General features: G+C 48.2%; 1 protein-coding gene across 1 annotated transcript; it reads left to right on the plus strand.

Moving 5' to 3' along the window:
- The first annotated feature begins 24012 nt into the window (after nucleotides 1-24012).
- EPHA5 (EPH receptor A5) lies at nucleotides 24013-180532 on the plus strand. Its single transcript, XM_054383320.1, has 16 exons — nucleotides 24013-24610; nucleotides 85585-85740; nucleotides 91793-92128; nucleotides 123196-123320; nucleotides 125418-125580; nucleotides 131242-131344; nucleotides 143418-143483; nucleotides 151087-151154; nucleotides 153596-153721; nucleotides 154344-154529; nucleotides 158783-158844; nucleotides 161007-161216; nucleotides 165470-165619; nucleotides 172334-172527; nucleotides 177775-177930; nucleotides 180463-180532. Exons 1-16 carry the CDS (start codon nucleotides 24013-24015, stop codon nucleotides 180530-180532), a joined length of 2769 nt encoding a protein of 922 aa, XP_054239295.1.
- The last annotated feature ends 105627 nt before the right edge of the window (nucleotides 180533-286159 follow it).

The raw sequence follows: 286159 nt of genomic DNA on the forward strand, positions 1-286159 counted from the left end.
AAAGAATAAATGAAAGCAGATCCTCCATATTTCATGTCGCAAATACAGCTGTCAGCATTAGCTTCCTCCTCACAGGCTCTTTGGGCAAGCAATTATCTCCTGTCATGCTTAAAAGGTGGGTTGGGTGGTGGGTTTTTTTTTTTTTTTTTTTTGTTTTTTGTTTTTTTTTTTTTGGTGTGTGTCTCTAGTGTCTAAGAATTATGTTTGGGGATAAAAGAGCTTTGAAGAGCTTTCTCTTCTAAACCCATTGTTTTTCCTCTTGCTAGTTGCAGAACTATGGGTAGTAAGGGTGTGCTGGAAACAGAAGTGTGGAGCTGTCCTGGAGAGCCTGCAGTTCTGCAGAGTGCAATGTGGCCATTGCAGGAGAAGTGTGCAGCAGCCTGGGGTTTATAAAACATGCATTATGCTTTTCTAGCTGATGTGGGTGAAATTTTGTAGTGTATGACTTGCTGCTTCCTCTGCTAGATCTCTAGCAGAGGAATACCATTACCTCCCCAGGTAGCCTGTTCTAATGTCTGAGAACTTTTCAGTGAAGAAATTCTTCTTCATATCCAACCTGAACTTCCCTTGGAGCAACTTGAGGCCATTTCCACTTGTTATGTGGTTGAACAGAGTAACCCTCACCTCCCTCCAACCTCCTTTCAGGGACTTGTCGAGAGCAATGAGGTCCCCTCTCTGCCTCCATGTCCTTCTTATGCTGGGGGCACCAGAACTGGATGCAGGTGGGGTCTCAGGAGAGCACATGATGTCAAATAAAGAAGTGTTGATCTACTGGAGGTTAGGGAGACTCTGCAGAGGGATCTAGGCAGACTGGATGGATGGGGTAAGGGAAATTGAATGAGTTTCGATAAGGGCAGATGCTGGGTTCTCTACTTTGGCCACAGCAACCCCTAGCAGCACTACAGGCTTTGGGCAGAGTGGCTCAGCAGGGAAGGACCTGAGGGTGTTCATCGATAGCTAGCTAATTTGAGCTAGTGTGTGGCCAAGAAGGCCACTAGCATCTTGGTCTGGATCAGCAACAGTGTGGCCAGCAGGACCAGAGAAGGGATTGTTTCCCTGTACACAGCACTGGGGAGGCCACACCTCAAATACTGGGTTCACTGGCCTTCCAGTACCTGAAAGGAACTACAAGAGGGCTGCAGAGGGATTGTTTCCAAAAGTCTGTAGTGACAGGATGAGGGGCAATGGTTTGAAATGAGAGAAGAGCAGATTTAGATTGGATGTTAGGAACAAGTTTTACACCATGAGGGAGCTGGAACACTGCAACAGGTTGCCCAGGGAGGGAGCTGAGGCCCCATCCCTGGAGATATTCAAGGTCAGGCTGGACAAGGCTGTGAGCAACCTGATCTAGTGGAGGCTGTCCCTGCTGACTGGGTGGGGGGGTAGGACGGGATGAGCTTTGGAGGTCCCTTCCAACCCAAACCATTCTGTGATTCTATGGAAAAAAAAATAATCTATAACATCACAGAACTGAAGCCTGTTCCTGGCCATGGGGAGCTGTGAGCATGTAGGAGACAGAGCAGTTGCTTCTCCCCTCTGTAGATAGGAAGTCACTGTTCCTCCTTTCTGCTTCAAGGTGGTTGACTGAAAACATACCAAGCATGTAGCAGTGATTTAGAGTTAGGAGTGAATTACATGTTCATTTGTTCCTCATCTACCTCTCCATGGGCTTAGGGATCTTAGTAAGGGAGATCTGGATCATGGATCCACCTTGGATCATGGATGATTTGACAGGTAGCTATAGTGGAGGTGGGATCAGGCCTTAGGGTTGGTAGGAAACAAGCCCCCCTGCCTCCAGATGAGCAGGGGCTGTGCATCAGCAATGGTGATGGAGGAGGAGGAGGACAAGAAATTGCCTGCTGAGCTGGGCAGCTCTGGGGTAGCTCCCAGGAGACTGGTGGTGATGGCAAGGAGCAGAGATTGCTGATGACTTTGTACAAACTGCATCTGTCAGCCCAGGCTGAAACACCCCCAACACAGCCCTTGATTGCCTCCATTTGCTGCTTTCCAAGAAGAAAGGCATTATTAGATACCTGCTCCACACCAAAATGCTCTGAAAATCATTTGACTTGTGCATTCCTGCTTGTGTCCCTTTTTGTTCATTACTGCACAAGTGCCAGGCCACTGCTCTGATTCTATTAAATTCTTGAGTGAGCAAAATGAGCAGGGGAAGAAAAAATCCAAACGATTCTTTTTTAGGCTGATGAGTTGAAGTGGTTAGAGAAGTTATCCCTTCCTAGAGCTTGGTATCAATTTAAGACTGCCCATCATAGTGATTTCAGTGTATGTGACATACCTGGGTATTGAGACACAGAAAATAATGTCCTGTGGATCTGGTACTGGCCTGAAACAGGATAAACCAGGAGCCCTGAACAAGCTGTGCTTCTTTCTGGGAATAATGATGCTCCTTGGAATGCTGTCTTGCAGTGTAATTGTAGAATCATGGAAGGGTTTGGATTGGAAGGGTCACTACAGATCATCCAGTTCCAACCCCCTGCCATGGGCAGTGACACCTCCCACTAGCCCAGGTTGCTCAAGGCCTCATCCAACCTGGCCTTGAACACCTCCATGGAGGGGGCATCCATAGCCTCACTGGGCAACCTGTTCCAGTGTCTCACCACCCTCACTGTCAAGAATTTCTTCCTAATCTCCAGTCTTAAACTCCCCTCTTCCAGCACAAAGCCATAGCCCCTTGTCCTGTCACTACATGCCCTTGTCAAAAGTCCCTCTACAGCCTTCTTGTAGGCCCCCTTCAGATACTGGAATTATCACAGAATGGCTCGGGTTGGAAGAGACCTCAGAGTTCACCTACTCCAACTCCCCTGCTGTAGGTGGGGATGCCTGTCAAGCAGACTTGGTTTCCTCCCCTGTTCTCCTATAGCCCCTTAAGGTACTGGAAGGCTGCTCCAAGGTCTCCTCAGAGCCTTCCCTTCTCCAGGCTGAACAGCCCCAACTCTTTCAGCCTGTCCCCACAGGTGAGGTGCTCCAGCCCTCTGATCATCTTTGTGGCCTCCTCTGGACCCTTTCCAGCAGCTCCATGTCCCTCTTATGCTGTGGGTTCCAGAACTGCAGGTAGAGTCTCAGCAGAGCAGAGGGGCAGAATCCTTTCCCTGTCCTGCTGCTCCCAGTTCTTTGTTAGCAGCCCACCACACAGCTGCCTTCTGGGCTGCAAATTGAAGCTCTGAAGCCAGGGAAGGGTTGAGTCTTTAAGCTGCATAACTCTCATTTGATTTAATCAAAAATATTTTGGGGCTTGCCTTCGAAGGTCTTCCTATAATGGAAATGATTCTTCCCGTAATATTGACAGCCCATAATGCTGAGCAGAAGATGGAGTTGGCAACAGAAGAGAGCATGGAGTGTTTCTTAATGTGATTTGAGATGCTGCTGTACACTGTTAATCCATTTACAGCTCTACTGGAGCTGTGAGGAAGGGCTGCAGGCTTGGTGTTATTCTTGTTCAAGTCTGCTCTGCTGAGACCCCACCTCCAATGCTGCATCCAGTTCTGGTGTCCCCAGCATAAGAAGGACACAGAGCTGTTGGAGTGAGTCCAGAGGAGGCCACAAAGATGATCCAAGGGCTGGAGCACCTCTGACATGAGGACTTTTCATCAGGGTGTCTAGAGACAGGACAAGGGGGAATAGTTTGAAGCTGAGGGAGAGCAGGGTTAGACTGGATCTTTTTCAGTACAAGGGTGGTGAGACTCTGGAACAGGTTGCTGAGGGAGGTTGTGGATGCCTCCTCCCTGGAGGTGTTTAAGGCCAAGTTGGATGAGGCCTTGTGTCAACCAAGTCTAGTTGAGAGGTGTCCCTGTCCGTGGCATGGGGGTTGGAGTAGATGATCTCTGAGATCCCATGCAACCTGAGCCATTCTGTGATTCAGCCCCTGCCCTGCCTTGCTTTTGGCTGTGGAGTCTGGGCAGGGTGGGAGGGGAGGTGTCAACAGGAATTTGGACTTTAAATATCTACTTATCGAAAGGGATCTTTCAGAAGTAACTGTTTGTTTTTTTTTTTTTCTTTAAGGTGTTTGAGTTTTGATGTGGTGCTTGTAGGGACTGGTTGTGGAGGGATGATATCCCTAACACCACGTTCTACCCAGCAGACACCAAGTGGGGTGGGAAAACTGTCTGGCTCAGAAAAGGAGGACTTAGAGTTTTTTCTCTCCATTCTCTCCAGGACCTTCTGCCTGTGCTGGCAGCCTTTTTCATTGGAACTGCAGTTTTCTTCTTGGGGGTTGGGATGGCTTTGTGGTCCATAATTCAGCCTCAAAATAACTTCTGCTCTGGATGTTGTCTGCTCAGCATTGTCTCTAGAGGAGGCTTCACCTCTCTGAGCAGGCTGCTCGAGGGCTCCAGCACTCTTACAGCAAAGAAGTTTCTCTTTATGTTGAAGTGAAACTTCCTGGGTTCCATTTTTTGTCCCTTGTCCTATCACTGCACAGCAATGAAAAGAGCCCAGCCCCATCCTGTTGATCTCCACCCTTCAGCATTGAGAAGATCCCCTCTCAGTCTGCTCTTTTGCAGGCTAAAGAGCCCCAGGCCTCTCAGTCTTTCCTCTTGAGAGATGCTCCATGACCCTCAGTGTCATTGAGGTCCTCAGTTGTACTCTCTTGACCTCCAGAGCCCAGAACTGGACACAATACTCCAGATGTGGCCTCACCAGAGCAGAGTTAAAGGGAAGGAGAACTTCCCTTGACCTGCTGGCCACACTCTTCTTACTGCACCACAGAATAACATTTGCCTTCTTGGCCACAATGGCACATTGCTGATTGTTCAGCTTTGGTTTATTTTAGCTTTAGTTTCTTCAAAATCTAGAAATATTCACAGATTGCTTTGGTTTGAAAGGGAGCCTCAAAGGTCATCTTGTCCAACACCTCTGCAGTCAGCAGGGACACCTCCAACCACAGTAGGTTGCCCAGGGACACAGCAAGTCTGATCTTGAATGTCTCCAAGGATGGGGCCTCAAGCACATCCCTGGGCAACCTGTTCCAGTGTCTCACCATCCTCATTGTCCAAAACTTCCTCCTGATGTCCAAACTAAATCTCCCCTGCTCCAGTTTCAAATCATTGCTCCTCATCCTATCACCACAGGCCCTTCTGAACAGTCCCTCCTCAGCCTTACGTGTAGGTCTCCTTCAGATATTGAAATGCAGCTCTAAGGTCTTCCTGGAACCTTCTCTTCCTCCAGGCTGAACAACCCCAATTCTTTCAGCCATGTCTCTCTTGTGCTGGGAGCCCCATAGCTGGACACGGCATTGCAGGTGAGGTCTCACACTTGAGAGCTTTGCCTTGGTCTCAAACCTCCCAAGTGTTTGCCAGGCAGCTGTTGGAACTCCTTGCAAGGCCTGATTTGAAGCCATGCCCTGAATGCTTTGCTGCTTGCAAGGCAAATGTGCAGTAAGCCCCTAAGTCATAGCCAGTGTTGTGATTACAAATCATGACAACACCACCAGATTGTTCAGTTTGTCACCAAATCCTCCCAAGCAATGCAATTCAAGTCATAATCATGAGTATAATCCTGTGAGATAAAGTCACTTCATTGTACCACCTCCTTCTGCTTTCCTCTTGGCTTTGTTTTGATGCCAGATTGAGGAGCTGAGTGTTCCTCTGTAGTCACCTTCAAAATGCTTTTTCTGTCTCTGCTAATTCTGGAGTTTAGTTTCCATCTGTAAAAATACAGATGGGTGACTGTGCTAGTGGGTAAGGAATTTGCTGGATGATGACATCCAAAGGGTGTCCAGATAGAAATGGGAGGCAAGTGGTGTCTCTCAAGGGTCTGCATTGGGTCTAGTGCTGTTCAATATCTTCATCAATGAAGCAGAGATTGTGACATCCTCAGCAAGTGTGCACCAAGCTGAGTGCTGTGGTTGATAAGACTGAAGAATGGGATGGGGCCATCCAGAGGGACCTGGGCAGGTGGAGAGGTGGGCTGAGGAGAATCTCATCAGGTTCAACAAGGCAAAGTGCAAGGTCCTGCACCCAGGTCAGAGTGACTTTTGAGATCAATCCAGGCTGGGGGATGATGAGGTTGAAAGCAGCCCTGCAGAAAAGGACTTGTGGGTGCTGGTGGGTGAGAAGCTGGACATGAGCCAGCAATGGGCACTGGCAGCCCAGAAAGCCAGTGGCAGCCTGGGCTGCATCCAAAGCAGCATGGCCAGCAGATGGAGAGAGAGGATTCTGCCCCTCTGCTCTGTTCTGGTGAGACCTCAGCTGCAGTGCTGAGTCCAGCTCTGGGGTCCTCAACACAAGAGGGACATGGACCTGCTGGAGAGGGTGCAGAGGAGGCTACCAAGATGATCAGAGGGCTGGAGAACCTCTGCTATGGGGATAGGCTGGGAGAGTTGGTGTTCTTCAGCCTGGAGAAGAGAAGGCTCCAGGGAGACCTTAGAGCAACCTTCCAGTACCTGAAGGGGGCTACAGGAGAGCTGCACCTTTTGACAAAGGCATGGAATGACAGGATGAGGTGTGATGGCTTCAAACTGGAAGAAGCTGGATTTAGCTTAGACATAGGAGGAAATTCTTCCCCACGGGGGTGGTGAGGCACTGGAACAGGTTGTCCAGAGAAGTTGTGGATGCTGGAATGATGAAGGTGTTCCAAGAAAGGTTGGATGGGGCCTTGAGCAATATGGTTTAGTAGGAGGTGTCCCTGTCCCTTGGAACATGATCTTTAAGATCTCTTCCAACTGAAACCATTCAAAGATTTCCCCACGAGAACAGCTGGACATTGAGATCACCTCCGAAAGGAGGCAGTGGATTGCCTTGCCCTGGACAGTTTGAAGACTCAGCATGGAAGGGTGTTGGGCCAGCTGCTTTCAACTCTACTGTGACCTAGACAGGTTGGACCAGATGATCCTTGGGGTCCCTTCCCTGGGGTCCCTTGCAAGCTCTGCTGCTGTGATAAAACCAGTGAAGTTTTAGAAAAGGATTGCTGCCTCTGTCTAAGATACGCATTTATATAAATCTGTAAATGTGTTGTGGTCATTGAGAAGTAGTATCAGGTGATGGGGTAGGAGATTTTGAGCAGATCACTGCAAAAAGAGTGACTGCAGTTGCTCTGCTGCAGAATTACACCAGGCAGAATGCAGCTTCTGGCCAGGAACTAAAGAAACAGTTCAAAGTGGAAATGGGTTTTTGACCAAATTAAACCTTTTTGCATAGTTCCAGCTATCTGACCCCTTCCTTGTGTGGTACTTGCATTTTCCTGATGGTGCTGTTGTGATAATTTATTTTGCTTCTTATCCCTAGTGTCAAGTGATAGGAGGAGTGGAAGTGGCCCCAAGTTGTGCCAGGGGAGGTGTAGGTTGGATATTAAGAAAAAATTTCTTGACTAAAAGTGCTCTCAAGTACTGGAACAGGCTGCCCAAGGAGGTGGTTGAATCCCCATCCCTGCAGGTGTTCCAAAGAGGCAAAGGCGTGGTGCCGAGGGCCATGGGTTAGCCCCAGCCTTGGTAGAGTTAGAGAGTGGATGGACTCAGTCTAAAAGGGATTTTCCAACGGAAACAATTCTATGATTAATTTATTCTTCTCCAAATTCATAAATCCAGAGAATGGCTTGAGTTGGATAATTGTTTTTAAAACATGTCTTTCCCCTGCTGGATGGTTCCTGCCTAGTCTGTCACACTTTTGCAGAAACCATTCTCCCTCTTTGATCATCCAGGGCATTGGAACAGGCTGTGCAGGGAGGTGGTGGAGTCACCATCCCTGGAGATGTTCAAGAAATGTGTAGACATGGCCCTTGGGGACACTGTTTAGTGGACATGGTGGTGTTGGGTTGATGGTTGGACTGGATGATCTTAGAGGGCTTTTCCAACCCAAGGAGTTCTACGGCTCTGTATCTCCCTGTAGAAGGGCAGCTCAGTGAGCCAGGGAGTGCCTTGTGCCTGTTGGACAGAGCCTGATGTCTCCATGAGTCGTAGTAACTCGGATAAATCCCAGGCTGAAGCAGTCAAAGCCTGCCAGGGGATGTGGTGGTTGTCCTACTTTTAGGTACAATGCTGATTGAGTTTGTGTGCTGGTGAGGCAGGCTGCAAGCTCAGCTTCCCAAGGCCTATGCAACCAGTTTCAAAATGTTTCAGAGCCTGGTGGTGGGTAGAGAGGTGGTCTCTATGTGGACAGGCAGTGCAGATGGACAGGAGTCACCTGTCAGTATGCTACAGGTTAGGGTCTGATGACTTGGAGAGCAACTCCAAAGAGAAGGACCTTGGAGTCCTGGTTGCTAGTAAGTTCTCCATGGGACAGCAATGTGCCCTGGTAGCCAAGAAGGCCAACAGTGCTCTGGGGTGCATTAAGAAGACTGTGGCCAGAAGGTCAAGGGACGTTCTCCTCCCCCTCTCTGGGGAGACCACATCTAGATTGTAGTGTCTGGTTCTAGGCTCCCCAGTTCAAGAGGGACAGAGAACTGCTGGAGAGAATCCAATGGAGGCTACAAGGATGCTGAAGGGACTGGAACATCTGTGTGATAAGGAAAGGCTGAGACACCTGTGCCTGGAGAAGAGAAAACTGAGAGGGAACCTTATCAATGTCTAGAAATGTCTGAAGGGTGGGTGTCAGGAGGATGGAGCCAGGCTCTTCTCAGTGATATCCAGTAATAGGATGAGGGGCAATGGAGGTAAATTCAATCACAGGAAATTCCACCTCAACATGAGAAGAAACTTCTTTGGTGTAAGGGTGCTGGAGCCCTGGAGCAGGCTGCCCAGACAGGTTGTGGAGTCTCCTTTCTGAAGACTTTCAAGACCCACCTGGATGCATTCCTGTGTGACCTGCCCTAGGTGACCCTGCTTTGGCAAGGTGGTTGGACTGGCTGATCTCTGGAGGTCCCTTCCAACCCCTACCACTCTGTGATCCTGTATCCTTTGGAGTCACTAACTAAGCCTAGCAGAGCCTGTTTCTCAGAGCACTGAACTGGCAAATGTCTTCAGCCCCCAGGGGGGTTGGTTATGATGCTGCCTGGATAATGTTGTAAAAGGCTTTTGCTGTGAAGGTGTTGGAGAGGAAGCAGGGAATCTTAAACAGCCCTCACTTGGTGTTTGCAAAGCTGTTCTGTTTGCTGCCATGTGCCCAGGCAAACCTTTTGGACTCCTCTCTTCCCTGCCCCTTGTGAAGGCAGTGCTATCCCTGAGTGCTTGCTAGGTTAGCTCCTCCAGTTCTCACCTGGGATGGTTTTCCCCAGAGGTTGACCTCTCTGAAGCTGGATGTTCACAAGTGCCTGTGCCTCAGGCTAAACCAGGGAAGTTTTAGGTTGGATATGAGAAGTAACTTCTTGACTGAAAGGGTTCTGAAAGACTGGAACAGGCTGCTCTGGGAGGTGGTTGAGGGGCATGGCTTAGCACCAGCCTTCGTAGAGTCAGAGACTGGTTGGACTGGATGATCTTACAGGGCTTTTCCAACCAAAATAGTGATCTGTGATCCATAAGTATTGTAGAGGGTCTTTGGCACTAGCCATAATCATTTTGGTATGTGAGGGGCTTTTCCTTGGTCCATATGTCCCTGCTGGAAGACCACAGAGTGTCCCTTTTAACCACAGATAAAGCAAGCAACTGAGACCCCAAATGGGTGCCAGTGCCATTGGTGTCCTGTGCTTTCTTGAACTGAAAATTACTCTAAATCAGCAGAGTCTTGATTACTGCCTTGAAAACTCACTGCCCCTTTCCTTTTTCCTGACCTTTCTTTTGTCTGTTCAAAAATAAAGCAGTAAAGGTGTGAGGAATTGGCTGGATGGCTACACTCAGAGAACTGTGGTCAATGGAGCAATGTTCAGATGGAGACCAGTGACAAATGGAGTCCCTTGGGTCAGTACTGGGACCAGTGCTGTTTAACATTGTCAGCAGCATGGATGGTGGGATTAAGGAATCCTCAGCAAGTCTGAGATGGCACCAAGCTGTGTGGCCCAGCTGACACACTGGAGGGAAGCGATCTATCCAGAGGGACTTGGACAGGCTGGAGAGGTGGGCTTCAGCCAACCTCATGAAGTTCAACGAGGCCAAGTGCAAGGTCCTGCACTTGAGCTGGAGCAATCCCAAGCACAAATCCAGAGCAGGCGAGAAGTGGCACAAGAGCAGTCTGGAGGAGAAGGACTTGGGGGTGTCAGCTGATGACAAACTCACCATGAGCCAGCAATGGTCCCTGGCAGCCCAGAAGGCAGCTGTGTGCTGGGCTGCATCCAGAGCAGTGAGAGCAGCAGGACAGGAAGGGGATTCTGACCTCTGCTCTGCTGAGGCCCTACCTGCAGCACTGCATCCAGTTCTGGTGCCTCCAGCACAAGGACACAGAGCTGTTGAAGTGGGTCCAGAGGAGACCACAATGATGATCAGAGGGCTGGAGAACCTCCCCTATGGGGACAGGCTGAGAGAGTTAGGGCTATTCATCCTGGAGAAGAAAGGGCTCCAGGGAGACCTTAGAGCAACCTTCCAGCACCTAAAGAATGCTACAGGAGAGCTGGAGAGGGACTTTTGACAAGGGCTTGTAGTGACAGGACAAGGGGCAATGGCTTTGAGCTGGAAGAGAGGAGATTGAGACTGGAGATTAGGAAGAAATTCTTTCCAGTGAGGGTGGTGAGACAGTGGAAGAGGTTGCCCAGGGAGGTTATGGATGCCCCCTCCCTGGAGGTGTTCAAGGCCAGTTTGGCTGAGGCCTTGAGCAGCCTGCTCTAGTGGGAAGTGTCCCTGCCCATGGCAGTGGGTTAGAACTGGATGATCTTTAAGGTCCTTTCCAACCCAAACCATTCTATGTTTCTATGAAAACCAATTTCCCCACCACTACCACACTATGCTGTGACCAAAGCTGTTACTTAGCAAACTTCTTTTCTTCTCTTTGCACAGATTTAAATGTGAGAAGCGGCCTCATTTTCTCCCCCACTGCAGTTAAATACAGAAGTAATCACAATGATATTAAGAAAGAAAGAAAGTTGGGCAACTCCCTGCTGTTCAAATATGTTAATTGCCAACCATTGACATTCCAGACATGCTATTTCTTACTGAGTTACAATTTCCTTGCTGCTGGAGTAAAACAATCAGTTGAAAATAAGCATAATATTATGGGATTTGTTGGTTATTTAAAAAATAAGAGCAGGTTTGTGAGTGTGTGAATGGAAAGTACTGGTGGTGTAGCTTGATAAGAGTGAAGGACGATGGGTCTGTGAATGTTGTGCAGAAGCTTGATCCAGAGTCCTTGCAGCCCTGTAACTCTGAATCACAGAATGGTTAGGGATTGGAAGCGACCTCTGGAGATCATTGAGTCCAGCTCCCCTGCCAAGGTAGGGGACCTAAAGAAGGTTACACAGGAACACATCCAGGCAGGTTTTGAATGTTTACAGAGATGAAATCTCCACCACGTCTCTGGGCAGCCTGTGCCAGGGCTCAATCACCCTTAAATTAAGAAGTTCCTCTGCATGTTTAGATGGAACTTCTTATGTTCAAGTTTGTGCCCATTACCCCTTGTTCTGTCCCTGGGCACTGCTGAACAAAGCCTGGTCCCATCCTGTTGACACCCAGGCTTTAAGTATTGATCAGCGTTGATGAGATTCCCCCCCCTCAAGCTGCTCTTCTTCAGATGAAACAGTCCCAATTCTCTCAGTCTTTCCTCATCACAGAGATGTTCCAGTGCCCTCAGCATCTTTGTTGTCCTTTGCTGTACCCTCTCCAGCAAGTCTCTGTCCTTCTTGAACTGGGTATTTCAGAACTGGACACAATATTCCACATGTGGCCTTACCAGGGCAAAGTAGAGTGGGAGGAGGACCTCCCTTGACCTACTGGCCACACTCTTTTTTAATGCAGCCCATTTAATGCCACTGGCCTTCTTATCCACAGAGACACAGTGCTGGCTTATGGTCAGCCTGTCCCATCCTCCTGATACCCAGCCTTTATGTGTTGATCAGCATTAATGAGATCCCCCCTCATGCTGCTCTTTTCTAGACTAAAAAGCCACAATTCTCTCAAGTCAGTTGACTTGACCTACAGTGCATCTGGAGAGAGATCTCTTCTTTGATTTAGTCTTGCTTGTCTGATGAGAAGCTTTGTAGATTGTGTCTTGAGCAACCTGGTCTAGTGGGATGTCTCTCTGCCCATAGCAGGGGGCTGGACCTAGTTGATCTTTAAGGTCCCTTCCAAACCATTCCATGATTCAGTCCTGGCTCAGCAGCAGTTTTAGTGCAAATAAAGGCTTCATGCCTGCAAAGCCAAGTACCTTGCAGCATCTCAGAACCCTGCATCTCTGAGCAGAGGAGACTTCACTGAAGTCACCTGTGTGCTTGGGTGACCTTGTTTGCAGCTACTTCAGTCCACACAGAGGTGAACATTCCCCTTGTGTGCGCTTGGCTGGTAGAGTTCTTCAGGTCTGGTCCTCCATTGTCTACATCTGAGGTAAGGGAAAGCTGTGGAGATGCAACACCAGATGTTTGTGCCCTTCTCCTCACTGGCTTACTCCATTCCTTGGGTGGTATTCCTTCCTGCTTCCTGTTTGAGGTGTCCTTGTGCACAGTAAGTTATGGATGAGGGCAGCCATTATTGCAAAGCTTTATGTATGATGTACTGTGTGGGCAGCTCCTGAGTGTCAGAGGGCCATTTTTTCAGCTGCCTGCCAGTATCTGTGTGTTTGGGTAAGAAGGATGTCAGTTAAGCCCAAAGTGCTGGTTCCCATGCTCATGAGTTCTTTCTCTGACAATTGCACTCATTCATCCTTTTCCTTTTAGACTTTAACTTTGTGCAACATGCATCCAGTTTCACTGAAAGAGTCTGAAGCTGAGGAGACAAAGATGGAAAGGAGATTGATTTCATGGTGCAACTGCTAAAGGATGAAGAGACTGGGGCTGTAATTTCATGTTTGTGTGGAGTGGTCAGTGAGTCCAGTTTGTAGAGTGAGTGCAGGCATAGCTAATTAATGACAGAATCATAGAATGGATTGGGTTGGAAGAAACCTCCAAAAGCAATCTAGTTCAAACCCCCTGCAGTCAGCAGGGACTCCACTGCAGCAGATTGCTCAGAGCCTTGTCCAGCCTGACCTTGAATGTCATCTCTAGTTTCTGTGCATTTCCTCCTGGGAATTCCTAGAGATTTTAAACTTTTTTTTTTTTTTTTTTTTTTTTTAAACCAGAAATGCAAGCAGCAGATTAGGATGATTTTGCTGAGCAGTAAAATGTTCTTGCTGCAATTCATAGAATGGTTGGAGTTGTAACGGACTTTAAAGATCATCCACTTCCGACTCCCCTGCCATGGGCAGGGATGCCTCTCAACTAGACTTGTTTGGCCAAGGCCTCATCCATTCTGGCCTCCAAACCATATTCTGGGCTGCAGCAATAGGAGTGTGGCCAACAGGGCAAGAGAGGGGACTCTGCCCCTTTCCTCTGCTTTGCTGAGACCTCCCCTCCAATGCTACCTCCAGTTCTGGTGTCCCCAACATAAGGACACGAGCTGTTGGAGAGAGTCCAGAGGAGGCCACAAAGATGATCCAAGGGCTGGAGCACCTCTGCTATGAGGATAAGCTGAGGGAGCTGGGGTTGTTCAGCCTGGAGAGAAGATTCTAGGGAGATTGCCTTCTAGTACCTGAAGGGATCCTCAGGTACCTCAGAGGTCTTGTCCAACCTCCCTGCAGGTTGGACACCTCCAGCTAGAGCAGGCTGCACAGGGATGCATTCAGTCTGATCTTGAATGTCTCCAGGGGTGGGGCATCAACTGCATCTCTGGGCAGCCTGTTCCAGTATCTCAGCACCCTCATTGTGCAGAACTTCCTCCTGATGTCCAACCTAAATCTCCCCTGCACCAGTTTCAAACCATTGCCCTCATCCTATCACCACAGGCCCTTTTAAACAGTTCCTCCCCAGCCTTCCTGTAGGTCCCCTTCAGATATTGAAATGCTTCTCTAAGGTCTCCCTGAAGTCTTCTCTTCTCCAGGCTGAACAGCCCCAACTTTCCCAGCCTCTCTTGACAGGAGAAGAGCTCTAGTTTTCTGATCATCTTTGTGGCCTCCTCTGGACTGGCTCCATCAGGACCATGTTATTCTTGTGTTGGGGGCCCCAGAGGTGGATACATCACTGCTGGTTAGATCTCAGCAGAGCAGACTAGAGTGGCAATACCACCTCTGTCCATCTGCTGGCCATGCTGCTTTTGATGCAGCCCAGGATGTGATTTATCTTCCATTCTCTTCAAAACTGTTTAATTTCAATTCCTGGATCTTTTATTGATTAGGTGAAGAGCAATCTAATAACATGTAGGTGTCACAGCACTACTATCCAGTTAACGCATGGTTCAGCTACCTGTGTGTCCCTTCCTGCCTCCCAAGGTTAGGTAAATAGGTTTTTCACTTTCTTCTGATCACTTAAGCATCTCTTCTAGACTTTGTGTCCTCACAGCTGGTTGCTGAAGCAGCAGTTATATTTGTACTGCAAACAGCTCAGTATTTAGCAAACCGTTGTATTTCCTTTCCTTCCTGTGGCTTGTTGATGTTCAGTTGGTTCTTCAGTGATTGTCACATGCTGGAGGAGGGCTTGGAGTAGCAGGAGGTTGCAGGTGAGGAAAAAAAAAAGCTGATGAAGTATGGAATGTCTCCAGCAATGCATCTTTTCTGAGAGGGTCAGTATATAGAGCATCCATCACTAACAAATGTGCACATGGACTTGTGCAAGGCATTTGGCACTGTCCCACATGACATCCTTGTCTCTAAGGTGGAGAGACATGGACTTGATGGATGGACCACTCAGTGGGTAAGAAACTGGACGAATGGTTGCACTCACAGAGTTGTAGTTGGTGTCTCAATGTCCAGGTGGAGACCAGTGACAAGTAGAGTTCCTCAGGAATATGTCCTTGGTCCAGTGCTCTTTAACATCTTTGTCAGCCACATGGGCAGTGGCATTGAGGCACCCTCAGCACGTTTGCTGATGACACCAAGCTGTGTGGTGCTCTGGACTCGCTTGAGGGCAGGGATCCATCCAGAAGGATCTTGACAGGCTTGAGAAGTGGGACAGTGCCAACTGCATGCAGTTCAACAAGTCACAGTGTAAAGTCCTGCATATGCCAACCTCAGGCACAAATCCAGGTTGGATGCAGAGTGGGTTGAGAGCAGCCCTGAAGAAAGAGACTTGGGGGTGTTGGTTGCTGAGAAGGTCCCCATGAGCCAGCAGTGCCCTCATGCAGCCCAGAAGGCAGCTGTGTGCTGGGCTGCAGCAAGAGGAGTGTGGCCAGCAGGGCAAGAGAGGGGATTCTGCCCCTTTGCTCTGCTCTGCTGATACTCCACCTCCAATACTGCATCCAGTTCTGGTGTCCCCAGCATAAGAGGGACACAGAGCTGTTGGAGTGAGTCCAGAGGAGGTCACAAAGATGATCCGAAGGCTGGAGCACCTCTGCTACAAGGATAATCTCAGGGAGACAGGGTTGTTTCTTTTAATACCTAACCTAAACTTCGCCTAGTGCAAGACTTTTTCTCTTAATCCTGTCATTTGTTTCTAGGGAGAAGAGACCAACCCCCACCTCACTCCAATCTCCTTTCAGTGAGCTGTAGAGAGGAAAGAGGTCTTTCCTCAGCCTCCTCTCCTTCAAGCTAAACAATCTCAGGTCCCTCAGCTGTTCCTCACCAGCTCTGTTCTCCAGACCCTTCAACAGTTTTGTTGCCCTTCTCTGTATCTTCTCCAGCACCTCAGTGTTCTTCTAGTAAGGGCCCAAAACTGACTGCAGGACTCAAAGTGCAGCCTCCCCAGTGCTGAGTGTAGGTGCAGTGAAGCCTTTGTCACACAAAAGACTGAGAGCAACGGAGGGCTCTGGGCAATCTGGTCTGGTGGAGGATGTCCCCACTCAGTGCAGGGGGGTTGGACTGGATGATCTTTTGAGATCCCTTCCAACCCAGGCCATTCTGTGATCCTATAAAAAAAGTGGTAGTCAGATATGAAAAATGCCCTGCTCCATTCTGAGGTGATGGAAGGAAAGCAAGCTCAGGCTCAGTCTGGTGGTGCTAGGAACAACATTACAGCTGCCTGACAAATGGGGGCAGTGGATTTTCTACAGAGTTCAGCTCCCACAGCCTGCTTTGTTTTTGGTGACAGCTGTAAGGTGCTCAGTGTGCAGCAATCAGCAAATCTGAGTTTTCACTTTTCTTCCTGCTAACTTCACATATTCGAGAGGTGGCAAATGGAGCTGTTAAGAAGAGGTGCAATAAATTGCATGGTGCATGTGCCTGCTGTGCACGCCAGTTCCCATAAGAGAGGCTGCATAGGCAGAGCAGCCTTCTCATTCTGAATTTTGTGTGGGTTTTTTTTTTTTTTTCCTTCTGACTGACTGTATTGAAAGTGGAAGGAAAAAAAAAAAGAGAGAAATGTGCCTGATGTGGGGGCTGCTGCTGCTTCTGGCATGGCCAAAGGCTGACTTCAGATGGCCCCCGTTGCTGTGCTGTGTCATTAATGCAGCTCACAGCGGCTGGGCTGAGAGAGGACTTCAGTGTTTATTAGGGGAATATAATCATTTAAGCCTGAATAAGCTTCAAAGCTCTAATGTGGCTGTTTGGCCAACAGAAATGAGATGTAAATTTGTGCTGAATAGCTGCTGATTACAGAAAGATGATTAATGGGAAGATTTAAAATTGATTTATGTGTGCAGTTGTCAGGGCCTTCAGCCATCAATGGAATATTAGGGCTGTGAAAAGCTTTGGGGAGATTAGAGACTGGGGGAGCAGAGGCAAAATAATGCAGCTGTTAAAGGGTCTGATATGGTGAATGGAGCCATCTATAATCAAGTCAAATTTGGGGTATGCCTGGAGAGGTTGGCCTTTGCCAGCACAGCACATGGACAGTTCTGTAGCTTTGCCTGAAATAGCAGACACCTGAGAAGTTCAGTCTGGTTTCTTTTCATTAAATGCACGTTAATCCTGCTTTATGTGCATTAAATGCACCTCAATCTGGTTTCTTTTCATTAAATGTACCTTTTGATGAAGTTTTTTTCCTTTCTTTTTTACTGGAAACTCTTAAAAAGTTATTTCCTCATTTTCAGCACGTTAGGTGTTCAAGAAATGTGTGGACATGGGACTTCAGGACGTGGTTTAATGGCCGTGTTGGGTTGATGGTTGGATGGGTTTATCTTAGAGTGCTTTTCCACCCCAAACAATTCTATGATTATAGGCAGGACAATAATAAATAATTTAATAAAGAATAATAAATAAAGTTATTTGAATTAAAAGTAAATGGAGTGTTTAGTGACATTCCCATCGTAGTAAATCATGGAATTCTTTTGGTTCATAGATTTATAGAATGGTTTAGGTTGAAAAGAACCATGAAGATCATCCAATTCCCAACTCCCTGCCATGGACAGGGACGCCTTCCACTAGACCAGGTCATGCTGGACAAGTCTCTGAGCAACCTGATCTAATGGAGGATGTCCCTGCAGAGTGCAGGGGGGTTGGACTGGATGACATTTAGGGGTCTTCTCCACCCCAAACCCCATTCTATAATTCGATGAGCAGCATGGACAGTATCCCAGAAGCTTTGAAGAAGCCAGGGATTTCCTTATAGGCTGTCCAGGGAGGTGGTTAAGGCCCTTTCCCTGGAGATATACAAGGTGAGGCTTAAAGAGGTCCTGGGCAGCCTGGTCTAGTTGGGGATGTCCCTGCTGACTGCAGGGAGGTTGGACTAGATGACCTTTGGAGGTTCCTTCTGGCCTGGACTATTCTATGATTGTAAAATCTTTGCCATGCTGTGAGTCCTTCTGCAGATCTGGTTCTGCTGGACTCCCAGTGTTCAAACCCTGCAATGCCAGCGCCGTTTGTTGTGGCACTCGTGAGATTGTTCTGCACAGAGTGTTACATGATGCAGGGCAAAGTGATTTAATAGTCTTGTGTTCCTTCATTGCCTTTTTTTCATGCTCATCTGCCTTGTCTTCCCCTCAATTGCTGGATGGTGATTAGAAATGGATGCTGATGTGAAAAAGATGCTGTGTAATATCTCTGTCAGCAACACGGGCAGTGGGATTGAGGCACCCTCAGCCAGTCTGAGATGACACCATGCTGTGTGGCATGTTTGACACGCTGGAGGTGGGCTCAAGCCAACCTCATGAAGTTCAACAAGGCCAAGTGTAAGGTCCTGCACCTGGGTCAAGGCAATCCCAAGCACAAATCCAGGCTGGGCAAGGAGTGGCTTAAGAGCAGTGTAGAGGAGAAAGTACTCATGATGAGCCAGCAGTGGTCTCTGGCAGCACAGAAGGCAGCTGTGTGCTGGGCTGCATCCAAAGCAGTGAGAGCAGAAGGACAGGGAGGGGATTCTGCCCCTCCATTCTGCTGAGAACCCACCTGCAGCACTGCATCCAGTTCTGGTGCCCACAGCATAAGACGGTCAGAGAGCTCCTGGAGCAGGTCCAGAGGAGGCCACAAAGATGATCAGAGGGCTGGAGAACCTCCCCTAAGGGGACAGTCTCAGAGAGTTGGGGCTATTCAGCTTGGAGAAGAGAAGGCTCCAGGGAGACCTTAGAGCAACCTTCCAGTACTTAAAGAAGGCTACAGGAGAGCTAGGGAGAGACTTTTGACAAGGGCTTATAGTGACAGGATGAGGGGCAAAGGCTTTCAGCTGGAAGAGGGGAGATTGAGACTGGAGATTAGGAAGAAATTCTTTCCAGTAAGGGTGGTGAGACAGTGGAAGCAGGTTGCCCAGGGAGGTTGTGAATGCCCTCTCCCTGGAGATGTTTACGGCCAGGTTGAATGAGGCCTTGAGCAACCTGGTCTAGTGGAAGGTATCCCTGCCCATGTCAGGGGGTTGGAAGTGGATGATCTTTGAGGTCTCTTCCAACCCAAACCCATTCTCCGAGTCTGTGAATTCAGATGGACAGAGAATTTCAAACATTTACACACACAAAAAATCCATAGGATTGTAGGGGACAAGAGGGGTTTGCAAATACCCCACGGCTATGCTCTGGGCAGTGGTCAGAGCAGTCTCTGATTAGAGATGCTGCAGAGGGGCTCTGCTGCTCCTTTTCACTTGTGCTCACCTCCAGCTGGGTTCTCCTGCCATTTGGATTCTGCTGCTGACACCTTTCATTGATCATGCAAATGATCAAAGTCTGAGCAAAACTTCCATCCCATCCTCATTTGTCTTCCCTTTGCACCTTGGTGTGTAGCACTGCAAAGTCTGAGGTGACTTTGTCCTGTTGTCTCTTCATTTTTCAACAGCTCAGATCATGCAGCTCTGTGAACAGGCAATAAATTTAGTCATGTACATTTCATATATATTTCATCAGAAGCACTGAAAACCATTTCTTCAACTTTTAATTGCTCTTCTCTCTCAGAATCATAGATTCATAGAATCCTGTTGGTTGGAGAAGCCTTTTCAGATCATCCAATATAACTATTCTCTAACTCTACCAAGGATGGTGCTAAACCATGACCCTCAGCACCACATCTCTGCCTCTCGGGAACACCCCCAGGGATGGGGATTCAACCACCTCCCTGGGCAGCCTGTGCCCTTTCAGTCAAGAAGTTTCTTCTAAGATCCAACCTAAACCTGCTATGGCACAAAACTTAACCTGCTCCAGTTTCAATTCACTGCCCCTCATCCTATCACCACAGACCCTTCTAAACAGTCCCTCCCCAGCCTTCCTGTAGGTCCCCTTCAGATATTGAAATGCATCTCTAAAGTCTCTCTTCTCCACTCTAAACAGCCCCAATTCTTTCAGTCTGTTCCCATAGCAGAGGCGTTCCAGCTCTCTGATCATCTTTGTGGCCTCCTTTGGACCTGATCCATCAGCTCCATGTCTCTCTTGTGTCGGGGGCCCCTGAGCTGGACACAGCACTGCAGGTGAGATCTTACCAGAGCAGAGGATCCTCTCTCTCCATCTGCTGGCCATGCTGCTTTTGATGCAGCCCAGGCTGCCATTGGCCTTCTGGGCTGCAAGTGCTCATTGCTGGCTCATGTCCAGCTTCTCACTCACCCACCAGAACCCTGAAGTCCAATCTGCAGGGCTGCTCTCAAATTATTTTCACTGATTTGGCTCATAGAAAACAATTCAAATGATTTAAGTCCACCCAGGAATACACCACTATGGGATGCACTTTACTGATGCTGCTTTTGATGCAACCCAGGCTGACATTTCCTTCTGGGCTTCAAGTGCCCACTGCTGGCTCATATCCAACTCCTTGTCTACCAAACTACCCAACTTAGCAGAGCTGGAGGATGGTTGGACTTCATGATCTAAAAGATCTTTTGGTTCCAAAAGAAACAATTCTGTAATTCAAAACTTTTTTTATTGAAGACTGAACCACCCCTAGGCAAAGGAAAGATTCTCCTTTAGTCACACAGCTCTGAAGCTGAACATCTGAGCTGTGCTGTACATGGCAGGAGGTGTTGATAAAACTTGGCAGACTTTGAAGGAACTGAGTTTCGGGACTGGCCTGTCTGTATGTGGTGGATGGAAGAGGCAAGATGGTGATACAGCCTATTTTACAGCAGGCACAGCTCTGCAAAACCCTCTGCAGTGCAGAGGAAAAAAAAAAAAGAATGCTTAGTGCTCTGCTTGGCTTTCACTGGAGATGTAGCCTTAGGTGACCTCGCTGAAGTCACTGAGACAGTGCAGAGGAGAGCCTGCTTATTATTTGCATTAGTTCTGTGCTAGGAGAGCAGGTGGAAAGCCAGCAGGCAGCTAAAAAAAGGCAACAACCAAGATTTTGGGCTTTGTGATGGGAGCAGAGCAACAAAGGGAATGGGAGAAGCAGGCTGCCAGAGGAAGCTGAGGAGTGGTAGGGAGCGTGTGTATGGGAGGGGGCTGGAGGCCACTGATTGGCAGCCAGATCTTAACATCAGCTGCATGAAAGGAAATCAAAGAGACCGTCCAAATGTTGCTGGGATGGAAGACAGGAGAAATGGCAGAGAGCTGGATGCTGGGCTGGGCTGTCATTCTGGAAGGGCAGCAGCACTCCTCTTCTGACTTGGCTTGGGGATTGCATAACCCCATGCATAACCTCTGCTGCAGCACTTTGTGTTCCTGCTGGGTTTAGCAACAGGGTTTGGGGGTAAGATTACCCTCTGCTGGCTATGGGCCAGGCTTTCAACACTGGGGTCAGTTTTGGGCCCCTCACTACAAGAAGGACATTGAGGGGCTGGAGCATGTCCAGAGAAGGTTCAACAAAGATGGTGAAAGGTTTTGAGAACAGATCCTCTGAGGAGTCACCAGGGGAACTGGGGTTGTTTAGATTGGGGAGGAGGAGGCTGAGGGGAGACCTCATTGCTGTCTACAACTGCCTAAGAGGAGGTTGGAGCCAGTTGGGGGTTGGAGTAAAGGTGGACTTGTCAGTGCTGGGTTAGACTTTGATCTTAAAGGTCTTTTCCAACCATTCTATGATTCTATGTGGGATATCTCAGATGCTTTCACTCATTGAAAGCCCGGGATCTGTGTCCAAAAGAAAAAAAAAAGTGAAAATGCATAAATACAGTCTTAATGTTGCCTTTTTGTGCCAGCAGATACCAGAATTAATTTGCACTTGATGCTGAGCTCCATGTGGTGGGGTGAAAAATTTAATGGGAAAGGATGGAGGCTTCTTGTACCCAGGGAGCCTGTGAATTGAGTGGTGGGAACAGCAGCAGGTTGCATGACACAGAGATGTTGCTCTCTACAACTCCCTGAAAGGAGGTTGCAGTGCAGTGGGGATTGGTCTCTTCTTCCTGGGATCAAATGATCAAAGGAGAGGAAATGGCCTCAAGTTGCATCAGGAGAGGTTTAGGTTGGATCTTAGAAGAAACTTGTTGATGGAAAGGATTCTCAAAGACTCGAACAGGCTGCCCAGGGAGGTGATTGAATCCCCATCCCTGGAGGTGTTTCCAAGAGGCAGAGATGTGGTACTGAGGGCCATGGTTTAGCACCATCCTTGGTAGAGTTAGAGAATGGTTGGACTGGATGATCTTGAAGGGCTTTACCAACCAAAATGAGTTGGTGATTCTATGATCCATGGAGGGAAGGAGTCCAGCTGGGAAGGTTCCAGGTAAATCTTAAGCTGCCTTTTGCTCCTTAAGATTCCTAGGATTTTGCTAACAGTGTAATTTTGCCTTCAGCAGTGCCAGGTTGTGTGGAATGAGCAATTATGTGATTCTGTGACATGGTACTTGGGGACATGGTTTAATGGCCATGGTGGTATTGGGTTGATGCTTGGACTTGATGATCTTAGAGGGCTTTTCCAACTAAAACAATTCTATGATTCTATGAAAGAGGCTTGAAATTTCCACATCTCCTTTAGCAGTCACTAAAGAGACGAACTGAGTTACTGAAAACCAGTAATAGAAATTCTCCTTGCTAAAAAAAAAAATAAAAAATGAATCTCTTCTCCTGCAAACCAAACAAACAAAAGCTTTGAGATGCTCATCCCTGCTGTCAGTATTTGTTTTTGTGGAGCAGTAGCTTTTTTGTGTGTGCTCTGTGCTGTGGTAGCAAATTGCAGTCCTGGAATCCTGGGGATTAGAAAGAAGGCTGAATAGCAAGACATCTGGTGAATGTGGTTTAAAATTGTCCATTTAACCCAAGGCCACTCCACTGAGTGCTTTTTGAGCTCTTGGAGTTGTAGTTAGATGTGTGAGATCTTGGGCCTCTCTCTAGGCAGCCAGCCTGCATGAATTGCATGCTTCCTATTGATGGAGCTGAGTGCAACCTTTAGCTTCTGTTAACTCACCAGCAGCAGCTTGCTGGAAATCCCTGAATCAGAAATAGGTCTCCTATAAATGATTTAACAGCAGGCCATTGGAATGCATTTGTGTTTCCCTTGTTAGGGCTCTAAAAGACAGAGGGAGAACATTAAGCACAAATCAACAGTTGCATTTTTGTTTTAATCCTGCAGATGGGGTTGATTTATATCTAAGAAATGAGGTGCTGCAGAGAGGGATTCCTCCATTGCATAGATTTTGCTTATATTTTGCTTTTCCTGTGCCCATATTTTCAGCTGGATGCTGTCTCTTTAAGCTGCTGAGTTTTCTTTTCCAGTAACCATCAGGTGCTGCCTTCTGTCCTCTACTCTGTATTCCTTTTTTGGTCAAAATGACCCTGCTTTAGCTTTGAGATTGGACTCAGTGTTCTCCAGAGGTCCTTTCCAGCCCATACTGTTCTGTGACATACTTGTCTGGTATCTCTAGTGGGACCAGGCAGAAGGTGCAGGGGCTCATACTTCCATCCCCTGCTCGGGGAGGGATGTAAAAGCAGAAGGGGGGTAGCTGCCTGAAGTCTCTGGGGAGAGGCAGCTCTGTCTGAAGAGAATGGGGAAAAGGACCTGAGGGTTCTGATGGACAACAGATTGACCATGAGCCAGGAATGTTCCCTTGTGGCCAAGAAGGCCAGTGGTGTCCTGGAGTACATCAAGAGGAATGTGGCCAGCAGGTCGAGGGAAATTCTCCTTCCCCTCTACTCTGCCTTGGTGAGGCCACAGCTAGAGTATTGTGCCCCGTTCTGGGCTCCAGTTCTGGACTTACTGGAGAAGGTACAGCAAAGAGCTACAAAGATGATGAGAGGTCTGGAACATTTTTGTGATGAGGAAAGACTGGAAGAATTTGGGCTGTTCTGTCTGGAGAAGAGCAGTCTGAGGGGGAATCTCATCAATGCTTTCATCAGGGTGGGTGTCAGGAAGATGGGACCAGGCTTTGTTCAGTGGTGCCCAGTGACAGGACAAGGAGTAACAGGCACAAATTTGAACATAGGAAGTTCCTTCTAAACATGAGTAGGCACTTCTTTAATTTAAGGGTGCTGGACCCCTGGAGTAGGCTGCCCAGAGATGTGGTGGAGTCTCCATCTCTGGAGACATTCAAAACCCACCTGGATGTGTTCCTGTGTGACCTTCTTTAGGTGAATCTGACTTCTCAGGAGGGTTGGACTTGATCTCCAGAGGTCCCTTCCAACCACTACCATGCTGTGATTATTTTCCACATTCTGTGTGGGTCTTTTGGAAGCTCAAGGCCCTCTTAGATGGGAAAGCTGAGATTTTGTGGGAGCTGTGACCTTAATGTGTTTCCTTTTTCGCACAGTGGGAAGAGATCGGTGAGGTGGATGAGAACTATGCTCCCATACACACCTACCAAGTGTGCAAGGTGATGGAACAGAATCAGAACAACTGGCTTCTGACCAGCTGGATCTCTAATGAAGGGGCATCCCGCATCTTCATCGAGCTCAAATTCACCCTGAGGGACTGTAACAGCCTTCCAGGAGGACTGGGGACGTGCAAGGAGACTTTCAACATGTATTACTTTGAGTCAGACGACGAGGACGGGAGGAAGGTGAGAGAAAACCAGTACATCAAGATCGACACCATCGCTGCCGACGAGAGCTTCACCGAGCTGGACCTTGGCGACAGAGTCATGAAGTTAAACACGGAGGTGAGAGACGTTGGGCCCCTCAGCAAGAAGGGCTTTTACCTGGCTTTCCAGGACGTGGGGGCCTGCATCGCCCTGGTCTCTGTGCGCGTGTACTACAAGAAGTGCCCCTCGGTGGTCCGCAACCTGGCTCGCTTCCCCGACACCATCACGGGAGCAGACTCCTCGCAGCTGCTGGAGGTGGCCGGCGTCTGCGTCGACCACTCGGTGACAGAGGAGGCCCCCAAGATGCACTGCAGCGCTGAGGGGGAGTGGCTGGTGCCCATCGGGAAGTGCCTGTGCAAGGCAGGCTATGAGGAGAAGAACAACACCTGCCACGGTAAGGGCCTGCGGGGGCTGCCCGGGGGCTGCCCGGCGCTGCCCGGCACTGCACGCAGCCTTGGCGTTCTGCGCTCCCCTGGCACCGGGGACTGCTTGAGTGGGCGGCGATGGGCTGGCTCCTCACTTCCACCGAGGTCCTTTGGCTGTGCCAGGGTGAAGGCAGAGGTCCTGGGTGGGTGTGGTGGGACTTGATGCCTTCTGGTGCGTTGAGGGCTGTGGAGAGGGAGAACCTAGCATGTCCCTTTTCCCTGCCAAGCACTGTGCTGTTTAAATCCTTACGTTGTTTTGCCTCGATATTGGGATTCCTTAGGAATGTTAGAAGCTCTGTTTCTTCAGCTTGATTTCCTCCTGTGCCAGGAAATGTTTGAAGTCTGTTTCCCTGTGCGAGATGTGTTTTGGTTTTGTATTTAAAGGAGACTGTTTTTCTCCCTTTCTCACTCTGTGGGGGGAATGAGGATTTGCTGTGGTGTGAGGTGATTGATTTTCCTCTCTGGTAAATAATTGAATTCAAAGCTGCTCAGCTGTTCAGAGTTAAGCCTAAATCCCTGCTGATAAAAATGCTTCCATGTATGCTGAGGTTTCACACAAGTAGCGGGCCAAGGTTCCTGAGCTGCTGCTTAGCACAGGTCTCCTGAACCATCAGGGACTTTGGCAGGAGAGCTGGGGTATCTAAAGCCCAGGACTGGAAAAAGGCGGCTTTCAAAGAAGCACAAGGTCCTCTAAGGGTGGATAATCAGGGCTGTAACAACCCCATGAGCACTGCAAGCTTGGGGCAGAGTGGCTGAAAATTGCCCAGCAGAGAAGGACTTGGGGATGTTGATCCACAGATGGCTAAAGGTGAGCCAGTGTGTGCCCAGGTGGGCAAGAAGGCCGCCAGCATCCTGGCCTGGATCCAAAAGGGCAGGAATTGTCCCCCTGGACTCAGCACTGGTGAGGCCACACCTGGAGTCCTGGGTTCAGTTTTGGGCCTCACACTCCAGTAAGGACATTGAGGGGCTGGAGCTGGTCCAGAGAAGGGCAACAAAGCTGGTGAAGGGTGTGGAGAACAGGGCTGGGGAAGAGCAGCTGAGGGGCCTGGGGTTGTTTATCCTGGAGAAGGGGAAGCTGAGGGGAGACCTCATTGCTCTCTACAACTCCATGAAAACAGGGTTCGTCCAAGGAGGGGCTTGGTCTCCTCTCCTTAGTATGAGAGGAGAGGAAATGGCCTCAGGTTGCACCAGGAGAGGTTTAGGTTGGATATGAGAAGGAGCTTCTTGACTGAAAGGGTTCTCAAAGCCTGGAACAGGCTACCCAGAAAAGTGGTTGAATCCCCATCCCTGGAGGTGTTTCAAAGGGGCACAGGAATGTGGTGCTGAGGGCCATGGTTTAGCACCAGACTTGCTAGAGTTAGAGAATGGTTGGACACAATCTTAAAGGTCCGTTCCAACCAAAGGGATTCTCTGATCCTATCTCATTTTATCACTCAATTTATTACATGCTTACTTATAAATTTTGCCCTCCTGTCATGAAAGGTTCATCTTAAAACTTGTTTGGACATAAAAAGAGGGGGAAAAAACTGAAAAAAGTATTTGAATGAAGCAGTACACTCAGGGTTGCTTTTTCTGTACATCTGGCTGTAGACCCTCCTGAGTGGTGTTTGCAGTGTTAGGGCAGAGCAGAGCTCAGTGCATCTCCAGAGCAACCTCTGGCCTTGATCCTTTAGTCCTTATTCAAACACTGTGCCCCTGAGGATCACACACTTCAAGTCTCCTCAAGGGTTGACTTGAAGAGAAACACATGGGGATGGTTATTTTTGGAGGAACAGCTTGTGGGGTGTGCTTTCTGACCAGGAGTGTCTCCTTCACCTGAAGGTGGTCTCCTCTGGACCCTTTCCAGCAGCTCCATGTCCTTCTTCTGCTGGGGGCACCAGAACTGGATGCAGTGCTGCAGGTGGGGTCTCAGCAGAGTAGAGCAGAGGTCAGAATCCCCTCCTTGTCCTGCTGCTCTCACTGCTTTGGATGCAGCCCAGCACACAGCTGCCTTCTGGGCTGCCAGAGACCATTGCTGGCTCATGGTGAGTTGGTCATCAACTGACACTGCCAACTCCTTCTCCAGGCTTTTCTTGAGCCACTCCTCACCCAGCCTGGATTTGTGCTTGGGATTGCCCCAACCCGGGTGCAAGACCTTGTAAAAATCCACATAGTTTGAGTTCAGCACTGCCTGGCTGTCTGTACAGCCAACACATTGCACAAGGAGATCAGACCACGTCATATTTACAACCTGAGTGTCCCCAGTGAGAAGAATTGCTCAGCTGTGTCTGTCAGTGCCTTCTTCAAACAGGAACCCTGCTGACAAGATGATGAATTCAGAGCATCAGTGCCAATTAATGATTTGTAGGCAAAAGGGATTTCAATGGTGCACATATTTGTGAGGGTAACTGGGATTTACATCACCTCTAATAAGAGAGTGTAGCCTGGCTCTGTCCAGATGTGCCACTGGAGCTTGGAAAATGTCATCTTTGAGGGAGAAATTTGAATAAACAAAGTCAGGCCTGAGTGTTCCCTGAAGCACAGTCACTAATAAGCTGCTTCTACCTAAGTGGAAGCAAGCAGGGAGACTGCTGGTGAGCTGCACCCAAGTGATTTACAAAGCAAAGGTCAGAAGTTATTTAGGTGTTTGTCAGAGCTACAACCACAGAGTGCTGAGACCATCCCTGTGTCAGCCAGGAGCAGGGAGAGCCTTTCACAAACACCAGTCAGGCCATCTGGCAGAGAAAAACACAGAGCATCTATAAGCACATAGAGTTCTTGATGTTATTTATTCTGCTTAAAGAATCATGGAGTTGTTTGGGTTGGAAAATACCTCTAAGATCATCCAGTCCAGCCATCAACCCAACACCACCATGGCCAGTACACCATGTCCCCAAGTGCCACATCCACACATCCACTTTTATTCTGGATGGAATGAAAACTCATTGACACAGGTCAGCTGACACAGATCAGAAGTTCAGATGCCAAAGCAGATCTTGGGGTGATTTTGTTCCTGGCTGAATGGTGTGGTTGGTAAGTCTGAAGGACAGGATGGGGCTGTCCAGAGGGACCTGGGGGGGGGGTGGAGAGGTGGGCTGAGGAGAATCTCATCAGGTTCAACAAGGCAAAGTGCAAGGTCCTGCACCCAGGTCAGAGTGACTTTTGAGATCAATCCAGGCTGGGGGATGATGAGGTTGAAAGCAGCCCTGCAGAAAAGGACTTGTGGGTGCTGGTGGGTGAGAAGCTGGACATGAGCCAGCAATGGGCACTGGCAGCCCAGAAAGCCAGTGGCAGCCTGGGCTGCATCCAAAGCAGCATGGCCAGCAGATGGAGAGAGAGGATTCTGCCCCTCTGCTCTGTTCTGGTGAGACCTCAGCTGCAGTGCTGAGTCCAGCTCTGAGGTCCTCAACACAAGAGGGACATGGACCTGCTGGAGAGGGTGCAGAGGAGGCTACCAAGATGATCAGAGGGCTGGAGAACCTCTGCTATAGGGATAGGCTGAAAGAATTGGGGCTGTTCAGCCTGGAGAAGAGAAGGCTCCTGGGTGACCTTAGAGCTGCATTTCAGTATCTGAAGGGGACCTACAGGAAGGCTGGGGAGAACTGTTTAGAAGGGATGTAACAGAGACCCTGTGCCTGGAGACATTCGATATCAAACTTGATGTGTCCTTGGGCAGCCTGCTCTAGTTGGAGGAGTCCTTGCTGAGTGCAGGGGATTGGAGTAGATGACCTTTGAGGGTCCCTTCCAACCCAGTGCAATCTGTGACTCTGATGGGGGTGAAGCAGAGGTACTCCTCTTCCTCTCAGAGTGGTGCAATCAGCGCAGACACTGAAGGCCTTTGCTCAGAGCTGTGATTGCCCTCTTGCTGATCAGCACTTGGCAGGGCTATTTGGAGAGAATTGTTTGGGGTTGATTTTTGGTTTTCTCAGCTGTGTGGGAGCAGGCAGGCAGAGGTAGTGCTCTTCTCAGCCTGTGAGTAGAAGGCACCATCTGGGCCGGGCTGGGAGGCAAGTGAGGGCTGGCAGACATGCTGATGGTACAGGCAGGGCTGCTGACTGTGGTGCTTCTGTGTCTGCACAGCAGCTGTCCTAGGGGCATGACTTGTGAGTGACACACAGGGCTGGTACCACAAACAAACCCTGAATCCTGACCAAATCTCTCTGTGTGCTCTCCTCAGGTGGTGAGGCTGCAGCTCAGCATCTGCCTTCCCTGGCCCTTTATTTTTAGGAAATAGAACCATGCTGCTGCACATGTATAAATTCTTTTGCACCTCGGATTTTGCTCCAAAGCATCCAGTGTTTCTGGGCTTTGCATCTGATGTAGGTGCAGACGTGGGACAACTTTTCTTCACTCCCCTCCAAAATTTGTTTGCCTGTCTCTTCCCCATAGGTACTGCCCAGAAAGCTTGTGGAGTCTCCTTCTCTGGAGAGATTCCAAAACTGCTTGGACATTCTGATCATAGAATGGTTCAGGTTGGAAAGAACCTCCAAAGGTCATCCAGTCCAATCCCCCCACAGTTAGCAGGGACATCTTCCACTAGATCAGGTTGCTCAGAGCCTTTTCCATCCTCAGCTTGAATATCTCCAGGGATGTGGCCCCAACTCCCTCCCTGGGCAACCTGTTGCAGTGTTCCAGCACCCTCATGGTGCAGAACTTGTTCTTAACATCCACTCTAAATCTGCTTTTCCCTCATTTCAAACCATTGCACCTCATCCTGTCACTGCAGGCCTTTGGAAACAGTTCCTCTGCAGCCTTCTTGTAGCCCCCTTCAGGTACTGGAAGGCTGCTATTAGGTCTCCCTGGAGGCTTCTCTTCTGCAGGATGCAGCTCCCTCAGCCTGTCCTCACAGCAGAGGTGCTCCAGTCCTCTGATCATTTTATGCTGTTCTCTGGACTCACTCCATCAGGTCTATGTCCTTCCTGTGTTTAGGGTTCCAGAGCTGGATGCAGTACTCCAGGTGAGATCTGGGCAACCTGCTGTGGGAGACTCCACTTTGGCAGGGAGGTTGGAGTTGATAAGATCCCTTCCAACCCCCACCATTCTGTGCTTCTGGGAAGTCTCTCTCTAAACTCCTTGTTATGGATGCTAGATGCAGCTAAATTCTGTTTGTCTTCTGGGAGATTTCTTAGCTAGGACTCGGGTGAATAAGGCAAGTCTGCTGTTACCCTTGTGGTGGAGTGGAAAACAAGAAAAAGCCAGGGATATAAATAAATACATAACAAAAAAAACCCTTTTTAATTGTTCTACTGGGAGGTGATTACATGGCAAGCAAAACATTGATGGAAATATTCAGTACATGGAAAATACTGAATTTGGAACTAGAGTTGCCCCCTCTGGGGAGGTCTTTGCCCATCCTTCATACTTCTCGTGCGTTTTGCTGATTAAAATCAAATTGGTTGGGAGTGGAGCATGGAAGGTGTTTAGATAATTATCAGCTGGAGTGCCTGGTTCATTTTAATTAGACACAAAACCAGCCAGTGTCAGAGGTAGCTGCAGTTTTTGGCAGCAGGTTGTGTGGTGTCTGTCCAGAGGTATGGACAAGCACCTGGATGCTGCATCTCAGCAACAGGCAGCTGGGACTGCAGGGGGTATGGGGATGTTCTCTAGAGAGCTATGAGCATGGCTAGGGCCAAAGAGTGCTGGATGGCAGAGTTAAAGCCAGTTGATGACTGGTCACCAGTGGTGTTCCTCGGGGCCCAGTGCTGGGGACAGTTCTGTTTAATGTCTATATCAATGATCTAGGTGAGGGGATTGAGGTAACCTCACTATGACAATAAGATGGCTATCAGTGTTGATCTGCTGGAGGGTAGGAAGGCTCTGCGGAGGGACCTGGCCAGGCTGGACCAATGGCTCAAGGTCAGCTGTATGACATTCAACAAGGTCAAGTGCTGGGTCCTGAACCTCTGGGTCACAACAACCTCATGAATGCTCTAGGCTTGGGGCAGAGTGTCTGGAAACTGCCCAGGAGAAAAAGACCTGGGGGTGTTGATTGGCAGTTAGCCTAGGATGAGCCAGGCTGTGCCCAGGTGAGCAAGAAGGCCACCAGCATCCTGGTCTGGATTGGCAGTGGTGTGGCCATTTGGGCTAGGGAAGGGATTGTCCTTCTGGACTCAGTACTGGTGAGGCCACACTTTGAGTCCTAGGTTCAGTTTTAGGCCACTCACTCTTGAAGGACATTGAAGGGCTGGAGCATGTCCAGAGAAGGGCAACAAAGCTGGTGAAGGGTCTGGAGAACAGGGTTGGTGAGGAGCAATTGAGGCAACTGAGGTTGTTTAGTCTGAAGGAGGCTGAGTAGAGACCTCATTGCTCTCTACAACTGCCTGAAAAGAGGCTGGAGTGAGGTGAGGATTGGGCTCTTCTCCCTAGGAACAAGTGACAGGAAGAGAGGAACTGGCACCAGATTTGGCAGTTTTGGTGGTTGGAGTGGATGATCTTAGAATTGCTTTCAACCTAAACCCCCTGCTTCTCTTGTCTGATCTGGACCTGTCAAGGTGTTCTGTTCTGCACCTGCAATCATTAACAGGAGCAGGGAAGCGTTTTCCACAGATCTAAGCTGTGTTGCAGCAGAATTGATTCAGTATTGCTTTTATCTTGGCTGTGTGTTTGCCCTCCTGATCAGAGGCACGGCATCTGTGGGTGTGCAGTGTATCATGCTTGGCTAATGAGTTGGAACCTTCTGCACTACCTTCTACATTTGTAACCCTGGTGCCTGAAATTGCATCAGGGGAGGTTTAGATTGGAGATGAGGAAAACATTTCTTTGCTGCAAGAGTAGTTAGGGATTGGAACAGAGGCTGCCTGTGGAGGTGGTGGATTCGCCATCCCTGGAGGTGTTCAAGAAATGTGTGGCATGGCACTTCGGGACATGGTTTAATGTCCGTGGTGGTGTTGAGTTGAAGGCTGGACTCAGAGCCTTGTTGAGTCTGACCTTGAATATCTGCAGGGATGGGGCCTCAACTCCCTCCCTGGGCAGCCTCTTGCAGTGTTCGAGCACCCTCACGTTGCAGAACTTGTTCCTAACGTCCAATCTAAATCTGCTCTTCTCTCATTTCAAACCACTCCAAACCACTTCCCCTCATCCTGTCGCTGCAGGCCTGTGGAAGCTCTCCCTCTGCAGCCTTCTTGTAGCCCCTTCCAGGTACTGGAAGACTGCTCTAAGGTCTTCTCGGAGCTTTCTCTTCTCCAGGCTGAACAAGCCCAGCTCCCGCAGCCTGTCTCATAGAAGAGGTGCTGCAGCCCCTGATCATCTTTGTGGCCCTCTTCTGGATGCCATTGGCCTTCTGTGTTGTGGCCTTGCTCAGACCCAGCTTGCTTATTGATTGTGGGAGTTCCAAGCGTTTAAGGACTCTGGCGCAATATTAAGTGCAGGACTGCTGTGAATTTAATTGCTTTAAGATGTGGCTTTCCCCAGCTGTCTAGTCTGTCCTGTTGCTGGCTCTGCAGAGCTGGATAGCTTGGCCATGAGCTCATGAGACTGATGGAGGGCTTGTCCTGATGCTCTTCTAGCCTGGGGACAGATAAGACATGAGTTCTGTGCCTGCATGGGGATTTGTAGCAGAAGGGTGGCTGCAACCTCTCTGGCTGCCCAGGCTCTGCCAAAGCTTATTTGTCAGAACTCTCATTCCACCTAACTTATGGTAGATGATATAAGTTATGTCATTCTGTGAAGATGATGAGTTATCATCCCTGGATGTGTTCAGGAAACATGTGGCCATGGCACTGTGGGACATGGTTTAATGGCCATGGTGGTCTTAGGTTGATGGTTGGGCTGTATCCTAGAGGTCTCTTCTAAATGAAACAATTCTGTGATGATTAGAGGGCTGGTGCACCTCTGCTATGAAGGCAGGCTGAGACATTTGGGGTTCTTCAGCCTGTATATGGAGCCACCATGATCTTTATTGCTCACCAGAACCGTGGTTACCGTCCTCCAAGTGAAATGGCTGCCTCCTGAATGGTCAGTTGTGCTTCAATCACAGGATCAGAGGATATTAGGAGTTGGAAGGGACCTCTGGAGATCTTTGAGTCCAACCCCCTGCCAGAACAGGACCATAGGATCTAGCACAGGTTGCACAGGAACACATCCAGATGGGTCTTGAAAGTCTCCAGAGAAGGAGACTCCACAACCTCTCTGGGCAGCCTGCTCCAGTGCTCTGTGACCCTTATAGTAAAGAAGTTTTTCCTCACATTGAGGTGGAACTTCCTGTGCTGTAGTTTTTAATTCCCCAAATATTGCCATTTGAGGTCTTGCCCTGGGTTGGCCAGTCTGTCATTCCATCACAGTGGTGATCAGAGGTCACAGTATAGCCTTCAAAAGCTGCCTAGAAAGGAAGCTTTTTAATTGCTGCAGAGCTGAAGGGAAAGCTGCTCCTGACCAGCTCATTTGGTATTCAGTGGAAGCAGCCTGCAGGCTGCAGCTTCCTAGCTCCCAGCTGCTTTGCAGAGAGCCTGCAAGGCAGGCAGTGACAGAGGCAGGGCTGTGGACTTCATCACTGCTGAGGCTCTATGTGGGCTTGAGGAGCAGCAGCGATGATGGGATTTGGGACAGGAGCCAGCCTTTTATTCATGTAAATCCAAGGCAATCGGGCATGTTAATTACTGGAAGAAATCCACAGCAGAGAAGAAAGAATTCAGGAGGATAGGGAGGTGCCATGGTTAATTGCCAAGGTCCATGGTTGCCCCATGACCTGGTGGGATTTCCTTCATTGCTATGGTTGACTTGCAACAGATTGAGTATTATCTATCCAGGAGGAAACCTCCTGAGCCAAGTGTCTGCAGAGGTAATTTGAGGTAAAAATGACTGGAGGCTCGGAGTGCTGTGGGAAAGCCACTCACAGGATCCTCCAGTTCCAAGCCAGATGCTGCTTAGGGCTTTTGTGTGCACGTTGGTGTGGCTGATAGGTCAAGAGAGGTTCTCCTCTGCTTGTACTCTGCCCTGGTGAGACCACATCTGGAGTATTGTGTCCAGTTCTGGGCACCCAGTTCAAGAGGGACAGGGAACTTCTGGAGAAAGTTAAATGCAGGGCCACAAAGATCATGAGGAACATCTCTCTTGTGAGAACAGGTTGAGAGTCCTGAGGCTGTTAATCTTGGAGAAGAGCATCCTGAGAGGGGATCTGATCAATGCTGATCAGTGTCTAAAGGATGGGGGGTCAAGAGAATGGGGCTGGACTTTTTTATGTGGTGCCCACTGATAGGACAAGGGGACAACAGGCACAAACTGGAACCCAGAAGGTTTCACTTAAACATGAGGAGAAATTTCTCTGCTGCACGGGTGCTGGAACCTTGGAACAGGCTGCCCAGAGAGGTTATGGAGTCTCCTTCTCTGTAGTCCTTCAAAACCCCTAGATCTGTTTGCCCAGGATCACAATGTCCAGGTGGGTTTTGAAGGACTTCAGAGAAAAGGACTGTGGATGGTCTCTGGAGGTCCCTTCCAATTTCCACATTGCTGTGATGCTGTGTGCTGATAAGGACAAGTGTACAGATGGTTGGATTTCACTTCCTGTCCCACCTGGTTTGGAGACTGCTTTTGTTGCCTGAACAATTGATGGTCTTTTAGTGGCAGAGCAGGTGAGTGGCAGGAGATTCATCCTTGAAGTAACATGCATGGAAATGACTACAAACCTAGAACCATGGAATTGTTTGGGTTGGAAAAGCTCTCCAAGATCATCGAGTCCAACCTTCAACCCAACACCACCACAGCCATTATACCATGTCCAAAAGTGCCATGTCCACAAATTTCTTCATCACCTCCCATGACAGTGACTCTGCCACTTCCCTTGGCAACCTCTGCAGAAGAAGGCAGATGTTTGCCTTTCAAAATGATTTCTCTCTCTCCCTTGCCTACCCAAGTTTTCAGTCAGACTCAGCTAAAAGCTTTTCTCCCATTCCTGTGCATGAGGCTGGCCCCCATTATTTATTTATTTGTGAAGCCTTTGTGGGTTTCTGTTTGCTTTGGGTTGTTTTATTTATTTATTTTTAGCAGAGCTTTTACATGATTTTTTCCCTGCTCTCACAGTTCAAGCATGATTTAATCTGTCAAAACTCGTTTGCTTAGCTGCCCTTGACTGTCTTGCATACTTCCACTAAAAGAGGGCACTCAACCTTCCAGGCATGCTGCTGCCCGGATGAATCAAGTGTCACAGCAGCCAGGACCTGCTCTGCTGTGGTGACAGCCACAGCATCCTCCGACAGAGCCCACAGCAGGGAGTGTAGACTGGGTAATGCCTGCAGTCGTGGCTGGGGTCACAGCACTGTGGGCCCACACAGGCAGATGCAGGCAGCTATAAGCTCCACAGATGTAATCCATCACTCATGTGCAAAGCTAGTTTGGTCCAGACCTGAGAGTCTAAAATCACAGAATTGTTTAGGTTGGAAGAGAACTCTAAGATCATCAAGTGAACCATCAACCTAACACCACCATGGCCACTAAACCACGCTCCCAAGTGCCATGTCCACACATTTCTTGAACACCTCCAGGGATGGTGACTCTACCACCTCTCTGGACAGTCTTTTCCAGTGCCTGACCACTCTTGCAGTGAAGAATTTTTTCCTAATCTCCAACCTAAATGTCCACTGCACAATTTGAGGCCGTTTCCTCTCCTTCTGTCACCTGTTACTAGGGAGATCTTAAAAGGGCTTTTCCAAGCCCATGGATTCTATGATTCTACAGTGTGCTCCTTGCACAAGGAGTAGGAAAGAAGTTTCCAGTCACTCCTCACTCTTACTACAGTTGAAAATGACTTGCCAGTCCTTGGATCCTGCTTGGAGGACTTGGTGCATGCTAGGAAGCCTCTCCCCAGGTGCTGCTGCAGCGCTGTGTGCTCAACACCTGGCATCCTCCTCAGCTCTGGGTCTCATCTTCTCGATGCGCCAATACCTCAATACTCAGCAGTCAGGTCAAACACCTCCTGGGCCTGCTTTTGCTGCTGTGCTACGTGGGGTTTTCACTCTGTGGTGTGTGGGATGGCTGCCAGCTGGAAATGTGGTGCCTGGGGACAAGTGCAATGATTGTGTGAGTCTGCTATTGAGTGAGCTCTGAGCATGGCTTATGGCATTGACAGCAGCTCTGTCACCCTGATGGGGAAGGCCACCAGTCACGCACTGCCTTGGAGATGGTGTCTGCGAGGGGCAGGGGTAAATGGGGGGACAGTGCCCTCTGCCAGACCACGGAATTACAGTGGTAGGGTTGGAAGGGACCTCTAGACATCATTTAGTCCAGCAAGTCAGATTCACCTAAAGAAGACCACACAGCAACACACACAGGTGGGTTTTGAATGTCTCCACAGATGGAGACTCTACCACGTCTCTGGGCAGACTGCTCCAGAGCTTCAGCACCCTTAAATTAAAGAAGTTCCTCCTCATGTTTAGATGGAACTTCTAATGTTCTAGTTTGTTACCCATTGTCCTGTCACTGGGCTCCACTGAACAAAAACCCACCTGGATGTGTTCCTGTGTGACCTGTCCTAGGTGATCCTGCTCTGTCAGGGGTGTTGGACTTAATGATCTCCTGAGATCCCTTCCAACCCCTAACATTCTGTGATTCTGTGTGACAGTCGTGCTGCAGTTATGTCTGTTGGACATCTCAAGTCTGCAGAGACCTTGTGGACTTTAGTTGGAGGCAGGTTGTCCCTGCCTGAGCGGTGCTGGCAGATGGATGAGAAGATGTGGACAGCCAAGCAGGAACACTTCTGGCTGTGGAGTCTCTGTCTGTGCTTGTGCATTGCGTGTGGGGACACAAAACCAACCTGGGCTGTAACCAGAGAGAAACAAAAACATTCTGTGTGTAGTAAAGGCTTCTGTTTTGTAGAAATTCCATTTTTAGGTGTTCTAATGATTGATTTCCCAGATGCCATTGGGAAAAGTGTGGGGCCACATTCAAATTAGCCTCATTGTTCTATAATATCTTGGTGGAGTAGAAGGTTAATTAGTACCATAGGCAATATGCATTATTCATCACAACAATCCTGCTTTTCTTCTGCTGGGCTGTTGTGCTGCTGCAAATGTTTTCCCTTGCAAGAATGAATCCTTGCTATAGTATTTTTCATCCTGCCACATCATGGTTGTGATTACATAAATTATGTGGGCCCTCTGATGCTGCTGAGGTGTCAAATGACTTCGATTCTGGTGTTTAACTTATGTCTTGCTTGGGCAGAGGCTTCCAGGACAATAGGTGGTACAAATGATTTTCATAGAACCATAAAATCGTTTTGGTTGGATTCAAGATCATTGATTCCAACCATTAACCCAATACCACTATGGCTGTTAGACCATGTGCCCAAGTGCCATGTGCACATGTTTCTTGATGCCTCCTGGGCAGCCTGTTCCAGTCTTTGAGAACCTTTTCAGCCAAGAGGATTTTTTCTAACATCTAACCTAAACCTCCCCTGGTGCAACTTGGGGCCATTTCTTCTATTCCTATTGGAGCTAGGGAGAAGACACCACCTCCCACCTGGCTCCTGCCTCCTTTCAGGAGGTTGAAGAGTTACCAAAGTTATCAGCCACAGCCCAATCCAGCCTTGAAGTCCTGACCTCATGTTGCTGCTACAGTCCTATGGCTGCTTACAGCATCCCAGTACAGATCTCAGGCATCTCTATTCCCACCTTGGGGGTTGATGCTGAAGAAAGCTCTTTCTAGCAAGGCTCCTTCAAACATAAGGGTGAAATATGAGGTGCCCATGGCTACCTCCTAGTTCGAGGGTTCCTGCCACTTGCTCTGGAGTCTACTGAAAACTGAAGCTGCAAGCAGAGGAGATGCTGACTGACCAGTTTGCACAAGGTCCAGTGAGTGGTGGCTTTAACTTGTAGAGCCTGTTTGTGGTGCAGAGAGTTTGGCCTTTCTCGGTTTGAGACCAGCACTCCCTTGTCCTCAGCTGGTAATGAGTCCACTAGCGAAGAGTGGTGTAGGAGGAGGAGTTCCACAACGATGTGATTCATCTGATCCTCCCCTTCTCTAAAGGTAATGCACTTTCACCTCCTAGATCCTGCTGCCTTCCCTGTCCAGCATGCAGAAGGTTGAGTCGCTCCCATACCCTGAGATTACAGTGCTGCAGGTGCCTATGGCTTCCAGAACAGCACTTGGAAAGCAGGGCGAGCTGCAGTGATCCCTCTCTGCCACATTGCCTACCTTAAAACATGAGTCCGAAAGAGCTCTGCCAGGTCTTTCACTGCTCTCTGGGCTGCATCAAAAGCAGTGTGGCCAGCAGATGGAGAGAGCTGATTTTGCCTCTCTGCTCTGGTGAGAACTCACCTGCAGTGCTGTGTGCAGCTCTGGGGTCCCCAACACAAGAAGGACATCAACCTGATGAAGCAGGTCCAGAGGAGCGCCATGAAGGATGATCAGAGGGCTGGAGAACCTCTGCTATGGGGACAGGCTGAGAGAGTTGGGGCTGTTCAGCCTGGAGAAGAGAAGGCTCTGGGGAGCCCTGACAGCTGCATTTCAATATCTGAAGGGGACCTACAGGAAGACTGGGGAGGGACTGTTTAGAAGGGCCTGTGGTGATAAGACGAGGGGCAATGATTTGAAACTGGAGCAGGAAAGATTTAGGTTGGACATCAAGAAGTTTTGGACCATGAGAGTGGTGAAATACTGGAACAGGTTGCCCAGGGATGTGGTGTGAGGCCCCATCCCTAGAGATGTGGACTTGATGATTATAGCCTGAAATTGTGCCGGGGAGGATATTAGGAAAAATGTCTTTGCTGCAAGAGTGATCAGGGATTTGAACAGGCTGTCCAGGGGGGTGGTGGAGACACCATACCTGGAGGTGTTCAATAAATGTGTGGACATGGCACTCTGGGACATGGCCAAGGTGGTCTGGGGTTATGTTTGGACTGGATGATCTTAGAGTGCTTTTCCAACCCAAACAATTCTATTGTTCTGTAATTCTTAAAGGTATTTCCCAACCCAAACAATTCCATGCTTCTCTGATAAGATGGTGTGGCCTCCTCACACAGCTGGACACACCTTCTCCAGTGACACTGTGCTGGTGGTGCCCCAGGGAAGTATTGTGCCCTGAGGTGGCTGGAGGCTACAGCATGGCAGGGTTCTACCTTAAGCACCAGCAGCTGCCCTCAGCCCCCCAGGAGTGCTCCAGTTTCTGTTGTGCTTGCATCCACCAGCCGACGTTTTCCGGCCACCCTGACTCACTTCCCTTCCACTCCTCTTGTTGTGCTCTCTGCGTCGTTTTTCCCTCCCAGCCTTGTCCGTTGGAGGAACAGCGCACCCAGCTTAGGTGACTGCCTTGCTACTGATTTCCCAGCTGGAACCAGGAGGGGTTTGAAGGGCAGGATTTCTGCAGTCTGGTGCAGAACTCATGGCATTTGAAACTGGGGCAGGGGAGATTCAGTTTGGACATCAGGAGGAAGTTCTGCACAATGAGGGTAGTGAAGTGCTGGAACAGGTTGTCCAGACAGGTAGTTGAGACCCTGTCCCTGGCAACATTCAGGGTCAAACTTGATGTCTGGGCAGCCTGCTGTAGTTGGAGGTGCCCCTGCTGACTGCAGAGGGGTTGGACAAGATGACCTTTGAGGGTCCCTTCCAACCAGATGCAATCTGTGAATTTGTGAAGATGAGTAACCCTGGTGTGTCTGGGCCTTTCTGGGCAGTTTGGAACAGCTTTTCATCAAGAACAAACTTGAATATAAGAAGTTCCATTTAAACGTGAGGAGTAACTTCTTTAAGTTAAGGATGGTGGAGCCCTGGAGCAAGCTGACCAGAGAAGTGGTGGAGACTTCTCTGGAGGTGTTCCACACTGGCTATGTTCTTGTGTTACCTTCTTTAGGTGAACATGCCTTGGCAGTGGGTGTTGCACTCGATGGTATTTAAGTTTGAGGAAGGTAGATTTACACTGGAGATTAGGAAGAAATTCTTGACAGGGAGGGTGGTGAGACACTGTAGCAGGTTGCCCAGGGAGGTTGTGGATGCCCCCTCCCTGGAGGTGTCTGAGGCCAGGCTGGTTGAGGCCTGGAGCGACCTGGTCTAGTGGGAGGTGTCCCTGCCTATGGCTGGGGGCTTAGAACTGGATGATCTTTATGGTCTCTTCCAACCTAAACCATTCTACGAATCTGTGAATCTCCAGAGGTCCCTTCCAACCTCTACCATCATGTGAACAAGCAAGTGGATAAAGACCCAGACTCCACATGTCTGTAAAGCAATTAGGAGACATCTCTGGTCCTTGCTTTAGGTGCTGTCAGGAAGTAGACCAAGGAGAAGTCACAGGAATATAAAGAGGTGACAATGAATCATAGAATGGTTTGGGTTGGAGGGGACATCCAGTGAATGTTGTTCTTTCCCCCTGCTGATTACCCCCCTGCTTTCAAACAAGCAGCTGAGATGCCTTTCAGGAGACCTCGGCTCTTCCATGAAAACTGCATTTGGAGAGTCATTTGGATTGCTTCAGGTGAAAACAGAAGGGTATCCACACAGTGTTTGCTTGCAAGTTGATTATAGGCAGCAGAATAATGAGGTAAATTGTACCTAAGATATAATTATGTAAATCACCAGAAGTGGAGGGGATTTGTCAGCTTGGTCCTTAAGAGCCTCATCAATAACTGATGAGCTTCAGCAGACATGTGCCACGCGCAGACTGCTTTGGTGCACGCTGCTGAGGACATGAAGGCAAAGGAAATTTAGGTCTTTTTTAAGCTTTCTTGGGACAAAAACAATGACAAAAAGCTCACAGCAGTCAGTGGTGTGTGAATTCGGTGTTGTGGTGTAGATCAGCGTGGTTGAAAGTCTTAATGAGAGAAAATCTTCTGTGGATGCTGCGTCCATAGATCTCTGGAACAGCTAATAGGGGCAAAGACAAGACTGTGTGCCTGATAAATAATAGAAGAGCTTGGCTCCCTCCCCTTTCTCTTCTCAGGTTTACATGACATGAAGCACTGCTAGAAAAAGAAGTGTTCAGTCTGCACCAGAATATAGCAAAAACCATTGTTCTTCTGTTGCTGTTATCTTTTGCTTTTTGAAGTCCTTGGTCTGTTCATGGATTCGTAGATTCTTGAACGCCTCCAGGGAGGGGCCATCCACAACCTCCCTGGGCAGTTTGTTCCAGTGTCTCCCCACCCTCACTGTCAAGAATTTCTTCCTAATCTCCAGCCTCAATCTCCCCTCTTCCAACTCAAAGCCACTGCCCCTCTTCCTGTCACTACAAGTCCTTTCCAAAGCCCCTTTTGTTGTCTATAGGTGATGTTGCTGTCTCTATTTTGGTGGTGAGGAGACAAAGCAAAAAAAGGAATTGCCCAAGTCACGTAACGATGAGTGTGAAATCAAGCTTCCCAATCTTGTTCTTGCAAAACCATGTGTCCTTGAAGATGCAGTGACTGTTAGTCATTAGAATGACAGAATGGCTCAAGTTGGAAGGGACATCAGAGATCACCTAGTTCCAATCCCCCTGCCATGGGCAGGGACACCTATCAACTAGACTTGGTTGCTCAAGGCCTCATCTCACTTGGTCTGCAACACCCCCAGGTAGGAGGGATCCACAACCTCCCTGGTGACCCGTTCCGTATTTCATATTCTATATTAGACTGTAAGGAAGAGAAGGGAATGGTAAAATGCACGTGGCTTGAATTCCCATTCCAGGGTGAGTTCCTGGAATTCCTCAAGCTTGCTGGTGTGCCTCCCCCTCCAAGAAATGATGCCTAGTTCCTTAATTACACTTAGATACAGCTGTGTTAGTGGTGGAGTTTGAAGCTGCAGATTGAATTTAGTCCTGGAAGTGTTGTTAATCTGGAGAAATAAAAACGCCAAGGGTTTTTAATAGGGACTCCAGTTCATGTTTTTAAATGCTCAGAGGTGATTTAATGCCAAAGCAGCTGCTATAAATCTGCTCAGCCCCTCTGTGATTCTCTCCCAAGCATGTACCTCCCTGCAAGGGAACCTGGCTCACCCTCATTTCTAAGCTGTTTACTGCCTGCAGGAATTTGATGGACTCACACTATTGTTGTTAAAAGTTATTTACAGCAGAGGTGACCAGGGAGCTGAAGTGATGGTCTCTACATAGTGTAGATTGTCTGTGAAGTACCAGAGAAAAGCCCCAAGCACTGTTGTCATAGAACCATGGAATGGTTTGGGTTGAAAGGGACCTCAAAGATCATCTAGTTCATAGATTTCATGGAATTACTTGGGTTGGAAGGGACCTTAAAGATCATCCAGTTCCAATGCCTCTGCTGTGTGCACAGGTTGCTCAAGGCCTCATCCAACCTGGCCTTCAACACCTCCAGGGAGGGGGCATCCACAACCTCCCTGGGCAACCTGTTCCAGTATCTCACCTCCCACACTGGAAAGAATTTCTTCCTAATCTTCAGTCTCAATCTCCCCTCTTCCAGCTCAGAGCCATTGCCCCTCGTCCTGTCACTACAGGACCCAGCTTTCTTGTAGCCCTCTTCAGGTACTGGAAGGCTGCTCTGAGGTCTCCTTGGAGCCTTCTCTTCCCTTCGCTGAACAGCCCCAACTCTCTCAGCCTGTCCCTACAGGGGAGGTTCTCCAGCCCTCTTGTGTCCTCCTCTGGACCTGCTCCCGCAGCTTCTTGTGTTGAGGGCACCAGAACTGGACAATTCCCTACACCTTGATGCCTACATTCTGCTCAAAGTAGTCTGCAGGTAGAGTCTTACTGTCTGTTAAGCATCACAGGAGAGTTTTGGGCTTCTGTTTTGGGGGATTTTCCTGTGTTACAGCCTGTGCCTTGCTTCTTGATTTTTGTAAATGGAGCTGCTGTTGGTGCCACTACTTGGATCTTGCTAGTTGCAAGGCATTGAGTGATGGAGCTTTGTAGCTGCATTAGCCTGGCACGTTGAGGCTTCCTGCAGTGCTAAATGGAGTAGAAATATGCCATTGTTTTCATGAGAGCATTTGTTTATTCCTAAATAAGCTCTAGCCTTTTTTCCTGTGCCATTTTTGTTTTGCCTTTATTTATTTATTTATTTATTTATTTTTTCCCCAAACCAAACATGCTTTTCATAACAAATAATCAAAATGTTGTGTTTCAGATGACAAAAGCAGAGAATTTCTTGAGTTGTATTTGAATTTATGTATGTGAAACATATGGACTCATAGAATGGTTTGGCTTGTAGGGGACCTCAAAGGTCACCTAGTTCCAACCACCCTGTCCATGGGCAGGGACACCTTCCACTAGAGCAGGTTGCTCAAGGACTCAACCAGACTGGCCTTGAACACCTCCAGGGAGGGAACATCCCTGACATCCCAGGGTTCCAGTGTCTCACCACCCCCACTGGAAAGAATTTCTTCCCAGTCTCCAGTCTAACTCTCCTCTCTTCCAGCTCAAAGCCATTGCTCCTTGTCCTTTCATTCCATGCCTTTGTAAAAAGTCCTTCCTAAGCTCTCCTGTAGCCCCTTCATACTCTGGAATGCCACTCTAAGGTTTCCCCAGAGGCACCTTTTCTCCAGGCTGAAGAGTTCCAACCCTCTGAGCCTATCCTCATGGGTGGCTTGTTCCAGCCCTCTGATCATCTTGGTGGCATTCTATTGTATAGAAATCTTGGTGGCTTCTTCATTAAGCTCCTGTTGATGCAGCTTCTGTGGGCCTGTCATCATTTGCTCCAGATGAATTCTTTTTCTTGTTTAGTTTCTTTGTCTGGCAAAGCTGAGGAGGTCAGGACAGAGCTGCCTGCGTGTTCAGTGCCTGTCTGTAGCCAGGCTTATAGTAAATATTGTGGTTGAGAGGCAGTGGTGGCTACAGGGTAGCTAAATCACTGCAGTTGCTTCAGAGGAACAAAGAGAGGAATCTGTCCCAGCCTTGCAGATGAGGCAGTGTGGTGGTAATTAAAAAGATCTATGCTTCCCATGATCCATGAAGGAGGCTGCCTGGCCTTCCCTGGGGTGTTTCCTAAGTAAATAAAAGATGCTGATGGTTTCCTTGGCAGAGCAGCTTAAGGTCTGAGAGCAGTGCTTGCCATCAGCTCCTCTTCATTTGGTAGTGGCTGGCAAAGAAGGGAATGGGTACAGAGCTGAGCATTGGCACCTCTGCTCTTTCCAGCCAAGTCACCCTTTCCCTACTGCATCCAGCTCCATAGCCCTCGACACAGGAAGGACATGGAGCTGATGGAGGGGGTCTGGAGGAGGGCGATGAAAATGATTAGAGGGCTGGAGCACCTCTGCTATGAGGACAGGCTGAGGGAGCTGGAGCTGTTCAGAAGTTCAGGAGAAAAAGAGGATGAAGGGAGACCTCCTTGCTCTCTACAGCTCCCTGAAAGGTGATTGGAGTGAGGTAGGAGTTAGTATCTTCTCCCTAGTATCAGGTGATAGAAGGAGAGGAGATGGCCTGAAATTGTTCTGCAAGAGTGGTCAGGGATTGGAACAGGCTGCCCGTGGAGGTGGTGGAGTCGCCATCCCTGGAGGTGTTCAAGAAATGTGTGGGCATGGCACTTGGGGACATAGTTTAATGCCATGGTGGTGTTGGGTTGATGGTTGGACTGGATGAGCTTGGAGGTCTTTTCCAACCCAAACAATTTCATGATTCTAAGTGAGGGGCTGGTATGGCCAGGATGCTTCTGGGTGCCATGACACAGTCCATGAGCACCAGTGCTTTTCTTCCATCTTGGCAGGCAGGGCCAGGGCAGACAAAGGGCAGCTCTGGAGTCTAGGCCCTGCTTTTTAATTATTACTGCTTTCAAATCCCTTTCAGTATTCACAGCTCCATTTCTCTGCTAATTGAACCTTCTAATAATCAAAAGAGAGAGAGCACAGCAGTCAGGGTGTGTGTTCTCCTGGCAGTGCCGCTCTGCAGCTATGAGAAATGAGCAGCTGCAGATGTTCTGCTGCCTCACGGCATTTGGCCTCTGTCAACTGGCACGTTGTCTGCTGGGTCTGGTGGCCTCCAATGCAAAAGCTGCTCCTGGAAGGAAAAAAAGCTGAGGGAAGAGTGATTAGAATCATGGAATTGTTTTGGTTGGAAAAGCCTTTTAAGATCATCCAGTCTAACCATTCTTTAATTCTACCAAGTCTGGGGCTAAACTAACCATGACCCTCAGCACCACATCTCTGCCTCTCTGAAACACCTCCAGGGATGGGGATTCAATAATCCCCACCAGGAAGCATGTTACAGTCTTTGAGAAACCTTGTAGTCAAGAAGCTTCTGAACCTAAGCTTGCCCTGGTGCAACTTGAGGCCATTTTCTCTCCTCTTGTCACCAACCCCCACCTCACTGCATCCTCCTTTCAGGGAGCTATAAAGAGCAATGAGGTCTCCCTTCAGCCTCCTCTTCTCCAGACTAAACAACCCCAGGTCCTTCATCTGCTCCAGATGTGTTCTCCAGACCTTTCACTATCTTTGTTGCCCTTCTCTGAACCTGCTCCAGCACCTCAATGTCCTTCTTTGCTTGAGGGTCCAAAACCAAATCCGGCACTCAAGGTGTGCCTCACCAGTGCTGAGAACAGGGGCACAATCATTTCCCTGGTTCTGCTGGCCACACTGTTGCTGATCCAGGCCAGGACTCTGGTGGCCTTCTTGGCCACCTGGGGAACATTGCAGAGTGGTGTGATCCTGCAGGAGCATGCTGAGGCACAGAGAGGTGGCTCTTGCTGCAGGATGGGTTTGTAGTGCTGGGTTTGGTGATAGAGAAGTGGAGACCATGCAGCTCCTTCCCTAGGCAGGGGTTCATGAGCCCAGTGCCCTGCACATCTTGAAATGATTTACTCACAGCCCCCCCTAAGGTCTGAAAATAGATCCCTCATTTTTACTGCCTCCCATGGTTTCCCATGTCTATCTCCTGCTACTGTCCCCCATCAGGTTTTGGTGGTTGAAGCCCAGCTCCCTTGGCATGCCTGGCTCTCAGCTCTGCTCCATGGCATGCTGCAGGAGTTGCTTGGGATGCAGCTATAGTTAGCAAGCTCACAGCTGCTCTTTCCCTCCCACTCACCCTCTGCTACCTTCCACTGGGCCCTGCCTTTCCCTGCACACCCCCTTGCTCATTCCTAGTGCTTCCACCTCCCCTCTCCCTCCTCCTCACTATTCCTGGCTGGGGGAGAAACCCTCTCCACTCTTTACAGACCTTCCCATGCCCTCCCATGTGGGGAAGCATTTCTGTGGGATCCATGTTGAGAAGGGGCAACGTGCTTGGATGTAGGTTGCCTTCTGCCCTGAGATAATGGTTTGCAGTGTCCCTAGGGTTGCTGACAGCTGGAATTATCACTTTTGGAAAAGAAGGAAGAGGCAAGACCTGGGACTATTCAGCCTGGAGAAGAGAAGGCTCCAGGAAGACCTTAGAGCAGACTTCCAGCACCTGAAGGAAGCTACAGGAGAGCTGGAGAAGGACTTTTGACAAGGACTTGTAGTGACAGGATGAGGGGCAATGACTTTGAGCTGGAAGAGGGGAGATTGAGACTGGAGATTAGGAAGAAATTCTTTCCAGTGAGGATGGTGAGACGCTGGAAGAGGTTGCCCAGGGAGGTTGTGGATGCCCCCTCCCTGATGGTGTTCAAGGCCAGACTGGCTGAAACCTTGAGCAGCCTGGTCTAGTGGGAAGTGTCCCTGTCCATGGCAGCGGGTTAGAACTGGATGATCTTTAAGGTCCCTTCCAAGCAAAGCCATTCTGTGAAAGCCTCAGGCTCCAGGCTGCAGGACAGGATGTGTACAGAAGGATGAGTTCCAGAGGGTGATAGAAGAAAGGGATAGCTCCAGCTAGGTGAGGAAAGACTTTACATTACCAAGCATCTGAGTTTTCTTCTCCAGAGCTTTCTCACAGGTGCATGTGAGAGTGAGAAGCCTGAGTGGGGTCTGGACCTTTGGGGATGCTAAGTCCTCTGCTCTTAACAGAAAGGTGGCACTACCGATGCTTCTGGGCTGCTGGGTTTACTTCTCAACAGCTTCTTTGAGTTTTGGGGGGTTATCAGAGAGAGTTGGTGAATGTTGTTGCATTGAGGTGGGTGATGATGTTTCTCCTGATCTCTGGAGCTGAGCAGGATCCATTTGTACCTTTGGGAAAATCAGCAGAATTTTGGAGGAAGCTCCTTTTGTTTGTATCTAGGCTTCAGGAACTATTCCCACATTGCTTGGGAATTGCTGATGAATGAGCCCAAAGTGTGGTGGGGAATGGAGTTACACCCAGCTGGTGGATGTTCACATGTCATCTTCCCCAGGGCTCAGTGCTGGGGCCAGTTCTCTTTAATGTCTTTATCAATGCTCTGGGTGAGGGGATTGAGGCAACTCAGTGAGTTTGCAGATAACACTAAGCTAGGAGGGAGCTTGAAGTTAGGAAAGTCCTACAGTGGGATGGGGGCAAGCTGGATTGATGGGTCCAGATCAACTGTATGAGATTCAACAAGGCCAAGTGCTGGGTCCTGAACCTGGGTCACAACCATGCCATGAATGCTTCAGGCTTGGGACAGAGTGGCTGGAAACTGTCCAGCAGAAAAGGACCTGGGGGTGTTCAGCAGATTGTTCAGTATGACCCAGCAGCGTGCTCAGGTGGGCAAGAAGGCCTCCACTTTCCTGGGCTGGATCAGCAATAGTGTGGCCAGCAGGACCAGGGAAGGGAATGTCTCCTCTGTACTCATCACTGATGAGGCTGCCCTATGAGTCCTGGGTTCAGTTTTAGGCCACTCACTCCAAGAAAGACACTGAGGTGCTGGAAAATGTCAAGAAAAGGGCTGGAAAATGTCAAGAAAAGGGCAATAAGGCTGGTGAAGGGTCTGGAGAACAGGTCTGGTGAGGAGCAACTGAGGGAACTGGGATTGTTTAGTATGGAGAAGAGGAGGCTGAGGGGAGACCTCCTCATTGCTCTCTACACCTCCCTGAAAGGAGGCTTGGAGTGAGGTGGGTTTGGTGTCTTCTTCCTAGTAACAAGTGAAAGGAGGAGAGGAAATGGCCTCAAGTTACACCAGTGGAGGTTTAGGTTTAGAAGCTTCTTGACTGAAAGTGTTCTCAAAGACTTGGAACATGTTCCCTGGGAGGGAGGGTGGGGGTGGGGGTGGGGGTGTTGCTGAGGGCCATGGTTTAGCACCAGCCTTGGCAGTGTCAGAGAATGGTTGGACTTGATGGATCATAAAAGGCCTTTACGACCAAAACCATTCTATGAAAGAAATCCACAGCCCTTCCTTTGAGCCCTCACAGAAGCAAAAGCAGCACAAGAGCCTTGCAGTGGATACTCTTCCTTGACGTTCTGGGTGAGTTTGTAGAAAGTGAGGGGGAGGTTTTTAGGTTTGTTTGCAGGGCTTGGGGAGCTCCCTTAGGAGTTGCTGCTCTCCATTATGGCTGTGATTCTGGGCAGAAAGAGGAGGCTGCATAAATCAGCAGCGGAGCCTGGGACACTGCAAACAACAGTCATGATCCTGCTTTGCGTAATACACTGCTGAGGGGTCCTGCTGGAGGGGAAATCAGATAGAACACAGGAGAATGAAGAGCGAGTGGTGGAAACCAGGAGGTGGCTTGCTGCGTGCCTGCTTGCATCAAAATATCCTTGACTTTATCTCCTCCACAGGCAGCAATGGATGGGAATTTGCTGGTGTTTGTGGGAAAAAGCTGTAATTTTCTTTTGTCTTTGTTTTCACGGGAAGTAATGAACTGAACACGAGCTGATTTGTTTCAGGAAGGCTTCTCCCCTGTTAACTAGGGACATAAAGAATTCATGCTGCAAACGTGAGCCTGGCTCGTGTGGAGCTCACAGTTTCCATGTTAACCCAGCCTGTGGGTTGGGAGCCTGGTGGTGGGAGGGGAAGATCACAGAATGGTCTCTGTTGGGAGAGACCTTTAAGATCACAGAATCACAGAATCGTTGGGGTTGGAAGGAACCCTAAAGATCATCCAGTTCCAACCCCTTGCCATGGGCATGGACACCTTCCACTAGACCAGGTTGCTCAAGGCCTCATCCAACCTGCCCTTGAACTTCCAGGGAAGCAACCTGCTTGGTCAGCCTGTTCAAGAGTTGGTGATCATTTCCAACTGATGGGCTCTATTTTGGCTCAAGCCAAGAGTGACCAGCTGGAATTACCATATGATGGCCATATAGAAGGAGCTATGGGACTGTGGGCAAAGAGGGAGAGGAGGTGGGTGGAGGGTTAGCTGCGTGTTGGTGCTCCTGGCAGTTAATGATGCTGCAGTGTTGCAGATGGAGGCAGGCAGAAGTTGTGCAGTTTGCTGGAAAACTATGAATTTTCAATCCCTGATTATCTGTGGAGCTCCTTGACTTGCCTCACAGATTTGTGAGCCTTTGGTTTTCATTTCCAAGCTTTGCTTGGCAAATGCGAAGCCTGCAAAGCTAATTAGAGGAAAAAAAAAAAAAAAGAAAAGAAAGCTGGATGTTGTGGATCCTACTGGGTCATTTCATGGTAAACACCCAGGGTGAGGAAAAGAGGAGGCCTGGCAAGAGTGGCAGGAAGGTAGAAACAAACCTTGTGCAGATGAGACCAAGTGCTCATTGCTTCAGCTGAGGGGCTTGTTCCAGGAATAACTGGGTTAGGTTTTCCTGGCTTGAGTTCATGACTGGCTGAGATGAGATTAGGATGATAAAACCTGTTTGGCTTTAACATTTCACAGAATCACAGACTGGTAGGGATTAGAATGGACCTCCACAGATCATCCAGTCCAACCCTGCCAGAGCAGGATCGCATAGGGCAGGCCACACAGGAATGCACCCAGATGGGTCTTGAAATTGTCCAGAGAAGGAGACCCCAAAACCTCTCTGGGAAGGCTGCTCCAAGGCTCCGGCACCCTCATACCAAAGAAATGTGTCCTCATGCTGAGGTGGAACCTCGTGTGTTCCAGCTTGTATCCATTGTTCCTTGTCCTATCACAGGGCACCACTGTAAAGAGCCTGGCACCTGCTTCTTGACACCTACCCCTCAGATATTTATAGACACTGATCAGATCCCCTCTCAGCCTTCTCCTCTCCAGGTTAAAGACCCCCAGATCCCTCAGTCTTTCTTCACAGCAGAGGTGTTCAAGTCCCCCAAACATCCTGATAGCTCTCTGTGGGCTCTCTCCAGCAGATCCCTGTCTCTCTTCCATTGGGAAGCCCAAAACGGGACACAGCATTCCAGGTGTGGCCTCAGCAGGGCAGAGCAGAGTGGACACACTTCTCTTCATGCACCCCAGGATGCTGTTGGCCCCCTTGGCCGCAGGGGCACATTGATATCCCATGGAGAATTTGCTGTCCATGAAGACTTCAAGGTCTTTCTCCATGGAGCTGCTCTCCAGCAGGACAACCCCTAACCTGTCCTGGTGTCTGCTGTTGTTCCTCCCCAGCTGTAGGACTCTGCACTTGTCCTCATTGAACCTCATGAGGTTCTCCTTCACCCAGCTCTCCAGCCTGTCCAGGTCTCACTGGAGGGCAGCACAGCCTGACAGGGTGTTAGCCACCACCCCCAGTTTGGTACCACCAGTGAACTTGCTGAGGGTCCCCTCAGTCCCCTCATCCAGGTCATTGATGAAGATACTGAACAAAACTGGGCCCAGCACTGGTCCCTGGGGAACACCACTGGCCACAGGCCTTCGACTGGACTCTGTACTGCTGGTCACAACCCTCTGAGCTCTGTTGTTGAGCCACTTTCCAACCCACCAAAGGGTCCAATCACCTAACCCAGTGTTCTTGCGGTTACCTATGGTGATGTTTATGGGAGACAGCATCAAAAGCCTTGCTGAAGTCAAGGTAGACTGCTCTGCCTGCTCGGTGGTAGAGCCCTATCAACTCCAAATGGCAATTAAGGGCATCTCTCCAGGATCACTTCTGCAAAACTCCAGTGTAATTGGGAAGCAGTTGGCTGTCGCTGTGATTTATCTTGTCAGTGACTGATTTGTTCCTTAACTCTAAAACATTTTATTGATGTCTCTGCAGAAATGACTGTGACCTAAGTAAAAATGGGAAACTTATTAATCATGCTAAGGTGTTTTTTTTTCCTTTGGGCTTTTTTTTCCTCTCTCTTTTTTTTTCTTTTTGCCTTTGCCATATCCATGAATTATGCAGCTTGTGAAACAGGCTGTTTGTGATTCAGAGAAGAAAAGACAGTACTCTGCTACAGGCAGAAGCAGAGAGTTTTAATTTTATTAGTGTCCAAAATGAAACGTTGGGTAGATAAAAGGCTGAAGTGCAAGTTACTTAGTTTTAGAGTCCCTCTGAAGATCAACACATCCTGCTCTCTAAGCTGGAGAGATGTGGATTTGGTGGGTGGGCTGTGCAGTGGGTAAGGAGTTCGTTGGATGATGGCATCCAAACTGGCCAGTGGCTTGATGTCCAGATGGAGATGGAAGGCAAGTGGTGTGCCTCAAGGATCTGTAGCGGGACCAATGCTGTTCAGTATCTTCATCAATGGTACAGGCAGACATTGAGGTGCCCTTAGCAAGTGTGCAGATAATACCAAGCTGAGTGGTGTGGTTGATAAGGCTGAAGGGTGGGATGGGTGTCACCCACAGGAACCTGGAGAGGTGGGATGAGGAGAATCTCATGAGGTTAAATAAGGCAAAGTGCAAGGTCCTGCTCCTAAGTTAGGGGAACCCTTGATATCAATCCAGGCTGGGGGATGATGAGATTGAGAGCAGCCCTGCAGAGAAGGACTTGTGGGTGCTGGTGAGTGAGAAGCTGGGCATGAGCCAGCAATGGGCACCTACAGCCCAGAAGGCCAGTGGCAGCCTGGGCAGCATCCAAAGCAGTGTGGGCAGCAGATGGAGAGAGCTGATTCTGCCTCTCTGCTCTGCTCTGCTGAGACCTCACCTGCAGTGCTGTGTCCAGCTCTGGGGCCCCCAAAACAAGAGGGACATGGAGCTGCTGGAGCAGGTCCAGAGGAGGCCACCAAGATGATCAGAGGGCTGGAGACCCTCTGCTATGGGAACAGGCTGAAAGAATTGGGGCTGTTCAGCCTGGAGAAGAGAAGGTTCCAGAGAGACCTTAGGGAAGCCTTCCAGGAACCTACAGGAAGGCTGGGGAGGGACTGTTTAGAAGAGCCGGTGGTGATAGGATGAGTAGCAATGGTTTGAAATAAGAACAGATTTAGATTGGATGTTAGGAGCAAGTTCTGTACCATGAGGGTGCTGGGACACTGGAGCAACCTGGTCTAGTGGAAGGTGTCCCTGATGACTGCAGCAGGTTGGAACTGGGTAATCTTGAAGGTCCCTTCCAACCCATTCCATGAATATAGAATATAGATGTTCATGGCATACAAGAATAAGATTTTTGGCATGCCTGATGAAGACATCTGAGAATTGGCAGAACTTTGACATGGTCAGGTTGGTGTTTATTACTGACCCATTGATGTCCTCCATTGCTGGAGTATCTGAGGGCTTTATTTCCAAGACTATTTGCATCTCTTTCTCCTGCCAGTCCCCTGTGCCACTGCAAGTGATGAAAAGATGCTCCGATTTGAGTCTTGAAGGCATCTGTGGATTAATATCCTGCTGAATAAAAAATGCAACTCTACAGAACTTGTTCTAATTTCCTTCTGTAAGCAATGCCCAAGATATTCATTCCTGAGCTCATTTTACTTTATTACCTTTACTGGCTCTAATTTTTATTTTATTCATAACAAAAGCATAGGATGAGCAGAAAAGCTGAAGATCGAACACAAAGCCAGCAGAGATAAAGAACTTTGTAACATCAAATAGGAAATGCCATGCTCTTAATATGCCTCTACTGGAGGCAGGGAGGATGAGTTGGTTGGAAAAGAGAGAAGTCAAAACAAGGAGGGAAGAGCTAAGGGTTTGGAAGCACATTCTGGAAGTGCTTTATCCTGTTTCTTGTGTGGGATGACATGAAGAAGAGCAGGCACTTGAGGAATATGGCCTCTTGGCCTCCTGTAATGCTGTGGCAGTGGCATGGCTGCTTTGGAGGAGGTTTTGAAGCTGTCTTTGGAGGGCTGATGATGCCCCATTGCAAGATTGCTCTTCTGAGAAAAGTCACACTTCTCTGAACTGCTCCCTAGGATGGACCATCCGTGTTCCCCAGCAGTGCAAACCTATCTGTGAACAGCTTCCTGGGAAGGTCTGCGTAAAGAACCACAGAAAGACAGGTTGAAAGGGACCCAAGGACCATCTGGGCCACCCTTGCTGAGTAACACTAGAGTTGAAATGAGCTGGCCCATCACCCTGTCAAGCTGAGTCTTCAAACTGTCCACTGTGGGGGAATCCATCACTTCTGCTGGGAGAACTACTTCCCAAGCGTTCCGCAGAGGAATTCTGGGATGCGTCAAGAACATTATGGTCAGCAGGCCAAGGCAGGTTCTCCTCCTCCTCCTCTGCTCTGCCCTGGTGAGGCCACACCTGGAGTACTCAGTCCAGTTCTGAGCTCCCCAGTTCAAAAGGGCCACGAGGGAACTGGAACATCTGTCTAATGAGGAAAGCTGAGAGACCTGGGGCTGTTTAGCCTGGAGAAGAGCAGTCTGAGAGGACAACTGATCAATGGTGATCAATAGCTAAAGGGTGGGGATAAGAGACAGGGATAGGCTCTTTACAATGGTGCCCAGTGACAGGACAACGGGCACAAACTGGAACACAGGAAGTTGTATGTGAACATGAGGAAGAAATTCCCTATTGTGAGTGTGCTGGAGCCCTGGAGCAGGCTGCCCAGAGAGGTTGTGGAGTCTGCTTCTCTGGAGACTTTCAAAACCCACTTGGACATTGCAATCCTGCGCAGCCTGATCTAGGAAACCCTAGAGGTCCCTTCCAACCCCCACCATTCTGTGGTGCTTTGAAAAAGCCTTCTTCGGGCTTTTGTTTTAGTCCTCCTCATCACTAATATTTTCAGACTCTACATAATGGTTTTTCCATTTTCCAGTGAAGGGACATCTGTGTGAGGAGAAAAGGCTGAGATACTTGGGGCTGCTTAGTCTGGAGAAGGCTGAGAGGGGTCCTCATCATTGCTTATCAGTATCTAAAGGGTAGGGATCTAGAGGATGGGGATGGTTCTTTTCAGTAGTGTCCAGTGATAGGACAAGAGGCAATGAATAGAAACTGGAACACAGGAGAGTTCTACTGCGAATGAGGAGAATCTTCTTTGCTGTAAGGATGCTGGAGCTCTGGAGCAGAATGCACAGAGAGGTTGTGGAGTATCCTTCTCTAGAGATGTTCAAAACCCACCTGAATGAGTTCTTCTGTGACCTGCCCTAGGTGGTCCTGCTTTGCAGGAGGGTAGAACTGGATGACCTCTGGAGGTCCTTTCCAACCCTTATCATTCTGTGATTCTTTGATGATATTGAGAATAATTATCTTAATGAACATCTTAGTGCTGAGCACTTCTGATGCTCTGATGCATTTTTTTTTTTTTTTAATTCCTGGTTAACCAGCAATAAGCTTCAGGATGTCAGTGGCTGCTACCTCCAGGTCGTCACATAATAGATTCATAAATTTATAGAATGGTTTAGGCTGGAAGGGACCTTAAAGATCATCCACTTCCAACCCCCTTTGCCATGGGCAGGGACACCTTCCACTAGACCAGGTTGCTCAAGGCAAAACTCCAACCTGGCCTTGAACACCTCCAGGGAGGGGGCATCCATAACCTCCCTGGGCAACCTGTTCCAGTGTCTCCCGACCCTCACTGGAAAGAATTTCTTCCTAATCTCCAGCCTCAATCTCCCCTCTTCTAGCTCAAAGCCATTGCCCCTCATCCTGTCACTAAAAGCTCTCCAGTTAGCCCCCTTCAGGTACTGGAAGCTTACTCTAAGGTCTTCTGAGAGCCTTCTGTTGTTTAGGCTGAACAGCCCCAACTCTTCCAGCCTGTCCCCATAGGGGAGGTGCCCCTGCCCTCTGATCATCTCCGTGGCCTCCTCGGGAACCTCCCTAGCATTCCCTGTCCCTTTTATGCTGGGGGCACCAGAACTGGATGCAGTGCTGCAGGTGGGGTCTCCACAGAGCAGAGGGGCAGAATCCCCTCCCTGTCCTGCTGCTCTCCCTGCTTTGGATGCAGCTCAGCACACAGCTGCCTTCTGGGCTGCCAGTGACCATTGCTGGCTCGTGGTGAGTTTGTCACCAACAGACACCCCCAAGTTGTTCTCCTCAAGATCTGTGGACTAAGCCTGGGCATGTACCAGTTTAAAGCCCACTCCTTGGTGGAGCAGCTGTGCTTTTGCCCTGTCACTTTGAATGCTGTTCCATCGCACTCTTGAATGTGATGTTAAGTTTTCAGCAGGAGCATGACTAAAGCCTGGAAATGAAATCTGTTGACATTTGTCTGTTGTTCATTATGGTTGATGTGCAGCCTGGCAGCCTTTGTGAAGCGATACTGATAACATGCTTGGAACACAATGAGCTGTCGGGAGATAATAGCAACAGAAAGGTCAAATAATCACTTAACCATGCTTAGAAAATAAGGCTTGCAAACACTGCTGGCCTGCTGCTTTGCTGGGTTGAGCTAAAAGATTTAAGAGCCCACCCCCACCCACCCAATTCTCATAGTTGTGGTTTGCTGAGATAAATCCAACAGAAATACATAACACAGATAAGATGGATTAGCATTACTGTAAGAGAAATGAAACTAGGCACCCTGATTGTGCAGGGGGTATGGCACTGTCCCTCACACTTCCTTGTCTCTAATATGGAGAGAAGTGGACTGGGTGGATGCACCACTTGGTGCACAAGGAACTGGCTGGATGGTTGCACTCAAAGAGTTGTGATCAACGTCTTGATGTCCAGGTGGAGACCAGAGACAAGTGGAGTTCCTCAAGGGTCTGTACTGGGTCCAGTGCTGATTAACATCTTTGTCAGGGACATGGGCAGTGGCAATGAGGCAACCTCATCAGGTCTGCAGATGACACCAAGCTGTGTGGTGCTCTGGACTCGCTTGAGGGCAGAGACAGCATCCAGAAGGATCTGGACAGGCTTGAGAAGTGAGCCAGTGCCAACTGCATGAGGTTCAACGAGTCAAAGTGCAAGGTCCTGCATCTGGGTCAGGCCAACCCCAGGCACAAATCCAGGCTGGGTGCAGAGAGGGTTGAGAGCAGCCCTGAAGAAAGAGGCTTGGGGGTGTTGGTTGCTGAGAAGCTCCCCATGAGCCAGCAGTGCCCTCATGCAGCCCAGAAGGCAGCTGTGTGCTGGGCTGCAGCAAGAGGAGTGTGGCCAGCAGGGCAAGAGAGGGGATTCTGCCCCTTTGCTCTGTTCTGCTGAGACCCCACCTCCAATACTGCATCCAGTTCTGGTGTCCCCAGCATAAGAAGGACACAGAGATGTTGGAGTGAGTCCAGAGGAGGCCACAAAGATCCAAGGGCTACGAGGACAGGCTGAGGGAGCTGGAGTTGTTCAGCCTGGAGAAGAGGAGACTCTGGGGGCACCTTAGAGCTGCCTTCCAATACCTGAAGGGATCCTACAGGAAGGCTGCAGAGGGACTTTTCATCAGGGTGTCTAGAGACAGGACAAGGGGGAATGGTTTGAAGCTGAGGGAGAGCAGGGTTAGACTGGATCTTAGGAGGAAGTTCTTCAATACCAGGGTGGTGAGACTCTGGAACAGGTTGGTCAGGGAGGTTGGGGATACCTCCTTCCTGGAGGTATTTAGGGACAGGTTGGATGAGGCCTTGTGTCACCCAAGTCTAGTTGAGAGGTGTCCCTGCTCATGGCAGGGAATTTGGAGTAGATAATCTCTGAGGTCCATTCCAACTTAAGCCAGTCTAGGATTTGACAGGGAGGCTCTCTCAGAACATATTTTGCAAGCCTGTTTGTCTCTCAGAGCAAATTAATTACTAATTGCCTGTTATGTGGTGTGTTGAATTTAGCTCTTTTTTTCTCATCATTACTTGAGACATCTTTGCCTCCCACTTCCTAAGGAGGTCAGGGCTTTGGTCTCCTCCGGAATCCAAATGAGGTTTGTCAGTCAAGCGTAGCAAAATCTAATCTCATCCAGAGAAAAAAGAAGAAAACAGACCAGAAAATGATCTGATTTTCCGATTTCATGGCCAAGGTTACCCCGGGAAGTGCTGAAAGTGGCATTTAAAGCCCGTAACTAAGGTGGCATGGCAAAGTGAGCACTAATAACAGAGCAGCCGTGTGGAAAGAGAGCGCTTCAACAATTTTACAGCTGCTAAGTGTGAAAATTGTGGTGTGGGCAAGCTCCTGGAGCCTGTGGCAGCTGGTTCGGAGAGCTGGGATGGATGCTGAGGGAGGAAACACTGGCTGGCCCCTGTATCCCTTCAGCACTGGTGAGGGCAGCTTCTGCTTTGGTTGTTCAAACAGAACACTGAAGAGCTTCATTACAGAGACTTTGTGACTCAGAGAATCAAAAACCACCACAACAAAAAAACCAACAGAGCAATAAGAGGGTTGGTGGCTTGATGGGCTGGTGCTGTAGAGTGGAGGACTGATGATGTTAGAGGTCCTTTCCAACCAAATCAGTTCTGTGATTTTATATATATATATATATGTGAGAGTGCATGGTTCAGCCTGGAGAAGAGAAAGCTCCAGGGAGACCTTAGATCAGGGAGGTGTTGAAAGAGCAGACTGGGGAGGGACATATGTTGATGTTGCTGAACTTCTCTCTGGGCTGATTTGTGCTGTTTGGCTTGGCCTGTGTGAAGGCCCAACTAGGGAACTTCTCAGGGCCACTGCACCTTCTGTGAAGACTTTATCATGGGTTGTGGTTTGTTGATTTTTTCCTTTTTTGGTCCTTATATATTGCTACCATGATCAGTCTTGAAGATCTTCTCTGTGTCTTTTTTCTCCTTTAATTCTCCCCTTTGAAAAGTGCAGGTTCCTGTCTGATAGCACTGCAGAGGCAAACTCTGTCGGTGCTTGGCTGGGCTCCAACGAGCTATTTCTGCACAAATTTCTCCTCTCACCTCATGTTGGTGGCAGCATCTCATGTTTCCAGAAGCAGAAGTCTAAAGCAGCTGATATTTAGCACTCTGTCCAGAGATAGGCTGGAGCTTCATAGAACCATAGAATTGGTTGGGTTTTAAGTGATTTAAGACTTTTAAGTGATTCTGTCCTTCTGCTCTGGTGAGACCACACCTGGAGTTACTATGTTCAGCTCTGGTGCTCCTAGCACAAGAATGACATGGAGCACTGGAAAGCATCCAGGGAAGGCCACAAAGAGATCAGCTGGAGCACCTCCCCTATGGGGACAGTCTGGGAAAGTTGAGGTTATTCAGCTTGGACAAGAGAAGGCTCCAGGGAGACCTTAGAGCAGCCTTCAACTACCTGAAAGGGACTACAGGAGAGCTGGGGAGGGACTTTTGACAAGGGCTTGTGATGACAGGAAAAGAGCAGATTTAAGCTGGAGATTAGGAAGAAATTCTTTAGAGTGAGGGTGGTGAGGCACTGGAACAGGTTGTCCAGGGAGGTTGTGGATGTCCCTTCCTTGGAGGTGTTCAAGATATTGATCATCTATATCATCTCCCCTGGTTGCCTTTCAAGTAGACTTGGTTGCCTCTCCAGCTCTTCTGTAGTCTCTTTAGGTACTGGAAGGCTGCTCTAAGGTCTCTCTGGAGCCTTCTCTTCTCCAGGTCTAAACACCACCAACTCTCCCAGCCTGTCCCCATAGCAGAGGTTCTCCAGCCCTCTGGTCATCTTTGTGTTCCTCCTCTGGACTGGCCACATCAGGTCCATGTCTTTCTTGTGTTGGGGGCTCCAGAGATAGACACAGCACTGCAGGTGAGGTCTCAGCAGAGCAGAGCAGAGAGGCAGAGTCACCTCTCTCCATCTGCTGCCCACACTGCTTTGGATGCTGCCCAGGCTGCCATTGGCTTTCTGGGCTGCAGGTGCCAGTTCTGGGACCCTCAGTTTAAGAAAGATGTTGAGTTACTGGAACGTGTCCAGAAAAGGGCAACAAAGCTGGGGAGGAGTCTGGAGCACAGCCCTGTGAGGAGCAGCTGAGGGAGCTGGGGTTGTTTAGCCTGGAGAAGAGGAGGCTCAGGGGAGACCTTATTGCTCTCTACACCTACCTGAAGGGTGGTTGTAGCCAAGTGGGGATTAGTCTCTTCTCCCAGACAACCAGCAACAGAACAAGAGGACACAGTCTCAAGCTGTGCCAGGGGAGGTTTGGGCTGGATGTTAGGAAGAAATTCTTGACAGAAAGAGAGATTGGTCGTTGGAATGGGCTGCCCAGGGCAGTGATGGAGTCACCATCCCTGGAAGTGTTTAAAATAAGACTGGATGAGGCACTTAGTGCCATAGTTTAGTTGATTAGATGGTGTTGGGTAATAGGTTGGATTTGATGATCTCAGAGGTCTTTTCCAACCTGGTGAATTCTGTGATTCTGCCCGTTGCTGGCTCATGTCCAGCTTCTCACCCACCAGCACCCCCAAGTCCTTTTCTGCAGGGCTGCTTTCAATCTCATCACCTCCCAACCTGGATCAATATTGAGGGTTTCCCCTACTCAAGGATACTCAGTGATACATCTGTCATGTGCCTGAGCCTCTGACATCCCTGCTGGGTGACTGCTGGTAGCTCTGCAGGTGGCAGAGGCAGCTGTTAAAGGCTAATGTGTGTTAAGTTGTGTTTTCATATCTCTATCCACCTGCCAAACCCTAGGGGACAGTGAAATGGAGAGCAATGACTAGAGCATGAAGAGGCTGGCAGGGCAGCCTTGGAAGGAGTCAAAGTGCACTGGGTTCAGTCCTCCCCAGTGCAGCTGAAAGGTGGAGGGCAAATGATGCTCTTTGTGCAAGATACTATTTCAATGTTGTTTTCACTATTTTCTGATAGAGGCTTGAGAGAAAGGAAAGAGCCCATGGTTCCTGCTCCCTTCTCCAGTGAAGAAGCAGCAGAGCCCCTTCTTTGCTTTACAGCCAGGCAACTTAGTTCCTCCAGTGTGTCTCCTTTTCTGAATCAATGGCAGATCCACAAAATAATGGATCATCAAAGAATCACAAAATGATAGAATTTGGAAGAGACCTCCAGAGATCATCCAGTCCAATCCTCCCTGACAGAGCAGGATCACCCAAGGCAGGTCACACAGGAATACATCCAGGTGGGTTTTGAATGTCTCCAGTGGAGACTCCACAGCCTCTCTGGGCAGCCTGCTCCAGGGCTCCAGCACCCTCTCAGTGAAAAAGTTTTCCCTTCTGTTCCCATGGAACCTCCTCTGCTTCAGCTTGCACCCACTGCTCCTGGTCCTATCATTGGACATCACTGAGCAGAGCCTGGCTCCATCCTCCCAACACTGCCCTTTATATAAACATGGATGAGGTCACCCCCCTAGTCTCCTCCAAACTAAAGAGACTCAGCTCCCTCAGCCTTTCCTTACAAGGGAGATGTTTCACTGCCATCAGCATCTTTGTGCCTTTGTGCTGGACTCTTTCAAGCAGTTCCCTGAGGTCTTTCTTGACATGAGGGTCCCAGAACTGGACACAGTGTTCCAGATGTGGTCTCACCAGGGCAGAGTAGAGGGGCAGGAGAACGTCTCCTGACCTACTCACCGCACCCTTTCTAACAGACCCCAGGAAGCCTTTGGCCTTCGTGGCCACAAGGGGACATTGCTGGCTCATGGGCATCCTTCTGTCCACTGGGATCCCCAGGCCCCTTTCCCATATGCTACTCTCCGAAGGGCCAGTCTCCAACCTCTACAGGACCAGGGGGTTGTTCTTTCCCAGGTAAGCCTCTCTTTTTTTTTTTTTTTTTTTTTTTTCTTCCAAACCCCTTCAAATGGTGAAGCATCAGCTCCTAAACCACCTAGTGAAGCAGCATCTGCTCTATTAAGATATATCCACTCAAATCCAATTCAGGAACAGAAGATGACAGGGCAAAGTTAAGTAAGAAGTCCAATTCTAGTAAGAGCTGACTCCTCTGTAGAAATAATCTGTACTTGGACTAGTTTCACTTTTAACAAAGGAGGAGGGTGGGAAAGAGACCTGGCAACAGCTGAACTTTGGATGTTCTAAAAATGATTATTTTTAGAGTCAGAATGTAACCCGAAGGTTGAGGAGGGGAGATTGAGACTAGAGATTAGGAAGGAATTCTTGTCAGGGAGAGTGGTGAGACACTGGAACAGGTGGATGCCCCCTCCCTTGAGGTTTTCAAGGCCAGGTTGGATGGGACCCTGAGCAACCTGGTCTAGTGGGAGATGTCCCTGCCCATGGCAGGGGCTTGGAACTGGATGACCTTGAACCATTCTGCAAAACCATTCTGTGAATCTGTGAATTTATTTCTAGAGAAATACTTCGATAGATTCTTTCCTTTGTGCATTTTTGGCTCAAGACCTGGTGCTCAAATATGATTCCTTCTGAAGATTTTGGTCTGGAGAGCTTCCTCTTCCCACATCAGTAAGAACATTGCTTGGTTTTCACTCTGAATTACTCAAAAGATCTTTATGGTCCTTTCCAAGCTAAACCATTCTACGATTCTCTGATGCACATACTTTAGATACCCTCAAAAGATCTCCCTTACAGCACCACAGCTGCTCCTTTAGGTTAATTTATAGCAGCATCTGGGACTTCTTGTCAAAATTCTCCTGGGGTGCAAAAGAGAAGGGAGAGCAGGGCAAGGACTGAAACAAAGCTAAGCCATAAGAACAGCTTACAAGGCATAAATTAACCTTTTTCATCACAAAAATCCTGTCATACCACAGCCAAGAACAAAAACCAGGAGACAAAAACTTCTTCTCTTCCAGCACAACCAGATACAGAAAATTGTAACTAAAATCTTGAGAGAAAGGAATGGTCTCAGCACTGGAGAGGCCACAGCTTGAGTCCTGGGGTCAGTTTTGGGGCCCTCACTCCAAGAAGGACATTGAGGGACTGGAGCTGGTTCAGAGAAGGGCATTAAAGCTGGTGAAGGTTCTGGAGAACAGGTCTGGTGAGGAGCAGCTGAGGGAACTGGGGTTGTTTAGTCTAGAGAAGAAGAGGCTGAGGGGAGACCTCATTGCTCCTTACAACTACCTGAAAGGAGGTTCTCCTGCCCCTCTACTCTGCCTTGGTGGGGCCTCATCTGGAAGACTGTGCCCAGTTCAAGTCCCCTAAGTTCAAGAAGGACCTCAGGGAACTGCTTGAAAGAGTCCAGCACAGATGCTAAAGGGAAGTGGAATATCTCCCTTGTGAGGAAAACTGAGGGAGCTGAGTCTCTTTAGCTTGGAGGAGACTAGGGGGGTGACCTCATCCGTGTTTATATGAAGGGCAGAGGATGGAGCCAGGCTCTGCTCAGTGATGTCAAATGATAGGACCAGGGGCAGTGGGTGCAAGCTGGAGCAGAGGAGGTTCCATGGGAACAGAAGGGAAAACTTTTTCACTGAGAGGGTGCTGGAACCCTGGAGCAGGCTGCCCAGACAGGTTGTGGAGTCTCCTCTGAACAGACATTCAAAACCCATCTGGATGTATTTCTGTATGATCTACCCTGGGTGATCCTGCTCTGTGAGGCAGGGGGTTGGATGATCTCTGGAGGTCCCTTCCAACCCCTATTATTCTGTGATCCTATGAGACTTGGAGAGCTGGGCAGAGAGTAACCTAATGAGGTTCAGCAAGGACAAGTGCAGAGTCCTGCACCTGGGAAGGAATAATAAACTGCACCAGTACAGGTTAGGAGGTGATTTGTTGGAGTGCAGCCCCATAGAGAAGGACCTGGGAGTCCTGGTGGATAACAAGTTATCCATGGGACAGCAATGTGCCCTTGTGGCCAAGAGGGCCAATGGGATCCTGGGGTGCATTAAGAGGAGTGTGTCCAGCAGATCGAGGGAGGTTCTCCTCCCCCTCTACTCTGCCCTAAGTGAGACCTCACCTGGGTATTGCAGCCAGTTCTGGGCTCCCCAGTTCAAGAGGGACAGGGATCTACTTGAGAGAGGCCAATGAGGGGCTACAAGGATGAATAAGGGACTGGCACACGTGCCCTGTGAGGAAAGACTGAGAGATTTGGGGCTTTTTAGTCTGGAGAAGAGAAGACTGAGAGGGGATTTAAGAAATATCTGAGGGCTGAGTGTCAAGAGGGAGGGGACAGGCTCTGCTCAGTTGCACCCTGTGGTAGGACAAGGGGCAATGGATGTAAACTGAAGCTCAGAAGGTTCTGCCTCAACATGAGAAGGAACTTCTTCACTGTGAAGGTCACAGAGCACTGGACCAACTCCCCAGAGACAGTGCGGCGTCTCCGTCTCTGGAGACTTTCAAGACCCATCTGGATGCATTCCTGTGTGACCTGCACTAGATTGTGTGGTCCTGCTCTGGCTGGGGGATTGGACTCGATCTCCAGAGATCCCTTCCAGCCCCTAACATCCTGTGGGATCCTGTGTGATAGTAACCTATTACCATTGTAGAGAAAACCTCTCCTAGCAGCATGCTGGAGGCACTGGGGCTGAATGACTGCATGCTCCGCCTGGAGGCTTTGCCTGGTAGTCAGGTAGGTGGATTAGCCCTGAAAACATCCAGAAATTCCAACTGTTGATGCTTTTGAACTCCTGGAAGCAAATCTGTGTGTCTGCAGGAGAACTGTCCCACTGCATTCACCTAGAGGCAAGGTTGCAAGTTATTAAAGAGGGTCAGAAATGCTTTTGACATCTGTGCCACAAACACACTCAAATCTTCATCTTGAGGGAGGAAAGGACCTGCAGGTAATAGAATTGAGGAAGTTTCTCTTCTCCTTATCCCTTGTTAGGTGAGATGATTGCCTCACCACCTGGTAGCAGGCCAATAACAAGACTTGTGAGGGCTGTCACTCAGCAAGGGAAGGGAATAAAGTTGTGTGGTGCTGATAAATTGCTTGCTGCAGGAGGGGTTAGGACAGGGCAATTGTCTGCCCTCCTCACACCTTTGCTCAGTAATGGGAAGAGCTTTATATTAGAGTTCATCTCTATATACACGTGAGTCATTGTGGGCTTCTGCTTGTCATAAAATCCTTCAAAAGCAGGAAAAAAGCAGGAAGAAGGAGTAAATATGTTAATTTCCCTGGCAAGGTCAGTGTAGTTCCAGGGAGCAGCACTGCTGTGTTAACTGGCACCAGCAATTCCTGCTTCTGCATTTATTTTTCTCTCATTTTTTTTTTCTTACACAAAGTTGTGGGGTTTTGAATTTTTTTGAGAGGGTTTTATCCCCTCCAGCAAACCCCCCACACCTTCCCTTCAGGATTTGCCTTCTCCCTCACTATGGATTTCATGCTTTCTGCTGTCACTCCTTGTCTGTGAGACAGTATCATAGAAAGGTTTGGGTTGGAAGAGACCTTTAAGATCATTCAGTTCCAACCCCCCTGCAGTCCCAACCCCTGGGCAGGGACACCTTCCACTAGACCAGGTTGCTGAAGGCCTCATCCAACATGGCCTTGAACACCTTCAAGGAGGGGGCATCCACAACCTCCCTGAGCAACCTGTTCCAGTGTCTCACCACCCTGACTGGAAAGAATGTTGTCCATTTTCCTTCTAGGATAGAGAGAGCTCTGGTAGCAGCTCAGAAACATCTTGTTACTGAATCAAAAATATTGCTGGTCTTGGTTATAGAAAAAAAAATGCCTGCTGCAGTAATGTCCTTTATTAAATTTAAATTTTTATCATGAGATGAAAGATGTCTCCTTAAATGGTTTACTTCATGAATCAAGGCTCTGCAATGGTGCTGATGGTAGATAATGGTTGGAGTCAATGATCTTGCTATGGAGCCCTCAACACAGGGAGGACGTGGACCTGGTGGAGTGGGTCCAGAGGAAGGCAATGAAGATGATCAGAGGGCTGGAGACCCTCTGCTATGGGGACAGGATGAGGGAGCTGGGGCTGTTCAGCCTGGAGAAGAGAAGGCTCCAGGGACACCATAGAGCAGCCTTCAAGTACCTGATGGGACCTACAGGAGAGCTGGGGAGGGACTTTTGACAAGGGCTTGTAGTGACAGGATGAGGGGCAGTGGTTTGAAATGAGAGAGGAACAGATTTAGATTGGATGTTAGGAAGAAGTTTTACACTATCTGGGTGCTGGAACACCGCAACAGGTTGCCCAGGGTGGGAGTGAGACCACATCCCTGAAGATACTCAAGGTGAGGCTGGACAAGGCTGTGAGCAACCTGATCTAGTGGAGGATGTCCCTGCTGACTGCAGGGGCGGTTGGACTGGATGAGCTTTGGAGATCCCTTCCAACCCAAACTGTTCTATAATTCTATAATCTTTCCGAACCAAATCTCTTTTCCAACCAAAACTATTCTGTCATTCTGTGATTTTATGATGCAGGCTTGAGCAGATTTGTACCCTTGAGAATTGAGATTGGGCACAGATGCAGCTGCAGAGTGTCTGGCCCTCAGCAGAAATGTCCCCATGCCTATCTTCTGTGAAATCACTGCAGCAACATTTTACCTGCCTTTGTACCTCAGCAGCAGATCCTTGCAGAGAAAGCAGATGACAAATACAATTCTGCCCCCCACCCCAGGTTGCTATCAGGAAATATTAATTGCTTGTGAAGCAGAAATAAATAATGGAAGAGAGTAGAGACAGGAGGGGGGAGGCCAGGAGGGAATCTGTGATCCAAATAGCTTCGTGGCAGGGGCTGAAGGCAGTCTTGGATCAGAAGTAATCACAGTGCCATGAACCCCAGAGGGGAGCACTCGCTGGCCTGATACCAAACGTTGCCTCTGCACAGCAGAAAACAAAAGGATTTTGCATGCCTAGGTGCCTTGCTAGGACCCTCACTTGCCTGCAACCCCTCATTTTCTCAGTTAATCTGAGTGCCAGCTGGTTGGATCCTGCATTTGGGACTCACCCAGGAGCTGCGGGGTGCAGGGACACCAGCACTGCCTGGGGGCTGGAGGTGCAGAATCCTGTTCATAGAATCACAGAATGGCTCAAGTAGGAAGGGACCTCAGAGATCATCTACTCGAACCCCCTGCCATGGGCAGGGATGCCTCTCAACTAGACTTGGTTGCAGTAAGTGCTGAGTGTACCCTTGAGGTACCTAGTGGATGATCAGCTGACAGAGTAACGCAGTTATTGAATCACAGAATGGTTTGGCTGGAAGAGACCTCCAAAGCTCATCCAGTCCATCCCCCCTGCAGTCAGCAGGGACATCCTCCACGACGTCAGAGCCTTGTCCAGCCTCACCTTGAATATCTCCAGGGATGGGGCCTCAACTCGCTCTCTGTGCAACCTGTTGCAGTGTTCCAGCACCTTCATGGTGCAGAACTTGTTCCTGACACCCAATCTAAATCTGCTCTTCTCTCATTTCAAACCATTGTCCCTCGTCCTGTCACTGCAGGCCTTTGGAAACAGTTCCTCTGCAGCCTTCATTTGTAGCCCCCTTCAGGTACTGGAAGGCAGCTCTAAGTTCTCTCTGGAGCCTTCTCCAGACTGAACAACCCCAGCTCCCTCTGCCTGTCCTCATATCAGAAGTGCTCCAGCCCTCTTACCTTCTTTACACCTGCTCCATCAGGTCTATGTCCTTCCTGTGTTGAGGGCTCCACAGCTGGAGTAGTGCTGCAGGTGAAGTCACAACAATCAGTCATGGCTTGGAAACCTGCTTGGTTTCTGAATCACAAATTGCAGTGGTTTTTTAAATTTTATTTTATTGTTTTAGAGCCAGGAGTGAGGGGAGCTGGTTTGAGCCACAGCACCAAATCTTGCTGTGCATGTAGAGCAGCTTGATTTCCCCATGCACATAGGTGAAAAGAGAAGGAATCTTTTGCATTTTCCACAATAGGCTCTCCCAATATCTGACAGTCATAGAATCATAAAATAGTTGGGGTTGGAAGGGACCTTAAACATCATCCAGTTCCATGCCCCCTGCCATGGGCAGGGACACCTTCCACTAGACCAGGTTGCTGAAGGCCTCATCCAACCTGGCCTTGAACAACTCCATGGAGGTGGCATCCACAACCTCTCTGGGCAACCTGTTCCAGTGTCTCACCACCCTTACTCTCAACAATTTCTTCCCAATCTCCAGTCTAAATCTCCCCTCATCCAGCTCAAAGCTGTTTCCTCTCATTCTATCTCAGGTCTTCCAGGAGAACAATAGTTTTCCTCTGTGGTCCCATCTTGAAGAGTTCTGGGTCGGTGTTACCAAGTAAACAACATTTGCTTCTTCAAGATAGCCTCATGGTACAGACAGAAAATAAAATTACCGGGAAGGGGAGGTTTTATAAATGAGTTACTGAGGGGGATTGGGTTTGGTGTGTTGAGGTTTTTTGTTTGTTGTTGTTACGGGGTTTGGTTGTTGTTGTTTTTGTTTGGTTGGGTTTTGGTGGTGGTTTTGTTGTTGTTTGTTTTTTTCTGAAAATAACCTAAATCAAATTCTGTCAACTTGCAAAAGGAACAAGGGAGAAGTCACTGAACAAGGGGATGATTGGATATATATTTATTGCATTTGTAGGAGTACATTATTGCTGATTCAATGAAATCAGAAAATTGTTTAGGCTTGCCTGAGTGAGCATTACTTTATCTAATCAACCTCTTCTAAATTGGTCTTAATGTACTTCTATAAATACATTATTTCCCAACCCCAGGTTTGTATGGGCAGCATCAAATCTGCTCTGTTGTGGCACCCAAATGTGCTCACCCTTTTATTCCATTACATGCTTTTGTGTTGGGGTTTTCTCTCCTCCCCTGAAAGAGGGGTTAGGAAATTGGCTGCCAGGATAATGGATTGAGTGTGGTTGGGTTCCTGAGTGCTAGGGTGGCAGCTTCTCTGTAGGTAGGCTGTTAACCACAAGCTTGGGCTGCTGTATGTGTAGGGCTGACTTTGGTGACCCCTTTTCCTGTCCTTCAGGCCAAGAGGGGTCTGCATCCCAAGAGGTCTGTGGGCTGAGTTACTTTCCTGAGAGGCATCAGAGGCCTAAGTGTTTTGGCATTTAAGTAGTGAGAATACTCTGGGGTTGGGACCTTTAAGATGCCAGGCTCAATTTTGGGGTTTTTAGAGGATGACCTGCAAAACTCACAGAGTCACAGATTGGGTTGGAAGTGACCCCCAAAAGTCATCTGGTCCAACCCCTCTGCACTCAGCAGGGGAGAGCAGGCTGTCCAGGGCCACATCCAGTCTAATCTTGAATGTCTCCAGGCACAGGCCCTCAACCACATTCCTGGGCAGTCTGTCCCAGTGTTTCACTACTCTCATTGTGCAGAATTTCCTCCTGATGTCCAACCTAAATCTGCCCTGCTCCAGCTTGAAAACATTGCCCCTTGTCTTATCACCACAGGCCCTTCTAAGCAGTCCCTCCCCAGCCTTCCTGTAGGTCCTCTTCAGATACTGAAATGCAGCTCTAAGGTCACCCTGAAGCCTTCTCTTCTCCAGGCTGAACAGCCCCAACTCTCTCAGACTGTCCCCAAAGCAGAGGTTCTCCAGCCCTCTGATCATCTTTGTGGCCTCCTCTGGACCTGCTCCATCAGGTCCATGTCTCCATTGAGTGGTCCCCAGAGCTGGAAAGAACGCTGCAGGTGAGGTCTGACCAGAGCAGAATAGAGGGTCAGAATCACCTCTCTATCTGCTGCCCACTCTGCTTTTGATGCAACCCAGGATGCAAAAATGTGACCCAGAAGGTTTATTTTATGAGGAAGAAGGTGACTGCACTGCCAGAGCTTAGTATAACCTCATGCCAAGGAGCTGCTGAAGTATTGGTTTGGGTATGGAAAGGGAAAATCCACAGTCAGACTCTGAAAGGAGCTGAGTGGGCTTTGCCCTGAGGAGTTGGCATCAGGGACTAAGCTCTCCTCCTTGTGCTGGTGGTCAGTGAAGTTTGGGTAAGAAAATAGTGAGACACTGAACAGGTTGCCCAGGGAGGTTGTGGATGCCCCCTCCCTGGAGGTGTTCAAGGCCAGGCTGGATGAGGCCTTGAGCAGCCTGCTTTAGTGGGAGGTGTCCCTGCCCAGGGCAGGGTGTTGGAACTGGATGATCTTTGAGATGCCTTCCAGCCTAAACCACTCTGTGAAGTAAAGGAGGGTTTGAGTGCAGGCTCCTGGTGTATGGCTTCCTAGCAGAGCATGGCACTTCTCCTTGCTCCCACTCACAACTGAACTGGGACTGTTCCCTTAAACATGTGGAGTGGTTGTAATGTTGTTGTCATTAAGCTGAAAAGCTACATCTGAAGGTCTTCATGCATGGATCATGAAAAAGCTACATGGCATTATAGGGCTGGGAAGCAACAAACTATGGATTCACACAAAAAAACCAAACCAAAACAAAAACAACCCAGCGGCCTTGTCAGCTTTCCCTTTGGGAAGTTGTTGATTTGGCTCACAACTGGCAGAATTCCTTTTCGCTCATGTAGGGAATTTCTAGGTGAAGCTGCAAACATCAGAGTGATGTTTGGTTATCTGAGACAGCTGGCAAGTTTTGGAGCAGGACAGCTATTGTAAAGCAAATTCCAAGGCAGGTTGGATCTTCAGATCTTACAGAGACTACTGCAGGGGTGTGCAATGGCAGAGCAGAGCTCTGTGGTAGAGAGACAGGGAACTACTGGAGACTCCAACTGAGGGCCACAAAGATGCTGAGGGGTCTGGAGAATCTCTCTGAGGAGGAGAGGCTGAGAGTCCTGGGGCTGCTAATCCAGAGCAAGTCAGAGGGAGTCTTATCAATGCTGATCAATATCTTGAACACCTCCAGAGAAGAGGCCTCCACAACCTCCCTGAGCACCCTGTTCCACTGTCTCACCACCCTTAGTGTCAAGAATTTCTTCCTAATCTCCAGTCTCAGTCTCCCCTCTTCCAGCTCAAAGCTGTTGCCCCTTGTTCTGTCACTACAAGCCCTTGTCAAAAGTCCCTCCCCAGCTCTTTTGTAGCCCCTTTCAGGTAGTTGAAGTGTGCTCTAGTGTCTCCTTGGAGCCTTCTTTTCTCCAGGCTGTAACAGCCCCACCTCTCCCAGCCTGTCCCCATAGGGAGGGTTCTCCAGCCCTCTGATCATCTTTGTGAACCTCGTGTGGACTATGTTCTTATGCTGGATGCAGTTTTCCAGGTAGGGTCTCACGAGAGCAGAGCAAAGGGTAGAATCCCCTCCCTTGTGTGCATTCCCAGCTACAAGACTCTACTCTTGTCCCAGGTGAACTTCATTATTTATTCTCCTTACAGAATGACAGAATTGTTTCAGTTGGAAAAGCCCTCTAAGAGCATTCCTGGTGAGACCACACTGCATCCAGTTTTGGGCTCCCCAGTTCAAGGAAGACAGAGCCCTGCTGGAGAGAATCCAACAGAGAGCCACTTGAGCATCTCCCCTATGAAGAGAGACTGAGATCCCTGGGGCTATTTAGTCTTGAGAAGAGAAGACTGAGAGGGGATATGATCAATGTGTATAAATATCTGAGGGGTGGGTGTCAAGTGGAGGGGGCCAGGCTCTTTTCAGTGGTTCACAGTGATAAGACAAGGAACAATGGGTTCAAACTTGAACATAGAAGATTTCACCTCAACATGAGGAGAAATTTCTTTACAGTGATGGTTGAGCACTGGAACAGGCTGCCCAGGGGGTTGTGGAGTCTCCTTCTCTGGAGACTTTCCAAACCCACCTGGATGCGTTCCTGTGCAGACTACCCTAAGTGATCCTGCTCTGGCAGGGGGGTTGGACCCAATGATCTCTGGAGGTCCCTTCCAGCCTCTGATATACTGTGAGACTGTGATCACTGAGTACAACCTTCAACCTAACGCCACCATGACCACTAAACCATGTCCTAAAGTGCCATGTCCACACTTTCATGTTCTTGCTAGCCCACTCCTTCATCCTGTCCAGGTATATCCGGAGGAGGGTGGCTCTCCCTTCTGGAGTGCCAACCTCCTCACTCATCTTGATGTCATCTGCAACTTTTATCAGGATGCTTTTGATCCCACCATGCAGAAGGGCAAGCTTGAGTAATCTGACAACAAATGAAACATTTGACCTGCAGAAGGGAGGATGAGAAGTTGAAGGCAAGAGCTGAAGTGTCCTGGGTTATAACCTTTTAAGCAGCAGCCTCCTTGAAGGGAAATCAGAGATAGCAATCTGGTTATTTATTTACTTGCTCTGCTCTAAAAGAGATGACAGCTACTTTCCCCATTTGTTCATCTCCATCTCCAGGATGACACACAGCTCTCTGAGGAAGCCACACAGAAGTTCCTAGAGCGTGGCAGTATATTTTGGGTTGTTTTTTTAAAAAGCTACCAGATAAATCCAGAGCCTAGGAGATAATAAACTCAGCTTGCAAATGATCAGCACGAAGATAGCAAAGCGATGGCTTCCTCTCCTGCTGAAAAGGGGAGATTAGTGGAAATGTCATGGCTTTAGAATTCATGGAGCTGGTTCCCTGATCAGGCAGCAGGCTAAACTGTCCTAATACAGAACCACAGAATCAATGGTAGGGCTTAGAAGGGACCTCCAGAGATCATGCAGTCCAACCCCCCTGCCTGAGCAGGGTCATATAGGGCAGGTCAAACAGGAGCACACCCAGATGGGTCCTTAAAGTGTCCAGAGAAGGAGACTCCACAACCTTTCTGGGCAGCCTCCTCCTGGGTTCCAGCACCCTCACAGGGAAGAAGTTACTCCTCGTGCTGAGGTGGAACTTCCTGTGTTCCAGCTTGTATCCATTGTCCCTTGTCCTATCACTGGGCACCACTCTAAGGAGCCTGGCCCCTGCTTCTTGACATCCATCCCTCAGATATTTATAGACATTGATCAGATCCCCTCACAGCCTTCTCCAGGCTAAGCAGCCCCAGGTCTCTCAGCCTTTCCTCATTAGACAGAAGTTTCCATCCCCCAGTCATCCTTGTAGCCTCCCTTGGACTCTCTCCAGTATATCCCTCTCTCTCTTGCACTGAGGAGCCCAGAACTGGACACAATCCTCCAGATGTGCTCTCAGTAGGGCAGAGTAGAGGGGCAGGAGAATTTCCCTCAGCCTGTTTGTGTTACAGTCTGTTTGTGTTTATTTCTTTTCTATAAAGAGACTCTGTGTAAAGGCAGGCTGGAGCAGGTCTGGAGGCTTTCAAAACCCACCTGGATGTGTTCCTGTGTGACCTGCCCTAGGTGATCCTGCTCTGGCAGGGGACTTGGACTGGATGATCTCCAGAGGTCCCTTCCAACCATTCTGTGATTCTGTAAGTGTGCCAAAACCTCCTGCATGCTATTTTGAGGTTCTATTACCTTTGTTTTTCTCCAGCACAGACAAAATTCATGTTCTGTGCTCTGTACTCAGATTTATAGGAGCAGAGGACATTTAGCACTTTCCTGATTACAGTGCTGTGGGGGTAGGAGCCTTCCATGAATCCTGTTGCTGCCAGAAGCCTGACAGCACATGCCTGCATGTGGATTAGCAAGGGTTATTAATTTCTCATGGAAGCAAACCTAAAATTAGCATCTCTTGGCTTTTTTTTTTCTAATTGAAAAGGGCTTTTTACATTTGTAAGAATCAGAAATAATGCCTTTTGGGGGGGTGGGGGGGGCTCTTCTGAGCCTGCCATTCAGCTGCTCATTCCTCATTAGGCACAGCAGGCAGGAGGTTAATTGTAATTGTGCAGTCACCTGGACTAGTGTGGGGTTGGAAGCTGAGTCCTCTGCTGTGTCAGGTTCAGCAGTATATTATTTTGGAAGCCTTAGTGCCAGCTTGCTCTTTAAATCTGCCAGGGAAGGGAGGAAGCAGTGATTTAAATCCTTGGATTTAGTGCTCTCCTCTTGCTGGCCGCTTCAGGCCACTTGCCTAAGTGTGAGCGGAATTAAAAACCACAGAGTTTTGACATGAAATCCAAATCCAACATAGCAGCTGAGCTAGGTGCAAGCCTTCATTTTGGTAACTTCATCCCCTGTATCTTTGTTGACAACTCTATATGTAAATCACTAATTATTCTAAACGATGGAGTTGCCCCTCTAGGAAATCCAGGCTTCCACATTAAAGGCTGGCTGGAGGGAAGCAAAGCCTGCTGCCAATTCCCCACAGGTTTTATTAAGCTGCAGAGAAAGCCCAGGAGCTTTTTTGCATGGTGAATAGCAGTGAAAGAGAGGTCAGCAATTTACCTACATCAGTGCAGATCACTGGGTCTGCAGCCACAGTTGTAAGCACTTTACTGCTCCACTAATACTGATTTTCCACCCCAGTGGAACAGCCAGGGAAGGAGGGCATCAGGGTGGTTTTGCTTGACTGAGGGCACCTTTCATTTCTTCCTGCCAGAGGTTATGTCCAGGAATCATAGAATTATAGAATGGTTTGAGTTGGGAGGGACCTCTGAAGGTCATCCAGTCCAACCCCCCTGCTGTCATCAGGGACATCCTCTACCAGATCAGGTTGCTCAGAGCCTTGTCCAGCATCGCCTTGAATGTCTCCAGGGATTGGGCCTCAAATCCCTCCCTAGGCAACCTGTTGCAGTGTTCCATCACCCTCCTGGTGCGGAACTTGTTCCTAACACCCAATCTAAATCTGCTCAGCTCTCATTTCAAACCATTGCACCTCATCCTATCATTTCAGGCCTTTGGAAACAGTCCCTCTGGAGCCTTTCTGTAATACTGTGGAGGTGCAGAGCTGACCAGGGATGGACAGGTTAGGCTCTGGGGAAAAGGACTTGAGAGTCAGAGGTGGTTTCCAGCTCCCAATATTCAGGGATTAAGTTTGTCTCGGGTGGTTTTTACACAGCCTCTCTCCCACCTTTCCCTTTTGGATGTGTCAGGTCATTCCTAGACCTGCCCAGTGGCTGTCACTAAATGTGGTGGCTTCAGCACTCTCTGATCTTGTGTTGTCATCTCAGCCTATGAGGTTTTACCATTTTTCTTCTGATTCTTCTCCCCATCCCATTGGAAGGTTGGGAGTGAACAAGCAGATGACTTGGCCTAAAGCACAAGACCAACAACAAGATTTAGTTGTTGTTGTTTCAGCTTTGGAGCTAACTCTCACTGGGTTTCGTTGTAGCCCATCCTCTAGTTCCTCACCCAAAGCTCTTTGCAGGGAGAGACAATCCTGGAGGCTTCTTCTAAATCCAAGGCCATGGGACACCTTCCACTAGACCAGGTTGCTCAAGGCCAGGTTGCTCAAGTGCTATGTCCCTACATGGCACTTTGTGGCATGGTTTAATGGCTATGGTGGTCTTAGGTTGAAGGTCTTAGAGGTCTTTTTCAACCCAAACAATTCTATGGTTCTGTGATGATCAGAGGGCTGGAGCACCTCTCCTGTGATGAAAGGCTGAGAAAGCTGAGGTTCTTCAACCTGGAGAAGGCTCCAGGAAAACCTTCCAGCAGCCTTCCAGTATTTGAAGGGGGCTACAGAAGAGCTGGAAGAGACAGCTTCATCACCTTCTGCTTCTTTCCTCAGGCTGGAAAAGGGCAGCCTTGGAAAGCAAAGCTTCCTGTTACAATCTCTTCTCCAATCTAATTTCTTAGCAGTAATCCAAGCTTTCTTGGGTTTCCTCACTCCTTCCAAAAAAAGAAATAAGAGCAGCCCCAGAAACCTTACTGTGAATGAATTTCGGGTGCTCCTGATGCCTTCTCCAGTGCTGGCCTTTTGTCTTCTTTCTCCTCTGCTTTTGTTTATATTGTTCTTGGCCACCTTTCTTGAAGGAGCTATTGATTAAAGGATGCAAACTGCCTCAGAGCCTGCATGTCAAGCTGCTCTTTTGTTTTTTCAAGTCAATTGGTATGTGAAGAGCATCAGTTTCTGCACTGCAGTGCAGCTCTGCCCAGAAACCTGCCTGGGCTCTCCAGCTCTTGTCTCCTCCTTCGCTTTGCCCTCCCATCCTACTAAATGGACATCTTGTCAAATGCTGTTTGCACAGACTGACAGCTATAGAGGTCTTGGAGAAAAAGCCAGATCCCTGCACAATCCACCCTAACAAACAGAATCAAAATGTCAAGGCACAACTGAAATATCTCAGCTCTGCTTCCCTGTCAGCCTGGGGTAATAGCACCTGGGCAAATTCACAGGAACACCTGCAGCAAGGTAATATGTTTTTATTAGCATTTGTTTCACATATTTATGTTTGGTTCTGAAGGTAGGGACTGCTGCACAGAAAGCCATCCAGAGGGACCTGGACAGGCTGGAGAGGTGAGCTGAGCAGAATATCATAAGGTTCAACATGGCAAAGTGCAAGGTCCTGCCCCTAAGTCAGGGCAACCCTCAATATCAATAAAAGCTGGGAGAAAATAAGTTTGAGAGCAGTCCTGCAGAGAAGGACTTGTGGGTGCTGGTGGGTGAGAAGCTGGATGTGAACCAGCAATGGGCACTTGCAGCCCAGAAATCCAGTGGCAGCCTGGGCTGCAGCAGAAGCAATGTGGCCAGCAGATGGGGAGAAGTGATTCTGCCTCTCTGCTCTGCTCTTGTGAGACCTCAACTGCAGTGCTGTGTCCAGCTATGGGGCCCCTAGCACAGGAAGGACATTGATCTGGTGGAGAGGGTCCTGAGTAGGCAAAAAAAAAAAAAAAGATCAGGGGTCTGGAGCACCTCTCCTATGGGGACAGGGTGATGGAGCTGGGCTTGTCCAACCTGGTGAGGAGAAGGGAGACTCTAGATCAGCTTTCCAGTACCTCTAGGGGGCTACAAGAAGGCTGCAAAGGGACTGTGTCCAAAGGTTTGCAGTGACAGGATGAGGGGCAATGGTTTGAAGTGAGAGAAGAGCAGATTTAGATTGGATGTTAGGAACAAGTTCTGCACCGTGAGGGTGCTGGAACACTGCAACAGGTTGCCCAGGGAGGGAGTTGAGGCTCCATCCCTGGAGATATTCAAGGTGAGGCTGGACAAGGCTCTGAGCAGCCTGATCTAGTGGAGTATGTCCCTGCTAACTGCAAGGGGGTTGGACTGGATGAGCTTTGGAGGTCCCTTCCAACCCAAACCATTCTATGATTCTTTCAAGATAAAAGAAGCAGAAGGAGATGTTGGAAAATGCTTTCTTAAGAAACATGGGAGGAGGGGGGGAAGGTAGGGAGCAGGAGACATTTCAGCAGGGAGGAGAAAGTCTCCCATAAAACTGCAATGAATTCCTTTGCTATTGAAGGGGAACATTTCAGAGCAGTGTTCTGCAAACTGAATGCATCACATCAACAATTGCAGTGGCATCCTTAACTGCAGCTATTTATTTCTAACTTCAGCTGGATGAGGCAATTTCTGTGCAGAGTGATGAACTTTGTGGGTTTTTTTTTTCCACTTAAGCACCTTTTATAAAACAAAAACAAATGGTGGCTAGTATTTAGGCTGAGCAGCAGAGCAGCAGAAGTTCTGAGCTGCTCTCTAATGCATCTGTTGCTGTTCCTCCTGGACAGTAACAACTCCCTAAAACCAGCACAGATCAGAGGTTGACCTGCTGGAGAGCAGCTCCATGGAGAAGGACGTGGGAGTCCTGGTGGACAAGAAGTTATCCATGGGACAGCAATGTGCCCTGAGGTGTATTAAAAAGACTGTGGTCAGCAGGTCAAGGGAGGTTCTTCTGCCCCTGTCTTCTGCTCTTCTGAGACCATATCTGGGGTATTGTGTCCAGTTCTGGGCTCCCCAATTCAAGAGAGACAGGGAGCTACTGGAGAATGTCTAATGGAGGCTATGAGGATGCTGAAGGGACTGGAACATCTGTCTGATGAGGAAAGGCTGAGAGACCTGGGGCTGTTTGGTCTGGAGAAGAGAAGGTTATGAGGGGATCTTATGAACTTTTATAAGTATCTGAAGGGTGACTGTCCAGAAGCAGGGGCCAGGCTCTTGTCAGTGGTGTCTTGTGATAGGACAAGGGGCAAACTGGAACATAGGAAGTTCCACCTCAACATGAGGAGATACTTCTTCACTGTGAGGTTGCTGGAGCCCTGGCTGCCCAGAGAGGTTGTGGATGTCCACTCCATGGAGATGTTCAAGGCCAGGTTGGCTGAGACCTTGAGCAACCTCATCTATGGAAGGTGTCCCTGCCCATTGGAACTGGATGATCTTTAAGGTTCTTTCCACCCCAAAACAATCTATAGATCTATGAACCCTGACCATTCTGTGATTCTGTCTTAACTGCACACAAAAACCTCACTTCCCCAGAGTCCCTTTCATGTGCATCAAACCCATTTAACATCCTTAGTCCAGGCAACTCCAGATAAATCCTTCCTCTCTGTGTTTTTTTGGTCAAAAGGGCTGTAAAACATCCATCTCTGTTGCCTGCTGATGGAATTTGAATAGATGTGTCTGGGGTGACATATGTTCAGCCATAAATTACAGAGCAACCATTTGAAAGCAAATTGTCTGCAGCCAGACCTACAAAACGTGCCTCCCGAGACAGATGATCATAAAGCTAGGAGCAAACAAGCCCTTAAACATTGAAGGTATCAGAATCACAGAACGCCCTGGGTTGGAAGAGACCTCAAAGGTCATTCCATTCCAACCCCCAGCTGGAACAGGTTGCTCAGAGAAGTTGTGGAGGCTCCGAGCCTGAAAGTGTTCAGTGCCAGGTTGGATGGAGCATGGAGTAACCTGGATCTGTCTTTTGTATCTAGAGAGCAAGGAGAAGCACAGGTGCCCTTCCTGGCTGAGAACTGAAGGAACCCTTGTGTGTGCTTGTAAGAGCATGGAGCTGCTGGTAATGAAGATGTTGTGTTTGCTAGGAAATGACCCTTCCTATGCCAAGGAGTGCTTTACCTAGAAAGGTTCCAGTTTGTCACAGGGTTGGGTTTTTTTTTGTTTTCTTTTTTGGACAGGAAAGTTTGGAACAAAGCCCACCACAACACCAAAGCATGTCCAGCTAGCCCTACCAGCAGCACAGCTGGTGTAAGCTTGCTGGCACAGGGCTGAGTGCTTCTGAACCATCTTCTGTTTCTTCTGTGAGGATTTATTGTTCTAGACCTTGCTTTCCTTTTCCAAAATCAAACCCAAATGCTGTCATGGAGAGGCTGAGAGACCTGGGGCTGCTTAGTCTGGAGAGGAACAGACTGAGAAGGATGCTGGCCAACATCTAGTGGGTGGAGGTCAAGAGGATGGGACTGGGCTCTTTTCAGTGGTGCCCAGTGACAGGGCAAGGGCCAGCAGGTACAAACTAGAACCCAAGAGGTTTCACTTGAACTTAAGGGGAAACTTCTTTGGTGTGAGGGTGACAGAGAACTGGAGCAGGCTGCCCAGAGAGGTTGTGGAGTTTCCTTCTCTGGAGAGATTCCAAACCAGTTTGGGGATGTTCCTGTGCAACCTGATCTAGGTGCTCTTGCTTCAGCAGGGGATTTGGACCAGGTGATCTCCAGAGGTCCCTTCCAGCCCCTAACATTCTGTGATTTGCATACATGCCAAGGTAAGTCCCCTTCCCTGCTCCTCTCTTGTGCTGCTGGGAGTTGGGATTTGACTCAGGTTTCATCGGATTGATTGCTTCAGAGTCTTCAGAGCAGAGTGGGAATGAGCAGCAGAAATGCAGCCCATTAGGATCATGTCATCGTGATCTTGTCACCAGGGGCATTTCCAAATGCATGGGTTTAGGACTTTTTCTGGCTTGTCAGTGTAGTACCTCAGGACTTTGTTGGATTTGTCGGAATGATACCATCTGGTGAACTTTGAAATTGTTAAGAATGAACCCATTAATGTCATTAGGGGCAGTTCTTGGTTCTCCAGCAACTCTGCCCATGTCATAAATAGCCCTGTAACAGTTTAGTGGGACACTTAGTGGAAGTGGTGGCATTTTTCAAAGGGAGGAACTGAAAGGACTAATTTATTGATAATCATAAAAATGTTTAGGTTGGAAGGGACCTTGAAGGTCATCCAGTTCCAACCTTCTTGACATGGGCAGGGACATCTTTCACTAGACCAGGTTGATCAAGGCCTCATCCAGCCTGGCCTTGAACACATCCAGGGAGGGGACATCCACAACCTCTGTGGGCAGCCTGCTCCAGGGCTCCAGCACCCTCATGCAAAAAAGTTTCTCCTTATGTTGGGATGGAACCTGCTGTGTTCCACCTTGTACCTGTTGTTCCTTCAGTTGGATAACCTCTGCTCTGTCTAGACTAAGAGTCCTTATAAAATCACAGAATTCTGTGGGTAGGAAAAGACCTCTAAGATCATCCAGTCCTACCTTCAGCACAGCACCACCATGACCATTAAACTATGTCCCCAAGTGCCATGTCCACCAGGGGTGGTGACTCCAGCACCTCCCTGGGCAGCCTGTTCCAATCCCTCACTACTCTTGCAGCAAAGACATTTTTCCTCATCTCCAACGTAAACCTCCCCTGGCACAATTTCAGGTAATTTGATTCTGTCACTTGTTCCTAGGGAGAAGAGGTCAACCTCTACCTCACTCCAGCCTCCTATCAGGGAGTCGTAGAGAGCAATGAGGTCTCCCCTTAACCTCTAGGCTAAACATGCCCAGTTCCCACAGCTGCTCCTCACCATCCCTGTTCTTCAGACCCTTCACCAGCTTTTTTGCCCTTCCCTAGACCTGCTCCAGCCCCTCAATGTCCTTCTTGTAGTGGGGGCCCTGAAACTGAACCCAGGACTCAAGATGTGGCCTCACCAGTGCTGATTACAGGGGGCAGTCACTGCCCAGGTCCTGCTGACTACACCATTGCTGATTCAGACCAGGATGCTGGTGGCCTTCTTGGACCCTTGAGCACAGTGTACAGGTTTTCTTCCTTTATTTGTGGCTAAGCAGCTGCTCACGTGCTTGCTGATGACTGTGGAGAGACTGACTCAGTGCTCTGTAAGGCAGACAGCATGATTTGTGTTGGAGCTTTATCTTCTGGGATATAGGAAATGTCACTTTGCTGATCCTAAGCACTTAAGCACTGTGAGATTATCCTCCAGGCATCATGGGGGTACAAAGTGAGCAGTAATAGGTTGGACCTTGTTCATATCTCCTGGGGTTTCAAGGCTTATAGAGTTGTGTTTCCAGGTTTCTCCATCTCCAGGGACAAAAATGCAATTCTCATCTCTGTTAATCAGGTGTTTTTAGCAACATGGTGATGTGCATATGGAGAGCCTTGGAGGTGGTCTTTGCTTCCAACACTTGTGGCCTGAGGTGGGTGCAGATGGAAGGTGTAGGGCAGCTGGAGATTCTGTAAGGCATAAGATGTTCCTGAGTCAGCTTTCATCTCACAGTGTCCATTAAATCATGGAATTCCTTCTAATTGCTGCCTGAAGCACCTCATCAGCTGTCCTATCCTTTGTGTCATAGAATCACAGAGTGGTAGGGGTTGGAAGGGACCTCTGAAGATCATAGAATCAACCAGAGACCTCCAAGATCATTCAATCCAACCTATCACCCAGCCCTATCCAATCAACTAGACCATGGCACTAAGTGCCTCATCCAGTCTCCTCTTGAACACCTCCAGCGATGGTAACTCCACCACCTCCCTGGGCAGCCCATTGCAATCTCTCTCTCTGTGAAGAACTTTCTCCTCACCTCCAGCCTATACCTCTCCTGGCACAACTTGAGACTGTGTCCCCTCATTCTGCTGCTGGTTGCCTGGGGGAAGAGACCAACCCCCACCTGGCTACAGCCTCCCTTCAGGTAGTTGTAGACAGCAATGAGGTCACCCCTGAGCCTCCTCTTCTCCAGGCTAAACAGTCCCAGCTCCCTCATCCTCTCCTCATAGGGTTTGTGTTCCAAGACCCTCACCAGCTTCATTGCCCTTCTCTGGACATGTTCCAGTACCTCAACATCTCTCAGAACTGGACACAGTACTCCAGGTGTGGCCTGACCAGTGCTGAGTACAGGGCAAGAATAACCTCCCTTGTCCTGCTGGCTACACTATTCCTGATACAGGCCAGGATGCCATTGGCCTTCCTGGCCACCTGGGCACACTGCTGGCTCATGTTCAGACCAGTCTCTCTGCCAGAGCAGGATCACCTAGGGCAGCTCACACAGAAACACATCCAGATGGGTTTTGAATGTCTTCAGAGAAGGAGACTCCACAACCTCCCTGGGCAGTCTGCTCCAGGGTTCCATCAACCTCACAGCAAAGAAGTTTCTCCTCATGTTGAGGTGGAACTTCTGTGTTCCAGTTTGAATCCTTTGCCGCTTGTCCGATCACAGGACACCACTGTAAAGAGCCTGGCCCCTTCTTCTTGACACTCACCCCTCAGATATTTATAGATACTGATAGAATCATAGAATCAAGAAGGCTGGAAGAGACCTCAAAGATCATCGAGTCCAACCTGTCACCCTAAACCTCATGAGATAGGATCCTCTCTCAGCCTTCTCTTCTCCAGGCTAAGCAGCCCCAGGTCTCTCAGCCTTTCCTCATCAGACAGAAGATTCCAGTCCCTTCAGCATCCTCATATCCTTCATTGTACTCTCTCCAGTATATCCCTGTCCCTCTTGAACTGGGGAGCCCAGAGCTGGACATAATACTCCAGATATGGGCTCACCAGGGCAGAGTAGAGGGAGAGGAGAATCTCTTTTGACCTGCTGACCACACTCTTCTTCATGCATACCCAGGAGACCACTGGCCTTCTTGCCCACCAGGACACACTACTGTCCTGTACAAAGCAAACTTGAGAAAGGGTATAGAGAAAAATGTTGCAGCAGCTGCTGGTTGTGCCTGAGAAACACCCATGCAGCTCCAACTGCTTCTGCTCGTCAGTGTGGTAGTGCAAATGTGGTTTCCATTAGGAATGGTCCTCAGGCTGCTGGTCTCCAGGGGCTAGAAAGCTGGTGGGGGGGAGAAGCCTACAAATCCCTCTTTGTCCTCTCAAAAGAACCTGCAGCAGGAATGTGGACTTGGTGTGCCACCACTCACTGTGCTAATTCTAGTATTTGTTTTCTGTCCTCATCTTTCTTTTTTGTTGTTGTTGTTTTTGTTTGTTTGTTTGTTTTTGTTTTTAAGATAAACAGGCCTCAGGTTGCAGCAAGGGAGGTTTAAGTTTGGTGAAGAAATGTTTCTCCATGTCCAAAAAGATTGTTAGGAATTGGAGCAGTCTGCCCAGGGTGGTTGAATCCCCATCCCCAGAGGTGTTTCAAAGAGGCAGAGATGTGGTGCTGAGGGTTTAGAATCGTAGAATGGTTTAAGTTGGAAGGGACCTCCAAAGCTCATCCAGTCCAACTGCCCTGCAGTCAGCAGGGACATCCTCCACTACATCAGGTTGCTCAGAGCCTTGTCCAGCCTCACCTTGAGTATCTCCAGGGATGGAACCTCAACTCCCTCCCTGGGCAACCTGTTGCAGTGTTCCAGCATCCAGTGGTGCAGAACTTGTTCCTAACATCCAATGTAAATCTGCTCTTCTCTCATTTCAAACCATTGCCCCTTGTCCTGTCACTTCACTGTCACACTGCACAGTCCCTCTGCAGCCTTCTTGTAGGCCCTTTCAGGTACTGGAAGGCTGTTCTAAGGTCTCCCGGTAGCCTTCTCCTCTCCAGGATGAACAAGCCCAGCTCCCTCAGCCTGTCCTCATAGCAGTGGTATTCTAGCCCCCTGATCATTTTTGTGGCCTCCTGTGGACCTGTTCTATCGGGTTCACATCCTTTCTGTGTTGTGGGCTCCAGAGCTGGATTCAATACTCCCAGTGAGGTCTTGCCAGCCTTGGTAGAGTTAGAGAATGATTGGGCTCCATGATCTTAAAGAGCTTTTCCAACTGAAACATATGATTCTATGATCTCTTGTGCCTGCATTCTCAGAATCACAGAAGGGTAGGGTTTCAAGGAACCTCTTGAAGATCATTGTCATGGTTTGAAACTGTCTTTTTAATTTTTTCCTTGCAAAGTTCAAAACAGAGAAAGTGAAAGAGTGTAAATAAGTCACTATTGGGTGTAAGAAAGCAAAATACTGATTGTTCTAAACACTTCCATTGGATAGATAGAAATGTTTAAGAACTATTACCCAAAACAAAGTAGGCATTCGGCACATTCTGCGTTCGGCAGTGGGGGCAGTTGCTGGGCTGTCTGGCTGCTGTTTCTTCTTCTCTTCTGGCTGAAGATAACGCACTGACCTTGGCAGCTAAGTTAACAACTTTCTGCTTAACTAACTGCTTCTCTGTCCAAGGGGGGTCTGGGGGGGAAGCTCCTGGGAGAGAGGCCCCTTTGGGAGGGTCCCCCTGGGGGGAAGCAAAGGGAGATCGGTTGTGCTTTTCTGTTGATTGTATATATTTGTAAGTGTTGTGAATTTTGTATATTTGTACATATTCATTGCATTTCTCTGCTTGTAAATACAGCCTTCATTTGCTTCCAGACTGGGCTAGCCTGGTTACTTGTTGGTGGGGGGGGAATTTCAGCTCTATCAGCACAATCATCAATCCAACCCCTTCCCTTCTGGCCACCACAAAACTATTTCCCTTGGACCTGTCAGCACACTGCTCTGCTGGCTGTTCGTTATGAGGCCTCACATTGGAACCGTGCTCTTGAATGTTCCTCCTCAGACTTTTTGGATAGAGGAGGGACTTGTCTGAACGGTGGGAGCCTGCAGGTGATAGGCAGCTTGGTGCAGCTGGGTTTCTTTGCCATCCCTCGTTAAGAGGTGGGTTATTGGCTGTTGTGCATCTGTCGGCTCTGCAGTTACTCATGGAAACCAGACGCTGCCTTTGAGCTTGCTCCATGTCAACGCCACCGTTAGCACGCTGCACCTCCTTGGAAGGCTGTCAAGGCAAAGTGACTTTCTTTGCATTTGCTGCTTTGCCACAAGAAAAATAGAAGCACAATAAACTCTTGTGCTGTAATGATTTTGTGTCTGTATGATGGGACATAATGAGATGAATTCAATTGCTCTTTGGAAGGGTAATTACATCCAGCACACACAAGTTGTGGGCTTGAGCATCATTTTGTGTAGCATGGGGGTTGTGTGCTTTTCTTCCCCCATCTCTGTTCCCTGCCTCTGTGACTGGGTTTGATTTGTTTGGAAATAAAAATCAGAGGGTAGAGAGGAGCCATTTCACTCGATCCCAGCAGGGATTGGCAGGGGTTGGAAGGGACCTCTGGAGATCATTGAGTCAACTCCTCTGCCAAGGCAGAGTCACCTAGAAAAGGTCACACAGGAACACGTCCAGGTGGGTTTGGAATGTCTTCAGAAATGGAGACTCCATCATCTCTGTGGGCAGCCTGTTCCAGTGCTCCACCACCCTTAATTTAAATAAGTTCCTCCTCATCTTTAGATGGAACTTCTTATGTTCAAGTTTGTGCCTGTTAGTCCTTGTCCTGTCACTGGGCACCACTGAACAAAGTCTGGTCCCATCCTCCTGACACCCATCCTTGAAGTATTGATCAGCATTGACGAGATTCTCCCCTGAAGCTGCTCTTCTCCAGACTGAACAGTCCAAATTCCTCATCACAGAGATGTTCCAGTCCCCTCTTCATCTTTGTAGCCCTTTCTGTACCCTCTCCAGCAAGTCCCTGTCCTTTTTGAATCAGGGAGCCCAGAACTGGATGCATTACTGCAAATGTGGCCTCACCAGGGCAGAGCAGAGACCATGGTGGTCTCCTCTCCCTGAAGGCTTCCCAGAGATTGTCTAAATCCTTGCTGTATGTAGGGAAGCATTCAAAAGTGGCTGTGAAGTAAATAAAACAACTTAGCTCTGTGCTACAGACTGGGGAATGTGCAGTGGAGTTAGCAGCCTTCAAGAGAAAATTCAGCCCTTGGTTTACTCACCAGTGCTGGTGGATGGACACAAGGCAGGAGAGCTGTGTCCTGCAGAGCTCACAGCCCACCTGGCTGTGGAACGTGAGTTGGATGATGAGCAGGTTTTGAAGTTGTGTTTTTAAAACCTCTGTGAATCCTTTAGTCCTACTATTTGTTCTCTGCCTGTCCTGTGGGAAGAAAAGGGAGCTGGGGGAAGGTGTGGGAGGACCTGCCTGTACTCTACTCTTGTGACACCCTACCTAGACAACTGTGTCCAGTTCTAGGGCCCCCAGTACTAGAAGGACATAGAACTGCTGGAGAGGGTCCAGAGGAGGCCACAAAAATGATCCAGGGGCTGGAGAACCTCTGTTATGGGGACAGGTTGAGAGTTGGGCTTGTTCAGCCTGGAGGAGAAAAGGCTCCAGGGAAACACTAGAGCAGCCTTCCAGTACCTGAAAGGAGCTACAGGAGAGCTGGGGAGGGACTTTTGACAGGGCTTGGAGTGACAGGATGAGGGGCAATGGCTTTGAGCTGCAAGAGGGGAGATTGAGGCTGGGAATTAGGAAGAAATTCTTGACACTGAGGGTGGTGAGACACTGGAAGAGGTTGTCCAGGGAAGTTGTGGATGCCTCCTCCCTGGAGGTGTTCTAGGCCAGGTGGGTTGGGGCCTTGAGCAACCTGATCCTAGTGGGAGGAGTCTCTGCCCGTGGCAGGGGGGTTGGAGCTGGATGATCTTTGAAGTCTCTTCCAACCCAAACCATTCTATGAATCCATGAAGCAAGAGCACTTGTTTCAGGAGCCTGGAACTAGATAACACTTCAATTTAAAAAAAAATACAATAATTAAAAAACCCAACAGCAGTCCCAAGCTCCCTTTACCCATCTATTATATTTGTGAGAGAAAAAAACAACTCTTGTTTCGAGCCTCTGTGCCTTGTCATGCAGATATATTGGAGCTGGAAGGAATATTTTGCATGAATTTGAGCTTTGAGCTGGAAGAAGGGAGATTGAGATTGGAGATTAGGAAGAAATTCTTGACACTAGAGGGTTGTGAGACACTGGAACTGGTTGCCGAGGGAGGTTGTGGATGCTCCCTACCAAAGATGCTGAAGGCCAGGTTGGATGGGGCCTTGAGCAATGTGGTCTAGTGGAAGGTGTCCCTGCCATGGTAGGGGGAATTGAATGAGATGGTTTTTAAGGCCCCAGAGAAAGTCTGTCTTATGTGGAGCATGTTAAAATTCATCACAGGTTTGCAGGGGAGAAGACCCTAGGGAAGCAGCCTTATCACTGTGTCTTCAAGCTGTCGATCCTGAACTCATCCTCCACCACAGTGCTGCTGTTTGTTTGCCAGGGACATCGATTTCTGGGTGTGCAACATCTGAAATGAAAAACACCAGATGTATTTTACCTGGTTTGGGGGTTTTTTTAAGGCTCAGTGAAGAAAAGCGTAATAAAAAAAAAAAAAGAAGAAAAAGAAAAATGAAGCAAACCCAAATGCAATAAACATTTTCTGTAAAGCAGAACCCACCAGAAGTTGTTCCTTCTAATGCATTCAAGAAGGAAAATAAATACCCAGCAAGGGAGGTGGTAGGGGAAAGAAAAAAATAAAATACTTCTCATTCTCTTTCCACGCAGATATTTAAATATGCACTGCCTGGTAGTTGCACAGCTGATTTCAAATCTGCAAACCAAATTGCTTGCAAGTTGTTTGTCTGTTTTCTAGCTGAAGATATGGTTGGGGGGGGTGTTTTCATTTAAAAAAAAATGGGAAGAGACTAATTTTATGCTGGGAGAGCTTAGCTTGTGGTTCTTCTTTTCACAGTATGCAGACCTGGGTTCTTCAAAGCTTCACCCCACAGTCCATCCTGCAGCAAATGTCCCCCTCACAGCTACACGCTTGATGAAGCATCCACATCTTGCCTGTGTGAAGAACACTATTTTAGGAAGGAGTCAGACCCACCTACCATGGCCTGTACAAGTAAGCAGATGCTTCTAGGGTTGGGTTTAATCCTTTTGGAGCTGTTCCTGTGCTGTGACCAGACCTCATGATCTGAATGAATGTCCTTTCCTAGGCTCTGGGCTGGAGTCTGAACTAAGCTTGACCACACTGGTAGTCTCACTGGCTTTTGCTCACCATACCCCTGATTACACATTGACTTTTCAAAGCTTTTTGCTTCAAAAGACAGCATTGAAACCCAGGAGGCATTTTTGGAGCAAAGGGATGCTCCATCTCTTGCTGTCCCCTCATGGGTGGACTCAGCCAGGAGTGTGGCCTTCAGCCCTCTGCATCGGTGTGTGCTTGGGTACCAACCAGAGCACACAAGCAGAAGGGACAATGAATGGATGGATGGAGTCTGTGTGGTCCTGCTTAGTGTCATCTCTTAGCTTGTAGGTGGTGAACCAGTAAGGAGAGAGAGCAGCACTTCTCCAGTCCAGCTGGAGATGTGTGTTCTTCAGGGTAGCCTCAAACTCTGTGGGGGGAAATGGCTTCTTCAAACCTGTAGCCAACATGTAGAGCCTCTGCCCTTGGTGTAGGGAGCCAGTGGGAGCATTGGGAGTCCAAGGTGGGGTGAGAATCACTTGTCTTGTCCTTTTCCTGCCATCTATGAGCTGTCCTGTAGCTTGGAAGGTTCTTGTTCAGTTTGTTTCAGATACCTAGGGGCACAATTTGTGTGCCTTCAGCTAGTCCCAGTGAGAGTAGCACAGGCCACAGGTGTTTGCTGACCTTGACCTGTCCTGCTCTGAATGGAATTTTTGCAATGTAAAATGTTAGAACAAACCCAGGAGAAGCTGAACTGCTGGGGCAGGAGCAGACAGAGCTTGCAAGGAACTGAAGTGGTGGAGATAAAAGTAGGTTTGTGAGTCCATGCATGTTCATATTGCCACGGGGCAACAGTGCAGAGGTGACTTCTTACTGTTGCCTTGCATGATAGTGGCTTTTTGTGCCTTCATCCCAGTGAACACAGGTGCCCTTCTGAGCCTCCCCAGTTTGCACTTCAAAAAGAGAAAGAAGCCTCTTCCTGTTGCAGAGGCACTCTCTCAAAGTGAGTTGCCCTCAGCACGTCTCTGCTTGCCTGCAGGAGCAGAACTGGGGTCCTTGAACTCTGCATTTCCTTTTTACCAGCCAAAGAAGCAGGAAGCATGTAGCTGTGGGGAGGTGCTGCTACAGGGGAGGAGAAGACAGCCTTAGGGCACCAGTGGTAGCTGGTACCATGGGGTCAAAGTGGGCTGGGGCAGTGAGTCACAGAAGCACTTCTCAGTGTGTTCAGTAGACTTGCTGGTGTCTTTTGGAAGGGTAGCAAGGGTGGGGTACAGCCTGAACAACTTTGATACCAGAGCTTCTTGATGTCCATTGTGCCCCTTAGCCTGACTTGAAAAACATAGGTAAAGGAGAGAGGATGAGATCCAGTGTGGTGTTGGGAAGTGGGAAGGGAGAGAAGTGCTCTGAGCTCTGGAAACACGTCAAACCAGCTTTTCTGTGCTGGCAGATCCAGAGCCAGAGGCTGGCACAGAGCGATGCCAGGCTGCCGCTATCCACAGTTCATCAGGAATGTTTCTCCCTGTCCCCTCTCAGGATGGAGGGGGACACATCCGTCTGTCCTGCTGGTGGATTAGCACAGGGAAGGAGCTTCCTTTGCTGAGGAGGAGGAGGAGGTTTGTGCCTGCTTGTGACCTGAGCGGAGAGCAGGACATTCAGACAGGCACAAGCAAGCTCGGTGACCAGCTCGTGTTAAAGAGAAGTGAAATTTGAATGCCTGTCATCCTCAGATTTCTGCAGTTCGAACCCTGGAGGGTCAAGACTGTCATTTGTGATTCTGTAAATAGCATGGGGTTTCTCTTGAGCTTTGAATGTTTTTTTCTTTTTTTTTTTTTTTTAATGCTTGCTTGGGTTTGTGTTGGCTTTTTGTTGTTGCTGGTTTTCTTCTTTTTTGAAAGCTTGGTGATGGTTTTAATATTTGAGTGGGTTTGTTCCACTATTTGTTTCTTTTTTTGTTTTAAAAAGCTTACTATTAGGTAGTTTAAAACATTAAATGCTTACTATTAGGTAGTTTAATACATTAAATGCCTACTATTAGGTGATTTAAAACTCAGGCAGATGTCTGAAGCTTCTATTAGGATATGGCTTGGCCAGACCTTGAGTGCTGCTGGGGCAGGTGAGAGTTTTGCTGCTGACCAAAACACTGCCCAGTTTCTGTCACCCAGAGCAGTTGAGAATGTTGCATTACCTCTGATGGCATTTCCACTTTAGACCTCAAAAGCAGAGCACATCTGAGTCTTCTCTGTATCCTTCTTGCTTGCCCTGCTCACCTTTTGATGGGATTTTATCCTAAATCCATCACTGTTTCCTTGGATGTGATGAGGAGGGCTCACATGCTCTCCCAGGTTATAAATTTGGGCAGGGACAGTGAAGTGTAGGCAATGACCCTGACATTTTCAACCGGTCCAATTAGATCTGGAAGGAAACATCTCACTGTGAACTGAAACAGAAAGCAGGACAAACTTGAGTCATGTCTGGGGGAAAATTTTGCAAGCTTTTTGTATGTTACTATTATCTTTATTATTATTATTTATTACTGGAGAAGTTAATAATATCCATAGGATTCCCTCAACTTGAAATCTAGTTAATTCCAGAGACTGCATCAATGTCCATTTTCTGCTCTACACCTGCAGAGCCCCTTCCTAGCCAGTTTAGCTATAAATTCATGGTTTCCTGGTTTAAAGTAAACACTTTTCAGTCCCAGGCCACATGAATCTCCCTGATACAAGCAGCAGCACTAAAGAGAACTGCTGCACCATCCTCAGTTAAGTACAGCAGGGGGTGTGCAGGACACAAACCACATTTTTATTTCATTTTTCCAGTTCTTTAAGCATGGTTTATAAGTAATGATTGGCAATTTTGAAATTAACAGTGCTGTGCTGCAGCCTGAAGTAATTATTGGCCTCAGACAGAAAAAAAAAACAACAAACCTGCTTGGTGTTGATGGGCAGTTGAGAGTTCTCTTCATATTATGATGTGCTTGGCAGGAGGTCACTGTGCTTTGTTTCTCCTTAATCCTAGCTTCATCTCCTTGCACAGCACTTCTCTCAAATGAAAACATGGATTTCCCCTTCCTCTTTTCCTTTCCCTCTTTTTCTCCTCCCTCCCTGGCAAGTAGCTCTGTTGCTTTTCAGAGCCTATTGGAGAGGTATTTTTAATATTAAGACACGTGGGACAAGCTGAAGGTTTTCTTACTACTAAGTGTAATTCTCTACCCACAAAGAGTTTACACTGAACTTGGAGTGTGGACATGCAGATGTTTCTCTCTCAAGAGTAATCTCTCTCTCAGTTTATGCTTTTTCAAATAGGTGCAGCTGAAAATAACAGCAGGAAAAAACCCACCACGATCTTTGTCTTCAGAAAGTGTTTTCTACCAAATTGTGGCACAGAAAGGCCAGATCTTACCTGCTTAGGAGAGAAAGTAGTACATTTATAAGGAAATAAAGATATTAGTTTACTAATGTATTTGTCCTTGGCAGAAAGACAGGCCTCCTTAGCACATCTAGGACCAACACCCCCTCCCCCCAGCCTTTAGCTTAGCTTATTGCTGCAGCCAAATTATAGAGCTTCTCCCCTTGGTGTAAAGGGCAGATAGGTGCATTGGGAGTCCAAAGAGGAATCAGAATCGCTGATTTCTCCTTTTCCCTGCCATCTCTGACCTATCCTGCAGTTTGGAAGGTTCTTGTTCAGTTTCTTTCAGATACCTAGGGGCACAATTTTTATGCCCCCAGCTAATCCCACCAAGTGCAGCCGGTCCTTGCTGACCCCCCTTTTTCTAAAGGCAAAACCCAGCTTTGTTCTCCTAGCTGTGGTGAATCCAAGCTTTACCCAGTAGGTCTTGTTAGATATCCAGTTTACCCAGTTTTAGGATTCTTCAAGTAGGTCTTGTTAGATATCCGTAGACTAGTAAAAAGATCTTTCTCTGAGCTCCCCATGGGGACACTAATTTCATAGGTTATGAAGCCCCACCAGCTTCCAAGCACCTCCACTGAAGCTGATGTTTTTAAGCCCTCAAGAAGAGCAGCTGACACCTCTCTACAAAGAAGTAAAAACCTCTGGTGGCCTCACAACAGTAATAATTTATCCCCAGTTAAAGACACGTTGTCCAGCAAGTGTTTCTTATGCCCAAGTTCTTCTTACTGGTAGAAATAAAAGGGCATTTACAGAGTCATAGATTGCATTAGGTTGGAAGGGACCCTCAAAGGTCATCTTGTCCAAATCCCCTGTAGGGACAAGTCCAACTAAACCAGGATGCCCAGGGCCATCCAGTGGAAGTAAAAATAGGGCAATTTAACTAGCAAAAACCCATCCCTTTGTGCAATACATCCATAAAAACTCACAGCTCCAGTGATGGGTTTCCTAGTTTCCATTAGATAGAAAATGGCCCTGACTTGGGCTGTACCTTGGTGTCTTCAGCTAATTAGTGCTGGCTGCCTGCAGTGGGGGATTCCAGGTTGGCTTGCTCCCCATTTGTGGTTATCTGGAGTGTTCATAAGGCAAACCAAAGCTGATCTGCCATTTCCTAAACTGACTTTAGGTTTTCAATTCAGCTGCTTTTCCCCTAAATAGTAAAAGCAAACAAAACTCTATCAGGATGATTGATTTCCCCTGGCAGCAAGTTCCTCATTGAACCAGAGCATCTCCAGTCGAAGTCATGGCAGTGTTTTATCAGTGCTAGTGTTAGAGACTCCAGAAAGGGAATAGGGAAGGGAAATAGAGGCAAATGCTCCTGCTTCAGAAGGTAATTTCATTTTTGCAAGGCTGCCTGTTTTAAATAACAAACCCAGTTTAATTATCACAACACAACCAGACAATGACAGCCCGAGACAGGTGTAGAACTCAGATGGATTTCTAGCTGGTGGAGCTCCTTGATGGGTTCTTTTCAAGGAGCTGTTCATGGAATTTGACAGCTTCATTCAGACCAAAGGACAGTCTGCTGCCTTTCCTTGTCTACCTCCCTTGGAAAAATCCCAGTCTTTGCTGAAGGGCTTCTGCTGGTGCTGTGACTAAAATCCATCCCCTTTCTTCCTCCTTCATCAGCATTCCCTGAGTATATAACCTGTGGATCTCTTGGATGAGGTTCCTGCTTGTCCTTTCACCTTGTCTTCAGGATGTATCTGCAGTTCACCCTTCATCTCCAACAGGAGCCTGTTAAACACCTAAAGCTTGCAGCACCCTCTGCAAGTAAGCACTCCTGAAGGTGTCTGCAGGTGGGCTTTGCTTGGCCAGTCATGGCCTTTCTCAGCAGGACAAAAGAAAGCAGCTTGCCTTTTACAGGAGCTGTGGTGCCTCTGCAGCAGCCTCGTCTCCTTGGCCAGCCTTGCCAGGGCCATGCTGCCATTCTGCGCAGGGAGGCATGGCAAAATAAGCAGGCGTGGTGAGGCTAACCAACCGTGCTAGAGCTTGGCAGAGACCGGGAGGGCTGCTGTTGAGTGGCCAGCTACGGCCATCTTTCCATTGGCCTGTGGAGATCACCATCTGTTGTGGGCTACTTAGTGGTGATTTGGATGTCCAGGCTTAGGTTTCACTGTGGCCAAATAGCTGCTGGGGAGAGGTGGATGCACACAGAGGAAAGATTTGGCACCTGAGCTGAGTACCAAAGCAGCATCAGTACCCCTGCAGATGTCTGCTTCCTAGGGTCTGGTAATAGCAGGGCAGTGGGGCAAGAAAGGAGAATCTTGCCCCTGGAGAAGCCCCCAGTGACTTGGGCAGAGCAAAGATTTGCAGCTCCCTTCAGAGGAAGAGCAAGGAGAGCACCAAAGGCAATACCCCAGGGTGAAGTGCTCCTTCTGTTGTGTTTGAGCCAGCCCCATGCCTTCTCCCTCGTCCTCAACACCTTGAGGTGAGGTGGGTGTTGAGAGGTGGGTATCGTGCCTGTCCTCCAGGTGCTGCTGTAAATGGTGCCCCTGTGCTTCCTGGCAGGTGAGTAGCAGAGAGCAGGCTGACTGCTAATAGTGTTTTTACCCTGTGTTTTTCTCACTTTGCAACCCAGGACCCCCCTCTGCTCCTCGGAGTGCCATCTCCAATGTTAACGAGACTAGTGTCTTTCTGGAATGGATCCCCCCCGCTGATACTGGTGGAAGGAAAGATGTGTCTTATTTTATTGCATGCAAGAAGTGCAGCTCCCCCTCGGGGCTGTGCGAGGCCTGTGGCACTCATGTCAGGTACCTCCCCCAGCAAAGCGGCCTGAAAAACACCTCGGTCATGCTGGTGGATCTGCTGGCCCACACAAACTATACCTTTGAGATTGAGGCGGTGAATGGAGTGTCCGACCAGACCCCCGCCGCGCGCCACTTTGTGGCTGTCAATGTCACCACAAACCAGGCAGGTAAGTGGAGCTTCGACCTGGGGACAGTGTGGTGGGTTGAAAACTTCCCCCCCAGCATTAACTTTGCCAGACTAGCTCAGGTGGAAGCAAATGGAAGCTGTATTTGCAAGCAAAGCTACAATCTACAATGGAATGCAATGAATATGTACAAATATACAGTATTGACAGTTAATAAATAGCACAAGGACCCCCCTGTCCAGGGACCAGGGGAGCTGCAGCAGCTTCTCCCTCCCTGCCTCCCCCTAACCCCCCTGTACAAAAGGAACAAGAGACAGAAGCAGGGATATTAGACTTCTCCAAAACAAAAGTCAGTGAAGCCAGTTAGTATCTCCCTGAGCGAAGACGTGAAAAGAAAGAGGAATTTGGGAACCAAATCTTATGGTAGATATCTCTCCAATGGGATTGTTTAGAATAATCATTATTTTCCTTTTTACACCCAAGAGTGATTTATTTACATTTTTACTACTTTCTGCTCAAGATCTGTGAAAAAAATTTAATTGCATAGCCTAAAACTACCACAGGCAGGTACTTGGGCTGGCAACCCCAGCCAGGCAGGCCTGCTGCTGACCTCCCCTGGAAATGGGTGGAAGTCTCCAGCATGGAGGGCTGAGTGTGACCTATTCCAGTGTGTGTGGGGGGGGTGGTGGTGGGGGGGTGGTGGTTATGTCTCATAGGTTTTAATCACCGCAGTGTTCAGTATGCTTCCTTCCAGCAGGACATGCCTCTAGGGCTTGTGGCTTGTCCCTTCTGCTCTCAGCTGCTCAGAGATCTTTCCACTTCTCTGCATTTTGGGGTATCCACCAGCTAAAACAGAAAGGCAGAACCATTGCCTCTCCTGCTGGAAAAGGGAAAATTTTAAGAGCCCTCAGCACAGGAAGGACGTGGACCTGCTGGAGTGGGTCCAGAGGGGGGCCACAAAAGTGATCAGAGGGTTGAAGCACCTCTGCTGTGAGGACAAGCTGAGGGAGCTGGAGTTGTTGAGCCTGGAGAAGAGAAGGTTCCAGGGAGACCTTAGAGCTGCCTTCCAGGGCCTGAAAGGGGTTACATGAAGGCTGGGGAGGGACTGTTTTTAAAGGCCTGCAGAGACAGGATGAGGGGCAATGTTTTGCAATCAGAGAAGAGAGATTTAGATTGGATGCTAGGAACAAGTTCTGCACCATGAGGGTACTGGAACACTGCAACAGGTTGCACAGAGAGGTAGTTGAGGCCCCATCCCTGAAGATATTCAAGGTGAGCCTGGACATGTCTCTGAGCAACCTGATCTAGTGAAGAATGTCTCTGCTGACTGCAGGGAGGTTGGACTGGATGACCTTTGGAGGTCTCTTCTAACCAAACCCACTTTATGATTCTAATTCCAAATGGTAATGGTTCAAACATCCTAACTTTGCAGATAGTTGCCCTGAAAAAATGGTTTTGAGTGACTTAGGGTAATCTCTCTTCTGCATGGTGATGCTGAAGTGACAGGACTCAGACTCTTGAGGTGTGGCATGTTGTCACTGCTTCTCTAAGCAGGCAGATCCAAGATATCACTGCTTGGTGTGTCCTTTTGATTTTGCAGAGATCGTGGAGACTGGTTTGTCCCTTTGCCCAGAGCTCAGATCTGTCCTTTGCCCAGCAGCTGAAAGGTGCTGTTGCCTTGGATGCAGGCAGGGAGTTTGCATTGTCTGCTGTCATTTGCAGATGTGATGGAAGGCAAGAACATGATTACATCTCCTTCCATGCACATCAGCACACCAGGCACATCACACCGCTCCTGCAAGCCCTGGAGACATTTCTGTTCTTCTCTTGTCCCTCAGGCTCTGTGTTTTAGGGTCTCTCCCTCTGCCTGCCTGGCTTGCTTCTTGCCCTTTAATTCAGGGCTGGTGGAGCCCTCCAGGAATGGGAGCTGGTGGCATACGAGCCCCTGATGACTCACACCAGATCCACTCCTTAACTCCTCCTTCTAGACAAGGCTTAGCCAGACAGTCCAGTGTGGAAATGGGCTGATCCTTACTGCAGAGCAGAAAATAGCTGCCTGGAGCAGGGCTGCCTTTCATTCCTGCTCCCTCAGTGTCCATGCCTGGGCTTGGTAGACAGCAGCAAGAGAGTGTGGTTGCTCCATGCATCATCAGAGTCTTATTCTAGTAATTAGACTGGGTCCTAGAAGTGTGGGCCAAATCCTTTGGGAATATCTTCAGGAGAGGAAATAAATGCATGCTGGGATTTCTGGTGTGGCTGCAGCAGGAAATCATCTGGAGGAACATCACTGAATGGCAGTTTGGCAGCTGTTGAGGGCACCTCTTTAGATGAGTGAGTGTCAGGGTCCTAATGCTCTTCACTGTTTTCCTCTTGTGAATTATAGAATGGTTTGAGTTGAAAAAGCCCTTTCAGATCATCCAGTCCAACCATCATTTAACTTTACCAAGGCTAACCCATGGCCCTCAGCACCACATTTCTGCCTCTCCAAAACACCTCCAGGGATGGGGATTCAACCACCTCCCTGGGCAGCCTGTGCCAGTCTTTGAGAACCCTTTCAATCAGAAGTTTCTTCTAATATCCAACCTAAATCGCCCCTGGTGCAACTAGAGGCCATTTCCTCTCCTCCTAGCACTTGCTACTTGGAAGAAGAGGCCAAGCCCCACCTCACTGCAGCCTCCTGTCAGGGAGTTGTAGAGAGCAATGAGGTCTCCCCTCAGCCTCCTCTTCTCCAGACTAAACACCCCCAGTTCCCTCAGCTGCTCCTCACCAGCCCTGTTCTCCAGACCCTTCACCAGCTTCACTGCGCTTTTCTGAACCCACTCCAGCCCTTCAATGTCCTTCTTGGAATGAGGGCCCCAAATCTGAACCCAGGACTCAAAGTGTGGCCTCCCCAGTACTGAATACAGGGGGACAACTACTTCTCTAGTCCTGCTGACCACACTATTGCTGATGCAGGCCAAGGTGCTTGGATACCTCTGATCAAACCTCACCTTCAGCTGTTCTGTCTCAAGTAAGAGCAGGCAGGGCACACGGGGCTTCAAGGAGTCATATCCCACTCATGCTGCAAGGAGACCTTAGAGCTACATTTCAATATCTGAAGGGGACCTACAGGAAGGTTGGGGAGTTTAGAAGGGCCTGTGGTGATAGGACAAGGAACAGTGGATTGAAACTGGAGCAGGGGAGATTTAGGTTGGGTGTCAGATGGAAGTTCTGCACAATGAGGGTGGTGAAATATTGGAACAGGTTGCCCAGGGATGTGGTTGAGGCCCTATCCCTGGAGACATTAAGATCTGCTTTGATATGTCCCTGTGCAGCCTGCTCTAGTTGGAGATGTTCCTGTTGCCGAGTGCAGGGGGATTGGACAAGATGACCTTTGAAAGTCCCTTCCAACTCAGTGCAATCTATGAATCTTCCTCCTGAAACTGCCACCAGGACGTACAGCTCTGGAGTGTTCTGATGGTGGTTGTGTTCTCAAGGAAGGCTGTTGTGATGTAGTTGAGTCCCTAAAAGAAGTGACCCAAGGCCAGCTGCAGCAGTAGGGGAAATCCTACTTGACCTGCTGGCCACACTTTTCTTAATGTACCCCAGGATCCCATTGGCTTTCTTGGCCACAAGGGCACATGGCTATGCCATGGAGAACTTCTTGTCCACCAGGACTCCAAGGTCCTTCTCCATGGAGTTATTTTCCAGCAGGTCAAGCTCAAACCTGCACTGGTGCAAGGAGTTGTTCCTCCCCAGGTGCAGGACTTTACACTTGCTCAGAAGTGTAGCAGGAAGATGCAGTGTTTAAAACCTTTCTAGGCTTAAAAGCTGCCCTGAGGATTCACTTTAAGCCAAGGCTAAAGAGCCAAGCAGTTTCCTTTTGCTTTTCATTTCCAGCACCTCCCCTGCTGGCATGGCTTCAGGCATGGAGCTGGCATGGCTTCAGGCATGGAGCTGACCTGTAGCTGATGGTTGGAGAGCAGGGCAGCTCTCCTGCTGGCATCCCAAATGCCATGGACTCTTTTCTGCTTAAAGACTTTCCTTGTCCATGTTTCCAGCTAAGCCTCCTGCCTGTTTTCAAAGATTTGGAAGCCAATGTTCAATCCCCTGCTGTGACCTGTGTGATGTTGTTGAGCCTTTTGGAGGAGAAGTGGAAGAAAGGCCCAGACATGCTAACAGAGGAGGAGTTAAGAGGTCTAATGCCTCGAGAGGTCTGCATGCCTGAGGCCAAACCAGTGATACAAGCTGAATCCTGTGCTATGGCAACTCTGTTTAAGCAAAGGTGATGGAGGAGAAGACCTGGCTACCTATCCTGCTGCCTGAGATGCAGGGCTAGGTTGCTGCTTGAACAGAAAAGTCCCTACTGGATGTTTGGAGCAGCTGGAAAGCTCTTGAAGGAGGGAGGTGTGCTGACAGCTGTGATCCTTGATGGTCCCTTCCAGTCCAATGCAATCCGTGAATCTGTGAACTCTCACCCTGAGCGTGCCCACTGGGATGCTGCAGCAGGAGGGGGCAAGGGAGAAAAGTGTTCTCCTTAGTACCATATGAGGCAGCAATGTGCCCTCATGGCCTAGAAGGCAAATGGTCTCCATGCAGAAGATTGTGACCAGCAGACCTAGGGAGGTTCTCCTACCCCTCTACTCTGCCCTCATGAGACCACATCTTGAATATTCTGTCCAGTTTTGAGCTCCCTGGTTCAAGAGAGACAGGGATCTGCTGGAGGGTCCAGTGAAGGCTACAAAGATGCTCAGCAGCCTGGAGGATCTCTGTGAGGAGGAAAGATGAGGGATGTGGGGCTGGTGAGCCTGGAGAGGATCAGACTGAGAGGGGATCTTCTCAGTGCTCGGCAAGAGCTAAAGGGTGGGATCATGGGGATGAGGCTGGTCTCTTCTCAGTGATGCCTAGTGGTAGGACAAGAGGAATATGGGCACAAATTAGAACACAGAAGGTTTCACTTGAGCATCATGAGAAACTTCTTTGCTGTGAGACTTCTGGAGGCCTGGAGCAGGGTGCCCAGAGAATTTATGGAGTCTCCTTCTCTGGAGACTTCCAAAACTTGTGTTCTTGTGTGACCTGATCTAGGTAACCTTCCTTTAGCAGAGGGGTTGGAGTAGATGATCTCAGGAGGTCCCTTCCCACCCCCACCATAGCGGGATTCTCTGACTCTGTGTGATTAGCATTCCATTCAATCTTTGAAAAGCAGCCAAGGGCAGTTCAGGAAGGGAAACCTGCAGCATGGAGCTCGTTGCTATCTCATGTCAGCAGCTGTGTGCTCTTGAAACCAGTAGACTGCAGCCCTGCCCAGTCTCAGAGAAAACCACCAAGACATGAGATGAGAAGATGGCTGTCCTGCTAGGCTTGGTCTCAGCCTGCCTCTGGGAATGGGGAGCTTCAATTCCTGTGAGATTCGGGGGCTGGCTCTTGCAGCTTTCAGGTCTCACAGGCTTGTCTGGGTGGGCTTGGCTCAGGGCTCTACTTGCCCAAGAGAATGCTGGAGCAGATGCAGCATCTTGCAAGTGTCTCGCAAGGCTGGAGTTCCAGCTCTACTTTTAAGCCAGAAATGCTGACCCAAGGCCTGCTAAAGCTTAGGCAGATGCTTATTTTTTGCAAACTCCCTTTCCACAGCCAAGGTGGTGAGCAGGGCTTGCCTGTAAAGCTCCATTGTCGCAGCACTGGATTTGGAGGTGTGTGAGGAGCGATTCTTGCCGTGTTCCCAAGAGCACAGAGCAGGCTGTGCTGCAGTCAGATGTGATGAGAGCTTCAGAAGGTCAGAGCTGCTGGAAAGCTGTGGTGTCACAGAGCACTCCTGACGCTCACCCTGCAGGAGTGATAGTGCTGCTTTAAAGTTTGATTTCCCATTTTGCTGGCAGATTTTTAAAGGATTGCCCAGTAATCTTCTATTAATCTCATCCTAATCACCTTCAAACAGTCTTTGGGGCCAAGGAGCTCTCTTTTGGATTGTGCTGAGCACAGTACTTGGCAGAGAGCAGAAGTAAAGCATCTCAAATGGTTTCACTGCCCAGATGACATCAATGTATAGATTTTTTTTCTCTCTCTTTTTTTTTTCCCCTCCATCAATGCAGCATCAGATTTTTTTTTTTCCTGCTAGTAAAATCCTGTTCAGCTCTTTCCTCTGCCTGCAAGCTGATAATTCTTTTGTCTGATCAGTTCTTTCTGATTGTAGCATTAAAATTAATTTTCTGAAAGTGCTCTTAAGGCAGCCAGGACACAAAAATAGCCAAAAAAAAGGTAAAATGTACTTAGAGAAATCGCAGGGGAATTTTGTAGGCAGTTAATAAACGTCCCACTTGCCTCTCTGGCTGTACCAAGTAAGCTCTTGGCAGTAATCTTCCTCCACAGTTAAGTAGAGGACCCAGAGCAGTTTGAAGCATTTGTGGTTGAGTAATGGTGCAGGGAGGGAGCTGTGCTGTATGAACACATCTCAGGGTACAGAGCTCCTCTTTGTCCATGCAACTACCAGGTGCAGCCTGGAGCACAGGAGGTTTTACAGATTCACACATTGAAGTGGGTTGGAAGAGACCCTCAAAGGTCATCTTGTCCACCCCCCCTGCAGGCAGCAGGGACACCTCCAACCAGAGTAGGCTGCCCAGGGACACATCAAATCTGACCTTGAATGTCTCCAGGGATGGGGCCTCAACCACATCCCTGGGCAACCTGTTCCAGTATTTCACCACTCTCATTGTGCAGAACTTTCTCCTGACGGCCAGCCTGAATCTCCCCTACTCCAGTTTCAAACCAAGAGTTAGGAGAGCCTTTCCCGGGCTTCAAGTGCCATTTGCAGCTCCTGCAGAACCTCTCTAACAAACCAAAGCAAGTGGCCATAAAGTAGTCAGGCAGTTGATAGGTGTTGCTGGTGCTCAGATAAAAACTGAGTGTCTGTTGTGGCCTCACATTCCTCCTGTATCTTAGTCAATGAGTGACTGCTGCTTTAAATCCAGCTTGCAGAGTGTCCAGGTCTGCATTTAGGACAAGGAGTGGAAGGGAAATGCATGGTCATTATGCAGATGAGTGCAGTAAATAAATGCAAGTTGGCTCAGCTTTCTGCTCCCCAGACCTGCTGGATACAGCAGCATTGGAGGGGCTGCCTAGTGGTGGGAAAATGGTGTTTCATTGCCAACAGCTTCTGCACTGCCCTTCATCAGGGAGAGTGGTCAGGCAACTGAGGCACAGAGACATGCTGTGACCAGCCAGAGGGCACAGAGCAGGGCTGAGATTCTCTCTGCTGCAGCTCTGCCCATGCTGAGCCTTTGAACTGCATTGGAGATGTTTTCTAACCTATTCACCAAACTGACCTTAAGAGAGGCCACCAGAGATGGGCTGAGAGGTGGAGGTTTTCTGACTTCGTTTCAGCAGACAGTCTGCTGAGGCCTGTGTCTAGTGGGGTGCCTCAGGGGTTGGTACTGGCACCAGCCCTATTCAATATATTCATCAGTGACCTGGATGAGGGCACAGAGGACACTGCCAGCAAGTTTGCTGATGGCACCAAACTGGGAGAAGTGCTGACACCCACTCAGTCTGTGCTGCCATTCAGACAGACCTGGACAGGCTAAAGAGTTGGGTATGGAGAAATTGAATGAAATTAAACAAGGCTAAGTTTAGAGTCTTCCATCTGGGGAAGAGCAACCCCAGGGACCAGTATAATTTGGGAACTAACCTGTTGGAGACCAGCATAGGGGAAAGGGACCTGGTGGTCCTGGTAGATAGAATGATGCTCATGAGCCAGCAATGTGCCCTTGTGGCCAAGAAAGCCAAGGGCATCCTGGGGTGGATTAGAAGGGCTGTGGTGAGTAGGTGAGAGAGAGGTTCTCCTCCCACTCTACTCTGTCCTGATGAGACCACATCTGGAATATTGTGGCCAGTTCTGGGCCATTCAGGTCAAGAATGACCTCGAGGAACTGCTTGAAAGCGTCCAACAGAGAGCCACAAAGATGCTGAAGGCAATGGAACATCTCTCTGCTGAGGAAAGGCTGAGGGAGCTGGGGCTCTTCATCTTGGAGCAGAGGAGCCTGAGGGGTGACCTCATTCATGGTTATAAAGATGTGAAGGGCAGTGTCAGGAGGATGGAGCCAGGCTCTGCTCAGTGATGTCCAATGATAGGACAAGGGGCAGTGGGTGCGAGCTGGAGCAGAGGAGGTTCCATGGGAACAGAAGGAGAAACTTTTCCACTGTGAGGGTGCTGGAGGCTCAGGCTGCCCAGATAGGTTTTGGAGACTTTCAGAACCCACCTGGATGTGTTCCTGTGTGACCTGCCCTGGGTGACCCTGTTCTGTCAGGGGAGGTTGGACTGGATAATTTTTGGAGGTCCCTTCCAACCCCTAACATTCTGTGATTCTGTAATTCCTGTGGTTTCTTTTTCACTGCAGCATGAGAAACAGAAATGTCAGTCAGCAGCATGTCTATCCAAAGTGTTCAGTGAGCAGAAGTAGGGTCCCAAATCTTATCTGCAACAGTGACGGTCCCATTCTTCCCTCTTTTCTAGTCAGGAAAGCTCATCTTTGATCCAAGTCCAGCTGAGAGCAAGGCATTGCCTGCAGTACCTTTGGTTGATGACCTGTGGTTTATCTGCTGAAACCAGAACTGTTCGTATTGGAGTATATAACTGTCCATTTGGAGTGGCTTGGCAACCATTCACTGATGAGGGTCCAAAAAAAAGCTCTTACAAAATCAAGCCATGGCAGTAATGAAGTACTAAAGATGTTGACATTTTGTTTATCGTCTTGAGAGCTTAGCAAAGACTTCAGCTGCTCCTGGTTCCTCTGCCTCTCTTCACTTGGGAGCCCTGATTATGACACAGCATCTCATTTACGGCAACAGAGCTGTTGAAGGGTCTGGAGAACAGGTCTGGTGAGGACCAGCTGAGGGAACTGGAGAAGGGGAGGCTGAGGAGTGACCTCATTGCTCTCTATTGCTCCTTGAAAGGAGGTTGGAGTGAGGTGGGGATTGGCCTCTTCTCCCTAGTCTCAGCTGATAGGAAGTGAAATGGCCTGAAATTGTGCCAGGGGAGGGTTAGGTGGAGACTAGGAAAAATTTCTTTGCTGCTCGAGTGGTCAGGGACTGGGACAGGCTGCCCAGAGAGGTGGTGTAGTCACCATCCCTGGAGGTGTTCAAGAAAGGTGTGGACATGGCATTCTGGGACATGTTTTAGTGGCTATGGTGGTGTTGGGTTGATGCTTGGCTGGGATGATGTTAGAGGTCTTTTCCAACCCAAACAATTCTGCGATCTGGCAGGTGCTGGTGAGGAGGCTATCTCCAAGCCAGGGACATCCTTGGATGGGGCTGTGTCAGGCTGTCTTCCCCTGGGATGCTGTGGTCCATGGTCACACAGCCCACTCTCTGCTCTCAGGTTCCCATGGCTGAGCCCCATGAAGGTGCCCAAAGGGTTGCAGTGGTGGTTTGGTGGAAGAATATTCATTATCCCAAGTATGGGGATCTCAGGTCTCCTGTCTCGTGGAAGTAGTGGTGTTCTTCTGAGGAGGGGACCTGTACATGGCTCCCATTTGACTTAGTAGGTAATATTTGAGCTTGATGATGGTTTGAAACTGGAGCAGGGTAGATTTAGGTTGGACATCAGGTGGAAGTTCTGCACAATGAGGAGAGTGAAATACTGGAACAAGCTGCCCAGGGATGTGGTTGAGGGTCCATCCCTGGAGACATTCAAGATGAGGCTCTGGGCAGCCTGCTCTAGTTGGAGATGTCCCTTCTGCTTGCAGGGGAGTTGGACAAGATGACCTTTGAGGGTCCCTTCCAGCCCAAAGCAATCTGTGACTCTGAGAGTTTGAAGTGATGCCTTTCAATGTCATATGGGAGGAGGCAAGCAAAAGGCAGCCTGGTGCAGAGCTGTGCCTAGGACTGGTGCAGCTCTTCCCCAAAGCTGGGGCTGCTTAGTGATTAGGAACAGAATAAATCAGCTAGAAGGAGCAGAGCTGATGACAGGGTGATGCTTGTGTCAGGGAAGAAGAGGGAGTGGTGAAGGGAAAGCACATCATGAGAGTGACTTTAATTATGTAGAGGGTGGGAAGATTGACTCTGCCCATCCTGAGGAGGGTGTGGGAGCAGATTCATGGATTCATAGATTGATAGATTGGGAGGTTGCAGTGAGGAGGGGGCAGCCTCCTGCTATTCCTCCTCCCCGCTGGTGAGCAACAGGACCAGAGGAAATCATTGCAGGCTTCACCAGGGGAGGATCAGGCTGGATATTAGGAAATATTTCTTCACTGAAAGGCTTCTCGAACATTGGAATGGTCTGCCCAGGGCAGTGGTGGAGTCACCATCCCAGGGGTGTTCAAGCAGTCAGTGTGTGGACCTGGTGCTTAGGGACATGGTTTAAGTGTTGACCCTTCAGGGCTGGGTCAAAGGTTGCACTGCATGATCTTAAAGGTCTCTTCCAACTGGAAGTATTCTGTGATTCTATGTGATTACATGTTTGGGCTGGAAGGGACCTTCACCCTCCTGCCATGGGCAGGGACACCTCCCACTAGGAACAGGTTGCTCAAGGCCTCAGCCAACCTGACCTTCAACACCTCCAGGAAGGAGGCATTCACAACCTCCCTGGGCAACCTGTTCCAGTGTTTTACCACCCTTACTCTAAAGAATTTCTTCCTAATCTCCAGTGTCAATCTGCCATCTTGCAGATCAAAGCCATTGCCCCTTGTCCTGTCACCACAAGCCTTTGTCAAAAGTCCCTCCCCAGCTCTCCTGTAGCCCCCTTCTGGTACTGGAAGGATGCTAAAAGCTCTCCCTGGAGCCTTCTCTTCTCCAGGATGAACAGCCCTAACTCTCTCAGCTTGTCCCCACAGGGGAGGTTCTCCAGCCCTCTGGTTTTCTTTGTGGCCTCCTCTGGACCCTCTCCAGCAGTTCATTAGTCTGTATTTTATCAGTGGTTGATGAGGTCTTCCTGAAGATGCAGGTAGTAACTTAGAAGGAAGAAAAAAAAGGTGCAGTGGCTGGCAGCATTTCTGAGAGCTTTAATTACAGCTCACAGACTGAGCTCCAATTAGAAGGAAATGGTGGGGGGAAGAAGGAAGATGTAGAGCATCTGTTAAGAGCACAGTCATAAATCTGTGGCATGGGCTGATGCTAAACAAGGTTGCTGTCCATCATAGCATCATCTGCACACTTATACTTTGAGGTCTTTATTCCAACATCCCTCCCCGCCGTGGAAAATAGAGTGCTTCTACAGGGGTCACCCAGAGGCCTCCCTTCCTCATTTTCCAAGAGGGAAGGGAAGGATCATTTGCAATTGCTGCAACGTGAGGCTATGGCTGCTTTTTTGTTAATGCCAAACCATTAACTGTGTCATAAAAAAGCCCTGCAGAAACAGGCAGGCAGAGGCAGACCCCAACATTTGTCTCTGTGCTCACATGAGCAGTGGAAAAATATCTGTGCCATTACTGAACCTTTCCTGGGGTCTATAGTGCTGCAGGATCCCACTTGGGGAATCATGCAGTGCTGTGGACTGGGCTTGCAATAATATAGATTCATTTGGGCTGGAAGGGACCTTAAAGATCATCCAGTTCCAGCCCCTTGCCATGGACAGGAATGTCTCCCTCTAGACCATGTTGCCAAGGCCTTATCCAGCTTCACTTTGAACATCTCCAGGGAGGGGGCATTCACTATTTCCCTAGACAACCTGTTCCAATGTCTTACCACCCTCACTCTAAAGAATTGCTTCCTAATCTCCAGTCTCAATCTCCCCTCTTCCAGCTCAAAGCCATTTCCCCTCATCCTGACACTCCAAGCCCTTGCCAAAAGTCCCTCCCCAGCTCCCCTGTAGCCTCCTTCAGGTCCTGGAAGGCTGCTCTAAGGTCTCCCTGGAGCCTTCTCTTCTCCAGGTTGAACAGTCCCAACTCTCTCAACCTGTCCCCACAGGGGAGGTTCTCCAGCCCTCTGATCCTCTTTGCAGCCTCCTCTGGACCCTCTCCATCTGTTCCGTGGGGGCACCAGAACTGGAAGCAGTGTTGCAGGTGGGGTCTGCTTACTTTGATGTCAGGGGGTAACACTGGCTTCATTCTTTTCCTGCTGCAGTCCAACAGGGTCTTGTTGATGTCCTTGCATGTCCTGGTGCAACTCTCTCATTACATCCCTCTCACATGCCTGCTTGGAAGGAAGCTTTTCATCTTCCAGGGTCAGGTGTAGGGACAGGGACACATTTAGGGTGGAATTTAGGGCTAGGGACACATTTAGGGGCAGGGGCAGGTTCTCAACTTGTGTTGTTCACCAGTATCTCCACAGGCTATGGGAGTTAGAGTTTTTATCTAATGGCATCAGCATGAGGCACAGGGAACAGCTTGGATCTGCTGGTACTCTTAAGCAGAGGTGAGTCTGCAAACAGATCATGACACCATGCTGAGGGAAGTGGAGTGTTTGAGTCTGGAGGAGCCTGAGGGGAGACCTCATTGTTCTCTACAGCTCCCTGGCAGGAGGTTGGAGCCAGGTGGGGGTTTGTCTCTTCTCCCTAGGAACAAGTGATAGGACATGAGGAAGTTGCTTCAAGGGAGGTTTTGGTTGGATGTTAGAAGGAAACTCTTGACCAAAGGGATTCTCCAAGACTGGCACAGGCTCCCCAGGAGGTGGTTGAATCCCCATCCCTGGAGGTGTTTCAAAGAGGCAGAGAAGTGGTGCTAAGGGACATGGGTTAGCACCAGCCTTGGTAGAGTTAGATATGGCTGGACTGGACGATCTGAAAGGACTTTTCCAACCAAAATTATTTCATGATTCTGTGCTTCCTCCCACCAATTGCTAAAATGTTTCTTAGCAGCAGTGAAGTGGCTGCAATGAAGCCCTGACAGGACTATAACAAATGGGGAATTGTTGCTCCATCACGCCTGGAGAGTGAAAGCAGGTGCAAAAAAAAGAAAACTCTTTTTCCTTTGGTGATGTCCACCCCCAAATCCCTGTTTATTTAAAACTGACTTTGTCAGGAAAAAGGGATGATGGAGTGCAATTGCAAAATGCCTCTCTGGTAATTAGTATCTTGCAGCCATCTTAATGCTATTAAGAGACAGCCATAATTGCAGGTAGGATGCAGGTATCTGTCACAGGAGCTGCCACTTCAGACCATTATGGGCAGTATCTGTAGCTTTGCTCCATGCTGCATGGAGATTAATCTAGTTTAGGAGACTTAAGAGCCTGCCTGAGAGATGCTCCTGTTGTCTGAGCAGTTGTCCTGTCAGGTGATGGCAGAGTGCTTAGAGAGGTACCAGATATTTCCCTCAGCTCTGTTAAAATAACCTCAGGGGTCTCTGATATTTATCGCAGAATGGTTTGGGTTGGAAGGGACCTTAAAGATCATCCCATTCCAACCCCCTGCCATGGACAGGGACACTTCCCACTAGACTGAGTTGCTCAAGGCCTCATCCAAACTGGCCTTGAACACCTCCAAGGAGGAGGCATCCACAACCTCCCTGGGCAGCCTGTTCCAGTGTCTCACCACCCTCACTGTAAAGAATGACAATGATTCTGCCCCTTTGCTCTGCTCTGCTGAGACCCCACTTGGTGTACTGCATCCAGTTTTGGTGCCTCCAGCACAAGAAGGACATGGAACTGTTGGAGCGAGTCCAGGGAAAGCCACAATGATGATCAGAGGGCTTGAAAACCTCCCCCATGAGGACAGGCTGAGAGAGCTGGGGCTGTTCAGCCTGGAGAAGAGAAGGCTCCAGGGAGAGCTTTTAGCATCCTTCCGGTACCAGAAGGAGGCTACAGGAGAGCTGGGCAGGGACTTTTGTCAAGTGCTTGTAGTGACAGGATGAGGGGCAATGGCTTTGAGCTGGAAGAGGGGAGATTGAGACTGGAGATGAAGAGAAATTCTTTCCAGTGAGGGTGGTGAGACACTGGAACAGGTTGCCCAGGGAGGTTGTGGATGGCCCCCTCCTTGGAGGGCTTTGTACTGGATTCTGGATGCAGTTCCCTGAGGTCCTTCTTGAACTGAGGGGCCCAGAACTGGCCACAATGTTCCAGATACAATCTCACCAGGGCAGAAGAGAGGGGGCAGAAAAATTCTCTTGACCTGCTCACCACAGCCCTTCTAATACACCCCAGGATGCCTTTGGCCTTCTTGGCCACAAGGGCACATTGCTGGCTCATGGGCATCCTGTTGCCCACCAGGACCCCTGACCCCTTTCCCCAAGACCTATATTCTGGTCCATGGGGTGGTTCATCCCCAGCTGCAGGAGTCTGTGCTTCAAGTCATTCAGTTCATAGTCACAGCGCAGAACGTCAGTGTCTGACTGAGGAAAAGATGGAGCAGAGAGCAGCAGATTTATTACTGAGCCAGTGAAAGATGGTTGTTTTGAGTTCCTAGAGCTTTATCACAGTGACCATCCTGGGCCTTGTCAGGAAAGAGATGATGTTGGAAATTAGATCACTGAGATTCTAATACACTGTGTGTTAGACAAGATTCATGCTCAAGACAGGAGAGAGCATTTAATGGCCCTTTTAAATGTCACAGCCAGACTCCAAAGTCCATGGTCTCACAGTAAACAAGAGGACACAGCTTGCTTCACCTGCTTTAAAATGAGCAGCACCCCAGTAATGCTGGGGGGAACCTGTGGGCCTTATTCATGCAGCATATACAAGACTCAAGACCAATGGCAGCCTGGGCTGCATCCAAAGCAGCATGGCCAGCAGATGGAGAGAGCTGATTCTGCCCCTCTGCTCTGCTCTGCTGAGACCTCACCTGCAGTGCTGAGTCCAGCTCTGATGCCCTTAGCACAAGAGAGATATGAGCTGCTGGAATGGCTACAGAGGAGGGCCACCAAGATGAGCAGAGGGCTGGAGAACCTCCCTTATGGGGACAGGCTAAGAGAGTTGGGATTGTTCAGCCTGGAGAGTAGAAGGCTGTGAGGTGACATTAGAGCTGTATTTCAACACCTGAATACATCTTCTAGCTCAAAGCCATTGCCCCTTGTCCTGTCACTACAATCCCTTCTCAAAAGTCCCTTCTTGGCTTCCTTGTAGAGCCCCTTCATGTACTGGAAGGCTGCTCTAAGGTCTTTGCAAGCAGTTGCCTGGCAGTCTACAACTGCCTGGGATTTGTATTTGTTTTCTTAGCTGTGTAACATTTTGAATGGATGAAAACACTGAGAAAAACGTATTTCTACTTGTCTCAGATGCAGTCATCACTGGTAGACAAAGGCCCACCTATAGCTAATCCATGGAGCTGAATTCTGTGGAGCTCCATAGCACAAAAACACATGTGGACAGTTTGCCCTGTTCAGATGTGGTAGTTCAGGCAGCTCAGTATCTGCAGGTTGTGTAAAATCAGGCTGGTTTCATCATTTATAGAGATTGATAAATGTTGCCAAATTCCTTGGAAATGCACTGTCAGGCTTCAGGGGACATTCTGCTTTCAAAAGCACACTTGAAGCAGTGCAGCCTTGCTTAAGGCTCTTCTTGATCTTCTGGATGACTCATGGAAGTGTGCATGTGCCTACATCTATATTTCAAGAGTCCTTTGCTGTTTTGCATTTCAGATTCTCTGCAAGTGTCTCTTGTAGTGATTTCTGTGGGGTTTCAAACTTTTTGTTTGCAGTACTAATTTCTAGACCAGTGTAGAGTAATCCTTTGGCTTCAGTTGCCATTGAACTGTTTGGGTTGGAAAAGCCCTTCAAGATCATCCAGTCCAGCCATTCTCTAATTCTACCAAGGCTGGGGCTAAACCATGGCCCTCAGCACCACATCTCTGCCTCTCTGAAACACCTCCAGGGATGGGGATTCAATCACCTCCCTCTGGAGCCTGTTCCAGTCTCTGAGAACCCGTCCAGTCAAGAAGCTGATTATCATATCCAAACTAAACCTCTCCTGGTGCAACTTGAGACCATTTCTTCTCCTCTTATCACTTGTTCTTAGGGAGAAGAGACCAACACCAACCTCACTCCAGCATCCTTTCAGGGAGTTGTGGAGACTTTTCATAGATCGCACTGGGTTGGAAGGGACCTTCAAAGGTCAGCTTGTCCAACCTCCCTGCAGGCAGCAGGGACATCTCCAACTAGGTCATGCTACTGAGGGCCACATTAAGTCTGATCTTGGATGTCTCCAGAGATGGGGCATTAACCACATCCCTGGGCAACCTCTTCCAGTGTTTCACCACCCTCATTGTACAGAACTTCCACCTGATGTCCAACCTAAATCTACCCTGCTCCAGCTTCAAAACCTTGACCCTTATCCAAGCCATCTTCGAAACAGTCCCTCCCCAGCCTTCCTGTGGGTCCCCTTCAGATACTGAAATGCAGCTCTAAGGTCTCCCCAGAGCTCTCTCTTCTCCAGGCTGATCAGCCCCAACTCTCAATCTGTCTTCATAGCAGAGGTTCTCCAGCTCTCTGATCACCTCATGGCCTCCTCTGGACCCGTTCCAGCAGGTCCATGTGTCTTGTGCTGAACACAGCACTGCAGGTGAGGTCTCACCAGAGCAGAGGGGCAGAATCTCCTCTCTCCATCTGCTGGCCACACTGCTTTTGATGTAGCTCAGGATGTGAGTGGCCTTCTGGGCTGCAAGAGCCCATTCTTACCCTCTTCTAACCAAGTTTGCCTCCCTTTTCAAACCCTGCACTTCCTTCCCCAGGCAGACTTTCCTAGGAGATACAAATGTGGGATTGTAATAAATGAGCCAGGGTGAGATGGGCAGCAGGTCAGTGCATGGTGGAGGCTGGTCATCTGTCCCCAGGGGAGGATCAGTATTGATTGAATGGAAGATGAAAACTCAGTGGTGTTTTGTGAGAAGGCTAAATTACCTCGTCTGGCCTTCAAGTTGGGGGAGATTGATTTAAAATGGATTATCTTGCTTTACCTGCTGCCTAGAAATTTGCAAATCCAAGTTAAATGAGCGTAAAATAGGTTTGGGTTGAGTCCAGTGTTGGTTGTACAGAGTTTAAACCATTTGGAATCTTGTTCTTTCTGCTGAAGCTGCCGATCTGTGTAGCTCCCTGAGAGGATTTCACGTTTTGGGGAGGTACAGTCATAAATCACAGAACAGTAGGGGTTGGAAGGGACCTCTGGAGATCATCAAGTCCCACCCACCTGCCAAAGCAGGGTCGCCCAGGGCAAGTCACACAGGAACACATCAGATGGGTCCTGAAAGTCTGCAGAGCAGGAGACACCACAGCCTCTCTTCTTGACACCCACCCCTCAGATATTTATAAACACTGACCAGGTCCCTTCTCAGCCTTCTCTTCTCCAGGCTAAACAGCCCCAGCTCTCTCAGCCTTTCCTCATCACACAGATGTTCCAGTCCCTTCAGCATCCTTGCAGCCTCTGTTGGAGACTCTCCAGTATATCCCTGTCCCTCTTGAACTGGGGAGCCTGGAACTGGACACAATTCTCCAGATATGGACTCACCAGGGCAGAATAGAGGGGGAGGAGAACTTTTCTTTAGCTGCTGGCCACATTCTTCTTAATACACCCCAGGGCATCATTTGCCTTCTTGGCCACGAGAGCACATTACTGTCCTATGGAGAACTTCTTGTCCACCAGGATTCCAAGATTCTTCTGCATGGAGCTGGTTTCCAGGTCAACCCCTAATCTGTATGGCTTCAGGGTGTTGTTCCTGCCCGGATGCAGGCCTCTATATCTATCCTTGCTACATTTCATGAGGCTCCTCTTTGCCTAGCTCTCCAACCTAGCACCATTTGAATACTTCGGTGCTATTGAATCCTGCTGTAAATCCAAGCCTTTGTTCTTCTTGTGCCCTTGATAATGGGAATGCTTCACCTTTGCTCCCACTTGGAAGGCAGCCCTGTCAAAATAGGATCAATTCTGCGCCTTGCTGGGATCTCGTTTCAATTAAAACCAGTGCTGGTTAATGGGCTCTGCTCTAAAGAGAGGAGGGGGTGGGGGAGGTGTAAACAAAGGAGAACAGGGGCTGAATTGTTGGAGAGGAGCTAACCTCTGGTTAGTTTCTGCCATGGATTAGGGGTGATCAATTCTCATGTCAGGAGGCGGAGAAGCTAATATACCCCAGCATCTACCACATACTTCCTTAATCATCCTGCCTGATGCACAGCATCCATCATTCACCTTCTTAATGCCACTTCACGTTAGCAGCTCACAGCTATGCAGGCCACGTTTTAAGGAGAGAAAAGTCATCCTGATAGGCAATGTCCTGGGGAGTAGGATCGTGGAGAAACCCACAGGGTTCAGTTTCTGGCTCTTCAGCCTAAGTAGTCTGAGCCCTGGCCCTATGCAGATAAGATGTTGTGGAGCTTGTTGATGGAGAGAGGTGATTCTGCCTCTCTGCTCTGCTGAGACCTCACCTGCAGTTCTGCATCCAGCTCTGGAGCCCTTAACACAAGAAAAACGTGTATCTGATGGAGCAGGTCCAGAGGAGGGCCATGAAAATAATCACGGGTCTGGAGCACCTCTGCTACAAGGACAGGCTGAGAGAGTTCAGCCTGGAGAAGAGAAGGCTCTGGGGAGACCTAATAGTGGCCTGCCAGTACCTAAAGGGGGTTGCAAGAAGGCTGCAGAAGGACATTTTCCAATGGTCTGCAGTGACAGGACAAGGGGCAATGGTTTAAAATGAGAGAAGAGGAGATTAGATTCGGTGTTAGGAACAACATAGAATGGTTTGGGCTGGAAGGAACCTTGAAGATCATCTAGTTCCACTCACCTTGCCATGGGCCAGGGACACCTTGTACTAGACCCAGCTGCTCAAGGCCCCATCCAACCTGGCTTTCAACACTTTTAGGCTTGGAGCCTGCACAACTTCTCTGGGCAGCCTTTTCCCATCTCACCACCTCTCATCCTGTCACTGCCTGCCTTTGTTAAAAGTCCCTCCACAGCTCTCCTGTAGCCCACTTCAAATGCTGGCAGGCTGCTCTAAAGTCTCTTCTCCAGATTAAACACCCCCCGTTCCCTCAGCTGCTCCTCACCAGCCCTGCTCTCCAGACCCTTCACCAGCTTTGTTGCCCTTCTCTGGACCTGCTCCAGCACCCCAATGTCCTTCTTGTAGTGAGGGTCCCAAAACTGATCTTAGGACTCAAGGAGTGACCTTACCAGTGATGAGTACAGGGTGACAATCACTGCTCTGGTCCTGCTTGCAACACTTGTTGTGATATAGACCAGGTTGCTGGTGGCCTTCTTGTCCACCTGAGCACACATTGGCTCATCCTCAGTTCACTGTCAACAAGCACCACCAGGTCCTTTACTGCTGAACAGTTACCACCTACTCTTCCCCAAGCCTGGAGCATTCATGTGGCTGATGTGACCTAAGTGCAGGACCTGTCTGGAGCATCCATGGGGTTGTTCATCCTGGGCTTTGTGCTGCTGGGCTGTGATCTTTGCAGCTTCACAGCACTCCTCTTTAAGCACACACCCAGCATTTCCACTTGGAAACAGAAGCTGGAGAGAGTTATTAAATTGTAGAAAGAAGCCTTTCCCACCACTTTCCCTGTCCTTTTCCTTTCTATTGCTCATGTAGGGCTTTTGTTCTGTGTCTGAGCTCAGTGTGGTGTCCCCCATTTGCTTGTGATTTAACCAGAAGGATCTGGCTGCCAGCAGTAATGCTTGCAGGTATTTTTCTTTTCTTCATTTGCCTTGCAGCAGTGCCTGCAGGCCACAGTAAAGACTGCTGGCAGCAGCTGAATAATTAGTTCCTGCCCCTCAAGTCAAAACAGATACAGGAATTACCAGGGTCTTCATTGCACAGGTAACAGCAGGCAAAGGTGAAGTGACTACTTGCCCATGGTCAGGCTACAAGTCTCTGGCAGAGCCAGAAAGCAAAATATTATCTTCTCTTGCCCAGAGACCCATCTGGATGTGTTCCTGTGTGACCTGCCCTTAGGTGATCCTGTTTTGGCAGGGGGGTTGGACTTGATGATCACCAGAGGTCCCTTCCAACCCCTACCATTCTATGATTCTATCATTCTCTGCTCTGGTGCTTTTACCCCTGTGTCACCCTTGTGTGTGACCAGCACCAGTTCAGACTTTTCCTTAGTGTCTAGCAGCACAGGTGTGCTGGCTGCCAAGGGGCACTAAATGGCTGGCTCCCAGACTTCTGCCTTTCAAGATCCTTTTTATTTTTCTCACCTGTCTTATGATGCCCAGGCTGTCTTTGGAGAGCCATGTGTCTGGAAGGATCTCACTCTGCCCTGGTGAGGCCACATCTGGAATATTGTGGCCAGTTCTGGGCCATTCAGTTCAAAAAGGACCTCAGGGAACTGCTTGAAAGAGTCCAGTGCAGAGCCACAAAGATGCTGAAAGCAGTGAAACATCTCCCTGCTGGGCAAAGGCTGAGGGAGCTGGGGCTCTTCAGCTTGGAGCAGAGAAGCCTGAGGGGTGACCTCATCCATGTTTATAAAGATGTGAAGGGCAGTGTTGGGAGGACAGAGCCAGGCTCTGCTCAGTGATGTCCAATGATAGGACAAGGGGCAGTGGGTGCAAGCTGGAGCAGAGGAGGTTCCATGGGAACAGAAGGAGAAACTTTTCCACTGTGAGGGTGCTGGAACCCTGGAGCAGGCTGCCCAGAGAGGTTGTGGAGTCTCCTGGATCTGTGTCTGATCTCTGGAGGTCCCTTCCAACCCCTGCCATTGGGTGATTCTGTGATTTTGTGATTCTGTGATAAGTCCTTGACCAAGGAAGGTGTTCCTATCCATGGCATGATCCTAGGTGATCTTTAAGGTCCCTTCCAACCCAAACCATTCTGTGATTCTATGTTCTGTCTGACCACCAAAGGTGCAGATGCCACAGGTTTCATCAGATGTTTTTCCCTGGTGCTTCATTATTTTTCTCCTTAGAAAGCTGTTCCTAAATTCAGTTCTGTGCTTGTCTTGCTCCAGCCTTTTACTTGCTTGGAGGCTCATGTTCTCTTTCAGCCTGCTTTTTCCCAGGACCAAACAGCTCTGCTGGTTTTGATCTCTGCTCATAGCTTTCTCAGCTCATTCCTGTTTTCCAGTTCCCTTTTGGATTCCTTCAAAATGCACAGTGCTTTTCCTGACTTTGGAAATGGGGCACAGCAGGGAGCCACCAGATCCCTCAAGTACTTTCTGCTTTTCCCCAGGGACCCAAACAATCACTTCTCTGCCTCCTGGGAAACCCCATGTTCAAGCTGCAGCCGTTCTTTCCTGCTTTCCTTTCCTTTCTGCCTGTCCCTTACCTTTCTGCCTTTCCCTTTCCTTTCTGTCTTTTCCTTTCTGCCTTTCCCTTTCCTTTCTTGCCTGCCTTTCCCTGACCTGGAATCATCCTGTCAGGCTGAAACCAAGGGTGGCAGTGGGCTTTTGGGTCACAGCTCACTAGAAACCTTTCATCTCAGCTCTAGTCACTGGGAGTTGTTACTGTTCTAGGGGTTTGTTCCAACAGAACCTGATTTATTTATTTGTTTGTTTGTTTGTTTGTTTATAATAATTTAGACTGGAGATTAGGAAGAAATTCTTTAGAGTGAGGGTGGTAAGACTCTGGAATAGCTTGCCTAGGGAGGTGTTCAAGGTCAGGTTGGACGGGGCCTTGAGCAACCTGGTCTAGTGGAAGGGGTCCCTGCCGATGGCAGGGGGTTGGAACTGGATGATCTTCAAGGTCCCTTCCAGCCCAACTATTCCATGATTCCAGGAGTCTATAACTTGAAGCCTTCTGGTCTTTACTGGGGAAAAGGTATGGAGCGTGGCTGGGCATGTGGAGGATATCCTTGCTTAGTTGCACTAGATGGCCTTTGGAGGTCCCTTCCAACCCAAAGCATTCTAGAGTCCTATGATTCTTCAGTAGCTCTGGTTTTGGTTTTAGTGGCCTGTGGGGTTTAGAAGGAAGCTTTTGCTTACATGCAGATGAGATATTAACTTCCTAATGATGGGAGAGATGCTGGTGAGGTGTACTGGAAGCTAACCTGATAAATGCAGTCAATAATGAGAAGATTTTACTGCAAAATGCTGAGCCCTGTGGCTATAATGCAGCAAAGTGCTGACAGCAGTGGTAGTCCATTTTCCCCAAGCACATTGATGGATCAGAGCTGGAGTCCTTATCACCTTGCTGGGAGTGAATGGGTAATGAGAGCCTTGTGCGTCAAGCGTGTTTATTCTTAGGCTTCACAGCTAAACCACTAATGGAACAGAGGGAAATCGCAGCTCTTCTGTGGCGTGAAAGAATCTGGCGTTGGTCTTCACCACAAACTCTTGCCCAGCTTTGAGAATAACTTCCTGTCTTGATTTCCAGAGGCCCTAGAAAATACAGTTCCCTGTGGATCTGTGCCCTATAGGAAGATTCATAGATTCATAGAATGGTTTAGGTTGAAAGAGACCTTGAAGGTTGTCTAGTTCCAAATCCCCTCCCACTAGACCAGGTTGCTCAAGGCCTCAGCCAACCTGGCCTTGAACACCTCCAGGGAGGGGGCATCCACAACCTCCCTGGGCAACCTGTTCCAGTGTCTCACCACCCTCACTGGAAAGAATTTTTTCCTAATCTCCTGTTCCAGTCTCCCCTCTTCCAGCTCAAAGCCATTCCCCCTCATCCTGTCACTACAAGCCTTTGTCAAGAGTCCCTCCCCAGCTCTCCTGTAGCCTCCTTCACATACTGGAAGGTTGCTCTAAGGTCTCCCCAGAGCCTTCTATTCTCTGGGCTGAATAGCCCTCACTCTCCCAGCCTGTCCCCATGGGGGAGGTTCCCCAGCCCTCTCATCATTTTCACGGCCCTTCTCTGGACCCAATCCTGCCGCTTCATGTCCCTCTTAGAGACAGTCATTGATACTTCTCTTCCCTGCTTCACCAACCATTCATCTCAGGTAGACCTCAGCCTTGGATGCAGGCAACAGAGAGCCCTTTCCTTGAGCCCAGGAAAAGTCTGATGCCCTAAATATCACAGAATCACACAACGATAAGGGCTGGAAGGGACTTACAGAGATCATCACGTCCAACCCACTGCTAGATCAGGGTCACCTAGGGCAGTTGCATAGATTGGAATCCAGGAAGGTTTCAAAATAGTCCAAAGAAGGAGACTCCACAACCTCTCTGGGCAGCCTGCATGTAGGCTCTGCCTCCTTTTCCCTTCCCAGGATCTGGATAAAGATCTGTAGGTTTTGGATGCCCCCTCCCTTGAGGTATTCAAGGCAAGGTTGGACAGGGCCTTGAGCAACCTGTTCTAGTGGAAGGTGTCCCTGTCCATGGCAGGGGGTTGGAACTGGATGATCTTAGGGTCCCTTCCAACCCAAACCATTCTGTGACAGCCTACCAGGAACTGCCTAAGCAAGACTCAGGGATGATGCTGCTGAAGGTATGGATGTGTGTGAGCTCTGCCTGGCCATTGGAAACAAGTTTCCTGGACAGTGGACCATGGCCATGGGCAGTCTCGCCAGGCCAGGCCAGGCCTTTTTTTTTTTTTTTTTTTTTCAATTTATGGTCTTTATTAACGTTCATTAGCTTAATGAAGGGGATTTTGCACCTTGGTGTCTGTGACTCTGGATTTGGAGTCTCTGCAAAATACAGGTGAGTGTTTGCAGGCATTCAGAGAGTGGTGCCCTTGGTAGCCTCCTTATAGAGAGAGTCCTCAAGATCCTCATGCACTGATGTTGTCAGTAAGGCACCCAACATGTTTGGTGGGTGAAGAATCTGGAGGCAAGGCTTCCCTTCCCTCTAGGTGAATGTGCTCAGTGTTCCACAGCTGTCTGTGATAGGCCTTCCAGGAAATGATCTGGAAATGATCACTGGCAGTCCAGAAGGCAGCAGTAAGAGCAGCAGGACAAGGTGGGGGTTCTGCCCCTCTGCTCTGCTCTGCTCTGCTGAGACCCCACCTGCAGCACTGCATGCAGTTCTGGTGTGCCCAGCACAAGAAGGACCTGTGATTGCTGGAGCAGGAGTTGGCAGTGATATAGGTCATAGAATCATGAAATTGTTTCAGTTGGAAAAGGCCTTTAGGATCCTTGAGTCCACACTGCATCCAGACTCAAACAGATGTATCTGCTGAGCTGTTGCACAGGGCAGAAGTGACCCATGAACCATCGTGCCCCTACTAATGCAAACTGCCTGTAGATCACTTCTCTTACCTCTCTCCCACAGAGATGAATTGAAGGGTTTATTCTGTTGGTATCATCTGCTCATGGGCACTTTGCTGCAGTGGGGCTGCTAGTAATCATTGAATGGTTTGGGTTGGAAGGGACCTCCAAAAGTCATCCAGTCCAATCCCTTTGCAGTCAGCAGGGACATCCTCCACTAGATCACAGCCTTGTCCAGCCTCATCTTGAGTATCTCCACGGATGGGGCCTCAACTACTTCCCTGGGTAACCTGTTGCAGTGTTCCAGCACCCTCGTGGTGCAGAACTTGTTCGTCACATCCAATCTAAATCTGCTCCTCTATTTCAAACCATTGCCCCTCATCCTGTCATTGTAGGCATTTGCAAATAGTCTCTCTGCAGCCTTCTTCTAGCCCCCTTCAGGTACTGGAAGGCTGCTATTAGGTCTCCTTGGAATCTTTTCTTCTCCAGGCCCAACAACACCAACTCTCTCACCCTGTCCTCATAGCAGAGGTGCTCCAGCTCTCCGATCATTTTCATATCCCTCCTCTGGATGCTCTCCAGCAAGCCCATGTCTCTCCTGTGTTGAGGCTCCATAGCTGGACACAGTACTGCAGGTGAAGTCTCACCAGAACAGAGCAGAGGGGTAGAATCACCTCTCCCCATCTGCTGGCCATGCTGCTTTTGATGAAGCCCAGGCTGCCATTGACCTTCTGGGCTGTAGGTGCCCATTACTGGCTCATGTCCAGCTTCTCACCCACCAGCACCCACAAGTCCTTCTCTACAGGGCTGCTCTCCATCTCATCATCCCACAGCCTGGACTGATAATGAGGATTGTTTTGACCCACTTGCAGGACCCTGCACTTGGTCTTGTTGAACCTCGTGAGGTTCACCTGGACCCACCTCTCCAGCCTGTCCAGGTCCCTCTGGAAGGCCCCATCCCATCCTTTAGTCTTGTCAACCACACCACTCATCTTGGTGTCATCTGCACACTTTTTGAGGGTGCACTCAATCCTACTGCCTATGTCATTGATGAGGATATTGAACACAGTATCCTCACAGACCCTTGAGGGACACCACTTGTTACCCATCTCTGTCTGGGCTTTGAGCCATTCACCGCAACCCTCTGGATGTGACCATCCAGCCAATTTCTTATCTGTATCCATCACATCCATATGTCTTCAACTTGGCAAGTAGGGTGTTGTAGGGGGCCATGTCAGAGGCCTTGCAGAAGTCCAGATAGATGACATCCATAAGTGATCTGAGGGAAGCTTTTTCAAAGAACGGTCTCTCTCCATACGAATTAGGCATCAGGTTGGGTTTCACCTTGCGCAAAGCTAACCCTGTGTCCAGCTGGGAGGCAGCAAGGTCTAGGAGCACCTTGGCTCTGTGACCCTCTTGGGCTTCAAGTCACGTTCTGCTGACAAGCTCAAGGAGCTGCATTTAATCGTTTAGGGGCTGGGGAGGGAACCACCTGAAAGGTCACCACTTTTCATAGGAGATCAATCTGCTTGTGTTAGCCATGGACTCACGTTACACGGATGAGGCCCTCCCTTCTGATGGGACCACTGACTGCTTGACTTGAGTTCCTCTCTCGTGTGTGACGTCTTTGTTGCAAGGCACAGATCAAGGCAGCTCAGGTTTCAGAGGCATTCAGAGTGGAGGTAGGTAACAGAGGCTGTAAATTGGTTTAAGAGCTGGCATTTGCCTCAGGTGTTCATCTTGGGAGGTAGAAGACGTGAAGAAACACTAGATATTTGTTGCCAAGGAAATGTGAAGATTGTGTTCTGGTTTTGATGTTTAATGTGTGAAAAGGACCAGCGGGAAGTTCCCAGCTGCTCAAGAAATACCTTGAAAAAAATAATTTGAAAGCAGCTGATCTCCAATTATGAACCGTGGGGTAGGGTTGGACAATGTTGGCAAGGTGTTTGGAATTCATCCTGGGGCTAAAATTTACCTCCCTGCAATAAGTAAGATAGAATTCACTGAAAAGTCATTTAATGCTCTGTGGTCCGAGGACCTGTCATTCCCTGGACACAGTTTCAGAAGCATCTACAAGCACCTGTAAATTGAGGTCCAACCTGTTTACCTCCTGTCATGGGCTGACACCTAACTAGCCAGGCATATTTCACAGCTGCTTGTCCGCAGGGCACAGAAAGTTTTGAAACCCATTATCAGGCAAACTGGAGAACTTGTGGTGGCACTAAACTTACAGGGCAAAAGTCAAGTTATGACTTAGACTCAAACTTCTGTCCCAAGTGCACTAGCACAGAATTGAATCATACAGTTGTATCAGTTGGAAGATCAGCAAGATGAGGAAGGGGATTCTGCCCCTCTGCTCTGCTGAGACCCCACCTGCTGCACTGTGTCCAGTTCTGGTGCCTCCAGCATAAGAGGAACATGGAACTGCCAGAGCTGGTCCAGAGGAGGGCCTTAAGGGTGATCCAAGGGTTGGAGCACCAGGCTGGGAGAGCTGGGGCCATTCAGCCTGGAGAAGAGAAGGCTCCAGGGAGACCTTATAGAGCAGCTTTCCAGTACCTGAAGGGGCCTACAGGAGAGCTGGGGAGGGACTTTTGACAAGGGCTTGGAGTGACAGGACAAGGGGCAATGGCTTTGAGCTGGAAAAGGGGAGATTGAGACTGGAGATTAGGAAGAAATTCTTTAGGTTGGCTGAGGCCTTGAGCAACCTGGTCCTAGTGGAAGATGTCCCTGCCCATGGCAGAGTGGTTGAAGCTGGATGATCTTTGAGGTCCCTTCCAACCGATGAACCTATGAATCACATTCCTGGCTGCTTTCATGAATGGTAAACCTCCCCACCAGTGATGTTATGCCCCTCTTGGATTTTGGAGTGTCTGGCTGAGAAATTAGTGCATCTGTTCAGTCCTCCTTGTAAAGAAACAGGCAGAGAGCTCAGGATGTGAATCCACCCTTTGGGGTGGCAAGGCAGGGATCTGAGCAAGGCTTCTGCCTGCTTGCATGGAGAACACATCAGATTGCAGCTCTGTGTACCTTAACTCTGATGTGAATTTATTTTTTCTCCGTGTGGGAAGCACTGCATGGCTTGGCTTGTGTTTAAGAGATGCTGCCCTTGCAGAAGCAGTGACCTTTGCAAAGCAAGCCTCAAGTCATCCTTTGCTTTTCCTGAGATCACATAGCACAGTATCCAGTTGCAGGCTTTTAAGATGGAGTGATTGCAGGCTTTGTCCACTGGCATGGCTTGGATTACCTTTGGTTTGACAAAGAAAACTCTAAAAGAATTCTCCCTTCCCTCCTTCCCTCAGAGCATGGCAATCTGTGTGCTGAGGATGCAGACTAGCTGCCCCACCTGCCCAGCACCACTGGAATTTATTGAGGTGACTTTAATTGGCCTTTATCTCCTGGTTACACTTTAATGCTTCTTTTGAAGGAAATTCAGAAAGGGCACAGTGACTCCTTTGCTCGATTCCTTCCAGAGCTGAGTTGCACCTTGTCTTATTTTACCTCCTTTTTCTAACCCCAGTAGAACAGAGCATTCTGCAGAGCCACCACTGAACATGGTGGAAAACTGCATGAAGAGAGATTCATACATAGAACCGTAGAATGGTTTAGGCCTCAAAGTTCATTCAGTTCCAAGCCTCCTGCCGTGGGCAGAGACACATCCCACTAGACCAGGTTGCTCAAGGCCTCATCCAATTCAGCCTAGAACACCTCCAGGGAAGGGGCATCCACAACCTCTCTGGGCAACCTGTTCCAGGGTCTCACCACCCTCACTCTAAAGAATGTATTCCTAATATTCCAGCTCAAAGCCATTGCCCCTCATTCTGTCACTCCAAGCCCTTGTCAAGAGTCCCTCCTCAGCTCTCTTTTAGCCCTGTCCAGGTACTGGAAGGCTGACCTAAGGTCTCCCTGGAGCCTTCTCTTCCCTGGGTTCGATGAAAGCTAAGCTCCATTGAACTTTCCAAGGAAAAGTTTAGCAGCAGAACTCAGGAGCACTTGCGTTATGCTCTTGTGAGGCCCATACTTAAACACTTCAGGAAGCCCCAGGAAGGGAGATGAGAAGTCCACTAATTGTTCAGGAAATCTTGACACTGAGAGTTGCAGCGTTTTCACCTTCCTGAGAGCTGCTCAATACCAGGGAGTGCTGACGTCTCCCCTTGCTGCACTTCCCAAGTTTGCTTTTGCTAAGAAGACCTTAAAAAGGTTTAATGCTCAGCTCTGACTTGCATGTCCATGAACCATGTGTTTCACACACACACACAAGGCATATTTAGGTACCTGAATGAATTCATGGGAAGTCCTACACCAGAAGAGCAGTTTGAGTATAAGTTATTATTCGACATCATAGAATCTTAGAATTGTTTCAGCTGGAAAATTCTGCTAAGATCATCCAGTCCAACCACAAACCTAACACCACCATGGCCATTAAACCATGTCCAAAAATGCCATGTCCACATGTTTCTTGAACACTTCCAGAGATGGTGACTCCATCACTTACCTGGGCAGCCTGTTCCAATCCCTGACCACTCTTGCAGCAGCAAAGAATGTTTTCCTAATCTCCAACCTAAACCCCCTGACCATTCTTGCTGGAGAGAAATTGTTACTCATGTCCAATCTAACCCTTCTTAGGTACAATTTCAGGCTGCCTCCTCTCCTCCTATCACCTGCTGCTAGGGAGAAGAGACCAACCCCCACCTGGCTCCAACCTCCTTTCAGGTAGCTGTAGAGAGCAATTAGGTCTCCCCTTAGCTTCCTCTTCTCCAGACAGCTTAAAAATTTGCCCAAAAACATAGCCCAAGTGTTTGTGGAGAACAGCAGCCAAGGGTAAGGTGACTTTTGAGGATGAGAAATTGCTGGTGATCACAGTGTGGTGCCTGCATAAATAACACAATCATCATTCACACCAAGGTGGTTTTTACTTGCTTCAGTGGAGCAGTTGTGAGCACAGTGGTGGATTCACAGCTCAAAAGCATGCATTGCATGTGCAGCTTGATTCCAGCTCTCCAGCAAAAAACAATATGGAAATGGCCAACACCTTTCAGGATCCTCCAAGAGCCAAGGAGGGAAAGATTCATGAAGCAGAAGGGAGATGAGCATGCTGAAAGGGGTCTGAGATGCGGGAGCTTGCTTTAAGAGGAGGCTTGCTGCTAGCCTTTGGTCCAGGAATAATTGTCTGGAGCTCTTCCCTTGCTCTTTTTTTTTTTTTTGGCTGAAGTTCAAACCTGGCAAGATTAATTTGTTTGTTGTCTTTATTTTACTTCATAAGTTAGGTTATTTTTTTTAGTATTATGATAATCAGCCAGTCCTGTGTGTAGCAGAAATCTTTGTGTTCTTTCTAGTTCCCAGTACATTTTGGAAGATCAAAAGTGGCCGTTTGCTACCGCTGTTTGCACTCAGTGCCCCATATGGCCACAAATGTCTCTGCTTTGGGTCTCCTCAGCCCCTCTGTAATCCTTGCCAACAACAGACATGTTCAGAGAGTGATTTAAAGGCCAAGTGTGGGCTGGATTTCCTCTGGGGAAGCTGCTCATAGCCCTATAAATTGAAAGATTTAATTTCTCCCCCTTTTTGTAGAATTCATAGAATCATGGAATTGTTTGGGTTGGAAGGGACCTTGAAAATCATCCAGTTCCAACCACCCTGCCATGGGCAGAGACACCTTACAGTAGCCCAAACTACTCAAGGCCTCATCCAGCCTGGCCTTGAACATCTCCAGGGAGGGGGCATCCATAGCCTCCCTGGGCAACCTGTTCCAGCATCTCGCCACCCTCACTCTAAAGAATTTGTTCCTAATCTCTAGTCTAAATCTCTGTTCCTCAGGCTTAAGCCTTTCTTTTCACTTTGTTGTTCCCTAATCTTTTTATGAAGTACCTGGGGGTGTTAGCGTTGCATTGCCCATAGCAACTTTTTGCTAGGGAACTGACAGGAGTGGTAGACGCCCCAGCTTGGGAAGGTTTCTGCAGGTATCAGACTGAAAACGAAGGATCAAGCCTGTTTGTGGTGCTCTGCAAAGGGCAGATAACCTTTCAGGGCTGCATCTTAAAATACTAAGCAGAGCTGCTGGAGGTGCCCTCATGCTGTGGCTTCCTCCAGCACACCATGAACTTCCCAACCCCTGATTGCCATTAAAATATTTACAGTTGCCATTTGCAAGGAAATTAGCATCACTCTGTGAGCTGCAACACCCCAGTGATATTTATGGAGGGCAATTGAATTAGAAATGTTGTAACGGCCTCAGCTGCTCCGCTCCTTGCTTCTGGAAGGAGGGGGCTGAGAGATGCCTGGGTACAAGCCTAGTGTACAAGCTAAAAAAGACATAGTTGAGGAGCCGACATACTGTAAGGTCTCCTGGTAAACACATGCCTTCAAAAGAGCTGAAAGAAAACAATGGGTAATGAGTGTGTAATTCTGATAGGGCAGATCCTGGCAGATTTGGAAAGGCAAGGTTGTGGGCTTGGTGGGCTTGAAAAGTGCTTGAAAAGACAAGGTTGATGTGTAAGCTGCTGATGGTAGTTTGTAGAATCCTGGAATGGCTTAGGTTGGAAAGGACTTCAGAGATCATCTACTGCTATGGGAAGGGATACCTCTCAACTAGACTTGGTTGTCCAAGGCCTCATCCAACCTGGCCTTGAACACCCTTGGGGAACAGGCATCCACAGTCTCCCTGGGCAACCTGTTCTAGAGTCTCACCACCCTCATACTGAAGAACTTCTTCCTAAGATCTAGTCTAAGCCTGCTCTCCACCAGCTTCAAACCATTCCCTCTTGTCCTGTCTCTAGACACCCTGAAGAAAAGTCTCTCTCCACCCTTCCTGTAGGATTCCTTCAAGTGTTGGAAGGCAGCTGTAAGGCTGAACCACCCCAGCTCCCTCAGCCTAATCTCATAGCAGAGGTGCTCCAGCCCTTGGATCATCCTTGTGGCCTTCCTCTGTATTCATTCAAAGGAGTTGATGTTGTTAGCCTGCTGGGGGTGTGGATGATGTTGGTTTAGATCCTCAGCTACTGAAAATCTATGTGAGCCCAGCTGCAAATGTGCAAACAGCATGGAGGTGAAAGCAGATCTGCAGGGGCTGAGAGCTGCCTGGCGTTTGAGGGTGCACTGTGGGGTCTGACCTCAGCACAGGCTGACTGCTTTACTAACCATGCCTTTTGTCTCTTTTCTGTTTCTGTTGGTTTTGTGTGTGTGTGTGTTTTCTTTCCCTGTCTTGCAGCACCTTCTCCAGTCAGTAGTGTGAAAAAGGGGAAGATCACTAAAAATAGCATCTCCCTTTCCTGGCAGGAGCCAGACCGACCCAACGGCATCATCCTGGAATACGAAATCAAGTACTTCGAAAAGGTGTGGCAGGGCGATTGCTGAGCACCCCAAGTGCCTGCTCTTTATGTCCTCTTCTCTTTCTTAGAATTGTTTGAGTCAGGGAAGGGAATGAAGCCACTTTTATGCATAAATCAATGTCAGATTGATTTTGCAGTAAATGATTAGGAAGACTTGAAATGAGGGTGTTGTTTTCCATCAGCGTGCCACTGCTCTTGGATGAGTGCATTAAATCTGCCTGGCAGATTTCTCTCTGGCCTTAGCACATTAAGGGAGAGCCTGCTAAAAATAAGAGAGGTTGGGGATGGAGCATCTGTCTCTTCCCAGAAACATCTGGCTATTCCTTCACAGAGTCACAGAATGGTAGATATTGGAAGGGACCTCCAGAGATCATCTAGACCAAACACCCTTACAAAGCAAGGTCGCCTAGGGCAGGTCACACAAGAACACATCCAGGTGGGTTTTGAATCTCTCCAGAGAAGGAGACTCCACAATCTCTCTGGGCAGCCTGTTCCAGGGCTCCAGCACCCTCACAATGAAAAGGTTTCTCCTTATGTTCTTGTGGAACCTCCTGGATGGATACCTGGCATTGCCCCAACATAGGTGCAGAACCTTGCACTTTGCCTTGTTGGACCTCAAGAGATTTTGCACAGCCCACCTCTCCAGCCTGCCCAAGTCCCCATGTATAGCACCCATTCTGTCTTTCAGTCTTAACCACACCACTCAGCTTGTTGCCATCTGCACACTTGCTGAGGGTGCCTCAATGTCTATGTCATTGATGAAGATATTAAACAGCACTAGTCCCAGTACAGGCTGTTGAAGGACACCACTTGTCCCCTGTCTCCATCTGGACATTGAGCCATTGACCACTACCCATTTCCACATCATAATTTGGGTTTGAGTGAGAATGGCAAATGAAAAGCAGTTTCCAAATTTCTAGACCTTAATTTATGAGCTCTTGTCTGGATTGTGTTACAGTAAATAATTCCAAGAGTAATTACCAAGCATTTGAGGGAAATGTTAATCAAAGCACTGAGACTCTTTCACATTACAAACTGATGCAAATGAAGATTTATTTCAGCAATTTTTCTTCCTACTTTCTTGCTTCAGAAGAACGATGCAAAATTCAGTGTTTTTCTGGAGTTTTAGGTTATCCTGCTATTCCCAAGATTTAATTTCTGGTTCTGGAAATGTCACCATCAAGTTGTGTAGTGTATTTACATCATTTAGGCTTAATTACCTTTTAGTATAAATTAAAGTTCCTTCCTAAGGTGATGGGGCTTTTTCCCTCCTCCCTCTGCCTTGGGATTGATCTTTGTATCTTTGTGAGGACTTGGAAGGGACCTTTAGAGATCATTGAGTCCAACCCCCTGCCAATTTCCATTGCACTGGGCCATGTACATCCTAAAAGCTGTTCCTGCTGCAGATGCCAGTTTGGTTTCCATATTGTCATTTTGGGTGGACAGTCCCTCTGTTTCATACCTCCTACAGTTCTGTGAGAGCTGATTTTGTCTCTTATAATAAATTATGTTTAGAACCATAGAATGGTAGGGGTTGAAAGGGACCTCCAGCATAGAGTCCAAGCCCCCTACCAAAGCAGGATCACCTAAGGCAGGTCACACAGGAACACATCAGGTGGGTTTTGAAAGTCTCCAGAGAAGGAGACTCCACGACTTCCCTGGGCAGCCTGCTCCAGGGCTCCAGCACCCTCACAGTAAAAAAGTTTCTCCTCCTGTTGAGGTGGAACTTCCTGCGTTCCAGTTTGAGTCCTCTGCCCCTTGTCCTGTCACAGGACACCACTGAAAAGAGCCTGGCCCCTTCTTCTGGACACCCACCCCTCAGATACTTATAAACATTGATAAGATCCCCTCGCAGCCTTCTCTCAAGGGTAAACAGCCTCAGGTCTCTCAGCATTTCCTTGTCAGAGATGGGCTCCAGTGCCAGTCCTGTGCTGCAGAAAGGGCCTGCAGGGGGGTGGTGTGGGGAGAGATCCTGGAAAGCACACCTTGCAGCCAGGCTTTGTAACATTGCTGTGGGGGGTGTTAGGAGTCTCTCTTTGTCTCCTCGGAGAATCACCGTGGTGTGGTTGAACTGTGTGTTTTTTCGTGGGGTGGGTGGGAGCAGGACCAGGAGACGAGCTACACCATCATCAGATCCAAGGAGACGGTGATCACGGCGGACGGCCTGAAGCCAGGCTCGGCATACGTCTTCCAGATCCGCGCCCGGACAGCTGCTGGATACGGTGGCTTCAGCCGAAGATTTGAGTTTGAAACCAGCCCTGTCTGTAAGTCCTGTTAATTACTGTCACCCATGGCTCTGCAGGGAGTGCCAGAAGCAAGTCAGGAGATCAATACTTTGGGAAAAAAGCTCTTCCTCATCCTGACTTCATCCCTTGGTTTTGGAAATCCCTGCAGAGTCGCAGATTGCACTGTGTTGGAAGGGAGCCTCAAAGGGCATCTTGTCCAACCCCTCTGCAGGCAGCAGGGACACCTCCAACCAGAGCAGGCTGCCCAGGGGCACAGCAAGGCTGAGCTTGAATGTCTTCAGTGACAGGGCCTCAGCCACATCCCTGGGCACCCTGTTCCACTATTTCACCACTCTCATTGTGTAGAACTTCCTCCTGATGTCCAACCTAAATCTACTCTGCTCCAGTTTCAAACCACTGCCCTTCATCCTATCAACTATAGGCCCTTCTAAACAGTCCCTCCCCAGTGTTCCTGTAGGTCCTCTTCAGATACTGAAATGCAGCTCTAAGGTCTTCTTGGAGCCTTCTCTTCTCCAGGCTGAACAGCCCCAACGCTCTCAGCCTGTCCCCATAGCAGAGGTCTGATCATCTTCCTGGCCTCCTCAGGAAGGCCTCCTCAGTCCAGCAGGTCCATGTCTCTCTTGTGTTTGGAATCCCAGAGCTCCAGGTGAGGTGCCCTGAGGACAGGCTTGCTTCCTCAACTTGTGTACTGAGGTGGGACATAAAGTCAGGAGACCTTCAGGTCATTGTAGCATTGAAATGCAGCTCTAAGGTCTCCCTGGAGCCTTGTCTTCCCCAGGCTGAACCACCACAGCTCCTTCAGCCTGTCCCCATAGCAGAGGTGCTCCAGCCCCCTGATCATCTTGGAGCAGAAGCTTCCAAGTCTTCTTTTCAATGCCTGCTACCTTGGAAGCTGTAATAGATTTTTAAGGGAAGCATTATCCATGTGCAGATGTAGCTGTGGAGCCAAGTGACTGAGCTAATAAAGTGCAAATTGCATCCTGGTGCAAACATTAATGGGCTAAGAATGGGCTATTTAATGTATTTCTTATTGTATTAACCATTAATCACGCTCTATAAGTAGCAACAAGATCTTGTTAGGCTAAAAATTATCCTAGATTATAACAAAGGAAATTTTGCTTGCAGATGGAAACTTTCTAGTTTAGAGTCATTAGAGTAACAGTGTTCCAGGCTATTAATGAGGAATAGATGGATACGGGCACATTTCATCCAGTGCTGTTGGTAGCTACCAGACAACAATGCCACTTGCATAAAGTCCATTGTAGAAATCATTACTGAATCGTGGAATGGGCTGGCTTGGAAGAGGCCTTAAAGATCAGCTAGTTCCACCCTCCTGCCATAGGCAGGAACACCTCCCACTGGATCAGGTTGCTCAAGGCCTCATTCAGCCTGACCCTGAACACCTCCAGGGAGGGGGCATCCACAAGCTCCCTGAACAACCTGTTCCAGTCTTTCACCACCCTCACTGGAAAGAATTTCTTCCTAATCTCCAGTCTCAGTCTCTCCTCTTCCAGCTCAAAGCCATTGCCTCTCATCCTGTCACTACAGGCTCTTGTCAAAAGTCCATCCCCAGCTCTCCTGTAACTTCAGGTACCAGAAGCCTTCTCCAGGCTGAACGATCCCAGCTCTCTCAGCCTGTACCAATAGGGGAGGTTCTCCACCCTCTGATCACCTTTGTCGCCTCCTCTGGACCCACTCCAACAGACTCCATGTTCTTCTTATCTGGGGGCACCAGAACTAGATGCAGTGCTCCAGGTAAAGTCTCAGCAGAGCAGAGGTGGAGATAGCAGAGTAGAGGAGGAAATATCTGTGTTAATCAGGACTTCTTGAGGACGTCAACTGGTCATATCTTGAGACACTTTTAAGGCCTTTGAGTCATTTAGTCAAACCTCTACCCAAGACTTTTCTGCATTGTGAAGGCTGAGTGGGAGGTACTTCTGTGATACTAAGGAGCTGCAGTGTAGTCACAGAATCGCAGAATGCTAGGGGTTGGGAGGGACCTCCAGAGATCATAGAGTTCAACAAGGGACCAGTTAGGGCAGGTGGGATACTCACTGAGTCACAGAACTACAGAATGCCAGGCTGGAAAGGACCCAAAGAAGCATCTGGTCCCACCACTGCATGGTTCTTGGTTTGGTAGCTGGGAACTGTTCCTCTGTTGGAGTTGAGCTCTGCCTGAAGCAGGACTTAACCAGATGTTTAAATGTTCAGTAGAACTGAATACAGCAGAGGCCTCAGTATCTTGCAAATGCAAAAAAAACTCAGTTTGACATTTCAAACCCTTTACAAAGTGATTTATTTGCTTTTTCCAAGGCCCTGTACAAAGTCAGTTTTAGTGCCAGGACTGTGACCAGCCACCCACTGCGTTCCTGCACAGCCTGAAGAATCTGACAGCAAGCACAGATTGAAATCTCACTGCCCCACTGCAGTTCTGATCTGAACCTCTTGTTCAGAGCCAAAGCAAATTGTTTTGATTCAAGCACAAATGAAAACCTTGCAGTAGCTGTTGTGAAAATTAAAAAAAAAAACCAAAAACAAAAAAACAACTAACCTCCAAAGTCATTTGGCCCAAAAAAACAAGTTTTGCTTCCAGTTTCGTTAAAGTTATTTTTAATACACTTGAAGAAAATCTAAAACAGCCTGAGAAGTGCAGTGGAGGGGAAGGTGGAACTTATTTTGCACGTTTTTTTTTCCAGGTTTGGGGTTGGTTTACATTCTGCTGTTTAGTTCTCTCCTGCTGCTTTCACATCCTGCTTCTGCAGTTGTGCAAAACATCACAGCGTGGGCAGGCCTGCAATTTTCAGTACCACTGAATTTTTCCAGCCTTACAACCTTGCCAAAAGATGGTTTTCATAGAATCAGAGAATGGGTTGGGTTGGAAGGGACCTTAAAGATCACCCAGTTCCAATCCCCTGTCATGGGCAGAGACGCCTTCCACTAGCCCAGGTTGCTCAAGTCCTCATCCAGCCTGGCCTTGAACACCTCCAGGGAGGGGACATCCTCAGCCTCCCTGGGCAACCTGTTCCAGTGTCTCACCACCCTCACTGGAAAGAATTTCTTCCTAATCTCTAGTCTAAATCTCCCCTTTTCCAGCTTCAGTCCACTCCCTCTTGTCCTAGCACTACAAGGCCTTGGTTTTCAGCTTGAATTGGTGAACCAATGCAGCTGATCAGCCGAGCATGAGGGGAAACATCTCCAAGTTAAGGACAGGTAATGCAGGTCCCTCGCTGCCTTTAAATCATAAACACATGGAATGGTTTGGGTTGGAAGTGACCTTAAACATCATCTGGTTCCAACCCCCCACCATAGAAAAGGACATCTCCTATTAGACCAGGTAGCTCCAGGCCCCATCCAACCTGGGTTTCAACACTTCCAGGCTTGAATGCTCCACAACTTCTCTGGGCAGCCTGTTCCTCACCACCCTCATGGGGAAGAATTTCTTCCTAATATCTAATCTACATCCAGCTTCCTCTAGTTTGAAGCTATTACCCCTTGTCCTGTCACTCCATGCCTTTGTAACGGCACTAAGGTCCCAGCCTTGCTGATGAATTCAGGCTTTTTAGCTGCCATGGATCACACCAAGATTTATCTCAATTCACCCTCCCTTAATCTGTACAAAAAAAACCCCCAACCCACCAGTCACAGCTTAGTGTTCTCCTTTAAATGTTTTTGTTTGTAATTACTTTTTCAAGAAAGCAATCAAACATCATCTTGAGCTCCCATAAATCCATGAGGTTAATAAAAAAATCTCTGGATGCTGGCACTGGGTTTGGAAGAGTTAAATATTAAATATTTAAAGCTGAAATATTGGTGCAGGCCACACCGCTCACTACGGAGCTCCTGTATGAAGAGCTACTTGAAATGCAGCACAGATCAATGTTTAATGCCCTACCTTTTGGTCTTCTTTTCTTTTAAACAATTAATATGGGGCTATATTCCATTATTTTATAGCCTCCATAAAATTAATCCTCTGCTAAGGACTGATTTTTACTTCAGTCGTTTAGCTAAAGGTTTCTTCAGCATGCGATCAATTCCTCCTGCTTCCTGGGATGGATGAAGCTTCATCCAGAGCTGGCACAAGGACAGGAGCTGTAGGCTTTAACACATAGAGCATCAACACCTATGCTGGGGAGATGCTTTTGCAGGGAGGGAGCCAGATTTGTCCCCTGAGGTGATTAAATACATGCAGCTAAACAAGCTGGCAGAGGAGAGGGCAGTGTGAGGAGGCTTCATTTCTGACTTGGGGAACCCTACGTGTGAAAAGACCTTGGGGTCTTGGTGGACAACAAGCTCAGCATGAGTGCACAGTGGGCTGCAGGGGCAAAGAAAGCCAAAAGGATGATGGTTTGCATCACCAAGGGCATCACCAGTAGGGATAAAGAGGTCACTGTCCCACTCTGCTCAGTGCTGGTCAGACCACACCTGGAGCACTGCCTGCAGTTTTGGTCCCTGCTGTACAGAACAGATGTGGACAGGCTGGAAAGTGTCCAGAGAAGGCCCAAGAGAATGATCAGAGGCCTGGCAGCCCTGCATGTGAGGAGAGGCTGAGAGAGCTGGGTTTGTTCAGCCTGAATAAGAGAAGGCTGAGGGGAGACCTTATCACCATGGACCAGGACATAAAGGGTGGTTACGAGGAGGATGGAGACTCCCCTTTTACAAGGAGTCCAGTGGAGAAGACAAGGGGTGATGGGGACAAGTTACTGCTGGGGAGATTCCCATTGGACTCCAGAAGAAAATGTTTCCCCATGGGAACAGCTAGACATTGGAATCATCTCCTGGGGAAGTGGTGGACTCTCCTCTGTTGGACAGTTTGAAGACAGGGTGCTGGGCCAGCTCATTTCAATTCTGCTGTGACCTAGAAAAGTTGGACCAGATAGTCCTTGGGATCCCTTACAACCTGGAATTCTGGGATTCTATGAAAAAGCTTCGGGGAGAGATGGGCTCCTTCCCTATGCAGTGCAAAGCAGCTAAAATAAGTGGTGTTAGCATCTCCGTTTTGCAGGCTGCAGGAGCTTATTCACCTGCTCACTGCCAAAACCCAGTTCTCAAACAGCTTTCATGACCTTTCTGCTAGCATATTTATCACTGGGCTTGTCTCCTGTTCTTTTGGCAGAAGGACTTTTTACAAGGCATAGGCTAGGGGAGTTCTGCTTCCCCTGACTCATGCAAAGACTAACCATTGTAAGTGTTTTAGCATATTCCTGTTTTGCAGGAGGCACCTTCTGGCCATGCCATAGAGGTGCCACAAGGAGTTAGGTTTAACTGTCTATAGTATCATAGTATGGGTGGGGGTCCGGAGATCATCCAGTCCAACCTCCAACCTCAGAAATCCTCTACGCCAACTGCATTCCAGCTGTGTTCTAACTAGAGCTGAATAGAGGGTGATAAACCTGGCTTTGCAAACTCAAAAGGCTGCCTTCTGCAATGTTTTGGCTTCTGAATTCAGTGGTGAGATGGGATTTTGTTGGGTTTGGGGCTGGGTTTTGCCTGTATTCTTGGTTTCTTTCCATTCATTTCCTTTCCAAACTAGAAGCAGACAGCAAAGGGGGGAAAGCACAGACCATAAAAGAAACAACAGGCTGGTAAGACTTGAAATCTATCTGGCAGCCTCTCTCAAAAGACTCCTGTGAGTGCTGCCTCTCGTTTTAATCTGCATTTTTCTGTTCCTCATCTCAGCAGTTGCTGCATCCAGTGACCAGAGCCAGATCCCCATAATTGTTGTGTCTGTAACAGTGGGAGTCATTCTGCTGGCGGTGGTGCTCGGCTTCCTCCTCAGCGGCAGGTAAGAGGAGCAGATGTGTGTTTGTACTTCTCCAACTTCTGCCACAACTTTCCTCAGACCAGCTGATGAACATGACTGAGGCCAAAGCAGCCCACGGAGGAAGCTGTGGGCTGATTGATCTGTCTGGACAGGCAGGAATGGCAGAGGCTTGCTCCCTGGTGTAGTTCACTTCCTGATGGTTTACAGCTCTGTAGGGACTGACGCTGCTGATTCAACCTGATTCTCACATGGGTGTTTTCACACTTTGCTTTAAAAAAAAAATCAGCAGTGTGTTATTGCAGGTAAAATTCACAGAAGATTCAGAGAATGGTTTGGATTGGAAAGGACCTTAAAGATCATCCAGTTCTAACCACCCTGCCATGGGCAGGGACACCTTCCACTCGACCAGGTTGCTCAAGGCCTCATCCAACCTGGCCTTGAACATCTCCAGGGAGGGAACATCCACAGTCTCCCTGGGAAGCCTGTTCCAGTGTCTTACCACCCTGACTGGAAAGAATCTTTTCCTTATCTCCAGTCTAAATCTCCCTTGCTCAAGCTCAAATCCATTCCTTCTTGTCCTATCACTCCAAGCCCTTGTCAAAAGTCCCTCCCCAGCTCTCCTGGAGCCCCTTCAGGTACTGGAAAGCTGCTCTAACGTCTCCCTGAAGCCTTTTCTTCTCCAGGCTGAAATATCCAATAGCCCATATCTTTGCACTCATTGCTCACAACAGACTTTTCTCGCAGAGAAAACTTGACTTCAGGAAAACACTTGGAAAGACAAGGAGAAGAAACCCAGAATGGCTAAAAACATCCCAAGTTTTGGTCAGGTCTGGATTTCATTTTTCACGTGTAGGAAACAATGTCTTTCCCACGTGCTAGTGAGTTTCCACTGTGGAAGGAGACTCAGCTTCAATCCATCAAGCAATCCCATGGACTTCTCATGTGCTTAAACATAGGCAAGTGATGAAAGCCTGGGCTGTAGCATCTTTGACAACTCTTAATGTAAGCTGATGGAAGTTGATGGGGAACAAGGGATTGTGGTACTGGGGCAAAATCTGGCTTGGATCAGGATCAGTTTACCCTGCAGCACTCGATTTGGGTAGCAGCCAGCACACAAAGTGCCTTTTTTTCATCTACTAAATGTGTATTTTTAATAGCAGTAGTCAAATGATGCAGCATCCCTTGTGCAAAGCAATGTGAGGTGCATCAGTTGATCAGGCTGAATTTGTTGTCAGAATAAACATTTATCCTCCTGAGGTACCCATCAGCCCACTGCTCCTTTCATGATGCAGGTCAGTCTTACTCATGTCTAGCAAGGTGGCTGTAAATGACACGCTGTTGTAAGTATCACAGGTAGTTGCTGGCTGAGGAACTGTGCTGATACTGAGCATATTGGGTGAGGGGCTTGAGGAACTGTGCTGATACTGAACCCATTGGCTGAGGGTCTTATTTCCCAGAGGAGGTAGGCTACCAACCTGCGAACACAGAGCTGAGCAGCTCCATCCCCAGGCATAAGGCCTCCATGGAGGGTCACAGTTATTTGTTGTGTTGAAAGGTAAGTTGTGTTAAAAGGCTTAGCTCTAGTCAGGGTCTGAGGTTGGCTGTCTCTTCTAGCTCAGCTGTTGGAGCTCCTGTCATCTGCTTTGAGTGACATGTTTGGCTGAAAAATGGAAAAATAAATGCAGGAGAAGCATGCAGTGGTATGATCAGGTTGGATGGCTGTAGGCCATTCACACCAGGGGCTACAGGAAAACTGTAGCTGAGAACGCTTGGCTCTGAATGCTGCCAAGACAGTTCAAGTCAGTCCTTAAAGGCTGAAGGTGGTGAGTCAAAGCCCTCCTGAGCAGAGCAGGGGGATGTGGAGCTTGGCCCCAACCAACCTGGGTGCACACTTGTATGGATGTCGCCTGGCACCTCTTCAAGGAGGATTCTGGGGGGTGTTGAATCACTGGCAGAGGGACATATATCCCTTTCTGGTCAAAGCAAGCAGTTGCAAAGCCTGAGCCATTTGTCAGCAGTTCTCGTTAGTTACGTCCTTCTGTCCTTTGCCCTAATAGGCTTTCCAGGATGTGCTTCCTCTTGGCTCTGTCTTTTGGCATGTTTGTAAAAGCCATTGTCTCCTTTGACCAGAGCTTTGTTGCCACCTCTGCTGCTGCTCTAATGACACCTCTCTGTGTGAACACCAGGACAGTTGCAGGTTACAGAATCACAGAATGCTAAGAGTTGGAAGGGACCTCTGGAGATCACCTAGTCTCAGGAGCTTCTCTGTGGTGGATGTACAGGAAGGGACAGGCACAGGGAGCTGAGCTCTTGGCCCATTTTTGTCTTTTCAACCTTTCTCCTAAGCTGGTAAGAGCCAAGTCCCTCAACTGGATGGAAGTGGTGGAAAAGTCTCCAGTGCCAAGGTGTGGTCCGTCATTAAGGGATTGGCTTCAAAACCACAAAGGTTCTAGGTGGCTTTGACATCCTGTGAATTTTAAGCCTGTCTAATGTGCTGAGTGACTCCTGAGAAGAGTAAAATAAATCCCAGAAGCCTGGAAAGCTGACAGCCAATTTGAAATTAAACAAAAAGAAAAAAATTGCTCCTGTTGGGAAGAAGCTGAAATTTGTCACTCACTGCTTTGCCTTGGATCTGATTTTGAGACAATTCCTGGAGTGAGCCTCCTGCTGTGACGCTGCAGGGGTGATAAACACATGCCAAGTCATGGGATAATCCCTTTCTGAAGCTGTTAACCTGCTCCTGGAAGTTGCTTTCCTCCATCTTTGGATCAGTTAATGTTGTCCCAGGGGGTTAAATTTCCTTTCCTAATGCTTGCCCATTCTTGCTATTAGAAAATCAGACATTTTGAGCTGCAGCAGTTGCTCCAGCTGGAGCCACCACTGCTTTACACGCCAAGCAAGCCATGCAAAGCCCAGACTCTGTCTTTTCTGCTAGGGCAGGGGAGCAGGCAGATCAGCCTGGCAGCACAGCTAAGGAGAAAAACCCTCTTGCTCTGCAGTACTGAATCATTTTGGGTGGAAAAGACAGATTTAAGGAGTCACAGATTTCACCGGGTTGGAAGGAACCTCAAAGGGCATCTTGTCCAACCCCTCTGCAGTCAGCAGGGACACCTCCAACTAGAGCAGGCTGCCCAGGGCCACATCAAGGCTGATCTTGAATGTCTCCAGGGAAGAGGCCTCAACCACATCCCTGGGCAGCCTCTTCCAATGTTTCACCACTCTCATTGTGCAGAACTTCCTCCTGATGTCCAACCTAAATCCCACAGGCCCTTCTAAACAGTCCCTTCCAGCCTTCCTGTAGGACCCCTTCAGTTATTGAAATGCAGCTCTAAGGTCTCCCTGGAGCCTTCCCTTCTCCAGGCTGAACAGCCCCAACTCTTTCAGCCTGTCCCCACAGGAGAGCCGTTCCAGCTCTCTGATCATCTTCATGGCCTCCTCTGGACCAACTCCAGCAGGTCCATGCCTCTCTTGTGTTGTGGGCTGCTTTAAGATCATTGAATCCAACCATTACAGGAAGGATGTAGCGTGGCCAGCTCCTGCAGACAGGCTCCTTGCTATTGGCTCTGTGCTGCTTCCAGGCATTCCTAGGATGTTGTATGGCATCTCTTTGTGGCTCTCCTGCCAGGTGCCAGGTTAAAGCAAGCAGGAGCATGAGAGCAGTCCTGCAGTGAGAAGGGTGTCCTCCTGTGATCCTAGGACTGGGAAGTTTGCTGGCCTCTGCAGGCTTTCTATTTTCATTAGGTTTCTGGAGGCCAAAGTTTCCACGCCTTTTCCTCTTATTTTTCTTTCTCTTTCTTTTCTTTTTTTCTTTTTTTTTTTTTTTTTGCTTTCAAGCATCTCTGCAGTTTTCTCTGCAAGTAACAGCTTGGCATCTCCCGTTGGCAGCTGGCCCTCAAGCAAAGGTCAACTGAGCAGTAGTCACGATGGCATTTCCACACGCCAGCGTCCATCTGTGGCAGTGTGCTTTCTCTCTGAAGCTGGAAGTTCCTGGGAATTTCAAAACAAGCAGGCTTTGCCCTAAACAATTAAGCTGTGCTGCAGAGCTGATTTACTTGCAGATGCTCCAGAAAACTCTTCCTCTGAAGAGTGTCCTCTGAACAAGGTCATCGATGCCAGGCAAAATAGCTGATGGCTTTTTAAAGTTCCCTCCCTCTTTGCAGCAAGGGCAATATAAATAATATAACCACCAGGACTGCAAATCAAAGGGGTTCACTAAATCAGCAGGAGAAAAAAAAAAAAAAGAGAAGTGGATTGAAAATCCATTATTAAACCAGCTGCAAGCACTGAATTAAAGAGCAGGGAGTTGTTACTATCTGTGTGTTGTTAGGGTTATGTGTTCTTCCTGCAAGCACGATGCCTTCAACAGATAAAGCAAGGCTGGAAATTTTGCTTTCCCATCAGTGCTTCAATTCACTTTGTCACAGATTGTACTAGGTTGGAAGAGACCCTCAAAGGTCATTTTCTCCAGCCCCCCCTGCACTCAGCAGAGACACCTCCAACTTAGATCAGTTCACTGCCACTTAGCATCACTGCTCCTGATCGAAGGATATATTGATCTAAAACCCTGACAGACCTTTGAGGTAGAGTCTGTGCCAAACAACCACAGAATCATGGGATGGGTTGGGTCAGAAAGGACTTTAAAGATCATCTAGTTCCAAACCCCTGCCGTGGGCAGGGACACCTGCCACTAGAGCAGGTTGCTCAAGGCCTCAGCCAGCCTGGCCTTGCACACCTCCAGGGAGGGGGCATACACAACCTGGGCAACCTGTTCCAGTGTCTCACTGTCAAGAATTTCTTCCTAATCTCCAGTCTCAGTCTGCCCTCTTCCAGCTCAAAGCCATTTCCCCAACCATATGGCTACAAGCCCTTGTCAAAAGTCCCTCCCCAGCCCCCTTCAGGTACTGGAAGGCTGCTCTAAGGTCTCCCCAGATCCTTCTCCTCTCCGGGCCAAACAACGCCGGGCATAAATATCTTTGAGCTTAGTATTGCAAGGAGCAATAATGTGCTGCAGTCATCCTGTGACATCCTACAAACTGAAGTAGGAAGCCATGTTTGCACCAGTCTGGAAAGAAGACCCACTGCTCCAGAGCAGTTCTCCCTCTTTTGGCCTTCATCCCAAACCCTGTTTGAAATGCTGATGCAGAGAGGGTCTTAGGGTGAGTGCTAAAAAACTTCAGGTTTCTCAATTCCCTGGAGCATTAGTAGCACTAAACAAAGCCCTGGGCTTCCAAAAGAGTCAAATAGGGATGCTGTTAGGTCAGTGCTGCCCATATTTGCAAAAGATGCTTAAAATAGCTAGGAAGTGTACTGAGCATCTGCATTTACAGCCAGCTACCCATTATGGATGACCTTTCCATCCCAAGTGATCTTCCAAAGAACCAGAAGGAGCTTTTGATAGAGGGGGAAGAAAAGACAACCAAGGTATGAAGCAACAACACTGCCCCTTGCCCTGTGTCATGCTTACATAAAAAGTCTCTTTTCTGGCAAGGAAGGAGCTTCAAAAGACAAACCAAAGACAAACCTTGCCACCTGGGTGGTGGCAATTAGATGCTTCTGCACCAGGGTATCCATCCCTGACCTTAGCTGATTTTAGACTTTTAACTGCCAGCCCCTGTGGTGGCAGAGAGCTGCTTTCTGCCCACAAAGAATTGCATCATGTTAAAAAGGGAGCAGAAAGTGGTGTACAGCCTAGGTCCTGAGACAGTATTTGCAACCTTCCATGATGTGAAAGGTTAAAATGGATGCATTTTTTCCACCAGCTCCCTCTTATGCTATGTTCCAAGATGTGTCAGGGCTTTACAAAGCAGCCTTTTGGGGATATTTCCGTAGGAAACGGAAGACAGCTTGGAGATAACATTTTTCATACAGCATTTTTCTAGCCTGAGTCACTGGTTTGTGTTGTTGCTTTTTAAAGGATTTTTATCTCTGTGTTCTTGCCTGCTCTTCCTTCTTCCTACAGGACATTGTCTCCCATGATTTAGAGCCACTTTATGATGCTGCCCTGCTGCCAAATATTCCCCACGAGTAGCCAAGCCAAGTCCAAATTACCAGCTGCCAAGAGCAGGCAGGGTCTGGTCCTGCTCTGCGTTTGGGTCAAGGTTGCTGTGACCTCCTCTCTGCTAACAGCCTCTCTGCTCCTTCAGGGCTCCTTTTCCCAGCCAGCAGTGTGAGCTGCACTGCTACACTTAGACAGCTTAGACATAGCAAGGTATGACCCCAGAGCTCATTCCCAGTGCAGTTCCTGTCCCTAGAAGCATTGCTCTCTCTCCCCTTAGGGCTTGTACAGATAACCCAAGAGTGGCCTTCCAGTACCTGAAGGGTACAAGAAGGCTGCAAAGGGACTGTTTCCAAAGGCCTGCAGTGATAGGATGAGGGGCAATGGTTTGAAATGAGAGAAGAGGAGATTTAGGTTGGATGTTAGGGACAAGTTCTGTGCCATGAGGGTGCTGGAACACTGCAACAAGTTGCCCAGGGAGGGAGTTGAGGCCCCATCCCCGGAGATATTCAAGGTCAGGCTGGACAAGGCTCTGAGCAACCTGATCTAGTGGAGGCTGTCCCTGCTGACTGCAGGGGGTTGGACTGGATGAGCTTTGGATATCCCTTCCAACCCAAACCATTCTGTGATTCTATAAGGTCTGCTTGGACTTCTGCATTCTCAGTTCTTCTCCAGCAGCACAGGGAGGTGCTGTAATGTCTGATATAGGTGTAGCTACTCAGCTAGAGCAGGTGACTCCTTACACATTATAAATTTCTAGGCAAAGAAGTAACTCACTTCTAGCAGTTCACAGTCTGCAGTGGTGTTGCTCTGATGTCTGAAGGAAGCCTGTTGACTCACAAAATGCTTGGTGTAGTGCTGGCCTCCCAACCTGGAGATGCAGGAAGCAACTGTTGCCATCACTCAAGGCTGTGTGAAGGATTAGAAACATCTTCCCAGACACCCTCAAGTATTTTAGCCTGTAATTGCAAGCCTCTGAAGAACATCCCATTACAGCAGCTTATTAAAAGCAGCAAACGAGCCTTTCATTTATCAAGACTCCAGAAGTCTTCAAGAGAAAGCTCTTAAAAGCCACAGCTATATTTGGCAGAGCCTCTTCCAAAATCCATCTAGCCACCAGAAATGGAGTTGAAGTCCAAATGCTCTCTGGGTCATCTGTAGGCTTGTGGTCAATTAATTACCTTGATTGCAGGCACAGTTGTTGGGGCCCATCGTAGAGATACTCATTTCATTAAGAGCCTGTAGGGTTTGAACCCATGCCAAGGGTGTTGGTAATGCCTCCTAGCCAAGCTTCATTGAACTTTACTCTCCATATATTTGGGTTTGCAAACCACAGAGACATTGTGGGGTTCACCTCTGCCACAAGGAGTGCTGGCTTTGTGACCCTGAGATAACCAAAAGCAGTAGACTTGCGCTAGCTAAGAAGCAGGGCAGTGCCAGCAGACCAGGAAGGTCCAGGAGGTGCTGCTGAAGCTCCAGGCTCCTCTGCATTGCCTCTGGCCATCTGCAGCCCTTTCAGAGAGTCACAGAATGGTAGGGGTTGGAAAGGAGATCATCTAGCCCAACAGAGGTATGCCTAGCTCAGGTTGCACAGGAACATGTCCAGGTGGGCTTTCCTTGAGCCAGGGCTCAAAGCAGAAGTCACATCTTGTTTCAAGCCATCTTGGCTTTTGGAGACACTGCTGCCTCAAAGGTGTTCTTGAACATCCCTCCTATGAAGAAAGACTGAGAGACCTGGGGCTGTTTAGCTGGGAGAAGAGAAGGCTGAGAGGGGACCTGATCAGTGTCTATAAATATCTGAAGGGTAGGTGTCAAGAAGAAGGGGCCAGGCTCTTTTCAGTGGTGTCCTGTGATAGGACAAGGGGCAAAGGAGGTTCCCTCTCAACATCAGGAGAAACTTCTTTACAGTGAGGGTGCTGGAGCCCTGAAGCTGGATGCCCTGAGAGTTTGTGGAGTCTCCTCTGGGCATTTTCAAGACTGGATGCATCCCTGTGTGACCTGCCCTGCAGGGGTGACCCTGCTTTGGCAGCAGGAATTGGACTGGGTGATCTTTGGAGGTCCCTTCCAACCCCTGCCATCCTCTTATGTTCTGAGGTTTACCTGCCTAATCAAGCCATCCTTTTAACACAAGCAGTGCTGAATATTCCTTTGTCCTAAGTGTTCAGACCAAGTAGTCCATTCCCTTATCTATCCAAGTGCTCCTGGGATTGGAAGGTGAATGTGGTTGTCTGCTGATCCAGCTGAGTTTGTTTCTAAGAGCTTTGAATTTCCCCTGATGTTACAGCTCAGGGTATTTTGAACAGCACTAGGTGATGGGGGTGCAGGAGCATGGCTGCACTGGGGCATATTTCACTTGCACTGAAGCATTTTGTTCCTTCCCATCAAGGGAGCAAGCAAGATCTGAGGGGAGACTTCATTGCTCTCTACAACTCCTTGAAAGGAGGTTGGAGTGAGGTGGGGGTTGGTCTCCCTAGTATCAGGTGATAGAAGGAGAGGAAATGGCCTGAAATTGTGCCAGGGGAGGTTTAAGTTGGAGATTAGGAAAAGTTTCTTTGCTGCAAGAGTGGTTAGGGATTGGAACAGGTTGCCCAGGGAGGTGGTGGAGTCACCATCCCTGGAAGCGTTCAAGAAATGTTGTGGGCATGGCACTGTGGGACATGGTTTAATGGCCATGGTGGTGCTGGGTTGATGGTAGGCCTGGATGATCTTAGAGGGTTTTTCCAGCCCAAACAATTCTGTGATTCAGTGCAGGGAACCGATTTGGTCTGGGAGCAGCCCAGTTGCTGGTGAGGTGCTTAAAGACTTTGTTGGAGAAAACAAGGAGCTCTCTTTTATAAGGAAGTGGTTTGGTGTCAGGTTAATTGACCTGCTGTTTCCAAAGCCTTCACTATACATGATGGGCAGTGTGGGAAGGTCTGGTGGCAACAACTGTTAGGAAATTTCTTGGGAAAAAGGGCCTCATAGCTAAAATGTAAGCAGAGCACTTACAGCAACAGGGATCTTCTAGAGATGTAACGGTTCCTAACAGTTCCTGCACTCAAATCCTGCAAGTGTAAAGCCCGAACATGGGAAAATTCATTCCAAATCTATAATGCTTGGGTTCCCTTTGTGTGCTTTTGGGGTTTGGACCTCTAAGGTTAAATTGAATCAGTGGAATTATAGAATCATTTTGTTTGGAAAAGAGCTTTGAGATCATCCAGTCCAACTATTCTCTAACTCTGCCAGGTCTGATGCTAAACCATGGCCCTCAGTACCACATTTCTGCCTCATTGAAACACCTCAAGGGATGGGGATTCAATCACCTCCCTCTGGAGCCTGTTCCAGTCTTTGAGAACCTTTTCAGTTAACAGGTTTCTTCTCATATCCAATCTAAACCTCTGCTGGTGCAACTCGAGGCCATTTCCTCTCCTAACACTTGTTTATAGGGAGAAGAGACCAACCCTCACCTCACCCCAGCCTCCTCTTAGGGAGTTGTAGAGAGCAATGAGGTCTCCCCTCAGCATCCTCTTCTCCAGACTAAACACCCCCAGTTCCCTCAGCTGCTCCTCACCAGCCCTGTTCTCCAGACCCTTCACCAGCTTACTTGCTCTTCTCTGAACCTGCTCCAGCCCCTCCAAGTCCTTGTAGTGAGGAGCCCAAAACTGACCCCAGGACTCAAGGTGCGGTCTCACCAGCGCTGAGTGCAGTGCAGGAGCATCATCACTGCCCCTGGTACTGCTGGTCACACCATTGCTGATCCAGGCCAGGATGCTGGTGGCCTTCTTGGCCACCTGGGCACACACTGCCTCATCTTCAGCCAGCTGCTGAATGTCCCCCAGGTCTTTCTCTACTGAGCAGCTTTGCAGCCACTCTGTCCCAAGCCTGGATCATTCATGGGGTTGTTGACCCAGCACTTGGTCTTGTTGGATCTCATCCCAGTGGCCTTGGTCCATTGATCCAGCCTGATCCAGCCTGTCCAGCTCCCTTTGCAGAGCCTTCCTGCCCTCCAGCAGATCAACACAGCCACCCAGCTTAGCGTCACCTGCAAACTCACTGAAGGTGCCTCAATCTCCTCACCCAGATCATCGCTAAAGACCTGAAAGAGAACTGGCCCCAGCACTGAGCCCTGGGGAGCACAAAGCAGAGGCTTAGTGAAGGCTGAGCTGCTTCGGTTGGACTGCACCAGATGGGACATGATGAAAACACAAAATATTGTTAATTATGTTAAAAATGGTAAAGAAAAATTGTCATCAGTGTTTAGCAAGTGTTAGCAAGTTGTTTTGCTGGTGGGAAAGGAGCTTATGGAGACATTCTTCATGGGTTCTAATTTAAGTAAGAACATAATCCAAGCTGTAATTCTGGAGATCATTGCATGCCTGAAGTTATTTCACATCAAGAATTTCAGGCAGTGCAGTTGCAGAATGCTAATTTTCTCTAAATAGACTATTTTATTATTATTTTTGTTGGTAAGGATGACAGGTTATGATGATTTGAGGAGAAATGATGAGTGAGATCTGAAGCTGACTTTAACTGTAGTATGTCTGCACTGTTGGGCTCCTTCTAGATGGTCCTGAAGTTCTTCCCTGTTGTTTCTTCTGCACTGTGTTCTTTTTCAGGGTGAATTAAGCTGCAGGTTTGATAAGAGTAAAATTGTCCATGTAAGTTCTCTGACAAGGAGGAAGGGTGGTTACTGAGGTGCAGCCAGCCTTGGGTTGCAAACTGATTGCAGGTGAACGCCTTCCCTGATTAGACTAATCATAGAATAGGTTGGGTTGGAAGGGACCTCCAAAGCTCATCCAGTCCAACCCCCCTGCAGTCAGCAGGGACATCCTCCACTAGATCAAGTTGCTCACAGCCTTGTCCAGCCTCACCTGGAATATCTTCAGGCATGGGGCCTCGGCTCCCTCCCTGGGTAACCTGTTGCGGTGTTCCAGCTCCCTCACAGTGCAGAACTTGTTCCTAACATCCAATCTGAATCTGCTCTTCTCTCAGTTCAAACCTGGGCATCCTTCAAAAGCAAAGCTGTACAGACACTCAGTGCCACACTTTGAGTTCATTTAGGCTGAATATTCTCCCATGACTCCTAAAGTCCTCCTTCTGCAGATGGACAGTGCATGTGCAGGGCTCCACTAATACAAGAAGACCCAGAAACAGATGGGGGAGTTGAGTACATGCACAAGGGTCTGCAAAGGCAGGGCTTGCCTTCAGCCAGGGTTTTTGTTTTTATTGAAAGGAAATTTTAACTGTACCACACACAGCACTTGTGGAACTAAGTCACTTTGCCTGCTCCAAGACAGCTGCTTAAGTTTAAGCACATGGATGGGTGGCCCCATTGATCCCAATGGTGGTGCTCAAGTATGTGGAGCACATAGAATCACGGGATGTTGAACTGGTTTTGGTTAGAAAAGATCTTTGGGATCATCAAATCCAACCATTATCAAACTCTGCCAAGGCTGGTGGTAAACCATGGCCTTCAGCACCACATCTCTGCAACTCTGAAACTCCTCAAGGGATGGGGATTCAACCACCTCCCTGGGCTGCCAGTTCCAGTGTTGAGAGCCTTTTCAGCCAAGAAGTTTCTTCTAATGTCCAACCTGAACCTCCCCTGGTGCAATATGGTTAATTGCTTTGCAGGACCAGGATGTGTATGCTCTCCCCAGGGTGCTTTTTTATAGATTCATAGAATGGTTTAGGTTGGAAGGGACTTTGAAGACTATGTGGTTCTAACCCCCCTGCCATGGGCAGAGACACCTTCCGCTAGACCAGGCTGCTCAGGGCTTCATCCAACCTGGCCTTGAATGCCTCCAACAGTAGCACATGCCATGAAATTCTTGCAGCTCAGGGTGTTGAGGTACAAAAAAATAATTGCAGTGGATTCATAGAATCACAGAATGGTGTGGGTTGGAAGGGACCTTGAAGATTGTCTAGTTCTAACCCCCTGCCGTGGGCAGGGACACCTTCCACTAGACCAGCTTACTCAAGGTCTCATCCAACCTGGCTTTAGGAGTAAGAAATAAGTAAGAAGGAAGAAGTGGATATGAAAATGTTGGAAATGTGCTTGCACCTTGCCAGGGCAGTGGGATTATTCCTTATCCTGGGCCTTTTTGTTCTACTTTTCAGTTGCTGCGATCATGGCTGTGGGTGGGCTTCTTCTCTGCGTGCTGTTGCCTATCCGAGCCTTACATGGTCAGTGTTCCCACCTGTGCTGGCACCTATTTTTGTGTCCTTCCTCCATGTTTTCTGTGCACAGTCTGCCTCGCCCTCCCTTGCTTGGCCTGGAGATTGTTTTCTCATCTGACCTCTCCTCCAAGCTTGTCTATCTCAACATGGGGACATAGCATGACCCGAAGCAGAGTTTGTCTCCAGCAAAAGCAGGAGTCCCAGGGGCAAAAACCAGCCCTGCTGTGTTGTGCAGTGATCCATGCAGACACCACACCAGCCATGTCATGGTGTCAAAACATCAAGTGTGCTGAACACCATCAGATTCTGTTTCTCGTCGCCAAAAGGGGCTGGGAGAGGGCATTTGTCCCCAGGAAGGAGCTGTGAGTGGCAGGGTGTCTGGTGGCATGTGAGCTGCATGTCAGTGGAATGAGCTGTGTCATCACCATACATCCCCATGTGTGACACACCAGGCAATGACACCATGCTGATTGCCAATGATATGCTCCACCAGCAGTGGACATATCTCTGTGGGCCTCAAGAGCTGTACAGCCATGCTGCATGCTGCCCTATCCTGCCACCACCTGGGTTGCCTCACCAGATTCTGCTCTCCAGTGCTCTCCCCTCTCTTTCTGACTAAGCTAAGGAAGGGTCATTTTCATCTCTGTTGCTTTGACTGGATACCAGCTGAGTTGCTCTCTGAAGGGAAGGCGGTTCAGGTCTTTGAATCAACTGTAATATGTCCAGACAGAGATCTTCCTAGGACTCCTAGGAGACTCATGAAATGACCATCCTGTTCAGATGGCTGTTTGAGACTCTTGGAGCACTGAGACATTGTTGTTGGCATAGCTGGGCATGAGGGGTGAAACTCTTCTGCTATGTTATCTCGGGGGTGCATGGTGGTAGCTGGGCCATGGTGAAGTTCCTGGCTGTGGGACAAGAGTAGTCACCAAAATTGACCACTTTGGGGTCCTCTAGTGCTGTATTTTCTCTCTGATAGAAGCCCAAAGGCCATAAAGCAGAAGGCTTTTGATTTTCTTCCCACTGGAGCATTTTTAAATTGATTTTCCTAGAATCCTAGAATGGTTTGGGTTGGAAGGGGCTTCCAAAGGTCATCCAGTCCAATCCCTCTGCAGTCATAAGGACATCCTCCAGTAGATCAGGTTGCACAGAGCCTTGTCCAGCCTGACCTTGAATATCTCTGTTTTGGTGACTTTTGAGTGCGTAAGAGCAAAGCATTTGGCTGCAAGTTGTTCTTCAGGTATGTGTGGTCATTCCTGTGAGCCATCAGTTCATCAATGAGTGCACTGAAAGAAAGCTTCCTGGTGCTTCTGTTGTGCCTGTGCCAGCAGTGCAGAAGCAATCTCTTACTAGGAGTCATTCTTCAAATGTCCTCATCTAGGCTGTTAACCAGAGAGTGGCAGCAATGGAAAATGCTTCTCAGAGGAGACCAGGGATGGACCAGATGGCTGCAAAGATGAGAGGTGCATGGGATAAACCTGGCTGATCTGGAAAACACCTTCTCCAAGTGTCCTCCTGAATTGTGGAGAGACAAATGGGGCAGCAAGCAGGGAGGGTGAGGTGACAAAAGTGACTTTGAAGCATGGACACCATCAGCTGTGCTGTGGGAAGGCACGACAAGCTCTTTAGGGAGATTTATAGAGAACACTTCAGAGGGAGCTTCCTGCAGGAGGGGGAAATGCTTTCTTGTTTAAATTATTTTTAATTGTTCTGGAGGTTGTTTAGGAAAGCAGGGAGTCATGCAGAGCCAAGGCAGGGAAAGACTAAAGGCTAAAAATACCTCCACTGGAACTGGGAAACTTCCTTTGTAAGGTGTGCAAGTTCACCAGAGGTCAAAGGCAAGGTCACACCATGTGGAGTGGTACAGCAAGAGACTGGGAAAGCCACTGAGAAGAAAGTAAGCCTGAAGCCCTTGGAAGGGAACCTGGTCTGCTTCCTCTGGGGCCAGCTGTCTAGTGTGTCTTTCACTGAACTGGAGATCTTAGCTTCCCTTCTCAAGACCTTTTACAGCTCTTTTGATCTCTTTCTCCAGGTTATAATGTTTGGAGAGAAGACAGAGGAGTCTAAGGTCTCCCTGGAGCCTTCTCTTCTCCAGGCTGAACAGTCCCACTTCCTTCAGCCTGTCTTTATAGGAGAGGTTCTCCAGCCCTCTGGTCATCTTTGTGGCCTCCTCTGGACCCACTCCAGCAGATCCATGTCTCTCTTGTGATGTGAGTCCCCCAACTGTGTCCTGCCTGGGTTATGACCAGAGTGGTGGCCTCAGCTAGGGACACGGAAACTCCTTTCCTTGGGCGCTCTGTGGGTTTTGGGGATGCCTTGTGTGCCTAAGAGACCACACCTCACCCACCAAGGGCACTGCAAGATAGGGGGTCAGCCACAAAGGTCTCTATGGTCTGTGGGGAGCAAGCTGCTTCTGTTGCCTCATTTCCTGAAGGGTTTTTCTTCATGAATTGCCTTCTGTCATGCCAGGCAGCCCACATCTCTTTCCCAGCTGGGTTCTTCATCTTCCCACCTGTCCTTTGTATATTTTATAAAGCTATATAGGGATCATTTTACAACTTCACTTTTATAATCTGCCCCATCAATATTTTACCAGCTGCCTGCCAATCTGCAAGTAGTTGTTAAATAAGACATGATGCCTTAAGAGTGTTTAACAGCATCTATTTTTTTCCTCCTCTTGATGCTTCTGTTGGAAGAGGTGTGCAAGGAAGAGATCTGCCCTCTAGATACAGAGTCACAGAATGGTAGGGGTTGGAAGGGACCTCCAGAGATATCCAGTCCAACACCCCCTGCCAAAGTAGGGTCACCTAGGGCAGGTCACAGCGGAACACACCCAGGTGGGTGTTGAATATCTTCAGAGAAGGAGACTCCACAATCTCTCTGGACAGCCTGCTCCAGGGCTCTATCATCCTCATAGTGAAAAAGTTCCTCCTTATGTTCATGTGGAACCTCTTCTGCTCCAGCTTGCACCTATTGCCCCTTGTCCTATCATTGGGCATCACTGAGCAGAGCCTGGTTCTGTCCTCCTCACACTGCCCTTCATATCTTTATAAACATAAATGAGGTCCCCCCTCAGGCTCCCCTTCTCCAAACTAAAGAGCCCCAGCTCCCTCAGCCTTTTCTCACAAGGGAGAAACTGGGACAAATCCATACCAGAAGTAGAAGAATTGAGATTCAGGTGTGCTGCTGCTGAATTAACTCACTGGCTGAGCATCTCCAGCTCAGTGGGAGATGAAGTGAACATCAGGATCTTTATGCTGTTGATGATACAGAAAAGAATGAGGAAATCTGTGGCTTGTGAAATGACAATGGACTGGAGGAGAAGACTTCCATCAGGAGGCTTCTGACTCACAGCTTTTCCAGCAAATATTAAGAGCAAATGCACTGACAGAACTGGATGATTTCACAAAGCAGTGGGAGCTATTTCATCCTCCAAGATGTCTTGCAAAGCCACAATATTTAGATCTTTTTATCTCCCAGGAAGGTTTCTGTATTGAGTCAGGGCTGTTAACCTGGAATTGCAGATTTTTGTGGGATATGGAAGAGAATCATAGAATGCGCTGGGTTGGAAGGGACCTCTAGAGGTCATCTTGTCCAACACCTCTGCAGTCAACAGGGACATCCACAACTAGATCAGGTTGCTCAGAGCCCCATCAAGCCTGACCTTGAGTGTCTCCAGGGATGGGACATCCACCACCTCCCTGGGCAACCTCTTGCAGTGCTCCACCACCTTCATGGTAAAGAACTTCTTCGTGATGTCCAGCCTCAGTCTGTCCTGCTCTAGTTTCAAACCACTGGCCTTCATCCTATCCCTACAATCCATTCTAAACAGTCCCTCTCCAGCTCTCCTGTAGGTCCCCTTCACATACTGGAAGGCTGCTCTAAGGTCTCCCTGGAGCCTTTTCCTCTGCAGTCTGAACAGCCCCAACTCTCTGTCTTCGTAGGAGAGGTGCTTCAACCCTCTGATCATTTTTGTGGCCCTCCTCTGGACCTGCTCCACAAATTTAGTTTGGGAAGAAAGGAGAAAGAGCTGCTTGTGTGTGTGTTGAAGCATCAGAAGATCAAGAAAGGAAGAAGTATGGTTTGGTTCCAGTCCTTGTGTACGTGGCTGGTTTCTCTGGGCACTTTAAGGCAGTGAGCGTGCTGATTGCAACAGGCAAGGATTCACAGCGAGCTTTGCTGCTGACACCACCAGCTGCTGTCCACTAACTGTCATTTCCCTGTGGCTTGTCTCATCTAGGCTTGGTTTAATGATGCTTTGGGGCTCCCAGATCCTGGTTTTGTCTGCTGATGTGAGGTGGTGCTGCATGTGGTTAGCATGTTTGAGAGAGGGGCGACAGCTGGTGCCAAAGGGTTTGCACTGGCCCCTTCAGTGTGCATGCCTTTGGCAGAAGGATGAATTCAAACTTCTCTCTGTCTCAAGCCCAGAAAATGACTTCTGCAGAAAACTGCTGTGACTTTGGACAACTTGCAGCAGGAAAAAAAACCACCATGATGCTGGTGCTCATACCTCTAGCTGCTGTACTTATGGGGAGGGGGGGCAGTGTGATAAAGAAGGAGAAGGGTCAGTTTTCAGCCAGGCATGGTGAACACCAAAGTGTGCCTTGCAAAGACTCTCTCAGGCTCTTCGTGTACACAGTGCTTAGTGTTTGAGTGAATTAGACAGGAGCTCATCTCGGTGGGGGGGTCATACTGTGCTGCTAGGGCGAAGCAAGAAGCAGGTAGATAACTGAATCATGTCTCTGGGCACCTTGCTGCCACCTTTGTGGGTTTCACATTCAAGGTGTGATGGTCCCAGCTTGGTTGTTGCTGCTATCAAGCCCTGAATGGACAACCTGGCTGTTTATCAAGTGCAACCCATTGATTTCCCTGCCTGTGACCCCACACTGCCTGTCAGCCCTCTCGACCTTGTCTTCTGAACCTTGTCTCATTCCATTCTCCTGCACTTGCACAACCTTTGCAGTCTGCTTTTTTTCCTCCTCTCCTCTTGGCACAGGTCACACCTTTTCCCCAAGGTAAGCTTCCATGCCTGTTTCCCCTTCCCCACAGCAGCCCTGGGAGCTCTTCTTTGCTCTTCCCCTCCTCACCCCTCTGGTGGCCAGCTCTGCTGAGGCCAGCTCAGGAGCGGTGTGTCCACCCTGTTGTGTTGGGGTATTTGTTTGTGCTTGTGAACGTTTCACAAACCCAGTGCCAAAATCCTCCAGCGAAAAGGCTGCTTGGCCCCTCGCATGCAGGCAGACAGCACTTCCCTCTAATAGGACTTCATGCTGAGGGCATGTTTCATGCAGATGCCTGCTAGTGCCTCCTCCTAACTGCAGTTTTGTTTCTGCTAATTGTGTGCTGCTCCTTGCTGCGAGTGAGGCTGGAGTGCTCACCTCCCCATCTCAAAGGTTGTGGGCAAGGAAAAGAGAAGACTCCCAAGTTTCTCAGCTTTGAGTGGCTTCTTGGCAACCCAAGGCTTTCTTTGAGGTGTGCTGCCTGCTGATCCCGCTGTGCACTGGCTGTCTTGCAGGTGTCTCTTGCAGTGTTTGCAGTCTACCAAGGAGTGTCTCTGTCTCAAGTCCATGCAGTTTGCCTGAAGGGTGAGCCAGTTCCTGTATCCAGTTATTGCAGAAGGTCATAGAATCAGAATGGCTTGGGTTAGAAGGGACCTTAAAGATTGTCTAGTTCTTACCCACCGTGGGCAGGGACACCTCCTACTAGACCGTGTTGTTCAAGGCCCCATCCAACCTGGCTTTGAACACTTCCAGGCTTGGAGACTCCACAGCTTCTCTGGGCAACCTGTTCCTGTGTCTTACCACACGGTGAAGAAATTCTTCCAAAGGTCTAATTTCAGTCAAGTTTCTTCTAGTTTGAAGCCATTGCCCCTCCTCCTGTCGCTCTATGCCTTTGTAAAAAGTCCCTCTCCAGCTATCCAGGAGGCCCCTTGGACAGACTGACATATACATGTGCCTCCTACATACCTCACCCCCTATTTTTCCATGTGCCTGTGTGTGAATAGAGCAGTTCTCTTTGCCTGTGCAGTCACCCTGTTGCTCCTATGTAGTTGTCTAAGGGAAGCATGACTCAGAGGTGCCACCAGAGCAGCCAGTTAATGCTAGTGCAATGACATAGATTCATAGAATGGTTTGGGTTGGAAGGGATCTTCAAGATAATCTAGTTCCAACCTCCTGCCATGGGCAGGGACACCTTCTGCTAAATCAGGTTGCTCACGGCCTCATCCACCCTGGCCTTGAACACCTCCAGGGAGGAATCACCTAGAAAAGAAAAAAAAGAGTGAGAGACAAGTCAGGGAAGTGCAGCCCAAGACTACAAAGAGGATGCCCTGGGGTAGATGTAACTCCCACATCTGTGGCTGCAGTTCCATGGTAGGGTTCAGCAGGATTCTTGCACTGCCAGGCAGGCAGTGACTGTGTGCCTTCTTCCACCTCTGTGGTTGCTGAGCAGAGGGGATTGCAGTTATGGTTGGTCGCCTGTGAAAAGACAGGAGGTGTGCAGGAAACCCCACCAGAGTCAGGATTGTGCAGAAAGGACCTTAGAAGGCAGCAAGGCAATGGGCTTGGGGGTTTTGTAAGCCCTTGTTTTGCATGTGTGTAATGTGTTAGTCATGGAATCATTAAGGTTGGAAAAGACCTCTAAGGTCATGAAGTCCAGCTGTCCAGCACTGCCATGGCCATTAAACCATGTACCAAACTGCCATGTTCACAACATGGTTTCTTGAACACCTCCAGGGATGGTGACCAGGGATGGTGCCCTGCTCGCTTGGCAGCTTGTTCCAGTCCGTGACCACTCTTGCAGCAAATAATTTTTTCCCAATCTCCAACCTAAACCTCCCCTGGCACATTTTCAGGCCATTTCTTCTTCTTCAATCACCTGATACTAGGGAGAAGAGATCAACTTTCACCTGGCTCCAACCTCCTTTCAAGGAGCTGTAGAGAGCAATGAGGTCTCCTTCACCCTCAGCCTCCTCTTATCCAAACTAAACACCCCCAGTTCCCTCAGCTGCTCCTCATCAGCCCTGTTCTCCAGACCCTTCATCATCTTCACTGCTCTTCCCAGGACCTGCTCCAGCCCCTAGATGTCTTTCTTGTAGTGAGGGCCCCAAAACCAGGACTCCAGGCGTGGCCTGGTGCATACCCAAGACTGTTTCTAAAGTATCCAAATGTAAAGTCCTGTGCAAATGCCCAGTGGATGAAGGGGAGCATGCAATGCATACAACAGTGCCTGCAAAAGCTCTGTGGCCCAAGAGGCCTCGCTTCTGCCTTCCCTATGTTCCATCCCATTCCCCTTCCATTGTCCTTCCTGTCCTTGCTTTAATTTTTTTGTTCTTAGTAACTGCTGAATTAGCTCTGTGGTAGAGTGGAGTTGTTGAGCATCAGTGGGATTTGGTGGCACAAGGCCAATTGCAACTCATTTGGGCCTTAGGCCCCAAATCCCCTTATGGAAATTGCAAGTGGTTTGATGAGCTGAAACTGGGACAGCAGCGACAGAGCCACTGGAGAGGGTGGCTTCCTGGCTGCTCTGGGGCTGTGTGTGATTGGAAGGAAAGAGCAGGGCTTCTGCCACAGCAGAGACAAAAACACTGTTCTGGATTTTTGTCTTGTTCCAGGCGCTGTGGCTATAGCAAGGCTAAACAAGATCCAGAAGAAGAAAAGATGCATTTTCATAATGGCCACAGTGAGTAGAGATCCAATGGTCGGGGTGGTTTTGGCTCCCTGTGGTAATGAGAAATACAACTGAGAGGAGTTTAAAAAAGAAAAAAAAGGTGTTGGTTTGCTGCTAATTCACAAAAGAATTGCTTGTTCTGCCGTTCAGTAAGCATCCACCTGCCCCTGCTCTAAGCTCTATGGAGAACTGAACGTTGGACCAGTCCTCATGTGTCAGCACCTCTCCACATCTGTATGTTTGGAGCAGATCTCTCTAGTGAGCCATTGGGTTCTGTTCCTCTGTTCCATATGTTTTCCTGTCCAGAATACACATTGGAAATCCTTGTTCCATTCCAGCCAGCTTTGAGGACCAAGCTCACAGCTGCTCTTTGTCTTACATGTCTCTGCAGAAGTGTGAGGAATACTTTTTGCTCCTAGGAAGCTTTCAGAAATGTTGTGTTAATGCCCTCATAGTGGTGCTAGTGCAATGGTGCTAGAAAATCCATTTTACGGTCACTGCCAGTCCTCCAGTACATCCAAAGCCACTGTTTGAAAGCACTGATGACTTCATCAAGTGCTGTGAGATCTGGGGATGGGTAGCTGTCAGGTGCCTTTTGAATAATAGAATTGTTGAGTTTGGAAAAGACTCTACCAAGGCTAAACCATGGCCCTCAGCATCACGTCTCTGTCTCTCTGAAACACCTCAAAGGATGGGGCTTCAACCATCTCCCTGGGAAGCCTGTTCCTGTCTTTGAGAGCCCTTTCAGTCAAGAAGCTTCTTCTAAGATCCAACCTAAACCTTACTGGTACAATTTGAGGCCATTTCCTCTCCTCTTATCACTTGTTCCTAGGGAGAAGAGACCAATCCCCACCTCACTCCAACCTCCTTTCAGGGAGTTGTAGAGAGCAATGAGGTCTCCCCTCAGCCTCCTCTTCTCCAGACTAAACACCCCCAGTTCCTTCAGCTGCTCCTCACCAGCCCTGTTCTCCAGACCCTTCACCAGCTTTGTTGCCCTTCTCTGGACCTGTTCCAGCATTTCAGTGTTCCTGTAGTGAGAGCCCCAAAACTGACCCCAGGACTCAAGTTGTGACCTCCCCACAGGTGGACAATCACTGCCCTGGTTCTGCTGGTTGCACTGCTGCTAATCCAGTCCAGGAAGGAAAAGGCTGGAGAAGGCAAACACATCTTCAGGGACACTGAAATTTCCATTACTGCAGTGTAATGAAGGCAGCAGGAAGCAAATCAATTAAGAGACATTGTAATGTCCCTGTCTCGTTAGACTGATGAGCAGTTCTTGCTGGGAGTATCCTTAATCATTGTCAAAACAAACTTAGAACAGGGATAATGAAAATACTTTTTCCTCTCTCAAGTCCTGGAGACAAAGCCTACTGTTATATATTTCCACTGATACAACCCACAGGCTTTGTACTCCAAAGGTTCACAGATTGCATCAGATTGGAAGGGACCCTCAAAGGTCATCTTGTCCAACCCCCCTGCACTCAACAGGGACACCTCCAACTAGGGCAGACTGACCAGGGATATATCCAGTCTGATCTTGAATATCTCCAGGGATAAAGTCTCAATCGCATCCCTGGGCAACCTCTTCCAGTGTGTCATCACTCTCATTTGTAAAGAGCTTCCTCCTGACGTCCAATCTAAATCTCCTCTGCTCCAGTTTCAAACCATTACCCCTCATCCTGTCACCACAGGGCCTTCTAAACAGTCCCTCCCCAGCCTTCCAGTAGGTCCCATTCAGATACTGAAATGCAGCCCTGTGGTCTCCCCAGAGTTCATTTACATCTCAGTAGCTCATTCTGCAATAATGTGGCTGAGTGATTAACTGATACAGGACTGATAGGGTATAATTTATTGCAGCTTTCCATCACTCCCCTCCCCCTGTCCATCCAGCTTGGTTTGTAAACTATTCTTTTAACATTTGGCTTTTTGTGCTTTGCCTCCTGATGTACCCTTTCCAGATCTGGAAAGAGATCCTTTTGCACAACATGGAATCACAGTCACAGAATGGTATGGGTTGGAAGGGACTTCCAAGGATCATTCAGTCCAACCCCCCTGCCAGAGCAGGATCACCCAGGACAGGTCACACAGGAACACATCCAGAGGGGTCCTGAAAGTCTCCAGAGAAGGAGACTCCGCAACCTCTCTGGGCAGCCTGCTCCAGGGCTCCAGCACCCTCACTGTGAAGTTTCTCCTGATGTTGAAGTGAAACAAGACCCTGGCCCAGCCCATTAGGTAGCACCAAGAGCGTTTTCAGTTTTCTTGTTTGCTTTCCTAAATACGATGACTGGTGTCACAGAAACTAAGCATGTCCAAGGATGCTCCTCATTTGTTCCCACCAGACTAGCTTTCCCTGCTGCTGTTTCCCAACAAAGTGGCATGCATGGGACAGGAGTGTGTGCTGCCTGTCTTCTGTCATGCCACATGCCTGTAACAGTCTTCATTTCTGTTTGCAGTTAAGCTGCCTGGAGTGAGGACCTATATTGATCCCCACACCTATGAGGACCCTAACCAAGCTGTCCACGAGTTTGCGAAGGAGATTGAAGCGTCGTGCATCACCATCGAGAGAGTTATTGGAGCTGGTATGGAAATGCAGCTCACCAGCACGGAGTGTTGACTTTCCTAACTCTTCAGGGCTGTGAGATGCTTGTGCTGTTAGGTAACCTGCAAGGGATAGAATTGTGAAAGTCACAGATTCATAGAATGGTTTAGGTTGGAAGCGATGTTGAAGCTCATCCAGTTCCAACCCCCCTGCCATGGTCAGGGACGCCTTCCACTAGTCCAGGTTGCTCAAGGCCTTGGCCAGCCTGGCCTTGAACACCTCCAGGGAGAGGACATCCACAACCTCCCTGGGCAACCTGTTCCAGTGTCTCACCACCCTCACTGTCAAGAATTTCTTTCTAATATCCAGTCTAAATTATAGAAGCCTAGAATCACAGAATGGTTTGGGTTGGAAGGACCTCCAAAGGTCATCCAGTCCAAGCCCCTGCAGTCAGCAGGGACACCTCCACCTAGATCAGGTTGCCCAGAGCCACATCCAGTTTGATCTTGCGATGTTCAGCTTTCCCAATGCATCAGTGTGGGACAGCCCTGCATGCTTTTGGTCACCTTTCTCTAGGGGCTGGGCTGCACTCTGTAGGTGACTGTGTGCTATGTGTGCCTTTGGGTTGCTGTCATCTCCTGCTGTCTTATTTTTCTCTGCAGGTGAATTTGGGGAGGTCTGCAGCGGGCGGCTGAAGCTGCAGGGGAAGCGTGAGTTCCCTGTGGCTATCAAAACCCTGAAGGTGGGCTACACAGAGAAACAGAGGAGAGATTTCTTGGGAGAGGCAAGCATCATGGGGCAGTTTGACCACCCAAACATCATCCACCTGGAAGGTGTCGTCACAAAAAGTAGGTACAAGCTGCTGTGGAATGCTGACCTTGGGTGATGGGAGAATTGGTTAGGGGGAGGAAGACCTGGGGAACGAGACCAGGGGTTCAGGCTATGAGAGTTAGAGAATCATAGAGTGGTAGGGTTGGAAGGGACCTCCAAAAGTCATCTAGTCCAACCTCCTCTGCAGTAAGCAGGGGCATCCTCAACTAGATCAGGTTGCCCAAAGCCCTGTCAAGCCTCACCTTAAATATCTCCAGTTGGGGCTCAGGCTATGAGAATTGGGGCTATTCAGCATGGAGAAGAGAAGGCTCCAGGGAGACCTTAGAGCAGCCTTCCAGTACCTGAAGGGGGCCTAAAAGAAAGCTGGGGAGGGATATTTTACAAGGGCTTGTAGTGACAGGACAAGGGGCAATGGCTTTGATCTGGAAGAGGGGAGATTAAGACTGGAGATTAGGAAGAAATTCTTTCCAGGGAGGGTGGGGAGACACTGGAAGAGGTTGCCCAGGGAGGTTGTGGATGCCCCCTCCTTGGAGGTGTTCAAGGCCAGTTTGGATGAGGACTTGAGCAACCTGCTCTAGTGGGAGGTGTCCCTGCCCATGGCAGGGGGTTGGAACTGGATGATCTAAAAGGTCATTTCTAACCCAAACCATTCTATGAAACAACCTTTATGACTCCCAAACTCCGCTGGTATCTTGAAGTATTGTTTAGCTTCTTCCCTTCAGTGTTTTAGTCACCATCCTACTGCAGATTCACATCTTTAGGGTAAAATGTGCTTGCTGAATCACAATTCTACTTTGGAAGTAAATTAAGCTAAATTCAATTAGGCTGTTTTTTAATTCTGAAGGAGAAGATCCGCGCTGGGGCTTCATATCATTTAACTACCCTACTTCAAAGGTACACCTCAGTTAATTTAGATTAATTGTCTTCATTGTCCCTGTTCAGACAAGCCCTTGGCTATTTCTGCTTTACAAAGGTAAGGACACTCCTGTCTTCATAGACTCATAGGATGGTTTTGGCTGGAAAAGCCCTTTCAGATCATCCAGTCCAAGCATTCTCTAACTCTGCCAAGGCTGGTGCTTAAACCATGGCCCTCAGCATCACATCTCTGTCCCTTTGAAACAACTCAAGGGATGGGGATTCAACCACCTCCCTGGGCAGCCTGTTACAGGCTTTGAGAACCCTTTCAGTGAAAGGAGCTTTTTTGCTTCTCTTATTGCCAGACCCCCAAGGCTTTCACATCCCCCTTGATTGCACTGATAAGTGTGCACATTGCACTGGCACATTGATATGAATGACATCTACACATGTTTTATGGCCCTGGGATGCCAGCAGGAGGAAGCCCTGCTGACAGGGAGAATCAACCCAGTGCTTCAGAAGACCTAAGGTTTCCTTTTAATTTATTTTGCTGAAAGCTGCTCTATTGGTGTCTTTATTTCCATGTTCTTGGATAGGGAGCTCATTTATTTCATGAGGGTTGCCAGCCTGTAGCAGCTGGATAATGAAACACAAGTGCCAGAAATCTGGTTTGCTTTTCACAGAATCACAGAATGGTTTGGATTGGAAGGGATGTCAGAGATCATCTAAGCCCTCTGCTGTGGGCAGGGATATCTCCCCTCCCCCTCCCCTCTCACTCCCCTTCCCTCCCCTTCCCTTCCCTCCCCTTCCCTCCCCTTCCCTTTCTTCCCCTTCCTTTCCCTTCCTTCCCCTTCCCTTCCCTCCCCTTCCCTCCTCCCCCCTCGCCTCCTGTCCCCCAATGAAAAGCAGGACTCTGAATGGGGTGGTGGCATAATGAGATGCCAGACTTGCTGCAACACTGCCTTGAAGTGTCAGAGATAAAGGGCCCCATGCTACAGAGGAGATTTAGTGGTTATTAACAAAAAAAATAAAAAGATTAACCTGGGATTTCCTTTCCCTGCCTATCTACTGACATGCCAGGGCAGGATTAGGTTGGAGGTTAGGAAAAATTTCTTTTCTACAAGAGTGGTCAGGGATTGGGACAGGCTGCCCAGGGAGGTGGTGGAGTCACCATCCCTGGAGGTGGTCAAGAAATATGTGGCCATGGCACTTGGGGACATGATTTAATGGCTGTGGTGGTGTTGGGTTGATGATTTGACTCAATGATCTTGGAGGTCTTTTCCAAGATTCTTTCTTTGCCAACCTATATTGACATTACCCAAACTCCTTTCTCCTGCATACAGCCCATGTTGTGTGCAGACAGATGGTTGTCATCCTTAAAGAACGGGCTCAATTATTTTCTTTAGAACTCAGTGATGTATTTCATGGCCCCAAAGTGCATCTCTCCTATCAAAAGCAACACTTCTGGCAAGCTTTGGCTCCGGTGGTAGCTCTGATACTTAAGTGCAGAAGCGGTGCAAGTCCCTCTCACTGCAAAGGTAGTGTCTGCACAGCAATCAGTGTTTTGATTGGCAAGTTCAGTATTATCTTCATTATGCAGACAATTAAGCAGTAAATTAGGTAAATAGTTAAAATAAGGGGAACGTGGGCAGATGAAGATCAATCTAAATGGCAGAACATGTGCCAAGCTGAGGAGCAGTTACCTCCACATGCATGTTCCACCACAGGGCAGCTCTCGTCGATCATGTCTACAAAAGACATCAATGATGCTCCTCTCAAATAATTGACAGCTCCTCTTCTGTCAGTGCTTGGTGCCAGCTCAGGGAAATTGCTTTAAATAAAAAATAATTTCCATGTTGTTCTAAGATTTGATTGAATTTACAAGGGCTGGAGCGTGCTGCATTAATTATTGCTGTGTCATTGTGGCAAGCTAGTGAGAAATTAGATCTAAACCCCAACCAAAAACTCCGTATAATTGCCATCAAAATGAGTCAGGCATGAAAATTAATCAAATATATTTGGAAAAAACATGATTATCCCTGTCAACAATAGGAGACCAGGTCTTCTCTTCACAACTTTTATTTTGATTTCCACCTCATGCTCATTCCACACTTAACACATCTTTGTGCTGTGCTGTGGCCCTCAGCACCACATCTCTGCCTCTCTTTGAAGTACCTCCAGGGACGGGGGTTCAATCACCTCTCTGGGCACCCTGTTTCAGTCTTTTAGAACCCTTTGTCAAGAATTTGCTTCTAATGTCCAAACGAAATCTCCCCTCATGCAACTTGAGTGCATTTTCTGTCCTCCTATCACCTGATAGTAGGGAGGAGAGGCCAACCCCCAACTTACTGCAACCTCCTTTCAGGGAGTTGTCTAGAGAGTGAGAAGGTCTCCCATCAGCCTCCTTTTCTCCAGGCTGAAAACTCCTTTTCTTCCTTCCAGATGTTCTTACAGGGGTAGTTGCATGGGATTACTAGAATTACAAGGGATATAATCTCATCCTTTCCCAGCCTTGGTTTTGATGGCTACCAACCTGAGGCATATATTTCAGATCACCCCAGCTGCTCCTGTTCATAGATTTACCGACTCATAGAATGGTTTAGGTTGGAAGGGAACTAGAAGATCATCTAGTTCCAACCACCATGCCCTGAGCAGGGACTCCTTCCACTAAACCAGGTTGCTCAAGGCCTTTTTCAGCCTGGCCTTGAACACCTCCAGGGACAGGGCATCCACAATTTCCCTGGGCAACCTGTTCCAGTATTCCACCACCCTCATGGTGCAGAACTCATTCCTAACATCCAATCTAAATCTGCTCTTCTCTCATTTCAAACCACTGCCCCTTGTCCTGTCACTGCAGGCCTTTGCAAACAGTCCTTCTGCAGCCTTCTTGTAGCCCCCTTCAGGTACTGGAAGGCTGCCACTATGCCTCCCCAGGGCCTTCTCTTCCCCAGGCTGAACAACCCCAGCCCCATCAGCCTGTCCTCATAGCAGAGGTGCTCCAAACCCCTGATAATTTTCATGGCCCTCCTCTGGACCCACTCCATAACACTCATATCCTCCTGGTGTTGAGGGCTCCAGAGCTGGACACTCTGTGTCCAGGGTGAGGTGAGGTCTTACTAGAGCAGAGAGGTTGCCTGGGTTCAACTTGCAACCTCTTCCTCAAACATCACCTGAACACTCTCAGGCTTGGAACCCCACCCATAATACAGGATTACTTTTTCATGTCCTCCTTCTCAATTCCCCTCTGTCTATTTTGGTAAACCCCATGGTCATCTGCTGGGACAGCAACATCTTGGAGGAGATGTTCTCTTCCAGGGCTGTCTCTTGCCATTCAGATGCAGTATGAAAAGACTTGTTTATTGCTCATGGGTTTGAAGTAAATTGCTAACAAACTTGTGCACTTTTCTTCTTCCAGGCAAACCAGTAATGATAGTGACTGAGTACATGGAGAACGGCTCTCTGGATACATTTTTAAAGGTAACACTCAGATCCCTCTGCCAGGAGACCTTGGTTACACTTTTGAGTTCTTTGTACATGCTTAATGTCAATAAAAGTGATTACTGGGTACTGGTCCAGTTGTTCATGCTGTCTGGAGGCAGGAGTAGCTCAGCTGTCTGTTTGATCTGTATTTATACAGCATCATGAGGGACCTGGGGCATGGACTGAGAAGGACCTGGTGCATGCATGGTACAAAGAGATAAGAATAAATTGGAGAAGATGATGTTTCTTTTAGAAGGCAGTCTGAAGCATGGAAATGATTAACTGAACCTGCAAAATCTGGTGTGGCTTGAGAGCACATGCTCATTGATCATGGCAAACACCAGACTTGTCAGAGTCTTTCCAGGAAAACTAAGTGAAGGGAGAATAAGGGAAGTGGTTAGAAATCATAGAACCATAGAATCATTTTGGTTGGGAAAGACCTTTCAGATCACCCAGTCCAACCATTCTTTAACTCTACCAAGGCTGGTGCTAAACATGGCCCTCAGCACCACATCTCTGCTTCTTTGAAACACCTCCAGGGATGGGAGAATTCAACCACCTCCCTGGGGAGCCTGTTCCAGTTTTTGAGAACCCTTTCAATCAATAAGTTTCTTCTAAGATGCAGCCTAAACCTCCTTTGGCATAACTTCAGCCTACTTTGTCTCTGATCACCTGATATTAGGGAGAAGAGACCAATCTCCACCTCACTCCAGCCTCCTTTCAGGGAGTTGTAGAGAGCAATGAGGTCTCCCCTCAGCCTGCTCTTCTCCAGACTAAACACCCCCAGTTCCCTCAGCTGCTGCTCACCAGACCTGTTTTTCAGACCCTTCACCAGCTTTGTTACCCTTCTCTGGACCTGCTCCAGCACCTCAATGTCCTTCTTCTAGTGAGGGCCCAAAACTGAACCCAGGGCTCAAGGTGTGATGTCACCAGTGCTGAGTACAGGGGCACAATCATTTCCCTGGTCCTGCTGGTCATGCTAATGCAGTATGACAGCATGGAGAAGTGCCTCTGCTCCCAAATATTGACATGTAGGCCTCTGCAGGAAGGAATTTCTTTAGAGTGAGGGTAGTGAGACACTGGAACAGGTTGCCCAGGGAGGTTGTGGATGTCCCTTCCCTGGAGGTGTTCAAGGCCAGGTTGGATGAAACTTTGAGCAATCTGGGCCAGTGGAAGGTGTCCCTTCCCATGGCAGGTGAGTTAGGACTGGATAGTCTTGAAGGTCCCTTCCAATCTTAACCATTTGTGACAGTGTGAGAGATGAAATCCCTGTCCCACACCGACAATAACCAAGCTAGCTCAGTCTGGAAGCAAGTGAAAGCTGCATTTACAAGCAAATCTACAATCTATGATGAAATGCAATGAATATGTACAAATAGACACTATTAACAACATTCACAAATATGTACAATCAACAGAAAAGAACTACCAAGCTCCCTTTAGTTCCCTCAAGGGCCCTCCCCCCCAACCAGAAGGAATCCCCCCAGGCCCTCCTGGCAGAAGGCAGAGAGTCAAGAAGCAGAGAGGCTGTTAGACTTAGCTTGCCAAGGTCAGCATGTTATCTTCAGCCAGAAAAGAAGCAGACAGAAGCCGAGCAAGCCGAGAACTGCCCAATTCCCAACCTTGTTTTGAGTGGAGATTCTTAAACATTTCTGTCTCTCCAATGGAAGTGTTTAGAATAATCATTATTTTGCTTTCTTACATCCAATAGTGATTTATTTACATTCTTTCACTTTCTCTGCTCGAGCATTGTGAAGAAAAATTAAAAAAAGATAGTCTTAAAACCATCACACCATTCCATGAATTGATGATTTCTACACAGCTTGGTGCCATGCAGTTAGATGACTCAGAGCCATCCCACCCCAGTCTCTTTATAGAGCTGCCTCCAGGTGTTGAGCTCCAGGCACATAGCTCAGTCACCAGTAGTCCACAGCTCACTCCTTGATCTCCAGTAGCACATTTCCTTAGCCTTCTCCCTGGAGATCCTCATCCAAACAGTAAAATTTTTTGCAAAGCTTCACAGCCAGCGTAGGAGGGTAATGAATGATTAATGTCCCTGGTTTCCTTACCTGGAGACTTGCCTTTGCACTTGGATTCCTGCACAGGCAATGCTGTGGGTGCAGAGTCCCAGCTGATCAAACGTCTGCTTCCCTCCGCAGAAGAACGACGGACAGTTCACAGTCATCCAGCTGGTGGGGATGCTGCGGGGCATCGCGTCGGGAATGAAGTACCTGTCTGACATGGGCTACGTGCACAGGGACCTGGCTGCCAGGAATATCCTCATCAACAGCAACTTAGTCTGCAAGGTGTCAGACTTCGGCCTCTCCAGAGTGCTAGAAGATGACCCCGAAGCGGCCTACACAACCAGGGTGAGTTCTGAGGTTGCTGAGCTGACTGAGCTCAGGAAATCCATGTTCCTGCCCACACTGGGTGTTCAGACTCCCTAGCACAGAGCTTTGTGCAAGTCCAGAACCTCTAAATGTTGCACAAGGGGAGTTAGCAGTTAGGCATTTTCACGTTAATTTTGCCAGTGGTGATAACTTTGTAGTGGGGGTGGCCAAATAAGGCTGAACTTAACTAACAACTTGTAAGTTCATGGAATCACGGAACCATAGAATCAGAAAATGGCTCAGGTTGGAAAGGACCTCAGAGCCACAGTCTTCTGGACACTTGGACCCTTTTAAGCCATGGGTAAGTGTATAGTGCCCCTTGCAAATGACACTGTTGAGGGTAATTTCCACCAGCTTGAGAAAGGGCAGCTCCAGCCCCAGTGCTCTGCCCCTTTCCATCCCTGATCCATTCCTTGATGGTGTCAGCCTTCAGGACCACGTGACCCCAGAGCTGTGGGGAATGGCTGGGCAGGAGCCCTACTCAGCAGCACAGACTCAAAGAGGGCCTCCATTCTTCGTGACAGTGATTGGCATGCCTAGACCTGTCCTGTTAGTGTGTTTGTCCAAGAGCATTGTTTTACTGGTGACAGGAGCTCTCTGGGTTGCCTTCCCAGTTCCCGTGGAGGTCTGGGGAGGGCCTTTCAGCTGTTGGCAGTCTCAGCCCCGTGATAGGGCTCGGCACACAGCCGGAGCAGAGCCACCCTGCTGGCTGGAGAGCTCTTGGCCAGCCCTGCTTGCAGCATGCTGCCATCTCCTAATTGGCGCTGCTGAGGATCTGGTTCCTCACTTAAGGCATGTGCTGATAAGCCTGTGAAGAAATATTTCTTGGGAGAAGGGACCTTTTCCAGTTTGCTTGGAAAATGGGTTCCAAATTTTTTTCCCAATAACAAACACTGTCAGGGGGCAACTCAGGGAGACCTTCCAGTATTTAGCTCAGTGCTGAGAGGAAAGGGACATCACAGGGAAATGTATTCTGATACAAATCAAGGGAGACAAGTCTTTGAAGCCAGTGAGAAAAGTATTCCTTCATCCAAACTCCCTTTTTCCCTCCCGTCTTCCTTCTCAGAGCTGGTCTGAAGTTTAATTTCTAAAATGGTAGAAAAGGGAAAAAAGGAAGAAGCAGGACAGCAAAACACATTTGACAGCTGTGGCATTGTTTCCAGTCCCACAGCAGAAGCCAAGTAGGCTGGTGCTTACACCCCCAGGTTTATGTGCCTGCTCTACAGAGCTCTTTGCAGGATCTATAGGCTGGGTGAGGAGGGACTTGGACAAATATGAGAGCTGGGTCCAAGAGAACCTCATGAATTCCCACAAGGCCAAGTGCAAGGTCCTGCACCTGGCTTGGGGCAATCCCAAGCACAAATCCAGGCTGAGCGAGGAGTAGCTCAAGTGCAGTCTGGAGGAGAAGGACTTGGAGGTCTCAGCTGATGACAAACTCACCATGAGCCAGCAATGGTCACTGGCAGCCCAGAAGGCAGCTGTGTGCTGGGCTGCATCCAGAGCAGTGAGAGCAGCAGGACAGGGAGGGGATTCTGCCCCTCTGCTCTGCTGAGACCCCACCTGCAGCACTGCATCCAGTTCTGGTGTCCCCAGCACAAGAAGGACATGGAACTCCTGGAGAAGGTCCAGAGGAAGCCATGAAGATGATCAGAGGGCGGGAGAACCTCTGCTATGGGGACAGGCTGAGAAAGTTGGCGTCGTTCAGCCTGGAGAAGAGAAGGCTCCAGGGAGACCTTAGAACAGAATTCCAGTACCTAAAGAGGGCTACAGGACAGCTGGGAAGGGACTTTTGACAAGGGCTTGGAGTGCCAGAATGAGGGGCAATGGTTTTGAGCTGGATGAGGGGAGATTTAGACTGGAGATTATGAAGAAATTCTTTCCAGTGAGGGTGGTGAGACCAGAGGTGAGAAGAGGTTGCCCAGGGAGGTTGTGATTGCCCCCTCCCTGGAGGTGTTCAAGGCCAGTTTGAATGAGGCCTGGGGCAACCTGGTCTAGGTGAAAGGTCCCCCCTGCCCATTTTGTGGGGGGTGGAAATGGATGATTTTGAAGGCCCCTTCCAACCCAAACCATTCTGTGAATCCACAGATCAGGACTGCATTCAGTATAAAAGGAAGGAAAAAGGAGCGTTCCTTTTGCAGCAATTTGCATGAACCCCTCGTTAGATCAAAGCCTTCCTCAGCTTCAGAGCTGTCTGTGCCGCCCCCGCTCGCTCTCCAGGACGCAGGAAATGTATTCCCTTACCAGTCCCTGCCACGTAATTGAGATGTTGATCCTACACATGCCCCAGCATTCCAGCAACAAACCTTCAGGACAGCCAATTAGTAGGCAGCCTACAAATGCTTATGGGCTGAGCTAATGTGGAAAGGGCCTCTGTGCTGTCAACCAGATTTACTTCAGAATCCAACATCTCTTTCCAGACAGAAAATCCACAGATTCACAGCTTCCTTGATTGTATTGGGCTGGAAGGCACCCTCAAAGGTCATCTTGTCCAACTCCCCTACAGGTAGCAGGGACACCTCCAACTAGAGCAGGCTGCCCAGATCAACCTTGAGTCTGATCTTGAATGTCTCCAGGGATGGGGCCTCAACCACTGTGTATTTCACCACTCTCACAGTTCAGAACTTCCTCCTGATCTCCAACCTCAATCTCTCCTGCTCCAGTTTCAAACCACTGCCCCTCGTCCTATCCCTAACAAGCCCTTTTAAATAGTCACATCCTTATGTGTTTTTAAGAGTGCTGGGTTTTCCTCATTTCCATGCTGTTGAGACCCTGGCCCAGGTTGCCTAAAGAGGTGCTATATGCCCAATCCCTGGAAACATTCCAGGTCAGGCTAGGCAGCTCTCAGAGCAACCTTATCTACTTGAAGAGCACACACTGATCATCTTTGTGGCCTCCTCTGGACCCTCTCCATCAGCTCCATGTCCTTCTTGTGCTGAGTGCACCAGAACTGGATGCAGTGCTGCAGGTGGGGTCTCAGCAGAGCAGAGGGGCAGAATCCCCTCCCTGTCCTGCTGCTCTCACTGCTTTGGATGCAGCCCAGCACACAGCTGCCTCCTGGGCTGCCAGTGACCATTGCTGGCTCATGGTGAGTTTGTTGCCAATTGACACCCCCAAGTCCTTCTCCTCCAGACTGTTCTTGAGCCACTCCTCTTTCAGCCTGGATTTGTGCTTGGGATAGACCTCACCCAGGTGCAGGACCTCACACTTGGCCTTGTTGGAATTCATGAGGTTGTCTTGGACCCAGCTCTCAATCCTGTCCAAGTCCCTCTGGATGGATCCCTTCCCTCCAGTGTGTCAACCACACCACACAGCTGGTGTTATCTTAGACCTGCTGAGGATGCTTCAATATCACTGCCCATGTCTCTAACAGAGATGTTAAACAACACTGGCCCCTGAAGGATGCCACTCATCACTGGTTTCCATTTGGACACTGAGCCATTGACCACAGCTCTCTGAGTGCAGCCATCCAGCCAATTCCTTATCAAAGCAGTGGTCACCCCCTCAAGTCCATGCTTTTCCAGTTTGGTGACCAGGATGTCATGTTGGCACAAACTGAGGTGTTTGTTCTTAATTTCAGAAGTTTTCCTGAAAGGGGAGGGTGGTGGGACATGAAAAGAGACAAATGATTTGTCTGGAATTGAGCAGGTAGCAGCACAGCATCTCCTTTAACTATATGCCCATGAGAAGACTTCTCTGTATGGGGGAGTGATGTTCACTCACATGAGATGAGTGTCTTCATCAAAAACCTTGCCCCTGATAGCTCCTGAGGAATGGAATCCTAATGGAATTGCAGGGGGGTGACATATTATAGACTTTGTGGATGCCCCTTCCCTGGAAGTGTTCAAGGCCAGGTTGGATGAGGGCCTGAGCAACCTGGTCTACTGGGAGGTGTCCCTACCCATGGCAGGGGGTTTCAAACTACATGATCTTTAAGGTCCCTTCCAACTCAAGCCATTTTATGATTCCATAGGGAATCATGGGATGGGAGGACTAGATGGCCTTTAAAGGTCTTTTCCAACCCAAACTCTCCTATGGTGTTCAAGAATGGTATGGCCATGGCACTTTGGAATGTGGCTTAATGGCCATGGTGGTGTTAGGTTGATGGTTGCACTTGATGATCTTAGAGGCCTTTTCCAACTAAAACCATTCTGTGATTCCCTGATTGTCTGCCTTCCTCTTCAGTCTGGTTTTGGGCTTGATTTATGTTCTTTTTCCTTTTCCTTTCCTTCTAGGGAGGGAAGATCCCCATCCGATGGACAGCACCTGAAGCCATCGCCTTCCGCAAATTCACCTCAGCCAGCGACGTCTGGAGCTATGGCATTGTGATGTGGGAGGTGATGTCCTATGGAGAGAGGCCCTACTGGGAGATGACAAACCAAGATGTAAGCATGTGGGGGAGCTGTTGCCTGAGGGGACTTGGGAAGACTTAGAGAATTTCTGCAGCCAGAGAGGCTTTTGATGCTGTCTCCCATAAACATCCTCATAGGTAACCTCGAGAACACTGGGTTAGGTGATTGGACCCTTTGGTGGGTTGGAAAGTGGCTCAACAACAGAGCTCAGAGGGTTGTGACCAGCAGTACAGAGTCCAGTCGAAGGCCTGTGGCCAGTGGTGTTCCCCAGGAATCAGTGCTGGGCCCAGTTTTGTTCAGTATCTTCATCAATGACCTGGATGAGGGGACTGAGGGGACCCTCAGCAAGTTCACTGATGGTACCAAACTGGGGGTGGTGGCTAACATCCTGTCAGGCTGTGCTGCCCTCCAGTGAGACCTGGACAGGCTGGAGAGCTGGGTGAAGGAGAACCTCATGAGGTTCAATGAGGACAAGTGCAGAGTCCTACAGCTGGGGAGGAACAACAGCAGGCACCAGGACAGGTTAGGGGTTGTCCTGCTGGAGAGCAGCTCCATGGAGAAAGACCTTGAAGTCTTCATGGACAGCAAATTCTCCATGGGATATCAATGTGCCCCTGCGGCCAAGAGGGCCAACAGCATCCTGGGGTACATCCAGAAAAGTGTCCAACAGGTCTAGGAAGCTTCTCCTCTCCCTACACTCTGCCCTGGTATACACACACCTGAAATACTATGTCAGTTCTGGACTCCCCAGTTTGAGAGAGACAGGGATCTGCTGGAGAGAGTCCAGTGGACAGCTACGAGGATGCTGAAGGGACTGGAACATCTGTGTGAGGAGGAAAGGCTGAGAGACCTGGGGCTGCTTAGCCTGGAGAAGAGAAGGCTGAGAGAAGATCTTATCAATGTCTATAAATATCTGAAGGGTGAGTGACAACAAGAAGGGCCAGGCTCTTTTTGGTGGTGTCCAGTGCTAGGACAAGGAACAACAGGTACAAACTGGAACACAGGAGGATCCACCTCAACATGAGGAGAAACTTCTTTGGTGTGAGGGTGCTGGAGCCGTGGAGCAGGCTGCCCAGAGAGGTTTGGAGTCTCCTTCTCTGCAGACATTCAAAACCCATGGCACTGTGTTCCTGTGTGACCCGCCCTGGGTGATCCTGCTTTGGCAGGGGGGTTGGGCTGGATAATCTCTGAAGGTCCCTTCCAATTCCTAAGATTCTGTGTTTCTGTCAGGCAGGGATGGGGGCAAGGTGGGGAGAGACACTGTAGAAAACAGGACTTTGCCTCCCCCGTGCCAGACACAAACAATCCTCCCATTTGCTGCTCTGGTGTTTGCAGCAGCAGCCCAGACCAGGCCATGCACAAGGGGAAATGTGTCTGCAGAGGGGCAAGCTGCTTCCCACTCCCCAGGCTGCTGGAGCTTCACTAATGCTGTTAGAGCTGGAGCCTGTTCCTCCTCTGCTTAATGATCAAGGGCTGCCAGGGGATAGATGCTGATCAGCTGGCAGCGTTTCAATTGCCTGCTCAAACCCCTGCAGAAGCTCAGGAGAGGAATGGCAGGGGCTTTGTTCTCCCTGCACAAAAGCTGGGTGATTTGATCTAGTGATGGCAGTCCAGAGAGCTGCCTCTTGGTTGCTCTTCATTGCTGATCTCAGGAGCATTGTTTTGCTCCTGCTGTGAACATCTTGTAAGCCTGTGCCAAGGCGGGATCTCATGCTTTGTTTGTACAGCACCCTTTGAGTTGTGTCCCCCCGGTCCTGGGCACCATTGTCTGCCTGAGTCCCCCACCACAAGGCCACCCTCTGGAGCAGAGATGCCTGTGGGGACACTGTCTCCCTCCTGACTACAGCTTTGAGCCCAGAAGGAGTCAGGATCTCTTGACCCTACTGCAGGGCATCCTCCTAACCTGAGCCATAAACATCTGTCCTTGTCTACAGATAAAAAAAAATGAAACCAAGGGTTGATAGATTTTCCTAGGCCCCTCCCTTCTCTTCATATCTCTGAGAACCATGACATATAATCATAGAATGGTTTGGGTTGGAAGGGACCTTGAAGATCATCTGCTTCCAACCCCCCCCTTAAATTAAAGAAGTTCCTCCTCACATTCAGATGGAACTTCATATGTTCAAGTCTCTGCCCATTATCTCCTGTCCTGTCACTGAGCACCATTGATAAGAGTTTGGCCCCATCTTCCTGACACCCACCTTTAGATATTTGTAAGCATTGATAAGATATCCCCTCAGCCTCCTCTGAGGTTGTTCAGCCTAGAGAAGACAAGACTCTGGGGGGATCTTAGAGCTGCTTTCCAATACCTGAAGGGATCCTACAGGAAGGCTGCAGAGGGACTTGTCATCAGGGTGTCTAGAGACAGGACAAGGGGGAATGGTTTGAAGCTGAGGGAGAGCAGGGTTAGACTGGATCTTAGGAAGAAGTTCTTCAGTACAAGGGTGGTGAGACTCTGGAATAGGCTGGCCAGGGAGGTTGTGGATGCCTCCTCCCTGGAGGTGTTCAAGGTCATGTTGGATGAGGCCTTGGGCAACCAAGTCTAGTTGAGAGGTGTCCCTGCCCATGCAGAGAGGTTGGACAAGATGATCCCTGAGGGTCCCTTCCAATCCAATGCAATCTGTGACTCTGTGAATCTCTGAGGTCCCTTCCAACCTAAGCCATTCTATGATTCTATGGTTATCTAACTCTGCCAAGGCTGGTGCCTAACCATGGCCCTCAGCACCACATCTCTGCCTCTCTGCAACACCTCCAGGGATGGGGATTCAACCATCTCCCTGGGCAGCCTGTTCCTGTCTGTAAGAACCCTTTCAGTGAAAGCTTTTTTGTTCTTCTTACTGCCAGACCCCAGAAGGCACCTTCAGAGGGGGTTTCAGCACCCCAGCTCCTCAGAATGTTATGATACCATTTACCTTGGATGGCCAGAACCAAGAACATCCTGTAAATTGAGTTAACACTATTGATTGTGATGTTACTGCCAGGAATATCAAACATCCATAACCCCACTGCAGATGGAGTTCAGATACTCTGAGCTGGTGCCAGATGGTCTGCTCCTTGTCTTGCTCCTATTTTCTTCCTGCTACAGCTGGAGGATGATCCATTGTTGTTATAAATACAGACAGGGACACGGCTAATGTTGTTCTCCTGGCTGTGCCACACTGAGGCTTTTTCTTGCTTTGTTGTTTGGTTTTTTTTTTTTTTTTTTGTTTGGTTGGTCGGGGTTTTTTTATAGGGCAGGTACAAGTTTGATCTGAAATTCAACAGACAGTGCAGGCAGCATAGCCTGGTGGGGCTGGGTTTTTGATGCTGAGGGCAAAAACTAGGCTGTACCTTGCAAGCACAGATTAGGTGGAGAGAAGTGCAAGTGCTCCACCGACAGATGAGATCTCACATGGGTTCAAAAGGACTGCAGGTCTTGTGGGACAGACCTTCAGATATGCTTGCTGCCCTTAGAGAAGATTACAAAGCCATGCCTAACTTCTTCTCTACCCCATACATCTTTAGGGAGTTTGAAGTTCCTGCTACTGCTGAGAGGTGGGCCAGTGCCAACCTCTTGAAGTTCAACAAAGCCAAGTGCAAAGCCCTGAATCTGGGTTGGGGCAATCCCAAGCACAAATCCAAGCTGGGTGGAGAATGGATAGAGAGCAGTGCTGAGGAGAAGGACCTGGGGGTGCTGGGTGATGAGAAGCTCAGCATGAGTCAGCAGTGTGCACTACCATCCCAGAAACCAACCCTGTTCTGGGCTGCATCTGAAGCAACATGGGCAGCAGGTGGAGAGAGGGGATTCTGCCTCTCTACTCCACTGCACTGAGACCCCACCTGCAGTGCTGTGTCCAGCCCAACACAACAGACATGTTTCAACTGGTCCAGGGGAGGCCATAAAGATGATGAGAGGGCTGGAGAAACCATCCTATGGGAACAGGCTGAGAGAGTTGGGGCTGTTCAGTCTGGAGAAGAGAAGACCTTAGAGCACCCTTCCAGTGCCTGAAGACAGGAGAGCTGGGGAGGAACTTTTTACAAAGGCATGGAGTGACAGAATGAGGGGCGATGGCTTCAAACGGGAAGAAGCTACATTTAGATTGGACATTAGAAAGAAATTCTTGCCCCTGAGGGTGGTGAGGCACTGGAAGAGGTTGCCCAGAGACGTGGAGGTCCTGAAAGTGTTCAAGGTCAAGTTGGAAGGGGCCTTGAGCCTCTTGGTCTAGTAGGAGGTGTCCGTGTCCCTGTCCATGGCAGGGAAGATGGAACTAGATGATCTTTAAGGTCTCTTTCAACCCAAACCATTCTGTGATTCCCAGGACTCTTCCCCTTGGCAAAAAGCCCTGTGGTGGGGGACAATTTGAAAGTGATCTGTGGAGCCCTGAATTTTGGAGCCTTCCGAAACGCAGCTCCAGGCTGACACAGCTCTTTCTTTACTGCTCATCTAGGGACTAAAGATCTAGAAAACCACTTCCATGTTGGTCACAGACACTGCTTAGAATGAAAGGCATCTGAGCAGATATTTGGGACTCTCAAGAGTGAAGTGCTGTGGTTTTTCACACAGCAAATAACTACTTCCAGCTCCTTTTGGTTGAGGAGTCTTGGGAGTAGAGTGTGTGAAGATATGCTGCCGAGACTCTCTTGGCATAGGTGCATCCCCATGTGGCTTGAAACTCAAGCTACCTTCTCCTGGAAATGTGGATGGTTCAAAATGGGAACTGCTAGGCTTGCTGCCTGCAGTAAATCTGCCTCAGACAAGTTGCTTCCATCAATTCTGCCCTTGTTTATTAATTTCTGCTTTTCAAGAGCTCCGTGGAGAAGGACCTTGGAGTCCTGGTGGACATGAATTTAACTATGGCTTGGCAATCTGCCATTTTGGCCAAGAGGGCCAATGGCATCCTGGTGTGCACCAAGAGAAGTGTGTCCAGCAGGTCTAGGGAGCTTCTCTTTCCCCTATACTCTGCCCTGGTGAGGTCACATCTAGAGTATTGTGTCCAGTTCTGGGATCCCCAGTTCCAGAGAGACAGGGAAATACTGGAGAGAGTCCAGTGGAGGCTACAAGGATACTGAAGGGACTGGAACATCTGTCTGATGAGGAAAGGCTGAGAGACCTGGGGCTGTTTAGCCTGGAGAAGAGAAGGCTGAGAGGGGATCTGATCAATGTTTACAAACATCTGAAGAGTGGGTGCCAAGAAGAAGGGGCCAGGCTCTTTTCAGTGGTGTCCTGGGACAAGAGGCAAAGGACTCAAACTGGAACCCAGGAGGTTCCATCTCAACATCAGGAGAAACTTCTTTACAGTGAGGGTGCTGGAGCCCAGAAGCAGGCTGCCCAGAGAGGTTGTGGAGTCTCCTTCTCTGGACGATTTCCAGACTGGATGCATCCCTGTGTGACCTGCCCTGCAGGGGTGACCCAGCTTTGGCCAGGGGGGGTTGGACTGGGTGATCTCTGGAGGTCCCTTCCAACCACTAGCATTCCATGATCTAAGAGGGCAGGCAGCACGTTAGCATACCACTCATTTTGGCTATAGACCCATGGATGGTTTTGATTTGGAAGCAGTGCCAGAACCCTCCCTTGGTTTTAATTTCCATCCTCTTGGGCTGACGTTTCCAATTCCTGGCAGAAATGTGGCCACACTGAGGAACGCCAGGCCCCAGACAGTATTGAATGATATATGAGCTGGTTCCTCTGCTTCTGCCTTGAAGCCATCCATCAATTAGTGCTCAGAGGCCCCTCTGAAATGCAGGCAGGCTTTGATTACTGTAATACAAATTTGTGGTCTAGCACACGCCTTTTCATTTAAAAAGAAGCCAACTTCTGAATAAACAAAACCAGTGAGCTGAAAGAAGATGCCAGAAAACCCCTTAGGCCACTTTTTCTGGGCTTAGGAGTTTCCTTCTCTCCAAATTCACTTAAACATAAGGAAAACTGCCTTACTGTGAGGGTGCCAGAGCCCTGGAGCAGGCTGCCCAGAGAGGCTGTGGAGTCTCCTTTTCTGGAAACTTTCAAAACCCACCTGGATGCATTCCTGGGCAACCTGATGCCCTTGCTTTAGCAGGGGGATTGGATCTCCAGAGGCCCTTTCCAACCCCCACCATTCTGTGACAACTTACAGGCCTCAGCTGAGCTTTAAGCGCCAGCTGGTTGCAGCAGTGCCTTGGGTGTCAGCAGGATGGGACTAGGCTTTGTTCAGTGGTGCCCAGTGACAGAACAAGGGGTAATGGGCACAAACTGGAACATAAGAAGTTCCATCTAGAGATAAGGGGAAACTTCTTTAATTTAAGGGTGGTGGAGCCCAGGAGCAGGCTGCCCAGACAGGTGGTGGAGTCTTCATCTTTGGAGACATTCCAAGCCCATCTGGATGTGTTCCTGTGTAACCTTCTTTAGGTAACCCTGCCTTGGCAGGGGGGGGTTGGATTAGATGATCTTCAATGGTCCCTTCCAACCCTCACCATTCTGTGATAACCTACAGACCTCAGCTGAGCTTTGATTAGGTGCAGGCTGGCAGTCTGCCCCCCCCTGGTTACAGCAGTGCCTTGGCTGGCTGGAATCCCTTTGCAGCACCAAAACTTCATTTATTCCACCCATCCTGTAGAAACTACAAAAGACAGTGGGGCTTGACTTGCTTCGCCTCTTGTGTGCTGAGCTGGGGCAGGCGGTGAGCTCTCCTTGCTGGTCCCAAAGCTCTCTGTTTAAGCCAGTTTACATTTGGGAAAAAAGCTGAGAGGCATGCAAGCTAAGCCATCAGGCTGGTGTTTTGTGTCCTCTAGGTGATTAAAGCTGTGGAGGAAGGCTACCGCCTGCCGAGTCCCATGGACTGCCCTGCTGCTCTCTACCAGCTGATGCTCGACTGCTGGCAGAAGGACCGCAACAGCCGGCCCAAGTTCGACGACATCGTCAGCATGCTGGACAAGCTCATCCGGAACCCCAGCAGCCTGAAGACCTTGGTGAATGCATCCAGCAGGTACACTCTGGGGCCACAGACAGCTCTCCAAGTCAGATTTGTGTCTGAATAACCCAGCCCTGAGGGGGAATGACTGCTTGTTATTTAGTCCCTGCACATCTGGGGGTGGATGTTCCTCTGGCTTTGTTATGTCATGGAACCAGAGAATCATAGAATTGTGGGGGCTGGAAAAGCCCTCCAAGATCACCCACTCCAACCATCAACCCAACACCACCACAGCCATTAAACCATGCCCCAAAGTGCCATGTCCACATCTTCTTGACCGCCTTCAGGGATGGTGACTCCACCACCTCCCTGAGCAGCCTGTTCCAGTCCCTGACCACTCTTGCAGCAAAGAAATTTTTCCTAATCTCCAGCCTAAAACTCCCCTGGCACAATTTCAATCCATTTCCTTCTATTACCTGATAGTAGGGAGAAGAGACCAACCCCAACCTCACTCCCACCTCCTTTCAGGCAGTTGTAGAGAGCAATGAGGTCTCCCCTTAGCCTTCTCTTCTCCAGGCTAAACACCCCCAGTTCTCTCGGCTGCTCCTCATCAGTCCTGTTCTCCAGACCCTTCACCAGCTTCATTTCCCTTCTCTGGAGCTTCTCAATGTCCTCAATGTCCTTCTTGGAGTGAGGGGCCCAAAACTGAACCTAGGACTCAAGGTGGGGCCTCACCAGTGCCGAGTACAGGGGCTTTAGTATTTTAGCAAGTTCTAGTGTTGGGGTCACTCAGTCACTATAAGATCATGAATGACAGAAGAACATAAATCATCAGTGCTCCACTGATGGCATTGGAGGACAGGCTGAGTGATGACCTTTGAAGGTCCCTTCCAACTCAAACCATTCTATGATTCTGTATTCCATAACTAACACTGAAAGAGACCCTTTAGAGGAGGTTATTCTCAGAGGAGTCAAAACAAGGCACTTTGTTTTCCTCGGACAGGATTGAGAGGGATATAAGTTTAAGTTAGACTGGTGCTATGGACCAAAGCAGAAAGGTACATTTAGACTGGGGATTAGGAAGAAATTGTTTCAGTAAGGGTGGTGAGACACTGGAACAGGTTGCCCAGGGAGGTTGTGGGTGCCCCCTCCCTGGAGGTGTTCAGGGCCAGGTTGGATGAGGCCTTCAGCAATCTGGTCTAGTGGGAGGTGTCCTGCCCATGGCAGGGGGGTTGGAACTGGATGATCTTTAAGGTCCCTTCTAACCCAAACCATTCTGTGGTGCTATGATTTCCACACCTTCCAAGTGAGTCTTGCACAGCCTCATGTGACCTCTCTCACCCTGTCTTGCAGCAGGACCTCACACCCCTGTGCTGGTCTGTCCTTGCGCAGAAAGATCAGATCTTTGTTGGGTTTCAAATACAAGACAGATCTGATTGCTGAGACTATTTTCTGTGCCTCATTTCCCATCTGAAGAACAACAAATTACTTCTATTAGCAATCAGATGTAATGTCAGTCCCAGCAAACCTGCAGAAGAAGGTTGATGATAGCATGAAATATGGGATGGTTCTCTTTTTACCTTCAGCTCAGAAGAGGCCTTTTTCAGCCTTGTTATCTGGTGGTTCATGCACACTTTCAGAGCTTCACAGATTGCATTGGGTTAGAAGGGACCCTCTAAGGTCATCTTGTCCAAGCCTCCTGCAAGCAGTAGGGGCATCTCCAACTAGAGCAGGCTGCCTAGGGCCACATTGAGTCTGATTTTGAATGTCTCCAAGGACAGGGCCTCAACCATGTCCCTGGGCAACATGTTCCAGTGTTTCAGCACCCTCCTGAGGTCCAACCTAAATCTACCCTGCTCCAGTTTCAAACCATTGCCCCTCACCCTATTGCTACAGTCTTTCTACCAGCCTTCTTGTAGGTCCCCCAGAACCTTATCTTTCCAGTGGTGAACATCCCCCCTGTGTTCATAGCAGAGGTGCTCCATGTCTCCTGTATTGGTAGGCCCTGAGTTGGACACAGCACTGTAGGTGAGGTCTCACCAGAGCAGAACAGGATGACAGAATCACCCTCTCTCCCTCAATTTTTGATGCATCTTAGGCGCCGTTGGCTTTCAGGGCTGCAAGCGCCCATTGATGGCTCACGGCCAGCTCCTCACCCACCAGCACTCCCAAAGTCCTTCTCTGTAGGGCTGCTCTCAACCTCCTCATCCCCCAGCCTGGATTCTAGAGAAAAGAGAAAAGCAGGCAGCAAACCACTTCTGTGAGCAGCTGAGCACTTTGCCAATGTTTTATTGTACTAACAGGCTCAGGCAATTCAGAGCTGCTGTGGGTATTTTCCATATGGATGGAGCAGCTGAACAGACAGGCTTTGGGGCAGTGTTTCTAGGCATCATGGACTGCCCTGCACAGACCACAGCAATTCTAAAGGAGTCATAATCTGAGTGCAGAGCAGCTATAAAGGATGGAGGGGTTCTGTCTAATGTGTTCTTTATGGAAATTCTCATTAATGCAAATAAGGGAGAAAGTCACTCTCTACATTACAGCTTCTGCATATCAGTAGGTGCCTCCTGACATCAGTGATGGAAAATCCACTTCTTATTATGATTACTTAGGAGTTTTGAATTCCTCATGTGTATAAAATGTTATGGGAAGCCATTATCTGCTGGGTACTGCAAGTATTCACATTTTATTGGGCCCTTCAGCCTTGCCATTAAATAAACAAATAATCTTAATGTGCACATAAAACATATGAAGGTTCTTAAAGTGCTATAGAATCATAGATTCATTGAATGGTTTGGGTTGGAAGGGACTTTAAAGATCATCTAGTTCCAACCCCCCTGCCATGGGCAGGGACACCTTCCACTAGACCAGGTTGTCCAAGGCCTCAGCCATCCTGATCTTGAACACCACCAGGGAGGGAGCATCCACAACCTCCCTGGGCAACCTGTTCCAGTGTCTCCCCACCCTTACTGGAAGGAATTTCTTCCTCATCTCCAGTCTCAATCTCCCCTCTTCCAGCTCAAAGCCATTCCCCCTCATCCTGTCACTCCAAGCCCTTGTCAAAAGTCCTTCCCCAGCTCTCCTGTAGCCCCCTTCAGGTACTGGAAGGCTGCTCTAAGGTCTCCCTAGAGCCCTTTCTTCTCCAGGCTGAACAATCCCAGCTCTCCAAGCCTGTCCCCATAGAGGATGTGCACTAGACCTCTGATCACCTTTGTGACCTCCTCTGGACCACTCTAGCAGTGCAGGAATTCTTTCAGATGTGATCCTGCTCTCAGTGCAGGAATTCTTTCAGATGTGATCCTTACCATCAGCAGCTAATTTAGAAAACAGGGGGGTGGTTAACCTGTGGTAATAATTTTTATGCAAGGCTTATGTGTGCTGCATGTTGTGACTTACATAGGAAGGGACAGACCTTGTTTCTTTCCTTGTTCTGACCTTGCACAGGCCCCCTTTGCTCTTTGCACATCATTAGTAGGGTGGTGCACCTGTCTGTGGCTTGAGTTGCTTGTGCCGGGTACTGCAGTGGTGTTTCTGCTGTGCTGAAGGGTTATTATTTCCCTGAGCTGCTGCTTCCGTGCGTGGCATCACTGAGCAGGTAGCAATGGAGGCTGCAAGGGCTTGAGCCAGGCTATGGGAGCTGGACTCTACCTCTGGTTTCGAGGATGGACTGTTTGGAGCATTGCTGCTCTCTGCAGGGCTCTCCAGATGCTGCCCATATAGCACAAAAAAAACCCAACCAACCAAACAAAAAAAACCAAAACCAAACCAAACCAAACCAAACCAAAAAAAAAAAAAAAAAAGAAAAAAAAAAACAACCAGCAGTGCCCTCATGCAGCTCAGAAGGCAGCTGGGGGCTGGGCTGCAGCAAGAGGAGTGTGGTCAGCAGGGCAAGAGAGGGGATTCTGCCCCTTTGCTGTGCTCTGCTGAGACCTCCCATACTGCATCCAATACTGCATTCTATGATTCTGTGATCCAATCTGGTGTCCCCAGCATAGGAAGGACACAGAGCTGTTGGAGAGAGCCCAGAGCAGGCCACAAAGATGATCCAAGGGCTGGAGCACCTCTGACATGAGGACAGGCTGACGGAGCTGGGGTTGTTCAGCCTGGAGAAGGGAAGACCCCAGGGGGACCTTAGAGCTGCCTTCCAGTACCTCAAGGGATCCTACAGGAAGGCTGCAGAGGGACTTTTCATCAGGACAAGGGGGAATGGTTTGAAACTGAACAACAGCAGGGTTAGGCTGGATCTTAGGAAGAAGTTCTTCAGTACAAGGGTGGTGAGACTCTGGCATATGTTGCCCAGAGAGGTTGTGGATGTCTCATCCCTGGGGGTGTTCAAAGCCAGGTTGGATGAGGCCTTGAGTAGCTGAATCTAGTTGAGAGGTGTCCCTGGCCATGCCAGGGGGGTTGGAGTAGATGATCTCTGAGCTCTGTTCCAACCTGAGCCATTCTGTGACTCTGTAATTCAAAATCCCCACCCAGCTGGCTCCTGAAGTATTGACAAGAACCTGACATTGATGGCCTCTGCTGGGAAATGCAATTTGGGCTCCGGACTGTACTAAGTTAATTAGGAGCTTTAAAGGAGGAGGTGGAAAACAAGGCAGGAGAAGTGAAACCAAAGGCTTTGAAGTAAGACTGGCTGAGGAACCTGGTGGAAGTGGAGCCTGGTAATGGGAACTGACAGTATTCCTCTTCTGCTTGTGGTAAGGACCAGAAATACCAGGAACTAGCTCAAAAGTGAATGAAGTTACAGGTGAAATGGTAGAGAATCATAGAATTGTAGGGGTTGGAAGGGACCTCCAGAGATCATCCTGTCCAACAATCCCGCTGAAGCAGGCTCACCTAGATCATGTTGCACAGGGATGTGTCCAGGTGGGTTTTGAAAGTCTCCAGTGAAGGAGACTCCACAACCAGTCTGGGCAGCCTGCTCCAGGACTCCAGCACCCTGAAGTGAGGTAAAAGAATTTTCTCTCATGTTGAGGTGGAACCTCCTGTGTTGCAGCTTGTACCTGTTGTCCCTTGTCTTATCACAGGACACCACTGAAAAGAGCCTGGCCTCTTCTTATCACTCACCCCTCAGATATTTGTAGACATTGATAATGTCCCCCCTCAGCCTTCTCCTCTCCAGACCAAACAGCCCCAGGTCTCTCAGCCTTTCCTCATGGCAAAGATGTTCAAGGTCCCCACCAAGCCTCCTGGGAGGCTTTTAGGCTGCAGCAGTCACTGAAAATGCAGTGAGAGAATCATCTCCACCTTCTGAAAGTGTGGGCAATTGAGTCCCATCGGGTATGAGTCGACACCTTCTGTGTCTCTGCTTGCCTTTAGGGTGTCCAATCTGCTGGTAGAGCACAGTCCAGTGGGGAGCAGTGCCTACAGGTCGGTGGGAGAGTGGCTGGAAGCCATCAAAATGGGCCGGTACACGGAGATCTTCATGGAGAATGGATACAGTTCCATGGATGCCGTGGCTCAGGTGACCCTAGAGTGAGTAGTGCCTGGATCATTTTCACCTGGTTGGTTGGAATTGCAGAGTGGAGGAGGAAGACAAACCATGCAAAAAATACAGAGGGGTGAGGCTGCAGAAGGGGAAATCGTGGCCCTCTCTTCGCACTCAGCAGTTTCTCTTCTCGCTTCTGTATTGATGACAAGAGCAGGCAAGACTAAAGCCCAGGGGCTCACTGCATGGGCAGCCAGTACTTTGGCTCCTCTACTTGTAGAAATTCATGCTTGAGCTTGAATAATTGTCAGGCCATCATCTCTAAGAGCATTTGATTATTTGGGGTTGCCAACAAGTAAAAGAAACCCTCACCCTGCTGCTGAATGTGTAAGATCTGGACTCCCCACTGAATTATACTGGTTGGACACCAGATCTGCTGGGTTCCCAGTTAGATCTGGACACAAGCAAGCCTGGAAGTATCATTCAACATGAACAAAAATAAGCATAGGTACAGCTGATGCCAGTGGAAGAGCAGCAGCAAACCCGCAGAGGTCCAGGCGTTCATGGATGAGTCTTCCTTCTGAAGGTGCCCTTGGTTTTTTTGCATGTGGCTATGACTGCAGTTGAGGTCACAGCACTCAGATGACTTGGTAAAGACCTTGGGGGCTGCTGATCTGTTCTGCTTCACATTTAATTGCCTTCCTTGCTTGTGCAATTATGGTTGTTCTTCTGCCTCTTACTCTGAGTTGCCTCAAGCCTGCCTTTCTAGCTGGGTTAGTCTGAGCTTGGTTTACTGCAGGCATTAGAGCAGATGATGCTTTGGAGAAGGCTGTGGCTCCTACAACCACACACAGATCATCAGTGCACATACAGAACTGGTGCTGAGCATTAGGGATGAAACAAGAGAAATCCCCCCAGAACTGCAGCATTTCTCCTGCCTGCTCCAGGGCTTGCTCTGTAGCTCACCCTCTACACATGCTGCAGGTTAGTGACATCTCCATGGAGTTCAGTTGTGTGTTACAGGCATGGAGGGAGTCTAGGAGTGTTATCTGCTTTCACTCAGGTTTTATTTGCTCCAGTCACACCACCAATGTTTGCCCCTTACACCTGGACTCATCCAGTCTGTCTTCAGAGATTGACATGAAAACCCTGAGCTAGGGATTCAATCCCCTCCAGCAGCTGTCAAGGCAGTCAGGGTGCAGGAATTCCCACCTAGACGCTTTCTTGGGTGGATGGGCCCCTTACACATGATGTCCCAGCCAAGTCCTGCAATGGCATGCCATGTTACCTTGGCTTTTGGGGACTCCATGGCAGTGCCCAGAAACACCAGGTTTCAGGGCTCCATTTAGACCAGTGATGTGGAACCCCACCTGCAGTATTGTGTCCAGTTCTGGAGTCCCAAGCGTAAGAGGGACACAGAGCTGTTGGAGAGAGTCCAGAGCAGGCCACAAAGATGGAGCACCTCTGCTATGAGGACAGGCTGAGGGAGCTGGGGTTGTTCAGCCTGGAGAAGAGAAGACTCTGGGGGAACCTCAGAGCTGCCTTCCAATACCTGAAGGGATCCTACAGGAAGCTGCAGAGGGACTTTTCATCAGGGTGTCAGAGACAGGGCAAGGGGGAATGGTTTGAAGCTGAGGGAGAGCAGGGTTAGACTGGATCTGAGGAAGAAGTTCTTCAGTACAAGGGCAGTGAGACTCTGGCATATGTTACCTAGAGAGGTTGTGGATGTCTCATCCCTGGGGGTGTTCAAAGCCAGGCTGGATGAGGCCTTGAGTAGCTGAATCTAGTTGAGAGGCATTCCTGGCCATGGCAGGGGGGTTGGAGTAGATGATCTCTGAGGTCCCTGAGCCATTCTGTGATTCTATGAATGTAAAGAATTCCTAAAATCTACTGGGAAAAAAAATTGCTACTTCTGTCAGAGGGGTTGGCCATCATGCTGATGGGGCTGGTGGCTGTGGGCACCCAACTTGTGGACCTAGTTGAGGTGGCAGATGTTTGGCATTGGGGTCTCTTTTAATTCTCCCAACTTTGTCACCCAAAGCAAAATCCTGCTCACAACTCTGCTGCCTTCACTGAATGGCTTCATGTGTTTATTGCAGACAAGAGTGGTGTTAGTAAGTGGATTTTGGAAAGAAAATAGTTGAAAAAAGCTAAAACCAGTGCATGTTTGCCCCAAGTCAGTGAATATAGCCCCAGGTCTGTCAATTTTCCCCAAATCAGTGAATATTGTCCCAAGGCAGTGAAAATTTGCCCCAAGTCAGTGAATCTTTGCCCCAAGTCATTGAACGTTTGCCTCAGGTCAGTGAATATTGCCCCAGGTCTGTCAATATTTGCCCCAACTCATTTGCCCCAGGTCAGTGCATATTACCCCAGATCTGTGAATGTTTTCCCCAGGTCAATGAATATTGTTCCAAGTTAGTGCATATTGCCTCAAGTCAGTGACTACTTGCCCAAATCAGTGAATACTTGCCCCAAGCTCTGCCTGCTTTAACAAAAGTCCTGCAGAAAACGTGTGTGTGTGTGTGTGTGTGTGTGTGTTCAAACAGTGATGTCTATATTTAGCTCTAATTCTTGCAAAGGGACGAATCACCCTGTGAAAAGTGGAGCCTCCCTCTCCACCCCCTCTTTCCAACTGGATATCAGACTTGAAGGCAACTTTTCCAGTGGACCAGGCCTGCTCCTTAAACTTGTGGACCACCTAGTGACTTTGAGTGTGTCTGGAGCTCTTTCAATCCACTGCAAGAATAACCTTGCCAAGACAATACTACAAAATAGCTAGATCCATGACACGAGTTCCAGTCTGAACCTTGGCTGGACCACTTCCTAACCATGTGGACTTACACCCCCTTTGAAAGCTCTGTACTCACCGAATCTCAGGACCCCCTGTTGTTTGTTTTTAGATGAAGAGCTCTGAATATTTGTAATACTCTGTGCTGTGTTGCTTTGCATTGTACTTCTTCTTCTTCTTCTTCTTCTTCTTCTAAAATAAAATAATTTGTTTATTGGAAGCTGACCCTGGATGAAGAGCAGCTTAAAGAGTTCACCTGCTCTGGATGCTTATTCTGAACCTGAAATCTCAGTCCTGAGATTGGGATACTTTGTCTGCTGTTCAACAAACCAATTCTTAGAGTCAAGTAGGGTGGGAATAACGAAGGAGAGCAGATGAACTCTTAGCAAATATTTTTTACCAAGGCCTCATTTTACGCAGAAGTCCCTAGCAAGGGCATTCCTCTCTCTTTGGCATCTTCTGAAGGTCTTTTTGAGTTCTTTCTTCTTCTTTCCCCTCGTACAAACTGACAACTAACTAACTCTGTGAGTAGTCCCAGTCTGCACGGGCAGTTGTAGAGTTCCACCACGTGAAGAAGAGTGGTAAAACCTGACCTGGAGCTGAAATACAAACTATCTGTGGTAGGCTGATGGCTGCCAGCTGTGGAGGTCTTTCAGGACCCTAACCCTTTTGCTTGCATGACTGGTGAGGGTGGGGGCCCGTGTTTTATGTGGCAATCCAGTCCGAGTCTACACTGTGTCTGACAAACTGGTCCATGGTGTGTAAGTAGCTCTGTTTGTAAATAAAATGTTTTAAACCTACTTCTTGCAACATGGAGACCCTGAATTCAACCCTTGTGAATGGAGGAGGCTGCAGGGAAGAGGGGGATACCTGGTTGTCTCTGGCACATCGCAGCTGGGCTCTCATGCAAGGCGGTGATAAGGGAGCAGCATGCTGCAGCTGTACACAGGATGTTTGGGGTGAGCCCACACTGATTTTCCCCTTTATTTCCTTGACTTTTTGGTCAGCTTACATCAGCCTCCTAGCACTGTGTTGGCAAATGACTCACACAGTCCTGCCTGCTTCCACCCTGAGCCCTGGGTGAATGAACGAGAAGGGAAAAGGGGAGACTTCTCCCTGAAATGAGAAGCAAAGGGGGTTTATTGCCAGAGGGGGTCAAGTGTTTTGACGTAGGGAGACAGCAGACAGCTGCACATAACTGCATGGCCCAGGGGAGCTCCTGTGCTGCTGCTGCCACAGCCATGCACACAACACCCAGCACTGGGGGAGCAGGTCACTTACACGGCAAGGTGCAGCCTGGATCCTGATCACAGGTGTCTTTCCCTCACCACCCTGGCTCTTAGCTGTGCCTTCTCTTGCAGGAAATTGCAAAAATCAAAGAATCTCAGCATGGTAGGACTTGGAAGGGACCTCCAGAGATCATCCAGTCCAACTCCCCTGCTGAAGCAGGCTCACCTAGATCAGGTTGCAAAGGGACGTGTCCAGGTGGGTTTTGAAAGTCTCCAGTGAAGGAGATTCCACAACCTTTCTGGGCAGCTTGGTCCAGGGCTCTGTCACCCTCAAAATGAAGAAGTTTTATTCTTAAATTCAAGTGGAACCTACTGGGTTCTAGTTTGTGCCTATTGCTCCTTGTCCTATCACTGGCCACCACTGCAAAGAGCCTGGACCTATGGTCTTGACCTTCACCCTTTAGATATTGATCAGCGTTGAGAAGATCTCCTCTCAGTAACCTTTCTGTCTGATTTCTTTTTCTTTGCAAAGCCCCAGTAGATAGCCACACAGCTCCTCGGTGGCTCTGAGCAACCTGGTCTAGTGTGAGGAGTCCCTGCCCATGGCAGGGGGGTTGGAACTAGATGATCCTTGAGGCCCCTTCCAACCCTAACAATTATTCTATGATTCTAAGCACAGTGACATGACTTAGTTGGCTGAGTGACATGAGCCAGGCAGCTCTGGACTGGAGCTGCAGAACAGTGTTTTAGCAGCCCTTTGGCACAGAGGTTGATTTGCTCTGGGGTTTTTTTGTGCTTAAAGGGGCTGATTTGTGCACCTGGTTTGGCTTCTGCCTTATGGTCCTTTCTGTCCTTTAGGGCTGGATGTGTGGGACCATGCAATGTGCTTCAAGTCACACTTGGAAAATGGGACTTAAACCTCCAGCATTCCCTGAGAGGGCTTTGGGAGTTTTTCTTGCTGCCTTTTGCAATGTGTAGGCTGGCTTTGGATTAAAGCTGCTTGTTGCATACTAAGTGAGCATCCAGGAGCTGCTGTCTTCTGGTCTGTCTGTGGAGGTGAAAGACTCCCATGGTATGGTTTTTGTCCCCCTCTTTGGGGAGTCCCTGGCTTTTGGCTGGCAGCTTCATGTTGGAGAAGATTTTATATTAAAAAAATAATAATAGAGTGGATCCCCTGGTGAGCAGCTAATGGATTGAAACCAGAAACTCCTTTTTCTTCTTGCTCTCTTGTAAATCAATGAGCTGCTCCTCCAAGATATTGAGTTGAGGGAGCTACTTAGAGGGAGAAAAGAGCTGTGTAGTGAGAAGGGGAGTTTTTATTAGCCTGATGGAGCTGCGTGTGGTGCCGTTCTCATGGTTTCAGGCTATTTTTTTGTGGGCATTGCATGTAAGAGTATCAGAAATGATCCATCTGGGCAAAATCTGTGGTGCTGAGTTTTCCAAAGAGCTCAGCTTGCACTTTTCAATATCTGGAGAAAAGAGGGGGGAAAAAAGGCAAAAAAAGCTGAATTTTCAAAAAGAAAATGCCAGCAGAGCAGCACTCAGCAGGGGGAAGATGGATGTTGGCTCTTCTGAAAATTAGGTCCTGTACTGGTTTGGGGTTTTGGGGTTGTTTGGTTTTCTTTGGTGTGAACTTCCAGCTGTGCTGTGTACATAAAATAAATTGCATGTAACAACAGCAGCACCACATTTGCTGTCATTATTAAGGTGGCTTGCTGAAGTAGTTTCACAATTCAGTGGAGGCAGAAATGAAAGTGTGTGTCCCCTCCTGAGAAGGTAGCCACCTTCTGCAGCTGCAGTGGCCAGGTAAGGAGCACTGATGCTTTGTCTGGCTGACCTCCCTTGCTCTGTGTCCCTTCTGTTGTGATTTCCCTTCTGACGAGGTACTTCCCTGAAAAGGGGGTGATGAGGAAATGAAGGGTTCAACCTGAGGCAGAAAATCTGCTCTTTTCCAAATCAAAAGGCTGAAAAGGTGACAATCCTTGGAGGACAACACATCTAACTTCTGACTTCCACCAGCTTACATGTCAACCTTCAATGTTGGCTCAGGATTGCTTTTTATTCAAAACACTGTGATTTAGGGACAGGGGCAGTTGGTTCTATTCACACAGCAGTTTCTGTCCAGAACATGAAGCTGCTGAGAGAGGTGCACCTGCATGAAACCTCATGGAAAATGTTACATGAACCTCATCTCATGAGGTTCAATAAGGCAAAGTGCAAGGTCCTCAATATTAGTCCAGGCTGGGGGATGATGAGATTGAGAGCAGCCCTGCAGAAAAGGACTTGCAGCTGCTGGTGGGTGAGAAGCTGGACATGAGCCAGCAATGGGCACTTGCAGCTCAGAAGGTAAATGGCAGCCTGGGCTGCATCAAAAGCAGTGTGGGCAGCAGATGGAGAGAGAGGATTCTACCCCTCTGCTCTGCTGAGACCTCACCTGCAGTGCTGTGTCCAGCTATGGGGCCCCCAACACAGCAGAGACATGGACCTGCTGGGGCCAGTCCGGAGGAAGAACACAAAGATGATCAGGGGGCTGCAGCACCTCTGCTATGGGGACAGGCTGAGGGAGCTTGGATTGTTCAGTGTGGAAAAGAGAAGTCTCTGGGGAGACCTTAGAGCTGCATTTCAGTATCTGAAGGGGAAATACAGGAAGGCTGGAAAGGGACTGTTCAGAAGGGCCTGTGGTGATAGGATGAGGGGCAATGGTTTGAAAGTGGAGCAGGGGAGATTTAGGTTGGAGATCAGGAGGAAGTTCTGCACAGTGAGAGTGGCGAAATATAGGACCAGGCTGCCCAGGGATGTGGTTGAGGCCCCATTCCTGGAAACATTCAAGATCAGACTTGATGTGTCCCCAGGCAGTCTGCTGTAGTTGGAGGTGTCCCTGCTGACTGCAGGGGGTTTGGACAAGATGACCTTTGAGGGTCCCTTCCAATCCAATGCAGTCTGTGAGTCTGTGAAAGTGTTTTGTTGGTCATTTCATGTGTCCACCTGCAGCTCAGTGTGCAGCCCTGCTGTGAGCTTAGGCCAGGTTTCCAGTGTGTCTTAGCTGATGGTTGGGCTCCTGGGTGTTGCTGGTGATCGGCAGCCCTTGCATGTACCATCCCTGTCATGTGGTCTCCAAAAAGCAGCTCTATGCTTGAGGAGGCCACGTCCTGCTGGCTTGCAGTGGAGAGCTTACTCCTAAACGTGCACACAGGGCAGCAGCTTTCCTCTTGTGGCAGCCTGGTAGACAGACTCAACACAAATGCCTTTGACTTGAAGAATTCACCCCCCCCCCGAAAAATAATAAAATCAAATGTGGCTTTACAGGAAGATTTGCAAAGGCCTAGTGGGAATATTGCCAATTCTTGTTGACTTGAGGGGGTCGCCAGGGTGGTGGCCCATGGTGGAGCCCTTTGCTGTAGAGCTCTCTCTAGGAGCTGGCTCTAGGATTGCTCTTTGTGTGCCTTTTGACTCTGCGTAGTCCGAAGAGGAAGGAAGCATGGATTGACCTCACCCCTCACTACTCGTATCTGAGAACAACCACCAGCCTCTCCCAGGAGAAGAGAACACAGCCTTTCTTAGGTGGCTTTTTCTCTTGGACTTATCACACCTAGCAGAGTCCTTGGCCAAAGGTGATGCTGACACTTTGCTCTCCAGCTTTTCTCCTTGGTCAATGATCTCAGCCAGATCATGTCACCTCTCTGAGATGGTGTCAAGCATTAAGAAAAAAACCCACAAAAATATGGGGAAAATTAAATTTCATAGGTTCATGGAATGGCTCAGGTTGGAAGTGACCTCAGAGATCATCTACTCCAACCTCCCCACCATGGCCAGGGACTCCTCTCAGCTAGACTCTGGCTCCTCAAGGCCTCATCCAACTTGGCCTTAAACATCCCCAGGGAGGAAGCATCCACAACCTCCCTGGGCAACCTGTTGCAGTGTCTCACCATCCTCATGCTGAAGAACTTTTTCCTAAGATCCAGTCTAACCCTGCTCTCCCTCAGCTTCAAATCATTGCCCCTTGTCCTGTCTCTAGACACCCTTTTGACCAGTCCCTCTGCAGCCTTTCTGGGAGCTGCCAGTGGTCAGAGGTAGGCGCTGGCAGCGGCAGCAGTGCCAGCAGCGGTGTGCGCGGTGGTGTCTGCCTGAGCAGGCCCTGGAACCAACGTCTGCTTTCTCCCACAGGGATTTGAGGCGGCTGGGAGTGACACTTGTTGGTCACCAGAAGAAGATAATGAGCAGCCTTCAAGAGATGAAGGTCCAGCTGGTGAATGGGATGGTGCCACTGTAACTGGGTTTTAAAGTCACTTCCTCGAGTGGGTCGGTCCTGCACTTTGTACACTAGCCCTGAGATTTATTTTGACTAAAAAAAAAAAAGAAGATAAAAAAAAAAAAAAGAGAGAGAAAAAAAGGGAAATTCAGTGCTTTCTACATCTGAAAGACCTTGGCTTCTGCCTCAGTGTTTCTAAAGCAGTGTCTGACTTCAAAAAGGTTTTCCTTTTCTTCTTCTTTGTGTCCTCATTTTCCTGAAGTTGATGTAAGATGCATGGAACGTGGAAATGAATCTGCTGTCCCGTGAGGTGAACCCATCTCTTAAGCTTCAGCAAGGACAAGCAGAAGCCTTCCCACCACGAGCTGGGAGATCTCTGTATCAAGAGGGAGAGAGAGCTATAAATATGCATAGCACCTTTCCATCCTGAACTGCAGCAGCACACGGTCGTGCTTCCAAGGACTGCCTTGAGCAGAGGAGCTCTGTGGCCATCCACCTGCCAGGCTCCAAGAAAAGCTGCAGTTTACTGGAGTTTCAGCTTGGAGTCGTAGGTGTCTCCAGGAGTGTCTTGAAGAGCAATATTGATTAGAGTATTTCTCCATAGAGATGTTGTTTTGTAAATGTAAAGAAAAGGGGAGGGGGCGGGGGGTGGGGAGGAGGGAAGGAAAACAATAATAAATGCTGTTACACAGCATGAAGTTCCAGAGGCTGGTGTGTAAACACGTTGCTTGCTCCATGGTGGTAAAGCTAATACAGGGTGTGTATTTCAATTTTGGGGTTTTTGTCCCACTCTCTGTGTTCCCAAGTTTGTTTGCTTTTCTGGGAGGACATTAATGGTGAAGATGTATATACTGTACAGATTTCTTTTTCTTTTTGGTCCCCTTCTCTTTGGTTTGTCTCTCTTTTGTGTTACTGCTGTGCTCTGTTTATTTTGGTTTGGGTTGGGTTGGGTTGGGTTGGTTTGTTATATTTTTTTTTCTGCTGTTTGCTTTAAGCAACATCTGAAGACTCCGGGAGGTTTGGTTCCATGGATCAGGCAGAATCATAGAATCATGGAATTGTTTTGGTTGGAAGAGGCCTCTAAGCCCCCTCCGTGGAAGTGTTCAAGGCCAGGCTAGATGAAGCCTTGAGCAAGCTGGTTTAGGGGAAGGTGTCCCTGCCCATGGCAGGGGGGTTGGAACTGGATGATCTTTAAGGTCCCTTCCAACCTAAATCATTCTATGAATCACCAAGTCCAACTGTCAACCCAACACCACTCTGGTTATCAAACCATGTCCCAAAGTGCAATGTCCACACATTTCTTGAACACCTTCAGGGATGGTGACTCCACCACCTCCCTGAGAAGACAGTACAGACATGGAAAAATATGACAGCTTCTCCTCCGGGTGGGAGATGCCAGAAAGCAACCCACCAGCCCACACAGACACTTGGGATGGGGGACCTGCATCCAGCATCTCATCAGAGCAAGAGACAGGGCTAATTGCAAAGCTAGAGATCACAGAGGCCATGCCACAGCATAGAATCACAGAACCAGAGAATGGTTTGTGTTGGAAGGGACTTCCAAAGGTCATCCAGTCAAACCCCACTGGAGTCAGCAGGGACATCCTCCCTGATCAGGTTGCTCAGAGCCTTGTCCAGCCTTACCTTGAATATCTCCAGGAACGGGGCCTCAACTACCTCCCTGGGAAAACTGTTCCACAAGGATCTGTGGGTTAAACAGGAGATGTTAAATGCCCCATACTAGGAGTTTAGCAAGGGTTTGCTCCTTTGAAATCCATACCTATAATTCTGCTTCCTCTCTCATTTGCCTGGTCTGAGACCACAACCACAGGGAGATTTTCTCATTTTGCCAAATGCATGTAGACCATTTTCAGGAGTGGCTTTTGTCCTACAGAACAGGTAGAAGGAGTCTGCTTAATTAAAAGATGTTGCCTCCATCTTCCTTTCCACCATGGACTGAGGACATCCAGAAGAAGAAACATAAAACACTTGGTTCTCAGTGGCTTCCAGTGACAATGTGGCATCGATTTCCATCTGTATGAGTCCTGCTCAAAGACAGCGTGGGATTGCCTCCTGCAACTGGAACCAGGACATGGAACTGTTGGAGTAAGTCCAGAGCAGGGCTGTAAGGATGATCCAAGGGCTGGAGCACCTGTGCTATGAGGACAGGCTGAGGGAGCTGGGGTTGTTCAGCCTGGAGAAGAGAAGACTCTAGAGGGACCTTAGAGCTGCCTTCCAGTACCTGAAGAGATCCTACAGGAAGGCTGAAGAGGGACTTTTTATCAGGGTGTCTAGAGACAGGACAAGGGGGAATGGTTTGAAGCTGAGGGAGAGCAGGGTTAGACTGGATCTGGGGAAGAAGTTCTTCAGTACAAGGGTGGTGAGACTCTGGAATAGGTTGCTCAGGGAGACTGTGAATGTCTCGTCCCTCGGGGTGTTCAAGGCCAGGTTGGATGAGGCCTTGAGCAGCCAAGTCTAGTTGAGAGGTGGTCCCTGGCCATGGCAGGGAGGTTGGAGTGGATGATCTCTGACATCCCTTACAACCTGAGACATTCTATGAACAGTGTTCCAACCTGGTAGCCACCACCCAGTGCAGCCCTTGCCACCTTCCCTGTAGCCCAGGAGAGAAACCACAAGTGCTGTTCCTCTTCTCCTCACAGGGGTTAAATCCTGGGGTGCAGTGTGGAGGTGAGGTCATGGTCACCCAGCATGGAGGTCTTGCAGCATCTCCTCCAAAGTGATTGTGGTTTTCTAGGGTACTGTGCTGTTCCAGGTTGTCTGTCTGGGCATTTTCAGTTTGGGTATGAACCACTTCAGAGCAGAGCACAGAGGTGAGGTAAGAGCAGAGCAGCCCAACATGGTCACATCAGTGGCATGCCATGGAAGAGAGGTTCCATCCATCTGGGGCTGACATGGGCTGAGGTCAGGACTTGGTTGGAGCTGAGCTTGTATGTGTGAATTAAAGCTCATGCTGTTTTCAGAGGGATATGAGAACAACCTGATCCCTTGAAAATCCCACCAAGAAAGTGCCTGGGGCTGTCCTTTTGAGGTCCCTTCCAACCTCTAACCTTCTGTGACTGATTCTGTGATTCACAGCTTGAGCTATTTTTGTGTGAAGGCTTTGGTGAAGATAAAGATTTAAAACTCAGCAGCTGGCAGGTGATTGGTTCCTTAGAGCTTGGGAAGCATCTTGTAGCCTCCTTTCTTATTGGTAATTTTGACTTCCTTCAGCTTCTTTCATTCGTGGTGCTGCAGAGCTGAGCCTGAGGAGCTCATCCAGTGCCAAAAGTGTGTCCTTCACACCTTGCAGAGGCAGGTGTTGAATGCCACGTTCAGCTCTTGCAAAGGTCTTTATTCCATTTGCCACAAGCCTTTGGATGAGATTTGACGCAAAGAGCAGTTTCTAAAGAGAAAGGGAAAGGTGTAGGAGAAGGTTGGGTGGATTTTTGTGCTCAGCAGCAAGGCTGGCTTGGTAGCAGCCGGGCTGGTTTGGTTGCAGCAGGGCTGGTTTGGTTGCAGCAGGACTTCCTCAGGCAATATTTGCTTGTTCTGAAATTGCCTTCTTCTCTGCAAGCTGCTTCCAGACTCCTTGGGAAATGGGGAGAAATGGGAGGAAGAGGAGCCATGGTGAGGTCTGATGGTGTGGTTTCTCATCCTGTTGGTTCATATTGGCACTCTCTGGACCACAAGAGGCAGGGAGGAATAAAGGCATCACAGTTTCAGCTGCCTAAGAAGAGGTTTGTCATCTAATAAACAAGATTATTAGAACTGTCAGCAGAATAGCTTGGGATTGTTGGGATTGCCTTCCTGCCTGCAGCACGGGGGAAAAGAGCCCCTAGGAAGACAGGAACAACTCATTTCATCAGGAGGAACCTTTGGGTTGCCAGCCACACCCATCAGCTGCACCCAGAGAGAGATGCTAGGAGCAAACACACTGCACTTTCTGCCCCTCACCCCAGCTAGAAGAGTTGGGTTTGGCCCTTTTTTATGGTGTTACAACAGCCAACCACATTTCCCCCACGCCCCCCCTTTTTTTTCCAGCATTTGTGGGATTTTAAAAGTGTATGAACCATGTCTGGGATGCATAGCAAATGCTGGAGCAACCTCCAAAAAGGATGAACTAATGGAAAGCAAAGTGTTCTGTATTTGTAAATAGGACACCCCCTCCCAGTTCCTCCAATAAACAAATAAAGATCCTTTTCTATTTACTTCAAGAGCTGTTATTGCCACAGGGCTCTGTGTAATAGGCCTTGTCTCCCAGCTAAAACTGAAATAAAATGGGGGTTTAACCAGTAGGGTCCAAAAGTTAACAGCATCTATGTCCACAAGCAGATTCTAGAGACAATGGAGAGAGGTTTTTATGGTTCCCATCCCAGAACTGCAAGTATTTTGGGTGAGATTGAGGAACCCTCAGCAAATTTGCAGATGATACCAAGCTGAGTGGTGTGGTTGATCAGTATGAAGGATGGGATGGGTGCCATCCAGAGGGACCTGGACAGGCTGGAGACATTGGTTGAGGAGAAGCTCATGAGGTTCAACAAGGCGAAGTGCAATGTCCTGCACCTAGGTCAGGGCAGCCCTCAATATCAATAAAAGCTGGGGGATGATGAGATTGAGAGCAGCCCTGCAGAGAAGGACTTGTGGGTGCTGGTGGGTGAGAAGCTGGACATGAGCCAGCAATGGGCACTAGGAGCTCAGAAGGCCAATGACAGCCTGGGCTGCATCAAAAGCAGTGTGGCCAGCAGATGGGGAGAAGTGATTCTGCCTCTCTGCTCTGCTCTGGTGAGACCTCACCTGCAGTGCTGTGTCCAAGTCTGGGGCCCTCAACACAGGAAAGTCATGGACCTGCTGGTGATGAGGCCACAAAGATGATCAGGGGGCTGGAGCACCTCTGCTATGCAGACAGACTGGGAGAGCTGGGGTGGTTCAGCCTTGAGACTAGAAGGTTCCAGGGAGACCTTAGAGCAGGCTTCCAGTATCTGAAGGCAGCCACAAGAAGGCTGCAGAGGGACTGCTTCCAAAGGCCTGCAGTGGCAGGACGAGGGCCAATTGTTTGAAATGAGAGAAGAGAAGGTTTAGGTTGGATGTTAGGAACAAGTTCTGCACCATGAGGGTGCTGGAACACTGCAACAGGTTGCCCAGGGAGGGAGTTGGGGCCACATCCCTGGAGATATTCCAGGTCAGGCTGGACAAGGCTCTGAGCAACCTGATCTAGTGGAGGCTGTCCCTGCTGATGGCAGGGGGGTTGGACTGGATGAGCTTTGGAGGTCTCTTCCAACCCAAACCATTCTGTGGTTCTATGATCATAGCTATCTTGAGATGCAGCAGAATGAGGTGGCAGTGATATTTCACTGGTTATTCTCTGTACGCACTGTAGGTGGATTTCCTGCCTCTGGTCAGGCTGAGGGCTTTGCTTTTCCAGCGTGTTTGAGCTGGCCCAAGGAGTACTTAGGTTGTTTTTTATTGTGGGTTTGTTTTTTTTTTTTCTGGTTGGTTGGTTTTGGTTTTGTTTTTCTGGTCTATTTTGCTGCTAACTGTGAGGAAGGCATTCCAAAAAAATCTAGGAGACAAAAAGGCTTTTCATTGTGGAAGAAGGAGGTTTTCCCAAACATGACTTGTGTTTATGGGCCCCTTTTATTGTGTAGCTGCCATCTAGAAACCCAAAAAAAAAAAAAAAATTACCTGAGCCTAGAAAGGAATGATTGATTGAAAAAAAAAAAACAAAACAAAACCAAACACAAAATAAACCCAAACAAACAAAAAAAAGCCTAAATCAAAGCGTTGTGGGGTTGGGTTTTTTTGTTGTTGGTGGTGGTGGTTTGTTTTGTTGTGTTTTTTTTTCCTTCTATATTATCAGGAAGAACCTAAAAGTGAAGGTACATTTCTTGAGGGGGGTATGAAAATGAAGATAATTTGGGAGGGGGTTGTGAATGAAAATGAAAGTAAAGGTTTTGGAGGGTATGAAAATGAAGATAAATTTTTTGGAGGGATATGAAAATGAAGATAATTTTTTTTGGAGGGTATGAAAATGAAGGTAAATTTTGGGGGCCATATTAAAATGAAGGTAAATCTTTTTTATTCAGTGTTGAGGGTAATGTAGATCCCAGATGAAGGAACTGTGACTCCTTGGATGGCTGTGTTGTTAAGACAAAGTGAAGATATGCCAGCAGTAGTCTCGTGCTTGGTTCTCAATGCTTTACTGCAGTGGCTTAGGGCAGGTAGGGCTGGAGCTTGGCACTGCCTGTTTTTAACTCCTAGGAGACTGTAGCCTTGCTGTATTTATTTCTCCCTTTCCACCTCCCTCCCTCTCACAATTCCTTGGATGCTCTCTGTGCATTTTGTTTATATACATGGCGGGGGGGGGGGAGGGGGGGAATGTTTTCTTTTTGGTTTTCTTTGGCTTTGTAGTGCAAGATGCTGAAATTTTCTATTTTTTCATAAAAATAAAAACCTATGACTAACAGTGACATCCAGTTGTGGCTCACACACGCACCTCAGGCTCAGGATTTTCCCCTTGGAAAGGAAATACTGTTTTTTTTTCCCTCTCTCCTAAATGAAGACCTTGGTGCTGATCTTGTGCTTCCCGAGGAACAGAGGAGCCTCTATGACAAGGGAGAACTGAGGCAACCCTCAATATCAGTCCAGGCTGGGGGATGATAATATTGAGAGCAGCCCTGCAGAAAAGGACTCGTGGGTACTTGCAGCCCAGAAGGCCAGTGGCAGCCTGGGCTGCATCCAAAGCAGTGTGGGCAGCAGATGGAGAGAGATGATTCAGCCTCTCTGCTCTGCTCTGGTAAGACCTCACCTGCAGTGCTGTGTCCAGCTATGGGGCCGCCAGCACAAGAAAGACAGGGACTTGATGAGGCAGGCCCAGAGGAGGAACACAAAGATGATCAGGAGGCTGGAGGACCTCTGCTATGGGGACAGGCTGAGGGAGCTTGGATTGTTCAGTGTGGAAAAGACAGGGCTTCAAGGAGACCTTAGAGCTGCATTTCAATATCTGAAGGGGACCTACAGGTAAGGCTTGGGAGGGACTCTTTGAAAGAGCCTGTGGTGATAGGACAAGGGTCAAGGTTTTGAAACTGGAGCAGGGCAGATTTAGGTTGGACATCAGGTGGAAGTTCTGCACAATGAGGGTGGTGAAATACTGGAGCAGGTTGCCCAGGGATGTGGCTGAGGCTCCATCCCTGGAGACATTCAAGATGAGGCTCCATGTGGCCTTGGGCAGCCTGCTGTGGTTGGAGGTGTCCCTGCTGACTGCAGAGAGGTTGGACAAGATGACCTTTGAAGTTCCCTTTCAACCCAATGCAATCTCTGAATCTGTAGACCTCAGGTGAAGGCATCCTACGTCATCATGGGCTGTTCCACACCCCCTGGTTTTATTGGGGGGAGGATGATAATCTGATTTCATTCTGATTTGTGGGACAAGGCACCTGTCAAACCCACCAAGCCTCAGGACAGCCCTTGGCCATACCATTCCCCATCCCTCAGAGATCCCAGGTTTTGGTGATTTTGTTTTATCTATCTATCTATCTATCTATCTATCTATCTATCTATCTATCTATCTATCTATCTATTAATTATTTTATTTTATTTTACTGCCAAGAACCAATTTTCCTTTTTCCCTGAATTTTTATGGGGGGACACCCCAGCAGATCCATGTCCAGCCAGAGTGCATGCCACCACATCTCCAACTCCATTCCTCCTCTTTCCATGGATTTGAAGGCAACCTCATACTGCAAAGGAGTGGCTGGCCAGGCTTTGAAAGAGGTGAGAAAAGCCATGGGTGGGAAAGGCTGATAGTGAGGGGAGAAAAGAGCCTGAGCAGAGGCAATGGTGGGCAAGCAGCATCTTTTGGCTCCTCTGGGTTGACCACTGTTGGAGAATAAGGGGACACATGAGGATGCTGGCTCCTCCAGTGTCATGGGAAGCTTGTGGAGCCTTTAGAGACTTTTAAGACCCATCTGGATGCGTTCCTGTGTGACCTGCCCTAGGTGGCCCTGCGCTGGCATGGGGGTTGGACTCAACGATCTCCAGAGGTCCTTTCCAACCCCTACCATTCTGTGACTCTATGATTCTATGAGGCAGTGGCAGATGATGGGTTGTATAGAATGGCTTTGCTTGGAAAAGACCTTTATGATCATTGCTTCCAACCATTATCTAACTCTACCAAGCCTGCTGATGAGGAACTGTGGATGAAGCATCCACCTTCCTGCCCATCCATTTTACCACCTGTGGCCTTCTCCAGACCTCGAGGTCCAGCTTCCTCCTGATGCTGGCAAAGATGAATTGCCTGAGAATCAGGCCAAGCTGGTCTGGCTGCTTCTTAATACGCTTGAGGGTGACTTTCAACAGGCCCTGTTGATTTGAATAAATCTATCTCATTCTTTCATCTCTTCTTCTGCTCCTAGTCCCTCTCTGCAGAAGCAGCCTGTCACAGGTGGTTCATTCCACGCTATTCATGCAGTCCAGCCCATGAAAAATACATGAAGAGTCCCTTGCCCTTTTCTCCCCACAGCTTCATAAATCTTGCATGTCTTTCTGCACTGCAGCTCAGCTTCATGGGGTGATGGGGAGCAGCCTTCCTCCTGCTTCTGCCCTGGGCCTCAGTGCCCTCTGGGAATGTCAACAGTGCAGGTTCCAACGCATCCAGGCCGGCAGAGGTGTGGGAGGTTCAGCCCTGGTTTTATTTTATTATCCAGGAGAAATAAAACAGAGGAACTGTGTCACTGCCCTGCAATGTCACCAGCATGGGGGTCAAAGAGTCATAGACTTGTTTGGGTTGGAGGAGACCTTCAAGGTCATTGAGTACAACCATCAACCTAAGTACACCATGGGCCGTCTTACTCTGCAGTTTGTTTTGGGCTTATGCATCAGGCATTGGAATAGGTTGCTCAAGGAGGTGCTGGAGTCACCCTCCCTGGAGGTGTTCAAGGAAAGTGTGTCCAGGTGTGCATCATCCCCTGGGTCTCCAGGGACAGCCATGGGCAGGGACACCTTCCACCAGATCAGGTTGCTCAAGGTCTCATCTAACCTGGCCTTGAGCACTACAAGCCCTTGTCAAAAGTCCCTCCCCAGCTCTCCTGTAGCCCCCTTCAGGTACTGGAAGGCTGCTCTAAGATTTCCTTTGAGCCTGCTATTCTCCAGGTTGAACAGCCCCAACCCTCCTACGCTGTCCCCACAGGGGAGGTGCTTCAGCTCTCCTTATATTTGGCAAATATAGCACAGTCAAGGGGAGAAGATGCTTCCTTGCACTGAGGTGCTTCTTTGATAGCTGCTTTAAGAGGGGTTGTTTGGTTTTAGTTTTGGTTTTTTTTTTTTGACTGCCAAACTCTTTCAGTTCCCCTGTAAGCAGGCAATGGATGAAGTTCCTGCTGGCAAAGATGACATTGTTCCTAAAGTCTTTTTTTTTTTAAACTGTAAAACCAAAAATAAGCAGCAAAACTGAGCCAGGCAACCAGGCACTTGCTGGTTTAGCTCCCAAGAAAGGCCAGGTTTATTACAAGAAAATTGAAATCCTGTCATGTCTCTTCTTGAGGTGCTGTGTTTCAGGCCTGACATTTAAACATGAAACTCCAGGCTCCAAACTTTAATCACTGACTGCTCCAGAAATACAAAGTGGTGTGAAGCTGCTGAACAAAAAAAAAAAGGTGTGTGAGGAAAAAATGGTACTTCACTGAGGGGAAATAAAAGGGAAATAATATGCTCATTTGAAAAGGGAGATAGGGAACAACTGCTCCCAGCCAGCCAAGCAGTGTCTTGAGGTCTCTTTCCATGAAATGTGTTCAGTCACAGATTGCACTGGGTTGGAAGGGATCCTCAAAGGTCATCTTGTCCAACCCCCCTGCAGTCAGCAGGGACACCTCCAACTAGAGCTGGCTGCCCAGGAACACATCCCTGAATGTCTCCAGGGATGGGGCTTCAGTCACCTCTGCGGGCAACCTGTTCCTGTATTTCACCATTCTAGTATTTGAAGGGGGCTACAGAAGAGCTGGGGCAGGGAGTGACAGGATGAAGGGGTGATGGCTTCAGACTGGAAAAAGCTACATTTAGATCAGGCATTAGGAAGAAAGTCATCCCCAAAAAGGGTGGTGAGGCACTTGAACAGCTTGCCCAGAGAAGCTGTGTAGGCTCCAAGCCAAGGAGCATTGAAAGCCAGATCGGATGTGGCCTTGGGTGACCTGGTCTAGGGGCAGGTGTCACTGACCATGATGCAGGGGTTGGAACTAGATGATCTTTAAGGTCCCTTCCAACCCAACCCAACCCAACCCACTCACTGACTCCATGATTCCATAATTAAGCACCAAGGGATAGATAGATAGGTAAGTGCTTTTATCTCAAAATGCAATGCTTGTCTTTCATCTGAACAAGGGCAAGCAAAATAACCTTACCAGGCAAACCACGCTGAGGACTTCCATGCAGAGAGGGAGCTGAACATGTGCCAATAAGCAGCTCCTGAAGAAGCCTCATTGAGTGACTGCATTCAAAGCCTGTGGAGCGAAGTGCTTGCCGCAGCAAGAAGGGGAGCTGATTCCCCTCCTGTGAATTGCCTAAGCACACAATAAACATCTCTTTCCTGTCTGCTTTCCCCCTTTTTCTAAAGCCCAGCTGCCTGCTAATGCATGTAATGACAGTCCCACTGGGGACCAAGCCTGAATTCCCATTCATATGCAAAAATCATATCTGAAAAACTTCAGATTTGGCCCAAATAATGGCGTCTGCCTCCCCCAGTGGAAGAAATTCCAGCTTGCTGTATTTGTCCTGATCAGTGCATGCCAGATGTCTGCAAAAAAGAGGGGGGTGATTATAACTGTGTGGAGCCAGGGCTGGCAATAAAGGAAGGAGGCTGCTGGCACCTCTGTGTCACTCCGCCTCCACATGGGAGCTTGGAGAAGGGAAAAGCAGTGAGGAATCAGTGAGACCTGGACAGACTGGACACCTGGGCAAAGATGAACCTAATGAAGGCCAACAGGGCCTACAAGAAAGCCAGGAAGGGACTTTTTACAAGGGCTTGTAGTGATAGGACAAGGGGAATGAATGGAAGATTGAGAAGGGGAAATTTAGATTGGAAATTAGGAAGAAATTGACAGTGAGGGTGGTAAGACACTGGAACAGGTTGCCCAGGGAGGTTGTGGATGCCCCCTCCCTGGCCTTGAGCAACCTGGTCTAGTGGAAGGTGTCCCTGCCCATGGCAGGGGGTTTGGAACCAGATGACCTTCAAGGTCCCTTCCAACCTAAACCATTCTATGAATCTATGAAAGTGTAGATTCCTACACCAGGGGAGGAACAACATCATGCACCAGCAGAGTTGAGGGCCTGACCTGCTGGAGAATAGCTCTGCAGTGAAGGACCTGGCAATTGGTTGATAATAAGTTATCCATGGCACAGCAATGTGCCCTGGTGACCCAGAATGCAAATAGGATACTTGGGTGCATTAAGAAAAGTATGGCCAGCAGGTCAAGGGAAGTTCTTCTCCTCCTCTACTTTGCCCTGCTGCGACCACATCTGGAGTATTGTGTCCAGTTCTGGGCTCCCCAGTTCAAGAGGGACACAGATATGCTGGATAGTGTCCAAGGGAGGCTACAAGGATGATGGAGGGACTAGAATGTCTGTCTGATGGGGAAAGGCTGAGAGAATTAGGGCACCATCACACGGGATCACAGAATTAACCAGGTTGGAAAAGACCTTCAAGATCATCTAGTCCAACCTAAATCACTTCCCTACTCCTGCTGGTCACACTTCCTGATCCAGGCCAGGATGCTGTTGGGGAGAAATGGCTATAAACAGATGAATTGTTAATGGAAACCCAAAACCTGAGTTGATTTCTCCTTTGGGAGGTGCAGTGGTCACCATGGGTTTATTTGGGGGGGCACTGTGGATTGTGTGCTGTGGGCAAGCAATTTTTCAGGATGGATACTTGCCTTGGGACCCTGTGCTTTGGAGTGGAGGTGATTTAAGAGGGAGCCAGACAAGTCTGAGGGGGTTTCTGATTTCCTAAGGAAGGGCAAGGGTCAGGAGAATATTTCATCCCCATTGTCTCAAGACAAATGGGGTGGTGAGGCAACAGCAGTCTGTTAAGAGCCTGAGGGATTTGTGCTGGGGGGTTCTGTGCTGAGCCTCACAGCTGGTGCAGGTGCGTCTGCAGCCATCAGAAGTCGTAACAGTCCCGGTGGAAACATTTGGCTGTGGTAAAAGCAGGCATAAATCTATTATCCCTGTGAATACAATGTCAATATTTACAGAGGGAGGTCAAGGAAGAGAGCTGTGCTCGGGAAATGTCAGCCTCAGAGCAGGAGGAGGAGGCATCAGCAGCATTTGCATTCATGTTGGAGCATTTCTCCCCTAAGAAAAGAGGCTGACAGCATCCCAGACAAGATGGGGAGCTCCTGTGCGTTCGCCAGGTGGAACGGAGGCCTCTTGCCAAAGGGTGAGCTCTGTCCTCCATCCTTGGGCTGACCTTTGGCCTCTAACTCCGTGAGAACATCAGGTGCCAGTGGCCTGTGAGCATGTGAGATGGTGCAAGCTGGGATGCTCCTGGGCACCCAGTGCTCAGCAGTATCTAATGTGTGTGGCCAAACGGATTGGAAACCACTCAGAGACAGAGTCGGTGCTGTCAGCGAGCAGCAGAAACCCCTTGCTGCTTGCCTGTGCAGTGTGGGGCTGTGCCCACTTCTGACTGGAGCATCTCTCCTGGGAGGAGAGGCTGAGACCAGGGGCTGTTTAGGCTGGAGAAGAGCAGCCTGAGAGGGGATCTATTCAATGCTTGTCAGTATCTAAAGGGTGGGGCTGGGCTCTTTTCTGTAGTGCCCAGTGCTAGGACAAGGAACAAGGGGTGCAAGCTGGAACACAGGAGGTTCCACCTCAACATGAGGAAAAACTTCTTTGCTGTGAGGGTGCTGGAGCCCTGGAGCAGGCTGCCCAGAGAGGTTGTGGAGTCTCCTTCTCTGGAGATTTTCAAAACCTTTCTGGACACTGCAATCCTGGACAACCTGCTCTGGGTGACCCTGCTTTATCAGTTGGCCTGGATGACCTCTAGAGTTCCCTTCCAACCCTTAACATTCTGGGTATCTGGGATGCTGTGACCAGGCCCAAAGGCAAGCAATCTGGGGAGCTGACGGGGTCAAAAGAGGGAAAACCTCTGCCATAGCACGGAGTTCAGGGGATGAGGTAGCTCTGGAGGGTGCAGAGTGTCCCAGCTCTGTCCCATGTCCCTGGAGTGGCAAAGGAGAGCTCAATGACCCACAGAAAGTCAACTCTGTGTCTTCCAGCTTCCTCCAAATTAAATGTCATTGTTTGTAGTGGGTAGGTGTTTCCTGGATGGCCATTTCCCTCATAGCAGTTTTATTAATAAATGGAAATTGGCAACAAGCTTTGGCAGGTTTCTGCCAGTCAGAACTGCAAGCTGGGTGCTGGGGATTTATTCTGTGTGGAATCTCATGATGTGCTCTGTCTGCCCTGTCACTCAGCAGTGATTGAGTTGGTATTGATACTGATTAGGAAACCAAATCACACTATATGCCTGACACCTGAGCACAGAGAAAGATGTCACCATGGAGCCTCTGTGTGTGTGTGAGGGGAGGAAGGTTTCTTGTGGCTCACAGAACAGCCAGCATCATCTCTATGGAAAATTAAACCCTGCTGGCAATGTCCCTTGTTTCTAGAGGGTCTGCAGCCACATAATCCATCTCCCAGCTCTCCTCAGACCTCCCTTGGAATGATCAAAGTTCCTTTAGGTCTCGTAATTCCCATTCCCAGCTTGAATTCCCTGACCTGGCCCAAGTCCCATGGAGGAAGTTTTGTGATGTGTTTCTGGTGTCCCATCCCTGTTTCTCCTTCCCCTCCTGCCACTGGTGCATGGCACTGGGTAGCTGCTTTCAAAAGCACCGACGAGGGCCCAGGAGGAGCTGCACATGCCCAGGAGGCAACAGGGATTGCAGCTCTGGGGGCTCTTGGGCCCATGCCATGCCACAGGGAGCGCTGAATGTGCCACATCTCTCCCGTCACAAGCATGGACTGAGGACCCCCTGCCAGGACAGGAGCCTCCCATACCAGAGTGACTCAAGTGGGATGTGGAGCCCCAGGGAGAAGCTGGGCAGCCTGTGCTGAGGACCCCACTGCTGCCTGCCCAGCACATGAGGGACAGTCCTGCCTGCACTCACCACACAGAGACACTGAGGGACTTCATAGCTCCATCTTGATTGTAGCTTAAGGCTGGATGGTTCAGTCCCACTTTGTTTCAGGTCCAGTTTTCAGGTGGTTCCAGTTTAGCTGAGGTTCCAGTTTGTTTGCAGGTCCAGCTCATGGACAACATCAACCCATGGATGGCCCCAGCTCATGGATTATTGCAGCTCATGGATTACTGCAGCTCATGGACAGCTCCAGCTCACGGATGGCCCCAGCTCACGGACAGCTCCAGCTCACGGATGGCCCCAGCTCACGGACAGCTCCAGCTCCTACACGGCTGTAGTTCATTACTGTGCCAGTTCAGTTTTGCCTCCAGCTCATTCACAGCTCCCATGTGTTTCTGCTTTGGCTCGTTTGAGGTCCAGCTCATCGATGGCTCTAGTTTGTCTGTAGCTACTCTTCATTTCCAGTGCATTTCAGCACCAGCTCCAGTAGTTAATTTGTGCTTGTTCAAACAAGCTTGGCTTTTGACAAGGCTGTAAATCAATCACTGCCATAACTTGTGTATGAACATGAGCTGTCATAATTGTACGTTGTCTAAGCATGGACTAAGGAATTGATGACTTCCAGCTGCTGTGAATAAGCACTAGGGTGTGAAGATGCTCTAGAAGGTATCTTTTACTCCCTAGAGACAGACATTTGGCTCCATGCACACCAAGCTCCCAAACTTCAGGGACCAACCAGACTCCCATCTCCTCTCTGAGGTCCCTTCCAACCTGAGCCATTCTATGGTTCTGTGATTCTATGATGTGTTCCAACTCAGAATCCATTCTGGACTATGAACTAAGATTGATAGCAAATATTCTCCAGATGAAACACCACCATCACCTCTTTAAGAGCAATCTTTACTGCACCACATGCCTAGCAAAACACATAGTGCAGGGCAAGGCAAGCTACTGCCAAGAGGGAGAAGGTAAAGGAGCCTCTGTTCTTTTAAGCCTTGAAAATGCAGTAACTGTGACAAAACAGGCCCCTGCAAAGGACCTCTGTGAATTATGGTCCATTGTCAGAAATGTTGCACCTAATTAGCAGCCAGAGATTCCAGAGAGAAGAAACTCTGACATGATGGAATGGCTGTTTGCAGAGTCTCAGCCCATAAGTGTTGTGATGCTGGCACAATTATTGATGTGACTTCTAAATTAAATTAATTTAAAGAGGGAGCCAAGGCACTGGGTTTCTAAATGAAATGAACGTTCAGTAGCTCATGCCTCTTTGGCACTTGCTTACTTACCACAGCTTTTTCACTTGGAGCATTTTCAGGAGGTGCAGATTTTATGGTAGTTCATCTGCTGTAAGTCACTTGTTACTACTGTGAGTATTCTCTGCATTTTTCTGGGAGTTGGAAGCCTTGATCATTGCCTTCTTAAGCATAGAAAAACTTGTGGTACTCCATTCCATACTCCAGAACTTTTGTCACTCTATTTCAGAGACAGTATTGGGTCCCAGCAAAGCAGAGCAAAGGGGCAGAATCCCCTCTCTTGCCCTGCTGGCCACACTCTTCTTGATGCAGCCCAGCCCACAGCTGCCTTCTGGGCTGCATGAGGGCACTGCTGGCTCATGGGGAGCTTCTCAGCACCCAACACCCCCAAGTCTCTTTCTTCAGGGCTGCTCTCAACCCACTCTGCACCCAGCCTGGATTTGTGCCTGGGGATGGTGTGACCCAGATGTAGGACCTTGCACTTTGACTTGTTGAACCTCCTGCAGTTGGTGCTGACCCATTTCTCCAGCCTGTCAAGATCCTCTGAATGTCATCTCTGCCCTCAGGTGAGTCCAGCACACCACACAGTTTGGTGTCATCAGCAAACTTTCTGAGGGTGCTTCAATGCCACTGCTCATGTCCCTGACAAAGATGTTGAAGGGCACTTAACCACTGTACTTCCCTGGAAGCTGGTTGTGCTCTGCTGCTGACTGCAAGCCAGGCTGTGGATTTCAGCAAGAGTAAAGCTGCTTTGTACTGGCAGAGACTTGCTCTCATTTCATAAAACATTTGCCAACAGCTCTCTGCTCACCAGGATTCACCAGGTCACTTCTTGGTCCCATTGTAAATCAGGTGAGTGTTCCCATCAACTTCTCTACAGCATATGTTCTGAAAGGGGAGTCATGACTCACTCTTGACCAGACCTCATACTTTGAGGTCCACCTCCCCTTGCCCACTGGAATACCAGCTGACACTGAAACCCTTTCTGTCACCTCTCAAAGGGAAGTGGGTGCTATGCAATTCTGATGCCTTTGGAAATCCTGCCCTTAGATACTAAAGCTTAGTATCATAGAATTGTTTTCACATCACCCAGTCCAACGCCCCTGCCAAAGCAGGATCACCCAGGGCAGCTCACACAGGAACACATCCAGATGGGTTTGAATGTCTCCAGAGAAGAAGAGACTCCATAACCTGTCTGTGCAGCCTGCTCCAGGGCTCCAGCACCCTCACAGTGAAAAAAGTTTTTCCTTTTGTTCCAATGGAACCTCCTCTACTCCAGCTTGCACCTGTTGCCCCTTGTCCTATCGTTGGACATCACTGAGCAGAGCCTGGTTCTCTCCTCCTGACACTGCCCTATACTCACTTCTATCAACAGCAGGGCAACCACAAGACAGGTCCACTGTCAACCCAGGAAACCTGAGCAACAGTGTGGGATCAGAATAGAACAGGAACAGACACATCTAGCTCATTGCTCAGGCCACAACAGATGTCCTGGTCTGGAGATTAGAGGTTAGAGAAGTCCTCTAAGACTGAGTCCAACCATCAACCCAACACCACCACAGCCATTAAACCATGTCCCCAAGTGCCATGTCCACACCTTTCTTCACCACCTCCAGGGATTGTGACTCCACCACCTCCCTGAGCAGCCTGTTCTAATGCCTGACCACTATTGCAGCAAAGAAGTTGCTGTGAATCTCCAACCTAAACCTCCCCTGATGCAACTTGAGACCATTCACTTTCTTCCTAAAGGAAGCTCCTATCCAATGAGTGCTGGTGGAGGACCCTGGTGAGGTCTCTCATAGTAGTTATAGCTCTGAAGAATAGACATTGTAGGAAGAAGGCAGCTTTTAATTACAACATGACCAATGACACAGTGTGAAGACCAAAGTCATATGAGTCTCGGCAATTATTTCTAGTAGGCTGAAATATAGCTGCAGAAAATATCTGCTTAATAATTAAGGAAGATAGAAGAAAAAAATTAACCAGTCCTATCTGCAAACAGTGCAACACAAAAGCCTAAACGGGTTAAATTAATCAAATAAATGATTAATTACAATGAGTTCATCCATTAGTGTGATTCCACGATTCTATGATTAATTCTGTGTTTATCTCCCATTCTAACATCCCTGCTCCTCTGCACACAATATCTGCAGGCAGATGATGGGATCATGGATTGAGTCCATGGCAAGAGGAAGCACATATCTCAAGGTGAGCATTGCAGCTCTTAGCCTGGCAGAAGTTAGATCAGCAGCTTCGAGCTTCAATGACAGAGCAAGGACCAGAGCGTGGGGCCCACAATTCACAGCCCAGTGCCTCCTCCACTGGACCACAACCCAGATTGCTTAGAAAAGCTCCTTAAAATCTATGTAGCGTGAAGTTTTTACCTCTTGCTCTATCAGGATCAATAGGACAATGCCATCCTGCAGAGCTATGTTCTACTAAAGCTCCAAAGACTGATTAGAACAAAAGTTTCAATAGCATATTTTGGTGATCCCATTTGTTATCCCACATGGCTTGACACGCTGTGGTATATTGCACCTATAAATCAGTTGCAGCAAATTATTTAATGATGCATTAAGTGTGGAATTTCACATATATTACAGTTCTTTAGCCAATGTTCAATGCTTCTGCAACAGCTTAATCCATCCCAGAAGTACTGAAGCAGGCACATTCATCCATCATCAGAGTGCACACAGTCTTCTCTTTGCTCTTTTTATGTTATTAAAGCCCTCGATCTACAACTATGGCATTAAATAATTCCCTAGAGCTTTTCCCCACCACCCTCTTCACCCTTGTATCACACACAAAAAAAGTCATTTCAATCTCTTAGATTCTTGCTACCCTCTGGCACAGCTTAAGCCTGGCATTGGCTTTGCTGAATTGTTGAGAAGTCATAGATCACAGAATCATGGAATGGTTTGGACTAGAAGGGACCTGAAAGATCATCTAGTTCTGACCCCTCTGTCATGGGCATGGACACCTCCCACTAGACCACACTGCACAAGGCCTCATCCAGCCTGGCCTTGAACACTTCCAGGGGTGGAGCCTCCACAACTTCTTTGGGCAAGTGTCTCACTGCCCTCATGGGGAAGAATTTCCTTCTAATGTCTAATCTAAATTCATCTTCTTCCAGTTTGAAGCCACCACTCCTTGTCCTGTCACTCCAGACCTTTGCAAAAAGTCCCTCCCCAGCTCTCTTGTAACCCCCTTCAGGTACTGGAAGGCTGCTCTAAGATCTACCTGGAGCCTTCTTTTCTTCAGGCTGAACATCTCTAACTCTCTCAGCCTGTCCTCATAGGGGAGGTTCTCCAACCCTCTGATCATCTTTGTGGCATCCTCTGGACCCTCTCTAAGAGTTCCATGTCCTTGTGTTGGGGGCTCCAGAGCTGGACACAGTACTCCAGGTTGGGTCTCACCACAGCAGAGTGAGGACCACTTGTCACTTGCCTCTATTTAGGCATCAAGCCACTGACCATCACTCTTTGAGTGTGATCATCAAGCCAGTTCCTCACCCACTGAGCACTCCACCCATCAAATCTAGTTTGGACAATAGGATGTTGTGGGAGGGCATTGTCAAAGGTTTTGCAGGAGTCCAGATGGAAGACATCAGTTGCTCCTCCTCTGTCTAGGGAAGAGGTTCCCTTGTCTCCATCCTTTAGATGATACCACAGCTATATGTGTGAAGGATTTGTAACAAATCGTTTTTACTTTACAGAAATTAAATATTCCCTTTGAGGAGAAAGCTTGCAAATGCAAGCAGTGATTCAACCTGGAAAAAGACAGAAGGGAGCAAAAAGTGCTAAAAAGGCATCATTAGAGAAGAAGAGATTTTAACTTCCAAGGTATCCCTTTGCTGGACCCATCTGAAGTTCTTGAGGCATCCAGAGGTGGACCAGAAAAGACGTTTGGAATTGCTTTTTAAGATTACCATATATGAAAAGAACTTCCTTGAGTTTATGGTACTCAACAATGGGCACTTGCAGCCCAGAAGGCCAGTGGCAGCCTGGGCTGCATCAAAAGCAGTGTGGTCAGCAGATGGAGAGAGGAGAATCTGCCCCTCTGCTCTGAAACCTCACCTGCAGTGCTGTGTCCAGTTCTGGTGCCCCCAGCACTAGAGTGGCATGGACCTGCTGCAGTGGGTCCAGAGGAGGCCACTAAGGTGATCAGGGGGCTGCAGAACTGCTGCTATGAAGACAGGCTGAGAGAGTTGGGGCTGTTCAGCCTAGAGAAGAGAAGGCTCCAGGGAGAACTTAGGGCTGCATTTCAAAATCTTACCTACAGATAAGGCTGGGGTGGGACTATTTAGAAGGGCCTGTGGTGATAGGATGAGGGGTGATGGTTTGAAACTGGAACAGGGCAGATTAGGGTTGGACATCAGGAGGAAGTTTCACACAATGAGGGTGGTGAAATACTGGAGCAGGTTGCCTAGGGATGTGGTTGAGGCCCCATCCCTGGAGACATTCAGAATCAGACTTGATGTGTCCCCTGGGCAGTTGGAGGTGTCCCTGCTGAGTGCAGGGGGGATGGACAAGATGCCCTTTGAGGGTCCCTTTCAACCCAGTGAAATCCATGAATCTGTAAAGTACTGGCTCTGAATCCCAAGAGCTCTTTAACAGATACAAACCTAGTGCCAACACATTTGGTGTCTACATTAGAGGATGAGCTCTCTGAACTTTCAGGGACTTCCAGCTATGCACCTCACCAAGTTCCTCCATTTGGGGGGAAAATCCTTTCAAACTTTAGGTGTTAGGATCTTCTGTGATCACTTTTGCATGCCCCTTCAGCTGCTGCATAAAACAGTTTCAATCCTGGAGCACAGCGTGGAGGGGGATGATGGATCTCCCTTCCACCATTTGTCATTGCCAGTGCAGAAAGACAGAATAACTCACTTGTGGCCATTCCTCCTGGCAGCTGTCCCTCCTCTCCACTCACTCACGAAGATAAATGCTCTCCTGGCAGAAGACAGCCCGGAGGCAGCTCTTCTGTATAATATGCAATGTTGCCATTGCATTGTAGAACGTCAGCTTTGCAAGGTCCTCTCCTTCAGCTGGTGCATCTTCTGCTCTAACATTCCTCCTCATTTTACTGTGTGCTGCTTCTTCAACCTGTTCTGTGGCTCCTCTCCCTGGTAAGAGTTTTGGTTCTGCAGCTCAGTACTTTCTTTTTCTTCTTTAGAAATGAAGTACAACTCTCTGAAGCATTGTTGCTGGCTCTGGATATCCTTTTCAGGCCAGATCTTAGCACACTGAGTTTGATAAATGGAAGCACTTTGTAAAATCGGTGTGGTCTCTAGGAGAGGAAATTGGGCTGGAGCTCTGGAGGCAATGGGGAAACCAAAAGCCTGTAATTCAACAGCAGACAGGGAGAAAAGGGCACCCCAGCTGCCCTTCCTAAGAGCAGGAAGAGGGTGGGGGGACAAGAACAGATTTCTGAAGACACAAAGCTTCCCTTTCAGTGGAGTCAGAAAGATGTCTCCAACCAGCATGCTGCCTTAGCACCTATCCTTGAGCTGAGTGACAGCTGCAGGCTATGCCACCCTTACAGGAGCCGTACACAAATGGATGCATAAGGGTTAGGAAGTAACATTGGAGCAATGATGTGGGAAAGGTGAGGGAGAGACCTTCTAGGAAGGGAAAGTGCCTCATACTGGCACATACTATCAGGATGATACCAAGCTGAGTGGTATAGTTAATAAGACTGAAGGATGGGATGGGTGCCATCCAGAGGGACCTGGACAGGCTGGACAGGTGGGCTGAGGAGAATCTCATGAGGTTCAATAAGACATTGACACCCATCCCTCACATATTTATAGACATAGGTAAGGTCCCCTCTCAGCCTTCTCCTTTCCTGACTAAACAGCCCCAGGTCTCTCTGTCTTTCTTCGTAGCAGAGATGTTTGAGTCCCCCAGTCATCCTCATAGCTATTTGTTGGACCGTCTTCAGTAGCTCCCTGTCCCTCTTGAGCTGGGGAGTCCAGCATTCCAGATGCCCACACCATGCAGTTCCTGCCTCTCTACAAGCACAAGTGCATCATCACCTGCTACATGGGAAGTTCAGGTGACACCTCTGAAAGGAGCCCTGTGGTTAAAAGCAGAGGGATCTATTTGTTGGGCACCCAGTTGCCTTTGAGAGTCAGTTCTGGATTCTCCCTGGCTGATCCTTCCCTTCTCATGTCCTCTATTTGCTGAAAGGTACTAAGATGATTATTGGGAAAGCTTCTCATTTGAGTCATCTCTCTCCCTAATAAAATCAGCTTTATAGTTTTGCAAGCAGGAAGATTTATTTTCCCCTCAAGATAAATATTGATAAACCTGCTTCAGTCAATATGTTCTGTTTGGATTTGGGGGAGAAGTGAAGAGTCTGATATCTGGGTTTTATCTGCACGCCAAACACATCCTGCTGCATTGGCAGATGAAGAAAAATTGGGTTTTAGTCATATCACTGAAACAGTACAGGACACTTTGTAGTTGGAGAAGGATGAGGAGAAGGACTTGGGGGTGTCAGTTGGTGACAAACTCACCATGAGCCAGCAATGGTCACTGGCAGCCCAGGAGGCAGCTGTGTGCTGGGCTGCATCCAAAGCAGTGAGAGCAGCAGGACAGGGAGGGGATTCTGCCCCTCTGCTCTGCTCTGCTGAGACCCCACCTGCAGCACTGCATCCAGTTCTGGTGCCTCCAGCATGAAGCACATGGAGCTGATGGAGAGGGTCCAAAGGAGAACACAAAGATAATCAGAGGGCTGGAGAACCTCCCCTGCGGGGACAGGCTGTGAGAGTTGAATCTCTTCAGCCTGGAGAAGAGAAGGCTCCAGGGAGACCTTAGAGCAGCCTTCCAGTACCTGAAGGAGGCTACAGGAGAGCTGGGAGAGGGACTTTTGACAAGGGCTTGGAGTGACAGGACAAGGGACAATGGTTTGAAATGAGAGAAGAGCAGATTTAGATTAGATATTAGGAACAAGTTCTGCATCATGAGGGGGCTGGAACACTGCAACAGGTTGCCCAGGGAAGAAGCTGTTATCTCACCCCTGGAGATATTCAAGGTGAGGCTGGACAAGGCTGTGAGCAACCTGATCTGCTCTGGCAGGGGGGTTGGACCTGATGATCTCTTGAGGTCCCTTCCAACCTCTGATATATTGGGATACTGTGATACTGTGATCTAATGGAAGAAGTCCCTGCTGACTGCAGGGGGGTTGGGCTGGATGACCTTTGGAGGTCCTTTCCAATCCAAACCATTCTGTGATTCCTGCAGCAGAAGATGTTTCATAAGCACTCTAAGTATCTCAGCAGTTGCTTATGGACCTCTTCCCTGTGCTGTCTGCAGACACCTGCATTAATCTGACCTGGCAGAAGCTCGAAATTCTTGACACCCAGAAAATGAACACATTACCTTATTAAATGCTGCTCACTCACAAATGTGCAGGCCAGCTGTTTCCTCCCCCTGCTATCGAACCGGAGCAAGCACTTTCTAGAGGAAAATTAAAAGTAATGATTACAATCAATTAAAAAAAAAATTGATTTAAACTCTTCTGCTACACAGGGAGCTACAATGTATTTTCAAGGGTGTTGTGGGTTTGGTTTGGTTGTTTTTAAAGAAAAACCTGGGCAGGGTTCAAAGGTAGATCTAACCCAACTTCATGAAGTTCAACAAGGCCAAGTGCAGGGTCTTATACCTGGGTTGGGCCAATCCCAAGCACAAATCCAGGCTGGGAGGAAAATGAAGAATAGTGATGAGGAGAAGGACTTGGGGATGCTGGGTGATGAGAAGGTCAACAGGCACTGGCAATGTGCGCTGCCAGCCCAGAAGCCAACCCTGTCCTGGGCTGTGTCAAAAGCAGAATGAGCAGCAGGTCAAGGGAATGGACCCTCGCCCTCTTCTCTACTCTCCTGAGACCCACCCTGGAGTAGTGTGTTGGCTCTGGAGCTCTCAACACTAGAAGGACAGGAACTATTAGAGTGAGTCCAGAGGAGGGTCATGAATGTGATCAGAGAGCTGGAGCACTTCCATGGGGACAGGCTTGAAAGAGCTGGGGCTTTTCAGCCTGGAGAACAGAAGGCTCTATGGAGAACTTAGAGTAGTGTCCTAGTATTTGAAGGAGGCTACAGAGGAGCTGGAGAGGGACTTTTTGCAAGAGACTGTAGTGACAGCATGAGGGGTGATGGTTTCAAACTGAAGGAGGTTGCAGTTACATTGGACATTAGGAAGAAATTCTTGCCCATGAGGGTGGTGAGGCACAGGAACAGCTTGTCCAGAGAAGTTGTGGAGGCTGCAGGCCTGGAAGTGTTGAACGCTAAGCTGGATGGGGCCTTGAGTATTGTGAACTAGTAGAAGGTGTCCCTGCCCATGGCAGGTGGTTGGAACTGGATGATCTTTAATGGCCCTTCTAATGCAAACCATTCTATGGTTCAACATGGAACCCTCTAAGCTTCCCTGTACATAGAACATCTACAGATATGGCCCAGACTGAATTGCACCCACAGAACCTTTTTAGTACAGACATGACATGAAAAGCCCTCCCTTGCATGGTTATCAACACAGGCACAAAGTGCCATTCCCTGCCTCCCCCCCACCCCCTTTCTTTTTTCTGCATTGTAAAGAATTGGGTTACAGTGGTTATTTTCCCTTTTGTAATTTAACAGCTTGGGTTGCAGAAAGCAGTAACCATGCCTTGATAAATCCACATTCTGCAAGAGTGCTTCACCTGGCAGAACACCTCACTGGCACTGGGGCCAGCATGCAAATCTTGATTGACGACTGCTGCCAAGGCTTGCTGGGGGACAGCTACAAGGAAGGCAACCAGAACAACCCCTGCTTGCTGCTCTGATTCAGACACATCCTTCCCTCCCCCTCCAACTCTTCTGCTGCATGCCTGCCTGTGTCAGTAGGCGTTCTCTAATGTTTCTGTTCCAGTTGCTTATTTGGTTTCTATCACACAGTGATTGCTGCTAGTCCAAAACACTGATATTTTTTTTTTTCCCCCTGGGAGCCACTACCTGATTTGCTTGACACTTAGGTGACCAAAGAGCAATCCCAAGCACAAATAAAGCCTGGGTGAGGAGTGGCTGGAGAGCAGACTGGAGGAGAAGGACTTGGGGTGTCAGCTGATGAGAAACTCACCATGAGCCAGCAATGGTTGCTGGCAGCCCAGGAGGCAGCTGTGTGCTGGGCTGCATCCAAAGCAGTGAGAGCACAAGACAGGGAGGGGATTCTGCCCCTCTGCTCTGCTGAGACCCCACCTGCAGCACTGCATCCAGTTCTGGTGCCCCCAGTATGAAAGACATGGAGCTGATGGAGAGGGTCCAGAGGAGACCATGAAGATAGTCAGAGAGCTGGAGAACCTCCCCTGTGGGGAAAGGCTGTGAGAGTTGGATCTGTTCAGCCTGGAGAAGAGAAGCCTCCAGGGAGACCTTAGAGCAGCCTTCCAGCACCTGAAGGTACAGGTATAGGAGAGCTGAGGAGGGACTTTTGGCAATAGCCCATGGTGACAGGACAAGGGACAATGGCTTTGAGCTGGAAGAGAAGAGATTAAGATTTGAGATTAGGAAAAAAGTTTTGACAGTGAGGGTGGAGACTGGAAGAGGTTGCCCAGGGAGGTTGTCGATGTCCCCTCCCTGAAGGTGTTCAAGGTCAGGCTGGATGAAGCCTTGAGCAACGTGGTGTAGTGGGAGGTGCCTCTGCCTGTGGCAGGAGGGTTGGAACTGGATGATCTTCAAGGTCCCTTGCAACTTAAACCATTCTAGGAATCTATGAACTTCATTGGTATTCAGGCAGTGTCAGAGATGCTTTTGCTTCAGCTGCTTGGGCCTCAGTGAGCAGGTGGAGGAATGGCCAGCTGAAAATGAGTTTGTTAAGACCTCTACAGCAAAAAGATTGCTGCAATTAATTTTTCATTAGGTACAGTGGCTGTGGATTGTAATCAGCCTGGATTGTTCTTTGGTGGAGGCACAAATAAAATGCAAATGGGTTTGGAATGAAAGGAAATGTTCTTTGTGAAGTATGATGCTCTTCAGAGCAGCCTAAATGGCTCAAAATAAATAGGGATTATGAGGAATGCTTTATGAGTCCACCAGGAGAATGTAATATAAGTTTCATGTGGGGAAAACCACAGGTGAGTATCCCATCAGATGCAGATATTACTGCTCAAGCAACTGGAAATGAGAAGGATCCAAAAGCTTTAAGCCTGATTTAATAACAGTAATGCCACATTCTTTCCATGAGAAGATGTGAGTCCACTTTACAGAGGAGGTTCTTGTCTTACAGATGGATTTAAATTCAGTATCTTTTCCAAGCCCCTTTATCCTCTCTACAGCAAGGAGCAGAAGGTCTACTGTGCCCTGCTAAGCACTTCAGCCCTTGGTGATAACTTAGTGATCAGAGCCATTCTGAACAAATGTGAAGTGTGACTAGCAGGATGAGGAAGGGAGGTGATTCTCCTCCTTTGTTCTGGTGAGACCTCACCTAGAGTACTGAGTCCAGTTCTAGTGCCCCAGCACAAGAAGGTCATGGAACTGTTGGAGGGGGTCCAGAGGAGGCCACGAAGATGATCAGAGGGCTGGAGAATCTCCCCTATGGGGACAGAGTGAGAGTTGGGGCTGTTCAGCCTGGAGCAGAGAAGGATCTGGAGAGCTCTGACAGCTACATTTCAGTATCTGAAGGGGACCTATGGGAAGGCTGGAGAGGGACTGTTCAGAAGGACCTGTGGTGATAAGACGAGGGGCAATGATTTGAAACTGGAGCAGGGGAGATATAGGCTGGATATCAGGAGGAAGTTCTTCACAATCAGGGTGGTGAGATTCTACAACAGGTTGCCCAGGGATGTGGTTGAGGCTCTGTCTCTGGAGACATTCAAGGTCAGAATCAGTGTGGCCCTGGGCAGCCTGCTGTAGTTGGAGGTCCCTACTGACTGTAGGGTGTTGGACAAAATGACCTTTGAGAGTCCCTTCCAACTCCATGCAATCTGTGACTCTGTGAATACTTTCACATTGCATTTAGCTTACCCAGGACACTTTCTTCCTATCAGAATGAAGACACACTGTCTGTAACAACTCCAAATGAACCATCAGCAGAGAACAGGGCAGAATGAACCAAATTAAACCCTTAATGGCTGGGATATTGAAAAGAAAGACTCAGTCAGCCTAGGTCAAGCCAAGGCTGTGAAGTGTAACACAGTCCCACCTCTGCCCCATGAAACCATCAGGCTATCAGCAAGGCCATTGGCCTTTTCTTCACGGTATGATTCTTAATGTCTTGGTTCTATTTTTCTTTTTTTAGCACATCTTTAACCTCATCTGAACTCTCTTCCTTCCCTTCACTCTCCTCTCCTCATTTTCTTTTATGCTCTCACTTTATGCTGTTCAAAGCCTCATTTTATTGTGCTTCTAACCTTAGTTAGGGAGACTCAAAATAGTTTTGATTTTTTTTTTCTTGATCTCAGTCTTGGAGAAGAGGAGACTGAGGAGAGCCTTCATTGCTCTCTGCAACTCCCTGAAAGGAGGTTACCATAAGCTGGGGGTTGGTCTCCTCTCCCTAGTATCAGGTGATAGAAGAGGAGGAAATGGCCTGAAATTGTGTCAGGGGAGATTTAGGTTGGAGATTAGGAACAATTTCTTTGCTGCAAGAGTGGTCAGGCACTGGAATAGGCTGGCCAGGGAGGTGGCAGAGTCACCATCCCTGGAGGTGTTCAAGAAATGTGTAGCCATGGCACTCTGGAACATGGTTTAACGGCCACGGTGGTGTTGGGTTGACGGTTGGATTTGATGATCTTGGAAGTCTTTTCCAACCAAAGAAAATTTGTGATTCTATTTTCATGATGGGCTTCTTAAAACTTAAGCTGTTTTGTCACAGTCCTTGTTCACTTGATATCAACCTAACACAAACATGCTAACACAGAATCATAGAGTCACAGAATGTTAGGAATTGGAAGGGACCTTCAGAGATCATCTAGTCCAAACCCCTGCCAAAGCAGGATCACTCAGAGCAGGTCACACAGGAACACATCCAGGTGGATTTTGAGTGTGTCCAGAGAAGGAGACTCCACAACCTCTCCTGGCAGCCTGCTCCAGGGCTCCAGCACCCTCACAGTGAAAAAGTTTTTCCTTCTGTTCCCACAGAACCTCCTCTGCTCCAGCTTACACCCATTGCCCCTTGTCCTATCAGAGCAGAGCCTGGCTCCATCCTCCCAACACTGCCCTTCATATCTTTATAAACATGAATGAGGTACCCCTCAGGCTCCTCTGCTCCAAGCTAAAGAGCCCCAGCTCTCTCAGCCTTTCCTCAGAAGAGCCCCAGGTCTGAAAATCTGAGGAGTGAAAGGCTAGAAGCCTTCAGGACAGGGAGTATATTCTGAGATTCCTCTGTCACCACATTATATTTTTTAATCCACAAGATCTAAAGCAAACATTTCATCTTTAGGTGGGTTTGAATCTAAACGAAATGGCATCTTATGCTGAAAGAAATCAATCAGCCTGGGCCTGCCACTCAATAACCCTCGGAGTTTATGTGAAAGCTTCCTGCCTGACTGTGTGGAAAATGATGTGAAGTGGGACAAGTATTTGTTGAGTTTTAAAAATATGTCTGCAGCACAAGTGTCTGTGAAATGTAATGTTAAAAACTCTGCTTATTTTGGGGCTGGTTTGAAGAGTGACCAATAACAGATGTCTAGGTAGGAAGATAAGACCAAGGCAAGAGTACAGGATCACAGAATATATCTGGTTGAAAGAACCCTCCAAGATCATTCAGTCCAACCCTCAACTCAGGACTGAAGGGTCAACACTAAACCATGTCCCTAAGCACCAGGTCCACACACTGCTTGAACACCCTCAGGGCTGGTTACTCCCCCTCTGCCCTGGACAGACCATTCCAAGGTCTGAGAAGCCTTTCAGTGAAGAAGTATTTCCTGATATCCAGCCTGAACCTTCCCTGGTGCAGCTCAAAACCATTTCCTCTGGTCCTGCTGCTTCCATCAAGGAGAAGAGGCTGGGCCCCTCCTCGCTCCAACCTCCCTTCAGGTAGTTGTAGAGAGCAATGAGGTCTCCCCTCAGCCTCCTCTTTTCCAGACTGAACAACCCCAGCTCCCTCAGCCCCTCCTCATAGGCCATGTGCTCCAGACCCTTTACCAGCCTTGTTGCCCTTCTCTGGACATGCTCTCGCTCCTCAATATCCTTCCTGTAGTGAGAGGCCCAGAAGTGAACTCCATACTCTGGTGGCCTAAGTGTATTGTATGTGTGATGTGATGGCACTTAGGATGACCTGCTCCATAACCTTCCCTGACACTGAGGTCATCAAAGTGGTATTTTCCAGGTATGCTGAATCTCAGAGCAATCCAAGAGGTAAGGCCCCTTGGATGGGATGTGCTGATGGGGGATTAGCACTCTCCAGGGTTTTTCCTACTTTTACTGGATTTATTCAGTCACTTTTTGGACCTTTGTAAACTCTTATCATCCACCCCATGCTCACCACACCATGTGATGAGTTCCACAGATTAACTGTGTGTTGTGTGAGGAAGAGCTTGCTTTCGTTTGCTTTGAACCTGCTCATCCATTACATTGTTCCTCTTACAAAACCTACTCTGTAACCACTGGTCCTGCATGCCAGATTTCAGAGGCTGCTACACCATGACAGAAACCCCTCAAGCTTCAAGACAGCGCTGAGCTCCTGCTACAAGCCTGGGCTCTTGATAGAAACATGTATTAGTAGCACTTCTGGTGGGGGGGTTGGCAAATTTGTTCTCAGATGATGATATTCCAGCAGATGTTTGTGAAACACACAGAATATGTTCAAGTGTCTTGCCCTGATCTGAGGGTGTCTGCAGCATAAAGCACAAAGAGAAACGATGCTGTCTGTGTGACAGCCAATTGCTGGCATTTTGGAAAGGAGAACATCTACATTCATATTTCTGCTTTATTGCTTTGTGTGTATTTGTGGCCCTCCAAAGCAATAAAAGGAAAATTAAGCCCTCAGTGTCACAACCCATAAACTAATTTCCCTAACAATGAACAGACAAGGAGGGGTTCAAAAGGAAGAGAATTTCTTTTTTCCATTCCCAGGGAGCAGCCAAGCAGCCATGTGGTATTGCCCTGACCTTTCTTTAGTCATTTGTTCCTCTCTGCTTCTCCCTTGGATGTGTTTTTGTGTCACTTAGCAGTCACATAAATAATGTCAAGAGGTTTCGTGTGATGGAAAGCTGCAGTGAGCCATGAGCCATTCAACCTTAATTAGGTACACAAACTGAGGCCAGCAATAATATGTCTATGGTACCATGAATGTCACAACCACAAGTCCTTCCTTGGTCAGGGCAAAGCATTGTTAGGAGGCATAAGGAAAGCTATGATTTATTCTAGAGCCAGGTTTTGCTTTCACTGCTTCTGTTTCAGTTCTGTACAAATTCAGCCCAGAAGGCAGCCATGGGCTGGGCTGCAGCAAGAGTGTGGCCAGTGGGGCACAAGAAAGGATTCTGCCCCTTTACTCTGCTCTGCTGAGACCTCACCTCCAATACTGCATCCAGTTCTGGTGTCCTCAGCATAAGAGGGACACAGAGCTGTTGGAGTGTGTCCAGAGGAGGCCACAAAGATGATCCAAGGGCTGGAGCACCTCTGACATGAGGATAGGCTGCCTGCCAATACCTGAAGGGATCCTACAGGAAGGCTGCAGAGGGACTTTTCATCAGGGTGTCTCAAGACAGGGCAAAGGGAAAAGGTTTGAAGCTGAGGGAGAGTGGGGTTAGATTGGATCTTAGGGAGAAGTGCTTCAGCATGAGGCTGGTCAGACTCTGGAATAGGTTGCCCAGGAAGGCTGTGGATGCCTCCTCCCTGGGGGTATTCAAGGGCAGGTTGGATAAGGCATTGAGCAGCTAAGTCAAGTTGAGAAGCGTCCCTGGTCCTGGTAAGGGGGTTGGACTAGATTATTCCTGAGGTCCCTTCCAATTTTTGTCATTCCATGAGTCTACGATTAATTAGTGCATATGCATGCTCTTCAGCAAAGACCTCAGAGTATTCCTCTCTCCAACCTGCCTTCACTCACCTGCCAGATTTTAAGGCTGGGTTTTTCTAAGAGAATAGAATCATGGAATCATAGAATCTTTTTGGTTGGAAAAGACCTTTAAGGCCATCAAATCCAGTCTAACTCTACCAAGGCTGGTGCTAAACCATGTCCCTCAGCACCACATCTCTGCCTCTTTGAAACACCTCCAGGGATGAGGATTCAGCCACCTTCTTGGGGAGCCTGTGCCAGCCTCTGAGAACCCTTTTGGTCAAGAATTTGCTTCTAGCCCTCCCCTGTGACAACTGGAGGCCATTTTTTCTTCTCCTATCACTTGTTACTGGGGAGAAGAAACCAACACCCACCTGCCTCCAATCTCATTTCAGGGAATTGTAGAGAGTGAAAAGGTCTCCCCTCAGCCTCTTCTTCTCCAGAATATATATTTGCTTTCTCCTTCTTTTCAACAGATCTGATGAGTAATGCTCACAACCAGCTGAGACACCTATTTTGAGAGAAACATGACATCACTATCTGAGCAGTGCAGGCAGCATTCCCAATACAGAAAACACTCTGGAAGAGTTTCTGGCTTTCTAAATAATTTAGAGCTAGTCCAAAGTTTCTTGAATCTTGAGGTTATTTGAGGCTACCCTGTAAATTGCTGAGCTGGTCTGTGCTCTGCTCTCAGTCAAACAGTCAGCTCTATTCATCCTGTGTTCAGTTACTGCAGATGGCAGCTGCTTTAGAAAGCAGGCTCTACAGCACAGCTTTTAAAGCTCCACACCTTTAAAGGAGTAGGGTTTAGGGTGACAGAATTTGAGCCACCTACCTTCACTGTCCCATTTTTGGCAGGCAGCAAGCCAAAGAGGTTTGTAGACAGCCTATGAGAAGGCAATGAGAGTCACCAGGAGGCAGTGACACAAGTGAGAGCACAACTGCCTTCCTGAAATACCCAGCTGTTGAAAGTCTCTTGTAGCAAAATGAGTTCACAAGTGTGGCTAATACCAAGGCAAAGCTAACAGCCCTCAGCAGTGGCAGTGAAAAGCCTAACTGCTCTGACATAGATTCATAGAATGGTTTGGGCTGGAAGGGACTTTAAATATCATTTATTTCCAAGCCCCCTGCCATGGGCAGAGACACCTTCCACTAGACCAGGTTGCTCAAGGCTTTAAACACCTCCAGGCTTGGAGCCTCCACAAAGTTTCTTTGTCATCAGTGGAGTCTCCTTCTCCAGATATATTCAAAACCCACCTGGATGTGTTCCTGTGTGTCCTGCCCTAGGTGATCCTGCTCTGGGAGGGGTGGTTGGACTGATGGTCATTTGAAGTTCCTTCCAACCCTGACCATTCTATGATTCTGAGAACCAAGTGCGCATTTCCCTTGTGCTTTGTGCTGCATGCAGTATAGCAGGAAAGATTCAGCCTTTCCTCACAAGGGAGATGTTCCAGCCTGCTCCAGGGCTCTGGCACCCTCACAGTGGAAATGTTTCTCCTTCTGTTCCTGTAGAACGTCCTCTGCTCCAGCTTGCACCTTGTACTATCATCGGGCATCACTGAACAGACCCTGGCTCCATCCTCCTGACACATCTTTATAAGCATGAATGAGGTCACCCCTCGGGTTCCTCTGCTCCAAACTCCCTCATCCTTTCCTCAGATGGGAGATATTCCACTGCCTTCCACATCTTTGTGGCTCTGCACTGGGCTCTTTCAAGCAGTTCCCTGAGGTCCTTGAGCTGAGGGTCCCAGAACTGGCCACAGTATTCCAGTTGTGGCCTCACTAGGGCAGAGCATTAAATGAGACTTCTCAGTCTTTTCTGCCCAACCCCCCCGATTATGTACTTGTACACAACCAAGTAAGAGAGCTCACACCCTAATCTCAGTTTGCCCACACTAGGTATGATGAAGGGCAGGCTGAGAGGATTTGCATGCCCCACCCTTGGTTTTAGCAGCTGTGCTCAGCTTTGGCTGTGGCAAAACTGCACTCTAGTGGAACCAAAGCAGAAACATTCTCTGTGGTGACTCATCCATATCTCCTGATCCCCTTTGGTTTCTTACAGTTCTGCAGAAAAGTTTTGGGTGTCTGACAGATTTTCGTACATTCATAGAATCGTAGAATGGTTTAAGTTGCAAGGGACCTCGAAGTTCATGCAGTTCCAACCCTCCTGCCATGAGCAGGGGCACCTTCAACTAGACCAGGTAGCTCAAGGCCTCATCCAACCTGGCCTCGAACCCCTCCAGGGAGGGAACATCCACAGCCTCCCTGGGCAACCTGTTCCAGTGTCTCACCACCATCACTGGAAAGAGTTTCTTCCTAATCTCCAGTCTCAATCTGCCTAATCTCCAGTCTAAATGATTTTTTTAAAAATTATAAAAAAGAAACCAAAACGCACCAAAAACAATGGGATTCAGCCACCATCATCAACTTTGCTCCCAGCACTAAGGTGTGTATGCAGTCAACATGTTGGTGGGAAGGGATGCCATCCAGAGGGACCTGGACAGGCTGCAAATGTGGGCCTCTCCAAAGGTGGGCCAGGAGTTTCAGGTTCATCATTTCAGGGAGCTCCTTGAGAGAATCCAGTCAAAGCTACAAAGATGCTGAATGGAGTGGAACATCTCCCTGCTGAGCAAAGGCTGAGGGAGCTGGGGCTCTTTAGCTTGGAGCAGAGGAGCCTGAGGGCTGACCACATTCATGTTTATAAAGATGTGAAGGGCAGTGTTGGGAGGATGGAGCCAGGCTCTGCTCAGTGATGTCCAGTGATAGGACCAGGGGCAGTGGGTGCAAGCTGGAGCAGAGGAGGTTCCATGGGAACAGAAGAAACTTTTTCACTGTGAGGGTGCTGGAGCCCTGGAGCAGGCTGCCAGGAGAGGCTGTGTAGTCTTCTTCTCTGGAGACATTCAATACCCATCTGGATGTGTTCCTGTGTGACCTGTTCTGGGTGATCCTGCTCTGGCAGGGGGTTTGGACTGGGGGACTTCAGCTGGTCCCTTCCTAGTCCTGCTGTTCTGTGATTCTGTGATCTACACTTGGTGATATATTATGTGCAGCACAAAGCATAAGGTTCACAGAATCACAGAATGGTCAGGGTTGGAAGGAACCTCAAATGATCACCCAGCCCAACCCCTGTGCCAGAGCAGGATCACCTAGGGTAGGTCATACAGGAGCACATACAGGTGAGTTTTGAATGTCTCCAGAGGAGACTCCACTGATAACAAAGAAACATTCACTGTCAAAATATCAGGATCACATTTTGTGCTAAACATTTTAGCCTGCGCCCTGAGCTGCAGGTTTTGTGATAGAGGCAGCACTTCAGGATGCTCACTTCCAAAACAAAGACAGCTTAGAAGCTGGTTTTGAAAAAGAAAAAAAAAAAGGGGGGGGGGGGTGGGGTGGGGGGGTGGAAATGTGCCTCGTGTGAAGTCTGTGCCTTCATCCTGACTGTCAGCTGTCAGCACTGTGAGTCTGTCATAGGGGTTCTCTGGAGAACAACACAATATCTCCCTCTGCAGGAGAAATGTTAGCTAGTTGGTTTTGAAAAGGCATCCGGGGAATGGGGTCATCTGAATTCAGTTTCCAGAATGAGAAGCTAAGGTTGAGCAATTCTGCATGCACTAAAAAACCAACGTGACTTCATATCTTGTCTTTCAGAGGAGACTCTACTTCAGTGCTTAATATTCCATGGTCTTGATCATTACCTCTTTTTCAAAGAAAAAAACACACACAGAGAACACAACAGATCCTTTTTTCCCTCTTAGGATAAATCTGTGAACCATACATCACCAGTCAGCTGCATGAATAAAACATTCCAAAGCAATTCTTCCACCTGCCTTGCTCTGTTTCACAGATTCACGGATTGCCTTGGGTTGGAAGGAACCCTCAAAGATCATCTTGTCCAGCCCTCCTGCAGTCAGCAGGGACACCTCCAACTCGAGGAGGCTGCAGAGGGTCACACAGAGTCTGATTTTTTTTTTTTTTTTTTTTTTTTTTTTTTACAGATTTGGGGCTGGGGGAGCAGAAGTGGTCAGGCATTGGAACTGGCTGCCTTGGGAGGTTATGGAGTCACCATTCCTGGAGGTGTGCAAGAAAAGTGTGACCGTAGCTCTTGGGGACATGATTTAATGGCTATGGTGGTTGAAAGTTGGACTTGATGCTCTTAGAGGTCTACTCCAACTGAAATAATTCTGTGATTTTCTACTGCTCATTTACTCCCAAACTTGGCACTGAGAGTATGAAGGAAGCCCTAAAATCCTGCTTTAGTATTTTTGTAGTGAACTTTGAGGAGGAGACATTCTGCCTCTTGCAGGGAAGAAGGAAAACTGTTGACATAAAAGCAGGAGAAGAACTAGAGGAAAAATATAAAAGATATTCACATTTAAAGAAAGCCTGGATTGCAGATGCTGGGGTTATGGTACACAACAACCAAAACAGCTGACACTTTCTCCTCTTAATTGTCCTCCTCATTATTCTTTTTTTCTATGTAAGCCCACATGCTATGCAAAGCAGTGAAGAGACAATTTCATATCTCATAATGATGATCATGATGTTATTAATTCAAGCTAAAGATAATAATAAGACAGGGCATCTGTATAAAGAATTCATTACAAAATTAATTGCTCTGATTAGGGTCAACACAGCAGATAAGGTTTCTGGGGCGTTTCAGCAACAATTAGTTGTGATGCTTGTTTGGCATCCAAAGACATGCAAATCTAGAGGGTGTCGCTTACATTGCTCTCCCCCCCCCCCCCCCCCCCCCCGCCCTTCTTTTCCCTATTCATATGCTAACTCCTCTGATAAATGCTGCTTGTTCAGAGGAAAATGGAAATCAGTGGATTGAAGCAGAGATGGATAATGAGATGGTATTGATATACTCTGTAAATGCTTCCATTATTCCTGTGCCTTGCTTTGGGAGAACCCAAACTAACTAACTAACTAACTAATGAACCAACCCATGGTTGTTTCGGTTTGGTTTGGTTTGGTTTTTTCTCCATTGCATTTCTGGTTGCAGTCTTTCCCACCTAAACGTCCACAGAAAAGGGCTTGACTATAAACCTGGACAGGCTGGAGAGGTGACATGAGACCAACTCATGAGGTTCAATAAGGCAAAGTGCAAGGTCCTGCACCTAATTTGGGGCAACCCTAGATATCAATCCAGGCTAGATGATGATGAGATTGAGAGCAGCCCTGCAGAAAAGGACTTGGGAGTGCTGGTGGGTGAGAAGCTGGACATGAGCCAGCAATGGGCACTTGCAGCCCAGAAGGCCAGTGGCAGCCTGGGTGGCATCAGAAGCAGTGTGGGCAGCAGATGGAGAGAGCTGATTCTGCCTCTCTGCTCTGCTCTGCTGAGACCTCAGCTGCAGTGCTGTGTCTAGTTCTCGGGGTCTCAACACAAGAGAGACATGGACCTGTTGAAGGGCATTCAGGGGAGGGCCACTAAAATGATCAGAGGGCTGGAGCTCTTCTCCCATGAAGACAGGCTGGGAGAGTTGGGGCTGTTCAGCCTGGAGAAGAGAAGGCTCCAGGGACACCTTAGAGTTGCATTTCAATATCTGAAGGGGAACTACAGGAAGGCTGGGGAGGAACTGTTTAGAAAGGCTTATGGTGAAAGGATGAGAGGCAATGGTTTGAAACTGGAGCAGGAAGATTTAGGTTGGACATCAGGTGGAAGTTCCGCAAAATGAGTGTGGTGAAACATTGGAATATGTTGCCCAAGGATGTGATTGATGCCCCATCTCTGGAGACACTCAGAATCATACTGGATATGGCCCCGATCAGCCTGCTCTAGTTTGAGGCTTCCTTCAACCAGTTCACATCCATCTCACCACCCCATCACCCAGCCCACAACTCCTCAGTTTAGCTGGGAGCATGTTGTGGGAGATAGCGTCAAAGGGTGCAGTCATGATTGCCAACGGCATCTGCCAATGTAAACATCACAGAAGCTCAGAAGACACAGAATCAGGTCATAATACAGCAGTAAACTGAATGAGGCAGAAGGAGAATGGAACAAAAACCTTAGCTCACATAGCCCAAGCAAAAGTCATGTCTGAGCTGCAGCCCCTTCACATGAGAGAGCAAAGGCAACGGTCGGGCAACACAACCTTAAGCAACTGCCCTAGCAGAGGGGTTGGATTCAATGCTTTACAGAGGTCCCCTCCAACCTCTACCATCCTGTGACTGATCCGAACGAGACCTTCAAGGTCCCCTCCAGGTGCAGTACCTCCAACTCAACAACCGGTGGCAGCAGCAATCACGGGCGGTGCGGCGCCAGCTGACACCCGCTGCTCGCTGACACCCGCCGCTCGCTGACACCCGCCGCTCGCTGACACCCGCCGCTCGCTGACACCCGCCGCTCGCTGACACCCGCCGCTCGCTGACACCCGCCGCTCGCTGACACCCGCCGCTCCACAGCAACGCGCGTCGCTATTGGCTCCATGGTAACGCGCGGCGCGACTGGCGCCATGGCCAGGCACGACCCCATTGGACATGCGTCACGGCCGCATGCCCGTGCGAAGCAGCATGGCGCCGCTGGCACGGCGGGTGCGGCGCCGCGTCCCGCTGTGGCTTGTCGGGTTCCATCCCCATGCTGTAGAACCCTTTTAGGCTCAGGATGGCCTCACTGATCCCGGGGACGCTGTAGTCGGGGATGAGCAGGTCGGCGGGCAGTGAGAGTGAGGTGAAGTAACAGACGGGGCTGGCTGCACCATTGTCCCTAGGGTTGCCAAGCAGGGGCCCGCTGCTGGGATCGTCCTGGCTGGTCCCCGCCACGTCCAAGAAGCGAGCGAAGAACCTTAGAGCCTCATCAACAGTTGCTTCTTTGGGTAGTGCAAGGTGTTGCCGTTGGGTCTGGAGGGTCCCTGCAGCTCCCTAGGCCACATGTGTCCTGCAGCCTTCAGGATCCTGTGGGGCAGCACCTGGCAGAGAAGAAACGCCATGGCTAGGCATGGGGGTGGCCGGTGGAGGCAGGGTGGTCCTTGTCCGTTGGGTGTGAAAGACCCAGGGGTCTAAGAAGCAGCTGTGTGGAGCCCTCCTGCAGCCCTATGTAGGGGAGAGGAATCTGCTGCTCATTGGGACCCTCTAGAGGGTCTTGCTGAGCCCAGCTTGGTTTCCAATATCCCCTAGCTCTGTGCCAGACATGTGGGGAAATCGTGTCCAGGGTGCTCCATGGGATGAGCTGCTGTGCCAGTGGGATGGGGGCATACATCAGAGACACGCTCTTAGAAGGTAGAACAGGAGAAGTGGCTCCAAGAATCAGAAATTCTTTGGGAATTGGATTGTGTGGGCATGCATCACCCAGGTGAGGGCAGGGACACTTGCCCAGGCACAGTCCCTCACCAAAACTGCTGTGGGACAGGGAAGATGGGTATGCTGGGAGTGCCAGAGGGCCAGGGTGCTACTGGGGTGCCAGGGCAAACTGAGATGCCAGAGCAGGCAGGGTATTGAACCCAAATCCCATGATGGTAATTACATCACCATCACCACTGGTTGTAGGCTTGCACTGGGGAAACCCCAGATTGAACTCAGTGGCAGACAGAAATCTAGATCAAACAGCTGGATTCTGGAACTGGGTTCAGGAACACATGGATCAGGATCACAGGCAGGATGGACAGAGTTTTCAGATGCAAGTCACTGAAGAGTAAAAATGATCCCTCATGATCCCTCATCTTTGCACTGAATATGATGTCCATGGGATGGAATCCCTTCTTGGTCAGTTTAGGGTCACCTGAACTGTCCACTCCTCCCTGCAGGTGCAGTCTGCACCCCCAGGGGTGCTATGCCTGCTGGTGGGGTCTGGAGTCTCTAGGGTGCCACCTCTGCTGGGGGTGCCCAGGCTGTGTGGAAGGGCTGCTCCTGCCCAGGCAGTTGGCACAGGTTGGCTGTGCCTGAACTAGAGATGGGAGCCATGTCTGGCTCCCATCAAGAGCCTCCTGCACTTGAAGGAGTAGGGGTCAGTCTCTCACCTCAGGGTAGAGGATTTGGGGAAGGACAAAAGTCTGAAGCAGCTGTAGCACTAGGAGGACCTGGAAGCTTCACAGTGGGAGCTGCGGTGGTGACGGTGCCATGGTTTGTTCTGTCTGTTGGTTACTGAGGACTCTCTGGTGTCTCCCAGGAAGGAATGTGGCAGCTCTTGTGTTCTGCCATATCCCCAAAGTCTGCCCTTCTCTGGAGAAGTGAATGTGTTTGCTGTGCACTGGTGCATACCCTACAGCTTGGCATATTCAGGGGATGCCAACTTTGGATTCTTCTTTTTTTCCCCTTGCCTTTTTTTTCCTTTCTCCATATAGAAAGCAGCAAAACTTCTCTGCAAATAAAACCTGCCAAATCTGTCCACAAGGTGGCACATCCCTCCTGCAATTCCAGGGAGCCAGGTTCGGGATGAATGAAAATGCACCTCTTCCCTTCCTGCCTCAGAACAAGCTTGCTTTCTTTGCATTTCAATAATCTACTGCCTACTTTATTTCTTAATGGTGTGCAGAGAAGGACAACAAAGATGGTGAAGGATCTAGAGAACAGGTCTGATGAGGAGCAGCTGAGGGAACTGGGGCTGTTTAGTGTGGAGAAGAGGATGCTGAGGGGAGACCTCATTGCAATCAACAACTCCCTGGAAGAACACTGCAGTGAGGTGGGGGTCGGTCACTTCTTGCTAGTATCAGGGGATAGAAGGAGAGGAAATGACCTGAAATTGTGCCAGGGGAGGTTTAGGTTGGAGATTAGGAACAATTTCTTTGCTGCAAGTGTGGTCAGGCATTGGAAGAAGCTGCCCAGGGATGTGGTGGAGTCACCATCCCTGGAGGTCTTCAGGAAATGTGTGGATATTGCACTTGGGGAAATGGTTTTGTGGCCATGGTGGTGTTGGGTTGATGGTTGGACTTGATAATCTTGGAGGTCTTTTTCATCTGAAACAATTCTGTGATTCTAAAAATTACAATTAAACCAAAAATCCTGTAAGCTGACTTCTTGATTGTAAAGAATGCTGCTGATTTTGCAGCATGGCTTTACAGGTGAGATCTTTCTCCAGACCTGCTGCAGAGGGCACTCTTCACCTTAAGTTCACTTTACCACCACTGAAAAGCAGAGAGACTTTATTAAGACACTTAGGCTTGTGTGTCGCTGAAGTGCAAAATGTCATTTTAGCACTTCACTGATCACCACCAACCTTTGCCAGCCTAACAAAGATCATAGAATGGTTTGGGTTGGAAGGGACCTCCAAAAGTCATCCAGTCCAACCCCCTTGCAGTCAGCAGGGACATCCTCCAGTAGATCAGGTTTCTCACAGCCTTGTCCAGCCCCAGCTTGAATATCTCCAGGGATGGAATCTCAGCTTCCTCCCTGGGCAACCTGTTGCAGTGTTCCAGCACCCTCATGGTGCAGAACTTGTTCTTAACATCCAATCTAAATCTGCTCTTCTCTCATTTCAAACCATTGCACCTCATCCTGTCACTACAGGCCTTTGGAAACGCTTCCTCTGCAGCCTTCTTGTAGCCCCCTTCAGGTACTGGAAGGCTGCTATTATGTCTCCCTGGAGCCTTCTCTTCTCCATGTGGAACAACCCCAGCTCCCTCAGCCTGTAGGAGAGATGCTTCAGCCTCACAATCATTTTCATGGCCTGAGCTCTGCTGCAAGCTGAGAGGGCTGCTCCAGCCTGCAAAGAATGATGCAAAGTAAGGAGGTGTCCAGAGTGTCTTTAGTTTAGGCAAGTTCCTTCCAGAGGGAGGGAGTGGCAACCCAAAGCTGCAAGTGAAGAAAAGCCACTGTGTGGGCCTTGAGGCTTTTGTAAAGTGGCCAGTTCAGCATTTCCTTGGCTACAGCACTGAGGAGCCAGTGCCTGGCTGCTTCTCCAGACAGATCCAAACCCATGCTCTCAGACCAAGATGCAGAGGGCCTTTCTTTTGCTTGGGTCCTTCATCCTAGTTGCTTTAACAAGCCTTGTTTTTCTCCGCAGCTGATTTTAGGCTCAGTGCTCAACTCTCCTCCAAGAACAGTAAAAAGTGGATGTATGCTGGGACCTCTCATTGGATGGCCCCAGAGGTGGTTAAGAGTCATGTGGTCCCAAGGTGGACATCTGGTCCCTTGGGATCACTGCCATGGAGATGGCAGGAGAACCACCTTGCATCCATGAACATTTCATCAGGGTAAGGTGCAAACAAGCAGATGCCACTGCCTTTCTTCTCTGCCGCAGGGTTTGTCTGCCGTGAGACAAGATCTTCGTCACAGCAGCCAGAACTGGTCCCACCAAGGCCTGCTTCTAGAAGTGGCACTGGAGCACACCAGCAGAACCAGCATGCAGCTTGGGTTACATTAGGAGACCCTCAGAGCAGAGGTGACATACAGGCAGGTCAGAAATGTGCCAGGCTGGACATTTCTCCTGTGGATTTGAACCCTCTTGGGCTGTGTCTCACGAGTTTTCCAGGGGCAAGTGTCTCTAGTTGGGGAGTTTTCAGGAGAAGCTTTCCAGCCCTATCTGCAGGCAAAGGAGTCTTTCCAAACTGCCAGCAATGCCCATGGCTTACTCCTCAGCACAGGGATGGGATTGCTCATGGCTCTCATCAGATCTGGTCACCATTTGTATCCAGAAGAGAGCAGCACTTTGGACCGCCTTTGCTTTATGGCAGTCAAATCTGCTTCTGCTGATGTAGTTCATAGTGGGAGAGCCACAGCAGTCACCTGTCAAGGCCAGGTCATTTTGATGTTGGAGTGGCTGTGGCTGCATTGGGGGCTCTTTGTTGGCCTAGAAACATCATCTCTGACCCTCTGCCAGGGAAGAAACTGCCACTGGAGACAGAAATGTAGAAGGCAGGGAGAGGTCTGTGTGAGTATTGTTGGAGATGAGAGAAACAGACCAAGTCTTGTGTTTGCTTTTTCTCTAGGTGAGAAATCTGATAACCACCAATGGGACCCCAGAGCTGCACAACCCAGAACAGCTGTCACCTGGGCTGCTGGACTTCCCAAAGTGCTGCCTGGAGGTGGATGTGCAGAGGAGATGGTCTGTCAAAGAGCAAAGGGCTGCAAGGGAAAGAGCTGCACTAGGGAGCGGTTTTCACCTCAGCTCAACTTGGAGACACCTACAGAACCTGCTCACATTAGTCTGCAGTCTTGGTGCTTCTCAAGTGAAGACTAAGTAGAATGACAGAATGGTTTGCGTGGGAAAGGACCTCTGAAGGTCATCTAGCCCAAGCTCCCTGCAGGGAGCAGGCCCATCTTCTACTGGAGCAGGTTGCTCAGAGCCCTGCCATGCTGCAAGCCAGAGCTGAGTCCATCAGCACTCTGCTGTGTGCCTCCCTGCTCTTGTCTTGGTGCTGCAAACCTGCACTTCAGTGGCCTCCAGAACAGCAGCTGGACCTAGACACCGTTGAGATCAACATTTCCTACAGGCATTTGGGTTTCCTGAGGAATGGCTTGAGCCTGAGATAAGCTGAGGTTGGGAAGTAGTGGTCCATATCTTGTTGTCCTCCTGGACAGCATCCATTTGTGACAGCAGCCGAGCCTGCCTCCAGCCTGATTCCTCTCACCATGGTGAAGGAGGCCAGGAAGTGCAGCCAGCAGAGCTTGAGGCCAGCCTGCTAGGACATCTGGGAGCAAGGCTGGGAAAAACACCTGGAGAAGCCTCAGCTCTTGTGCTGCAGGACATACAGGCAAAGGAAGCAGCCAGCAGAGGCAGTGCTGATGACAGGGGGCAGAATTGTGACAGTTAGGATCCTTTCCTTCTGATAGCTCCAGAAGTGGTTAAAATAATTTGTTCTGTCAGTGGTCTGTTTATTGCAGTAAATACAGTCAAGGGTCAGAACGTGAGTGCTGTTTGTTAAAGTCTACTCATGACAAACCAGATGGAAATAAAGCAGTTTTCATGGGTCCTGTCTTCTTGAGAATGTGATGGAGGTGGCATTTACTGCTGTGTGACAGCTACTGACCACCATGCAGGGAACGGGTGGCAATGAGCAGGTGAGACTCAGAGGCAGTGCTGTGCTTCACTTTCTGAAACTCAGCTGAGAGATGTCTGCCAAGTCAGCAGACTGGGGCTGAGGGCAGAACTGCACAGCTCTGCTTACCCTCACTGATGCAGGGCCATCGTGCCAGAGATGAGAAACTTCAAAAAAATAAGTTCCAGGGCAGACACAGGGCTAAGTCTGCAGGAAGCCTCTTCCTGTTCATCAGTGATTCCTCTATCACTGAGTAGTGTCGAGCCTTGCTCTGGATAGAGAAGTTCAGAATTAAAACAGAGAGCTATTGGAGCAAATTCAGAGAAGGCCACAAAGATGATCCAAAGGCTGGTGTACCTCTGCTATGAGGACAGGCTGAGAGAGATGGGAGTGTTCAGCCTGGAGAAGAGAAGACTCCATGGAGGACCTTAGAGCTGCCTTCCAATACCCGAAGGGATCCTACAGGAAGGCTGCAGAGAAACTTTTCATCAGGGTGTCTAGAGACAGGACAAGGGGGAATGGTTTGAAGCTGAGGGAGAGCAGGGTTAGACTGGATCTTAAAGAGAAGGTTTTCAGTATGAGGGTGGTGAGACTCTGGAACAGGTTGCTCAGGGATGCCTCCCTGGGAGTATTTTAGACCAGGTTGTATGAGGCCTTGTGCAGTCAAGTCTACCCAAGAAGTGGCCCTGCTCATGGCCATTCTGTGATACCTATGTTTGAGATTACAACTTTGCATTACACGGGTAAGAAGTCCAAAGACCTGAGTGACTTGGTGCTAGTGATGATTTCACATTACCCCTTCTTTCTGTGCAAGCCTTGTTCCTTCTTGTTGCATTTCCATCCTGTAAGCTGCTAGTATCTCACATAGCCTGGCAGACAAAAGGTTTATGGGGTCAGAGAACACCTGACAGTCTATTCCCTATGTCCAGACATGTCAATACCGTTTTCGTGAAATGCAATATTCCTTCATTTTCTAGAAAACCAGAAAGCAGCAGCCTGTCTGCGCTGTTGTCCATGGGAGGCCTGCCAAGGCCAGGGCTGATGAAGCAGCTTTTAGCCAAGCTCCATCTGTCCCATTGAGGCAGCCCACACAGACACTCCAGAAGAGGAGGAATTGACTAACACAGAGATTGTCTCAGCAAATACGAAAACATCAAACTGATAAACAGTCTTGGTAGTAGTGCCCTGCACAAGGATACCACTGCACAAGTCAGTACCTGAGATACAGTGAAAGGCTACAGCTCTGCTTTGGCACTGATCTGTCTTCTTCAAAATCCTACATTTTGCACTCAGAGAAAGCTTCACAACAATCTAATGATGAGAATATCACTGCCTCAAACAATGAATCACTTTGTTAGGATGTTGGAAGGGACCTTCAGAGATTATCCAGCCCAACTGCCCTGCCAAAGCAGGATCACCCAGGGCAGCTCACACAGGAACACATCCAGATGGGTCTTGAAAGTCTCCAGAGGAGACTCCACAACCTCTCTGGGCAGCGTGCTCCAGGGCTCCAGCACCCTCACAAGTAAAGAAGTGTCTTCTCATGTTGAGGTGGAACCTCCTGGGTTACAGGTTGTACCTCTTGTCCTGTCACAGGACACCTGTAAAGAGCCTAGCAGCTTCCTCTTGACATCCATCCCTCAGATATATATAGACATTGATAAGATATCCTTTCAGCCTTCTCTTCTCCAGACTAAGCAGCCCCAGGTCTCTCAGCCTTTCCTCATCACACAGATGTTCCAGTCCCTTCAGCATCCTTGTAGCTCTCCATTGGACACTCTTCAGCAGGTATCTGTCTCTCTTGAACTGGGGAGCCCAGAACTGGACACAGTATTCCAGGTGTGGTCTCACCAGGGCAGAGTAGAGGGCAGGATAACCTCCCTAAACCTGCTGGACACACTTTTCCTGATGCACCTCAGGATGCTATTTGCCCTCTTGGCCACAAGGGCACATTGCTGTCCCATGGAGAACTTCCTGTCCACCAGGACTCCCAGGTCTTTCTCCATGGAGCTGCTTTCCAGCAGGACAACCCCTAATCTGTACTGGTGCCTGGTGTTGTTCCTCCCCAGGTGCAGGACTCTGTACTTATGGAACTTCATGAGGTTCCCCATCACCCAGCTCTCCAGCCTGCCCAGAAGGCACTTCTGCTTCTCATCTGTGCTAACTGCTGAAATACCAAGGGTTCACAGCCTTAGCACAGCATGAAGAGAATTGCTCCATGGAAACTCAGAAGATACTGTCCGCAGTGTAAAGCCCACCAACTAATCCTGTAGTGGGAACACTTCTGCTTGGCTAATTGCTGCTGTGGAATGGGTTGCCCAGAGTGGTTACGCACATGCTGCCTCCCCTCTGTTGAACCTTGTTTTGCTTGCATTCTTTCATCTCCATAGTCACCACAGCATGGTTAGTGTGCCACAGGAACTGAACTACAGCTCTGTGAAGAATCATAGAATGAATTTTGTAAAAGACCTCTAAGATCAAGTCCAACTTTCTACCCCACAGCTCTGTGACCACTAAACTGTGTTCCAAACTGCCACATCTACTCCTTTTTTGACCACCTCAGGGATGGTGCCCACTACCTCCCTGGGCAGCCTGTTTCAATCCCTGTCCACTCTTATGGCAAAGAAATTTTCCCTTATCTCCAACCTAAACCTTTCCTGGTACATCTGGAGAACATTTCCCCTCATCTTGTGGTTACTTACTTGGGAGAAGAGGCCATCACTGACCTCACTCTAACCTCCTTTTAGGTAGCTGTAGAGAGCAATGAATTCTCCTCTAAACAAGCCCAGCTCTCTCAGCCTCTCCTCATAAGAGATGCTCTCCAAATCCCTCACCAGAAAACAGAAAGAAACTTGCATTCCTCCTTTTAGCCCAAGTCTAATGAGAGCCTTATTTCACCTTTGAGTTGTGTGCTAGAAGATGTGAAACAGAAAACTGAGCTCTGCTAGAGAGGTTGGTCCACATCCGTGTGCAGGTCATTAAAGAAGCACAGTGTGACTGAGGACAAGATACTGCTTTTATTCATGACTGCCTACTGAAGGCCCAGGGAAGCAGATGGTGATCAGAATAGGATTTCTCACCATGGCTTTGGCAGCTAATACACATCAGCATTAGAAGAGATTTGTTTTCTGACAGAGCTATGGATTAAAAAAGAGCCTTGTTAGGCTCATCATTAGGATTCTAAGAGTGTAGAGCCACTCTGACTCTGAATTATCAATACCACGTTTGTTTATTCATGTTGCAGGAATGTTAGCAGATCTGTTTCACAAATCTGCTTAATCATTTAAGGCCCCTTTGCTTGGATTTGCTTTGTCTTGTAAATTATCATCTCTAAAATTTAGCCTTCATTAACCTTAAATAAGTGTTAAGTAAATATTTGCTCTTATGAGCATACTCACTTCATCCAAGGGGTAAAGGCATGCTGGTTTGTTTTGGACACAAAAGAGGAGACCTCATTGCTCTTTGCAGCTCCCTGAAAGGAGGTTGCAGTGAGGTGGGGGTTGGTCTCTTCTCCCTAGTATCAGGTGATAGGAGAAGAGGAAATGGCCTGACATTGTGCCAGGGGAGGGTGAAGTTGGAGGTTAGGAAAAATTTCTTTGCTGCAAGAGCGGTCAAGGATTGGAACAGGCTGCCCAGGGAGGTGATGGAGTTACCATCTCTGGAGGTGTGCAAGAAACCTGTGGACATGGCACTTTGGGACCCAGTTTAGTGGCCACGGTGTAGGGTTGAAGGTTGGATTCAATGATTTATACGTTCATAGAATGGTTTAGATTGGAAGTGACCTCAAAGTGCATCCAGTTCCAAGCCCCCTGCCATGGGCAGGGGCACCTTCCACTAGACCAGGTTGCTCAAGGCCTCATCCAACCTGGCCTTGAACACCTCCAGGGAGGGGGCATCCACAACCTCCCCGGGGCAAACCTGTTCCAGTGTCTCACCACCCTCACTGTAGGAATTTCTTCCTATCCAGTTGTGGGTAAACGTGTTTATGACACATTTCACCCTGTCTCCTGAATTGGCTGCCAGTGGAAGAAGCTATCAAATATTAATACTTGTTCCACTCCATAAGCTGTATCAAAGCATTGAATAAATTGATCAATTCCTGGCCTTATTTTACTATGCTAAAATAAAAAGTCTAAGGAGCAACACAAATCAAGAAATTGCTTTTCCATTCCCTTATTGTTATGCAATCCATTTGTGCCCCAAAGTGATTGTAGGATGTTTTTTTGCTGGTTAAAGAATAAAGAAGTACATCTTTGTATGCTTTCTAGAATCACAGGTAACGTTAAATATTGAACTTGAGGGACCATTTCTCAATTAAAAGCAAGCAGAAGTATAAATACAAACAGCAGAAGGATATATCAAAGATGGATTTAGTATTAATTTGGTTCAGAGTTTGCACTGTACACCCTGTTAAACACTGCTAGGTTCAATTTATTCCTCACCTCAGGCTAAGTTCCAACACTAAGTTGTTGTTGTTTGATAAGAGAATGAGTTTTAGAAGACATATTTTGTGCCACCACAGAAAAGATTTGATGAGTACCATCTAAGCAGAATGCTTATCTGAAATCAGAGAACAAATGGCCTGCTGGACTGCCTGAAATAACTGCTAGCACTTCTAGAAATCAAAACATCAAACAACACTTAAGAGAGATATTCATGTTTTATCAAGAGCATCTGCTCCTGTCTGTATGCTAAATAACATCAGAGAACTGGGTATGGTGGGTAGGACACATATCCATCCATCCATCTCTACATGGATTCTTCAGTTTAGAATCAGAATAGTTTTGGTTGGAAGAGACCTTTAAGGTCTTTCTTGCAAGAGTGATCAGACATGGGAACAGGCTGCACAGAGAGGTGGTGGAGTCACCACCCCTGGAAGCGCTCAAGAAAGATGGGGACTCGGGGACATGGTTTAATGGCCGTGGTGGTGTTGGGTTGATGGTTGGACTTGATGATCTTAGAGGTCCTCTCCAACCCAAACAATTCTACGATTCTGGTATGTCTCTTGATCTTTAAAGCCACTGGAAGAGCAGCTCTCACCTACACTCTGTGCTTTTGTAGCTCAACAATTTTTGTCTAATACCCCACAGGGAGCCTCTTATGTTACAGGTTTTGTGGAGGTAGCACTGGTTAGTCCAGCATCCTAGGTGTAGGGCTTCAGATGTATTTTTGCCTGAAGCTCTTCCCTTGGCTGCCTGTGGATGACTCTCTGCTTAGCACAAAAGGTGATATGTATCCCAGTCAGAGCTGCCCAGCTCTCCCATGCCTTCTGCAGGGAGCTTGGGTACTGGCACAGCACTCTGGACTCATGATGGCATCAAAATGCTCTGTTGAAGAAAAAATTCTACAAAATGCTCTGGTGAGACCCCATCGGCAGCAGTGCATCCTGTTGTGCATCCTCTTATGGTGCACCCAACGCAAGTAGGACATGGAGCTGCTGAGGTCAGTCCAGAGGAGACCACAAAGATGATCAGAGGGTGGGAGAACCTCCCCTATGGGGACAGGCTGTTCAGGCTGGACAAGAGAAGGCTCCAGGGAGACATTCAAGCAGCCTTCCAGTCCCTGAAGGGGGCTGCAGGACAGCTGGGGAGAGACTTTTACAAAGGCTTGTAGTGACAGGACAAACAGCAAAGGCTTTGTGCTAGGCAGAGGGGAGATTGAGACTGGAGGTAGGAAGAAATTCTTGATAGTGAGTGAGGGTGGTGAGGCACTGGAACAGGTTGCTCAGGGAGGCTGTGGATGGAGCACAAGTACAGGTTTCACAAGGCCTTCAGCAGCCTGGTCTAGGCGACCCTGCTCTGGCGGAGGGGTTGGCCTAGGTGATCTTCCCCTTCCAACCCCTAACATTCTGTGATTCTGTGAAGGTGTCCCTGTCCATGGTGGGGGGTTGGAAGCAGATGATCTTTAAGGTCCCTTCCAACCCAACCTATTCCATGATTCCATACTGGCTATGATCTTTAGTCTCTTGGATGCAGACCCATGCATCACTCTGGCATCTCCAAGACACCACTTGCTGACTGAGCTGGCAGGACTCTCTGCAGTGTTGAGTTCAGTGATGGGGTGTGAAGACCAGTAGCTAAGTGTACTGGTAAGAGGTACAAAAGAACACTGCTGCAAGCATGAAATTACCTTCCTCGTGCAATGGATAAAGTGTGCCTGATGTCCTAGCATTTTCTGAAGGTTAACAGCACCCATCTCTCAAAATCTTGCTTCTGCCTCCCTGACTTCCTGAGCAGAAAGCAAGGGATGTATGTTCTCTGCACTGACAATAGAGTAGGTGAACAATAAATGCTGGAGCATTGTGTGCTGCTCCTCAGAATGTTATCTCCAAAGAATTTAATAGCCTACATCACAGAGAAGTTTCCCTTTGTCTACTAAGCAAAACAGCCTTTTGCCCTGCTGACATTGGACTGCCACCATCTGTGCCTTCATTGAGAAAAGATTTAAGGCTTTCTGGACTATTTTGGACTCAGTACTAAAATGCTTTCAGTTGTTCAAACTCCTGATTTCATAGAAGCAGAGAATCAATGGCTCACATTGGAAGGGACCTCAGAAACCATCTACTCCAAACCCCCTGCTGTGGGCAGAGACACCTCTCAGTTAGAGTCAGCTACTCAAGGCCTCATCCAACCTGGCCTTGAACACCCCCAGGGAGGAGGCATCCACAGCCTCCCCAGGCAACCTGTTCAAGAGTCTCACTACCTTCATACTGAAGAACTTCTTCCTAAGATCCAGTCCAACCCTGCTCTCCCTCAGCTTCAAACCATTTCCCCTTGTCCTGTCTCTAGACTCCCTGATGAAAAGTCCCTCTGCAGCCTTCCTGCAGGATCCCTTCAGGTATTGGAAGGCAGCTCTAAGGTCCCCCCAGAGTCTTCTCTTCTCCAGGCTGAACAACCCCAGCTCCCTCAGCTTACCCTCACAGCAGAGGTGCTCCAGCCCTTGGATCATCTTTGTGGCCTCCTCTGGACTCTCTCCAACAGCTCTGTGTCCTTCCTATGCTGGGGACACCAGAACTGGATGCAGTATTGGAGGTGGGGTCTCAGCAGAGCAAAGGGGCAGAATCCCCTCTCTTGCCCTGCTGGCCACACTCCTCTTGCTGCAGCCCAGCACACAGCTGCCTTCTGGGCTGGATGAGGGCACTGCTGGCTCATGGGGACCTTCTCAGTAACCAACACCCCCAAGCCTCTTTCTTCAGAGCTGCTCTCAACCTACTCTGCACCCAGCCTGGATTTGTGCTCGGAGTTGGCTCAACCCAGATGCAGGACCTTGCCCTTTGACTTCTGGAACCTCATGCAGCTGACACTGTTAATATCATGTTAATGGTGTTAATGTCATGACTGAAGGATGATTTGCTGTTGGGCAACTTGTGAGAAATCAGGCAGATAAACCAACTAGTAACTTTTACTGTTTTCTATATTTCATTTTATTTAGTGCTGAATTCATGCACTGGATTATTCTGGATTCTCTCTCCAAGCACAGCACCTATAGCCATGCTTACTTGAACAGTCAATGGGACTTTCCAGAGGCTTAAAATTAAGCATGACTTTATGTACACTGCCCAGCAGGGACAAAAATCACATGCTTCAGTGTTTTCTGGGGTTGCTGCATTAGACAGAGGTCTAGTGCCCAGGAGTAAGTTTTTCTTGATTAAAATCTAATTGACAATATTATCAGCTCTTTAGGTAATAAAACTAGAAAATGATACTGGACTTCTAATAGAAATTAAAATGCAGCTGTAAATTTTAAAAAGGCACTTGCATCACTATGATAAAAACCCACCCACTAAAACCCATCATTTGGAATTCTAATAGTTTGGTCTACTCTCTCTTTCTACTTCTCCCTCTCTCTATATAATCAGCTTTTCCAGGATTCCCAGGAGAACTTATAAGCAGCAGAGGAAAACTCCAACATTACATGAAGCAGCTCAATAGCTATGTCAATCACTGAAGTGATTGAGCATGGGTTTAGGAGTCTGATTCTAGGCTGTTCTTTCTAAAACACTACAGGTAGACAGAAAGAATTATGGAGATCACAGAATCATAGAGTTGTTTTGGTTGGAAAGGATCTCTAAAAATTATTGAGTCCAACCATCAATCCAACACCACCATGGCCACTAAACCATGTCTCCAGGTCCCATGTCGAGATGTTTCTTGAACACCTCCAGGGATGGTGACTCTACCACTTCCCTGGGCAGCGTGTTCCAATCACTGACATATCTTGCAGCAAAGATGTTTTTCCTAGTCTCCAACCTAAACTTCCCCTGGCACAATTTCAGGCCATTTCCTCTCATTCTATCACTTGATAGGAGGAATAAGAGGCCAACCCCCTCACTACACCCTCCTCTCAGGGAGTTGTAGAGAGCAATGAGATCTCCCCTCAGCCTCCTCTTCTCCAGACTAAACCAATCCAGTTCCCTCAGCAGCTCCTCACCAGACCTATTCTCCAGACCCTTCACCAGCTTTGTTGCCCTTCTCTGGGCACACTACAGCACCTCAATGTCCTTCTTGTAGGGAGTGCCCCAAAACTGAACCCAGTATTCAAGTTGAAGCTTCACCAGTGCCAAATACAGGGAAACAGTCCCTTCCCTGGTCCTGCTGCCCTCACCATTGCTGATCCAGGCCAGGATGCTGTTGTCCTTCTTGGCCACCTGGCCACACTCTGGCTCATCTTCAGCCAGCTGTCAATAAGCAGCCCAGGATGTTCTTTGCTGGGTGGTTTCCAGCCACTCTGTCCCAAGCATGGAGCATTCAAGGGGTTGTTATGACCCAAGTACAGAGCCTGGCACTTGGTCTTGTTCAGTGTCATACAATTGGCCTCAGCCCATTGATTCAGCCTGGCCAGTTCTCTTTCTACCCCTGAGAAGATCAACACTGCCACCAAATTTGTTGTCATCTGCAGACTTACTGAGAGTGCCTGAGTCCCCTTGTCTGGATCACTAATAAAGATATTAAAGAGAATTGTCCCCTTGTCATTAATAGTAGCAGCCAGATGAATTTCTAGCTGGGCTTTAGCTTTTCAAACATTCTCCCTACACATCCTCACAACACTTTCGTAATCCTCCTGAGTGACCTACCCCTTCTTCAAGATGCCTCTCTCCTTCCCTACCTGCAAATCTTTCAGCACATGCATCGAAATAGCAAAACCGATACAAAGGCCAAGAGAAAGTACACAAAATTCTACTCAACAAAGCCAAGGCAGGGCAGCCACTCCAAACAGGAAGGTAAACAGGAAGGCAGTTTTTGAGAGCAGACAGGGTAGGAACAAGGTCAGGAGGAGTCAAAACAGAGGATTCAAGCCCTGACCTTCCTCCTTTATAGTGAGTGTGATGCTGATGGTCTAGAACACACCTGGAGCCAACTCAGGTCACCTGTCTGGCTGACTCAGAGCTACTGATGGGCTGCAGCCCATGGCTGGCCTGGGATTCTGAACCAGCACAGACTAAACCAGAGCAAGTAATATCACAAACTGAAGTTGGTTTGGGTTCTGCCATTGATTGATTGTTTAAAGCTAGGCTGACGTTGCTTACCTTAGGATAAGAGTGACTCAGAAGGAGGAATTATTATGCTAATAATGTAAAGATTAGAGTGTGCTGAGATAGCTATTTCTGGGGGAACCTTGTCAAGGAAGAGAGATCAAAGATCCCCAAAACACCAGGCATACCTGCTTGTGGATTACCATTGTAAGCCCCCCAGACTGGTGACCTGATGTTGAGCTTACCTCATTATAATGTGAAAAACCACATCTTGCAGCTAGAGAAGCCCTCTACCCAAATAAGCAAAGGCTTCCACATTCGAATATCAGATTTGACTCATGGTTTCCCCTTTGCAAAAGGGAGATGAATATTCATGTCCTACTACCTGCAAGTTCACCCTTCCTCTGCTTGTTGCACATTTTTACTCTCTTTCATTAGTTTCAGTGAGATACTCCCTTCAAACACATCTCACACCAATTTCATTGTTTCACCACCCTTGTACTGAAGAAATTCTTCCTAAGATCCAGTCTGAACCTACTCTCCCTCAGCTTCAAACCATTCCCCCTTGTCCTGTCTCTAGACACCCTGATGAAAAGTCCCTCTGCAGTCTTCCTGTAGGATCCCTTCAGGTGTTAGAAGGCAGCTCTAAGGTCCCCCCATTTCTCTTCTCCAGGCTGAACAACCCCAGCTCCCTCAGCCTATCCTTATAGTGGAGGTGCTCCAGCCCTTGGATCATCTTTGTGGCCTTCTCTGAACTTGCTCCAAGAGCTCTGTCTGTGCCCTTCTTATGCTGAGGATATCCAGATAAGATGTCCAGAGAAGAATGAAAGCATGAATGAAGGCATGATACAATTAAATTCAAAACTGAATTTTCATTATGGGCATTAATTGAGAGGAATCCTTAAGCTGTGAAGGAATACCATTTGGTACAAGTATATAGACCTTGGTTTGCTGTTTCTCCTTGTCACTGCTGCCACCTAATGTGCTGCACTGAGCACAGCCCAGTACTGAACAGCTTTTCTATGCATGCAACAGAATTTGGCTATTGGATTCTTTAATTACAATCAGCTTTAAAAGCACATTTAAAAACCATTTGCCAGGAGCAGAGTTTTTTTTTTTATATTTCACCCATGCTTCCTTACTTACTGCAGGGCACAGGGAGGTTGGTGACTGCAGCCAGCTGCAGACCTCCCAGTGAGTCAGCTGGTGGTCACACAATGCTGACAGGTAGGTCAGCATACCAGGAGTGACCTGTCAGGCAGCAGATTGCTCCTGGAGGCCAGCAGGGACAATAAAACTATTCCCTCTGTCTATTTAATTTTTTTTTTTTTTTTTTTTTTTTTTGGGAGCTAGGGTTGTTCAGCCTGAAGAAGAGAAGGCTCCAGGGAGACATAATAGCAGTCTTCCAGTACCTGAAGGCAGCCACAAGAAGGCTGCAGAGGGACTGTTTGCAAAGGCCTGCAGTGACAGGATGAGGTGCAATGGTTTGAAATGAGAGAAGAGCAGATTTAGATTGGATGTCAGGAACAAGTTCTGCACCATGAAGCTGCTGGAACACTGCAACAGGTTGCCCAGGGAGGGAGTTGAGGCCCCATCCCTGGAGATATTCAAGGTGAGGCTGGACAAGGCTCTGTGCAACCTAGTAGAGGATGTCCCTGCTGATTGCAAGGGGCTTGGACTGGATAACCTTTGGAGGTCCCTTCCAACCCAAAATATTCTATGATTCTTTTAGCTCTCCCCAGTCCATCGCTACATCTTGTGATACTCCTGGCTTGCTCAGTCACTAGTGTCTCTGCAAAGCTGGTGTAAATCACCCTAGTCCTGATGGCACTGCTATGAAAAGCAGAAGGAGGGAAATTGTACCAAGGCTGCTCAGGACCACATCTTGTGTTGGGGTCCCTAGAGCTGGACACAGCACTGCAGGTGGGAACTCAGCAGAGCAGAGAGGCAGAATCATCTCTCTCCCTCTGATGCCCACACTACTTTTGATGCAGCCCAGGCTGCCATTGGCCTTCTGGGCTGCAAGTGCCCACTGCTGGCTCATGTCCAGCTTCTCACCCAAGTTGTTCTCTGCAGGGCTGTTCTCAATCTCATCATCCCCCAGCCTGGATTGATATTGAGGGTTGCCATGACCTAGATGTAGGACCTTGCACAGTTTCCTTCACAATTCAAAGAAACAATTTTTATCTTCAAGACTCTGTTAGGCTGAACACCATCAGCTATGCATCTGCAGCTCATTTGGTCTCTTAGGCAGGAGTTAAGCTGGCTGGGCAAAGACAAATGCTCCATAAATAAATAAACAGATACAAATAAGTTTCTGAGTTCTCGAGCTTGCTTGGCATTTCACTAGATCTCTCTTTTTAATAAGTCATTGCAGCAGCAGAAGGGATTGCTTAGTACAAGCTGACCTTTAGAAAAAAAAAGAGCACATCTTTAACAGTCTTCCAAGCAAAGGCAGAAATAGGGATCTACAGAAGCTCAGTCAACCTTCTGCTTTGCTTTTTGTGTTTCACAGCTGGTCATGCATGTGATGTAGGCTGCCAGGAGTGGTTTGCTGAGAGAGTACAAGTTATGAGCACTGCTTCTTTCTACCCATGCTTAAGATCAGGAAAATTTTGTGACATGATCTTCATTCTCATGTTTTTTAACAGAGAGGACCTACCAAAGCAGGCATCACAAGCCACAGACACTGGCACAGCTCCACCTGTGGGAGCTCTACGATGTGCTTTGCTTATTTCTTATCCTTCACACCAGGTCAGGTCCCTAGTAAGGCATGAGTGACTTGGGATTATGACTGGGATTTCTCAAAGCTGCTTTTTCGTCTTTATTTTTCTGACAGTGATGCAACACTTCACTTTTGAAGAGGATTGAGATATATTGCCCATGTCAACAGGAGGTAGGCTAAATGTGTGGATGCAGCACTTCAGGACATAGCTTAATGGCCATGGTGGTCTTAGGTTGAAGACTGGACTTGATGGTCTTAAAGGCCTGTTCCAACTGAAACAGTTCTATGACTCTATGATTCTATTTGAGGAAGAGGAAGTGCTTCAGGCAAAAATCGAAGTGAGTCACTTGAGTTTGAGATTTGAATTCAGGAGGGAAGATCCTATCCTTTGGGAAGCACCCTAAGGGTAAAAAGAGGCCTGGAGGCTCTTAATGAGCAAACACTCTGAAGTCTCCTTCCTTCCTTCCTTCTTCCTCAGCCATTTTCCTGTGAAGAAAAACTACACAACCCCTTTTCTGAATGCCACTGTTCTCTCTATTGAGGTATGCTAAATAAAGCCTTGAAGGGAATTTTCCCTTCCAGCTTCTCAGTGGCAGTGAGTTTGGGAGTGCCTGGCTGTGGGCAGCACTGCTGGCAAAGTTCTGTTATTTCCTCTCTCTCAGTCCCCTAGGTCTAAGTTTGGCTGAGCCACCATAGAAGACAAGGAGGGAATCAGTGTAAGAGACAGAAGCAAGGGGCCCAGAGGAGGAAGGTATGGGAAAGTCTCTGTGTGGTACATTTTCCTCTGAGCAGCACAGAAATAATCACAGAGTCACAGAATGTTAGGGGTTGGAAGGGACCTCCAGGGATCATTGAGTCCAACCCCCATGCTAGAGCAGGATCACCTAGGGCAGGTCACCCAGGAATACATCCAGGGGGCTTTGAAAGTCTGCAGTGAAGCAGACTCCACAACCTCAGGTAACCTGTTCCATCGTATCCAATCCCTCTGCAGTGAGCAGGGACATCTCCAACCAGATCAAGAGACACAGTGTATGGCTTTAGTTATAAGATATGCACTAGATCAGGTTGGTCAGGGTCACATCAAGTTTAACCTTGAATGTCTCCAAGGATGGGGCCTCAACCACATCTCTGGGCAATCTTTTGCAGTATTTCACCACCTTTATTGTAAAGAACTTCCTCTTGATGTCTAATCTTCCTCCTCATGTCTAAATCACACATTTCGTATCACTGGTACAGGTGCAGCTGCACCATCCAATATTTTCAGTAAAGGTGATCAACTGTGCTTTGATCTTTTGTGGATCTCTGGGATGGAATGAGATCAAAGAACTAGGCATGGATGTGGTAGTGAACATTTGTGTGTTCCTCAGCACACCTGCAGGTCAAGGTGGGGGCTGCCATTCCTTCCTAGGAGTGTTTAGTGTATGCAGGTGGTCTGCTCAGAAGCACTGACTGTGTAGGATGTGAAACATGAGGTGCCTTTTACTTTTGTTCCCTGTTGCTAAGATCTTGATGGAAGCAACAGGAAATCTGCTTGAGTAAGCACCTCAGGACCAAGCCACTCATTTGTTAGCATCACTCTAATGTAAGGTCTTGCAAAGTCAGCACAGTGCAGCACAACTGTGTCTTCCTTTTTCTCAAGGCTGTTGCACATGTTACAGAAGAGCTCTCTGCACCCCTCCACAAACTGTGCATCAGTGTCCATGGAAAAAGTGATAAACTGTCACACCAAATATCCAAATTTAGCAACCATCTTTCTAATTTTAAGGACAGAATCACAGAATTGTTTCAGTTTGAGAAAACCTCTAGAATCATCAAGTCCAACCACCAACCCAACAACACTGTGGCCATAAAGCCACTTCCCAAAGTGCCATGTCCTCGCCTTTCTTGAAGACTGCCAGAGATGGTGACTCCACCACCTCCCTAGGCAGCCTGTTCTGACCCCTGACTCTTGTGGCAAAGAATTTTTTCCTAATCTCCAACCTAAACCTCCCCTGACACAATTTCAGGCCATTTCCTCTTCTCCTATCACCTGATACTAGGGAGAGAAGACCAACCCCCACCTCACTGCAACCTCCTTTCAGGGAGCTGTAGAGAGCAAGGAAGTCTCCTCTCAGCAGCCTCCTTTTCTCCACTGCCTGATAACTAATCAACACTGAGATATCACCACCTTCTCTGATAATGAACATAAGTAGTCTTTCTTGTGTGGTATGACAACACAAACCCATCAGTACCTCAAATCCTTTGCAGGGACAAGCAGGCTCTCTAAAGACAGTTTCTAGCAACTGGATAAAGTAATCAGTCCAGTCTGCACTTTGCCAAAGTCTCTCACTGGCACTCCTTTCAAAGGGCCATTTCTTTATCTCTCCATTTCTGTTACAACTCTGAGGCTGACACAATTAGGCCCTAATTAGTGAGCCTGTTATTGTCTCATAATTTTAAAATTAGTTTTTCTCTCTTTAAGCAATCCCCAGCAAATGCATTCCTTGCAGAATAAGGTAATCAATCTACTCTGGCCCAGAACATGGAGTGGTAGGGGTTGGAAGGGACCTTCAGAGATCATCCAGTCCAACCTCCCCTGCCAAAGCAGGACCACCTAAGGCAGGTCACACAAGAACATATCCAGATGGATCTTGAAAGTCTCCAGAGAAGGAGACTCCACAACCTTTCTGGGCAGCGTGCTCCAGGGCTCCAGTGCCTTCTCAAAAAAAAAGTTTCTCCTCGTGCTGAGGTGGAACTTCCTGTGTTCCAGTTTGTATCCATTGCCCTTTGTCCTATCACAGGACACCATTGAAAAGAGCCTGGCCCCTTCTTCTTGACACCCACTCTTCAGATATTTATAAACATTCTTAAGATCCCCTCTCAGCCTTCTCTTTTCCAGGCTAAACAGCCCCAGGTCTTCAGCATTTCCTCATCAGATAGATGTTCCAGTCCCTTCATCACCCAGATGTTGGAGAACATCTTTCTTACAAAGGTTTGCTACACAAAGGTCACAGTGATATGACTGAATGGTGTGGGACAGTGAAACTGGAACCTTAGCTTTAAAAACTGGTGGCCTAATGGCCATGAAAAGATATAAAAATGAGTGGCTGGGATTCCTAAGCCCTGGGCATCCTGAATGCTTGAAAGAACTTTCTGTTGCCAAACAATTTGACTGGGCAAGAGAATATTTATTGTTGCATGTTGCACCCAAGGCAGTCTTCAAAAGGCAATGGAGCTGCAATCCCCTTCTTTGATAATGAAACAGATCTTCACGTGACTTGGGCACCTTTGAAAATTTCACTTCTAAAACTTCAGTTTAGGTTCTTTTATTTAAAAATCTTGACTGAGATCTCTGAGGTGACTGCAGAGCTGAGGGAATGGTTTGTTGAAAATGTTGGCCATAATCCCATAAAACAATCTAGTTCATTATCATTTCCATCATGGATGACATCACTTTTCTGACTCATCTTACTTGATGCAAGAGGGATATGGAAGTGTTGGAGCTGGTCCAGAGGAGGCCACAAAGATGATCAGAGAGATGGAGAACCTCCCCTGTGGGGACAGGTTGGGAGAGTTGGGCTGTTCAGCCTGGAGAAGAGAAGGCTCCAGGGAGACCTTGGAGCAGCCTTGCAGTACCTGAAGGACTACAGGAGAGCTGGGGAGGGACGTTTGCCTTGTAGTGACAGGACAAGGGGCAATGGCTTTGAGCTGGAAGAGGGGAAATTGAGGCTGGAGATTAGGAAGAAATTGTTTCCAGTGAGGGTGGTGAGACACTGGAACAGGTTGCCCAGGGAGGTTGTGGATGCCCCCTCCCTGGAGGTGTTCAGGGCCCGATTGGATGAGACTTTGAGCAACCTGGTCCTCGTGGAAGGTGTCCCTGCCCATGGCAGGAAGGTTGGAACTGGGCGATCTTTAAGGTCCCTTCCAAACCATTTTATGATTCTATGGTGTGTTTGTAATGCTTGAAGAGGATTTAATTATTAAGCTATAGAACATCCAACCTGGTGGGAGGACTGTCATTTCCCCTCATCATTCACTCTATTTGTTTGCTCCACCGGGAAGAAAATTGGAAGACAATATCTTCCAACAGCTCACATTACTGTTGCTCTCCATACAATGTCCTGTGCTGGCCTTCGTTTCAGCTATCTCCATTGTTGCCATATGCTGCTGGCAACCTATCAACATTTGACAAGGATTTAGTCTTTTGGCATAGTCACCTTCTACTTCTAACGTAAAATTTGACTCCTTGCCTTCTCTGTAGGCCACAGAGAGAGAATATTGCAAAAAAAGATTATGTTAGAAAAAAAAAAAAAAAAAAGAGGGAGCATTCTGGCAATATCAACTCCTCATTTGTAACAGAGCTTGAGAAAATCTGACACTGGAATGGGAGGGAGGGAACTCACTGCTTGGTTGTTGGCTCAAGTTCACATTTGGTTCTCAGTGTTCATGCAGTACAACAAGCCAATCAATTTCCAAACAGTGGTGATACAGAAAATCCTGGCTGGAAAGTGTGTCTTTATGATGCAGCTTAGAGACACTCAGGAGAGTGCAGATGTGTGTTTGTTGGCCAGTTGCTTCATGAATCCTAGCAACATCTGGAGCCTATTTCATCTCAGTCTGCAGAGGACCACTTGATCTGTTCTATGCTGCTTGCTTTGTTCATGCTCACATGTATTTTATGACACTCCAAAACATTTGTCTCGTAGGGTAATCTCATTTAGGCCTTTTTCCTACAAAAAAGGCAACACAGCTTGGGAGTGTAGCACACACCAACATTGGACTGATGGCTACTACTGGCTTGGCCAAGGTTCCTCCACTAGGAGGTTTCTTGTTCCTTGCAGTATTTCATAGAATCATAGAATATCATAGAATCAACAAGGTTGGAAAAGACCTCAGGGATCATCAAGTCCAACCTATCACCCAGCACCTCATGATTAACTAAACCATGGCTTCAAGTGCCACGTCCAATCCTTTTTTGAAAACCTCCAGGGCAGTGACACCACCACCTCCCTGGGCAGCACATTCCAATGCATCTGCTCCTCAGTAGCCCTTTTCTCCAGACCTTCACCAGCTTTGTTGCCCTTCTCTAGACATACTCCAGCACCTCAACATCCATCTTGGGATGAAGGGCCCAAAACCAACCACAGAATTCAAGCTGTGACCTCAGCAGTGCTGAGTACAGGGGCAGGACCACTTCCCTGGTCCTGCTGGACACTCCATTGCTGAACCAGGCCAGGATGCTTGTGGCATTCTTGACCACCTGAGCACACTGCTGGCTCATCTGCGACTGTCTGTCAACCAATACTACCAGGTCCTTTTCTACTGGGCAACTTCCCAGCTACTCTTCCCCACGCCTGGAGCACTGATGTGGTTGTTTGACCCAAGTGCAGGACCCAGCACTTGGCCTTTTTGAATCTCATACAGCTGGCCTTGGCCCATCAATCCAGCCTGGCCAGATCCCTTTGCAGAGCCTTCTTGCAGCACTCCCAGATCAGCACTCCCACTCAACTAAACTCAAGTAAGCATCTACCAAATAACTAAACAGTTAAATCATTCATGAATTTCATCTATATTCTATTAATTTATTTCCTTTTGCTTGCAATTTTCTTTTTCCTATATATCTCCAGAATAGTTGAGATAGGGTGTCTAGAGAGAGGACAAGGGAGAATGATTTGAAGCTGAGGGAGAGCAGGGTTAGACTGGATCTTAGGAAAAATTTCTTCAATATGAAGGCAGTGAGACTCTCGAACAGATTTCCTGGGGAGGTTGGGATGCCTTCTCCCTGGGGATGTTTAAGGCCAGGCTGGATGAGGCCTTGAGTAGCTGACTCTAATTGAGAGGTGTCCCTGCCCATGGCTGGCAGGTTGGAGTAGATGATCTCTGAGGCCCCTTCCAACCTGAGCCATTCTAGGATTAGTAGGGAACTTGTGGCTTTCATAAAGTCCACGACATGTAGTGCTGCATGAGGGTTAAGTTCATTCATTGTAATGCATGATTATAAATTGTTACTTCTTTGGGTTTTTTTGGGGTTGTTGTTTTTTTGTGGTTTGTTTTTTTTTTCACTTTGAGAATTTTATGTGAGCTCTGCTGTTAGTGACTGTTAGAAATTTATTGAATAGCAATAAATCTCTGAAATCTGCATAAGGGTTTGTAGAGCTGGGTTGTTCTTTTTTTATTCATCCTTTCTTTCTCTGACAGCTGATGCTAACAGCCATTTCAAAGAGGTAAACCTTAAACAGAAAAAAAAGGAAAAAAAAAGGAAAAACTCCTCAAATCTATAAAAGTTCAGATTCTATTCAGCCTTATTTTCACCTGCTCTTTCTGACCAGTGTCCTCTTCACGGTGCTCCAGCCCTGTTTGTAGCAGGGACTTGACACCAAATCGCTGTAAGTTCCCTTCCTTGAGCCAAGCTCTTTGGCTGAGATACAACACCTGAAGAGCAGCTCTGGCTTCTGTTCTTTCCAAGCTTTGCAACACAGTCTGTAAAACTGGTAAGCTCCTGGGAGACCCTCAGCTTTGATTCTCTTCTTTTGGGAGTCACCATCCCTGGGGGCATTCAAGAAATGCATGGACATGGCACTTTGGGACAGGGTTTAATAGAAGTAGTGGTCTTAGGTTGATGATTGGATTGGTTAATCATAGAGTTTTTTCCAACCAAAACAGCTCTATGACTGATTTATAAATATACAATTAGATCATCACAGCATTGCCATATGGGACAGTTGTGGGACCTGCTTGTTTTACATGTTCCGGAGCCCTGGAAGAGGCTGACCAGAGAGAGGTCGTGGTGTCTCCTTCTCTGGGGACTTTCAAGACCTGTCTGGATATATTCCTGTGTGACCTGCCCTGATGGATGCTTCTCTGGCAGGGGGGTTGGACTTGAAGGTCTCCAGAGGTCCCTTCCAACCTCTAAGATTCTATGGTTCTATGATTTTATGATTCTATGAAATTACTAATCAAAGGAAACAATCAGGAACTAGTATGAGCCTAGCTTACAGTTTTCTTTGAGCATGCTCATGTTCAAACCCTCTCATGGACACAACTGATAGTGGCACACTACCTTCTTTAACACAGATGCATTAGTGCCCAAAAGGAACAAGAACTGAGCAGCATTCCTTTTGCTCTTAGCAAAAAGAGTACAGCATGGTGCCATACATGTCTTACTTCCACTTATTCTGCAGTATCATTTCAATGAACAAAGGCAAATATCATAGAAACATAGAATGGGTTGGGTTGGAAGAGATCTGAAAGATCATCAAGTTCCAACACCTTGCCATGGGCAGGGACACCTTCCAGAGACCAGGTTGCTCAAGGCCTTGAACACTTTCAGGGAGGGGGCATCCACAGCCTCCCCTGGGCATCCTGTTCTAGTGTCTCCCCACCCTCGCTCTAAAGAATTTCTTCCTAATCTCTGGTCTAAATCTGCCTTCCTGAAGCTTAGATACATTCTCCCTCGTCCTATGACTATAAGCTCTTGTAAAAAGTCATAGAATCATAGAACAGTAGGAGTTGGAAGGTACCTCTAAAGATCATCAAGTCCAACTCCACCCCCAGCTTTCTTGTAGGCTCCGTTAGGTGCTGGAAGGCAGCTTTATGGTCTCTCCAGGGCCTTCTCTTAGTCACTTGGCCTCAGTGATGTTGTCTGTCAAAGAACAAGACTGATTTCTGCTCTTTGTGAGTGTAACCTGGCAGAGCTGGCTGGGGTACGTACAGCACAGAGTTTCAAATTGTTATGATCTGGAAGGCTGCAGGCTAAACAGGTTTCAACCATTGGGGTGTCTGCAGTGTCTTTAGTAAAGACAAAGTTGAAGGGTTTAGGTACTTATTGCAAAGCCATCCCTGCTTCTTCAATAACTCATTTTGATATTTTGTAATTTGCAGGAATGTGTCTGTGTGATCCCACAGGCTCTTAACTACTTTGTAATGAGGGTGTCTGAACAGATGGAAAATGTTTTCCATTTCTGAGAGAACTGCTAATGAATGTCACTGGCTATTAAGAGCAGCTCAGGTGGTTCCATTCGGGGAGGAGAGGTATTGTCATAAGCCTCTTCATTTTTAATGAAATGTTTGCTCATTTATACCTTGATGGGAAGTTTAAAACTGGCTGTACTAGTGAAAACAGATTACAACTAGAGTTGGAAACAATTCACTGTTAAATAGTCCAGAACCTTAGATTCAAACATTTCACCTGAAAATAACAAAAGCTTCTTGTAGGTCACTTCGGGATGAGAGAAAATTAATCACTGAGAAAAAAAATTAATTTCAGCAAGGTTAGACTCCATTTTCCCTCTTTCTAAAAGAGGAAAAAAAAAAGAAAATCTAGAACTACTTTTAACTTCAAAGCAGAGAGGAACTGTCATCCTATCTAAAATGCAATAACCTTGCTTTGTCCATCTATTTAGATTTTTATCCAACCCAGATGAGATTTCACCCTCGAGCATCACACACTAGGATCTTGTGCAGACATTCAAGATCACATTCAGTGTGGTCCTGGGCAGCCTGATCTAGTTGGAGGTGTCCCTGCTGCCTGCAGGGGGGTTGGACAAGATGACCTTTGTGGGTCCCTTCCAACCTGATGCAATCTGTAAATCTTCCCATGAGAAGTAACTGAGCTACAAAAAGATAAAATGAAACTCACTAAATAAATTTTCCCTGATGGTCCTTGCTGGAGGGCAGAATTATGACAGGGCTGAGAAACACCTAAAGAGACCAAAATGTTTTCTTGGCTGTGAATGGAGGACTGGAGGGAATGTAGGCAGAGAGGAAGACAGCCATATTGGGATAGAGTGGAATGTTCTTCCTTCACAGAATCACAGAATGGTAGGGGTAGGAAGGGATCTCTGAAGACCATCAAGTCCAAAGCTTCTCTGTTCCAAACCAGAGATCAGGCCTCTCTAATGGTGTTGACTCACATTGCTAAACCTGATCCTTGGCTGCTGGGACAAACTCTTTGTATTTGCAGCTTCACAGATTGCATTGGGTTGGAAGGGATCCTCCAAGGTCCAGCTTCCCTGCACTCAGCAAGGACACCCTCAGCTAGAGCAGGCTGCCCAAGGACACGTAGAGTCTGATCTTGAATGTCTCCAGGGATGGAGCCTCAACCGCATCCCTGGGCAACATGTTCCAGTGTTTCAGCACCCTCCTGAGGTCCAACCTAAATCTGCCCTGCTCCAGTTTCAAACCACTGGCCCTCATCCTGTCACCACAGGCCCTTCTAAACAGTCCTTCCCCAGCATTCCTGTAGAACCCCTTCAGATATTGAAATGTAGCTCGAAGGTCTCCCTGGAGCCTTCTCTTCTCCAGGCTGAACTGCCCCAACTCTTTCAGCCTGTCCCTGTAGAAGAGGTGCTTCAGCCCTCTGATTCCTCCTGGATTACCTCTCCTTCCTTCCATCCTCTCTAGGTGGCAAACCATATCAAGACACTGCTTTGATCACACAGTTGTGAACTGCCTGAGACTGTATTAACAGCTAAGGATACATCATTCCACCATACAGAGGTTGGTATTTCAGAGATCAAAATGCATCAGAGGGCCTCTGGACAAAATCTTCCACTGGTTTCCCAGACACCTCATACATAAGGAAGTCTTAAATCTTCTCTCAAGAATTCCAGGCACAGAGAAAAGCCTCTATTGTGCAAAGTTCTGTGTGAGTGATAATTCCTGCTACCAAAACCAAACCAAACCAAACCAAACCAAATCAAACCAAACCAAACCCAACCCCCTCACAAAAAAAAAAAAAAAACCTCACGAAACAAAAAAACCCCAACCTAAAAACCAAAACCAAACCCAAAAATACCATACCATTTTAGAACCATAAGCACCAACAGATGATCCAAACACTCTCCACAGATTGGGTAGGTGAAGCATGGAGCATTGCAAGCAATTCCCTCTAATTAAAAAAAAAAAAAAATACACTTCTGCATTGAAAGCTGCAAAGCAAATTGATATTTTAGCTCCAATCTGAGTGAGAAAAAAAGATCACATGTATGCCAAAGCTGCTCCGTTAACTTCTTTTGGTAAAATAGAAATGTTTTAATGACCTCACTTTGTTCAGCTCTGGCATAGTTTCAGCATCTTCCCAGTTAATTACTTCCACAATGAGAAATGATATTACAAACCATCAGGCATTGCATGACACTGCAGCTCCTAATTCTATCCTCTGCAGTCAGGCTGAGTTTGTTTTAGCTTTATTTTATTTTGACTCATCTCACAGCAGAAGAAATGGAAATCTCGTGAACAGCTGGGATGTGGCAAGTCCCTCATCCTGACTCATAAAGTTGCAGATAAGCCAAAGGAAAACCATTCCAAAAGCACGGAATAGCAGCTCTTTGCTTCCCAACACCAAAGGTAACAGATTCTTTTCCTTGAAACCAGCCTGTTGAAGTTTCACAGGGGTCAAATAGTGAAAAAAACCTAAACAAACAAAAAAACCCGCAAACCACAAAAAGCCCAGCAGGGCTTAAATAGCCCTGATGTGTAGCTACAAGCAAGGAGGCAGAGAAATATACTGTAAACCAATTACTATTTGCAGAAGAATGCTTCCCCATGAGAACAGTCAGACACTGGAGTCATCTCCCAAGGGAAGCAGTGGAGTTCCCTCCACTGGGTGTTTGAAGACTCAGCTTAACAGGGTGCTGCGCCAGCTCATCTCAACTCTACTGTGACCTACTGTTGGCCACCCTTCCAACCATGGCTTTGTCCTTCCACACATTGGTACTAGCTGCTCTACATGATACCTTTCCAAGACACAGAATCAATAGGGTCTCCTTTCAGCCTCCTCTTCTAATGAAAGGCTGCTCCATGCCCAGTACCTGGTAGTTGTACTGTGCAGTCAAAAGAAATCTAAACTCAGGGAAAGCATCCTTAGTCTGTTGGGTTTATTTTTGCCTGTCAGTCCATGTCAATAGATTTGCTCTGGATTGAAACGTGTGTGTTCTATTTCACAGAACCATAGAATGGTAGGGGTTGGAAGGGACCTCTGGAGATCATCGAGTCCAACCCCCATGCCAGAGCAGGATCACCTAGGGCAGGTCACACAGGAACATGTCCAGGCAGGTCTTGAATGTCTCCAGAGATGGAGACTCTGCCTGTTGGCAGCATCTCATCAGCCTGTTCCAGTGCTCTGCCACCCTCAAAGTAAAGACGTTCCTTCTCATGTTGAGATGGAACTTCCTATGTTCAGCTTTATGCCCATTACCTCTTGTCCTGTCACTGGGGATCACTGAGAAGAGTCAGGCCCAATCTTCCTGACACCCACCCCTTAGGTATCTCTAAGCATTGATCAGATCCCCCCTCAGCCTCCTCTTCTCCAAGCTAACCAGCCCCATCTCCCTCAGCCTTCCCTCATGAGAGATGTTCCAGTCCCCTCAGCATCATAGTGGCCCTGCCCTGGACTCTTTTGTAGTTCTTTGTCCTTCTTGATCTGGAGTGCCTGGAACTGGACAGAGTACTTGAGGTGAGGCCTCACCAGTGCAGAGCAGAGGGGGAGGTCAGTTTGGTCATTTTGACCAATTTGGTCAGTTGCAGGTTAGAAACCCTGACCTCTGCAAGGCAGGAGCATTTTCTGCCCTTTTGATTTGCCAGCGTGTAACACTGAAGCTTAATATTTATCAGAAATGGCCAATCAATCTTCTGAGTCTGCAGTCCTCTGGATATACCATATATTAACAGAGCTGGTAATAAAAGTCAAACAGAGGACCAGCTGTGAAATATGACAGCTCTAGGAGACCATAAAGAAGAGAAAGAACTTCTCACTTTACCACTATTACTACAAACTTTTTTACTGAGGAAGCCACAAACAAGTTGAAGAATCTCTCGTGCTGAGCCCCGTTCAGGTTCTTAACTGGAGAATAAATCTCATCCCAAATATTTTTTCAGTCCCTGGCCTTGTACACATGCACTTGCTGACCTTATTCCTCGAGCAGCTCCACTGACAGCAGCACTGTCTGGGTGATAAAATTGTGCTTGGTGCGCACTGCAGAATTGGAGCTTTAAAAGATGGAACAGAGAAAGGGCTGGCAGCCTAAGGGATCTGTGTTCCAATTCATATCTTACAGCTGGGACATCAGAGAAAGCAGAGATCCTTTTGGGCCCTCATGGTCACAGGCTGTCATTAGGACCTGGCAGTAATTAGTAGACATTTTTTGGACATTTTTAGCAGAGAGAACAATGGACTGGACTGCCATGTCCAGTTCTGGTGTCCCACTCATATGAAGGGCACAGAACTGTTGGAGAGAGTCCACATGAGGGCCACAAAGATGATCAGAGGGCTGGAGCACCTCTGCTATGAGGACAGGCTGAGGGAGCTGGGGTTGTTCAGCCTGGATGAGAGAAGACTCCCTGGGGACCCTAGAGCTGCCTTCCAGTACCTGAAGGGAATCCTACAGGAAGGCTGGAGGTGGACTTTTCATCAGGGTGTCTAGAGACAGGACAAGGGGGAATGGTTTGAAGCTGGGGGAGAGCAGGGTTTTAGACTGGATTTTCTGAAGTATGAGGTTGGTGAGACTGTGGAATAGGTTGCCCAGGGAGACTGTGGATGCCTCCTCCCTGGGGGTGTTCAAAGCCAGGTTGGATGAAGCCTTGAGCAGTCGAGTCCAGTTGAGAGGTGTCCCTGGCCATGGCGGGGGGTTTGGAGTGGATGATCTCTGAAGCCCCTTCCAATTTGAGCCATTCTATGATGATTCTCTGGTGCTATTAAATGGGCTTTGTAGAGAGAATTTCCCTTTGCTTATCACGTAAATGGAAGAATTATTATAAATTTAATTATGTTTTATATGACTACCTCATTAAGTTCTAGTAATAAAAGGAGATTAAGAAGGTTGCTCAGCAGAAACGTGAGTACTTTTCTGGAAAGGTAATAATCCATCTGCCCTTGAAATGTTGTTCTCAATAGCTAACCATTGCTTGATACTGCTCCTCTCACACTCACAGACTTTGGGATAATAAAAAAAAAAGAAAAAGGAATGTATTAATTGAAGCTGAGTAAGGTTAAAGACAGAGTCCTGCATCTGGAGAGGAACAACATCAGGCACCAGTATAGACTAGGGGTTCTGCTGGAAAGAAGCTCTGTGGAGAAAGAACTTAGAGGCCTAGTGAACAGCAACTTTCTTGCAGGGTCCCTTCAGGAACTGGAAGACTGCTCTAAAGTCTCCCTGGAGCCTTGTCTTCTCCAGGCTGAACAGCTCAACTCTCCCAGTCTGTTCCCACAGAGAAGGTTCTCCAGCCCTCTGAACATCTTCTTGGCCTCCTCTGGACCTACTCCAGCAGTTTCTTGTCCTTCTTTTGTCAGGGGCACCAGAACTGGACACAGTGCTCCAGCTGGGGCCTAACCAGACCAGAAGGGCAGAATCCCCTCCCTGTGCTGCTGGTCAGAGCAGGATGAACACTGATCCTTTGTAACAGCTTTCATAACCACTCCTCCTGAGTAAACTACTCAATAATCAAGAGTACCAAGCTGAGGTCCATTAGATCCCAGAATGCCAGGTTGGAAGGGGCCCCAAGGATCATTCCGGGTCACAATAGAGTTGACATGAGCTGGCCCAGCACTCTGTCAAGCTGAGTCTTCAATCTGCCCAGTGGAGGGGATTCCACTGCTGCCCTTGGGAGATGATTCCAATGTCCAACTGTTCTCACGGGGAAACATTTTCTTCTGGAGTCCAATGGGAATCTCCCCAGCAGTAACTTGTCCCCATTGTCTGTTCCATGAGACTCCTTGTAAGACGGAAGTCTCCCTCCTCCTGGCAGCCACCCTTTATATCCTGGTTCATGGTAATAAGGTCTCCCCTGAGCCTTCTCTTCTCCAGGCTGAACAAACCCAGCTCTCAGCCTCTCCTCACATGCAGGGCTGCCAGGCCTCTGATCATTCTCCTGGCCCTTCTCTGGACACTTTCCAGCCTCTCCACATCTATTTTGTACAGCAGGGACCAAAACTGCAGGCAGTGCTCCAGGAGTGGTCTGTCCCAGTGAGCAGAGTGGGACAACGACTTTTTTATCCCTATTGGTGATGCCCTTGTTGATGCAACCCAGCATCCTGTTGGCTTTCTTTGCCCCTGCAGCTCATTGTGCACTCATGCTGAGCTTGTTGTCCACCAAGACCCTTAGGACCCTTTCCACAGGGCTGATCTCCAGCCAGGTGAACCCTAGTATTAACTGCACTCATGGGTTCTGTATTCCCAGGTGCAAGACCCTACACTTGTCTCCATTTGACTTTGTAAGGTTCTTCTTAGCTCACTCCTTTATCTTGTCCAGGTCTTCCTGGAGGTCTTCCTGAAGAGTGGCTCTCTATCTTTGAATCAGGTGACACACTATAGATGTATATATCACATGGAAGTCTACATCCTCTTCTTTTTTTCTTTCTCTTTTGGTAAATTTTTCCAGTCTCTCAGTAACTAACCTCCAAAGACAAACATATCTAAAATCTGAAATGCTCATTATCAAATAACTGCTGTCTTCAAAATGAAATTACAACTGGGCTGACACCAGAGCGACAAAGCACTGTCACCCCCTGGCAAGATAAATGAAATCCTTTCTCTGTCACCTTGTGTTTGCACCCTGTGATTTGTACGCCTGAAATTATCTTCATTAATGAACATGCAGGAGAGATAAAAATGGCACCAGGGAGACAGACAGAATGGCAGCTGAGCAGAGGATTGTTCCTTCCAGCTGAAGATGAAACTGAACTTGGCTGAAAGATTCGTACCTCACAGCCCCGTGTTCAGACTTTCTGGTAGGCATAAGCCGTGATGGTGGTCTTATGAACTCCCCAGACCTTTTCTTTGAGAGAAATGAAAGAGAAATAAGCTACAGTGACACTGGTGAGGCTGTCATCTCAAATACTGGATTCAGTTTTGCACCACTCACCCTACAGGAAAGACATTGACGTGCTGGAGCATGTCCTGGGAAGGACAATGAAGCAGGGGAAGGGTCTGGAGAACAGGTCTGGTGAGGAGCAGCTGAGGGACTTGGGGTTGTTTAGTGTGGAGAAGAGGAGGCTGAGAGGAAACCACGTTGCTCTCTACAGCTCTCTAAAAGGAAGTTGCAGTGGGATGGGGAGTTGGTCTCCCTAGTATCAGGTGATAGAATGCGAAGAAATGGCCTGAAATTGTTTCCAGGGGAGGTTTTGGTTGTACATCAGAAGAAACTTCTTGACTGAAAGGGTTTTCAAAGACTGGCACAGGCTCCCCAGGTAGGTGGTTGAATCCCCATCTCTGGAGGTGTTTCAAAGAGGCAGAGATGTGGTGCTGAGGGCCATGGTTTAGCATCAGCCTTGACAGAGTTAGACAATGGTTGGATTAGATGATTTTAAAGGTCTGAAGTCATTCTATGATGCTCTTGGTGAGGTACAAGGGACAAACTATCTCTTCTTCTAGAGATGAGATTAGTTGTTTACACATCTATCCAGCCAGTGAACCATACAGGTCTGGTAACCTCTCATCTAGTGCAGAATTCCCTCCTGAATGGAGAATTGCTCTAAACTCTGAATTGTCTTATTGCATACAAGTTTTCCCTGTCTGAACCAAGGATAAGGAACCAGAGAAATTCCTGGCAATGAAGATGTCAAAATAGGGATAAGCTGAGGGCAAAAGCCCTCCTCCAACTTCCTACTCTTTGTAGTCCATAGAATTGTAAACTGAAGTTTAAGAATGGACAGACTGGAGAGCTGGACAAAGATGAACCTCATGAAGTTCAATGAAGATAAGTGTAGAGTCCTGCACCTGGAAGGAACCAGTACAGCTGAAGGGTTGCCCTACTGGAGAGTAGCTCTGCAGAGAAGGACCCTCAAGTCCTGGTTAATAATGAGTTATCCAAGGGACAGCAATGTGTCCTGGTGGCCAAGACAGCCAACAGTATACTAGGGTGTATTAAGAAGAGTGTGGCCAGCTAGTCAAGGCAGGTTCTCCTTCCCCTCTACTCACCCCTAGTTAGACTGCATCTGGAATACTCTGTCCATTTCTGGGCTCCCCAGTTCAAGCAACACATGGCTGGAAAGAGTTCAACAGAGGCTATGAGGATGCTGAAGGGACTGGAGCATCTCTCTGAAGAGGAAAGGCTGAGAAACCTGGGACTGTTTTGTCTGGAAAAGAGAATGCTGAGAGGAGACCTTATCAATGTCTACAAATACCTGAAAGGTGGCTATCAGGAGGATGGAGCCAGTCTCCTCTCAGTGATACCCACTGATAGGACAAGGGACAAAGGTTGTAAACTCAATCACAGAAGCTTCCATCTCAACATGAGAAAAAACTGCTTTGGTGTGAGGGTGCTGAAGCCCTGGAGCAGGTTGCCAGAGAGGCTGTGGAGTCTTCTTCTCTGGAGATTTTCAAAGACCTTCCTGGATGCATTCCTGTGTGACCTGAATTAAGTAGTGCTGGCAGGGAGGGTGGACTGGATGATCTCTGGAGGTCCCTTCCAACCCCTAACATTCTGTGATTCTATGATTAAAGCTGTAAGCCAAACCAGAATATTTGGTGACTAAACTGTGGGGCTAATTGGGTTATTTAATCATCATTGTAGAACATCTAATTGCCAATCCAATTGACAGAGTTGAGGAACTATTTTTAGAGAAAGGAAATGAAAGGAAAGAAACATCAGTTTTCTTGCTAGGGATCTGTGAAATGATTGCCCTGAAGGGGGAAGCCCATTTGGTATTTATTGCTGGATTGATTTTTGTTTCAGTACAAAGAAAAAAAAATCCCTTTTTCAGGGGAAAAAGGGGATCTATTTCCTTGGGTTTTCCCTCTTCATTTCTATTTTGGAGATGCCTAATGGCCCCAGTAGAAAAGGTGTTTTAAAAGGTTCTGGCTCAAAGTGACAGGCAGAGAGATGTTGACAAGTGGTGTTCCTCGAGGGTCTGTATAGGAACCACTGCTGTTCAATATCTTCATCAATGCTACAGATAGAGACTGAGGCACCCTCAGCAAGTTGCAGATGACATCAAGCTGAGTGGTGTGGTTGTTAAGACTGAAGGGTGGGATGGGTGTCATCCGGAGGGACCTGGACAGGCAGGAGAGGTGGGCTGAGGAGAATCTCATGAGGTTCAACAAGGCCAAGTGCAAAGTCCTGCACCCAGGTCATGGCAACCCTCAATATCAATCCAGGCTGGGGAATGATGAGACTGAGAGCAGCCCTGCAGAAAAGGACTTGGGGGTGCTGGTGAGTGAGAAGCTGGACATGAGCCAGCAATGGGCACTTGCAGCCCAGAAGGCAAATGGCAGCCTGGGCTGCATCAAAAGCAGTGTGGACAGCAGATGGGGAGAGCTGATTCTGCCTCTCTGCTCTGCTTTGGTGAGACCTCACCTGCAGTGCTGTGTCCAGATCTGTGGCCTCCAACACAAGAGGGACATGGACCTGCTGGAGAGGGTCCAGAGGAGGCCAAAAAGGTGATCAGTGGGTTGGAGAACCTCTGCTGTGGGGCAGGCCCCATCCCTGGAGACATTCAAGATCAGGCTCATTGTATTCCTGAGCAGCCTGATCAAGTTGGAGGTGTCCCTGCTGACTGCAGAGGGGTTGGACAAGATGACCTTTGAGGGTCCCTTCAAACCCAATGGCACAAAGATTATCAGAAGGCTGGAGAACTTCCTCTATGTGGACAGGCTGGGAGAGTTGGTGCTGTTCAGCCTGGGGAAGAGAAGGCTCTGGGGAGACCTTAGAGCAGCCTTCCAGTATCTGAAGGAGGCTACAGGAGAGCTGGGGAGGGACTTTTGACAAGGGCTTGGAGTGACAGGATGAGGGGGAATTGTTTTGAGCTGGAAGAGGGGAGATTGAGACTGGAGATTGGAAAAAATTCATTCCAGTGAGGGTGGGGAGACACTGGAACAGATTGCCCAGGGAGGTTGAGGATGCCCCGTCCCTGGAGTTGTTCCAGGCCAGGTTGGATGGGACCTTGTTCAGCTTGGTCTAGTGGGAGATGTCCCTGCCCATGGCAGGAGTTTTGGAACTGGATGAACTTTTAAGTTCCCTTCCAACCCAAACCATTCCTCAATTCTAAGATTATACCTTGTAAAATAAAGCTGATGTAGCACAGCTGCTTGATCCACTCCTGATGGTTCAACTAGTTGGATTGGAACAGAGGAAATGCAGAATTTACCTGAATTCCCATGCAAACACTGCTCTTGGCACCTCTGGCTTTCCAAGGTAAAGACCATTACCCTTGGACTCTCAGTGGGTGCCTCCTCTGCCATCAGTATGTCAGGAGTAATTAACTTAATAGGACAGGCAAAGGTTTTCAGTGATGATGAGATCCAGTTTCACAGCTCCTACATTGAACAAATGTTGTAATGCTTGAACTCAGAACACACCAGCTGCAAAAGGAGGAACAGGTCAAGCCACTACACATTCAGATGCCAAAGCTTTAACCCCATTAATGAGATATATATCCCAAATCAAGAGTGTGTTCAAAACACATTTGAAATTCTAAAGACTTTTGAGGTGAACAAATTAAAACCATTCACCCCTGTGACCCTTTGGTACAGAGCACAACCTCTTTCCCTCCCTCTGAGGAACAGATGTGTTTTTCTAGTTACACAGTAGAATGGAACAACTCCAGAATAAGAATGATGTGTAGGACTGGGTCAAAAAGTTTTCTAAGGTATGGCTGGGTGAGGAGTAGCTCAAGAGCAGTCTGGAGGAGAATGACTCAGGGTTGTCAGCTAATGACAAACTCACCATGAGCCAGCAATGGTCACTGGCAGCCCAGAAGGCAGCTGTGTGCTGGGCTGCATCCAAAGCAGTGAGAGCAGCAGGACAGGGAGGGGATTCTGCCCCTCTGCTCTGCTCTGCTGAGACCCCCCCTGCAGCACTGCATCCAGTTCTGGTGCCCCCAGCATAACAGGGACATGGAGCTGTTGAAGTGGGTTCGGAGGAAGCCATGAAGACGATCAGAGGGCTGGAGAAACTCCCCTATGGAGACAAGCTGGGACAGTTGGTGGTGTTCAGCTTGGAGAAGAGAAGGCTCTGGGGAGGCCTTAGAGCAACCTTCCAGTACCTGAAGGGGGCTACAGGAGAGCTGGGGAGGGACTGTGACAAGGGCTTGTAGTGACAGGACAAGGGACAATGGCTTTGAGCTGGAAGAGAGGAGATTGAGACTGGAGATTAGGAAGAAATTATTAACAGTGAGGGTGGTGAGACACTGGAACAGGTTGCCCAGGGAGGTTGTGGATGCCCCCTCCATGGAGGTATTCAAGGCCAGGTTGGATGAGGCCTTCAGCAACCTGGTCTAGTGGAAGGTGTCCTGCCCATGGTGGGGGTGTTAGAACTGGATTATTCTTCAAGGTCCTTTTCAAGAAACTTTTCAAGAGAATCTATGAACAGAGCTGAATTTCTGAGCTTCAGAGAACTTCACTGATGGATTTTCAACTGACAGAGACTCAGCAAGCCTTTTATATACCACGCATCTCTTTGGATATGTTTCTGACAACATTCTTCCTGCTACAATCATGGAACTCACAGCTCTCACCTGTGAAACCCTAAACTGTGTTGGCATGATTTGGACCGTTCACATCATTTGCCTCAAATCAGCATATCAAAGCCCAATTCTCTGAGCAACTCTAGCACAGGAAAACCAGCAGGGAAGGAATCACACGTCAAAATAAATAAACATCCAAACATATTTTGGGACACACTAGCTACGAAAACATGAAGGTTGGAAATGCCACTACGTTCTTCTGGAGAACAGAAGGGACAGTTCACATTGTCACTTTTCTTTAAAATTTAACAGACTCAAAAGGCTAAACAAAAGGGATTTGGGAACTCCAAAGAACTCTTCAAAGTACTCGGGCTTGAAATGAACATGCTGATCTCTTCCAGCTGAGAGATCAAGGATTTGGTGGCCATGGACAAAGGAGGTAGGGCTGAGGATGTGTTCAATATCTGGTGGAAAACCACACCACCATCAGTTTAAAGCTTTAGAAATCCCCTTCAGTAGGGCAGTGTCTTCTCTCTTCTCCTAAACAAGAGATTTTCTGCAACCAGTCTGAAAGCCACAAACAACACCTCCATCTCTACAGGATTCCAGTACTTTCCTGCATTGGCAATGAGCCTTTTTCTTTCATGAAGACCACCAGCTTTATCACACATAAAGACACTGTGGTAGGAAGGAATATATACCAATACATGGACTGTGATGGAACACCACTTGATTTCTGAACTTCAGAGAACTTCTCTGATGGGTTTTGAACTGGCACAAACTCAGCAAGCTCGTGAATGTCAGTTAGATTCTACCACCCATGGGCCCCAGTGGGAGGCATCCACAAGTGCTGAGGGAGCTGGCTAAGGTTATAGCAAAGCTACTCTCCATCATTTTTGACAGGTCATGGAGAACAGGGGAGGTTCCTGAGGACTGGAAGAAAGCCAGTGTCACTACAATCTTCAAAAAGGGCAAGAAGGAGAACCCAGGAAACTACAGGCCAGTCAGCCTCTCCTCCATCCTGGAAAGGTGATGCAGCAGCTGGCTGGGGTCCTGTGCACAGTTTTTCTACCAGGGAAAAGGGTAACTCTTGATAGAAGGGGTACAGACACTGCTTCAGACACTGTCGCTCCCCAAAAGTTTTGCTACAGCTCTTCTCCATCTAAGCCAGGCTAACTTTGGGTTTACTCAGCTATTTTTCTGGAGGGGCAGCTAGCACAAGGGTACACCATTGCTATCTGTCCTTCTATGTGTTTAGGAGCACTTTCCCCTTCAGAGTGGTTGCTATGACTCTCACAGGCCATGGGGAGGAATATCTTTCAACAAGATTGGTCTTAGAACAATCCCAAATGTGCTTCAGTCATGTGAGTCTTTTCCCATCCTCCTCTGGAATTTCCACCATATTAATCCAATGGAAAGATGAGAACATGAATACACCTAATGCTCTCCTGACTTGGAGCAGAGGAGCCTGAGGGGTGACCTCATTCATGTTTATAAAGATGTGAAGGGCAGTGTCAGGAGGACAGAGCCAGGCTCTGCTCAGTGATGTCCAATGATAGGACAAGGGGCAGTGGGTGCAAGCTGAAGCAGAGAAGGTTCCACCTCAACATGAGGAGAAACTTTTTCACTGTGAGGATGGCAGAGCCCTAGAGCAGGCTGCCCAGAGAGATTGTGGAGTCTCCTTCTCCAGAGACTTTCAAACCCAACCGGATGTGTTCCTGTGTGACCTGTCCTAGGTGATCCTCCTTTGGCAGGGGCGGCTAGACTAGGTGATATTCTAAGGTCCCTTACAACCCCTAACATTCTGTGACCCTGTGATTGCTAAAGACTGAAGTCCTGACTGTCAGATAAAATTAGACCTGTTCTACTGGAACAGGCTGCCCAGGGAGGTCATGGATGCCCCTTCCCTGGAGATGTTCAAGGCCAGGTTGGATGAGACCTTGAGCAACCTGGTCTAGTGGAAGGTGTCCCTGCCCATGGCAGGGGAGTTGGAACTAGATTATCTTCAAGGTCCTTTCCAACCCAAACCATACTATGATTTTGTGAACACAGGTCAGAAAAGGTCTCCTGACTGCCTTTTGTACCTTTCTTTGCCCCACAAACACATTGTGTTTTAATAAGTTCTCCTCCAAGAGCTGCTTCTCCTGAAGGCTGGTGAACTTCCTGAAGAAGTGCAGGATCTCTGTGATCTAAGTTGCATGACTGTCTGACAGCAGGACCACCTTGTGCTCAAAGTAGGACTCACCAATTTCAAGAGGCAAAGTCCCCAGCTGCCCATGCTAAAGACAAAATTGTGGCCAATTTAATTAACCACAGCCTCAAGGAGCATAATTCATTATCAATGTTACCAATACCAATGCCCTGAATGTAAAAGAGCTTGGAACACAGATGTCTAATCAGGAAAGCAGCTCTGCAAATCTGATTCTTTTCCTTGCTCTTTAATTGATGGCAAAAAAAGAAAATATCTAAACCAAAGTATTTGATTATTATAGAGGACAAATCTGCCCAAAGAAGTCTTTAGAGATTGCTGCCCTGAATCTCTGAGATTGCTTCTGGCTTCATACATCTACTCCTTGCCTTCTAACTAGATTTGGTCATGCAACAGTTGTGACAGCGACAGCAGAAATGAAGAAAAGCAAGGACTTGGAGAGGTCACAGACTGTCCCCCTGAATCTAGGACAGAATGAACCCTATCTGCATTCAGTATCATGCTTCTTAAACCCCATTTTAGAAACTCCTGTCACCAGATACTCCACAGCTTCTCTGCATATCAGCCACCAGTACCAGGAGGAAGATCTTCCTAATATTTAACCTAATTTTCTGTGTTGTAATTTAAGCTAATTAATCCTTATCCTGCATTTGAAGAAGCAGAACTGATTAGGAAGCCACATTTCACTCTGCAGGGAATTGCAACCTCCAAATTCTGTTGTTATCCCAAACTAGAACAAGAAGCCAAACTGTCATCTTTTCCCTCAAAGTTAAAACATCTGATCCTGGATTAGTATGGCCAAAACGTTTTCCAGAACATCAAATAATTTGTCTAATTATCCTTTAATATCATCATCACCATGTAATCACTCAAAAAAAACCCAACCCAAAACCCCTCCAAAACAAAAAAAAACAAGCCCACAACTGAACAGTCCCTTGCCTTTATCAGAATGGAACAAGAAAGCTGAAAAGAAAAGAAAGCTGGGTGCAGAATGGGTTGAGAGCAGCCCTGAAGAAAGAGACTTGGGGGTGTTGGTTGCTGAGAAGCTCCCCATGAGCCAACAGTGCCCTCATGCAGCCCAGAAGGCAGCTGTGTGCTGGGCTGCAGCAAGAGGAGTGTGGCCAGCAGGGCAAGAGAGGGGATTCTGCCCCTTTGCTCTGTTCTGCTGAGACCCCACCGCCAGTACTGCATCCAGTTCTGGTGTCCCCAGCATTGGAAGGACGCAGAGCTGTTGGAGTGAGTCCAGAGGAGGCCACAAAGATGATCCAAGGGCTGGAGCACCTCTGTTGTGAGGGTAGGCTGAGGGATCTGGAGTTCTTCAGCGTGGAAAAGACTCTGGGGGGACCTTAGAGATGCCTTCCAATACCTGAATGGATCCTACAGGAAGGTTGCAGAGGGACTTTTCATCAGGGTGTCCAGAGACAGGACGAGGGGGAATGGTTTGAAATGGAAAAGCCCAAATTTTGCCTAGTTCAGTGCAGCCAAGTATAAAATCATAGAATCACAGAATTGTTTCAGCTGGAAAAACCCTCCAAGATCATCAAGTCCAACCATCGACTGAGCACCACCGTGGCCACTAGATGATGTCCAGCGTGCCGTGTCCACACATGCCTTGAACACCTCCAGGGCTGGTGATTCCGCCACCTCCCTAGGCAGCCTGTTCACTCTTGCAGCAAAGAAATATTTCATAATCTCCAACCAAAACCTCCCCTGGCACAATTTCAGGTCATTTTCTCTACTTCTATGACCTGATAAGAGCTAAACCCCACCTAACTCTACTCTCAGGCAGTTGTAGAGAGCAATGAGGTCTGCCCTCAGCCTCCTCTTCTCCAGGCTAAACACCCCCAGTTCCCTCAGCCTCTGCTCACCAGACCTGTTCTCCAGCTTTGTTATCCTTCTCTGGACATGCTCCATCACCTCAATGTCTGTCTTCCTTGCAATTGAAACAATTCTACTCTTCTATGTTTTGTGCACCCAACTGCTTCTGGTGAGTGCAGCCAGACCTACAGCAGACAGGATGCTTGTTTGGCTGGTGTCAAGCTGATGGTCATGGCAACCACTGGAATATCTATGAGGAAACAAGTCCAGTCACCCTGAGCCCCTCTATTCTCTGAGGACTGGGCAGAGCCCATGGAGATTCATCTCTTACCAAACTTCTTCTTGTCTAGATGCAGGACTGCTGCAGAAACACAAGTGTGGACCATCCTAGGCAGGGATATAATGGGCTCAGAAATTTTGGAAAGGTGAGCACAAAGTAGTAGTGAGAATAGAGCAGTGTGAGAGTCAATGGAAAATAAAAGTAAGAAAAGGGAGAGGAGTTTGTGCTCTTTTGAGGACAAAAAGAAATCTGAAGTTCCTCACTCCCTGAAAAGATTGCAAAGGCAGAACATACACCTCTGAAATCAGAGAAGGAGCTACTTAAAACATCAGTAACTTCTGAGAAAGTGGCATGAGGGAAATTGAAAAAAGGAGCAGATGCTCTTTCAAGGGAAAATGATGCTCTTTTAGGGAAAAATGAGCAGTTAGAAAAACTGCTGGCTGTGGCTGAGAGATGAGCAGAACAGCTGCAGGGAAGGGTAGATGAATTACCTGACAGAATCCCACACGGATCACTCTCTAATCTGGTCCAGGACATAACAGATACATAGAATGCTTTATGCTGGAAGAGACCTGTAAAGGTCACCTAGTCCAAAACCCCCTGCAGTAAGCAGGGACATCTTCAACTAGATCAGCATGCTCAGAACTCTGTCCAACCTGATCTGAAATGTTTCCAGAGATAAGGCTTCTATCACCTCTCTGGGCAACATTGGCCAGTGTTTCACCACCCTATACCTGCTCTGAATCTCCCCTCTTTTTCAGATTCACAGAGTCATATATTTCATTGGGCTGGAAGGGATCCTCACAGGTCATCTTCTCCTAACCTCACTGCACTCAGCAGGGACACCTCCAACTAGATCAGGCTGCCCAGGGCCACACTGAATGTCTCCTTGAATGTCTCCAGGCATGGGACCTCAACCACATCCCTGGGTGTCCTGTTCCAGTATTTCAGCACTCTCATCATGCAGAGCTTCCTCCTGATGTCCAACCTTCTCCAGTTTCAAACCATTTCCTCTTGTCCTATCACCACAAGCCCTTCTGAACAGTCCCTCCCCATCCTTCCTGTAGGTCCCCTTCAGATATTGAAGGGAATACTGATATTGATTCATGAGGTGACACATTGTCAGCATCCCAAAACACAGGACACAGACATTTGGTATGAGGACAATGATGCAAAGGAGGATCCTGACTCTATGCCAGAATCAGTACAGGTTTGGTCATCAATTAAGACTGAAAATGATGATGAGGGAGACAAGGAACATGGCACCCCAGCTCTCAAAATCTGCTTTGAAGTTGGGTGTTTCTGTCATTTGAGCTGATTTGTCAGCAGTTTTAACCCAAACAAGGCTATCTTGTCTTCCTAAGAATCCCTCCTTCAGCTCTTTGGCAGCCAGCTCCACAGATATTCATTTAACACAAACACCTGCTGACTGTAAATAACCTTGGTCGCAAAGCTACTAAATCAACTTGCCTGCCTGTCCCACAGCAAGCTGGGCAGCTATCCCACACTCTACCCACAAAGATCCATTTCATTAGAGCTAACTTACAAATTCTGCTCGAAGTCCAACAGCTGAATTCTCAGAACTTCATTTTTTGATCTGCTTCACTTTTAGATCTTAAACTTCTTCATCTTAAATTGAACTGCTTAACTTTTTGATCCTCTGGCTTAACAGCTAAAGTGCCTTCCATAGATTTAGTTTTGCTGTAACCTCATTGGCAAATATTTATTTACTGCACATTGTAGGTGGTCTCCTTCCCCTTCTCTGCATAATTAAATCTCCATGAAATTCATCCCTGTGAAAGACTAGGGAAGAACCAACTTTTAACCTTAAGGGAAAAAAAAAAGTTAATTTCTTAATCAACTACTTCTAGGAATGAAACAGAAAAAAATCTGCAACCTGTATTTGCCTCTTCTCCCTACAGCTTCTCTAATTTGAGCTATTCTTATCTTGCATCTTTTGATATGCCCAAGATATTAACTGCAATATGTATGTTATTTACCTTTTTTTAAGCTATTTCACACCTAGTTTAATGAGTATGGGATACATTATTTCCTTAAAATGTGCTCTGGATGCTACCAAAGATCTCTGAGTATCATAACAGCAAATGACTACAGTGGAGGAAATATTCTTCTGCCTAGTATCAGGCAACAGAAGGAGAGGAAATGGCCTGAAATTGTGCCAGGGAAGGTTTAGGTTGGAGATTAGGAAAAATGTGTTTGCTGCAAGAGTGGTTAGGGATTAGAACAGGCTGCCCAGGGAGGTGGTAGAGTCACCACATCCTTGGAGGTATTCAAGAAACTTGTGGACATGGCACTTTGGGACACAGTTTAGTGGCCATGGTGGTCTTAGGCTGATGGTTGGACTTGATGATCTTAGAGGACTTTTCCATTCAAAGCAATTCTATGATTCTATTCTATAAATAAGCAGCCTTCTGATGTTTCTACACAAGCTGATACAACATATTGAGCCAAACTTGTTACAACCTTGTGTTTCCAACTTCTGTGAATAGTAGGGCTCTGCAGTGACTCATTTCCCTTTTCCAATGAACTCATCAATGTGGCCTTGTGTCACTGTCCAGATCACTCTTCTAATTTCTACTTAAGTGTTCCCATCTAGTGTCAAGAACACGTTTTCCCAGGGAAGGAGGTATGGGGCAGACAGGCCCAGAAGTACTGAACAGCCCACACATGTTTGGGGCTGGCTACTTTGGGCTCTGAAACAGAATCACAGAATGTTAGGGGCTGGAAGGGACCTCTGGAGATCATCAAGTCCAATCCCTCTGCCAGAGCAGGATCACCTAGGGCAGATCACACAGGAATGCATCCAGATGGGTCTTAAAAGTCTCCAGAGGAGGAGACTCCACAATGTCTCTGGGCAGCCTGCTCTAGGCATCCAGCACCCTGACACCAAAGAAGTGTCTCCTCATGTTGAGGTGGAACCTCCTATGTTCCAGCTTGTACCCATTGTTCCTTGTCCTAGCACTGGGCTCCAGCAAAAAGGGCCTGACAGCTTCCTCTTGACACCCACCCCTCAGATATTTATAGACATTGATAAAATCTCCCCTCAGCCTTTATCTCTCAAGACTAAGCACCCTTAGGTCTTCATAGCAGAGATGTTCAAGTCTCCCAGTTATTCTTGTAGCCTCTGTTGGACTCTCTCCTGCAGATCCCTGGCTCTCTTGAACTGGGGAGCCCAGAGTAGAGTTGGAGGAGAACCTCCCTAGACCTGCTGGACACACTTTTCTTGGTGCACCCCAGGATGCCATTTGCCCCCTTGGCCACACGGGCACATTGCTGTCCACCAGGACTCCAAGGACCAGCTTTCAGCCGCAAACCCTTTTGGCCTGGCAACATCAGCAGCCTGAGACTGAACCTGCTACCTGCAGGCCATGGTATTGATGGCCAGGACTTGTACTGCTTTTCTCAGAGAACCTCCACGGGCCTGTGGTCCACTCGTGCAGGAAGAGATGCCCACCATCCACCAGGGAGTCTGCAGCTGCAGGTCAGGCAGTAAAAAGGGGAGAACCAGAGTATCAAGGAAACCTTCCTAGCTCTTAAAGACCTAAGAGAGTTGTGGGGATTCCTCTCCAAACCTCATCTATTTTTCTGCCCTAACATGTCCCATCCTTCCTTGCATTGCCAAAAAATCTTCAGCCTTTTAGGTCCTCAAGGGGCACAACTTCCTCCCCCTCCCTTAGCAATCTGACTTTTCTAGCATGCAGCTTTTTCTTCAGTGAAAGCTGAACTCCTTTCCCTTTTCTCTCGGGGTAGAGTTCCACCACTTTCCTTTCTCTCCTGTTTTCATCTTTCTCTTGCAAGCCTTCCTGCCTCAGACTCCCTTTCCTAATACAACCTCCACAGGCAGTTCTGCATACCAGGGGCATAGAGAAGCTTTCTCTGCTAATGTGCCACTTGGATATATTTACTCTCTGCATGTAATTAAATCTACTAATTATCTGCTGACATTCAGATTCACAGCACCTTGGGGACCTTTTAAGCAGTACCTTGGCAATATTTCAAAAGACTTTTTTCTGGGGAAAGGAGAACGGGGAGAGGAGAGAGTTGGTTTTGATTTTCTCCTTTGGGCTATAGCCTACATTTCCAGCAAGCAGCTACTGCCAAGCCAAACCAGTAAACACTGACAGTTGTGGATCTTTCAGAAGGAGGGCTGCAGCTGATGTTTTCTTACCATCTCACATACTTAAATCTGACATGTCTAGAGGCAGGGATGATTGGGGGACTTAAATGTCTCTGCTATTAAGAAAGACTGAGAAACCTGGGGCTGTTTAGTCTGGAGAAGAGAACTCTGAGAGGGGTCTCATATAGATCAGTGTCTATAAATATATCTGAGGGTCAAGATGCCGGTGCCAGGCTCTTTTTGGTGGTGCCCAGTGATAGGACAAGGAGCAATGGGTACAGGCTGGAACACAGGAGGTTCCACCTCAACTTCTTTACTGTGAGGGTGACAGAGCCCTGGAGCAGGCTGCCCAGAGAGGTTATGGAGTCTCCTCTGGAGACTTTCAAAACCCACCTAGGTGCACTCCTGTGTGACCTGCCCTGAGTGATCCTGCTTTGGCAGGGGAGTTGTACTTTGATGATCCTCAGAGGTCCCTTCCAACCCCTAACATTCTATGATACTGCTAGGCTGCTGCATGCCTCTGCCCTTGAATTGGATAAAAACCTAAAGTCATCACTCTTTGGTCACAGAGGTGCTGAAGGTGATGAGAAAGGATGTCTAGATGAACAGCAGCTACTATTTCCCTGTTTGAGAAGGGAGTTGATCCTATCACATAGCAGGTGCCAACACTCCCCAAGCAACCACCTGAGCCCATGTTCAACCCTGGTTGTGGAGACCATGTGCAAGTACTAGAACAGGATTTGGACACCTAAGAAAGCAAGCTCATACCCAGAGCAGTGCCTTGGATGCAGTGGGCACAGGTCTCTACTGGCATTTCCCCACTTTCTGTGGACCCTTGAACCCAGGGTAGCAATGCTCAGATCTAACTATTCATGGCACATCTTCTCCTAGGCCCACCCTTGAACTGCAGTGGAGATATTTCCTCACTCTGCTCTGTCTGCAAAGCCTGCAGAGAGGGGCAAGGGCTTCCTTGCTATTGCTTTCCCATCATCACTCTGCTGAGTCTCTCAAGGTAAGGATCAGGCCTTTGGCCTTTTACTTGTTTCATACAGAAGCAAGAACAACTCTGTCAGGGAAAAGGAGCTGCCTAGGATCTGTTTGATCTGTCTGCATTCGCAGTTGAACCTTCCCTAGAGGTGTTCAAGGCCAGGTTGGATGAGGCCTTGAGCAACCTGGTCTAGCAGGACATGTCCCTGCCCATGGCAGGGGAGGTGGAGCTGGATGATCTTTAAGGTCCCTTCCAACCCAAACCATTCTATGGATCTATGAACCTGCTTTTCTAAGCTGTTTCTGTGCTTTGTAATAAAGCCAGGAAGAATTCTCATGGATGCCTCTTATGACCATCCAACCTTTTACTGACACTTTATTAGTGATGCTCAGACCTGTTGAGAGTACAGATTATTTTCTTACAAAACCACTCTAATGGGAGGCCCTAGATAGAGATTTTCATGTGTGAGAGACTGTAAATTCATTGCACTTTTATAGGAAGATGAAGTTGCTTGTTGCCACAAAATGTTTCCATGACTACTACATGGAAATGTATTTACAAAGCAGGTGTATTTACGAAACAGTTATTACCAGCTCTGTATTGCAGACAAAAGGAATCAAAGTTGAATTCCTAATAGCACCAAGGCAATGAAAGATGTTGGCTTTAGCTCAAAAAAATGCTCTATGAAAAAAATCAACAGTACACCCTTCTTTTGAAAGCAGAGCAGCCCTGGCCTCTGCAGGTAAGGCCTGCTGAACCTTGGTGCATTCCAAATCTGCAGCTGAGTTGAGTAATGAGGCAGCACCACTTGTTCGTCTCTCCCTGTTAAGAATTCAGTGCAAGCAGAAGGTATGCTGTCAGCATAGTGTGCCATGGATCTATCTGGCATAGGGGATTGTAAAATCAGAAAGACCATTGAGCCCAGCCATGGATCAAACACCACCGTGGCCACTAAACCATGTCCCAATGTGCCATGTTCAGGTGTTTCTGCTCCAGCCCCCCAATGTCCCTTTTGGAGTGAGAGATCTCACAGACAAGGAGAAGTTGGTCCATCAATATTCTACCCTGAAACACCACTGCAAGTTTCCTTTCCATTTTCTTTCTCCCTCATTTGGCAAATATTTAAAACCGAAAAGCATGGACTAGGACATTTTCAAAAATGGGACTGGGGCAAAGGAGTTTTTAGGCAATAAAAGTAAGCATCAAGATTCTTACATTCATCCCAAACTTATACAATGTTCTCCTAGATCTTCAGAAGTTTATAGCATTAATTCTAACCTGCTCTGAAGTACAAGATTCAGAGGACTTGGGGGTGCTGATGGGTGAGAAGCTGAGTATGAGCCAGCAATGGGCACTTGCAGCCCAGAAGGCCAATGGCAGCCTGGGCTGCACCAAAAGCAGTGTGGGCAGCAGATGGAGAGAGCTGATTCTGCCTCTCTGCTCTGCTGAGACTTCACCTGAAGTGCTGTGTCCAGTTATAGGAACCTCAACAGAACAGGGACATGAAGCTGCTGCAGTGGGTCCAGAGGAGGGCCACAAAGATGATCAGAAGGCTGGAGTACCTCTGCTATGGGGACAGGCTGAAAGAGTTGGGGCTGTTCAGCCTGGAGCAGAGAGGGCTCCAGGGAGACCTTAGAGCTGCATTTTGATGTCTGAAGGGGTCCAACAGGAAAGCTGGGGGGGGGGGGGGGGGGGGACAGTTTAGAAGGGCCTGTGGTGATAAGATGGGGGCAGTGGTTTGAAAGTGGAGCAGGGAAGATTTAGGTTGGACATCAGGAAGAAGTTCTGCACAATGAGGGTGATGAAATCCTGGAACAGGTTGCCCAGGGATGTGGTTGAAGCACCATCCCTGGAAACAATTAAGATCAGACTTGATGTGTCCCTGGGCAGCCTGCTCTAGTTGGAGGTGTCCCTGCTGCCTGCAGGGGGGTTGGACAAGATGCCACACTGTGTCTTGTTCCACTGTGACAAGGCAAAGTGAAGGTTGTTGGACTAACAATGGAAGTGCCAAGGAGCCAGTGCTGCTGTAGTTCTGAGTAATATCCCTAGGCATTAGGACATGTCAGGATCTAGGAAGTTTATCTGCTGTCAAACACATGTTAACGGAGCAGGAAAGAAAATTTGCAGGGAGATTACTTGCAAGATAAGCAGCAAAGAGGCAGTTGAACACTAACTTAAATTCCTGACTCAAACAACAAAATAAAAAGTATCAGGTGGATGACAAAAGTATCAGCTGTATGTCTATCACTTCTGAAAGGCACTAAAGGGGTGCTTTTGCCTAATCTATCTCCAGAAGTGTAAAAGTGAGTTGTCTAGGTGTCAGAGAGATGCTTTGTATTTAATTGAGAGTATCAGGCTCCCCCAGGGTGATGAATCTCAACCATATCAGATACTTGTCTTACAAAGGAAAGAATCTGGTGAGGCCACACCTCAAGTGTTGTGCTCAGTTCTGAGCCCCTCACTATACGGGTTGGATCGTGCCCAGAGAAGGGCAACAAGGCTTGAGAAGGGTCTGGAGCACATGGCCTACAAGGAGGGGCTGAGGAACCTGGGGCTGGTTCAGCACAGAGAAGAGGAGGCTGAGGGGACACCTCATTGCTCTCCACAACCACCTGAAGGGAGGTTGGGGTGAGGAGGGGCCCAGCCTCTTCTCCTTGATAACAAGTGACAGGACCAGAGGAAATGGTTACAAACTGCACTAGGGGAGGTTCAGGCTGGATATCAGGAAATATTTCTTCGCTGAAAGGGTTCTCAAATACTGGAACAGGCTGCCCAGGACAGTGGTGGAGTCACCAGCCCACGTTCAGTCAGTGTGCTGACCTGGTGCTTAGGGTCAAAGGTTGGACTGGATGATCTTCAAGGCCTCTTCCAACCAGATATATTCTTTGATTCAGTGTGATTTTGGAGATGCTTCTGCCTCTATACAATTAACTCATGGTTAGATAACTGGAAGTGAAACGTCCAAAGCTCAGTGAAATTAATCTTATCTTACATTACTAAGCAGATAGCCAACATCTGAACAATTCTGTACCAAGAGAGCACTACAGATGTGGTTAACTAAATATATACAATTTTCATTTTTAAAGTTAATCCTGAAGTACATTCAGTGGTATTACATTTAAGAGAGGAAAGAAGTCAGAGCACAGAGCACCAAAGGATGTGCATTGTTTTGAAAACAAAAAAATTAATTTAGCCTTTAAAAAACGAGAGTGGAAGGGAACACAAGAGGTCCTTGATCCATCCTGCTGCCCAAGGCAAGAACAGCCTGGCATAATTAAAATCTAACAGACACTCATTTCTTCTCTTCATAAAAATCCACTGCTTCCAAAGTTAAGTGTATCCAGCATTTTATAATCTCCATGAACTCCTAAGTCCTTCTGCTGTATTTGTTGTTCTGTTAGAGCAGGTAAGAATTTGTGTGGTCTATGAGACAAAGCCTTTGCATAGAATCATAGAATCAATTGTTTCAGTTGGAAAAGACCTCTATGATCATTGAGTCCAACCATCAACTTAAGACCACCATGGTCTCCAACCATCAGGTTTGACTTTGATGTCTCCAGGGATGGATTGTTAACCTGGGCAACCTGTTCCAGTGTTTCACCCAGCTCAACTCCAAAATGGACTCCTAACTGGATCCAAATATTTTTTAAATTTTTTTTCCCCGCCCTGAGAACAACAGGCTATCTTGAACACTTCAATTCTTTCAAGCTCAACCCTTCATTAAATCAATTCAGACTCCAAGTTCTGGGCATGATGCTATCTTTGCATCAGAGCAGGGTTTGGGTTTATGGTTTCCCAGTTCACATTTTGATTTAAAAAGCCAAACCAAACATAAAAAAACCAACCCTTTGGCCTTCCCTTGCCTCTTTGTGCTGAGATTTCTGCATCCATATCTGAGCCCTTATAAGCACTTGTAAGACTGCAAATAATGAACTTCTGAAAGTTAATTTCCACTTGGGCAGATGCCTTTAGGCAAAATCAGGCTGATTTGTGAATATTTTAGCATATCAAGTTGCTTTATAAAATATGCATATCATAATTTGTGAGAGGAGTTTTTCAAAGTGCTGTAAAAAAGCAACCACTTTAATGCTGCACCAGACAGGAAACAGGCTGCAATAAGAACTTATCAAGGCATCTGCCACAAGAATTTTATTGGAGACAAATATAGGCAGACATCAAGGAAGAAAGACTGGAATTGGAAAAATGGGTTTGCTTCAGCAGCATCTGCTACAGGTAGAGCAAAATTGTTAGAGTATCTGTAAGGCCTTGACAGCTGACAGGAAAAGCTTTATGGCTTCAGAACTAAAATTCAGTCCAGGTATCTGAAGAAATATTACAGAGTCATAGATTGCATTGTGTTGGAAAGGACCCTCAAAGGTCATCTTGTCCAACTCCCCTGCAGGCAGCAGGGACTCCTCCAACTAGAGCAGGCTGATAAGGGACATGTTGAGTCTGATCTTGAATGTCTCCAGGGATGGGGCCTCATCCACTTCCCTGGGCTACCTGTTCCAGTATTTCACCAGCTTCATTCTGCAAAATATCTTCCTGGTGTCCAACCTACATCTCCCCTGCTCCACTTTCATTGCCCTTCATCCTATCACCACAGGCCCTTCTGAAGAGTCCCTCCCTAGCCTTCCTGTAGGTTCCCTTCAGATATTGACATGTAGCTCTGAGGTCTCCCCATAGCCTTCCCTTCTCCAGGCTGAACAGCTCCAACTCTCTTAGCCTGTACTTATAGGAGAGGTGCTCCAGTCCTCTGATCGTCTTGGTTGTCTTCTCTGGACCCACTCCATCAGTTCCATGTCCTTCTTGTGTTGGGGTACCCATATCTGGACACAGCATTGCAGGTAAGGTCTCATCAAGCACAGCAGAGAAGCAGAATCAGCTCTCTCCATCAGCTTTTGATGCAGCCCAGGCTGCCATTTGCCTTCTTTGCTGCCAGCGCCCATTGCTGGCTCATGTCCAGCTTCTCACTCACCAGCACCCCCAAGTCCTTCTCTGCAGGGCTGTTCCCAACCTCATCATTCCCTAGCCTGGATTGATATTGAGGGTTTCCCCAACCCAGGTGCAGGACCTTGAACTTTGCCTTATTGAACTTAATGAGGTTCTTCTCAGCCCACCTCTCCAGCCTGTCCAGATTGACAGGCTCTGGATGACACCCATCCCATCCTTCAGTCTTATCAACCACACCATTCGTCTTAGTATCATCTACACACCAGCTGAGGATACCTCAGTCTCTGTCTGTATCACTGGTGATGATATTGAACAGCATTACTCCCAGTAGAGACCCTTGAGGGACACCACTTCTCAGCCGTCTCCATCTGGACATTGAGCCCTTGACCACTACCCATTGAGTGCCATCATCCAACCAATTCCTTATCTGCTGCACAGTCCAACAAATCCATATCTCTTCAGCTTAGAGAGAAGGATGCTGTGGGGGATGAAGAACATCCTCCAAATCCCTCAAATCTGCACAGCAGTGCCAGGAAAGGAGTCTGACTCAACATTTAGGTAGACAGGTTACTACGAAGAGAATCTCCTAAGAAGTGCAGCTACCATGGACAGATCCTTGTGCGACTCCTCTGTAACTCTGACAGTTTTTGCAGGACCTGGAGTAGAAGTCTGTGTGTATAGCTTCATCTTGGGAACATTTGCAAAGTGTTTGTGTAGCTGCTGTAGGTTTGTGCATTACAGCAGCCTTATCCACTGTAATTCTTGAATCACAGAATGGTAGGGGTTGGAAGGGACCTCCAGAGATTATCCAGTCTAACCTCACTGCCAAAGCAGGATCACCCAGGGCAGGTCACACAGGAACACACCCAGATGGGTCTGGAAAGTCTCCCAAGAAGGACATTCCACAACCTCCCTGAGCAGCCTGCTCCTGGGCTCCAGCACCCACACAGCAAAAAAGTTTTTCCTCCTGTTGAGGTGGAACTTCCTGTGTTCCAGTTTGTGTCCATTGCCCCTTGTACTATCACAGAACACCACTGAAATGAGCCTGGCCCCTTCTTCTTGACACCCACCCCTCAGATATTTATAGACATTGATAAGATCTCCTCTCAGCCTCCTCTTTTCCAGGCTAAACAGGCCCAGGTCTCTCAGCCTTTCCTCATCAGACAGATGTTTCAGTTCCTTGTAGCCTCCATTGGACTCTCTCCAGTATATCCCTGCCCCTCTTGAACTGGCGAGCCCAGAACTGGACACAGTACTCCAGATGTGGTCTCACCAGGGCAAAGTAGATGTGGGGAGAACCTCCCTTGAATCATGCTTGTGTTGATACTAAGGTGGGGATGGGGGGATTGCTGGTGGTTTTGGTTTTGTTTCTGTTTTGTTTGTCTGTTTTTAAATCCATTACTTATTCCTATTCAACAGCAAACTCCTCTGGTATAGATTCCTTCACCAACACTGACACAACACAAATAAAAGAATTAAAAAATAAATTAAACCCATTGAATTTCTCATTGGGCCTCCTTGTTGTTTGCTTAAACCTAGAGCTCAAAGGCACTTGAAGCAATAGCTGTGCCATTTACTGTTCCATTTAACCTGCCAGGACTTTTAGCTGTCAATTAGGTCAACACTTCCCACTTAGCACTGGGGGAGGGAGCCTCTTCCTCAGCCTTATTGCCATTTGCTCTTAGGAGGTAGATAGTCCATATGGCTCCAACTGAGCCAAAGAACCAGAAGGTTTGTTTCTGAGTCATAAACAGCTTGTTGGCTGACTTCAGCAAGGACATGGTTTTGATCATTGGTGCTGATAAAAACAGGTGACTCATCAGCTAGCACACAAAGAAAGAAAAAAGAAGGTCATGAAAGGTAGAAAGCAGATTGCCCAGAAAGAAAATGGAAGACTGGTATCTGAGCTCTGCAACAACAAAATCATTGAGTGGATAGCAGGAGTACGGACAGTAAGCTTTGACCAAAAATACAGTTAACAGAACTCATCTAGCAATAATACTCAAACAATACTCAAATAATCAGATAATCAATGTGTCCTTGTGGCCAAGAGGGCCAACAGCCTCCCCGGGTGTATCAAGAAAAGCGTGTCCAGCAGGTCTAGGGAGGTTCTCCTCCCCCACTCTGCCCTGATGAGACCACACCTGGAATACTGTGTCCAGTTTTGGGCTCCCCAATTCAAGAGAGCCAGGGATCTGCTGGAGAGAGTCCAACAGAGAGATACAAGGATGACTGGAGGACTGGAACATCTCTGCTATGAAGAAAGACTGAGAGACCTGGGGCTGTTTAGTCTTGAAAAGAGCAGGCTAAGAGGGGATCTTATCAATGTCTATAAATATCTGAGAGGTGGGTGTCAAGATGAAGGTTACGGTCTCTTTTTGGTGGTGCCCACTAATAGGACAAGGAACAATGGCTATAAGCTGGAATGCAGGAGCATCCACCTCAACATGAGGAGACACGTCTTTACTGTGAGGGTGCTGGAGCCCTGGAGCAGGCTGCCCAGAGAGGTTGTGGAGTCTCCTTCTCTGGAGACTTTCAAGACCCATCTGGATGCATTCCAGTGTGACCTGCCCTAGGTGATCCTGCTCTGGCAGGGGGGTTGGACTTGATAACTTCCAGAGGTCCCTTCCAGTGTCTACCATTCTGTGATTCTATAATCCCTTTCCTCCAAACTTCCCCCAGGTCTGATTTTCCTGTCAATACTTCTTGAACTATAAATTCCTTGAGAGGTAAGTGCCCCTTCCACAGTGGTCACTCAGTTAATAGCTAACCAATGACATTATGTGTGTTGGCAGCTACAAAAACTCATCACTGTACTCTTCTGCAGAGTCAGCCTTCAGCCTTTGTATCACCCAAGTATTACAGAGAGACAGTTGGAAAAGAAGAGATGCTGCATCAGGAGGAAGTTCTACACAATGAGAGTTGTGAAATAATGGAACAGGCTGTCCAGAGATGTGGTTGAGGCCCCATCCCTGCAGACATTCAAGATCAGCCTTGATGTGGTTCTGGGCAGCATGCTCTAGTTGGATGTGTCCCTGCTGAGTGCAGGAGGGTTGGGCAAAACAACATTTGAGGCTCCCTTCCAGCCCAATACAATTTGTGAATCTGTGTAAAAGAAACCAAATCTTTATCACTCTTCCAGAGGATAGAGTAAGACCCTTTTCACTTTGACTAACATTGCCAGCTGCTGCAAAATGCAAGTAGCCTTCACCCTTCATCATTCAACCTACAGATCCAAGATACTGGGGAGAAAAAAAATCTAACCTCTATCTATTTGCTCAGTAAACTGCATCTCAGGGTCTCTCAAATTCTTTCACACAATGATTCACCTCCACAGGAGCCTGGGAGAATGCTATAAATGTGAACAACCCCCCTGGTCAGTCTGTGTGAGTAAACAAGTTCATCAAAGGAATGAGTCATTGCCCTTACAGGGCCTATGACTAGACACAGAAATGCAGAATATCCTACCCACAAACACAGGTACATCTCAGGAACAATTTTTTTTTTTTTTTTCACATGAGCATCAAAGTGGGGAGGTTGACACTCCAGAAGGCAAAGACACCTTCCAGGAAGACCCGGACAGGGTGCAGCAGTGAGCTAGCAAGAACCTTAAGAAGTTCAAACGGACACAAGTGTAGGGTCTTGCACCTGAAATACAGAACCAAGAATGCAGCTCAGACTGGATCCATCCGGCTGGAGAGCAGACCTGCAGAAAGGGACCTGAGCGTCTTGGTGGACAACAAGCTCAGCACATTGAGCTGCAGGGGTAAAGAAAGCCAACAGGATGCTGGGTTGCATCACCAAGGGCATCACCAACAGGGGTAAAGAAGTCACTATCCTGCTCTGCTCAGTGCTGGACAGACCACTCCTGGAGCACTGCCTACAGTTTTGATCCCTGCTGTACAAAATAGATGTGGAGAGGCTGGAAAGTGTCCAGAGAAGGGCCAGGAGAATGATCAGAGGCCTGGCAGCCCTGTGTGTGAGGAGAGGCTGAGAGCTGGGTTTGTTCAGCCTGGAGAAGAGAAGGCTGAGGGGAGACCTTATCACCATGGACCAGGACATAAAGGGTGGCTGCCAGGAGGAGGGAGACTTCCTTCTTACAAGGAATCCCATGGAAAAGACAAGGGGTGATGGGGACAAGTTACTGCTGGGGAGATTCCCATTGGACTCCAGAAGAAAATATTTCCCCATAAGAACAGTTGGACATTGGAATCATCTCCCAAGGGAAACAGTAGAATCTCCTTCACTGGGCAGATTGAAGACTCAGCTTGACAGAGTGCTGGGCCAGCTCATGTCAACTCTATTGTGACCTGGAATGATCCTTGGGGCCCCTTCCAACCTGGCATTCTGGGATTCTGTGTAAAGTTTTCCTGTAGATGGAAAAACCCAACCAGAGCCATCCATTTGCCCTCCTGTGTTACACTGAATGCTGCTAACCCCATCACAAGCACTGGAGTCAGCAGCTCAGCTGCTCCCTCCTGAGCAGATGGTGGGAGTCAGGGAGCTCATGTTCTCACTTGACTCTCATCTGCTTCTTGGCTCTGATTGTGCTCACTGGAGAGACTGCAGAGCAGTCAAGGAGTTAATAGCATTCTCTTCTCAGAATTGAATCCAGGTGTTTATGTAGTCCTGCTTTAAAAAGAGATGTTGTCCAATAGTCCAAGGTCCATTAGTGTTTATTTTACTACGCAAGAAAGCCTTCACTTGTGAGGAAGGGATCTAATTGACCTCAACTTGGTGCTCTTGATTATTGAATAGTTTACTCAAGAGCAGTGGTTGTGAAAGCTGCTACAAAGCATCAATGTTCATCCTGCTCTGACCAGCAGCACAGGGAGGGGATTCAGACCCTCTGCTCTACTGCGACAGGCTGGGAGAGTTGAGCTGTTCAACCTGGAGAAGACAAGGCTCCAGGGAGACTTTAGAGCAGTCTTCCAGTTCCTGAAGGGACCCTGCAAGAAAGTTGCTGTTCACTAGGCCTCTAAGTTCTTTCTCCACAGAGCTTCTTTCCAGGAGAACCCCTAGTCTATACTGGGGCCTGATGTTGTTCCTCTCCAGATGCAGGACACTGCATCAGTGACAGGACAAGAGGGAAGGATAGAAACTTGAGGAGGGGAGACTGAGACTGGAGATTAGGAAGAAATTATTTCCAGTGAGGGTGGGGAGACACTGGAAGAGGTTGCCCAGGGAGGTTGTGGGTGCCCCCTCCCTGGAGGTGTTCAAGGCCAGGCTGGATGATGCATTTTCAGGAAAATACTTCAACACGTGTTCCGTGGATTGCTCAGGTCTTGTGAGGGACTTGGGCTTGTTTAGTCTGGAGAAGAGGAGGCTGAGGGGAGGTCTCATTCCTCTCTACAACTCCCTGAAAGGAGGTTGCAGTAAGGTGGGAGTTGGTCTCTTCTCCCCAGGAACAAGTGATAGGAGAAGAGGAAATGTCCTGAAATTGTGGCAGGGGAGGGTTAGACTGGAGATTAGGAAAAAATTTCTTTGCAGCAAGAGTGTTCAGGCATTGGAACAGGCTGCCCAGGGAGGTGGTGGAGTCACCATCCCTGGAGGTGTTCAAGAAATGTGTGGACATGGCACTTGGGACCATGGTGTAAGGGCCATGGTGGTCTCTAGGCTAAAGGTTGGACTGGATGAGTTTAAAGGTCTCTTCCAAGCAAAACAATTCTATAATAATATGATAATATGATTAGTCATCAAGTTGGTTGCCAAAATGAGGATGAAGTGTAGTCAGGAAAGTGATACAGAGGAGCATAATTTCACATTAACACCTCTTTTAATGCTTCAAGCTTGAAAATATTTCTTTGCAAACCACTCTTTCCCCAGGCCTCCCTCCCCTTCTTCTTCCTGCTGAGTTGCATGCCTGAGCAGATGGTTTCTCATATTCCTCTGGGAATTGTTTTTGCCTCATTGTCACCTAAGTTAATTTCAACTTTTATGGCAATGGCAGAGTGATTTCATTGGGATTTTGGTGTAGGGCTATTCTTTATCTGTGGAAACAAAGGAAGCATTTGAAAAAAAAAATTACTTCTTGAGTGTTTGTGGTTGGAATATTTGTATTTTCCTGACAGGAGTCTGCTAGGGACTTGTCTAACTGAGATGTAGAAGCAGAATTTTTTTTTTTAATTATTACTTTCCTTTGTGCCAACATGTACTCTCCTCTTCATTAATGCATGAAGGCAAATCAAAGTATTAATTCATTGAATCAGAGAATTGTTTAGGTTGGAAGGGACCTTCAAGATCATCTAGATCCAAGCCACTGTCTGTGGTAGGGACACCTCCCACTAGGACCAGGCTCAAGGTCTTCATCCAACCTGGCCTTGAACACCTCCAAGGAAGGGGCATCCACAACCTCCCTGGTCAACCTGTTCAGGTGTCGTCATCACCCTCACTGGAAATAATTTCTTCCTAATCTCCAGTATAAATCTCCCCTCTTCCAGCTTCAATTCCTTTGCCATACAACACTCAGATTGTTTTTTCCTGTGCCAAAGCTTAAAATTTCAGCTGCCCATTTTAACTGTGTAACTGTTCTCTCTATACTTTGCCATGAAGAAGTGACTTTCCTCACTACTTCCACCCGACACACAACTACTTGTCCAATGCTCAAGATCTCTCTTGTCTTACATCTGGATGCCCTTTGGCTAGTCTGACATACATGTAACATTGAATCACAGAATGGAAGGGGTTGGAAGGGACCTCTGAAGATCATAAGTCGACCTTTCCCTGCCGGAGCAGCTGGGAAAAACATGGGGTGGAAGCTGAATCATTGCCGCAGGAGCTCTGCCCACAACTAAGAGAAAGTTCAGCATTGATGGACCATAGCTAAACATGACCAGGGAGCAAAAAGAATGAAGGCTAGGAGAAAGGAAATGCCATGCCTAGTACGTCCCAAAAGCATTTTTCACCACTGATCATCTCTTCAACATTAAAATATTTCTGTCAGGAGGGAAATATTTATTTTCCACTGCTTCTCCTGACAAAAATGATTCTGCAGTACAAAATCCGTGCCACTGTTCAGACAGCTCTGACTTAGTGACATGTGACTTCCTGCCCTCAAATCTGCCACCAAGCAGCCTCAATTTTACCCACCATTCAACCATCCTGACTTAGTGATGCTTCTCCCTCTCCAGAGAGAGATTATTCCAAATGAATATGGAATAAAAATTCTCTGGGCTAAAAAACTCAGTGGTATTTTTCCTTGAGGAATATAACCCAGTTACTATTTTGCTTGTTTTTATACCATTGTTAATGGGTGTAATAAATCACACCACTCCTCACCTCCCAGCTTCCAAAGAGTAAAAAGCCTTGACAGAAAATATTTTTTTTTCTTCCCTTTTTATTTTTATTTTAAACTTTTCTCTTTGCATGTGAGGAGGATGCTTTGCTTCATCCCTGAAAAATACTGCCTAACAGAATCCCAGAATGGTCACAGAATGAACAGAATGACAGAATCCATCAGGTTGGAAGGGACCTTCAAAAGTCATCATGTCCAAACCCCCTCTATGCAGTAGGGACACTTCCAACAGGAGCAGGTTGCTCAGGGCCCCATCAAGTCTGACCTTGAATGTCTCCAGGGCCTCAATCACATCCCTGGGCGACCTGTTCCAGTATTTTACCACTCTCATTGTGCAGAACTTCTTCCTGATGTCCAACCTAAATCTTCCCTGCTCCACTTTCAAACCATTGCCCCTTCTCCTGTGACCACAGGCCCTTCTAAACAGTCTCTCCCCAGCCTTTCTGTAGGTCCTCTTCAGATACTGAAATGTAGCTCCAAGGTTTCCCCAGAGCCTTCTCTTCTCCAGGCTGAACAGACCCAACTCTCTCATCCTGTCTTCATAGCTGAATTTCTCCATCCCTCTGATCATCTTGGTGGCTTCCTCTGGACCTACTCCATCAAGTCCATGTCTCTCTTGTGTTGGCAGCCCCAGAACTGGACTCAGCACTACAGGGGAGGTCTCAACAGAGCAGAGCAGAGCAGAGGGTCAGAGTCACCTCTCTCTCACCTACCCTTTGCATCAGTAGAGAAAATAATCTAGAGCTGAAGAGGCAGATGCCGTTATAACCTCTTCAATGTGACTGCAATCCAGAAGGTCAAAATTCTTACTGTATAAAGTTATTAATTTAACCTATTCCTGCAACAGTGTCACATCATTACAGACCACACAAATACCAGCAGCTTGAGCTGGCTAAAGCAATTAATTTCAAGTCAAAATCTAGAATTCCTCCTTTTATTTTCCCACAGTTACTTCAGTCTTCCTTACACTTTTTTTTTTTTTTTTTTTGTGTGTGTGTGTACACACACTTTCCTCCTTAATTTAACTTGGTCTCACCAGCTGGCTATTTTGAGAAGTGATAGTAAGATGTCTGCACTTATCTTTAATTATCCAACACTGAATAATAATAAAAAAAAATCAACACAAACCCCAACAAACTGAATCAGAAAAGGAGGTTCAAGCACTGGTGCTTTACAAAGAGGCCAAAACAAATGGTGCAATCTGTATGCAGAGCAATACACAGTTCCCAGACTAAAGAGTTTACAGTTTAAACAGAACAGAGAAGAGGAGAAATGACACCCAGGAAGGCAAAGTGATTGGCTGTGTCACACAGTTACTCAAGACTAGAGATATAAGTAGTCTCTGAACTGCCACACTTCCTTACTTGGTCTGCTCCTTTCACCAGAAGCATAAACCCCTTCTCAGAAACCATTCTGCCTGATTTGCTAATTCTGGCCAATCGTGAAAACTGTGTGAGTCTCAACAAGTCAAAGTGCAAGGTCCTGCATCTGGGTCAGGCCAACCCCAGGCACAAATCCAGGCTGGGTACAGAGTAGGTTGAGAGCAGCTCTGAAGAAAGAGGCTTGGGGGTGTTGGTTGCTGAGAAGCTCCCCAGGAGCCAGCAGTGCCCTCATGCAGCCCAGAAGGCAGCTGTGTGCTGGGCTGCAGCAAGAGGAGTGTGGCCAGCAGGGCAAGAGAGGGGATTCTGCCCCTTTGCTCTGCTCTGCTGAGACCCCACCTCCAATGCTGCATCCAGTTCTGGTGTCCCCAGCATAAGAGGGACACAGAGCTGTTGGAGTGAGTCCAGAGGAGGCCACAAAGATGATCCAAGGGCTGGAAGACCTCTGCTATGGGGACAGGCTGAGGCAGCAGGGGTTGTTTAGCCTGGAGAAAAGACGACTCTGGGGGGACCTTAGAGCTGCCTTCCAATACCTGAAGGGATCCTACAGGAAGGCTGCAGAGGCTGTCTAGAGACAGGAAAAGGGGGAATGGTTTGAAGCTGAGGGAGAGCAGGGTGAGACTAGATCTGAGGAGAACATTATACAGTACAGAGGTGGTGAGTCTCTGAAATAAGCTGCCCAGAGTGGTTGTGGATGCCTTCTGCTTGGGGGTGTTTCAGGCTGGGTTGGATGCAGCCTTAAGTAACCAAGTTTAGAGGTGTCCCTGCTCTTGGCAGGGGGCTTGGAGTAGATGGTCTCTGAGGTCCCTTTCAACCTGAGCCATTCTCTGATTCTGTGAATCTCTCCTTTAAAAAAACAAATTTTTTTCTTCTTTATTTTAATAATTTTGTCTATTCCCTCTCATGAAATGCTTTGTCCTCCTTTTGATTGAAAATATTTCCCTCAATACAGAAACTGCAGCAGCTTACTCTGTTCTCTTTAAATGGGTAAAGTTTTTTTTAAAGTGCCTTACATATCAATAAATGACTCGGGGAAGAGAGTATGGATGAATATTTTCATTCAGAAAGAAAGGATAATTTCATTCTCCTTCCTGTGTAAAAATACTTTTTTTCCCAATCCCTTTTATTTGCTTTTTTCTTTTATTCTCCCAAATAACCTTGTAGAGAAGAGTGATTAAGTATAAAGTTGACTTTTGCCATAGAAACAAACTCACTAAGAAGCAGATTCTCCTCTTCTGAAAGATAAAATAGCTAAGAAATTCAGATCAGAGAAGGACAAAAATCTTGGGTTTTTCTACCAGCTTCAGAAAACACAACCATGGAGTTTGTAAGGGCTGAAGTCATGGTCAGGCACTGCAGTATTTTGCCCAGGGAGGAGGTGGAGTCACCACCCCTGGAAGTGTTCAAGAAATGTGTGGATGTGGCACTGTGGGACACAGTTTAATGGCCAAGCTGGTCTAGGTTGGGGGTTGGAGTTTGTGATCTTAGAGGTCTTTCCAACCCAAAAAATTCTGTGATCCTGTGGTGGAGATGAAGAGATGATAATGTAAGCCTTACTCCTAGCTTCCCACCAATTCCCCTTCACAAGGCTACTGCTGACACAGAGACAGAGGAAGCTGGTCTGAGTGTTTCAGCTAAAGCTGAAGTGGCCAGTCACAGCTAGTTATTTGGACCCAAGAAGTGAACTACATCTTTGGGAAGCTCTCAGCTGACAATCATAAAGCAAGGACCTTTTTCTGAACCTGTTTCCTAAATTCATAAATTCACAGGACGGTTTAGGTCCTTGAAGATCATCCAGTTCCAACCCCCTGGCATGGTCAGGGTCACCTTCCACCAGACCAGGTTGCTGAAGGCCTCATCCAGACTGGCCTTGAACACCTCCAGGAAGGGGACATTCACAACCTCCCTGGGCACTCTGATCCATTGTCTCACAACCATCACTGCAAAGAATTTCTTCCTAATCTCCAGTCTAAATCTGCCCTCCTTAAGCTTCAATCCTTTTCCTTTTGTCCTATCATTACAGGCTCTTGTCAAAAGTCCCCTCCTGGCTTTCTTTTAGGCCTTCTTCAAGTAAAGGAAGGCTGCTCTAAGGTCTCCCTGGAGCCTTCTCCATGCTGAACAGCCCCAACTCTCTCAGCCTGTCCCCATAAGCGTGACAGAGATTTCCCCTTCTGTGCCAAGGAGCCTGTGTCATGCCATGAGCTCATGATGTAGTTTTCACATGGAGGTGAGTGTCCAGACAGGTGTGACTGATGCCACATGCTGCTGTGACAATGTTTTCTCTTAATCTATTAAATTAGTCCCAGCACTGTGGTGGCTTTGAAAGTCAATTATTCAAAATCTAGCGGCAGCGAAGTAGAATCAAGTGATTTCCTTAATGGATTTTAAATGAAAGCCATAAAGAAAAATCTCTTTTGTTAAGGGCTTGAAAGGTGCTTTTCCCCAGTGCCAGCAGCTCTGGAAATGTTCATGCTGACTGCAGAGCCATGCATTTTCCTTGTCCTTTCCTTGTCATATGTTATGAGGTGCATTTGTTTCCTGTGGCTGTGGAGGAGAGTTGGTCACACTATTTGTTTCGAGTAAATTATCCAATGAATCTTATTTTTATGACTACATTATTTCTGACTAGGATCTATCATTATTTGACTGCTTCTGCAAATGGCAAATATTCTCTGGTGAATAATTTTTTTCTTCCCCCCTTCCCCTTCCTCTTTAATCAGTTGTCAAATTAATTGGCTGGCATATTGTATGAGGCTGTTTACTTCTGTTCCTTAAGTAACATTCAGAACACCAGCAGCTCAAAGCAGAGCTGCTCAGAAGTTCCCTGAAATGTATTTTTTTTTGCTTTCCACACCAAATATATTCCCACAGGAATGCACTCATGGAATCATTTAGGAAAAGAACTTCAAGATCATCAAATCCAATAACTCTGCCAAGGCTGGTGCTAAACCATGGCCTTCAGCACCACATCTCTGCATCTTTTAAACACCTCCATGGATTGAGATTTAACCACCTCCCTGTGCAGCATCTTCCAGTGCTTGGCAACCCTTTCAGTCAATAATTTTTTTCTAATGTCTAATCTAAACCTCCTCTGGTGCAACTTGAGGCCATTTCCT

This window comes from Indicator indicator, chromosome 8 (assembly GCF_027791375.1).
Source record: "Indicator indicator isolate 239-I01 chromosome 8, UM_Iind_1.1, whole genome shotgun sequence".
Lineage (NCBI taxonomy): Eukaryota > Metazoa > Chordata > Aves > Piciformes > Indicatoridae > Indicator > Indicator indicator.

What these genes read in the sequence shown, in the direction of transcription:
- EPHA5 (XM_054383320.1), top strand. Translation starts at nt 24,013, where the DNA reads ATGGAACAGAATCAGAACAACTGGCTTCTGACCAGCTGGATCTCTAAT. An exon ending in GCCTATCCGAGCCTTACATG is followed by an intron (nt 143,484 to 151,086) that starts GTCAGTGTTCCC and finishes GTCTTGTTCCAG; the next exon opens with GCGCTGTGGCTATAGCAAGG. An exon ending in CGAGAGAGTTATTGGAGCTG is followed by an intron (nt 153,722 to 154,343) that starts GTATGGAAATGC and finishes TTTTCTCTGCAG; the next exon opens with GTGAATTTGGGGAGGTCTGC.